Genomic DNA, 288,358 nt, shown 5'->3' on the forward strand with positions numbered 1-288,358 from the left:
AATGCTCTTTGTAATCCTCAGACCAGCATTCACAATATGATTGGAACTTTATGTTTTAGCTATAAATTCTAAACTCACCTCTCACGTGTTCTAAACACCTGAAAAACAAAACAGTAACTACTCCATAAATATGCTTCTTTATGTTACAAGCCCATGCTTTTGCTCATGTTAAGTTTTTTGTATCTATGACATGCATCCAAATATACCTGACAAAATTTGACCCAGACATTAGACTCATACACAAGTTCTGCCTCAGCATGAAACCCTTGACCCAAAGACAGCTCACCCAGTATTACTTGTTCAGTTTTTTCCATAAGATGGCTCTAGTAGCACTTGGTTGTCTTTAGCTTTATTCAAACAATTTTGCTAGATTGAATTGTGACAGCTGTCATATCAGCATGCATTTAAAAAAATCAAAATTGGTGAATTTTTGTGTAGCCATTTTAATATTGAAAGTGGAAGGAGAAAAGCAACATTTTAAGCACTTATTTTATATTATTTCAAGAAAAGTACAAACATAATTGAAATGCGAAAAAGAAAAAAAATGATTTGTGCAGTGTATGGAGAAGGTGCTGTCACTGATCGAACATGTCAAAAGTGGTTTGTGGTGTTTTGTTCTGCAGATTTTTCACTGGAAGGTGCTCCATGGTTGGGTAGACCAGTTGAAGTTGTTGTTGTTGTTATTGTTTAGTCACTCAGTTATGTCTGAGTCTTTGTGACTCCAGGGACTGTAGCCCACCAGGCTCCTCTGTCATGGCATTTTTCAGGCAAGAATAATGGAGTGGGCTGCCATTTCTTTCTGCAGAGGATCTTCCCTGACCCAGGGATCAAACCCATGTCTCCTGAATTGGCAGGCAGATTCTTTACCATTGAGCCACTAGGGAAGCCCTTAGTTGAAGCTGACAACAATCAAATTGAGACATTAGTTGAGAACAGTCAATGTTATACCTCATGAGAGATAAATCAAATATCCAAATCACTTATTGAAAATCATTTGTACAAGTTAATGGCTTTGATGTTTAGGCTCCACATAAGGTAAAAAAAAGCGCCCACTTTTGATTGAATTTCTACAAGTGAAATGAACCACCACCAACCACACCAAAGGCTAGTCTTCATCTGAAGAAAGTGATATCAGAAAACATACAATCTTCCATCAGGATAATGCAAGACTGCATGTTTATTTGATGACCAGGCAAAAACTGTTACAGCTTGGCTGGGACATTCTGATTCATTCACCATATTCACCAGAGATTGCACCTTCGGATTTCCACGTATTTCTGTCTTTACCATATTCTCTTAACAGAAACAATTTTAGTTCCCTGGAAGACTGTGAAAGGCACCTGGAGCAGTTCTTTGCTCAATAAGATGAAAAGTTTTGGGAAGACAGAATTAGGAAGTTGCCTGGAAAATGGCAGAAGGTAGGGGAACAAAACAGTGAATATGTTGTTCAATAAAGTTCTTGGTAAAAGTGAAAAATGTGTCTTTTATTTTTACTTAAAACTTGAAGGAACTTTTTGGCCAACCCAATATTTTTCTTATTTAATAATTAATTCATACTTTCACGTACAGACCACAGTAAAATCTTAGAAAAAATATGGGATTCTTTTGATCTTTCTACCACTTGGATGGCACTTAATATGATAGGTTCTCAGCAAATATTTTTAGATTGAACAGAAGAATTATTCATATCCATGTTAGTTCCTACTTGCACCAGTCAATTTATCAGATGGTTGTGTTAAGCTACAAGCAATAGAAAATCCAAAATGACTTAGGACATAAAAATGATATATTGGCTCGTGAACCTGATGAACTCTAAGTGTAGGACTAAGAAGAGGCTGGATTTACAATGTCCCCGCCCCATTTCTCATGCCATATCCTCTCTCTGCCTGGCTCTGAAAGTAGTTTTAGTCTCAGGCTGTGACAAGTCTTGGATTGATGCATGCATCTGGATATACACAGAGGAATAGATACAGCCTTTTATGGGAGATTATTCCTCAAAGCAGAGGGAATTTCTAATGTGAAATCTTGCTTGGAATTTATTGACTGAAATTCGGTCAAACACCTATGCTGATTCTAATTCCTATCACAAATGGATTGCCATGTGGGGAGTGGTTTTCCTGGGCTATGGAACCTGGATGGGGGAGAAACGCCCTTAGACCACCAAGCACACCCAAGGGATTGGAAAGGGGCCAAGTTTCCTTCATGCAAATGGTCTGTAGGAAAAAGACAGAAGTGCTGCCAAGAAAGAGATACCCCAGGTTGGTCTTGCCACAGCAAATCCACCCCTTCTTCCCCGACTGTCCCAAGGGCTGGAAGTTACCATGGCCCCCTGTGCCCTCCCAGTCCAGTTCTCTATGAGATACAAACAGAAACCTTTACTGTTGGACCATTTTCCTCATTAACTCTGCTGTAAAGTGCATGTGATAGCTGCCTGCAAACCGTCCTGTGACCAAGAGGGAAATACCAGCAGCAACACAGGGACGCCCACTGGTGTCACGGACCCTGAGACAGCTAACTCCATGGACATCTACAGGTTCTTCCTTGTGTGAGAAAAATAAAAGCACTTAAGTCAGCATAACTGGGTTTTCCATAGTGACAGGTGAAAACATAGCTAAAGCTCATGGTGGGAAAACGACCATTGTCACTTCAGTAACACAGCAAGGTGTGAACACCCAAACCTGAAGTGAGTGTTAGATGTGATTCTGCCTTCGACAGATTCCAGGGTGAGAAGGTCACTGAACTTGGATCTCACCACCAGTAAACTTGCTGTTAGTGAAATGCATGGTGCCAAAATGCAAGGTGTCTGATACCTAAAAATCCCTCGTTGCTCAAATCTTAGGAGTGTCTAGTCCTATGTGCTCAGTCACTCAGTCGTGTCTGACTCTCTGTGACCCCATGGACTGTAGCCCACTAGGCTCCATTGTCCATGGGATTCTCCAGGCAAGAGTGTATTGCCTTGCCCTTTCCGGGGGGATCTTCCCAAGTCAGGGATCGAGCCCACGTCCCATGTCTACTTCATTGGCAGTTGGGTTCTTAATCACCAGTACCACCTGGGAAGTCCATAGAGCTGGTGGCTGAAAATGACACTTTATGATCATTTCTTATAGTTGTGTGTGTGTGTTAGTCACTCAGTTGTGTTCTACTCTTTGCAACCTCATGGACTGTAGCCTGCTAGGCTTCCCTGTCCGTGGGATTCTCCAGACAAGAATACTGGAGTGGGTTTCTGTGCCCTCCTCTAGGGGATCTTCCTGATCCAGGGATTGAACCCACATCTCTTACAGGCAGGTTCTTTAGCACTAGCACCACCTAGGAAGCCCAGTTTGAGTTTTAGACAAGAAGGGCCACAGTTGTCTAAAAATACTAGTGAATTAAGCCTCTCTCTGCAAACTGTTTATCTGTGAGAGGTAAGATTGTCATTGTATATTGCAATCCAAACAACATAAGTTCAGAGACTGAATTCAGAACCCAACTTCATTCTTTATGCTTCATGTTAAGTTTTGATAAATCTAACAAAGACCACAACTCAGCTCACTGTTTTTGCAAACAGTTATTATCTTCAAAGATATTTTGTTCACATATTTTATTCTTGACATATTTTATACAAAAATATAAGATTGAAGTATTTCAAATATGTGAGTCATTTGCATTATGCAGTAAGTTCATTATTGCTATTTTCACTGAATTAAGCTATAACATTTAAATTGTTTTATTTTTAACTTCTATGAGAAATAGTGATACCTATAACCCACATTAGAAAAAAAGCTCTTTAGTCCCCCAATAATTTTTAATGGATGTTAGGATCTCTGAGAAGCATTCTCACATGGAACACCTTTTGTCTTTTTCTTTTCTAATTCATTCAAAACTGAGTACTAATTCATTTGGCTGTGAAAAGTAAAGTAATAATTATGTTTGGTAGTAAGACAAAAATGTTTCCCTTTAGAATGTATTAATCGACTTTTATAAAATGATTATCCCAATTGAAACCTCATGAAATTATTTAACCTTAAAGCATACATATAAATGTCTATATATATTTAAATGATAAACACAGATACATGTATACATGTGTACCCATGTTGTATATATTTAAACAATAATTTGTTTATAAATATTTATGCAAACATGAAACTAATGTATAGTTGTGAATGTTCATAGAGGGCAAATATATGGATGAAATGAAAAGATACTCAGTTGCAATAAACATACTTTGATTTATTTACATTCATTCAAAATTTATTTTATTCACCTACAAAAATAAGCAAAATATTGTAAACAATCCCATAGGCACACAGACATGTTTCTTACACTCAGCCATGTGACACATCATCTAGTTAGAGTGACAGCCTGGAAACAATGCAAACTTACTGCTAGATGAATCTGTAAAGACTGTATGGTTATACTCTTGCTTGTTAAAAAATTTAAGTGGAAAATCTATACAATAACTTCATGTTATTCACTGCAACTAACTAAATGAACCTGAGTGTTACACAGCTTGATGAGTATACCTCTATTTATAGCCCCACTTTTGATGTTTTGTGGCATGCTTTCCATCCAAACACTTGAAAACAATAATTTAATGACACAGTTAGTGAAGAACCTGATGATAGTGAGATTATCTAGTGAGGCAGAGGGTTTCATGTCCTAGATGACTCCATCCTTCAGCTTATCATTTCCAGTTTTTATTACCATTCTAATCCACTTTTATTGGTTACACTGTTATACCTTTTAAAAAGAAAATTGGAAGAAGTGATCTAAAAGAAAAGAATTAAAGTGATATATGAATTAGGGAAATGAGATACGCATGTATGACTCTTGTGAAACCCAAGGGAAAAGTAAAATAATTGGGATTACTCCAGTGAGCCGAAGGCAGACTGGATGTCACCCTATTAAACATCACTCGGTAGAACATGTCAGCACCAAGGAGACGACTCCACTCTTCTCCATCCATAATAAGGACAGAGCAAGGACAAATCTGCTTATTCCCAGAAATAGGGACATTTGGTTTGTAGATACATGGAAGTTTTATGAAGATTTTAAGTCTGTAAGAACTCCTTGAAGGTTTAGTGTAGTAGGAGATAACCTCATTCTAGAGTGTATGAAATTAAGAGTTCATTACGTGAACTGTATAACTAAACAGTGCAAAGGAAGTGGGGATCTTGGTGGCTCAGGAGGGGAGTGATGTTCCTCAGAGGGCTTTTCCTGAACAAGATCTCAAGCTCAGTCGCTCTGGAGAAAAGCCTCCGAGGTTTTCCAGCTAATCCCAGCCGGGGAAGTGGCTTTCTAATGACACATATGAAAACAAACTGACTGATGTGTGCCTCTATATGGCACCTGATGTATCCCATTGACCGTTTACCTTGTTAAGTGAAATCCTGTTCTCTGCTAAGGGAGAGAACTTGTGTAGACTGAATATCATGTTATCTTAGAGTATAAAGTTGGGGGATATATTATATAGAGCAGAAAGAATTGTTCTGCAGAGGGAAGAGGGGCCGGAGGGTTGGGGGTGTACATTTGGTTTTACTGGGAGAGCAAGGAGACTTGAGAGTGTTTGTTTTGCTCCGCTTGTATTCTGTCTCTGGGTACCAGAAAAAGAAGTTAAAAACCCTGAGTTTGGCAGTACAGGCCCCACCCAGCAAAAAGGAACACAAACAATTTTTTTTTAATAAAACTTCTGTGAAATGTGCAAAGGTAATATTCAGTCTTCCTCCTTTCTTATGGAAAGAATGAAGTTTTTCATCATCCAGTCAGAATGGTTAAGTGAAGAACTACATATAAAGAATAAATGTAAAATTCACACAACCACTCTCCCTACTATGCCGTTCTTTATGAAGCCTGCTCCTGCTGCTGCTAAGTCGAGTCAGTAGTGTCCGACTCTGTGTGACCACATAGACGGCAGCCCATCAGGCTCCTCCATCCCTGGGATTCTCCAGGCAAGAGTACTGGAGTGGGTTGCCATTGCCTTCTCCTTTATGAAGCTTAAAGGGTAGGAAATAAAAAGTTTTGGATAAACAAAAATAATTATATAACATGTAGGTTATTATTACTAGAAACATGTTACTTCTCAGTCATATACTCAATTTACAAAAAAAACTTATATTTAAGCTCTATATATAATTAAGAAATAAGCCATTATATAATAGATGATTAAAACATGTGAATAAGATTCTACTTTTATCTGAAACTGTGAATATAAAAATGAAAAGGCATCTAATTTTAAGTGATAATTGAATATGATAAATGTCATTAAATGACTTCTTCCCAAAGTCTTAATGTATTAATTCATTCTGCTGGTGCAGCCAGCCAGAGCCAAACACACAGGGAGATCAATTAAGACATTATTACAAGCCAGGGAGGAATTTTATTTTCTGTATGAAGACTAGGGTGTCTGAGATTTGAATAATCTTTATATGTATTTCTAGCAAATCAAAGAAAGGGAGCTAAAATGATCAAGAATAGTATAAAGATTTTTCTGAGATAAGATTGAAAGATGAAAACTCTGGTAAAGGCTGAGAGCTTTGATCATGGCCTGAGCATGATGAATGCCAGATAATTATTAATTTACTTCCTAAAAATTTCAAAGACTTAAAATAGTCAGGAATTTTAAACTAAGACAATGATTGTCATCAAACATGACTACTACCCTGAGGATAAGACTTTCCTTGTGGCTCAGATGGTAAAGAATCTGCCTGCAATGTGGGAGACCTGGGTTTGATCCCTGAGTTGGGAAGATGCCCTAGAGAAGGGAAAGGCTACCCACTCCAGTATTCTGGCCTGGAGAATAGTATAGTCTGTATCGTCCACGGGATTGCCAAGAGTCGGACTTGACTGAGTGACTTTCACTTTCACCCTGAGGATAAGCCGGTGGGGCTGGCTCCATCCAGGGAGGGAAACAAGACCACAGCCTTCTAGGTCACTAGTCAAAGCCATATTCAATTTTATAGGGATAAAATTGACCTTGTTGCCTCTGCATGTCAGGGAAAAATTAAATGAGATGGAACAAGCTTTTTTTGCTTTGGTGCCCCTTGACACTTGAAGGGATGGACAACGAGGAGCTGGGCTTAGATAACCCCCCATCCGTCAAGTACCCTTAAGAGGAGGGTCAAGGTCTCTTTACAGATGGGACTGCAGCTGCTGCTTAGAAAACAAATGCACTGAAGTTTCTCTAAGAGCGTGGGGTAGTGGATGTGGGTTTGAGGAACCTGTCTGTGACCTCAGCAATGCAATTTACTCAATAAGAATAAAGAACATATATGAATGATTTTAAGTGGTCTGATCACCCTTAGGCTGAGTGTTTTGGTTGCTAAACATAGACTTTTCTAAGACAGATATTGCTTCTTTAGTATTTTATAAACATAAACTTATTGTAAAATATTTACCTTTATCTTTTAATACGGCACCATTCAAAAAAAGTGGAAGTATTAACTAGGTGAGTGACTTAGACGGGAAAGAATCCACCTGCAATGTGGGAGGCCTGGGTTCTAACCCTGGGATGGGAAGATCCCCTGGAGGAGGGAATGGCAACCTACTCTAGCATTCCTGCCTGTAGAATTCTATGGACCGAGGAACCTGGCAGGCTACAGTCCATGGGGTTGCAAAGAGTCTGACATGACTGAGTGACACAGGTCGCTGGAAAACTAACAGTGAGTGAATGAAATATGTACATACAGTACAAAAGAGCAAAAGCAGTGGTTCTGATTAGTTACTAACATTATAAATGAAGTAAAAATGACTAAAACCCAAATAATCAGCCAGTGATGTTTGTCTATTTGCATTATTCTCATAAATGGAAATTTACTGTGTATTTGACATTCCAAATTTGAATATGAATAGTATTAGTATCATCTTTTGAATTTACATATAAGTCAGTTTCTCTCCTGTCACTCATGAACATATGGAGTAGACAGCATACATAATAGAAATAAATATTAAATTGTGGTCATACTCATGAAATACAATTAGTAAATTCCATCTAGCACTGTCTTTGAAATCGGGATTAGTAATTTGAAGCCAGACTATTTGCTTTCAGGCTAGACATTCTCAGGGTTATATGTATGTTTGAGAAATTTCTGTAACTCTGTTTAATCACATGCTACACTTTGAAAATGCAAAACTCAGAAAAAAATTGCATATGAATTTATTTCTTTTAACATATATTCTTGACCTGATACATCTAATTTAGTGGCTACCTAAAGCATTGTTTGTTAAAAAATAATTTAAATAAAGATATTTTAGAAATAACATTTCACTTTAAAATGCTTGAGGCAATCTGAAAAATACTGAGCATTGACACAAAATATATTTTAAGTGAGAGCTTCAAATAAGTATAATTTAAAAGGAGAGGATGTAAGGAATTCAGTTACGGGATAATGGGCCGATTTTTCGGTTCCCTGACTATATAATACGGGATGATCAGGGAGGATCGGAATGAGCATTGCCTTGGAATACTGGTAATGTTATTTTACGACTCTGACATTTATTCTGAAAATTCTTAGGCATTAAGAGACTTGTCGGTTAGTCATATTCACCTGAAGAAAAGAAGAAAATGGTGAGGGTGAAACTCACTTGCATAAATCACAGAGGATGAGATGGGACATCCCGGGACGTAACATGGGTCCCAGTGACCTAAATGTCCCGAATGATTCTCCGCGGAAGACTAGAAGTAAGAAACTGTGCTTCACCATGTTGTCCAAACAGGGAAACCAATCAGCGATATACACCAGACCTTCCTTAGCTTCTTCTACCAATAGCTCGAATTATGACTTTGGGTTTTAAATAATTACTCTTAATAGCATCATAAAAATGAGAATTTAATGATTACATTAATTGACTTTTGCCACTGTGGACAGTGATAATTGTTACCTTGAATTGGCAAAGTGTCTATGAGGATAACTTTCAAATGCATGCCTAGACTAACCTAACATCATTTTATGCTTATTGTCCTTGGAATAACATTTAAATTGCCAATTCTTTAAATAAAAGACGAAAGTGATAACATAATTTTACCTACATCAAGACAACTTTTCCCTTGATCTTTAATCTAAACCTATGAATTCATATGTACCACATCAGTCATAACAAATTTTTCCATCCTATGAAATGTCTTACAATTCCTACATGAGAGCTTTTCTACATTCTTGTTCTCTTCACCTGATATAACATTCATTCCTTTACTAAGTTCCACCCGATTTTTAATTCTGGTTCTGTCCTCCCACTCTGCCCCATGAAACTTGACTAAATCCCTGACTAGTCTGACTTTGTTCATTTTCTTGAATCACCTACTAAAATTTGCAGTTTATATAATTTAATTTAGTGCACATGTTTTGTTCATGAAATGGATTATTTCAGAAGTCATTGTCATGATAAAAAAAAGGGATTTCTTTTAATCTGAGAAGTCAGTGTAAAAGAAAAGTAGGTTAGGGGAAATTTAGTGAAGGTAGTAGATTGATAGTACTTACTGATTGCTCCCTCGGAAATTTCTTTGTGTGTAATGTCTGTTTTATATACTATATGTGGAACTTCTGGGCTTGTCTCCAACCTTGGATGCTCATCACTCCTATTCTTATTACAATAAAGTTCTTAAAAAATGAATAATTTGTGTCTTTTTTGAAGCCATCAGAGTCCTGTGGCCCCATGGTAGACTGCCACCTTAGATCAGGCTGAACAGCTGAGCCCTGAGGGTCATGGACAGGATCAGAAGCCACTAGAGATAAGCAATATACAGAAATAATTGTATAATGTACCCAGAGAGGTGAAAACTCAAAGAAAGAATCAAAAGAAAATGCTAGAAATTAAAAAAAACTCCACCATGATGAAATTAAAAAAAAAATGCCTTGATGGTCTCATCCACAGAATGGGCAGAGCCAAGGGAGAGTCAGCGAGCTTAGAAGGTCACGCATCACCGACACAATATGGGTTTGGGTGGACTCCGGGAGTTGGTGATGGAAAGGGAGGCCTGGGGTGCTGCGGTCCATGGGGTCACAAAGAGTCGGACATGACTGAGTGACTGAACTGAACTGAACAAAGTCACTTATTCCCTTAACCAGATAAGTCCAAGCTTTCTGACAATCTCCCTTCTAGAGGCTGCTGAAAGGCTAGAGAATCTCTAAAATGTTCTCTTTCTGACTCTCTCTCTGGTTGTTTCACATGCCAACAGCTGTGGCAAAGGCTCTTCCTTCCCTCCTCTTTTTGAAATCCCTCTACCCTCATGTGGTCTCCCTAACCCAGGACCCTTGAGCTTTGGCACACTGGCAGTCTTCTTACAAGGAAATGTAGGACCTAGTCACATTTCCAGCTGCGCTTGTCTCCCTCTGTTTCTCGTTTCTGTTTGTGGTTGCTTATCCCCATCAGTCTGGAAATCTCACAGGAATCAGCCCAAGCAGAGTCACCAAAACCTACTGCCACACAGGGAGCAAGTGAGCTGAAACTGTGAATAAACACAGCGAATGCATCTCAGATGATATTTATCTGATTCGTTTGAAAAACATACTGCTTCATGGCTCAAAGTCAGTTTTGAATTCTCTGTTGCTCCCTTTTCTATTTTCTGATTACAGGAGCATTATTTGAGAGTGGATGGATTGTACTGAGTCAATAGCCAGTGAATCAGAAAGAAGTGCTAATGTTTGTCCAGTCTTCTGAGTGCATCAGATGCCACAGAAAAGGCAAAGGTGACTCTCACAACGTGGTCAGATGCTCTCAAGGTCTGCTTCTGTTTGTTGCACATCAAGTCGTGGAATCCTAAAGGAACACTTTGACTCTTCTGTACTTGCTGTTCATAATTGAGCAAAAAATTCCTTTGACCTTTCTTTCTATCAGAGGTAAAATTTTTCCATACTTCAGAAACTCTGCTTTTAAATCCACCTCAGTTTCACAAAAAGAATAATTTACAAATCTCTGAAACAAAATGAAACTAGGTAGAATCTTCTAAGTCAGGAAAAGGACAGGGTGTGAATAGATGATGCAAGGCAGACATTTCTAAAGAGATGAGCAGGTGCGAGAGCTTATGATGAAGGCTTTCTAAAGAAAATATAAAGGGATACAGACTTTACACAGAATATATTTAAATTGCATTTTTTTACAGTTATTGCTAGTGACCTTTATATTTTTGAAAGCTAATGAATTGTCTCTGTGCATTTATACTTAGCACGGCAACTAAAAAATCAGAGAGTGGAGCAATTCATAAAAATTCTTATCCTAGGAGAATATTGATTATTAGCAACTGAACAACAATAACAACAACAATCTCCTTCCCTCTGTCAACCACTAATATGATTGCTTGTCTATGAGTTTGGTTTTGTTTTATTTGTTTTTCTTTTTTAACTCCATGTACAAGTGAAGTACTATAGTATTTATTTTTCTCCATCTGACTTATTTCACTTAGTGTAATCCTTCAAGTTTCATCCATGTTGTTACAAATGGTTGTGTCTCATTCTTTTTTATGGCTGAGAAACATTTCATTTAATACATACACCACATCTTCATCAATTCATCTATTGATGGACACTTGTAGGTTGTTTCTGCAGCTTGGTAATGCTACAATAAACATAGGGGTGCACATGTCTTTTCAAATTAGTGTTCTCATGTTCTTTGGATAAAAACCCAGAAGTGGAATAGTTGGGCTATATGTTAGCTAGTTCTAGTTTAAACTTTCTGAGGAATCTCCATAACTTTGTTCCATAGTGGCTGCACCCACGTACATTTCTGCCAACAGTGCACAAGGGCTCCCTTTTCTCTGCACCATCTCCAACATTTGCTATTTCTTGTCTTTTCAGTAATGATCATCCTAACAGGTGTGAGGTGATGTCTTATTACAGTTTTTACTTACATCTCCATAATACTTAGAAACATTGAACATCTTTTCATGTGCTTGTTGGACATTTGTATGTCTTCTTTGGAAAAATGTTTATTTAGGTCCTCTGCTCATTTTTTAATCAAATTATTTGTTACATTCTTACAAATAGTGTGCATGTAAGGAGAAGTGTATTCTTCATCTAACATATGACTCAAAAATATTTTATCTTTTCTTCTTACTTTAAATATGACTTATTGTAACTTTTACTTTATAAGCATTTATAATTATTAGTAGCTGTGTTTGTCTGATTTTTCCTTTGTGGTTGCATGTATTTCCAGGGAAGAATATTCTTGCCCCAATATTATATTAAAATATTTTCTATGATTTTTCCTAATGATTTTATTGTTTCTAGAGACTTTTTTTTTTGGATCTATATTTGATCATTTACAATCTCAGGAAAAATGTTCTGCATAAAAAACTGCGTAAATAGGATCATTTGCGGGACTTCCCTGGTGGTCCAGTAGTTAAGACTTCCCCTTCCAGTGAAGGGGGTGTGGGTTCGATACCTGGTTGGGGAGTTAGGATCCCACATGCCATGAGGCCAAAAAGCCAGAACATAAAACAGAAGCAATAGTATAACAAATTTAATAGAAACTTAAAAAAATAGGATTGTTTATCACCCGATCACCCAGGGGTTGTTCATTCTGGAAAGTCATTCTGCCCATTGGAAAGTCACGTAGGGGGCAAGTCCTTGAAGGGTGTTTGTTCTCCAGTTCCTAGACTCGGGAAGAGGTGTTGTTCATTCTGGAAAGTCATTCTGCCCATTGGAAAGTCATGTAGGGGGCCAGCACTTGAAGGGTGTTTGTTCTCCAGTTCCTAGACTCGGGGGAGAGGTGTGCAGACACTTGCCATAAGGTGAGGGCAGCTGCCCGCTGTGCAAGCGCCTGAGGCTGGCTTGGCAGACACAGTCGTTCTGTAGCACAGGGCAGCTACTGGATCCTTCAGCACACACGGACACAGAACAGCTGTGCTCTGTCACCTGGAGACATCACGCCCATCCTGTGAGGATGGACAGAGATGGAGCCAATGACACTCCCCCCGTAAGGGTGAATGGTGCTTCTGGACAGCGGTTAAAGCCAGGTGTGGGCACTGCTTTCTGCTCTGCTAATACAGTTCATCCATCACAGCATCAGACTCCCCCCAGATCCACTCCTTTGTTCTCTCTAAGAAGTCAGGGCACGTGCATTTTGTGCAACTGGGAACCAAAGTCGTCAACATCCGTCACTGTCCCATGCTCCAAGCTCCTGAGATGTTGAGTAGCCTCTCAAATGTAAGGAGTGTTTTTCTTGAAATTTCTGCTCACACTGTGATTTTACTAAAACTTATAAGTGTGCAAAAACTTTGTTCTAAATAAGCATACTTTAAAGCTTACTTATCAGCAGCTGAATTAATGTTTTAAAGTTTAACTTTCAGTCCTTGGAAAATAAAATCTAGATGTCCAGAGAGAAAAGGCTGTCTAGAAGGAGTTTATTTATTCATTTTTTCATTATCAACCTTTTATTCTTTCTTATTTTGTTTATAGTTCAGGACCCAGGCATAGTTTGCAAAGATGATTTATACTGAAATAGCGAAGATTTGTAATACTGTAAGTTAAAAATTACAAAATTAACAGATTCTCTGAAGGCAAAGTGCACATTGAGAATAAATGACCATGTTGAATTTTAGCTAGTTGATAGTACTCTGACTGTCGCAAAAAAGATAATCTAATACATGGGTGTGTGTTGCTATAGGTTCAATAAATATCTCCCCAACTGGGAATCAAGCAGTTTTATTTGCCATAAGTATTTACTTTTTGAATTCAGATTTGTTGTTTCTGGAGTTATTATGTGCACACACAAGGAAACGAAATGCTTGTAAAATGCAAATCGGGAAGGTCATCCAAGCTAGCTACCATTTTACTAGATTCCCTAATGCCCTGGCCTGAACATCTCCTATATTGTTCCCGGGATTGGCAAATCCAGAAGGGAAAATAGCTCAATATAAATGAGGCAGTCCATGGTTATTAAGACATTTAATATCAAGGGTGAATAATAAAATGGACGCTCAGTTCATGCTATACCATATAATTTTAGTTCCAGCTGCTGACACCAGGCAATTAAAGATATGTTTGTTTTCAATAGCATGGATTACAGTAAAGACAAAGGCACTTTGGTTAGATAAAACTAAGAAGAATGAGATGACTCTCACAGCGCCTCTCAAGAAATTTTATCTAATTTGTGCTGGAGGCTCTTTTGGGCCATTGGTGGGAGAAGAAAATTAAGAGAACAGTGTCATAGCCCCCAAAGAGCTTATTAGAGGAGCCAAACAAACTTATTGGAAAATAATCATAAAAATATAATAAAAGGTTGTCACAGGAAGCAGTGGTTCTGAGAGATGGACACAGTGACCATGTAGGACAGAGAAGAGAGATGGTCCTTCATTTCCCAGAATGCAATGGGCAGTATTTTCACCTATGACTCCAGTAACAGATGGACATTCCTCTAAGGGGTTAACTCCTACAGATACACACAAAGTTATCAGGAAACAGAGATGATAAATGAAAGTGTTGATATTTCTTTCAAACACAATGTTTGTGCTCATAATTATTTAAAATTAAATACCTCTTCACAAGCACTTTACATTAAATACTCATTTCAATTTTTCTTCAAATATCAACAAAATCAGGTTCTTCTTCATATAATTTTCAATTCATATGCTTAAATTTAATTAACAGCTATACACATGTATTAAGGAGTATTAAGCATGCACATATGCAAACAAAATATTTTTTCTTAAATTAATTGTGCCTAGAACTTAAATTTGAGTGAACTTATTTTCCACTCTAAGTCTTAAAAGTTAAATCACAAAGTGTAAAATAAAAACGCTGCATACTCCTGGTTTAAATTCACACCAAATGTTTATGTATCAGAACCTGTGATTAGAGGAAGAGGAGGGCATTAAAAAAGAGAAAGACAAATATCTTAAACGATTTTCTAATTTTTCAAACTTTTCTGAGGAAAATGGTGAAAAACAAGAAAGTAAAAACCCAGATAATGGCATTTTATAGACTCCACAGACAAATTCTCCCAGTCTTCTTTGTTTTATTCACCACACCTCCAGAGTTTCTCCATGCAGTTTACCTTTGACAAGCAAGATGTGGCCATGGGAATCTGTTTTTGGTAATGAAATGCAAACAGAGGTATTTGTACAGATTCTAGCATCTTTCCAGTTGAAAGTCAAACCATTTCTCCTGAAATTGTCTCTTTTTCCCTCCATCCTCTGGGAGAGGAATCTGGATGTCAATCTGAGCATCTTGGATCCCAACCAGGAAACCATCTAAAAAGCATTGAAAGAAAAGACGTAAAGAACCTGACCAGGAGTGATCCCTGTCTGTCTGCTCTGGGGTGTATCCTAATGCCACACTCTAATTCAGAGAGAAATAAGCTTTCATCCTTTTAAAGACATTCTTGTGTTCCCTTTGTTTTAGCAACAGACTATAACCTTGTCAGTGAACCTTCCTGTCAATAATAACATTTTACTTATCTCATTTTACATCTACTTCAGTAGATTAAATCTTTTATCTTCAGTCTTCAGGACACGGATAACTTTCCTGAGCACTTATTCCTGGTTCCTAAAATTAGGTTGTGGTCTATGAACTTCAAGGTACTTTATTACAGAATTTTTAAACCTTTAATAAATAGAGTAATAGACAAATTTTCTTATTATTCTTTTCCAGGCTGATTCATTATTATTTTTTTTTTAAAAACATGTAAACTGTTTGGTGAATATCACCAAATATTTTAAAATAGATTATCTCATAACATATCATATTCAGGTTAAAATTTCAGATGCAAACACCAATATTTACAACTGTTTTAAAGAATATTTGCTTAGGGGTAAAGGACCTGCCTGCCAATGTCAGTTGGAGTCTTAGAGAATTTGTCTCTGCCTTTTCATTTAGGTCCTGGAATTCTGGCTCTGGTTGTTCAATCATATACTTTCCTACATCTTCAGCTACCATACATAGAGAGATTCTGTGAAAGACACCTTCCACACTTTTTTTTCCCCCATCAAATTTTCATAAATGATGTTTTGTTTGAGATCAGAGTTCTCTTTCTCAGCCTAAGGAGAGCTACCCTCAGTTGTCTAAGCTTCAGACACATCGACTTTGAAAGAGATGTAAGTCACTGGGCGGGAACACAGACGTCTGCCCTCTCTAGCTGCACCTACTCCCTGAACTTCAGTGTATTAGCTAACTTGGAATTTTTTACTAGATTGAAAAAAAAAAAAGAAGAAGAAAGACAACAGAAGGGATGTAACTAAATTTTCACTGAGAAGAAACAGTCTTAAGCATATGTGCTATAGTCCAGTGGAGATCAGCTGGGAAAGGCAAAGCTAGTTCAATATTTGACAATCCATTAGTGTAATTCATATATTAGCCCATTAAATAAGGGAAAAAAACATATATGGAAACTGTCTTTTTCATGGTGTGATAGCTCTTTATTTTAGGGTTGATAGAATGACATGGTCTGCACCATAGTATATTTATCCATTTACCTACTAAGGGACATCTCTTTGTGACCAACTCTTTGTGTCACAACTCTTTGTGACCCTGTGGACTGTCGCCTACCAAACTCCTCTGTCCATGGGATTTTCCAGGGAAGAATACTGGAATGGGTTGTCATTTCCTCTTCTAGGCGATCTTCTGGACCCAGAGAACCCATGTCTCTTGCATCTCCTGTATTGCAGGCAGATTCTTTACCTGGAAAGTCACCTGGGCTCCTCTGGCTACCAAGATTTTTTAACTTTTTATTTTGGAATGATCATAGATTAATCAAAACTGTAAAAAAAAAAAATGTATATATATATAGATCCCAAGGGCGCTTCACCCAGGTGGTCTGGTTCCATAGTCTCGGCTCTTAAGAATTCTACAGTCTCCAATGTGCAATCTAGAAATGCCTAAACTACTTAAATGTTAAATAAAGAAATAATTGAATGAAATAGAAAATGAACCAGGAAAATATTGGAAGATATTATATATGATTGTCAAGAGCTGTGAAGGCTCTGAGATTTACCTGCTCACTAGCTATTAATCTCATGGCTGTTGGCAGAAGACATGAGGCTCCCAGGTACAAGCTGAAGGTAAGTTTATTAGTTGCAGTGATGGCAATAGGCAGAGAGCTTTGTTATTTTTTGTGCTGGTTTCCTGACCCTTGGTCCCATGGAGCAGTGAAAAGAGGACTGGATGATTCATGAATGGGGCTGCAACACCACTGAGAAGCCCAGAGTTATATGGGCAATAAGGACTCCTGAACCAGCTACCATGGACACTGTTATCTTATTACACTGAGCAGTTCGCCTGCCTGCCCTCCACTCTAGGGAGAAACAATATCTCTGCTTCCCAAGGCTGAAAACAAACAAGCTATTTGCTATTTAGGGAGCTACCAGTTCTATCGTCCAAGACACTGGGCTATAAAAGCATCCTTGCTAATGTCTTTCAGAAGAGGGACAGCCAGTGTTTCCCATGGAAGTCACTTGAGTCATGAGACTCACAGGCGAAAAGTGTCTCCAAAAACTATCTGTGAACTAGGGGAGAATTTTATAACTAAAAATAAACAAAGTCATCAAGAAAAACTCAGTATGTGTAGTTAGGAAATAATTTGAGACATACACATGTCAAACAGCAAGCAGATAGCATCTTAAATAACAGACAGAAGTTAAATTGGGAAAGTAATGTAAAAATAATTACAAAGAGTATAAAATAAATTTGAATATTGTGTATTAATGCATAGAAAACGTGCAAAACCGTATGTAATAAATTAATGGACAAATGGCAAAAAAAAATGCTATAGGCATAAATGGACTAAAAAAAATGCTCAGTAGATATTTGAAAATATCTAGCAATTTGAAATTTCAAATTGCTAGTAATTAAATAAATAAGCTAATTATTTATACCTTTGATCTTACTAATATAATTCTACTGTTACGAATTTTTGCAACTCTGTTATAAGATATCTTTACATATGTGGATCCACAGTAAGTGTTTTAAAGAGGTTGACATTTAAATTGATACCAATCTTGATGGTAATAGTATAATTGTTTTAAAATAACATGGCTGACTCATGTCAATGTATGGCAAAAACCACTACAATATTGTAAAGTAATTAGCCTCCAACTAATAAAAATAAATGCAAAAAAATAATTATAAAAAAATAGTTATAAAAAAAAATAACACACAACCTTAAAAGGATACCCTAACCATCAAAAGATATTGATATAAGAAGTATGAAATGAGAAGAAAAAAATGGCCTCAGTATATTTTCAAGTGTTGAAAGTAGGTTAGAAAACACAGTACAATGACATATTTTTCTTAGACAACTACATGCATATACAAAAGCCTGTAAAGACAATCATAAGGTTAAATACAGGTTTATTCTGAATTCAGCATTGTTTTTGTTTCTGAATTTATAATTTCTCTATTTTCCAATGTTCTTGGTGGATCACTTTTTAATTTGACTTTAAGGCTCACAGGAAGTGGCAAAGATGGTTCAGAATGCAGCCTGGCTCTGTTCCCATCCATGTCACAGGTCACACGACTAGGGCACAGTAACAAAGTTGCCTGCAGGGACATCTGCATGCACACGGTGTGTGCAGATGTGTGTAAGCAGCACGGCAGTCAGGATGCAGGACTGTCCCCGGTCACAAAGACCTCACTCCTGTCACCATCTGCTTACCTCCACCACAAGCTGCTTGTTGGAAGTTCCTGTTTTCCTAGTGCTGTGTAAGGGGAATTGAAACCTGCTTCTTTCATTTCCTGCAGCACCTTTGACATTCGCCCTCACTGTCGTGTGTCAGCAGTCTGGTCCTTTTTCACGGCTGAGTGGTGTCCCACTGGTGAATACTTGACCGTTCACCCATTAACAGGCACTGTGGTTGTTTTCAGTTTGGAGTACTGGTAGGGGAGCTGCTCTGAATACACTGCAAGGTCTTTGTGTGAACACAGCTTAAAGTCCTGGGGGATGGGGCTTCCTGGGTGGTCCAGTACTTAAGATTCTGAACCTCCACTGCAGGTGATGTAGGTTTGATCCCTGGTTGGGAAACTGAAATCCTGCATGCCCCACGGCCAGGCCAAAAAAATAAAAGAAAAATTCCTGGGGGATAAATGTCTAAAGGGTCAATTGCTGGGTGGAGTGGTGAGCTCATGCTTATTTATTTATTTTAAAGAAACTGCCAAACTGTTTTCTCATATGGCTTTAAAACTTTCTGTTCCCATAACTAATGTAAGGGAGACTCAATTCCTCTACATCTTCGTCAAGATATGATCACCAATATATTTTCTATAGCTGTTATGATATACTTGGAGAGATATCTCCTTGTGGTCTCAGTTTGTATTTCCTATTGCTGGTGATGCTGAACATATTTTCATGCACTTATTTGCTCCTATGTCTGTTTATATCTTTTACCCATTTTCTAATTATTGGCAAAGATATAAAAGCAATTCAGTAAAAGAAAGATAGTCTTCTAAACAAATGGTGCTTGAGCAATTGGATACAATATCTGAATACATGCATGTCTATATAAAAAAATCTCTAATATATATCAGATCTTTCCAAACCAGAGATTGAACCCAGGTCTCCCGCATTGCAGGTGAATTCTTTACCAGTTGAGCCATCAGGGAAGCCCATCAGGGAAAGCCTATCCCTTTTTCTCCAGGGGATCTTCATGACCAAGGAATCAAACTGGGGTCTCCTGCACTGCAGGCAGATTCTTTACCAGCTGAGTTACCATGGAAATCTATACTATCTCTAATATATAATAAATAAAACTCCAGTATATAATAAATAAAACTTCAATTTACTTGCATATATTTAATTAAAAAGTCAAATGCAACCTAATCCTTACACTTTATACAAAAATTAAGTTTAAATGGTTCCCAGATATAAACGTAAAACATAGGAAAAAATCTTGAGGTCCTCAGGCATAGTGAGATGCTCTTAGACATGACACCAAAAGCATGAGGCATAAAACAAAACAAAAAGCAATGAACTGGAGATCATCAAAATGAAAATATTTGCGCTGCTAGTTGAGTTTTACATTTTTCTTTTTACCTGTCACACTGAATTGCTAAGTCATTTGAAGAGAAATTTTATGTCTGTTTATATTAAGTGTGTCTATCATAGGTGCCAGAAAATGATTAATTGTGATTGAACAAGCAAATGCTTCTGTATATTAGAATATTTAGCATATGTTCAGGAATTAATGCTTATTGAATATTTATATAGCACTGAGCTAAATCTGCACTGTGGAAATTCTCTAGCACTCAACAGGCACTTAATGAGTGTAAGTAATATTATCATATTCACCAACCTAAAGGGTTGGGTTTCCCTGGTGGCTCAGATGGTAAAGAATCTTTCTGCAATGCGTGAGACCTGGGTTCGATCTGGTTGGGAAGATCCCCTGGAAGAGTGCAGGGCAACCCACACTCCGGTATCCTTGCCTGGAAAATCCCCATAAGCAGAGGAGCCTGGTGGGCTACAGTCCATGGGGTTGGAAAGAGTCAGACAGGACTGAGCAACAGCACAGCAAAAGGTGGATACTCAGGAGGAAAGAAAAAAAGCTTAGTTCACTTTCCAAAAGGAGTAAACAGTGTTCAAAGGGACAGTCTTTGCCTACATAGAAAAAACACGCCAAGAAGTCAAAATAAAAATTATTAGAGAAGGAAAAAAATGAGCGTGGGTCAGAGAGGGCCCAACAGAAGCTTAGGGGGAAGAGGAGAAAGACATTGAGAAGCTAGAAAGAAGGCACTGGTCTTTGGGGACTGACTCTGGTCACTCCTTTTATACAGAAGGTGACAATCATGTTCTATCAACTAGGAATCAGTAAAACAAAGTCTAAACTGAAGCATGGACATGATATGGAATCAATGAAATAATTCAAAGTATATTTTCAAAAACTTTACAGGACAAAAACTCCATTAACAATTCCCTGTTCATTCCTTGATTATTTTTATTTTTCTGAAGGAGAAAAGATGACCTCCTCTTTCTAAACTTTGAGCCTACCATTCTTTCTACTTCTCTTTGCTTTCCCTGGAAAATAAAACTTCAGTACAGGAGGAAACTCATCTAGAACTCAGAGCATATACCACTGATGAGCCAGTTCTCCATGAATAAAAAAGAATACTAGAAAAATGATCAAAACACACTTATTCAGAACACTAGAAATTAACCAAAATCTTGCACACAAGCACCCAAGAGTATTGATTAAGAAAGAAAAATGCATCATGTGAAGACCTCAAGGTTTGTGGGATTTAACCTTGTCTTGTTCCCAATGCCAAGGCATACTTGAATTGCAACAGCCTTTTCATGTTTTTCTATCTGAAAGAAGCCAGACAAAGGAAATCACATATTGTCTGATTCTATTAATAAGTTGGTAAGTAGTTGACCCGCGTGTTGGGAAAGATTGAAGTAAGAGGAGAAGGGGACGACAGAGGATAAGATGGTTAGATGGCATCACCGAGTCAAAGGGCATGAGTTTGAGCAAGCTCCAGGAGATGGTGAAGGACAGGGAAGCCAGGCGTGCTGCAGTTCATGGGATCACAGAGTCAGACAGGGCTTAGTGACTAAACTACAAGTAGTCATCAGAGTTTTGGGAAATCGGTAATTTGGTAGGGATGTTAATGGGTTAGAGTTTCTTTCTGTGGTGATGAAAATATTTTGGAATTCGAGAGTGGTTGTGGTTACACAACTCTGTGTGTAAATTTAAAAAGCCAGTGTATTATACATTTCAGGAGGGTGATTTCTGTAGTCTTTAAATTATACCAAATAAATCTATTGTTTAAAAAATGACCTTCATAATACTTAAAAGCAAATATATGTGTGAAATCAAGCTAACAATTGCTTAACTAACATAAATATACACAATTGTTAAAATATCAACTATTTTATTAGCAATGCTGTTTATTGCTTGCCATTAGAAAGTCCACACACTAGCATTTATATGGTAGTAAGTTAGGAGTTAGGTTGCTGTATATATAATAAACAGAGACAATGAAAAATTTATAAAAAATGTTCCATATGGTTTATAGCAAAATAAAAATAAGTAATATCACTGGATATAGCTGTTAAGTTTATCACAAAACTTGCAAAATAAGTTCTGTGAACTGTGTATCTGTCTGTGAGGGGTGAGTTTATGCTCAATTCAATGAGCTTCATACATGACAAAAGTGCCCATCCATGTGGCATGCCCAGCTCAGTGGTAAAGAATTTGCTTGCAAGGCAGGAGATGCAGGCTCGATCCCTGGTTTGGGAAGATCCTCTGGAGAAGGAATAGGCAATCCATTCCAGTATTTTTGTCTGAAAAATCCCATGGACAGAGGAACCTGGTGTGCTTCAGTCAATGGGATCGCAAAGAACCGGACACGACTTAGTTACTGAACAAAAAGAAGACAATTTTAGGGCAACAGAATTGACTGCTTCAAAAGTTTGATGTGTGTTTGGAGTTAAAGATGGAATATTGAAAGTTTATGTCAAAAACTTTTCCAATTCTTATATTAAAATCACCCCCAATAATATCAAATGTATTTTTTTATTTAAATTTATTTTAGAAAACTTCATCGATATTTTTAAATATAAACTTAGACAACATATTCCATTTCAATGCAAAGTTAACTTATATGGAAAACTTTAAAATTTTATTTTATATATCTTTATGAAAGTGAAAGTGTTAGATGCTCAGTTGTATTCAAGTCTTTGCAACCCCATGAACTGTAGCCCTTCAGGCTCCTCTGTCCATGGAATTCTCCAGGCAAGAATACTAGAGTGGGTTGCCATTTCCTTCTCCAGGGCATCTTCCTGACCCAGGGATTTGACCTGGGTTTCACACATCGCAGGCAGATTCTTTACCCTCTGAGTCAGGGATGTCCCTATATATATTTATATATAACTGTTAAAACAACAAAATTTTAGTTGCATGTTGAATGTTTTTCATAATTGGTTTTTTGTGAGACAGCTTCTTGTGAGTGAAGGAAAAATAGCTTACAATGGTAACTTTGGGCTTTTCATTGTCCTTTTCTGCCATCTTCAATATATTTATTTTATCCACTCTGAACAAACTTATTTCTGCATTTAATAAAAAGGCTGTTTCTAGGAGTATTTTCATTTGCTTGTTAGTTTATTTGTGTCTTTTATAGAAGAAATAGAACAGGGTATTTTTTCTGACCTCATTATCGGAAACAGTTGATAATTTTATGAGCAATGGAAAAAATGATCTTGTAGACACTGTTGATCAATAATAGCTCTTCATATTAATGACTGGAAAGCTCATAGCAAAATCATGGAATGTTAAAAATGAGTTCATACACTTATATGAAGAAAGGAAAAGATCTTTGGGGTCACTGACAGTGTAATGTAATTGATTAGGCCTATGATTAGAAATTCAACATTCAAAAAATGAAGATCATGGCATCCGGTCCCGTCGTTTCATGGCAAATAGATGGGGAAACAATGGAAAGAGTGACGAACTTTATTTTCTTGGGCCCCAAAATCACTGCAGATGGTGACTACAGCCATGAAATTAAAAGACACTTGCTCCTTGGAAGAAAAATTATGATCAATCTAGAAAGCATATTAAAAAGCAGAGACATGACTTTGCCGACAAAGGTCTGTTTGGTCAAAGTTATGGTTTTACCGGTAGTCACGTATGGATGTGAGAGCTGGACTATAAAGAAAGCCGAGTGGCAAAGAATTGATGCTTTTGAGCTGTGGTGTTGGAGAAGACTCTTGAGAGTCCCTTGAACTACAAGGAGATCACACCAGTCAATCCTAAAGGAAATCAGTCCTGGACTGATGATGAAGCTGAAACTCCAATACTTTGGCCACCTGATGCAAAAAGGCAACTCACTGGAAATGACTCTGATGCTGGGAAAGATTGAAGGTGGGAGGAGAAAGGGATGACAGAGGGTGGGATGGTTGGATGGCATCACCGACTCATTGGACACAAGTTTGAGCAAGGTCTGGGAGTTGGTGATGGACAGGGAGGCTTGGCATGCTGCAGTCCATACGGTCACAAAGAGTTGGACACGGCTGAGTGACTGAACTGAACTGATGATTAGAATGAAAATAAAAATAAGTAGAATGTAGACATAGTTTTTAGAAAATAAGCTAAAACCTCACTTATGGGTAAAGAAAGCATACATGATTAACCTTTTTTATTTACATACATGTGATTGATACGTTTCCTTATAATAAATCTAAAGAATCATCTCAACTCTTCATATCATCAAAATTTTAAAAATGGGAGCTTTCCTGGTGGCTCAGTGATAGAAAAAAAATCTGCCTGCCAATGCAGGAGACATGGGTTTGATCCTTGATCTGGCAATATCCCACATGCCTGAGACAGAGCAACTAACCCCGGGAGCTGCAACTACTGAACCCACGTCCTGCAACCGCTGAAGTCTGTGTGCCCAAGAGCCTGTGCTTCACAACAAGAGAAGGCACTGCAGTGAGAAGTCCATGCACTGCAACTAGAGAGTAGCCCCAGGTGCAACAACTAGAGAAAAGCTTGCACAGCAATGAAGACCCAGTAGAGCCAGAAATTTAAATAAATAAAATTTTAAAAATGGTTTCTGATTCTTATTATGCATAAACTAAGGAATCAAAATAGGTTTGACTTGGTAAGGCTGAAAAAGTGAGCACTAGAATTTGGAGATCTTACATATTAATATTTCAGATGGGTAGAAAATTAGAACATACTAATGATTAAGCTATCTTCATCAGAAGAGACATGAACTGAATCTAAATTATAGAAATTAAACTAAAAGAAGCAATAATTCTACACAAACTCATAATAACTCACACCCACAGAATTAAACAGTAATTCTCAAAATCTTTCACTTAAATGTTGCCATAATAACTTTAGGAATTCCAAAAATTTAGATTGGAACATACCATCTGCTGAAAATATTAATGTCTGAGCAAGTACAGCTGTGAGCTCAATTAGTCACACAGTCATTAAAATGAAGCATACATAAAAAATGTACCCTTTCACAAATAAAAGCTAGCCTACTTAATTCATACCAATGTTCTCTGCTGTGGATGCCCTTGTGCTTAGAGAAGGAGATGACTAAAAAAGTGCCTGAGTTCACACATGCAGGTGGCAAATATCACCCCAAAACTGCTTTCTCTGGCTATTTTCTTGAGAATCTTGAAAACCACAGCCTTCTGCCCAGAAGCTGCACAGAAGTACACTTCATCTAAATATTGCTTCACAGAAACAAGGAAACATCTATAAAATTAATAAGGCAGAGCAGACCTCTTGCTTCTGTTGACTTTTAAGATGTTCTATTTCCTTATAAACCTTTTAGATCTCATAAATATTCTGGTAAATATGAAACACTCAACAAAGCTTGTTAATGGCAGTTGCTTTTATCTGTTTCTCAGAGATCAGATCGGGTTGCTGAAGTTGAGTGCATACATGAGTTTGAAGTATAATTGAGTGTGCCATTCAATGAGAGCAACTTCAAAGAGTCTTCACACTTGTTTCAGGTGCTATCATGGCGTTAAGTATTTCTTTCCCTTGATAAAAGGTGTTTGTTGAGCTTGACATATTAAAAAAGTGTTGCTGAGAATCCCTTCTTTGTGTTTTTTATACTTAGAACTGAATCATAATTGAATGATGATTTGATAGCATCTATCCTCAATGAAATGAATAAATTATTTCTTATTGCTCACATTTATCAAAATTTTATAATGCAGAAGGGTTACAAATAACAGCTTCTCATAAGCAACTTTTATAAAATTTGTGTAGGGGGGCAACTATTCATGTGAAGGAGGTTATATTGGAAAAAGTGATATAAAGGATCCTATGTCCTCATTCCAACATTTCATTCTTAATTTTTAATTAGCATAGAGTATGGATTAAATTGCTATTATACATCAAGCATTGTTCTTAGACAGAGGATACACTGATGAATAGGAAGCAGCCCCAGTATTCAAGCATTCGTCATCTCTGTGGGTATTGATAAATGGGAATGACAACTATATTCTACAATTTTCTGAGACATTTCAGACACTTTCTGGAAACACAAAAACAGGACACATAAAGGAGATTTGGTTGGAGTTTCAGGATAGACAAGTCAGAAGAGATTCCTTGCTATTTGCAAGAGCAGAATTAATTCTAAAGAAGAAAGAGGCACGGGGCGGGGGGGGGGGGGTGGGTAGAGCACCCAGGTGAAGAAGATTAAGTTAAAGCCCTGTATAAATAGATGTGACACTGTTTGACTTCTGCTACAGTTCTGCATGATCCACACTGTAAGTGGAAGAAGTGAGGAAATGGGAGGATCCAGGGCATACACTATCCTCTGTGCCATATTAACAGATTGAAATTCCCAGTAAAGTTGCAGAAGATTTTTGTTAAGTATGGAGTAGGTGACACAGTCAGATCTCTGTTTCTTAAGGGACCCCATGGTTGAATCACAGTGGATTTTTAAGATGGGTCAAGCTCCCAGCCCAGAGACCAAACAGAAAGGAGATAAGTTTTCTCGGTAGGAGGTGATGGCAGCCTGAATGTGGTGACTGATAGGAATTATGACAGGTGGTCCTTGAATCGGGCCCTGCCATGTATATTGGATCACTAAATTTGCAATGTCATTCATTTTCAGTTCAGTTCAGTTCAGTTTAGTTGTGTCTGACTCTTTGAGACCCCATGGACTGTAGCACGCCAGGCTTCCCTGTCCATCACCAACTCCCAGAGCTTGCTTAAATTCATGTCCATCATGTCAGTGATGCCATCCAACCATCTCATCCTCTGTCACCCCCTTCTCTTGCCTTCAATCTTTCCCAGCATCAGGGTCTTTTCCAGTGAGTCAGTTCTTCACATCAGGTTGCCAAAGTATTGGAGTTTCAGCTTTAGCATCAGTCTTTCCAATGAATACTCAGGACTGATTTCCCTTTAGATTGACTTGTTTGATCTCCTTGCAGTCCAAGGGACTCTCAAGAGTCTTCTCCAACACCACAGCTCAAAAGCATCAATTCTTCATTCTTTAATTCTTCATTCCCCTTAATTATGAACGAAGCTTCACTTTTAATTAGTATTTTTATTGAAATCATTTATCAGTAACCCTTTTCATTAAGCCCCTTCTGTGTTCCAGGTTCAGCTCAGTGGTGAAGATACACAGCTAAGCAGTGTAGCCACGGTCACGGCCTTTGTAGAAACTAAAGCTTGAGAGGGATGGTGATTTCAGTCAGAGCAGTAAAGGTGGCCAAGTGCTGTGAATGTGTCAGAAAAATTCAGTTTTTTTTTAAATAAATAATAATTTTATTTATTTATTTTTGACGATACTGTGTCTTCATTGCTGCTCGGGCTACCCTGTAGCTTTGATGTGCAGACTTCTCACTATGTTGGCATCTCTTGCTGTGGAGCATGGGTTCTAGGGCACTCAGGCATCATTAGTTGTGGCTTCCTGGCTCTAGAGCACAGGCTCAGTAGGTGTGATGCTCACGCTCAGTTGCTCCACAGCATGTGGGATCTTCTTGGATCAGATATATGTATAAAGTCCATCTAAGAGGAATTGTGCTTGTTTTTGTTGGTGGTAAGACTTAACATGGTATCTATTTGGAGTTTTTGTGTTCTTTTTGATTGGTTTAATTATTTACAATGAACAAGTATTAATTTTCCCGCAGATTTTTTTTCCAAAAAAGATAAAAATGAGAGCAAATAGATAATCATTAAGAAACTAAAATAACATAGATATCAGAATGGTTTCAAAACTATTTCTATAATTGTTCACTCTTTGGCATTGTAATTACCTGAAAGAAAACTGGAGTCTCTTATGACACAGAAATGAGCTGCTTCTCAGTTATGAATGGCCAGAGAGTGATGTCCTGTCAGACCTGTCTTCTCTGTATAGATTCAACTCTTAAGGGACCATTGTGAAGCCATAACTCTGATGGCTTTGCAATGGTGAAGCCATAACCCTGATGGCTTCACAATGGTGAAGCCATTCACAACTCAGGTATTCAGTAATTCTGGTTGCTTAAATAATTGGGCAAATATCATCTTTATTCCATCTCTAGGGTCTTTAGGGGCCAGATAACTAATCTTCATAAATATTAATACTTGTTACTAAAAGCTGCTCAAAAGCCAATAAACAGTACAGGGTGGTGGAAAGGAAAGTTTGCTTTATTTTGGATGCTGGCAATGGGTGGGGAGTGTAGACTCCTGTCCAAAGGCCAACTCCTCCCCTCTCACCCCTGACAATTGGGCACAAGTGTTTCATAGAAGGAGGGAGAAGGCTACATGCAGAGACAGCTGTCAGCTCTGACAGTTATCTTAAAATTGGCCGTCAGTGGTCTGACCAACATCATCTTGATTGCTTTAGGTACAGTTAATCTTCAGTTCCAGGGTCAGTTGATTTCCATTTCCCTGAGGCCATTTCTTGAAATTGTAGCAGCTTACGTCAGTCTGGTCATCATGCAGTTAACTTCTTCCACTTGGTGGGAGTTTCAGTATCTATAAGACAGTTCATAGGATATGGCTCAGAACATGATCTATAACCTTTGCTGCTGTTGCTGCTGCTACTAAATCACTTCAGTCGTGTCCGACTCTGTGTGACCCCATAGACAGTAGCCCACCAGGCTCCCCCGTCCCTGGGATTCTCCAGGCAAGAGCACTGGAGTGGGTTGCCATTTCCTTCTCCGATGCATGAAAGTGGAAAGTGAAAGTGAAGTCTCTCAGTCATGTCCGACTCTTAGCGACCCCATGGACTGCAGCCTACCAGGCTCCTCTGTCCATGGGACTTTCCAGGCAAGAGTACTGGAGTGGAGTGCCATTGCCTTCTCTGCTATAACCCTTGAGAAGGAACTAAATAAAGGTCCTTGACTGTGCTTAATGACTACATTATTATCATTTGATCTCCTTTGACTGTTTTCCTTTGTTTCTGCATGTTCTCACTCTCTGATTAAACTTATTTTTTGGCTAAAGTTTTTCCACAGACGAAAAGCAGGCAAAAGACTTGGAAGGAAGGACCATAGGGTTCTGCTCATTTCATACTGATGGGCCAGAAATTGTGTCCTTAGGGTTATGCACCCAAGGTAAGCAGCTCACCACCGGCCCTGTTCATGGCAGCTAAGTCTTCTGAGGACATGCTCTAAACATCTGTGAACTCAAACCCAGGAAGTGAAAACACAGATGTAGTAAAAAGTATCTGTTTTTATTTTCCTGTATGCATCATTAAAAAAGGTACAGTTTTATTAGTAGTACATTAAGGAACTTAAAGAACAAAGTGACAAGCTGTTGTCACAGATATTAATTTACATTTTACAAACATCCACCAAAACAATTAAAAATGAAATAAATATATTTACATTTCATACTTCTGGTATTTTCATTGCATTTTAATATGTATAAAATATATAACATTTATAGTATTCTATTTATCTTTAAAAGCAACTTCAAATGTGCAAAGAAGTGAATTATAATTTTAAAGTATTAGGCAATAAGAGTAAATCATAAACAAGAGTTTTAGAGGAATGAATAAAGTAACTCCTTATGGAGAGTCATCAGGACAGCAGTGTTAAGTGTGTGTTAATATTATAGAACATTAACACTTACCTTAAAGAGTTATGCACAAGATCTTCCTTGTGCTTTTAAAGCTTCTCCACATTGTTGATTTCTAGTGGTAATTCTACATCTGTGTTAGGCTGAATACTTTTTCACAGTAATAAATCAAGCATTTCTCAAACCCAGCATTCCATGTAAACAAAGTTTATGACAATTTTTGTTTTCAAAAATGAGGGAAACCTCTAACATGAATGTTCCCAAAGGAAAGTCTCTCTGCTGACATAGTGAATATGGGGTTGGCATTTATTTTCAAGGACTTGTTTCTTCTTGCTGAATGTGTTTTGTAATCAAAGGCTTTAAAACTCTAAGTTGGTGCATGCCTGAAAAATGGGCAAGAAATGACACGCTTATTATTTTCCCTTAAAAATAGTGTCAGATGGTAAATGTTGGGGTACACATTACACTTACATTATCTATTAAAGTAGCTTTGAAATAAATACTTGTTGCAGTATAACAAATTACAAATGTCCCTGCTTTAATATACTTCAGCTTAAATGAACTGTTATTCTTTATCAGGCAATATACATCACTATAGTAGCTAGCAAAGATGTCAAATGATATTTGAACTCCTTTCTCTGACCCAAGTATGTATAATGGAATGTTCCCTTTGAGCTTATACAATGTACACCATCATGAACTTTAGCATGTATTTATATACATACATATGTATACATATATGTATATATATGTATAATGTGTATGTACACACACACACACACATACACACATATACCAAGGCACTGGAGAGATTAACACATAATTAAGCATTCTGCTGTTAAAATGGCTCTAGTGTAAACTAGGATTTAAGGAGGAAATCTCATGCATCTAAACCTAAATTACATGAGAAGTAGAGATTAATTTGAATATTTTTCTTTCTTTCTAAGCTTTCTCATTCAAGTAGTCCAAGTTATAACAAATTTCAGTGTCTAGTCATTGCACAGTGAAAAAATATGTCAAATATTGTTTGCTAACTGAGGAAAATCAAAGTAATATTTTTGTAATAGGTGGCTTCTCTGCTAGTCATGTTAATTAGCAATTTAGACCTGGGGGTTTTGTTTTTCAGTAGTATCAAAAATAAACTCAACATGGTATTATCATAAATTTTAACTTAGCCTACAATTTAAATGTAAATTTAAAGTATATTAATAAATTTATTTGAAATATATTCTTCTATAGAATTTGTGATTAGCATTTTATTATATATACACGTGTGTGTGTGTGCGTGTTCTACAAGGAGACATAAACCCACACATATCTCATTGTGCCCCTTTTTCTTTACACACACATCTGCACAGCCTCGAAGAGCTTTACGACAGAAAAAAAAGAGCATTTAATTAAATGGCTCTTTTTGTATTTTTTTGAATGGAGTTTTTATAAAATCTGACATTTTTAAATGATTATGTTATACTTCTGGAAGGCTTCAAAACTTTCTCTTTCTTTAAGTTGAGTAACCCATTTCCTATGGCCTGCAGCCCGACTGATCATCACATTATGGACACACGGATGTCACCCCAATGTGGGGCAGGCTGACACACGCTCAAGGTGGTGTCAGAGGTCCTGTGATGAGCTGGCTGCTCTGCTCAGGTCCTGACGCAGGCGCCCATCCCTCCACACCCCGCCCCCTTGGGCTGGCACCCTCCTGAAGTCTGTCTTTGGTGGCTTCTGATTTTAAAATGACTGTTGTCTTTGATCAAAAAGCAGTGAGTCATAATGCCATAATCATATCCCCATTATGCTATGCTAGTTGCTCAGTTATATCTGACTCTTTTGCAACCCTCTGGGCTATAGCCTGCCAGGCTCCTCTGTCCATGGAATTCTCCCAGCAAAAATACTGGTTGCCATTTCCTTCTCCGGGGGATCTTCCTGATCCAGGGATGGAACATTGCAGGCAGATTCTTTACCTCTTGAGCCACCATATTCCCATTATGAAAATGTATTTAGTTAGATGGTCAAAATAAATTATGTTAAAACTCTATTTTGTCCAGTTTGCCCCAGTTCTTTTTAAAAGGACTCCTAGATCAAACTTAGCACTTGCTCAGCTACAATCCTGAACAGTCACTTCTTTTCAATTTAGTGTGCTTAAGAGTTGATCACATACAGAGTGAATTAATAATTTATAATGATTATGGAAATAGCTTGATGTTCATTTTTAATTATAATGTTCCTGTGTCCTTTTTACAAATAATGTTTCCTTCCTGAGAGATTTTTTTCCATCTTTATAAAATCATTCCACCTTATTATATACTTGGTCATCTTCACAAGGAAGTATGCAACAAGTTTGACTGAGTTGGGAACATGTGTACTAATAAAAAAAGTAAATTCTTCTTAATAGGGAGCTGGTTGTTTAAAAGAAGATCTCAGCAGAGCTGTGGTGTAGGACAGACAATGTTATACAAACACCTGGAATCTGAGCTGTGTGCACTTTGGGGCTTTCAAATCTCCAACCTCTTCATACCACATTCCTAGGACAAGATGCCTACAATAATTCATATAGTTTGGCATTGCATGACTGCTTTTTATGACATCATAAGGTAGACATTTTAACTATTATTTTCATATCTCACTTTATTCTCTCATATGCTCTAACTAAAATGGAATGATGTCATCTACCCAGCAAATGTAATAGATTTGAGAATATTTCCCGGGGACACTTCCGATCAAGATTAGTAGGTGGGGTTAGGAATACAAGAAGGAACTGTTTCTTACACCACATGAATTGATATTTTCTCTATGAAAGGTTTTGGGGTCACTGAAAATTTAAGAAATTTTAATTTAATAATAAATTACAGGGAAAATAGAAATCTCCTTAAATGAAGGAAAGAACAAGAGGTTCATGGATGTTTCCTTCATTCCTCACTAAATTAGCACATTTTGACATCTTTGAAGGAACACTGGCTGTGAATAAAACGTTTGGTGTCAGTGACCCCAGGAAGAAATACTCCGTTTCACATCGTGGCTATTGTAGGTCGGATGTAATGATCTTTTTGAAATTCTCAGCAATGATTTACAACAGCATACACAAATCGGGGTGCCAATGTCAAATCATGGGGTGAAGCTGTAAGGAGAAATCCACACCAGTGAGCTGAGGTGCTCTCTTCTTGGACAAGGGTCTTCACGCTGGTCTCAGGGCCTCTGCCTCCTCCTGTCGCTCCTCACACAGCAGCAGGGCGCTGGTTCCTGATCAGGCCCTTCATGTATTTGTCATACAAAATAGTCTAAAATACAGACGTGACTCTTTAATGGGTGTTTTATTTATAGGTAGCTTACAATTTTTATATTATTTACACACTCCCGTCATTCATCGGTTTGTCTTCCCTTTCGATGAAAGCAACGCAGTGGTCCTGACCCAACAGGGAGGAGCAAGTCATCCCACTCATTTAGGACGATCCCCTGAGGCCTTCCAAATGGCAGTGCTTTGGGGATCCATCTGACCTTCTTCTCCTCCACTCAGATTTCCACGTGGCTTCACTGCTAACTTAGGGATGTGATGGCTTCTCCATTGTCTGCGGCGATGAGTAAGGTCGTCCTGTTTACAAGTCAAGATGAGAGGGAGGCCGAACTCAGGCTCAGGTCATGTACTTGGCTTTGCTTGGTACTCCGGAGCTGGAAGCTGCAGAGGCGGCGGCCTGGCTGCTTAGAAACAGGGGGTCCAAACAAGCCACTTTGGCAGCGAAGAAGGAATGAATGCAGTGGAGAACAGCAAAGAGATTCGAAAACTCCAGCTCCTGAAAGGGACAGAGAAATGATAAATGAAACATCACCACACTACTAGATAGTAGCTAGACCTTCTCTTTAAAGTGCAATAAACTTAACTAGAATCAAAGATATCTAATGTATGGAAACTGTAGGCTCTTTTGTTTCAGATATTAATTTAAAATGCAGATTTACTTCAAAATACAGTGCTCCAGGAACTGGAAGGACTTAACATGATTATCACCCAGGAGAGCCTTTTCAACATTGATCAACGCTGCACAGAAATACACTTGGCCAGATTAAAATTTTACTCTTGATAAAATGTAAACAAAGAGAAGCAGTAGATTTAAAAGTATTTTTATCTCTTTAGAGACAATTCAAATGAAGAATTTGGATTAGAATGATTAACAAGTACTCTTCACTACTCTCTAGAATCAGTTGCTATTTGCTGTTGGACAATGAATATGAAATACTGAAAGCAAGGGATATGAATGTTTTCGATGCTATAAGCCAAGCAGTTCACTTCTAAAATATAATGTGTGCACTCATTTTAAATTTAATTAGTTTTGATTATCATACTTGGTTGTTAAATCAATGCATCTATTCAATGTAGGCGAGATAGCTATACGGTCAAAGTAAATCCCTTCATAATGTTGGGAGTTCTTAGTTTCCGATGCTAAGTATTAAAACACCAGAGCTCTGGTTTAAGTATTTTAAATTCCTAAAATGACTCCACCTAAAAGTGATTTTAGTTTCTTGGTCATCATGATTTCAGGAGCCTTATGTTTAGTAACCTGCCTCGTGTCACTGTGAGGTGTTACTGGTCATGCAGCAGGTTTCCTCTGGTCATATTTCAGTCCACAAAAGAGCCCCTTCATTCTCTCTGCAGCCAGCTCATTTCACGGACAGGTTTTGAATGCATTCAGTGTCAATTTGTAAAAATCCACTAGGTGTAAAAAGGTGGGAAGGCTTTGGAAAACATGAGGTGTGCTTTCTGTACTCTTGGTAAAAGGGAGAATACTGTTGAATGTTGCAATTGGGCAAAAGTACAAGTAACTTTTTCTCAAAAATATATTTGCCACATCTCTGTTAAACTGGAGATTATAGCTTAGTTGTCAGAAAAATAAATAGTCTAAATATGAAGACATTTCAGAATGATTAATATTTTCATACCTTGTCAAGAATATGTCAATGACTTGATGTAGTTGGCACTTTAAAATTTTACACCTATTTTCAGCTGTGGGGTGGGCAAGAAATTAAAGGCAATCAGAAGAAAAGGCAGGATGCAGAGATGTGCTTACGTTTAGCCTTTGATTCCAACATCAACTCATCTTTCCTAAGCTCAGTGTTCACCTTTGGCCATCACATCTGCTCCTAAGGCTTTGATTTGCATTGTTATATACACAAGTAACACTCTTTTCCTCATTTCCAATGTTAATTCTAGACTTTCAGGTCCACCTATCTACTGAGCATCCATAGATAATGTCCATCAAGTCATTTACCATCTCCTTGAAACAGAGCTCTTCTGGAGCCCATGAATCTCGATAAGCATAACTCTCCTCAAAATGTAATCATTCATTCAATGAATGTTCATTGAGGGTTTACTATGCATCTGGTCTTTTGCTTGTTGGAAAGACAGAGTAATAAGCAATGCAGACAGAAAAAATGTCCTCCTGGGAGTTACAGTCTCGAGCAGGATACAATGTGGAAGGGCATAAGCAAATTAATATTTCTGGAAGTAGTGATAAGCACAGTGATAAGAAAATAAAGCATGGAAAAGAGCAGTGTGTAGGAGGGGCTGTGGGATGGGAAATCCATGTTGTCATGAAGGCAAAACCTCAAGAGATAAAGGATTAAACCATCTGGATGTTTGTGAGAGAAACACTCTAGGCAGAAGTCAATTTCAGAGACCCTGAGATGGAGATATACTAGGAGAGCTTGAGGAAAGACCAGGAGCTGTTAGCACTGGGATGGAATGAACTGAGTGAATAATGGGGGCTTCCCAGGCAGCTCAGTGGTAAACAATCCACCTGTCAATGCAGGAGACACAGGAGATGTGAGTTTGATCCCTGGCTGGGGAAGATCTCCGGGAGAAGGGAATGACAACCCGCTCCAGAATTATTCTTGCCTGGGACATCCCATGGACTTAGGAGCCTGGTGGGCTACAGCCCATGGTGTCACAAAAGAGTCAGATACTTCTTAGTAACTAAGTTGAAACTTAATAACTCAGTAACTAGACAACAACAATAGGTCAAGAAATAAGGCCGAGGAATAACGCAGGGCATTTCAGCCCTTTATGAGCTTTACTCCAAGTGACACAGAAAGCCACTGGAGATTTCTGAGCACAGAGTAACAAGAATTGGTATTAAGTCTTAAAATGATAATTCGGGCCACACTGTTGATAAACTCTGTGGGAATATGATTGAAAGAAAGAAGGGACGTTGTAAAGTTTTTCAACTAAAAAATGTGTGGGATTGAAAGTAAACTTGAGTCAAGGACGATTTCAAGATATTTGGTTGAATAACTGAGGAAGGATCTGCAAATTATCTGATGAGGGCTTAATATCCAAAAATATAAAGAATTCATATAACTCAACAGCAAAAAAATACAACACACTCTGATTAAAAAATGGGCAGAAGATATGAATAGACATTTCTCTCAAAGAAGATGTGTAGATGGCCAGCAGGTACATGTAAGGATTATCAACATTGTCAGAAATGATCAGCATCAGTGACATCAGAGACATGCAAAAGCCTACAATGAGATACCACTGCACAGCTGTTGCAACTGTTTTCACCAACTCAGGCAGCTGCAGTCTTACAAAAACTGCTGCCAACTGTTTTCAGTACACACCTCAGTGAATAAGGTCTGTGTCACATCAAGCACTGACAAGCACCGCAAATGGGCTTTACCAGGATAATTACCATTTTCATAATCAAATAGTTCTAGGTGTCAAAATTCACTTTTTTTTCCATTTTCAAATGCTTTCATGATTTTTGCAATTTTGATTTTTTTTTATAATGAGAAGATAACACCATACCTGATTATTTTGAGTTACTTTGCCTCCTTAGAAAAGCTTTCAAGTATATCTTTATTCTTAAAATTTTGATTTTCAAAATGTTTTTACGTATATTAAATAAAAACACAATTCCATTTTTCTATAGGTGAATGGTGACTTTGGGGAAAAAAGAAAAAAAAAAGTATCACGCCCTCAACATGTTCCCTCTGACAGTTGCTTACTTTGGAGGCAGTTAATATATGTTTTACCTAAAAAATACCAGGTTAAGTTTTCTAGCTTACTAGATTAAAAGAAGTTGGGATTCTTAACATATGTGGGTAAATAAATTCAATATCCCTATGAAGAATATAAGAGGCTTGGAAATAGATTAAGCACAAGGAGGAAAACATTCTCAGGGAGAAATAAACATGACTTGGAATCCTTGGGGATTCCCTGGAGCTTAGGAGCTCTTTTCAAGAAAGATGAGTATCCAGTGCAGAGTTCTCCTTCATCATGGATTCATTTCCCTGCTCCAATCAAGAATTTGAAATAAAGTTTTAGGTAAGATCAGAGGAATGTAAATCTCACATACACACACTTGATTCATTCTCCCCATTTACATCCAGTCACTCGTTTCTTCTACACTATGATTTTGGATAAAATCAGTCGTATGTAAACCACACACACGCACACACGCGTGCACACACCCCTCATTCCCACCTCCATCCCCATTCACTCCCAGCTGCTCCAGTCTCTATTGCAGTATGAGGCACCAAACCGCTTTGATAAAGGACTTCATTACAAGCAGGAGCCGCTCCGTCCTCATTTTTCTTCTGCAGAATCTAAACAGCTGGGGCTCTGGGAGTTCGCAGTGAAAGGAGAGTTCTAGAAAACCTTTGGTTCCAGATGCCAGAAAGAGTGAGAAATTGAACAACAGGCTAGCTGGGAAGCTGATCTTTCACTTTTCTATGCAGAGGAAGATTGTCGGCCCCAGTCCCTCCTGGGTTTGGCTTTGTGAATATTAAACTTCCTAGTTCATGAGCCCTCCAAATGCCACATAGGAATCTGCTTAGACGATGGGTCATTATCATCTGAAAGGCAGACTTCAGCACATCATGCATTCTTTAGTAGGGTCTCTGGCAGGTGCTGACTCAGCATCTGAAGTGGTCCCTTCACCCTGTTGTGTACTCAGTCCTTGCCTGCATTTCATCCTGAGACCAATCCATTTGGGCAGACACTTTTATCCACAATTTATAATCGGAAAATGAAGATTTATAGAGAATAGCTGGTAAGTAGCATTACTGGGATTCAATCCTCAATTTCTGATTTAAGTCTTACTAAACCTTATATTATGTGGGAAGTTCTCTTGGGGCCACTTGATGTCTCTGAGACCATGGAGATTGGGGGCAAGAAGGATTTTGGGGAAAAAGTCTATTTAGAGATGTTTCCAAACTCTGCTCTGTTCCACTAAATAAAAAAGCAATTTTCTTTTTCCTTCTCTTATTGTACAAAAAGTAATACCTTGGCTGCCAGATGTTAAATCCAGTAATTTAGGATTAATATGCTGTACATACTAGTTTATGAAAGACTTTAACAGTGTTTCCCTAGAGGGATGGTCATGAATTTCAATGAATAAAGCGACAACAATCCCTTTAGAACGCAAACTATTTTGAAGTCTGGGGATTCTCTGACTTCTTGTGTTATATCAAATTATAATTTAAAAATAGATACACATAAAAATAATAATGAAGTGTTAAAAATAGTAAGCAAATATATCTATATATATATATTTGTTTTTTAACCTAAGAAATTTGCTTATGCCCAACAATGAGAATATGTTGGTAATCCTTGATGAATTAGCATCTATACTAACATCATAAAAACAGCACTTTTAAAAAAGCACCCAGTAACAATAAAATGAGCTTTTAAATTAATTATCAAATAACTGCAATACTGCTCATGATTTAAATAGGGAACCACTCTTCTGTTCTACTAGGAAAGTTCTGGGAAGTTTAATGAGGCTTTGAAAAACTTATGGCAAATTTGCTAAGCTTTCTGAGTAATGAAGTGAGAATTTATGAATTTCTACTTTCAGAGAAAAAAAATAACCAGTTTTGGTATTATAACATTGTCTTTGTATAGCCATAAAACAACAAAAGCAACAACAAAAACAAAAAACAAAGTGTATTTCCCCAATTCTTGTCCTTTTTAAAGTATTTTTAAGGCTTTTCACAATGGAAAATTGAAATACTATATAAAAATTTTAATCTTGTAATATGTGCAGCAACTCAAACAATCATATTCCCCAAACAAACAATATCTCTTGTGAAATAAGCTCTGACTTTAATGTATTTGCCTTGTAATCTGGTATATATTTTTACTATGAGAGTATGTCTTATTTAAAGCTGTCTACTTATCACATATAGCAAGAACTGAGTCCCTTTACTAAATCATTTCATCAGTTTTTTTTCAATACAACTTTTTGATGATATCTTAGACATATAAAACTATGTGTTTAAGGTGCATGAGTTGATGTTCTGATAAATATATGCACCGTAAAAAGCACACCACAATCAAACTAATTCATATACCACCACCTCTATAACTACTAGAGTGTATGCTAGGGGTGGTTTACTGACTACCTATCCTTGCCACAAATGTCAAGTATTTCATATCATTACCTACCATCACCACATTACTCATTAGGTCTCTATTAATCTTGTATAACTTGAGCAAACTCTGAGGGACAGTGGAGGACAGGGAAGCCTGGAGGTCTGCAGTCCATGGGGTTGCAAAGAGTCGAACACGACTTAGCAGCTGAACAATCACCACAAATCTTGCATAAGGGAAAACGATATATTTATAGACTTCAATTAATTTGGAAAAATATCCAGAAGTGGGATTGCTGGATAATGTGGCACCCCTATTTGCCTCTTTTGAGGAATCCTCATACTGATTTCTATCAGAGTGGTACCAATTTACATTCCCACCAGAGATTCACAAGGGTTTCCTTTCTTCTTATTTTTGCCTACATTATTATCTTTGTCCTTTTGTTGACAGTTGCCCATATTGGTATAAAGTGATATCTCACTGTGTTTTTGAATTGTGTTACCCTGAGATTTAGAAATATTGAGCAAATTCTTATGTATTTGATGGCTATTTACATTTCTTTTTTGAGAAGTATCTATTAGACCCTAGCTCATTTTAACTGCATTATCTGTATCTTGGTATTGAGTAGTATGAGTTCCTTATATATTTTGGAAATTAACTCATTATTGGATGCATGGTTTACAAGTAAAATTTTTTCACATTACTTAGAATGCTTTTTAAAAATTTTCTTTGCTATGCAAGTCATTTTAATTTAATGTACTACCACTTGTCTATTTTGGCTTTTGTTGCCTATGCTTTTATATCAAATATCATATTTTGAATCATATCAAAAATATTATTGTCAAGACCAGTGTCAAGAAGTTTTTTCCCTATGTCTTCTCCCAGGAGTTTTATAGTATCAGGTATTATGATGAAGTATTTAGTTTATTCTTTTTTATTTCTGTGTTATCCATTTTAACGTCTCCTCTTTCATTTCTAAATTTGTTTATATGAGTGTATCTCTTTTTTTCTTTAACAGTTTTTGAGTTTTGTTTTTCTTTTCAAAAATACAACTTTGAGATTTAATAAAAGTGGGGTATTGAAGTCTCCTTTTGCTGTTGTTCACTTGGTAAGTGGACATCAGCAGATGTTCAATACCGAAATCAGCTTGATTACATTCTTTGCAGCCAAAGATGGAAAAGCTCTATACAGTCAGCAATAACAAGACTAGGAGCTGACTGTGGCTCAGATCATGAACTCCTCATTGCCAAATTCAGACTTAAATTGAAGAAAGTAGGGAAAACCACTAGACCATTCAGGTATGATCTAAATCAAATACCTTATAGTCATACAGTGGAAGTGACAAAAAGGTTCAAGGGATTAGATTTGATAGACAGAGTGCCTGAAGAACTATGGACAAAGGTTCATGACATTGTACAGGAGGCAGGGATCAAGACCATTCCCAAGAAAAAGAAATGCAAAAAGGCAAAATGGTTGTCTGAGGAGGGCTTACAAATAGCTGAGAAAAGAAGAGAAGCTAAAGGCAAAGGAGAAAAGGAAAGATATATCCATCTGAATGTAGGGTTCCAAAGAATAGAAAGGAGATATAAGAAAGCCTTCCTCAGTGATCAATGTAAAGAAACAGGAAAACAATAGAATGGGAAAGACTAGAGATCTCTTTAAGGAATTAGAGATACCAAGGGAACATTTCATGCAAAGATGGGGACAATAAAGGACAGAAATGATATGGACCTAACAGAAGCAGAAGATATTAAGAAGAGGTAGCAAGAATACACAAAAGAACTATACAAAAAGATCTTCATGAGCCAGATAACCACGATGGTGTGACCACTTACCTAGAGCCAGACATCCTGGAATGAGAGGTCAAGTGGGCCTCAGGAAGCATCACTACCAACAAAGGTAGTGGAAGTGATGGAATTCCAGTTGAGCTATTTCAAATCCTAAAAGATGGTGCTGTGAAAATGTTGCACTCAATATGCCAGCAAATTTGGAAGACTTATTAGTGGCCATAGGAGTAGAAAAGGTCAGTTTTCATTCTAACCCCAAAGAAAGGCAATGCCAAAGAATGTTCCAATCACTGCACAATTGCATTCATTTCACAAGCTAGCAAAGTAATGCTCAAAATTCTCCAAGTCAGGCTTCAACAGTATGTGAACCAAGAACCTACAGATATTCCAGCTGGATTTGGAAAAGGCAGAGGAACCTGAGATCAAATGGTTAACACCTAATGGATCATAGAAAAAGCAAGAGAATTCCAGAAAAACTTCTACTTTATTGATTATGCCAAAGAATTTGACTGTGTAGATAACAACAAAACTGTGGAAAATTCTTAAAGAGATGGGAATACCAGACCACCTTACCTGCCTCCTGAGAAATCTGTATGCAGGTTAAGAAACAACAGTTAGAACCCAGACATGGAACAGTGGACTGGTTCCAAATTGGGAAAGGAGTACATCACAGATGTATATTGTTACCTTGCTTATTTAACTAATATGCAGAGTACAGCATATGAAATGATGGGCTGGATGAAGCACAAGCCGGAATCAAGATTGCTGGGAGAAATATCAATAACCTCAGATATGCAGATGATACCACTTTTATGGCAGAAAGTGAAGAAGAACTAAAGAGCCTCTTGATGAAAGTGAAAAAGGAGAGTGAAAAAACTGGCTTAAAACTCAACATTCAAAAAATGAAGACCATGGCATCCATCCCCATTACTTCATGACAAATAGATGGGGAAACAATGGAACCAAGGAGCAACTTAATTTTCTTGGGCTCCAAACATCACTGCAGATGGTGACTGCAACCATGAAATTAAAAGGTGCCTGCTCTTGGAAGAAAGGCTGTGACCAACCTATACAGCATATTAAAAAGCAAAGACATTACTTTGCACACAAAGGTCCATCTAGTCAAAGCTATGGTTTTTCCAGTAGTCATGTATGGATGTGACAGTTGGACTATAAAGAAAGCTGAGGGCTGAAGAACTGATGCTTTTTAACTGTGATGTTGGAGAAGACTCTGGAGAGTGCCTTGGACTGCAAGGAGATCCAACCATTCAATCCTAAAAGAAATCAGTCCTGAACATTCACTGAAAGGACTGATGCTGAAGCTGAAACTCCAATACTTCGGTCACCTGATGTGAAGAACTGACTGATTGGAAAAGACCCTGATGCTGGAAAGACTTAAGGCAGGAGGAGAAAGGGACGACAGAGGATGGGATGGTTGGATGGGAACACTGACTCAATGGAAGTGAGTTTGAGCAAGCTCTGGGAGTTGGTGATGGACAGGGAGGCCTGGCATGCTGCAGTCCATGGGGTCACAAAGAGTCAGCCATGACTGAGCGACTGAACTGAACTGACTGAGTTGGTAAGTTGTGCCCCAGTCTTTGTGATCTCATGGACTACATCGTGCAAGATTCCCTTCTTACACTATCTCCCGAAGTTTGCTCAAATTCATGTCCATTGAGTTGGTGATGCCATCTAACCATCTCATTCTCTGATGGCCCTTCTTTTGTCCTCAGTCTTCCCAACATCAGTGCCTTTTCCAATGAGTCAGCTCTTTGTATCAGGTGGCCAAAGTATTGGAGCTTCAGTATCAGTTCTTCCAATGAATGTTCAGGCTTAATTTCCTTTAGGATTGGCTGGTTTGATCCTCTTGCAGTCCAAGGGACTCTCAAGAATCTTCAGCACCATAATTGAAAAGCATCAGTTCTCTGGCACTCAGCCTTCTTTATGGTCCAACTCTCACGTCCATACAGGACTACTGGAAAAACCATAGCTTTAACTAGATGGACCTTTGTCAGCAAAGTAATGTCTTTGAAGTCTCTAACTATGATTGCATTTCTGTCAATTATTTTCTTAAGATATGTCAATATTTTTATATATTAGGTGCTCTGATGTTAGTACATATATACTGATAATTATTATAACTTTTTGTTGAATTGACCCTTTTTACATTATATAACTTTCTCTATATTTTGAACCATATTTTAAAGTCTATTTTGTATTATTCAAGTAGAGTATCTGACATAAGTTAAGAGAAAAGTGAAGTGAAATCATACAGAATATATTCTCTGACTAACTGTATCATACTAGTAATCAATTCTAGAAATATAGCAAAAAAATCTCCAGATACATAGAACATAAACATCACACTTCTTAAAAGAAAATCCATCTATTAAAGAAGAAACTTTGAGGGAAATTAAAAATACACTGAGTTGAATAAAAACAGAAATACAATATATCAAAATTTGTAGAATGCAGTCCTAAGAAGGAAATTCTGGAATTAAATTTTTATATTAGCAACAAAAAAGTTTTGAGTCAACAATTTAAAAATTCCACCTTGTGAAATCAGAAAAAGAAAAGCAATATAAAACCAAAGCAACCAAAGAGAAGTAAATAATAAAGGTGAGAGCAGAAATCATCAAGTATCACAGAGCTCAACTGAGGAAATAAAGGGAACTATTAGTTCTTTGAATAGTCTCTAACAAGACTGACAGATAAATAGAAAGAAGGCACCAATTGTTAACATCAGGGATGAATTAGGGATGCTATTACAGAACCTGCAGACTTCAAAGTGACAATAAGGAAATACTATGAAAAAGTCTATAAACATTAATCTGACAGCTTAAATAAAATTGATGAAGACCTTGGAAAGTAAAAATGACCACAAATCATCTGATAGGAATAGATAATTTGAATAGTTATCTACTAAGCAAGTTGAATTCATAGTTTAAAAAAAACCTCAAAATAAAATCTCCTGACTGATGTGTTTCTACCAAAGAACTCTACTAAACTTTTAGGGAAGAATCAACAACAATGGTATACAATATCTTCCAGAAAATAAAAAAAGAGGAGGAACATTTTCAACTCATTTTATAAAGACAACTTGTTCCAATACCAAAATTAGGCAAAGACAGTGCCAAACCAACCAGTCAACCAAACAAAAAACAACAAAAAAAAAGCCCCTACAGACCAGTAACTCTCGAAGATGTAAAAGCAAAAATACTTAAAATTTTGACAAATAAAATTCAGCCACATATGTAAGGAATTCCACATCATTATTAAGTAGGGTTTATTCCAGTTGTAAGATAGGGTCAGTATCTGAAAATCCATTAATATATTCTGTTGCATTAAGAAGCCAAACAAGAAAACTGACACTGTCATATTAATTGATACTCACTCATAATAAAACCTTTAGAAAAATATGGGACCTAGCTCAACCTGAGAAAATAATTTTATTAGACCACTGCCTCAACTGGTAAAGAATCCGCCTGCGATATGGGAGACCTGGGTTCGATCCCTGGGTTGGGAAGTTGCCCTGGAGAAGGGAAAGACTACCCACTCCAGTATTGTGGCCTGGAGAATTCCATGGACTATACAGTCCATGGGGTCGCAAAGAGTCAGATACAACTGAGTGACTTTCACTCACTCACTTGGTGAGAAGCTAAATGATTTTCCCTAAAATAAGGAACAAATGAAGAATGTCCACACTCATTACTGGTATTCAATACATCATTTAAAATTGTAGGCAAGAAAAAGATACCAATGCTATATGAATCTGAAAAAAGAAGCATCTTTCCTTGTTTCCATATGTCTTAGTAATCTATGTAAATAAACTGGAAGAATTTTAAAAAACATAAACGGAAACAAAAGAGCTAGAACTAATAATATGTATATATGTGTGTGTGTGTATATATATATATATATATATACACACACAGGTTTCAGGATGCAATGTAAATATATAAATGTTAATTATATTGCTACATATTAGCATCAATATTTGAAAAATGAAAAATTTTAAGATGTTTATATTCCCTCAAAAAAAAAGAATGAATGGTTTATCTAAGTTTAACAAAATATACATAGGATCTATATAATGAAAACTACACAATACTGAAGAAATAAATCAAAAGTTCAAAAAAATAGAATAGTTTGTTTTCATTGCGTTAAGAAAGCAGCATAGTCAAGATGCCAATTCTCCTGAAATTGATATCTGTCATGCCCTTCCTCCCGAAGTGCCTCTGAGATTAAGCATGGATATAAAGAGGATAAGTCTGAAACGTCCATGGAAACACAAGGAAACGAGGACAACTAAAGCAGTTCTGAAAGACAACCATAAAGTGCACAGAACCATCCATTTCAAGGATCGTCATTTAGCTACTTTGTCGAAGAATGGACGATACTAGCGAAGTAACAGATGCAAAAATGAACCAAGCAGTAGTGCCACAGAGGTAGGACCAGGTGATTTCCCGATGAAGCTGCTAAAATAATTCAACAGAGGAAGAGTGGTCTTTACAACAATTGGTGGTGTTGTAACCGGATAACCACAGGCAATACAGAAGGTCAGTCAAACCCCACAACTTATAGGAAAAAAATAGACTCAGATGTATCACATATTTAACTGTTGATGGCAAGCCTATAAAACATTTTGAAAATGGCATAAGAGAAAACCTTTGGCCCTTGTGATGTGCTGAAGAATTTTTTTACATGACACTAAAATCATTATTTCTAAGAGAAAGAACTGATAATTTGGTTTCTAAAAATCTTTAAATTTCTCTGCAAGATACATGACACACTGTGAAGAAGATGAAACACAAATTACAAACTGGAAGAAAATATTTGCAAACATTACATCTAACAAATCCTTGTATAAAAATTATTGAATTGGCCAAGAAGTTTGCTTGGTTTTTTTCCGAACTTCTTGGCCAATTCAGTATATAATAACTCATAAAACTTTAAGTAAAACAGATCACAAAATACAATTTGAAAACAGGCAAAAAGCAGGAAGAGATGTTTCACCAAAGGGGACATAATTACTTAGAAAATAGTCACATAAGAAGTTGTTCATCACTGCTAGTCATTCAGTTCAGTTCCGTTGCTCAGTCATGTCCGACTCTTTGCGACCTCATGGACTGCACGCAGCATGTCAGGCTTCCCTATCCATCATCAACTCCCAGAGCTTGCTCAAACTCATGCCCATTGAGTCGGTGATACCACCCAACCATCCCATCCCCTTCTCCTCCTGCCTTCAATCTTTCCCAGCATCAGTCTTTTCCCATGAGTCAATTCTTTGTACCAGGTGGCCAAAGTATTGAAGTTCAACTTCAGCATTAGTCCTTCCAATGAATATTCAGGGTTGATTTCTTTTGTGATTGACTTATTTGATCTCGCTGAAGTCCAAGTGACTCTAGAGTCTTCTCCAACATCACAGTTAAAAAGTATCAATTCTTCAGTGTCCAGCTTTCTTTATAGGCCAACTCTCACATCCATACATGACTACTAGAAAGACCATAGCTTTGACCAGATGGACCTTTGTCAGCAAAGTAATGTCTCTGCTTTTTCATATGCTGTCTAGGTTGGTCATAGCATTTCTTCCAAGGAGCAAGTGTCTTTTAATTTCATGGCTGCAGTCACCATGTGCAGTGATTTTGGAAACGTACCCCCCTCCAAAAAAAAAAAATCAGTGCTAATCATTAGGGAATAAAAATTAAAACTATGCTGCTGCTGCTAAGTCACCTCAGTAGTGTCCGACTCCGTGCAACCCCATAGACGGCAGCCCACCAGTTTCTCCCGTCCCTGGGAGTCTCCAGGCAAGAACACTATAATGGGAACTCCTGAAAAGAAGGGTAGTGACCATTCCAAATGCTGGGGAGGCTGTAGGGATACTGAGTTTCTGGTATATTGATGGAGGGAATGCAAAATGTCACAGCTACTCTGCACAGTGATTTGGCGTTTTCTTTAAAACTAAATGAACATTTTCCATATGACTGAGCAACTGCCCTCCCAGGCATTTATTCCAGAGAAATAAACTCTCACGTCTACACAGTGACTAAATAACGGACAAGGAAATGTTAAATTAAATGAAATAGAGACAGTTATGACTCGCCTGTTCCCAGGGAAGTATCAGGTTAAGCCTTAGGAATGCTGGGTTGTAAGACACATTCTCACACTTACACATTCTTGATCTAGTGGAGAAGGCACAGTGGTGAATAACGACCACATGGGGTGGAGGCCAGTGTTAGAACAGACATAAAGTAAGGGCACATCTATCATATAGTATGTGGGAGAAGTCTCTGTCCCTGACTTGGGGTTCCTCTTACCCCATTACAATTTTAAAAATTAATATAAATTAATTGTCCAAGAAATTTGATAAGTGACACAAACTTGGGTTATGCTTATATATTTGAATTTCTTAAATGTGGACAGGACAGTTTACATATATAAGTAATCACCTTTACTAACTGGTCTTCTAATAATAACAACTGCTATTTTTTAATACTTTCTTTATGTTTAGGCTACATTCTTTTAAGATGAAATCATTCCTGAATGATTTATTGTCTTCCATATGCCAGGTACCATGGGCATTTATTCTTTACATTTTTCCTGCAAGGCAGCAGTCACAATTTGGTGAATTGCCCAGGTCATGTAGCTGGGAAATGGTAAAGAAGAGAGTTTTACTCAAGTTGTTGTTCAGTCACTAAGTCGTGTCCAACTCTTTGTGACCCCATGGACTGCAGCACACCAGGCTTCCCTGCCCTTCACCATCTCCCAGAGTTTGCTCAACCTGATGTCCATTGAGTCAGTGATGCCATCCAATCATCTCATCCTCTGTCGCCCCTTTCTTCTCCTGCCTTCAATCTTTCCCAGCATCAGAGTCTTTTCCAATGAGTCGACTCTTTGTATCAGGTACTTAAAGTTACTTGATCTTAATTTTCTTTCCACTGTATTGTGTTGCCTATTCCCTCATTTAGAAAAGGTGAGGAAATGCTGAATTCTCAAGTGATATCAGTTATAAGTTCTGTGATGTGATATGTGCTGGCATTCTTCCTGCTTTCCTCCTGTGAAGAAGCTTCAGATTACTACTCACAAGTTACTGTGATAAAGGTTACAAAATAGCAACTGTACTAGTTTTAATACTATATGAACTCTGTGGTAGTGGAAGAAGCAATGCACACCAGAATGGCTAAATGAGTCTATAGAGCTGGTCGCTGTTCTAATTGGCTGGTTTTAAAACAGTGTCCATGATTAATTTGGTATTTTCAGTATCACCCATGGAGGTCTTTTTCTTCCTCATTTTATAGAAGGAGGTGGTGACTTTGAAGAAGTCTGGCAATTCACCAATGGTCAGACTGTCTCATTGGCTTTGAAACTTCTCTTTTCACTACTCAAAAATTGCTGCCTCTAAATTTAAGGAGGAGTACCTCGTGGCTCAGACGGCAAAGAATCTGCCTGCAATGCAAGACACCCGGCTTTGATCCCTGGGTTGTGAAGAACCCCTGGAGGAGGGCATGGCAACCCACTCCAGTGTTCTTGCCTGGGGAATCCTATGGACAGAGGAGCCTGGTGGGCTATAGTCAATGGGGTCGCAAAGAGTCGGACATGACTGAGCCACTAACACTACTAAGTTCAAGGAAAAACGAATGTTTTTTAAATAGCTTCTGAAACTATTTCTTATTAAATGAATTTATGAAGTATTATCTAAAACATGCTAACCATAAAAAGTAGCATTTCGAAGCTGGCAGACTACTACATAGAATAGTTAAGGAAGGAGTAGGTATGTGAGCTACATTAATGAAGTCTAGATACAGTAGTTAGTAGTCATTTCACTGCCTTTATCTTTTTTGCTTCATTCTGTGGACTGAGGATTGGTTAGCACATTAAAAATATCAGAAGAGAAGGAGTTTATCAAATCAAATGTATTAACTAGTGGCTGACATTCCACGTTTGCCCGAATAACACAGAACTGACAGCACTCATCGTGTTAAGATGGGTCCTGAGTGTCAAGGTGGGAAATCTGCCAAAAGCTAAAGGTAGATCCTTTTGGAGAGTAGAGATTCATTCTCATAGTGACACCCAGAAGTGATTGGAATGATGTGTGATGACATAGAACAATGGTCCACCCCCAGCAGCCCGGGGGACGGGGTGGGGGTGCCCACAGACAGGTCTGCATTTAGGACCCGGGCGAGGCGGGGTGAGGACATGGGAGTCGGGAGGGAGAGGGTGAGGGTACCCAGGTCTCCGTCCACAGTGACGGAGACAGATGTGGGAAACAGCGGGCCAGAAGCTGGCAGAGAGGAGCCGCTCCACAGCCCCCTCAGACCCAGGAGCAGGTGCTGAGAGGAGTCTAGGGACAATCACAGGGCCGAGGTGGGCGCTCTGACAAGGTCAGAGCCGAGCAGACGGAGGGAGGAGTCCAGACAAAAGCAGGAGCAGCCGCGAGAAGGAAGCTGTCTTGTTAAAAGGAGCGGAGAGCCTCTGGTCTGCACAGAGCAGGGCTGCAGGAGCCCGGACGGGAGTCAGGAAGGGTCTGTCCTTTGAAGACTCTGAATGTCAGCCAAACCTCCCCCGGACTTAATAAGTACTGGGATGTAACTGAATTATGGTGATTTTAAGTCAGAGTTGAAAATTTATATCTGAGTTTTCATTTCCATAGAATTCATTTTTCACTTAGGTATTATTCATTATTTATTCTCTCTTCCCCACTGAAATAATATATTTATAACTCATTCTAACCCAAAGACTGTTGGGGTGAATTTCACGGTAGGGCAAAGGAAGTCCTTCAGATTTTGAATATCTACAAATACATAATCATAAACATAAAAGTAGTGAATCTTTCTGATATATTTCAGAATACTGAAAGTCTACAGGGAGCAAAGCAAAAAAAAATCATTCATTTATTCATTTTATTTAACAGAATAACATACAGAAAACATGAATTAATTTAAAAAATATTTTTTAGGAATTGGTATTCATATCCAAAGGTTTCCCAGGTGGCGCTAGTAGCAAAGAACCTGCCTGTCAATGCAGGAGATTTAAGAGGAGTGGATTTGATCCCTGGGTTGGGAAGCTCCCCTGGAGGAGGGAATGGCAACCCACTCCAGTATTCTTGCCTGGAGAATCCCATGGACAGGAGACTGGTGGGCTACAGTCCATGAGATCACACAGAGGACACGACTGACTGACTGAATACACACATACACTCATTCATATCCAAAGAAGGGATAAATAGTGATAGAATCAGAATATCTTTTATAAATTATTATTTAGAATGTGAAACCACCAAGAAAATGTTTCAGTTCCCAGAATATGATTTTAGTGTGACAGAAATACAGTTCACAAAAATTAAAACTAAGAAATGAAATGTTGTGTGTAATTTATTCTCAAGTACGTGTTTCAATGCAAACTTGTCATTAAAATTTTAAAGCGAATCTATTTCTTTGGTCATGAGAGCTACTCCAAGGTAAACAAAAAACATGTGTTTTTGCACTTGCAGATCTCCTAAATTTTCTCCCCTCTGTCTCTTAATAGCACGAATGCAGTTGGAGGTGGTTTGTTTGATGAATTTGGGTTTACCTTTGCTTCAATCTGTTTAGTATCTGGATTCTGAAACAAAAATTTGATTTTGCTCTTGCCGTCATCTGAGGAACCTTTCAGCTGAGAAAACTTATACCTCCAAAGTACCGCCTAATGAGAAAAGAAAAAAAAAATAACATAGGTGAGTCAGTGCAGCTCATCTCTGTATTCAAATGGAGAGATTGCTCTTTTAACTGGTAAAAGTAATCATACTGAGTTAGTCCTATATATCCCAGCATTAAAAAGTAAACTAAAATATGCTTATCAAAGGTTACAATTTAGTAATCAGTATATCCTTTAATTTCCCAAAGCAACATTGGTTTCTATGAAATAATAATTTAAATATATATGTGAATAAATTAATTTGAATATCTCATTTTATATAACCATGAAATAAAAGCCATGCCAGGGAATCGGCAAAAACACCTATCATCCATTTCTTTGTTTTTTTTCCATAGTAGCAACAAGGTGATTTTCAACTGATTACTCTACAGAACTTCCTCTTGCAGCACAAGCTAACAACCAGACCCACATCTTCGTCAAGATGAAAGGACACTCGAGTGAGTGACTATGAGGAGGCATCTTAGCAACATCATTCATCTGGCAATGGTGGGAGAGGGGACAAAGAGACAGGGGACACTCCCAGACCACCGAGGGCCCCCAGTTCCAGACCAGTCCCGTTCGTGAGACTGCAGGTGTCTTGAGAGGGGGGAGGGTACTGTTTTCTGAGTACCTTGTGTCTCTCAACTGTCAAGGCACAGAGTCGATGCATAAAAAGAGTGTGTAATAAACACAAGGAGAAGGCAGGCCTGGCCGATGCTGCAGGAATTCAAATGAGAAGGACTGCCTGCATTGGCCAGGGTGCACCTTCAGATTTATTTAGGGGGAGTTGTTGAGGAAGAGGCCCGGGCACAGGACACAATTTAGGTTTCTTTTGATAATGGAGAGAGGAATGCAGGGGAGTCAGAACAAGATGGACAACAAGCTCTAGGGTGGACCTGCAGTGCTCAGGGGCTCTGAATGCATCCTGAGGAAGTCAGGTACGTATCTCAGCTGGAGTCAACAGAACAGAAACTCACCAGCATTGGGCCAGGGATCTAAGACTGAATGAAACGTCCTGATCAAACGTTTTAATTTATTTCCCCTCACATGGACTCTACATTATTATCCTTATATAATGTTTGTATGTATCAGTATTTCCATCAAATAAATGGAACATTTATAGAGGTCTAAGCAAATGATCACTTTGACAGTTTATTTGGACTCTCTTAAAAGAAAAGGAAAAAAAAAAAAAAAAACAAACAGAAAAAGTCTTTCTAAAATGTAGACCTGTGGGTTGTTTTGCAATAGCTTAAAGTCATGGAACTCTTCACTCTGACCTGTCCGTCTTGTATGGCCCTGCACAGCATGGCTCCTAGCTTCTCGGAATTCCACAAATCCCTACATCATGACAAGGGACACTGATTACACAGAGTATTTACTGTAAACATATCCATGTAAATTTTAGAATAATCAAGATATACATGGAAAAAGAGGCTCTTGCATGTTTCCACATGCTGCTGGATGTGGTGTGCTGTTATTCATAACATACTAATTTTACTTTGAGTAAGTTTACATGCTGTTGGCATAATAAAGACTGGCAGAAAATTTTGGTTTTGCTGGTATAAATTTCTTGGATCCTTGGGGGGTTGTTTTTGTGTTGTTTATTGTTGATTGTTGCTTTTTTTTCCGGCAACGTGATGAAATTCAGCCACATTTATGACTCATATTAGCAATTCTCTGTAGAAATCAGCCCTTTGACAGTGATTTCTTTGTGGCATATGCACACACCTTTGCCAGCTTAATGGAGAACAACAGCTCTGGGGAGAACATGAAATGAGTTTACTGAGATGGCTACATCTAAGTCAATATACCTGACAACGTAATAAGCCACCACTGCTTCATTCTCCTCCAGGTTTTCTGAAGGCTGCTCCACTGACAGAGACTAAGCACTTTATTAAACAACCGCTAAGTTAACACATGGGCCCTAAGACATTTGATTTTTGAGGCAGTGCTATTCTTCAATTTGACTAATTTGATTTCTAAGCTTAGCTATGAACTTTATTACGACAAGTCAATCATTTTCCTTTTTTTCCTGCCAAAGTATGATTTAAAAATCCTGCAATTCAAAGAAACCTTTATTCCTAGAAATTGATTCAAATGTAAAGGCGTTCATTAAATCAGCAACATATAACAAGTTACCTTGGGATGAGTGGTCTTTCTGTGCTGAATTGAACTGATTTAGTTACATGCTTCCAGGCTGCCTTGAACTCCCTTTGCTGAGAACCAGTGAGCCTCCATCCTGTAATTCTAACACACTACCTGTGCTGTGTGCTTAGTCACTCAGTCCTGTCCGACTCTTTGCGTTCCCATAGACTGTAGTCACCAGGCTCCTCTGTCTATGTGATTTCTCCAGGCAAGAATACTGGAGTGGGTTGCTATGCCCTCCTCCAGGGGATCTTCCCAACCCAGGGATCGAACCCAGGTCTCCTGCATTGCAGGCGGATTCTTTACCATCTGAGCCACCCGGGAAGCCCACACTACCTATAAAACTAAAAACAAAAAAAAGTTTCCCCATTTTTGATATTGGAGATGTGGACACAGAAAAATAGTAAAAGAATACTTTGTTTAAAAAAAATTATTCTGGAAGAAGAAAATTTCCCTTCATCGTGAGACAGTGAGATTACATGTATGTGTTCTGCTTAGTTGCTCAGTTGCGTCTGACTCTTTGCGACAGTATTGTTTGTAGCCTCTCAGGCTCCTCTGTTCATGGGAATTCTCCAGACAAGAATACTGGAGTGGGTTGCCATGCCCTCCTCCTCTCCCATATTGCAGGTGGATTCTTTACCATCTGAGCCTCCCAGGGAAGCCCATCTATAGATAATACATAGATATACATGTATATATGGGACTTTGCTGATGGCTCAGACAGTAAAGAATCTGCCTGCAACGCAGGAGACTCAGGTTCAGTCCCTGTGTTGGGAAGATCCTCCGGAGAAGGGAATGGCTACCCACTCCAGTACATACACTTCATATAGTTGTGATGTTCTGTTGCAAAACATTTTATTAAAATTCAAACTTTTTTCTATAAGCAGATTGAGGCATAATTTATCTCCTATGAGTAAAGTTTGGCACCTGATCACCAGGCAGCCTGCTGCAGTAGTTGGAAGCAGTTTCAGCTGTTCTCAGCGCATGACGCCTGCCTCATGCTCAAGCTGACGGGGTACCCTACCTTGGTCGCAGCGTCGAAGCAGATGAAGCCGGTGCTGAAGTCAATCGTGAGCCCCATCAGGTGACCCTCCAGCACGCATGCATATGTCTTGCACTGGACAGAACAGAGAACTGTTACTTTCATGGGACTGACCCAACATCAGCGCCCACATTTGTCAGACTGTGTCATACCGTCTGTGACAAGTTCCTCATATGATTAACAACACAACAGCTGACTTTATTTCTGCAACAGCTGCAGAAGAAAGCTGGTCTGACTGACATCCTGATGTTAACAGAGCACGAGCTGAGTGGTTGTGGATCTGCCTGGGGGATGCGGGGTTCAGTTTCCCATCCTACTCCAGGTGACCTTGTCTTGACCTTGTGCCACTTTGATGCCCTTCACTCTCTTGGCAATAAAACTGTACACATATTTTTGGGTGTAGGCAAGATGATATTAAATTGTTACATTCTGTAGCTAAATATCACTGCATTATTATTAAACTGAAAGTGAGTTAAAGTTAAATTCTTGTCACTTTATCAATATTATTAGAGAGAGGTCTCAGGTACACAAACATATTTACTAACCAGGTCAAGAACACCACGACCTTAAGAGTCTCTGTATGTTCATCGACTGGTACAAGTTATGTCCTAAAGACATTTACCCTTGCCTATCATTTGTGTAAACTTATTGATTCTCCTAAATCAATAATTAACGATTGTTCACACTGAGATAAGACTAAATTATAATTTTACTTATATGAATATTTTGGGAAGACTAGTAAAATATAGATACTGAGATACAAAGAATAACAGATAAGAAATACACAAACTTGGGGATTATATGAAATGATGCATATTTATGTTATAGGCCAGTTTTACTTGCACTTAACTGCAAACTGGGATGGGATATTCAAATCATGAAAAATACTTGTAATTAACAAACAAAGGGGAAAGAGAGAGAGAGGAAGAAAGAGAGAAATGTCTATTAATCCTTATATCCTATTTGTGTTTATAATACTGGGTATGAAAGTATCGATACATTAAGTGAGCCTCATTCTGACTATTTTTTTGTTGAGTTGATAAGTTGTATCCGACCCTTTCCTGATGCCATGGACTGCAGCACACCAGACTCCTCTGTCCAACTAGAACAATGGTCAAATGTATCAAGTTGCCTCCACCAGACAGGTATATTCATGTGCTTAATTAAGCCCAGTTTACACAGGAAAGTTATGACCATGTCATATTACTCATTTGGAGTTCAGTTTTTCAAAAAAACAGATTAAAAAGCAAACTTAATGGGCCCTGTAAGTTGATTTGGGGGCTTCCCGGGTGTCTCAGTGGTAAGGAATCCACTTGCAATGCTGGAGATGCAGAAGACATGGGTTGGAGGTTGAATTTCTGGATGGGGAAGATCCCCTGGAGGAGGAAATGGCAACTCACTCTAGTATTCTTGCCTGCAGAATCCCATGGACAGAGGAGCCTGGTGGGCTATAGTCCATAGGGTTAGAAAGAGTCAGACATGACTCAACACACATGCAAGTTGATTTTGGGATGTAATTTTATTTAGTACATGAGCACCTTCCATGCTTGCATCCAACCATTGTCACTTTATTAAAACTACTATCAAATTTAAGGAGCATCCAAGGTTGCCTGATTTTCTCTAATTTATACATGATTGTTTTCTGTTTTCAAATGACATTATTTAAAAAATACATGCCAAGTGAAAACATCTTCAGTATAGAACATTAAAAGTTATCTAATTAAGAACATAATTGGGAATTAAATTACATTACTTCAATAATAATTATATTAAAACAGATAATACAAGTTGAAACTCCTCAAAGTTCTATTCTATGATTTATAGTCTCAACAAACATATATAATGAGTATATACTTGTATGTTTGCATATGGAAATATTGTTTAATTTCTATGCTTATTTCATAATAAAATTGAATTACAGCTAAAAAAGAGCAAAAATTATCCTTCTTAGGAAAGTTAAATTTGCAGCTAATTATATATAAATATATGTAAGACATATATTTATATATTATAAATATATAATCATATATAATCATATAAATTATATACTATATGAAAGTGAAAAAAGTGAAAGTGTGAGTTGCTCAGTCGTTTCGGACTCTTTGCGATCTCATGGACTGTAGGGTCCTCTGTCTATGGAATTTTCCAGGCAAGTATACAACAGTGGGATGCCATTCCCTTCTCCAGGGACTATATATTTGTTATATATTATGTATGATCATTATATGCAATATAATTATTATATAATATATAATGATTATATATTAATTTGCATGATTTTATATATTATTACATAACATTTGAAGATACATAAAAAATAAAATTATTTTTCATATGCCCTTTGGATGACAGTTAAATGTCTATAGTGGATAAAAAATGCAATGAAAGTCAAATAAATAACTTCTAGAGAAATCAATATTTGAATGTTATACACTTCACTGAAAGTCTTATTTTAAAAAGACTGTATTAATTCAGACTGAATTAGTGTAAAGTCAACAATAAGTATCCATCCCTTACCAATATTATTCACTTACTCTGGGGAAATGTTTCAAAAATTGGACAAATAAAGGTACTAAAAATAACAGTAAATTTATTAGACTTAATTGAGGTACTTTGAATACTAGGGAAATGTAAGTTGTAATTCATATAAATTGTCATATTTTGATTAATATAAATATGTTAATTTTTGTAATTTTTGTTAAATTTAAAAAATTTTGTTAAATTTGTTAAATTTTGTTAAATTTTTGTAATTTTCATTACATTTTCTACTGTCATTCTAGGAAGTATGGTTAAATTTTAAGATGTTAATTTAAATGACAATTAAGATGTTTAGAAATATCTCCAACAGTTAATTATCTATTAAATAAATATATAGATATTTGCATTAATACTAAGTACATTAACAATCAGAAAATATTTAAATAGATAAAGGAATAGATTCAGTTCAGTTCAGTCGCTCAGTCGTGTCTGACTCTTTGCGACCCCATGAATCGCAGCACGCCAGGCCTCCCTGTCCATCACAAACTCCTGGAGTTTACTCAAACTCATGTCCATTGAGTCGGTGATGCCATCCAGCCATTTCATCCTCTGTCGTCCCCTTCTCCTCCTGCCCCCAATCCCTCCCCCCACCACACACACAAAAAAGGAATAGATTAGAAGGTAGAAAATGCTAAGATGCAGTCCTCTTAATGAAAATTGATTTCAAAATAAAAATAATTTATTAATTCTTAATAATTCATCAACTCACTGGACATGAGTTTGAACACACTCCAGGAGATGTGAAGGCCAGAGTAGCCTGGTGTGCTGCAGTCCGTGGGATCACAGAGAGTCGGACATGACCGAGCGACTGAGCAACAACAGAACCCCTGTTTCACAGCGGGACACGAGTCTCCTCTTTGCATCATTTATTTATCAGCTTTAGCTGAGGTGGAAATACCAGGAACATACGAGCAAAACACATAAACTTCTTCATGTAAATATGTTTATAGGCTTGAATTTTGAAAATAACAGATCCACAGTAATCGGCCATCGATTATTTCTGGTGGAGCACACAAGGAGATGTTATAAAATGTATAAAATAACCAAAAGCTAAAAAGACATTAAATATTTTACTTTCACTTATATATGCATCTTAAATTCCTATTGTGAATATGTAAAGTGCCAGTCAAAAAAATGCATTGCTCAGGACATCAACTTATAGAATGTGAGGTCCAGAGTTTAAAAAAATAGTAAAATAGAAGGAAACAGCACAATTTTTATCTCTATCTCATTTCTAAACATTAGGAGACTTGAAAATCTTAAATTGAAACCAACAAGTTGAATTTGCCGTGTATTTGTTTCCAAGTGAAGTGCAATATTCCAGGGAAATGATAATAAGGAAAACCTAAAACTATAAAGATAAGTAACAAAAATGTCAACTCCTATACAACTTCTTACAATGCTGTAAAATAGTCTCAGGGTTGATACTTAAAATATTAATAAAATAATATTTAAGATATTTCTCATCTTTCTACTTTTGATATGAAAAATCTATTTACTGAATTGAGGTTCTATACTGTCTTAGTTACTGTAGCATTTTTAGATACATGTATATCAGCAGAATATTAGAAAATGTTAATTGAGCAATGAAAAAATGATAAATGAGTCTTCTCCTTGTCTCTTCCCCTGATAGTGAAGTCACATTGTTGTGACTTGATGGGTTGAATATAAAAGTCTGTAGTCAGAAAAAAATTAATACATGTCACAAATCAGTTCAATGTAATTGGAAAAATATGCATCCAGGTCCACTGTTACAGGCAACTACCCCCAGATAATAATGATGTGCTGCTGCCATCAGACATTTCACATATAAGAAATAAAGTTTAATAAATACCTGCTGATTACGTGTGAGTACAAAATGCACTGACTTAAGTTGGTAAAGAAATAAAATACTCCCAGAAACCTACAACTCAGTGTGAGGAAAACAAGTACAGATCACTCCAATTCATGCAGAGTGTGTTCAGACCTAAGGAAAAAGACAAAAAAGATACTGCATTCTGGAGGGGGTGGGGGGCAAGCTTGAATAGGACCAATGAGGAGGAACAGTGGTGGGCACACAGCAGGGCAGACTGGGAGTCAGGAAAATCATCCTCCATGGTGTGACCTCTGAGAAAGCTTCAAAGTCACCTGTGTGGTTTTGGAGGTTAGTGATGAAGACAAGGCGTTCCAGCAAGAAAGAGCTTCGTGAGTGAACAAAGTCATTCTGGCTGGAAATTAAGTGGTTGTGATTAGAGGCCGGGAAGTGGCTTTGTAAACAATTAATTAAAGTAAGAACATTTCTGTTTTAGACATCATGTAGGGGTGTCAGAGTTTGGCCATAAAGAAGGCTGAGTGCCAAGGAATTGATGCTTTTGAACTATGGTGTTGGAGAACACGCTTGAGAGTCCCTTGGACTGCAAGGAGATCCAGTCCATCTTAAAGGAGATCAGTCCTGAGTGTTCATTGGAAGGACTGATGCTGAACCTGAAGCTCCAATACTTTGGCCACCTAATGTGAAGAGCCAACTCATTAGAAAAGACCCTGATGCTGGGAAAGATTGAAGGCAGGAAGAGAAGGGGACGACTGAGGACGAGATGGGTGGATGGCATTACCAACTCAACGGACGTGAGTTTTGAGTAAGCTCCAGGAGATGGTGATTGGCAGGGAAGCCTGGAGTGCTGCAGTCCATGGGGTTGCAAAGAATAGGACACAACTGAGTGACTGAACAACAGCAAGATTCTAGTTAAAATTAGAAATGTGTTTTTGGTGAGTGGTAGGAAATAGGCTAGAAACATCAAATTATAGAAAAATTAAAATGCTTTCAGAGTTGTGTTGCACTTCGTTTAAACAATGGCCAATGACTGAACATTTGAGCCTCACAGAACTGGAGTTTCATGTTTGCTTGAATTTATATCAGAACTCTAGGGAGGGGTCATGCATCCTGGGGGTCACAGGTCCTCAGCTTTCACAGACCCTCACCTGTATCCGCTCCACCTCCAAGAAGGTTGCTGTTTGGAAGGCTCGTTCCCACTGGGCAAGGTCAGAGTCCAGCTCCACTGAGAAGTACAGGTCCTCCCCAGACTCGGATTGCACAGTGAAGCAGTGTCTCCGCCGGTCCAGCAGGTCACTGTCCTGATGGAAACTTGGAGTTATGCAGACTGGCCAGACTTGAGCTACTGACCCACCCCTGGGTCAGTGTTGACCACTGTGTGGTGGAGACACTGTAGTAACAAGGATTCTACCCTCTGAAATCACTACTTCTTCATTACAATGGTCACAGAGGACAATTTCCAGTCCTCAAAGTCCATAACTGACACATTTCCTTTCTGAACTGACACTGAAGAATTTCTGGCTTCAACTCTTCCTAGCAAGAGTAGTTACCAAAGCATTGACTACATAAGATTCCATTTCTCACTGGACAGGTGGATAACACACAGTGTTCCTTTTTCCTTCCAGAGCTGTGAAGATGACGGGATTAAGCAATACTTATTAATGCAATTTGTAAGTTTTAAGGAGATTATAAGCATGGTATCTTTTACTGAGTTGATTTCTATAATCCTTAAACTATCATGGGAATATTCTACCAGCTGAGACATGAATAAAACTGATTTCTAACATGTTTCAGAAATTTTACTGCTTTTCAAAAACTACACATTTACCTTACTTATGTAACTGTAATTCATTAAGTCAAAAGGACTTTGACATGGCAATTTCTTGGTCTTAGTAGAAGTTTTCAACTAACATGCTCACACATCTATATGTGCAGCAAGGTCAGAAATATTAAAATGTGAAAAGAATGCAGCTAAGAACTGATGAAAAATTGTAGAAGAGAAAGTTGAGGAAACGACTCAGAATGTTATAAATATGCTTTTGTACATCACAAAATGAAAAAAAAAGTTTTGTGTCTTTTTCAGCCAATGTGACCAATGTGGGAAAATAGCGTGCATTTTAAATGTTATTAATTCAATAATTACAAAACTTCAATTCTTTTGTGCTATGCAGAAATCCATCAAGAGTAGGTGAAAGTAATATACATGAATGCAAGTATTTCCATTTTTATAGCTACGGGAGATGCCAAGATACTGAAATTACTTTTCTAATAAAATGTCACTGAATATGTGCTGGAATAATTATTTTCAAAATATCTAGCCTTTAAATTGTCATTCATATATTCACTATCTGAAGGGGTGTGGGGAAGGGGATATCATGACCATGGCTGATCCTCTGCCTTCCGACCTGCCCTCTGTCACAACCTGGATAAGGATCCCCCTGTTTAAATCTAGCCACTCAGCCTGGCTTGCACTCCTTCACTAGCTTAACATCTCTTAGATTCAGCTCAACTTAGATTCAGGAAACTTGGAGGAAATTCCTACCTAAAGAGAGGACAGTTCCAGTAAAGACAAGTAGCCCTCATGGACAATGCTGTATACCTTCAAAGGGAGAAATGCTTTAAACTTGGTGTTTTTAAAAAGTATACAGCATATAAACAAAATATGATTATCCAAAGAAGCTTTTTTATCTTTGATTTACATTCTTGATTTCTTATTTAGTAAACTTGAATCAGTTTTTCATTATTACTTTGATTGATATCAGCATTTCCCCCCAAGACATTGTTATGAAGCAAACAGAAGCTTTGCAACAACAAATTAGCATAACTAGCACTAGAAAAGCAAACAAACAAGAGACACATGAAAACAATAATGCTAATTTCTTATAATATTATTCAGGGTTGACTTTCAATACTGCCTATTTAGATTAATGGTTTTAATTAATAGCTATAAGATTCATCTTCAGATTTCAATTCTAATATTCTACTTCAGAGGATAATTACACCATATTAAAAAGAAACAGTGCAGACTTTATTTTTGGGGGCTCCAAAATCACTGCAGATGGTGACTGCAGCCATGAGATTAAAAGATGCTTACTCCTTGGAAGGAAAGTTATGACCAACCTAGATAGCATATTAAAAAGCAGAGACATTACTTTGCCAATGAAGTCTGTCTAGTCAAGGTTATGGTTTTTCCAGTGGTCATGTATGGATGTGAGAGTTGGTCTGTGAAGAAAGCTGTGTGCTGAAAAATGAATGCTTTTGAATTATGGTGTTGGAGAAGACTCTTGAGAGTCCCTTGGTCTGCTAGGAGATCCAATCAGTCCATCCTAAAGGAGATAAGTCCTGGGTGTTCATTGGAAGGACTGATGCTGAAGCTGAAACTCCAATACTTTGGTCACCTCATGTGAAGAGTTGACTCATTGGAAAAGACCCTGATGCTGGGAGGGATTGGGGGCAGGAGGGGGAGGGGACAACAGAGGATGAAATGGCTGGATGGCATCACCGACTTGATGGGCATGAGTTTGAGTAAACTCCGGGAGTTTGTGATGGGCAGGGAGGCCTGGTGTGCTGCGATTCATGGGTTCGCAAAAAGTCGGGCACGACTGCGCAACTGAATTGAACTGACTGAAAAAGAATCATCAAATCCATGCTTTGAAATCCAAAGAATATATGGTTTTTAGGACAAAAATCCATCCAGCAGGGAGAAGTGTACGACTTCTTCCTATAAATGTGGGCATTGTAGGGTCATAAACAGTCAGAATCATGGCTAGTTATTTGGCCCTGCCTTTAGGAAATAATCCAAAGTCCCCCCTTTAAATAATTCTAAAGAATAAAATTCCTACTCTCTGCTTTTAATACATGGTATGTGAAGATTGTTCTTCAGTCTCCTAATATCCCTTTTTAGAAAATAGAATCTTTTGCAGAAGCAGTAAAAATAAAAATAGTTTATAAGATATAGCCAGATGAAAATAACCTGTTAAGTTCCTGGCTGAAAAACCCTATCCCCCTCAACAACAGGGCTTCCTGGCTGGCTCAGCGATAAAGAATCCACCTGCCAATGTAGGAGATGAGAGTTCAATCCCTCGGTCTGGAAGAAGACCTTGGAGAAGGAATTGGCAACCCACTCCAGTATTCTTGCCTGGAGAATCCCATGGACAGAGGAGCCTGGTGGGCTACAGTCCATGGGGTCGCAAAAAGTCCAACAGAATTAAGCACACATACACACTCTTTAAAGTATGCAAAGCAGAAGCGGACGGTGCTCAGTGTGTGTGGCTGAGTTTCTTTAAGAAATACTATCAACTGCAAAAGTTGACATCATTCTAAAGAAACAACTAGCAAAACGGATAAAAAAGCTATCTGGAATTTTACCGAATTCTCAGTGACTTCCTATTGCAACAATCCTGTGTACATCACAGAAGTGTAATTGATTTATGACAACTGAATATGCAGCTCCACACTCAGAGAGACAATGTAACCCTGAGACTTAAATATAATACATATATATGTGTGTGCGTGTGCATGTGCGTGTGTGTATGTGTGTGTACACACACATGTCTTTCTTTACATATACCTTTTTACTTTCTACATTCTCTGATTCCAAGTCTTATTCATATCTTTTTCTTCAGCATTTTACACAGCAAATACAACTCTGGTAACAACTGAAGCTTAAATTCAGACTATCTCCAGGTGACCTTCTACTTCATCCTCCAAGGACCTGACAAACTTCCCCTTGTGTCCCTCTCCCACGGAGGGACCTTGGAATCTGCTTAAGACTTAGCTAAGTCGATGTGTATTTCTCTCCACTCTATCTTTTCTCATACGTGTTTCTCTTTTCCATGTTTACACCTTGTATTTTCCTCCAGGCATTGTTTATTTTCATAAACTGCCTGTGAACCCAGGACCCCAACTGACCAAGCAAAGGCTTTACAATCATCACTGCTTTTCGCTCCTACCTTTAGGATCTTACACATGATCTCATAAACTGAAAAAGTTTTCTCTGCTCGGGTCCAGTCCCACGTGGTCACCTTGAAAAGATGAGAAATGAACACATCATGTGTTTTAGAAAGATGGCTCCTACTTTCTTCTATTAATACACAGGGGTGCACCCATGATGTTCTCACTCACATGCAAGGCAGTCTGAGTTGTGAGGGTTCCTCATGCAGTGTTTCTGTTTCTGCTCCCCCCAGTTTCATACTTTCTCTTCCTCTTTCAGCAGACATTTCATATTACAAGCAACAACTTCCCATTGCTCAGTGTCTTAACGTATTTTAAGTAGTGTCTGTGTTATCTCTACATAAATACTAAGTGTTGTTTTGAGGGGAGTTAATTATTTTAATATGGGAAATGTAGCCAATATTTTGTAGTAGTTGTAAATGGAAAATACTGTGTTCGTATTTCACTATGTAATAATCTGTTCTCTGTTTACCACTTGCTACACACAGAGAATACTGGACATCGTGTCAACACTGGCTTTGCATTTAAGAAAGACATATTTACATTAAGAAGTTTTTCTAAGTTCTTAACATTGTGAAGCACTAAACAGCATGTTGAAGCTGTTTCACTTGTTTGTGCTTTAAACATGTGCTTGTCTGTCCAATCCTAAGAAATTGTTCAGAGTAGGGCCAGTGTAAAGGGTGTAAGCATTTGTGATTTTTTTCTCTGTCTTCTGGGTGATTTGAACTTTATGTGCAAATAGATACTAAATGTTGCAAGAAGTCTAACCTGATAATTCCAAGATCCTATGTAGTTATTAGACCTGTAAGCGAGTAGTCCAGCATTTAATATTTATAGTTGATAAATATTTATTGAGATTCTACTGTTGTGTAAGCTACATGTGTCCAAAAGCAAGACATTAGGTGCAACAGGGCCTCATCCAAGTTTAATTTGAAGGCCGATGATTAAATATGGGATATTACAGGTTATCGAAAGCACCACTTATTTATTTGACTTAGACCTGTCAAACAGTAAACATATTGAGCCTGGCAAAAATGCCAAAATGAAAATGCATCCTAGGTCTCTCAAGGGTTATAAAGTCAGTGTTTAATGCTAGAACTTATATCTTTAAGCAAGAAATCTTCAGAAATATTTGGGCTATTTTGCATTTTTTCCTGTGCCTTATTATCAAAATATATCACTAATATGCCCTTTGTCATTGTAAAGTTGATGTCACTATGCTCTGATGGCATGGGAAAAATAAGGGGTGTTGAACAGAAATACTTACTGGAGGTGCCAGAAACTTGTAGAGGCAGGAGCCCCTCAGGGCCAGAAAGGTGGGTGAGTACACACGGTCCTGAAGCGGATCTTGCTCCCGCGTTTCACACCAGCCCATGTAGACGATCTGCAAGGAAGTGGAATACAACTATCTGCCAACGGAGTCTCATTTCTGTGGGTGTATAAAACACCGCAAGATGCTTTCATTCTCTTATGACAGTATCAGATTAACTGCTGCAAAAAGTACATTAACCACATTTACCTTCAATAAATGAGTGTGAACCAGTCATCAGATTTTATAATATGTCTTCATCAATGTCTATAAACAATAACCTCCAAGGAACCAATGATTAGGTTGATAACTGATTTCTCAAGAGAAAGAATGAAAGCCAGAATACTGTGGAACATAAACATTAGGCTATAAAATGAGGACAACAATTGGCCTAGAATTCCATACATGGCAAAATTATCTTTTATTCATGATTTAATAAGGTTAACCCAAATTTGGGGTGACTTTATGTATCTATTTTTACATTGATGGATTAAGTCTGAAAATTACAGCACCCGTGGACTGCTTTCTTTCGACTGATAAATATATTCAGAGAAGAGAAACATCTTAACCCATAGTATATCACTAGTTTAAATTTGTCTAACTCTATGGGGACAAAAAAATACCTTTCTATTTACAAGTAAGTAGTCCTTAATCTGAGAAATATTGCAGGGAGATGAATGTAGCTAAACTTTGCTTTTTCCATAGATCAGAATCACATATAAAATAATTTGGAAGTAGACTGTACATATCTATTGTGCTATCTGTTGCCTTAGCAGCCACTAGGTTGAGATTCTTTTGCTTTAGAAAGTGTGTGTGTTTTATTTAATAGTGACAATATATTACATTTAGCTTTGAGTATTTGCAGGTTCTGCACTGGTGGATTCAACCAACTGCGGACTGTAAACACAGGGTAACATTTCACAGTTGTGTGAATTCACAAATGCGGAACCCACAGATGTGGAGAGTGAACTGTGGGACTTGAGAATCCGCAGACTTTGGTTCTGGAGACAGTCTTCTGCAGGAACCAACAGATGGCAATAAGATCTGGATAATAAAAATAGTCATTAGATGGGAAGGGGTAATAATGCTAAACAGACTTGCACTGGACCCTGTTTGCAATATAAAGACAATTTTGTGGGTATTAGAGACTATTAACAATAGACCTAGTAGACATGGTCTACTCTACTTTGTTATCATTTTGTAGAGAAAGGGTTGATTTTTATTGCTTTAAAAGCAGATTAATCCTCAAACAAACAAATGCAATGCTGAGCAGTTTATTTAAAACATATGCTAAGCTCTTTTATGACAAATATGTGAAACATACTAGATAATGAAATAGAAAAGCACAGAAATGGTATTTTAAAACTGGGGAAATTTTACCTGCTTTAAAATGTGATTTAAAGGCTTTCTTTATTTTCATTTCTTTGTTAATTTAATCATTACTATATAAATTTGTACACTGATCCTTAATTTTGTTCCCCTTTGCTATTTTTAACTTTTATTTGAAGGGGTTCATTCTCCAGTCTTTGAATGAAATTAAGAAAACTATCTCATTCATAATAGCAACATAGAATATAAAATAATTAGGAATTAACCAAGGAGGTGGAAGATTTGTACACTGAAAACTGCAAAAATTTTAATGAAGGGAATTATAGATATAGATAAACAGTAAACATCTGTGTCCATGGATCGGAAGAATTAATATTTTAAGAGATCTGTAACATCCAAAGTGGTCACCAGTGCAGTGAATCCCAACCAAAATTCCTGTGGTTTCTTTAGGAAATCATCTTAAAGTCCACAGGAAATCATCCTAAAGTCCACAGAAGACCCTGAATAGCCATATCAATGTAGAATAAGAAGAACAAAGCTAGAGGCACTGCATGTTCTTATTTCAAATGTACTGCAAAATAACAGTCACCAAAGGACTAAGATACCAGCAGAAAAACAGATGTAGACCAACGGGACAGGATAGAACATCCAGAAATAAACTCATGCATATATGGTCTCTGAATGTTTGAGAGAAATGAGGAATGGCTAATCTCTTCAATAAATGGTATTAGGAGAACTTAATATCAACATGCAAAAGAATGAAATGGGATCTTTATCTCACACTGTATACAACAATCAATTCAAAATCAATTAGACTTAAATGTAAGACCTGAAACCATTGCAGTTTTAAAACTTATGCATTTCTGTGTAAAATCTCCCAGAGTGGCTGCAACTAAGAAGACAGGAAATGTCACATGTTGGTGAGGGGAGGGTGAATAGAAATGTAGAAGCCCATATACCGCTGGCGAGGCTTTGACCCTTCACGTCTAATGTCACCTTGGTGTGGACACGTGTTCCCCGTTGCACACATGCAAGTGTGTTCCTTATGGCATTATTCTCAGTCTCAACCACGGACATGTGCTTAAAACTGATAAACCGTGTGCCCTCCAATATATGTTGTAGACAAACACTGTAGCAAACTGTGATACCATAAAGGAAGAGGATACAGCAAGGAAAATCCATGCATTGTAGTCACACAGGACAATGTAAGTTAATGTCATGGAACACAATGTGAACTGAAAGAAAGCAGATACACAACTGTATTTACACACATTATATACATATATGACCTTGATTCAGATAAACTACAGGAGTAGCTTGCAATGCATTCATGGCTGGGGTACAAAGACCTATAGCAAAGCTAGACAATCAGTACCCAGTTGTCAGGACAGTAGTTACTTTAGACGGACGCAAACCCAGTTTGAGTGGGGAAGACACACTGGGGAGACAGAATCTGAGTTGAACACAACCCACTCTTCCTGACCTAGACTGTGATTACACAGGGCTTTAGCTTTTAAATAGTGAAGCTGTACAGCTATGTTTTATGAGCTTTCTATTATGAAACCTCATTTTAAAAATAGCACACAATATGTACTATTAATAAAAGTTTTATAACAAATTCATCTTAAAAATAATAGATTTTGTGAGTTTTACAGGCAGAAAATCTTCCAACAAATATGGTTAAATTGTCCTATTATTCTGGGGCTGCTACAACGAGGTAGAACTTTATTTATTATGAATTATATCACCCTAATCATTATATAGGATACACAGAAGAACTGTACAAAAAAGATCTTCACGACCCAGATAATCACAATGGTGTGATCACTGACCTAGAGCCAGACATCCTGGAATGTGAAGTCAAGTGGGCCTTAGAAAGCATCACTACGAACAAAGCTAGTGGATGTGATGGAATTTCAGTTGAGCTATTTCAAATCCTGAAAGATGATGCTGTGAAAATGCTGTACTCAATATGCCAGCAAATTTGGAGAACTCAGCAGAGGCCACAGGACTGGAAAAGGTCCGTTTTCATTCCAATCGCTAAGAAAGGCAATCCCAAAGAATGCTCAAACTACCGCACAATTGCACTCATCTCTCACGCTAGTAAAGTAATGCTCAAAATTCTCCAAGCCAGGCTTCAGCAATACGTGAACCGAGAATTTAAAGATGTTCAAGCTGGTTTTAAAAAAGGCAGAGGAACCATAGATCAAATTGCCAATATCTACTGGATCATCAGAAAAGCAAGAGAGTTCCAGAAAAACATCTATTTTTGCTTTATTGACTATGCCAAAGCCTTCGACTATGTGGATCACAAGAAACTGTGGAAAATTCTGAAAGAGATGGGAATACCAGACCACCTGACCTGCCTCTTGAGAAATCTGTACCCAGGTCAGGAAGCAACAGCTAGAACTGGACATGGAACAACAGACTGGTTTCAAATAGGAAAAGGAGTACGTCAAGGCTGTATATTGTCACCCTGCTTATTTAACTTATATGCAGAGTACATCATGAGAAAGACTGGGCTGGAAGAAGCACAAGGTGGAATCAAGATTGCCGGGAGAAATATCAATAACCTCAGATATGCAGATGACACCACCCTTATGGCAGAGAGTGAAGAGGAACTAAAAAGCCTCTTGATGAAAGTGAAAGAGGAGAGTGAAATAGTTGGCTTAAAGCTCAACATTCAGAAAACTAAGATCATGGCATCTGGTCCCATCACCTCATGGGAAATAGATGGGGAGATAGTGGAAACAGTGTCAGACTTTATTTTTGGGAGCTCCAAAATCATTGCAGATGATGATTACAGCCATGAAATTAAAAGACACTTACTCCTTAGAAGGAAAGTTATGACCAACCTAGACAGCATATTAAAAAGCAGAGACATTACTTTGCCAGCAAAGGTTCATCTAGTCAAGGCTATGGTTTTTCTAGCAGTCATGTATGGATGTGAGAGTTGGACTGTGAAGAAAGCTGAGCACAAAAAAATTGATGCTTTTGAAATGTGGTGTTGAAGAAGACTCTTGAGAGTCCCTTGGACTGCAAGGAGATCCAACCAATCCATCCTAAAGGAGATCAGTCCTGGGTGTTCACTGGAAGGACTGATGCTGAAGCTGAAACTCCAGCACTTTGGCCACCTCATGCAAAGAGTTGACTCATTGGAAAAGACCCTGATGCTGGGAGGGATTGGGGGCAGGAGGAGGAGGGGACGACAGAGAATGAGATGGCTGGATGGCATCACCGACTCAATGGGCATGAGTTTGAGTCAACTCTGGGAGTTGGTGATGGACAGGGAGGCCTGGCATGCTGCAATTCATGGGGTCACAAAGAGTCGGACACGACTGAGCGACTGAACTGAACTGAATCATTATATTATCGCTCAATTAAGTCAGAGTATTTAATTCAATTTGATAAAACTTACAGTTTCCCTATGTTTATGACTTCTCTACATTGACAAGAGAAGAGAATAAAGTGGTGTACACAATCAAGAGATGGAAATAACTTCAGCTTCCTAAGACCATGTGATTTGGAGTTGACTGTCTCTTTCCATCTCTATAATTTACTAGAAGCTGAAATATTAAGAATGATGTACTGATATTTTTCAAGAATTATCATTAAATACAATTTCTTAAAATTTGAACTGATTGTAGCTATGAGGAATGGGCTGAAGATGTAACTAATAAAAATGGGATTATCGGATCTGAAAGGGATATTTCTTCATATTTGTTCTCCAGGCCAAAGATTGACCTTATTACTTTCTGTGCCAAGGGAAAGGGCTGCTCTCAGTTTGGCAGAAAGGTCAGAAAACAGTTTCTGCTTCTCATCATTAACCTGATTCGTGGGAATAATTACATGGTTGAGGAGACATAATGCATTTTCAGTAAATTCATCCAACACTTGTCACACCAAATAATAACTCTAAAGAAAAACTGTGTCACTTAACCTTATTTTAAAAAGAAATGGATGAGCAATACAAGTATAAGGATATTTCAAATAGAATACTTTAGAAATAAGTAGAATTAAAGGGAAATCATTTTTTATATAAACAAAATGACAAATGAACTGCCAACCATATATCATACAATTTTCAGATAAATATTTTGAAGACTTGCTTATTTTTCAGCTTTATTGAGGTATAAATTGACAGAGAAAAATGTAAAATATTACAGTGATTTGCTATGCGCATCTACTGTGAAACGATTCTTTCCATCTAGTTGATCAACACATCTATCATCTCACATATTTATTTATATATAAATATATATTATGATATTCCATTCAGTTCAGTCACTCAGTCACATCCAACTCTTTGCGACCCCATGGACTACAGCATGCCAGGCTTCCCTGTCCATTACCTACTCCCGGAGATTGCTCAAACTCACATCCATCTAGTCGGTGATGCCATCTCATCCTCTGTCATCCCCTTCTCCTCCTGCCTTCAATCTTTCCTAACATCAGGGTCTTTTCCAAGGAGTCAGTTCTTCACATCAGGTGGCCAAAGTATTGTAGTTTTAGCTTCAGCATCAGTCCTTCCAATGTATATTCAGGACTGATTTCCCTTAGGACTGACTGGTGTGATCTCCTTGCAGTCCAAGAGACTCTCAGGAGTTTTCTCCAACATCACAGTTCAAAAGCATCAATTCTTTGGTGTGCAGTTTTCTTTATAGTCTAACTCTCATATCCAAACATGACTACTGGAAAACCCATAGCTTTGACCAGATGGACCTTTGTTGGCAAAGCAATGTCTTTGCTTTTTAATATGCTGTCTAGGACTGTCATAGCTTTTCTTCCAAGGAGCAAGTGTCTTTTAATTTCATGGTGGCAGTCACCATCTGGAGTGATTTTGGAACCCAAGAAAATAAAGTCTCTCACTGTTTCCATCATTTCCTCATCTATTTGCCATGAAGTGATGGAACCAGATGCCATGATCTTTGTTTTTTGAATGCTGAGTTTTAAGCCAGCTTATTCACTCTCCTCTTTCACCTTCATCATGAAGCTTAGTTCCTCTTCACTCTCTGCCATAATGGTGGTGTCATCTGCATATCTGAGGTTATTGATATTTCTCCCTACAATTTTGATTCCAGTTTGTGCTTCATCCAGCCTGGCATTTCGCATGATGTACTCTGCATATAAGTTAGACAAGCAGGGTGACAATATACAGCCTTGACATTCTCCTTTCCCAATTTTGAACCAGTCCATTGTTCCATGTTGGGTTGTAACTGTTGCTTCTCGACCTGCATACAGAATTCTCAGCAGGTAGTTAAGGTGTTCTGGTATTCCCATCTCTTCCAGAATTTCCCATATTTGTTGTGATCCACACCATCAAAGCCTTTGTCATAGTCAATAAAGTCAAAGTAGAGATTTTTCTGGAATTCTCTTGCTTTTTCTATGATCCATCTGTTGTTGGCAATTTGCTCTGGTTCCTCTGCCTTTTGTAAATCCAGCTTGAACATCTGGAAGTTCTTGGTTCACATTCTGTTGAAGACTCCATTGGAGAATTTTCAGCATTGCTTTGCTAGTATATAAGATGAGTGCAGTTGTGTGGTAGTTTGAACATTCTTTGACATTGCCTTTCTTTGGGATTAGAATGAAAACTGACCTTTTCCACTCCTGTGGCTACTGTTGAGTTTTCCAAATTTGCTGGCATACTGAATGCAGCACTTTAAAAGCATTATCTTTTAGAATTTGAAATAGCTCTACTGGAATTCTATTACCCCCACTAGCCTTGTTTGTAGTGATGCTTCATAAGGCCCACTTCACTTCAGACTCCAGGATGTCTGGCTCTAGGTCAGTGATCACACCATCGTGGTTATCTGGGTCATTAAGATATTTTTGTATAGTTCTTCTGTGTATTCTTGTCAAGTTTTCCTAGTATCTTCTGCTTCTGTTAGGTCCATACCATTTTTGCCCTTTATTGTGCCCATCTTTGCATGAAATGTTCCCTTGGTATCTCTAATTTTGTTGAAGAGATCTCTAGTTTTTCCCTTTCTATTGTTTTCCTCTATTTCTTTGCACTGGTCGCTAAAGAAGGCTTCCTTATCTCTCCTTGCTATTCTTTGGAACTCTGCATTCAGATGGGTATATCTTTCCTTTTCTCCTTTGCCTTTAGCTTCTCTTCTTTTCTCAGCTATTTGTAAGGTCTCCTCAGACAACCATTTTGTCTTTTGTGTTTCTTTTTCTTGGGGATGAATATAATTTATATTACAATATAAATTCACATAATTTTTGTGAGGACATTTAAGTTCTCATCTCTTAGAAAATTTTAAATACTCAGTGTTATCAACCAGTCACCATATGCACATAGGGTCCTCAAACATTGTTCCTCCTATATGTGTAAGTCTGTACACTTACACTGGTCTCTCCCTGTTTCCTCCACTCCCCAGCTGCTGGCAGCCATAGTTCTACCCTCTGTTTTTCTGAGTTTGATTTATTTTTTTATTCCATATATAAGTGATACAGTGCATTATTTATCTTTCTCTTTTAGCATAGTGACTTTAAGCTTCATCCATGTTGACACAAATCCCAGGATTTCCTTCATTTTCATGGCTAAATAATATTTCACATGTATGTGTGTATGTGTGTGTGTGTGTATATATATAGTATATAAACTCTCTCTTATCCATTAACCTGTCAACAGCTTGTTTCCATATCTTGGCTATTATAAGTAACACTACAGTTACATGGGAGGGCAGATGTCTCTTCAAGATCCTGTTTTTGTTTCCTTTGAGAATATACCCAGATATGGCATTCCCAGAAGGAAACAGCAACCCACGCCAGTACTCTTGTTTGGAGAATCCCGTGAACAGAGGATCCTTGTGGGCTACAGTCCATGGGGGTAGCAAAGAATCGGACACGGCTGAGTGACTGAGCCTGATGGCATTGCTGGATCATATGGTAGCTCTATTTTTTTAATTTTTTGAGGATCCTTCATACTGTTTCTTGTAGCAGTGGCTGCATCAGTTTACGTTCTCACCAACAATGCACTAGGGCTCCTTTCTCACATCCACATCAATACTTATCTCTTACCTTTTTTATCAGCCGTTGTGGTTTTGATTGCATAAACTTTTGATTGCCTGTTTTAAACTACATGTGAAAACACGTCCACTATGTGAAGCCTGTGCTACATAGCAACATATTATTCTTTAATTTTTGATCATTTTATTTTATATCACTTTTTTCCAGTTTTAAATAAACTTTATTTTGCAGAGCTGTTTTAGATTCACAGCATCATTGAGTGGAAGGTATGGAGATTTCCCAAAGATGTCGCACCTGCTACCTCACACCTGGGTAATCCCCACTATCAACATCCCCCCACAGACAGCACATTTGTTATAATTGCTGATTCTATATAGATACAAATTATTGCCTAAAGTCCTCCATTTACTTTAGGGTCACTCTTGGTGTTGTACATTCTATAGATTTTAACAAATGTGTAGGGACATGTATCCACTACTCTAGTATCATACAGAAAAATTTCACTGCCCTAAGAACCTACTGTGCTAAGCCTCTTCATCCCTCCCTACTCAACCCCTAGAAACCAATGCCCTTTTCAGTCTTGCCAGCATTTTGCCCTTTCCAAAATGGCATACAGTTAGACTCAAACAGCACACAGCTTGTTCAGACTGACCTCCTTCATTTACCATCACATGTTTAGTTACACGTGGGTCTTTCGTGGTTGGACGGCTCACTTCATTTTATCACCAGACAGCATCTCACTGTCTGCATGTACCAAAGGGTATTCATCCTTTCACCCACGGAAGACCACTGGGCTGCTTCTGAGTTTGGGCCATTATGATAAAATAAAAGTGCTGTACACAGCAAGTGCATGGCTTTCTGTGTAGACACAGGCTTTCAACTAAGGTAAATACCATGAAGGGGTGGTTGCCAAAATGGGCGGTTAAAGTATACTTAATTTTATAAGATGTAACCAAACTGCCTTCCCCAGTGGCTCTGTGCACACTTGCATTCTCACCAGCGTGGATGAGAGCTCCCACCGCTCCACACCCTCAGCAGCGCTTGATGCTGTCAGCGCTCTGGATGTTGGCCATTGTAAAAGGAGTGTAGTGGTATCAATATCTCATCATTGTAGTTTGCATTTTCCTGATGACATATGATTTGGGCCTTCTTTTCCTATGTTTACTTGCCATCTGTATTTCTTCTTTGGTGAAGTATCTACTAGTGTCATTGGCCTCCTTTTAAATCAAGTTGTTTTCTTATTCTTGAATTTCAAATGTTCTTTGTATATTGTGGTAACAGTCCTTTATCAGATATATGTTCTGCAAATATTTTCTCCCAGTCTGTGGCTTGTATTCTCATCCTATTGATACTGCCTTTTGCAGAGCAAGGTTTTACTTTTAATAAAGTTCACTTTAGCAATGATTTCTTTCACAGATCATGTCTTGGTGTTGTTTCTGAAACGTCATCACCATGTGAGGGCTGGTCATGAAAGGTGAGACCCATAGTGCCTGTAAGCCAAAAAACAGCGTTGCTACAGATACCATGGAGAAATAAGACTCTCATCAGAATGGCTGGTAGAAAAGGTCAAAACTCTTAAGGTTTCTTTGCAACCTAAAAGATAAGATTTGTTAGTAGCTATATGTTTCAGGTTATAAATATTTAGGCCAGGGAGTTTAATTGGTCCTTTATTTGAATATAAGTATTTAATTATGTATCACAACAGCAGAGGTGTAGTGGAATTTTTGCTGTCAATAAATATGTATAACTCTGAAAATAAAACATCATAAGCATGATTGTAGGGGATTCTGCTGTGGTCAATGAAACGTTTTAGTAGCCAAAGCTATGGTGCATTTGAAATTAATATGGAAGCAATAAAATCAAGTCACATTTCTTACAATCTATTTTAATTTCACTGCTATGCTGACATTACAATTTTTTCTACTACATAATTTCAAAGAAAAAAGACAATAAGTTTCCACATATAAGAGAAATTTATGAAGGGAATCAAATTACTAAAAATTTAGAGAGCTCAGAGTGAGGCTTGGCTTAATTTCCTATTCTGCTAAAAGCCACTGAGTATAGGGCCATTGTGGAAATAAATAAGCCACTGAAATATAGAAATAGTTTATTTTCTGAAAACCATTTCTGTCACTAACAGATATTTCATAAAAGAGCAATTAGTTTCTCTTCTAAAAAACTTTAAACTTGTATTTCCATTTCAGTTCAGTTCAGTTCAGTTCAGTCACTCAGTCATGTCCGACTCTTTGCAACCCCGTGAACCAGGCCTCCCTCTCCATCACCAACTCCTGGAGTCCACCCAAATCCATGTCCACTGTGTTAGTGATGCCATCCAACCATCTCATCCTATGTCGTCCCCTTCTCCTCCTGCCCCCAATCCTCCCCAGCATCAGGGTCTTTTCCAATGAGTCAGCTCTCCCCATCAGGTGGCCAAGGCACTGGAGTTTCAGCTTCAACGTCAGTCCCTCCAATAAACACCCAGGACTGATCTCCTTTAGGATGGACTGGTTGGATCTCCTTGCAGTTCAAGGGACTCTCAAGAGTCTTATCCAACATCACAGTTCAAAAGCATAAATTCTTCGGTGCTCAACTTTCTTTATAGTCCAACTCTCACATCCATACATGACCATTGAAAAAACCATAGCCTTGACCAGATGGACCTTTGTTGGTAAAATAATGTCTCTGCTTTTTAATATGCTATCTAGGTTGCTCATAACTTTCCTTCTAATGAGTAAGCGTCTTTTAATTTCATGGCTGCAGTCACCATCTGCAGTGATTTTGGAGCCCAGAAAAATAAAGTCAGCCACTGTTTCCACTGTTTACTCATCTATTTGCCATGAAGTGATGGAACTTAGTTTTCTGAATGTTGAACTTGAAGCCAACTTTTTCACTCTCCTCTTTAACTTTCATCCAGAGGCTCTTTAGTTCTTCTTCACTTTCTGCCATAAGGGTGGTGTCATCTACATATCTGAGGTTATTGATATTTCTCCTGGCAATCTTGATTCCAGCTTGTGCTTCCTCCAGTCCAGTGTTTCTCATGATGTACTCTGCATATAAGTGTGGGGCCACCCAAGATGGACGAGTCATGGTGGAGAGGTCTGACAGAATGTGGTTCACTGGAGAAGGGAATGGCAAACCACTTCAGTATTCTTGCCTCGAGAACCCCATGAACAGTATGAAAAGGCAAAAAGATAGGACATTGAAAGATGAAGTCCCCAGATCAGTGGGTGCCCAACATGCTACTGGAGATCAGTGGAGAAATAACTCCAGAAAGAATGAAGGGATGGAGCCAAAGCAAAAACAACACCAAGTTGTGGATGGGACTGGTGATAGAAGCAAGTTTTGATGCTGTAAAGAGCAACATTGTATAGGAACCTGGAATGTTAGGTCCAGGAATCAAGGCAAATTGGAAGTGGTCAAACAGGAGATGGCAAGAGTGAACATCGACATTCTAGGAATCAGCGAACTAAGATGGACTGGAATAGGTGAATTTAACTCAGATGATCATTATATCTACTACTGTGGGCAGGAATCCCTTAGAAGAAATGGAGTAGCTATCATAGTCAACAAAAGAGCCCGAAATGCAGTACTTGGATACAATCTCAAAAACGACAGAATGATCTCTGTTCATTTCCAAGGCAAACCATTCAATATCATGGTAATCAAGGTCTATGCCCTGACTAGTAACACTGAAGAAGCTGAAGTTGAACAGTTCTATGAAGACCAACAAGACCTTCTAGAACTAACACCCAGAAAATATGTCCTTTTCATTATAAGGGACTGGAATGTAAAAGTAGAAAGTCAAGAAACACCTGGAGTAATAGCAAATTTTGCCTTGGAGTACAGAATGAAACAGGGCAAAGGCTAACAGAGTTCTGCCAAGAGAACGCACTGGTCATAGCAAACACCCTGTTCCAACAACACAAGAGAAGACTCTACACATGGAAATCACCAGATGGTCAACACCGAAATCAGATTGATTATATTCTTTGTAACCAAAGATGGAGAAGCTCTATACAGTCAGCAAAAACATGATTGGGAGCTGACTGTGGCTCAGATCATGAACTCCTTATCGCCAAATTCAGACTTAAATTGAAGAAAGTGGGGGAAACCACTAGACCATTCAAGTATGACCTAAATCAAATCCCTTATGACTATACCTGGAAGCGAGAAATAGATTTAAGGGAGTGGATCTGATAGAGTATTTCCATTTAGTGCATTTTTAGTTTCTACTTTTGCATAAATAATACATTCTCCTTAATATCAGGCTGTAGTTAAGTTCTTGGGCTTCCCAGGTGGCGCAGTGGTAAAGAATTTACCTGACAATGCAGAAGATGCAGGAGACACAGTTTTCAATCTCTGTATTGGGAAGATCCTCTGGAAAAGGAAATGGCAACCCACTCCAATATTCTTGCCTGGAGAAACCCATGGACAGAGGAGTCTGGTGGGCTACAGTCCATGGGGTTGAAATGAGTCAGACAAAACTGAGAGACTAAGCAGGAGCATGAGTTAATTCTTACACAATTTAAATGATGCTATAAAAACTCCAAAAACTGAATCAATAGAAAGAATCAACAGCAGTAAGCATTCTTTAGCTTTTTGAGGACCGTAATCTTTTTTCTCTAACTTCAGTTAATCAAATCGACCGTGAATCTAGATCTGGACAGAGGTGATCCACACACAAATTCATGATGTCATTTGGTTGGTACAGGAAAACTACTACTGTATAGCATGGTGGTGGTTTAGTTGCTCAGTTGTGTCCGACTCTTTGTGATCCCATGGAGTGTAGCTTGCCAGGCTCCCCTGTCCATGGGATTTTCCAGGCAAGAATACTGGAGTGGGTTGCCATTTCTTTCTCCAGGGGATTTTCCCAACCCATGGATAGAACCTGGGTCTCCTGTATTGCAGGCAGATTCTTTACTGAGTCACTGAGGAAGCCCACTGTAGAGCATGTTCCAGACTAAACTCCAACTTAGTTATCAAATTCTCAACGATGTAAAACTATCTGAAGTGGAAAACTTGAGAGGGTTTCCTTCTGTTGGAAGAAAGTCTACTGGGGTAAACTGCAGTTACTTCCTCTTCTGGAGTGGAGGCTGGGAGATCATATAATCTCAAGAAGATTCTCAAGGGAAAGAAATACCATATGACATCCTTTTTATGCAGAATCTAAGAAGAAATGGTACAAATGAACTTATAAAACAGAAACCGACTCACAGACCTACAGAATGAACTTCTAGTTACTGGGGGAAGGGATAATTAGGGAGTTTGGGGTGGTCATGTACATTCTGCTGTGTTTAAAGTGGATAACCAACAAGGACCTACTGGATAGCACAGGGAACTCTGTTCAGTGTTATGTGGCAGCCTGAATGGGAAGGGAGTTTGAGGGAGAATGGATACACATATATGTATGACTGAATCCCTTCACTGTTCACCTGAAGCTCTTACTACATTGCTAATCAACTGTACTCCAATATAAAATAAAAAAGGAGAGAAAGGGAAGAGTTCAACATGTCAAGAAAACAGTTTTGCTTCCTCTTTGTGGTCCAACTCTCACATCCATACATGACTACTGGAAAAACCGTATCTTTGACTACATGGACCTCTGTTGGCAAAGTAAAGTCTCTTCTTTTTAATATGCTGTCTTAAGTTTGTCATAGTTTTTCTTTCAAGAAGCAAGCATCTTTTAATTTCATGGTGGAAGTCACCATCTGCAGTGATTTTGGAGCCCAAGAAAATAAAGTCTCTCACTGTTTCCATTGTCTCCCCATCTAATTGCCATGAAGTCATGGGACCTGATGCCATGATCTTCGTTTTTTGAATGTTGAGTTTTAAACCAGCATATTCACTTTTCTCTTTCACTTTCATCAAGAGGCTCTAGAGTTTGTCTTTGATTTCTGCCATAAGTGTGGTATCATCTGCATATCTGAGGTTATTGATATTTCTTCCAAATTTTGATTCCAGCTTGTGCTTTATCCAGCCTGGCATTTTGCATGATGTACTCTGCAGATAAGTTATATAAGCAGGGTGACAATATACAGCCTTGACCTTCTCCTTTCCCAATTTTGAACCAGTCCATTGTTCCACGTCTGGTTCTAACTGTTGTTTCTTGACCTGCATACAGATTTCTCAGGAGGCAGTAAGGCGTTCTGGTTATTTCCATCTCTAAGAATTTTCCACAGTTTGCTGTGATCCACACAGTCAAGAGGTTTAGCGTAGTCAATAAAGCAGAAGTAGATTTTTTTTTGGAACTCTATTGCTTTTGTGATGATCTAACAGATGTTGCCAATTTGATCTCTGGTTCCTCTGCGTTTTCTAAATCCAGCTTGAATATCTGGAGGTTCTTGGTTCATGTACTACTGAAGCCTGACTTGGAGAATCTTGAGCATTACTTTGCTAGCGTGTGAGATGAGTGCAATTGTGTAGTGGTTTGAAGATTCTTTGGCATTGCCTTTCTTTGGGATTGAAATGAAAACTGACCTTTTCCAGTCCTGTGACCACTGCTGAGTTTTCCAACTTTGCTGGCATATTGAGTGCAGTACTTTCACAGCACCATCTTTTAGGATTTGAAAGAGCTCAGCTGGAAACCCTGTGCTGCGCAGCATGTGGGATCTTAATTCCCCAGCCAGGCTTGAATCCATTCCCCCTGCATCAGAAGTGTGGAGTCTTAACCACTGGACTGCTAGGGCAGTCCCCTTGATACAATAGTGTGGGCTAAAGGAAATATTTCAAAGAGAATTACAGTATGATATTTTAAATTTATTCCTGCATCTTAAAATACAGAAGCTAGACAATAAGTTAATATCTAGATAGCTAATTTGAATAAATTCTTTGAAAAACTAAATACATCTGTTATTATGACTTATTTAAATACATTAGAAAATAATCCAAATCAATCCTGAGATGTTTGTGATCAGTATTCCCTTTGTCAAAAAGGTAAGGCATCCAATTTGGGGTCTTGTTTGGAGCAAAGATAAAATAGAAGCCTGTCATTGACTAAAGACTGAACTAAATGTTGCTGTGAGAAAAGATTTATGCAATCTGTATCGTAAGTCTGCTCTCACAATTCAGCTACTTCCTAACCTTGGGAAAGTCATTTAACCAATACTGCATGTTAAACTCCTAAAAAGGAAAGATGGATTATTTATGCCGGGTCATCAAAGCCTAAAAAGGTTTAGCTTCTAGAGATAAACATAAAGAGAATGCACTGAACAGAATTAACCTTTTGAGGTTTCTCTCTGTGTAAAATGAGAAAACTAAACGCAATAATCTATAAACTAACTCTAAGTTAAAGGCTTTGTAACTGTAACGAATATGACAGTATCATGTGTGCATGCATGCTAAGTCTCCTAAATCGTGTCCGATTCTTTGGGACCCCATGGACTGTAGCCTGCCAGGCTCCTCTGTCCATGGGATTCTCCAGGCAAAAACAATAAAGTGGGTTTGCCATGCTCTCCTCCAGCGGATCTTTCCAACCCAGGAGCTGAACCCAAGTCTCAAGTCTCCTGTGTCTTCGGCAGGTGTGTTCTTTACCACTAGCATCACCTGGGAAGCCCTGATTGTATCATAACTTATTCATCACGTAACATCTGAGTCCAAAACAAGTAAATATAAAATGCTAAGATTTAGAGGTAATTTTAGTTATGATCTTGAAGTACAGTGAGGTATCAGAATGTTTCTTATCAGGTAAGAGCAACCATGTACTCCCAGCAACCACCAGTGTGCTGGGAGCAGGGGCAATGGGGCCACTCGGAGGCTAGGCTCCTATTCTACCTGCTGGATGCATTTTGATACCCTGACCCTGGCAGGTGGTGGAGCTGCAGGACTTGGCCCTGGATGACCATGAGGAAAGGGTTTGCCTGCCTGTTCGGAATGCCTATCCTGGACTGTTAGTGAGAAGTTAATCTTATATCATGTTTAAGACATTACACTGTTGGTATTCTCTGTTATGGCAGCTTAGCCTGATATAATGATTAGAGAAATGAATATTGTAATAATTAATTGTTTTAAGCATTGGTATAAGCATTATTATCATTCTTTAAAGCTGCTTTTAAATATGATCTAATTATATGATGGTCTATCTCAGGACTATGGTTTTTCCAGTAGTCATGTATGGATGTAAGAGTTGGACCATAAATAATGCTGAGTGCTGAAGAATGGATGCTTTCTAACTGTGCTGTTGGAGAAGACTCTTGAGAGTCCCTTGGACTGCAAGGAGATCAAACCAGTCAGTCCTAGCAGAAATCAGCCCTGAAAATTCATTGGAAGGACTGATGTTGAAGGTGAAGCTCCAATCCTCTGGCCACCTGATGCAAAGAACCAATTCATTGGAATAGACTCTGATGCTGGGAAAGATTGCAGGCAGGAGGAGAAGCAGGAGACAGAGGATGAGATGGTCAGTAGGCATCACCTACTCAATGGACATAAATTTGAGCAAACTCTGGGAGATAGTAAAGAACAAGGAAACCTGGCGTGCTGCAATCCATGGGGTTGCAAAGAGTAGGACATGACAGCAATTGAACAAAAACAACCATCTTAGGAACCATGAATAGTTCTCTCGTCAAAACTCACTGTCTTACTTATATAAACAGATGATGAGTTTACACTAGTCCTTCCTTTCTAAGTTATTATAAATCCTTGTCGGCGGCCTAATCCTGCCAGATACTTTGCAGGATGTGGGAAATGAGGTCACTTCCTGCAGCTCATACTAACAGCCTCCAGATTACCAGTGGGTCCTGAGCTATGTTATCAAGCACAAGTCTTAAGAGAATTCCTTAGAATCATTTAAAATTTCTGAAGAACTAAAGAAAATGGAAAGTTTTAAAAAAGCTAACGTTACCATGATAACTGATGGCCCACAGTTCTGCATCATTCCCTTCTCCTATGGATGTGAGGGAACCTAAGAATAATGTAGATGCCACCCCCTTAATTATAAAAGGTTATACGGTGGTGGAAAAGAGTTACTGCATATGTAACTAAAGCCTCTAATCAGAGCTGAATCAGGTAAGCCATTAAGGAGCCCTGGAAAGAGCAGGATGATGCCCTTGGCCTTGAAGACACCAATGTGCAGGAGAGAACCCTGTTCTCAAATTCATGTCCACTGAGTTGGTGATATCATCCAACCATCTCACCCTCTGGATGAGAGGAATGACGGACAGCTCCTAGAAGCCAAGGATCTCAGCCCCACAGTCTGAACGGGACCCTTGAAGAGAACTCCAAGCCTCCTGTGAGATGATAACAAAGGTCAGAACCATGATTGCAGTCTTGTGAGACCCTGGGAGGAGGATCCGAGCTTGGACTCTTGACCAGCACAAACTGGGAGATAATAAGTGTGTGCTGTGTGATGCGGCTGCATGCACAGTCACATGTTGTACAGTGGAAAATGAACAGGATTTTTTACTGGAATAGAGTTCTGCTTTAATAAACAGCCAAGGGGTGGGAGCAGCTTGGATTTGAGATGCAGTTGGAGGAGACTGGAAGAGTATGGGGCAGTGGGGAGGAAAGTGAGTCTAGATCACAGAAGACTTAATCTCACCATTGGCAGAAACCTGAACAGGGGGCAGTTGCCTGCCAGGGAGAGATCAAACAAGTCAGGAGCATGTTATTGGAAACTAGAAGACAGGGACCCTTGCTGGTCATGGCAGGAAGCTTGACGTCACTGTTTCCTGCAGGACTGTGGAAAGCAGAAATGGTCAGTAATCGTGTCTACCTGGTTACAACTCTATGCTGAAGGTGCTGCCTGGTTTCTTCTTTATTGGATCATAAAATGTGAGAGGAAGGGAGGAAGGGAGGAACTTGGTGACAAACTATTAGATTCAAACAAACAGGGTTTGGTGATTCTTTTGTGTATGTGTCCATAAGTTTTCTTTTTTTTTTTTTAATTGGAGGTGAATTGCTTTATAAACTTGTGTTGGGCTTGATGACTCTGAATATTTGCAGCTTCTCCAGATGCCAAAATATGCTGAAAGTTGGGTGGCTCTTGAAATCCTAGCATAGAGGCAATCCTAGGTGTGTGATTATAAAAGCTTTTCCCCAAATCTTAGAAGGATCAAAACTTCTCACAGAGGGTCTTCTGAAGGGATTAAGAACTTGACTCAGAGATTGCCTCAGCTAAACTGGAGGGTCTCTAGATATCTGAAGGTGTTTGTTTTCCCCAGGCCTCTCAGCAGGAGGCTGAGAGAGAGAGACCAGCTCAGAAAGATCTGTGAACTTAGCTTTTGTCCCACAGAGTGAAGGAATGCATTTGAAATCTATGAGAGTCCTAGAAACTGGTAAGAAAAATGTTTGAGCAGCAACTGGGACAGAGCGAATACAGAATCAAAGGAGGCTTTGAGAATCCCTAAATGCTACTGGCAGGGAAAGTCCATGAAACTGCTCAGGGACAGACACTACTACCTTTCATGATGAAGGAGAGACCGACCTTTGTTCAGAGGTCAGGAGCCCAGGGCTGTAGTGGAGAGCTAGGGAGCCTGGCCATGCACTCCATGCTAGGAAGCAAGGTACAGTGGCTTTCCTTTGTGTCATTCTTCCTTATGAAACATTGTATACTCCACTCTCTCATCTCTCAAGAGAACCTCAAGTGAGCCACATACAGTTTTAACTATTGATCTGGTTTCTCTCAACTGTTGTTTAGTTGCTAAGTCATGCCCGACTCTTTCGCAACTCCATGGACTGTAGCCCACCAGGCTCCTCTGTCCACGGGATTCTCCAGGCAAGAATACTAGAGTGGGTTGCCATGCCATCTTTCAGGGGATCTTTCCAACCCAGGGATGAAACCCACGTCTCCTGCATTGGCAGGCAGGATCTTTACCACTGAGTCACCTGGGAAGTTTTCTCCCTCTAGTGACTATAATTCTCCCCTCTGTAATGCTCAGTGCAGGAGCATTCCTGTAACTATTGTCTGAGAAAGATCAGAGCTCTCTGCTGTCCCAGGACAAACATTACAGGGGGACACAGCCAGGGAGCTGAGCAAGGCTCCCCACTTGAAGGTAAGCTGAAAACACATGAAGATGCTCAGTTCACAAGGCTGTTATTTAATCTACCTCCCATCCCCTGCTTAGCAACACCCCTCAAATCACTCCTTATTAACAAGCAATTAACATGTTCACTGCAGCTGTGCATGGACTTCTCTCGAATCTAATTAACCATCTTTCTACTACCAAAATGGAGAAGGAAATGGCAACCCACTCCAGTACTTCTGCCTGGAAAATTCCATGGACTGAGGAGCCTGGTGGGCTATAGTCCATGGGGTCACAAAGAGTCAGACATGACTGAGCAACTTTACTTTCACTTTCACTACTACCAAAAAACAACATTTCTATCAGCAGCTCATCCTTGCTACAAAATGTGATGAACCACGAAAGGTCTAAGATTTTGCAGACCTTTTGATGGCATCACTGATTCAATGGACATGAGTTTGAGCAAGCTTCAGGAGTTGGTGATGGACAGGGAACCCTGGTGTGCTACAGTTGATGGGGTCACAAAGAGTCAGACACGACTGAGCAACTGAACTGAACTGAGTTACCGTCTCACAGGTTTACGGATGCCAGTGGAAGACGTTGTATTCTTGGGTCAGAGACAGAGGACTTCATATTCACAGCACAGCCAACACCATGAGTATCAGCATTTTGTGACTGAGGTATTTGCAGACAGCAGGCTGTGTCTGCAAAGGGTCCCTGAGTTTAGGGAACCCAGATCTTTTATAAAAGGCAATAGGTACTTTTACTGACAAACCTACACAGCTTATTACAAAGCAGAGACATTACTTTGCCAACAAAAATCTGTACAGCCAAGGTCATGGTTTTTCCAGTAGTCATGTATGGATGTGAGAGCTGGACGATAAAAAAGGCCTAGAGTTGAAGAATGATGCTTTTGAACTGTGATGCTAGAGAAGACTTTTGAGAGTCCCTTGGACTGCAAGGAGATCAAACCAGTCAATCCTAAAGGAAATCAGTCCTGAATCCTCATTGGAAGGACTGATGCTGAAGCTGAAACTCCAATACTTTGGCCACCTGATGCAAAAAAGTGACCCATTGGAAAAGACCCTGATGCTGGGAAAGATTGAAGGCAGGAGGAGAAGGGGATGACAGAGGATGAGATGGTCGGATGGCATCACCAACTCTATGGACATGAGTTTCAGCAAGTTCCGGGAGTTGGTAATGGACAGGGAAGTCTGGCGTGCTGTAGTCCATGGGGTCGCAAAGAGTTGGACACGACTGAGTGACTGAATTGAACTGAACTGAACTGGACTTCAAGGAGAGCAAAGCAATCAATCCTAAATGAAATCAACCCTGAATATTCATTGGAAGGATTGACGCTGAAGCTCCAAACATTTGGCCACCTGGTGTGAAGAGCTGATTCACTGGAAAAGACTCTGTTGCTGGGAAAGATAGAAGGCAGGGGGAGGATGAGTTTGAGCAACCTCCAGGAGATAGTGAAGGATAGGGAACTGGCACGCTGCAGTTCATGGGGTCACAAAGAGTCAGACACAACTTAGAGAATGAACAAAGGCATGCCTCCCCTGGGCTCTGCCTGGAGATATTGTCTCTACCTTCCAAGACTTCCAAAGGGAGAGTAAGAAATTCTCCCCTTGGTTCTGAAGAGAAACACTGTCCCAATTTGCTAAGTCTGCTTTCTATGTAAACACCCTTGAAAAAACAGTCTGAAACAAAATGCGTGCTCACAAGACAACGTGCAGAGATGCAACAGGTCCAAAGAGAAACACCTCCCATTATACAGCTCCTGCCCTCTTTCCCTGGAAATGGAGGGTCCATTTCTGAGACTCTTCAGAGGAAACATGACATGGGCTGCAGCCCTTCTGTTGAAGCTGTGTCTCCTCCTGGTGTCACTGGGTCCCACTGATGCCTGACACAATGGTTACTTGTCATTTGAAGGTCACATCTTCCTCACCTTCATTAGTATGAAACGATGCCTTCCCTGCTACTTGTCCAGCCACACACGGTTCCTATTATCCTGGAAATCATCCTACTTTGATCCCTATAGGTGCAAAGTCCAGCACACGTGCCACAGGCTGCCTGATTTTCTCCTCTCCTCTCAGACGACCGCCTACCTGACTCACTCACATCAGGACCTTGTTTCTCATACTTGATTGTTCAAACCTGACCTCATGCTTTGTGTTTATGTTTTATCCCCTTTCTCACCGACGACTCTTCCCTCCCAGCTCTGGGCTCTCAGTCCTGCAGGCCTCTGTGACTCAGGGGGGCTCGGGCTCCTCCCACCTGGGGCCTCGGCTCAGCAGGGAGCTGCCACCCACCTCCTTGGGGGCTTGCGAGTGAACATGCAGCATCACCTCTGTTTGCCATAAAACCATGACTTCTTGAATATGACAGCCGTCTTCATATTTTTAGCTTTGGGTTTGTATATAGTTTACTGTTTTTATAATATTAGGCCGTGAGTTATTTATATTTTGCTCTTTTACTTATTATTTCATGATAGATAGAGCACACCAAATACATTTTTTCTTAAGCTAATAAAAGCTAATAAAACATAGGACGTGATATTTATCATTTTATAACATAGTCCTCCATTTCCCAAGCCTACACCTATCTTTTGCAGCTAGCATGTAACTATACATATAAACATAATTTAAAGGACAGTTTTGTGTTTTAAGCTGTTTTGTTATTCATTTAAGGGCATAGCCTATCCTGTGAAAATTAATGACTGGTGAAGAAAACTGCAGTCTTCCTAAATAGTGCAGTATTTCTTTTTGAAGTGAATTTGTTTTTAAAGTATTTTTTAAAAATGTATTTATTTATTTGGTTGTGCTAGATCTTTGTCTCTATGTGGGCGTTTCTCTAGTTGTGGCGAACAAGGGCTACTCTCTAGTTGTGGTACGCGGGCTTCTCATTGCAAGGGCTTCTCTTCTTGAGGAGCTTGGGCTGTAGAGTGCGGGTGCAGTAGCTGTGGTGCATGGGCTTATTTGCTCCACAGCATGTGGAACCTTCCCAAACCAGGGATGAAATCCGTGTCTTCTGCACTGGCAGGCAGATTGTTATCCACTGTGCCGCCAAGGAAGTCCTTTAAAGTATTTCTTAATGACAGATCATTTGACAGATCAACCATATCATCTGGGTTATATTTTAAGGCTTTGAATAGCAGACAGGAGAGCTGGCTCAATGCCGACATCATCAAGACTGCGGTAAGGGACTTGGGGCAGGTTCTGCGGTGCACGCACCGTGGAGTTTAGAGGCAATCCATTAAACCCCAAATGGGATGAACGGTTCTCTTACGTGAACATTCTTGCTGTGCTCTTCTGTAGTGCTTAATCACTTATATCTTCTCTCACATATCAGAGGAAAAGAAATATACAGTTTGGTCAATTAAATCACACTTAAAGAAATGATAAAGGAAGCGAAATATAGCCACTGTCCCATCCACATGTGTTTAAAAGCATAAACTTTTTCACCAATAGGACTTGCCTTTACTTACCTTTTGCTAATCTGCCCATTTAACGTGTAATGCTCCCCTTGAGTAGTGAGGGATAGGGAGGCCTGGCATGCTACAACCCATGGGGTCATAAAGAGTTGGACACCACTTAAGAGACTGAACAGCAACAACAACATCAAATTAACAACGAGTGACTCTGAATTTCAGAGCCAGAAGGTTTACTTATGAAACCTCTGCCACTATCTTTTCACAATGATTTATAAGCTAATAGCTCTTACAAGAGTTAGTTTATATGGGAATATTACTTTTTACAAAGTCTTAAATTCCAGCATATTTTATTGCCAAATATTATAAAATGAACTAAACAACAACATTCATTATCACCAGATCATGTGACTCTATGATTCGCCATCAATATTTATAAAGATTGAGTACATGAAGAATATATAAAGAATGAAAAGAAATTTGCCTTGAAAAAGCCCTCGGCTTTGAAATCCAACATAAAACAAAGACCAATTGTCAGTCCCATTAATAGAATATTTTGTTTAAAAAGGACGCAGACACATATGCAAACATCTTCGATACAGCAGATACAAATGAATGAAACAAATATGCATCATCTTATTAGATTACAAATTTTGAGCTAGGTGGTTTTAAGTGATGGAACCAAGACTAGACAACCAAGAGATTGGAGCAGATGGCGAGGGAATGTAAGGCCTTAATTTGAGGCTGCCCGATTGCTAGGAAGCAGGGGTTGGGGCTGGATCAGTTCAAATACCACAACGATCACTATTCCTACCAAGATTCTGTTTTTCTTGAATAAATGCTCACTGGGTTCAGCATATGCTTGGTGAATTTCCATAGCTCTGAACAATTTGATTCAGACCATTTTGCCAGTTCTTTGTTACTTTTATGGAGAAATAAGTGTTTGGAGGCCCTAACTCCTCTCTCTTCCCTAATGTCACTTCAAAACTCAATTTTTAATGTGTCTTTTAGTTTCTCAGCACTCTCAACACAACTAGAGACTACAAGCCACTTTTCCCTCTGTTGTTTCCAGAATTCTATGTATTCGTCTAAAATAATGTTTCCAAAGTTTTATAGCTAGTCAAAAATGAATAACAGTTCTAAGATAAACTTATTGAGGTAATAATTTATTGTAAATGAGTATGTGCTGTTTGCAAGTTGTGCTAAGTTGCTTTAGTCGTGACTCATTCTTTAAGACCCTATGAATTGTAGCCCGCCAGGCTCCTCTGTCCATGGGATTCTCCAGGCAAGAATACTGGAGTGGGTTGCCATGCCATCTTTCAGGGGATCTTTCCAACCCAGGGATCGAACCTGTGTATCTTACCTCTCCTGCATTGGCAGGTGGGTTCTTTACCATTATTACCACCTGGGGAGTATAATTTTTATGTATTCAGACTATTATGATTTAATAACTCTATTTTGCACAGTGCCTGATGTAAAGGTAGTTCAGTATTAATATTTTCATGATGAATTAATTCTCAATAACCCTTCTTCTTAGAAATTATAGAAAATATTAATTGCAAAGTGCCATTTTATGGGAGTAATGTGATGTATTTCAGGATGGAGGAGTTTTGGTTAATAAAGATTAAACATTAGAAATGCAACAAGTCATGACTCAGAGGGTTATGTGCACAAAGCGCTGCATGTAGGTCTGATTGTCTACATGACCTGTAACTGAGTGAACCAGCATAACACAGTTTCATACCCAACTGAATATCCCAGTGTAATCTATCAGCAGGACCCCCATTATCACTGTTATCACCATTATCATATGCACTGTGTACCCCTGTGTAGTCTAGCAGCAGGACCCCCATTACCACTGTTATCACCATTATCTCATGCACTGTGTATCTCTGTGTAATCTGGCAGCAGGACCCCCATAATCACATGCTTTTCAGGAAAACTTATCATTTACAGCTGAATCTCACTCTCCACTTCACAAATGAACCTGATCTGAATTGTACTAATGGCTATGCTTCAGACACAAAGAGGAAATGAGAAAGTTGTTCTGAACAAAAGTGAACTGGGAGAGACTGTACTGACTTTACTGTAATTTCAAGTCTAGACAATAATTAAGATGAAGTCAAACCCCAATGGCCTTGGTATAATATTATTTCTAACTTATCTGGCTCCCAGACATTTTAATAATAAAAATGGCTTTAGCTTTATTGAGGTATAATGACATGAAGAAAGTACACATATTTAAAGGGTAAAATTTGATAAGTTTTGACATACTTGTGAATCCACAAAACCATTACTACAGTCAACATAATGAACTTATCACCTCCCAAAGCCCCTTCCTGTTCCTTTATAACCGCCCCCCCCCCCCCCCCCGACCTGGGAGACCAGTCCATCCTAAAGGAAATCAGTCCTGAACATTCATTGGAAGAACTGATGCTGAAGCTGAAACTCCAATACTTTGGCCACCTGATGCAAAAAACTGACTCATTGGAAAAGACCCTGAAGCTGGCAAAGATTGAGGGCAGAGGAGAAGGGGATGACAGAGGATGAGATGGTTGGATGGCATCACCGACTCAATGGACAAGAGTTTGAGTAAACTCCAGGAGTTGGTGATGGACAGGGAGGCCTGGCGTGCTGCAGTTCATGGGGTCCCAAAGAGTCAGACATGACTGAGTGACTGAACTGAACTGAACTGGCCTGGGAGGGGCTAGAGGAGAGTAATAACAGTGTGAAAACACAATGAAAGAAGTCAATTGCTCAAATGTAAAAATAATAACATAAAGTTATTAGAAATCAGCAATGGATTGCTTTTCTCCTTTTATTAATCTTGAATGGATAAACTCTAAGTACAACACAAATCCTATAAGCCACTAACAAAGCTTGCTGATTTTGGCGACATAAAATACAATGGTTAAATTCCCTTCATCTATTGAGTACACAGTGCTTACAAATAAATAAGAAAACAATAAGAAGAAAATAGGAACATGTTCAAAAGGGTAGAGAAAGGCGAGCGAAAGGATATACCAGTGTCATTTCAAGTTGCTCAACCTCATGCATAATACGAGAAATGCATCCTGAAAATGGCGAGCACACACATTTCTCCAGGTATCTAAGTGGACAGAGATGATTCCAGTCCACAAAATGCAAAATAGAATGTAGGAAGAACAAGGACAGACCTAATACACATCTGTCTTCAAAACAGAAATGGAATGTCCTGGTGCAGGAACTGAAGAGGGGAAGAAAGTGAGAGAGGTCACAGGGGAAGGACTCCAGGCTGGGGTCGGGGAAGTCAGGAGCTTATGCAGGAGGATGGGGAGGAAACCCTCCCCGTGGGAAGGAGGCTGGGCTGTTACTCTTGCTCCCAGATGTAGGCACTCAACCAGATTCTCAGGCATCTTCTTGTATATAACATATGTCAGTTTCATCCTTTATTACACCCTTTATTAAAAGTAGAGGTTTACATAGTCCCTCTTTTTTACTCCCCACTGGTACCTCATATGCTTTCTTGGAGAATCTTCCAGACTAGCACCAGGAGAGCCAGCTCACCCCACTGGTGGGACGTTCAAATTCTGGATCTGGTCTTCTTCATCATGATCCAGGGATAGCGTGATTCTCTAATCTCAAGTCTTATAGAAACTCGTAGCCATCAAATCTCTTCACAAGTTCGTCGTCTCCAGTCTTTCTGCAGAATTTTTCTTTTTGGAACCTCTCATTCTAAACTTCAACTCTTACATCAATTTTCATATTTTCAGCCCTTTCTGTATAGGCTGCATTCTGATGGTACTCTCAGATATACTACTTCCAGTTACATGTTTTATCATTATTTTTATCTGTTCTATTATTCAGTTGGCTAGTTGATTATACACTTAAACATATTCATGCTTTATTCATTTTTGAACTTCTGTCAAGTTGTTTTGCAAATCCACAATTTTTGATACCACTTCCTGTTCTTGTCTTACATTTTGTACCACCTTATTTTTAAAAAAATAGATAATTTAAAATAGTCATGGATTGTTCCTTAATCTTCACAGTGTGTTTTTCCTTATGATGGTTTATTTGCTCAAATGGCTTATATTTCTGATACAAATATTCTTCTCTGAGATGATCTTATTGAGATTCCGCTGTGTTCTGGAGCATGGGGGTGTCTCTGGAGACTCAGTCCACAGCACTGGCCTCTGCTGGATGCAGTGACTTTCTCCAGTTCCAACCCCTTTGCATTTTGTTTTTACTTTCTCTGGTTGGGGTACCAGTACCACAGTGGCTGCACAAAGTCAAAACTAAACCCCACAGGAGGCAGAGGACTTCTGTTCTAATGTATTCCAGCTGAGGTATTTTTGGTTTTGTTTAAGACCCAGAGTATCATGGCTATGAGGGGACTTGAATACTGTAACATTATGTCTGAGTTACTTAATAAAAAGCATATATATATATATATATATATATATATATATATATATATATATAAACATATATACTTAAATCGAATCTGAGCGTCAGAGAATGCTACCTGAAAATTAAGTTTGAAGAAATTTGAGATGAAAGCAACTAGTCCAAGGTAAGAGTTTGAGTGCTAAATCTTGATGAGAAATGAGATTACATATAATTTTCAATTTTTGTTCCTTGAAGTGGCTCAGATTTTAGGCAGAAGATGTACCCTGATCTCCTAATGCACTGCTATTACACTACACGTGGGTGAGTTCTTCCTATTACGTATATATATGAAGGTTGAACTATAAAGTAATCCTATATCCCAAAAGACTTCATTTACAAGGTGGGAAGTAGTGAGGGAAAAATCTATTAGTTTTTAGTTGTTAAAGTGTCTAGAATTCATTGTGATTTCAAATTGTGAGATGCTAAGATATTTGAAAGAGATTTCAAAATAAGAGATTTCAAATAAGAGATTTCATTATAATCATAATATTGAAAGGTTAGCAGATAAACAACCATGAATGCTAAGGATTATCTGTATTTATTATATGTGAGTTAGAATATTAAAGTTTTTGATTTCTTCTATATTCAAGGTTTTCCAGATTTTTACTGACTTTGCTCAGCATTATTCAAAACCTAGATAAAAGCAGAGGTGGTGAGGAACGAGACAGGTCCCTGAAGGGAATGTATAAGGGAGTGTCTCACATGGTTGTCATCATGGTAAATAAAGCATAGCTGTGGGCTATTCAGGGTTAGGAAACATTCCTAGTGATGAAATTAGACTAATCATTGATACTTCACCTACTGAGGGTTGAAGGGGCAAAAGAGGTGATAACGTAAATATTAGAGTCACTTTTAAAGAAACACTCTTCATTTGTATTTTTGGCAAGAATTCCCCAAAAGAGCAGGTCTACATTTTTACACTTCTGACTATAAAACAACCCCATCTCTTCCTGGGCATTGCAAACTTCCCTTATAGCTGAGGCTTCCAGTTGAATGATTTATCCTTAAATGACTGGCTTTTCCCTCCTGTTCAGCCCTGTGAAGCTGTAAACTGTTTTCCCAGATGTGACCTGTGCATTCCAGCCTCGGAATCACCTGCAGGGGATGGAGTGATGCCCCAGTGTCCCAGGCATCACCCCAGAGCAAGTGAGCCAGATGCTCTGGTTTGAGCCTGGTCTCTGCCCGTGAACAAGCCCCATGTGCCCCTACTCGCTGTGGTTGTGGGAGGCACAGACACCCCTCCAACCCTGTACCTGCCAAGAGTGTCTCATGGCTCAGAGGCAGGGGGCCCGAGGAAGGGGAACTGGTTCCCCCAGCCTCAACCAAAGCAAGACAGGTCAAGGCTGTAGCCACAGCAGGCTCTGCAAAGCTGCCTACCACCTCATTCAGCCACATGGGCTCTGTGGGCAACCCGGACAAGGGGCACCCTGAACACTACAACAATACTACAACCTACCCCAGAACGTTAAGTTCTCTGTTGCAGGGAACACACACATCTGATACACTGATGCAAACAACGGCATATATTGAGAAATTTACCTTTGTTCTCCCATCCAAGTACTAACCAGGCCCGACCCTGCTTAGCTTCCGAGATCAGACGAGATCGGGCGCGTTCAGGGTGGTATGGCCGTAGACTACCTTTGTTCTCGTTTAACTTTATAAACACACACGAGATGGCTGCCCTTATGCAGATGCTACTGATGTGGGACCACAGGCTTAGATGAAAAGGAACTTGGTTTTAACAAACTGAAGGTTATTTTAAAAATTTACCATGGAAGCTAATTAGTGGTGGGTATGCCATTTAGGAATCGATATCGTTGATGTTTAGACTGTGGTCAGTGGCTGTGGGCTGGGGTTGCCGTGGGGAGTCAGGGTCTGCGTCCTGCCACCGAGCCCCGCCCCTGTCCACACACTGGAAGAGGCAGCTCAGTGAGTCCAGGCGTTGAGCCTTCACTTCCTTTCCTTATTCTATTAATAGCTAATGTTTATATTATGGTTGTGAAAGCAATAGAAGTTAAGTTTAGTGCAATAAAATTATAAGGGGAGTCAGTTATTCTTATGACCAATAATTTTATCCTATCTTCAATTATTACTCTAATAAGTCAACTAAATTCTTAGCTTGATTATTCAGACATTAGTCTCATTCCATGCATTAATTTAGACTCATTTTCAGTACTGTCAGCCAATTTTGAAATTTCCTTTAACTTTTAGATTAATTCTACATAGGTCTCTCATTACAACTACATGTAAACAGCTGTCCAAGTTCTTCAACATTGCATTCAAAAAAATATATTTTGTTAAGATAGTTTTGACTTAATTCACTTAGATAAAAAACTTTTAGCTGTTTTCAATATGATTAGAAAAAACAGATATACTACATAATATGAAAGAAATCTAATAAATTCATATTTTCCTGAAATAGTAAATGCTACTAATTAATTAATTAATAATTGGTACCAATTATTTCCACATAAAACTAAAGGCAATCAAAATGATCATTTGTAACAGAGAAAATGAAAGAAATACACAATTTGGCTTTGCAAGTGTTTCTCCATCTTACCTGCTGGTTTACAGGAAAGTTTCTGTTGATTTTTTTAATCTGCAAAAATAAACAAAGAAAAGTGAGATCAGCAAAGACGATGTAATACAAGAACTCCAGGTTTATGGGACTCTCTTCTTAGTGAATAAACTAAGAGTAAACTATTTTGTTGACACACTAAAATCATTGCATATCAAGCACCAATTAGGAATGCTTTTCTTAAAATTCTGACAGTCAAAAATGTCCCATATTTCATATATAAACATCTCAGAGATATTTCAACTTAATCATATTCTCTTGATGAGAAATGAAAAGCCTCTGATCCCACACAATCTACCGAGAATGTACAGCATAACTTTTTGTAACTTCTTTCATTATACACTTTCACTTCATATTATATTTTATTTGTTTTAACACATAAGAGAACAGAGGGGGTGGAATATTCAGACATTAAAGGATACTGTATATTATCAAGATAGTTTCAGTCAGTTCAGTTTAAATAAAATAAACATTTAAGACCATATATTGAGTGAATTGGAGGAAGAAAAGGCAGCCCACTCCAGTATTCTTGCCTGGAGAATCCCATGGTCAAAGAAGCCTGGTGGGTGGGCTGCAGTCCATGGGGTCGCAAGAGTCGGACATGACTTAGTGACTACACCGCCACCACCACTGTTGAGTGAAATGTCATAAAAATTTAAAATAAGTCTGCTGAGTTTCCTCTGTAACAAGTCATGTAAACAAACTTTAAAGACCAAATGAAAAACGATTATCAGATTTAGACAAATGACCTTATAATACACGAAATCTTTGCTCAACAGAACTTCTACTAATTAAAACCTTCTTTTTCACTGGTTTTCTAGAGAAACTTAAATGATGCTCTCTGTATGCTATAATCTGACATCAGACTAAACACAGACTGTTTTCACTTAGAATATGTTCTGTTGAATTGCTTTGTTTTTACTTGTTTTAGTGTTAGTTTACCTTTGTCTTACTGATAAACATGAATTAAGAGGAGATACAAGGAGGCACAAACTCTGAGAAGTGAAATGGCCTGTGGATGAGAACAGACTCAGTGGTGGAGATATGTCATTTAAAATATGAAAAAAAAAAAAAAGCCAACAATTTGATAATATTTGTGTGATTCCTCAGGGTCATGTATAAGAAGCATATCTTTCTTGTTCTGCTCAGTCGTGTGTGACTCTTTGCGACCCCATGGGCTGTAGACTGCCAGGCTCCTCTGTCCACGGGATTCTCCAGGCAAGAATACTGGAGTGTGTTGCCATGTCCTCCTCCAGGGGATCTTCCCAAACCAGTGATTGAATCCAGATCTCTTGCATTGCAGGGCGATTCTTTACCATCTAAGCCACCAGGGAAGCCCAAGAAAACTAGAGTGGGTAGCTATCCCTTCTCCAGGGTATCTTCCCAATCCAGGAATCAAACTGGGGTCTCCTGCATTGCGGTGGATTCTCTACCAGCTGAGCTACCAGGGAAGCACATTGCTCTAATTGTTTCAAAGTATTTTCTGCTCTGATGAGGAGTCAACCAAGGAAAGTCTCTAGAAGTAAAGATGCTTTCAGCCAAAGTCAGGATGGTTTGAAGATGGAGACGAAAGAGCAGATCCCTAAATGCATTTTATCAATCAAAAACCCACATTGAACACTATGTGGAACAATGCTTGTTACCAGTTTTTAAGAGTTTTCAGAAAATTCCACCAATGTATTTTTTAATTGGAGGATAATTGCATGACAATGTGTTGGTTTCTGCTGTACACCACTGTGAATCCACCATATGCATTCATATAGGACCTCCCTGCCCCAGCTCCCGTCCCAGCCCACCAGGTCATCACCGAGTCCTGAGTTGAGCTCCCTATGCTGTACAGTAGCTTCCCACTAGCTCCCTATTTTACACGTCTACTAACATTTTATGTCGACCGTTTTCTCTGAGTGCATACTATATAGTATTGTATTTTTAAATTCCTCCAACATATGATTTTAGTTCTATGAATGACATAAAATGTATGACTGAAGTTAAATCAATGATACTTCTTTGCATAGTATTTACTTAAAACAGCATTCAGCAAATATTGTTTTTCAAAATCAAGTCTACGCCATCAAATGTACTTAAAATCTTGTCCTCCAGATTTATTTAAAGGAGGTGTACTTACACTTTCCTTCTAAAAGTGACTTAGTAACTTCAAGGTATTTGAATATGAAATGCATATAAATCAGTAGTCATCCTAAATTTTAAGCTAGACAAATAAAACAAAATACATTTTAAACAAAATACATTTCATTAAAAAATAAAATTCACAATAACTATCCTAATATGAAATCATGAACTTCCCTGGTGGCTCAGTGGTGAAGAATCTGCCTGCCAATGCAGGAGACCGGGGTTCTACTCTCTAGGTCAGGAAGATCCCCTGGAGGAGGAAATGGCAGCCCACTCCAGTATTCTTGCCTGGGAAATCCCAAGGACAGAAGAGTCTGGCAGGCTACAATCCATGGAGTCACAGAGTCAGACACAACTGAGCCACTAAATAATGACACATATGAAATCTACAGATTCATTTCTGAATGTCAAATTTCTTCTAAATTAAAATATTATACTGTGGTACTATTCTAGGGTGACTGTTTTTAGGCCTTTAAGGGCCTGTGGAGAATAAATGGTCGAATGCACCCAGAGGTGTTTAATTTCAGGAGCTATTTCAATGTATCACAGAGTTACAATCATTGAAACAGGTTTTACACTGCAAAACTAAATGTGACAACGAATTTTGATAGAAAATTAAAAACTGAATATAAAATGCATATTACTGAGTTAACGATAAAGATTGTATTAAATCTGAAAAGAGAACAACACTTTAAAAAGTGGTTAATTACTTGAAAAACAATCCCTCATCTGCCAACTCCCCAAACAGCCCATATTTAGCCTCTGGATTTAGGGCAAGTTGGGGTGGCCTGAGGCACGCCTACCTTCCTATTGCTAGCAATGGAAGTAGAAAGATAAACCTAGCAGCAGCACTTTTTGTGAAGACTTCTGAGAGCCCCCTGTACAAGTGTGACTGACATTTCGGATGTGAGAGGCCCAGAGGGGGGAGCAGGCCCTCTGCAGTCACTAATGGGCTCAGGGGGGCGTCCACTAGATTCTCAGATGGGACCAGGTGGATCGAGGGAGAAGCAGAGCTTCTGCTTTCTTCTGCTATAACCTGGGCAGCACATGTGATGGGTAGGGCTTCAAACGCAACACAGATCTCTACCTCAGCATGTGTGCTGAAGTCTGGATCTGAAAACCCATGAACACAGACAAGGGTTTTGTAAATTTGTGCTGAGGGAGAAGCTGGGAGAAGTCATTATCCCTGCATAGACGTGCCCTCAGGCCTGGTTGTGGGGGGTGCATCTTTGGGGCAGAAGGAATAGAAACAAAGAGAAACTCATGGAAACTCCAACCCAGCCTGCACTGGGCTGGATTAAGACATCAATCATAGTTTACAAGACCAAAGAATGTTCATATTCTTAGATTCTTCTCCTAGACGTCTATGGTGGTTTGGTGGTTTCGTTGCTTAGTCATACCCAACTCTTGAGACCCCATGGACTATAGCCCACCAGGATCTTCTGTCCATGGGATTCTCCAGCAAGAATACTGAGTGGACTGCCATTTCCTTCTCCAGGGGATCTTCCCGACCCAAGGATTGAACCTGCATGTCCTGCATTGGCAGGTGGATTCTTTCACTGCTGAGCCACCAGGGAGCCCCCTAGACACCTATATTAAGGTACAATTAGTGAATTAGCAACGTTTTCACTGGCTAATATGCCAGAAATTCATAGGGCACTATTACATTAATGATGCATTTTAAATGATGTGCATTTTAAATAATACTCTATTCATTAATTTTCATTAACCAAATAGCAAAATATCTATTAGTCCATTATATGTAGGTGATTTCAGAATATAATTACTGTCATAGGAAAATGCTCAGGATTATATGTTAACTGAACAAAGGTTAATACCATCTACACAAGAAGATGGTCATTTTATTTTATGTATGTAAATGAAAGCATGCAGTGTCCTGGCCGTGGGCTGGATTACAGGCACTGGGCCCTGGGTTTCAGGCGTGTGGGGGTGTTTGATCGGCCCGTGTTGGTCACAGGTGAAGAGGGCAGGTTCTATCATTGTGGAGTCGTTTAGTCAGGCTTCCTACAGAGGGGACACACAGTGTTTATAGTGAGAGCCCAGCCTGGACCTTCAGGACGCCTGCAGCCACCTCTGCTCCCTCAAGCTTGGCTTCTGAGAAACATTCATCAAACAATAGCAAACTGAAAGTGATGGCTGTATGATTTCTGCTGGACCTTCGTCTGCACTGAGCTCACCGTGTGCCTCCTCTTCCACAGGACACCTGGTGCTGAGTGGGAGCATCTCCCCCCGCCCCCCAGGACTGATTAGAGACCTCAGTGAATCTCTGGAAGCAGGCGGTCCCCAGGAGGCGAGGGTCACAGGTGAAGGGAGGGGCCTGGTGCAGGGAACAAGCATTGGCTGGTGAGTGGTCCACGTGTCTGAGCTGCTCAGGCTTCTCGCAACACGTTGTCCATGGTTCACCAGGGCCCATGAAGGGAAATGCACTTTCCCTTCAGGGCCCATGTGCTCACTGGGTGTCCAGTGGTTCATCTAGTGAGCAGGTTCTCTGCCGGCTGATATCATCTGCCCCTTGACGTGCACTGGACAGTGTGTGTTCCCCCACACACTCTTGTGGGGTCTCCAACAGCTCTGGGCCCAGGAGGGTCAGCCTCTGAAGGTCAGCCTCAGCAGGGCAGGAGAAGGGTGGGTGGGTCGGGGCAAGGCCCTGGGCACTCCCTGGAGGCTTCGAGGCCCCTGGAACATGGGAGACTGGGGAGTTCGGGCTGGAAGAAAGGAGAAAGACTGAGGCCCAAAGGGGAGGAACTAAGGCCAGCCAGGCAGAGTCCGGCTGGCTAGGGGGCAGCTCCTTGGAAACTGCCCAGGAAAACTGACCATTTGCTTATGACTGCGACTGTCAGTTAACATCAAAGCAAAGGGTCTGGATAGTGCAGGGAAATTACCAGCTAATTTTTTTTCCAATATAAAAATTTGTTGGAACTTCCCTAGTGTTTCAGTGGTTGGGACTTTGCCCTCTAATGCAGGGGGTGTGGGTTCAATCCCTGGTGGGGGAGCTAAGATCCCACATGCCTTTTGGGCAAAAAAACAGAACATAAAACAGAAGCAATATCGTTAACAAATTCAATGAAGACTTAACAAATGGTTCACATCAAAAAAATCTTTAAATAAAAAAAAATTGTTTAAAAGCCTTTTTTTTTGATGAGTAACTTTCTACCAGATAAAGTAGGTTAGTTATTTTATTGAAATCCCCCCAACACAACTTGCCAAAATAAACTCTAATCATGTAAAAAGCACAGTACGATTAAGAAAATGCACTCATGGTGTAATGCTAGACTTCCCCTTGCTTTTATCCTGACTTGACTACTGTCCCTGCCCTGTCTGATCCCACACCATGGCCCACATCGGGTTGATGCCTGCATGACTGAAGTTCGTATTTGATGTGTGAGGAGAAACAACGGTGAAAACCAGGCACTGCACAAAAGTGCATCCAAGGACTCAGGGATGCCAGCTGCTACAGAAGGAAGAAAACGTCTCCCTCAATGACACCACGCCTGTCAGAATCTCACTCTGCAACCTCTGATCACAGCTTCAGGCCTTTCTGGTAAATCTCCTTTCTGTTAGGCTTTATTTTGTTATGACTTTCAATTCACCTACGAGCTTTGTTGAGTCTTTCTAAGGCGGCAGACACAATAGAAGTTTTTCCTTCAGTTCTTCACAACCAACAGTTTTATGGAAAAAAATTCTCTTTTCAGCTTGCAAGTGTTTGCCATCTAAAATAGCAGAACTCTATGGATTAAACGTGACTCCCAAATGACTCTTTTTTTGGTTCCTGCAGGTAAATGGGTAAAATATAAGAAGATGGTTGAAATGCAGCCTGCAGGAACTCAAATGACTGATGAGATGTGTGTGTGTGTGTGCGCGCGCGTGCACGCACACGTGTGTGTGTATGTATGTGTATATGTGTGAATCCTGAAGGACTGTGATCATCCCACGAAAATCACAGGGCTGCTGGTTATTCATGCAGTTTTTTAAGATTAATATGTTTTAAGTATTAAACAATGTAGTAAATACTGTCAATTATCTGACTCAAAAGCCATTTACAGTCTTTTCTTCTTGGTCATCCCACCATAAACAGTACAAAAGGTAGAGCCTAGCCACCCATCCCCAGAATTGTCATGGGGCTCAGTCAGGAGGAGAAGTGAGCATTATTAGTCTAGTAAAGAGTTTCTGGAAAATTTTATCTTATCTTGATAAAAGGGGAGAGATGTAGCTGGCACTACATATCCTTCTTCCCTTACTTTCCTGTTCTGAACACTGAAGTGATGTTTGGAACTGTTGCAACCCTTCTGTGGTCATGAGGCAGCAAACTCAAGATAAAAGCCAACTCTCTAAGAGTAGTGGGTAATAGTAGCAATAATATGTGTAGACAGAGGATGGGTCTGGGTGGATGGTAGCTTCCAAGAAACGCTGCCATCCATGACTCTCTTCATTTGGGGAAAAAACCCACTATTTACTCCTTTGGGGTCTCTCTAACTTGTTACTGAGAGCATTCTCATTGATAAAAACATTTGGGGAAGAAAGTCTATTCTTTTCTTATAATGAAATACTATTATGTATTTTGAAAATATCACATGTGCAACCATACATCCTCATTTACTAACACTGATTTTCAGTGAACCTTTAAGAATAAGAAGCATATTGCATAAATATTTGTATTTATCTATATGCAAACACACACACAGAAGTGATACACTTCAAGTACCACATTCCATTCTGATAAAGGGAACACATGCATAGGACATATGTGGAAGAATTTAGGCCAGAAGAGTTTCCTTTGTGTTAACAGGTAACCTTAGTAGAAATGTCACATGAAATTCTCTCTGCTTATCAATTGGAATCTATTTCAGTGCTGGAGCAGTAAAAAGTTATGGGAAAGGTGAGATTTATGAAATGCTGACTGAGAGAGAGAACTGCCTTTTATTTGCTTCCCTCTGTCTCTTTTAAAGATGAGGGACTGAGGGGGTAGGTCTTTGGTTGCCAGAAATCAGAGCTGCTTAATGGTCTAGTCACCACTAGACATTTATTTTAGCTCAGCTTGTCCTGTGTGATTCACATTCTGGTATTCACATGGCCATCCTTCAGAAGATGGAGAATCTCAAATGACAACTGGACAAAACAGAGATGTGCAGCGTCACACACAATGAGTGAATCTATACAGCCATTTATCAGCAGTTTTGGATTAAATCATGAAATTTAGAGTGCTGCTGAAGAAAGGAGAAGTGCAACTGTTTCAGCATCATTTCAGGGCCAGAATGGCTGAAGCACTTCTTCATTTAGCCCTCGCAGGACTGAGGCTAACAGCATTAATTTAAGCTGAAGAGCTTGAAGTCCAGCTCAGAGCTGGTGCAGGGAGACCTGGGCTCCACACTGAGTCCCCTGACACTGCAGCCCAGCTTCTCCTCTGGCAAAAATATCACTGCAAAGGCAATCGGCTTGAATCCCCTTTGCCTGATCACAGGAGAGTGTGTTTGAAGTTATACTTCCATGGGTCCTTTCAAGGTCCCTCCATGGGTCCTCCTTCATATCCATCCTGTCCTTCTCCCTCTCCTGTATGTGATATTCACAGACTTCTAGCCATATCACTGAGGCTGTGAGAAGCACATACCCTCCCTTGCCCCCGAAGACAGTCTCTGTACAAGTGCTTTACCTCAGCAGTTATTGCACAATTTTTCTTGTGATATTATTACAAGTGAGTTATTCTTAAAGGATCTAGGGGCTCAAATAATATTGCAGGCTGCTTTGCAAGTGGACAAACTAGTAAACATACAGATGTACAGATATATAGGTAGACAAATGCATATATAAACATGGATTATAGACACTGATGGATGGATGATATATATAGACAGACTGTATAGAGATATGAAATGAAGGTAGATAGATGCATATATACATATATAAAAATATAGGTAGATGATATATCTGTACATATATACAGATATAGATATTTAGTGCTTACATGTTAAATATCTATTTTCAGTTATTTAACTATGTAGATGTTACAATGTTTGTGAATGGAAACTTTGGTGTAAATACTCTTGTACTGATACACTGGACTAAAACACTCAAGATAGAGTGGCTTTCTTTGAGCAAGTATAATCCACTTTAAGAATAGCTCTTATGGTGAGTGTGCAGTGGTCCATTTCTAGCAGAATACCAAACAGCTGATGGAGTTAACTTGTGTACTGAAGAGGGTCACTGAGGCAGGCGGGGGAGCTTTCCCAGCATTCCTGGAACCACTACTTACATTGTGCTTTGTGAGGCTGGAAATGTTGGTGGCTATTGCTTGCAGCCACTCCCCGCAGTCCTCCGCGGAGAGGCACTGAATGACCCCACTGCAGACCCCGTCCACGGCGGTGACTTGGAAGGCGTTCTGCCTGCGGAGACGTCAGAGCAAATCAGACCAAGACATCATCTCGTGTGTCTGTGTGCAACTTGAGATAGCTGTCTGCTCAAAAGCTCTTCTTGCAGACCACATAAATGCAGCTCCAAATTCCTCTTTCCTTATATCTTTTAAAAAATCTGTTATTCAGAAAGAGAAATTAATGAAACAATACCATTCACCATTGCAGCAAAAAGAATAAAATACTTAGGAATATATCTACCTAAAGAAACAAAAGACCTATACACAGAAAACTATAAAACACTGATGAAAGAAATCAAAGGGGACACAAACAGATGGAGAAATATACCATATTCATGGATTGGAAGAATCAATATTGTCAAAATGGCTATACTACCCAAAGCAATCTATAGATTCAATGCAATTCCTATCAAGCTACCAAAGGTGTTTTTCACAGATCTAGAACAAATAATTTCACAATTTGTATGGAAATACAAAAAACCTCGAATAGCCAAAGCAATCTTGAGAAAGAAGAATGGAACTGGAGGAATCAACCTGCCTGACTTCAGGCTTTACTACAAAGTCACAGTCATCAAGACAGTATGGTACTGGCACAAAGACAGAAATATAGATCAATGGAACAGAATAGAAAGCCCAGAGATAAATCCACACACCTATGGACACCTTATCTTCGACAAAAGAGGTAAGAATATACAATGGAAAAAAGACAACCTCTTTAACAAGTGGTGCTGGGAAAACTGGTCAACCACTTGTAAAAGAATGAAACTAGAACACTTTCTAACACCATACACAAAAATGAACTCAAAATGGATTAAAGATCTAAATGTAAGATCAGAGACTATAAAACTCCTAGAGGAGATCATAGGCAAAATACTCTCCGACATAAATCACAGCAGGATCCTCTATGACCCACCTCCCAGAATATTGGAAATAACAGCAAAAATAAACAAATGGGATCTAATTAAACTTAAAAGCTTTTGCACAAAGGAAACTATAAGCAAGGTGAAAAGACAGCCTGCAGATTGGGAGAAAATAATAGCAAACGAAGCAACAGACAAAGGATTAATCTCAAAAATATACAAGCAACACCTGCAGCTCAATTCCAGAAAAATAAATGACCCAATCAAAAAATGGGCCAAAGAACTAAACAGACCTTTCTCCAAAGAAGACATACAGATGGCTAACAAACACATGAAAAGATGCTCAACATCACTCATTATCAGAGAAATGCAAATCAAAACCACAATAAGGTACCATTACATGCAAGTCAGGATGGCTGCTATCCAAAAGTCTACAAGCAACAAATGCTGGAGAGGAGGTGTGAAGAAAGGGGAACCCTTTTACACTGTTGGTGGGAATGCAAACTAGTACAGCTGCTATGGAGAACAGTGTGGAGATTTCTTAAAAAACTGGAAATAGAACTGCCATATGACCCAGCAATACCACTTCTGGGCAGACACACTGAGGAAACCAGATCTGAAAGAGACACATGTACCTCAGTGTTCATCACAGCACTGTTTATAATAGCCAAGACATGGAAGCAACCTAGATGCCCATCAGCAGACGAATGGATAAGGAAGCTGTGGTACATATACATCATGGAATATTACTCAGCCATTAAAAAGAATGCATTTGAATCAGTTCTAATGAGATGGATGAAACTGGAGCCCATCATACAGAGTGAAGTAAGCCAGAAAGATAAAGACCAATACAGTACACTAACACATATATATGGAATTTAGAAAGATGGTAATGATAACCCTATATTCAAAACAGAAAAAGAAACACAGATATACAGAACAGACTTTTGGACTCTGTGGGAGAAGGTGAGGGTGGGATGTTTCAAGAGAACAGCATCGAAACATGTATATTATCTAGGGTGAAACAGATCACCAGCCCAGGCTGGATGCATGAGACAAGTGCTCAGGCCTGGTGCACTGGGAAGACCCAGAGGAATCGGGTGGAGAGGGAGGTGGGAGGGGGGATCGGGATGGGGAATACATGTAAATCCATGGCTGATTCATGTCAATGTATGACAAAAGCCAATACAATATTGTAAAGTAATTAATCTCCAACTAATAAAAATAAATGGAAAAAAAATCTGTTATTAACATTGAACACTAAAGATGAACCTAGCTTTCCAGGTGGCATTAGTGGTAAAGAACCTGCTTGCCAAGGCAGGAGCCACAAGAGACATGGGTTTGATCCCTGGGTTGGGAAGATCCCCTGGAGGAGGGCATGCAACCCACTTCAGTACTCATGCCTGGAGAATCCCATGGACAGAGGAACCTGATGGGCTACAGTCCACAGTGTTGCAAAGTGTTGGACATGACTAAGCAATTTAGCACACATGCATACAAATATGAACTCAGATGACACACAATTTTGAATTACTCAAAGCATCTTGAGACACAGATAAGTTTGGAGAAACTTGGAGATGTACAATATATTATGTAAATGGAAGCATGTCAAAGACATTTGAGAGGAATTCTCCCTGTTCCCTGCATATCACAAAGTTATGCATAGATGTTTATCTATTATTTTGGCAATCATCACCTCTTGACATTTTTTAGTGCATTTCTGATGGAAAGATCACGCGAAAACCCCGCACCCAGATACTGAGCATCATTTAAAACTCTCAGGCTGTCATGAGCTGAAGCACTTTCTCAGCTCTTCATCCAGCTGTCTGTCTTCTCAGGGATGGTTTTGGACAAGGGTCCATAGCTTTTCATGTCTAAATATTCACGCTGTAAATTTATGTGGATGTTTGCATTTCAATAACAACCACTCTCTCCTTAAAAGTGCTATGGCCAGCCTGAATATCTCTATTGTCTTTTATTGAGTTTTTGTTGTTGTTAGAGGAAATTAAATAATGCCATCCTAAATTGTTTACAAAAGTGCTGTAGAGTTTAAAGCAGCTTTCCGCAGCTTTAATTACTTACTTTTATTTTTCTGTTTCAAGTTCTTGCATGTTTCAATATAAGTTTAATGGAGAGGAATAGATAAAAATCCCAAAATGAATGGAAAGTAGCCAAATGCCTCATGCTTGAAAATTACTCTGTGGTGCAACACAATACACTTCAGAAAATGCACAAACTATCTATAAATCCCAGCCAGTTTTGAAGCAATAGACAAATGATGTAGTTCAGCATTCAAAAGGCTATGTAAATAGTGTACATTTATATGTTTTTTCTCCAATTAAATTGCTTTTTTGTCTCTTCTGAATTTTGTTAAGTAGGTGTTTGTGGATATTGCACATATTTCAATTTCAAAAATAAAGACACTCCAGCCAGGAATTATCTGGCCTGGCTTCATCATGAGGCTGATGTCTCTCTCCTGTCCCACGAGACTGGTCCAGACCTCATAACCGGACATGCTCCAGAGACTTCCACACTGAAGGCCCTTTGCATCCACATTATTAGTATTTTTAGAGACACTTGTTCTGATAAAGTTGACCAAGAACTTTCAACTGATTATGGGAAAGTGTTCAAACATTCTTTTTTATTTGCTCTGAAAAACACATGAAAAGTCTGAGAGGCGGCAACTATTGTCTGTCTCTTTGAAAACATGTTCTTTTGAATTTGTGACAAGAAAAAATATGCACAGCACAAAAAGAATATTGTAACTTCATGTGACTTTCTCAACTTTAATTTTTATATTCACTAGTAAGTAAGACATTTAGGATATGCAGACAGAAGCTCAACTATCCATGGAAAATGAGAACTAATTTGAGCTAGCAACAATGATTCTTTCTGCTTCTGATTATCATAACTGTTGCTTCATGTACTGTAAATTAAAGCATGTCTTGAACATATTTGTCCTCTCTGCTGTAAATGAATCATGGCAGCTGGGTATTTTTAGCTGATTAGAGTTGATGCACTTAGAGGAAACCCACAGCCCATGCACATGGCACACAGTCTCCACAGTCATTTGCAAGGACTAGCCTTTATAAATCCAGGCTTATACACTGATATATTTCAATTTTACATTCTGTTTCCACTTTTCAGGTTATTTGTTGGAAGCCCTTTCATGAATATAAGTGGAATATATCAACAGTTTTTTGATTACATAAAACCTCTTACAAAGTAAACAGGTCATCAAGATGTTAGCCTGGGCCCTGTTTCTACTTCTGCTACTGAATAAATAAGAGCACTGACACATTAGTCCAACTTAGTTGTGCCCCAATTTCCCCTAACAGAGAATGAGGAAAACATACTTTACAGATTCAACAAATATTTATGGAGGAACTGATGGGACCCAAATCCTCTCACTGATCACTGAAGTGCTGAGAAAGAACTGCCAACATGTGGCCTTGAGGTGATATTTAAGAGAGTTTGGTGAGCATGTGTCACCCAGCACTTAGCCAGAGCCCCAAGGCTGTGGGGATATTTGTGCTTCTAGAAAATGGAATTATTTGGATCAAGATAATTAGTAATTATTTAAAAAAGGAAGAAAGAAAAACAAAACTTCTTTTTCTCAGCTTGTTTGATCATATACTCTCTGAAATCGGTACACTACACTACCCACTAAGTAGGGCTTCCCAGGTGGTGCTAGTAGTAAAGAACCTGCCTCCCAATGCAGGAGACATAGGAGATGCAGTTCGATCCCTGGGTCCAGAAGATCCCCTGGAGGAGGGCATGGAAACCTACTCCAGTGTTCTTGCCTGGAGAATCCCAAGGACAGAGGAGCCAGGCAGGCTGCCATCCATGGGGTTGCAAAGAGTTAGACAAAGCTGAAGTGACTTAGCATACACACGCACCTGCTAAGTTAGCATTGAGGTATTGAGAAATATGAAAATTTAACAACATTTGTAGTAGTCTTGAGGATTCCTAGGTTAAATTACGATTCTTTGTACACACACACACACACACACACACACACACAAACACACACACACACACTTGCCCCCCCCCCCCAAAAAAAAGCCCACAGTGATAAGATTACAGTTAGATAATTTGAACTTTTTTCCACTTTCCACTCAATAGTGTTTTCTATTTTTCTAATGATTCCTGATCACTACTCTGGCAACAAAAGTTATTCTCAAATGTTGCTAAATCTCAAAGTAGTTTTTTTTTTCATTTAATCTACAAATTTATTCTTCCCTTGCATGAAAAATTCATAAATAACTATTGATATGCATATACATCAATATGTACAATTCTTATTTACACAGTTAGTACTTCATGTTTGCGTTCATTGTTCATCACGTGCCACATGTAGGCACATGCAGGAGAAGTTTACTTTGAGAGGAGTGAGGAGGAGAAGGTGGTGGTGGAGGAGCATTGCAAGCAGGAGGAGGGAGAGTTGCAGAGACATTCTGAGTGGCTGGACGGCCTTGTCCAGGAGAGGGTTAGCAGGACTGTGAAAAAGCAGGCAGAGTTGGACAGGGCAGGAGAGTGAATATCACGGAAGGAGCTTCAAGTCTATGGGAACTGCGGCTGAACCTCCATGGAGGACCCCATGGTCAGATTTGTGTGCACTAGGTTGATTGTGTCAGATGAGGTAGGATGGCTGGCAAATACAAGCTGATGCGGGACTGAAATGCACATGTGTGAGTGGGAGAGAAGATAAACATTAGCTCAAGGATGTTACAAAGGCTGTGGGCTTCCTGTAAAGGAAAATGAGGCAGCAGGGTCTGGGGTCCACCCGGATGGATGGCTTATATTGGGGGACAGGAGACAAAGCACACCCTTTAGACAGGAGGTGATTTCCTCCTAAAACAAACAGCAGCAGCATGAAGGCATGGTGGGTTTAGAGGAATGGAGGCTGTGTGGAAATTAATCTGTTTCTCAGTCTATTCAGGATTTCTATTCTATGGTTAATACAATGAAACACTTTCTTCTCCTTAATAACCTTCCCATTCTAATCTCCTGACACTGTAACGTTCTGCAATATTATATTTCAGGATTGAACTGAAACACATATTTCCAAGTCATTACTATACAATGAACATAAACTGTCTTATTATTGATGAAATGTTATGATGTTTTAACTCATATTTACACAATAGATATGACAGGAACACAACTTTGTTGCAATTAAATATGAGAGGTATTATATCAGCAAAGTTAAAATTATGGGCCTTGAAAAAACCAACCAACACATAACGTCCTGGGTTTTGATCCAAGTTCAACAATTTTGTATATTTGTCATCATGGGCCACTAATTTATCTTTTCTCTTTTATTTCCCTCACTGTCTCAACTGCCACTGGCTCATGACCTCCTTCAGGGAAAGCAGTAAACACAACACCTTCCATATAGACATTAAATCGATATTTATTGAGTGAATGAGTGAACAATAAATTAGCTCTTGAATCTGAATTGCTGTGCAATCCACTCAGAAGAGTGTTGTGTTTATAACTGCTTATTACTGTCATAGTCACTGAGTGTAATTAATTCAACTGCTAAAAGCTGTTGATGTGTTGAGGTGTCATAAAAATAAAAATGGAAGAAGTCATCTAGATTCATACAATTTCCTTTGCCTCATAAATTTCTTTAGCTAAACATTTCTACATCATTTAACTACATAAGATTTTTAAAGTAAAAACAAAAAGAACAAATATACACACTAAAAATACCATTAATAGAAATATTTTAAACTTCTTAAAGCAGAAAACAAATAGATCCAAAGGAAACAAATAAACAGAAACAGAAAGATTAAAAGTAGGGCATATTTGAATAACAATTATCTGAAAACAAAAAAAAATATCTTGAGGAATTTAAGATACATACATAATTCAACCTTGAATATTCACTGGAAGGACTAATGCTGGAGGTGAATCTCTAATACTTTGACCACCTGATGCAAAGAGCCAACTCACTGGTAAAGACCCTGATGCTGGGAAAGACTGAGGGCAGAAGGAGAAGGAGGTGACAGAGGATGAAATCGTTGAACGGCATTGGTGACTCAGTGGACATGAGTTTGAGCGAACTCTGGGAGATGGCGAAGGACAGGGAAGCCTGGCATGCTGCAGTTCATAGAGTTGCAAAGAGTTGGACACGACTCAGCGACTGAACAACAACAATATAATTCAAATATTTTCAGAAATATGCACAAAGATAAGAAAGAAAAGAATTAGTTAAGGTGTTTTAAGTTTCTAGAATTTCCTGAAAGAGGTAAAATTAATAAGTTGTACTGGTGGTGGTTTAGTCGCTAAGTCGTGTTCGACTCTTGTGACCCCATGGACTATAGCCCACCAGGCTCCCCTGTTCATGAGGTTCTCCAGGCAAGAATATTGGAGTGGGCTGCCATTTCCTTCTCCAGAATAAATTACATTAAACACTAATAAATCGTGCATGGTGGTCTGAGTGTTGGTGCCACACCTCCTAGGCACATTTTGAAATCCTAGTGACCAACATGTTGGTGCCAAGAGGAGATGCTGAAGCCACGAGGGTCAAGGCCTCATGCACACGGTCAGTTATTCATAAAAGAGGCTCCAGAGTGACCCCTGGCCCCACCCCAAGGGAGGACAGAGGAGAAGACAGCAGGCACAAACTAGAAGCGGTCTTCGTCAAAGAACTTGAGGACTCAGCCATGACCTGGATGCCTTAAACGAAGGCTTCCAGCACCCAGAGCTGTGAGAAACCATTTCTGTTGTTTGCTGTGAGTACTGGGGCTTCCCAGGTGGCACAGTGGTAAAGCACCCACCTGCCAAGGCAGGAGACACAGGTTAGATCCATGGGCTGGGAAGATCCCCTGGAGGAGGAAATGGCAAACCGCTCCAGTATTCTTGCCTGGAGAATCCCAGGGACAGAGAAGCCTGGTGGGGCAACAATCTATGAGGTCGCAAAAGAGTCTGACACGACTAAGTGACTAGAGAACAACAACTGCTATTATTATCTGCCATATTTTGTCACAGCAGCCTGGAAGGACTAAGACATATGGTGTAATGTCTAGACAATAACTAAAACCAAATAAAAGGTGTATATATAGTGATATAATAGAGGCAATATTAACATTTTAAATATTTAATTACTTTGAAAATTAAAAATAAGTTAAAAAAACTAGCGTGTTGATACAAACAACTTTTTTCTGGAATATATGCAAAACTCTCAAATCTCAACAGTAAAAAATAAAAAGGTAAAAATATGTAAGTAAAGCCAATTACCAAATGATCAAGAAACAAAGGCATATTTCACCAAAGAGGATTTCCTGTGATAAATATTCAGGTGGAAAGATGCTCAACATCATTAGGACACACAAGTTCAGGTCATGTGACACAGTGTAACTACATCTTACATCCATAGGAAGGCTAAAGTGGAAGATGGCAGCAACTCTGATCTGAGTCTGCAGCTGCTGGGCTGAGCGAGGTGACCCGAGGAGTGGCTGCTGGACTCTCTACCCCTTTCCCACACTGACCGCTCTGGTTCATAGGGCCCTCAGGCCCCACTCTACCTGTGCCCCCCAAGATGGGGTGAGGTGGTGGGCGCGGGCTGACTGCCCGCAGCTTCCCCTCCATCCCTGCCACTGTGAGTAGGTTCCACGGAGAGCTGGGCGTTCACCATCACCTGCAGCAACAGCACAGTGTCCGCCGCCCCAGCCTTCCACCCTCCCTGGGGGCAGCAAGGCCGGCCCAACCACCGAGTGGAGGCCCCACGTGGGGGACGGCCACGGGGGTGGAACTGGTGTCTGAGGGTTCCCAGGCTAGGTCAGCCGGGCTGAGAAGCGAGCCAAGCCCACGCCCACCATATGCACTGCGGAGTGTTTGCTACGTGACCCTCTTCCCACTATTGGAAGCACACCGAACAGGGAATCACAGCCCCATCACCAGGCAGACTCCATGCCTCGCCATCGGCGCCGGTGGAACTCACCGGCTCAGGTCGGTCCCGGGCAGGTACTGGGAGAACCGAGAGTGCAGCAGCGGGATGAGCCTCAGGTCGCACCACCGCTTCTCCCACCGCAGCCCCGGGGACGCGGGCCACGATGAGCAGGACAGCGTGTCCTGAAAGGAAAACAGACTTTTCAGCGTCGTGGCCACAAACCCCTTCCACAATAGGGCTATTTCCCCCTAAGTAATCCAAAGACAGGGACAGAATTCCATGGGATATCCATATTCACTGACAATGAAATTACATTTTCTAATGTCTCCATTAATGGAATCCTATAAGAAAGTAAGGAGGGAATCACTGAGATGAAAAATCATAGTGAAAAACATATGAAAATAACGGGTCAGGAACTGGAAGAAAAAATAAAATTTTGACAACTGAATCCATTCAAGAATGCAAAGATGGGTCAAAACTGTAACTGTGATGAACTAGTAGGTAACAAAAAAATAAGTTCAATTAGCAAGCATTTTCTATCTGTGAAGCACAAAACATTACAAGGGCTTGTGATTCATCGGTTAGCTAAAAATATTTTTGAATAAAATGAATATTCCTCTAAAACAACTCTCAAACAGTACTCAAGGAAATTATTGTCAATTCATTTAACTTTATGTTTATAAGACGTTCATATTTTCCTGTATTGTTTTAAAATTATGTTAAGATAACCACTCAGTTCAGTCGCTCAGTCGTGTCCGACTCTTTGTGACCCCATGAACTACAGCACGCCAGGCCTCCCTGTCCATCACCAACTTTTGGAGTTCACCCAAACCCATGTCCATCGAGTTGATGATGCCATTCAAGCATCTCATCCTCTGTCGTCCCCTTCTCCTCCTGCCCTTCATCTTTCCCAGCATCAGGGTCTTTTCAAATGAGTCACTACTGGTTTGAAATGCCATGTATCTTAAATTCCATGAAAAATCTGTGTTTTTTTCCTTTTGTACAGAGAAGACATACATTTGAATAAAATTGGAGCTTTTCAGTGGGTGTTGATCAGTGTTTCTTTCATTTTCTTTCACTGTTGGATTTCTCCCCGGCTCTAGTACAAGGAATGATGCTGGTGTGTAGGTCAGCCTGGGTTCTACCAGCCAAGGCTCAGTTTGCTCAGAGAGCTGCTGACGTGGATTTCTCTCTAGTCTAGAGATTCTTAGTGTATAGACGGGTGCTCAGTCATGTCTGGTTCTTTGTGTCCCCATGGACTGTAGCCCACCACGCTTCTCTGTTCACGGGATTTCCCAGGTAAGAATTCTCTCATTCTTGAGTGATGATACTAGAAGGAGATTCTGTTTTAGTCTAAACATTGAACCTCTGTGAGTCTAGATATTATTAACCTTTTTTTCTAGTATTAATTTCTTCAAAATTGCTTATGGCAAAAAAAAAATCTCCCATTTTTTTTCACTAAAGATTGAGTGGTCTCTGGGATTACTATGTTAATTGTCAACAGTTGTGCCAGTGAAAGTCCATGAAATCCTTGGAGCAGTCTGGAGCACCTGGAAGGGAGGTCTGGCTAAGATGGTCAGGAGGGCCCCTTGGTGTCCAATCTCTTGGGCACTCAGCCTTGTGCAGGATGGCTGCATTCAAGGCTTCCATGGTGATGGAAATGCAGAGACCCAGAGTTCACATCAACCATCCCCTTTCTCCTTGTATCAGATGTCACAGTCAGCACGTGGCCCAGGTGAGCCAGTAGCCGTGCACCAGGGGGAGAGTGCTGAGGCCCCCATTAGCATGAAGCCACCTGGGTTCAGAATCATGCTTCCCCAACTGATGAGTCCTGGGAGAGTCACTCGCCAAGTCTGTGCACCCATGCGCCTGTCTCCAAAGTCATGGCTGTCACCAAGGAAACCCACAGCTTCTCCTAAGTCTTTTCTGCACAGGGATACTTGAAACCACCATCCTATGTAACATGCTGGGGAAAACAGATGTGGATTTCATGGCCAGCTGGACCAGACCAAGCAGCCCTGTCCCTAAGCCCAAAGCAGCAAGCGACAGAAACCCACTTGTGGGCTTTTGCTCAAGGCCCCACCTGGGAGGCTGTGCACTCAGACATTGACCTGAGGCCCCCAGCTGGTGAGCTGCAGTATCAGGATCCACTTGGACCTATATCTCTCTGACTCCACAGCCAACATGTGGCCCAGAATCCAACATATAACACTCATAAACAGAGCTGAAACAATGGAAAGAATGACTCATATTATTTCACAATTCTGCAAAATAATTTCAGGCAAATTATTTACAGACGGACCCTCATTGTTCATGAAAAGCACAAAGAACTCCTCTCACTCCATTGTTCCTGAACAAATGGACAGAAAAAGTAAAAGAACATAAAAGACATAGGAAATGGAATATGGAGAATGAAATCACCATAGGAGAGGATGATAAGCTTTACCAATTACATTTTATAGACTTCGTGTGCTGGCAGGTATGAAAATACACATGACCTTTGACCTTCCAATATAGCACCTCAACCTGGAGTCTTTAAGTATCAAAGTTGAAAAATATCACTTTCTCATACATTTCTTTCTCATAAAAAATAAGTTATAACTCCCACTACAGCTATTGAAATAATCAAGGTTAGTGCATTTCATTTTACAGATCTGTTATTTATGATGAAATATCTGGTGTCTTTTGAAAATTATTTATATTTATTGTTTAAATTATGACAGTAGAATATAAATTTACTTTCTAGTCTTTTTCTGTAACAACTGCCAGAAATATTTTTAATTGCATAAAAAATTATCTAACAACACAAAGATTTTTATGGTTTTAAGGCCCATAACTAACTTTCAAAAGATTTATTCTTCAATGTTAAGGATATTGTTTCCTATAATAATAATAGCACAAATGGAAAAAGTAGCATTAACATAGTTTTTGCTTTAAAAGAAACTCTTGCCTGACTTCAGACTATATTACAAAGCTACAGTCATCAAGACAGTATGGTACTGGCACAAAGACAGAAATATAGATCAATGGAACAAAATAGAAAGCCCAGAGATAAATCCACATACCTATGGACACCTTATCTTTAACAAAGGAGGCAAAAATATACAATGGAGAAAAGACAACCTCTTTAACAAGTGGTGCTGGGAAACCAGTCAACCACCTGTAAAAGAAAGAAACTAGAACACTTTCTAACACCATACACAAAAATGAACTCAAAATGGATTAAAGATCTAAATGTAAGATCAGAAACTATAAAACTCCTAGAGGAAAACATAGGCAAAACACTCTCTGACATAAATCACAGCAAGATCCTCTATAACCCACCTCCCAGAGTAATGGAAATAAAAGCAACAATAAACAAATGGAACCTAATTAAACTTAAAAACTTTTGCATAACAAAGGAAACTATAAGCAAGGTGAAAAAACAGACTTCAGAACAGGAGAAAATAATAGCAAACAAAGTATCTGACAAAGAATTAATCTCAAAAATATATAAGCAGCTCATGCAGCTCAATACCAGAAAAATGAACAACTCAATCAAAAATGGGTCAATGAACTAAACAGACCTTTCTCCAAAGAAGACATACAAATGGCTAACAAACACATGAAAAGATGCTCAACATCACTCATTATCAGAGAAATGCAAATCAAAACCACAATGAGGTACCATATCACGCCAGTCAGAATGGTTGCAATCCAAAAGTCTACAAATAATAAATGCTGGAGAAGGTGTGGAGAAAAGGGAACCCTCTTACACTGTTGGTGGGAATTCAAACTAGTATAGTTACTAAGGAGAACAGTGTGAAGATTCCTTGAAAAAACTGGAAATAGAACCGCCATACAGCAATAGAACAGCAATCCCACTGCTGGGCATACACACTGAGCAAATCAGAATTGAAAGAGACACATGTACCCCAATGTTCATCACAGCACTTTATGACAGCTGTGGAAGAAACCTAGATGTCCATTGGCAGATGAATGAATAAGAAAGTTGTGGTACATATACACAATGGAATATTACTCAGCTATTAAAAAGAACACATTTGAATCAGTACTAATGAGGTGGGTGAAACTGGAGCCTATTATACAGAGGGAAGTCAGAAAGAAAAACACCAGTATAGTATATTAATGCATATATATGGAATTTAGAAAGATGGTAATGACAACCCTATATGTGAGACAGCAAAAGAGATATAAAGAACAGACTTTTGGACACTGTGGGAGAAGGCAAGAGTGGGATTATTAGAGAGAATAGCATTGAAACATGTATATTATCATATGTAAGACAGACAACCAGAGCAAGTTTGATGCATGAAACAGGACACTCAAAGCTGGTGCACTGGGACAACCCAGAGGGATGGGATGGGGAGGGAGGTGGAAGGGGATTTCGGGATGGGGAATACATGTATACCTGTGACTGATTCATATCAATGTATGGCAAAACCACCACAATATTGTAAAGTAATTAGCCTCCAATTAAAATAAATTAATTAATTAAAAAAAAAAAAAAAAACTCTTTTCACAAAATGTAACACATTTCAAGGTATATTCCCATTCAATGATCTCAAAAACAATGATCAGGCCAAAATAGAAACACGTACAGAGCAAAAGTGTGTTGTGTCACTCACTCAGTCATGTCTGACTCTTTGTGACCCCAAGGACCACAGTCCACCAGGCTCCTCTATCCATGTGATTTTCCAGGCAAGAACGCTAGAGTGTGTTGCCATTCTCTTCTCCAACAGATCTTCCTAACTCAGGGATCAAACCCCCATCTCCTACATTGACAGGTGGGTTCTTTACCATCTGAGTCACCAGGGAAGCACATATAGGGCACAATTCAGATCCAAATTTCATTAAGGACTTGGCATAGAAAGCACTGATTAAAGGTGAATAGCGAGAATGTTTCTCAGGATCTGGTGAGCTAGTCACCTGAGTTTAAGCCTCCTGGTGAGCACAAGGCAAACTCTCTCTTCACCTTGATGAGCAAACTGGGAGAATCTCGTGTGTCCTAAAATTAGTGACCTCAAGTCCTTGGGAGGACTAGGCTATACTGTTATGTAAGGCAGCGGAATGATGTTAACATATCATCAGGTGTTATTTTCTCATATGTTTCAAATTGTTGTCTTAAATATGTAAGCAATGTTTCAAGAACCTCAAATAGCATCTGCTTACTCAAAATTTGTTTCAGAAAATAAATATGGCACAGGAACTGAGCACAGCATCCCTGGGCTGGGACAGAAATGAAGAGTAGACACAGCAAGAACTGATGCTTCCCCTAGGGACCTGACTTCACGATGCATGCTTATTTCGGGAACACATGCCACAAGGCGCCCTGCTGTCCAGGTTCCCATGTACTTCATTATCTGTGATGAGTCAGAAGGACACAGACCCCTAATCGTATGAATCTCTGAGTAGACCGTCCTCCACCCCCCAAACCAGCTGCCAAGTCTGCATGACCCACTAACTCCTGAGTGGCCTCACGTTTGGTATGAAGTCTCCCAATTCTGGTTGATTTAAATTAAGTCATATGTTCAAAGTCTCTAGCAGACCTTTCTCTGATATTTAGGATGCTAATGTCCACAGTTCTTTTTCTGCCAGTGTTACAGTTTATTTCACGCAATTGCCTATAGATTTGGGGTTTAACATTTTTGGTGTCAGGAACCATAATTGTTTCCCATGGCACATAGATAGGTTCCCACATGGTAGGTTCTCAGTAAATATACATTTGATTGAGATGCAATGCAATTATTGTCTTTACTTTTACTTTAATTTATATGTGTCTTGATTCTTATTGTCTAAAACATTGCAAGTGCTATTAGTTCCTTTAAAGATCCTTGCATGCATGTGTGTGATAAGTCATTTCAGTCGTGTCCGACTCTTTGCAACCCTATGGACTGTAGCCCATCAGGCGCCCCTGTCCATAGGATTCTCCAGGCAAGAATACTGGAGTGGATTGCTATGCCCTCCTCCAGGGGATCTTCCCGACCCAGGAATCGAACCCTTCTCTCTTACCTCTCCTGCTTGGCAGACAGGTTTGTTACTATTAACGCCACCTGTGAAGCCCTAAAGATCCTTAGCAAAGTCAAACAATGTTCAATCCTAAGGCTTAAAATGGAAATCAAACATGCCTCTTGAAGTGGAAAGACATAACTCAGAAAGAAAGGTTTATGATGATGGAGTTTTTAAAGATTTGACAGTTGGATTTATTTGGAACAGTTGTGCTGTGGAACTGCTGAGTGGTTTCCTCACTGCAGTCAGATCTTTGTAAGGAAGACATTGACTCAAGCACCACACTGAGGCACAAGTGGTGAACTCAAGTCCACAGACACTGCTGTGTGTGTAATGGGAAGAGATGAAAGCAGCCCCACCCACCGACCTTCCTCTTTCCATCTCCTTATTACAGAGAGGTCCAAGGGTACGGGGCAGGAACTAGAAAAACATGTCACCCAGCACGTTCAGCTCTGCAGAACAGCTCTTCCCCTTTCTCAGGAGAGATCCGACATGGAGGCTCTGATGTGAGGGACATATGGGGGAGATCTCCAGAGAAAGGGAATGAAGAGGGAACCTGGCAGGATGTGGGCTCCTGATGGGTGGGGTGGGCACTGTTTCGCCTGCCTGTCAAGGCTGGAGGGCTGCTCCGTGCCACATCTCTGTGTCCTTGGCTGCAGCCACAGTGGGGACGGGGCGCTGAGCCCTGATTCCAGGCAGAGGCTCCTTTCAGAGGGGAGGCGGTCGACTCACAGCTGTGGGGGTCAAGGCACCACCCGTGAAAGGACTCGAAAGACAGCAGAGGCGTCAAGAGCATGTTGACCACAGGGATGGACGAGAGCATGCAGGAGGAGGAGGCTGAGCTGGGGCAGCGAGATGCAACTGACGGGCAGGTGGATGCCTGTATTCACTTTGTACACAAGCACTCATTGTTTGAGTCACTCGGACCTTGCCACCTTCTGAAGACCACATTTTAGATATTATCCATGGTGTGACAGTTACATCTCTGGTCACAGAAGTAAGAGAGAAGGGCAGTGAAGTACCAGATGTGGTTGGTTTACTCTTGTAGAGACAACCCTGGTGGTGCCAATCGTTCCTCTTTCAGAACAAAAAAGGCAAAGGAAAACGACCAGGAGCCTGCAGGACTTGGCTGAGACTGATGCTTTGCGATTCAGTGCACTGAGGCCAGAGGCTTGAAGATGCTCAGAAGCAGGACTTTGAAGTGAAATGCCACAGTGAGGTCAAGAATTTCCAATGGAGAGTGAATCACACAGGTCAGAGGAAGCTCCATGTCTTATACATCCTAATACTTGGAATAGAAAAATAAAATTCTTCATAAGTGAGCTCTGCTTCTCTTCATGTTGTGAGCACAGGGGTAACTGACCGTCTCACATTTAACCGGAAGAATTCGTTTTGTCTTTAAAATGTAAGCATGTTTCAAAGGGTGAAATACAAGAAAGTTCAAAATATTTACAAAATAAAAAGAACTGCTTACTCCAAAGTACAGGTGGAAAATAAAAATCAGCACTTTATTAAATGTGTATAAAACCAACATGCTGATTTTATCAATTATTAAATACAGATCTACTTTAACATCTCTCATATTTTACACAGTGTGTAGATTAGATTTTCATCTTTATCACTTTGCATTAATTCCCTGTGTGAGTGAAGGTGGCTAAGAAATCCTAATATATCACAAATTATATAGCCATTTTTCGTGAAATAATTTCAAATGAAAAATGATAACAAATTATGTCAAATGACATAGAAGATGTCATGTTATAAAGTGATTTATGATGTTCTATGTGACCTCTCGAAGTTAAGTCTCTACAACTTACAGAGGACTTAGTGCAGACCTGAGAGGAGAAAAATGACATTAAAAAAATAACAGACCTACTTATTTATCTCCTCCCTGGATTAGCATAATTCTGAAAAAAGTGAAACAGCCAAGGATTTCAAGTCTGTCAGAGAAGCCAGGTCCCAGAGCAGTCTGAGCAAATTCTAACTCGGTGTACCCTGGGCTTTGTCTAGGCTCCCTCCTCATTAGTGGGGACCGTGCTCTGGGCATCTTACTGTGTTGTTGGGATGGTAGTTGAGGTGCAGGCCACTGTCACAGAGCGGGGAGGAGGTGCCGCTGCTCTGGTCGCTCGGCGCACCTGCGGGAAGAGGCAGAGCATTGCTGGTTAGAGCCCACCTGCTCTGCACGGACATCTGTACCGTGAACTTCAGGTCACTTCAGGTATCATGCAAGCCAAGTAGTAAAATTATCTCTGCCTTATTTATGTCAAAGCCAGGGTTTTGGAAGTAAGCAAAAATAAAAATTAAAACCTAAAGTGAACCCTAAAACAGACCTGCAAATATTAATCTTTGATTTCAGAAGCATTAAGGTTTTATTAAGGGAAGCATTCAACCATATAAAAATACTATTTCATTTTATTACCCAAAGAGACCTATTCTTATGAACCATACTTAGAATGGTGCAAGATTTTGTTTGGCTACAAAGTCCTACTTAATTTTCTGTACTAATCTACTAGCAAATCTCATGTGTATTTACCATAATTTTCCATAATGCAAAGTTTGTAAGTGCTCTGTCTTCACAAGCACTCTTGCTGTGTACACTGTCACTGGGAGCACCTTCATTGACATGTAATCAATTTACAACTAAAATACTTCTTATTAGATCCTCATGAGAAAACTACAAATATTTGTTTTTAAGGATGAGTAATATATGTCTTAAACATTTGTGATTTTCTAAGATTTTACAATTCAGTAATTGTTTCAAAGACATAATAACCAAAATCCCACTAAAACATCACAGGAAAAGTATATCTGGAAATCTTTAAAGAACATAGATTAAAATATAATAACAATACTTTAGCAAATTAAAACCTGTAATATATCTATAAAGATATAGTATGACCATAGTGTTTATCCTAGGAATGCAAGCTTTATTTGGCATTCAAAATCAATTTTTAAAAAGTTATGATATCAACAGAAAAAAATGTTTTTAATGTAGTATCTCAATGGATGAAAAAAATATTTGACACAATTCAACATTAACTTCTACTGAAACAAATAAAGAAAAAGAAAAATCTTCAGGAACCAGGATTAGAAGGGTGTCTCTATTCTAACCAGGGCTTCCCTCGTGGCTTAGCTGGTAAAGAATCCACCTGCAATGTGGGAGACCTGGGTTCGATCCCTGGGTTGGGAAGATCCCCTGAAAACAGGGACGGCTACTCACTCCAGTATTCTGGCCTGGAGAAGTCTATGGACTGTATAGTCCATGGGGTCTCAAAGAGTTAGACATGACTGAGTGACTTTCACTTTCTATTCTAGCCCAATAAAAGGCACCTATGTTATACAGAGCAAAGTAAGTCAGAGAAAGAAAGACAAATATTGTATATTAATGCATATATGTGAAATCTAGAAAAGTGGTACAGGTGAACCTATTTGTAGGACAGGAATGAAGACACAGACATAGAGAAGAGACTTGTGGACACAGCGGGGAAAGGAAAGAGTGGGATGAACGGAGAGAGTGGCATCAACATACACACTCACCATGTATAAAGTAGATAGCTAGGGGGAAACTGCTGAATAACACACGGAGCCCAGCCTAGTGCTCTGTGACGACCCGTAGGGGTGGGATGGGGGAGGCAGGGAGGCTCATGAGGGAGGGGAATTATGTATAATTATGGCTGATCTGTGTTGTTGTGTGGCAGAAACCAACACAACACTGTAAAGAAATTTTCCTCCAATTAAAAATAAATTAAATAACTAAATTAATAATAAAAAGGGCAACTATGAGCACCCACAGCTGATGGCACACCTAACAGTGAAAAGCTGGATGGTGTTCACCAGTATCTTGTGCAGGGGAAGGACATCTGCACTTAGGACTTCTTTCAACACCTTACTAGAGGACCAACCCATTACTATGTGCAAAACCTAGGGAAAACAAGGAATTAAAGACATATAGCTTGGAAACAGACAAGCAAAACTCACTATTTGCAGATGACATAACTTCATATGTGGAAAAACTTTTACAAAGCCCAAGGAATCTTATTAGAATTAGTAAGGAAATTAAGCTGTGTTGCAGAATGTCAATATATAAAAATGCTTGTCTTATTGTTTCTGTATGATAGCAATAGATAATTGGCAAATTAAATCTTTAAAATATAGTAAAATAGAAAAACACAAAAGACTTAAATTTAATGAAAGATATGATATACTTTCCCATTGGAAACACTAAAATACTGACAGAAAAAATAAAATATAAAGAGATGGAAAGATATGTTTGTGGAATGAAATATTTAAAGTTGTTAAGGTGTTAAGTATACTAATTGTTTATCAATTCAATCTAGTCTAGTCACATTCAAAATCATAATAGCTTTTTTATATGGAAATTGATATGCTATTTATAAAATGTATGCAGCAATGCAAGGATCTAGAATAGCTGAACAACCTTGAAATATTGCAAAGTTGAAGAGCCTACCCTGGATGACTTTTTAAAGTAGTATAAAGCTGCAATGATCAACACTGGTTTTGTTGAAAGAACACAGTATGCTTAAATTAACGGAAATCAGATGGTGATTCCTTCATTCTTGATTCCTACCTCAGAACCAAAATGTTATTACTATAAGATAGACTATAAACTTAAACATAGAAATCAAGGCTATAGGGATTCCCCTGGTGTTCCAGTGGCTAAAACTCCATGCTCCCAATAAAGGGGGCCCAGGTTGGATCCGTGTGGAGGAAACTAGGTCCCACATGCCTCAACAAAGATCAAAGATCTCGTGTGAAAGCACAGCCAAATGAATAAATAAACCTATTTTTAAAAAATGAAGCTGTAAAGCTGCTTGCAAAAACGTAGGGAGAGATACTTGCTACCATGGGGTAGAAAAATATTTTTTAGAGAAGATACAGAAGACCAAAAGCATATACAACGAAAACAACAACAAAATGATAAATTAGACCTTATAAAAATAAAATTAAACTCTCACAAAGAGTTGTACAAACTTGAGACACTTTGGGTAAAAAAAATATAGTCATGCACAAAATGAGTGAAATGTTTGTAACACACATAACTAACAAAAGGCTTATAAGCAGTCTTGTACTCTCCTGCAGTGTGATAATATAAAGGCATACCAATAGAAATAGGGGGAAAAGACTTGAGCAGACACATCACAAAATAAGATATGCAAATAGCACATGACAAGGAGCAAATCATTATTAGTCTTCAGAGAAAGGCAAATTGAAACTTCAATCCCATACCACCAGACACTCAAGAGAACAGCTGAAGAAATTGTGACCATCACATATTGCATTAATGCAGAGCAACCAAAACTCTCATCCACACTGGAGTGGACACTGAGAGATCTGTAAATATATGCCCATCTTAGAAATAGCTTTGGCAGTTTGTCAGGAAGTTAATTGAACATCTGTCTTGTCACTCAGCAATTCCACTCCTAGGTACTTATAGTACTAGTTATAATAGTGACATAAAATATTAAGACTCTCCATCCTTGTGCAGGACTGTTTACAGCAGCTTTTTTTACAATAGTAAAACACCAGAAGCAGTTCGGTTGCCTATCAGCAGGAGAATATATTACCCAACTTTACTACAGTCACAAGTGGAACACTATGCAGCAATGTAAAAAAAAATGTTCTGAAAATATATAACATGAGATGGTTCATTATGAAAGAAGCCAGATGCAAAAAATAAAAACAGCTTGATTACATTACATAAAATTCTAGAAGAAGCAAAAAATAATACTTGGTGGCAAGAAATGAAGTCAGTGGTTTTTTGTGGGAATGTTATTTACAGGAAGATGCACAGCAGAACCATTTTATGATCTATGTGCATGTGGACTGAGCAAACGTGCATTTGTCAAAATTGATCCAGCTGAGAATTGAGGATCTTTGCATTTCATTTCATGTAAACTCCATTAAAAATATGTTCTTCTCTGATTTTAGCAAAACCTATAAAATGTATGCATTTCATTTCATAATGTGCAAATAGATACAGAAAATTTTAAGTAACTTTTATGAAAATTATTGCATTTCCACATAGATCAGGGCTTCCTTCAATGTCCATATTTTCATCAGAACAAATTGTGTAAATGCTTATTTAGTAAATTCAGTAGTTGAATAAGAGTACATTATTTTTACTTAAAGAATATATATTCATCAAACATTATGAATGAAATTCAATAGAGATACAAAATGTATATATTTAATATGACACATTTTAAAACAAATAATGTTTCCCCAATTATAGTTGGAAAATAGCTAAATGTGAATACATTTTGAAACAAAAACAACAGCTGTTCCCTTTGGAGAAAGGTTAATTGAATGCTTTGCGATATTAAGACAAAATGTTTGTATTCAGGTAGAAATCCCAACTTTGAAAAGAAGCTACTAATTACTGTCAGGAAATAATGGTTCAGAAAGCAAGCAGGACGTGAGCATTTTACCTATCCTTCACAAATGCTTACATGCACAGTCTTCGTTCAGTGACAGTTTGAGGAAAGCAGGTGCTCGTTTCAAGAATGAGACTGTCAGGGTCACCTCTTCTCCAGCATTCCGAAGAACTTGAACCTAATAGAAAACATAATAAAAGTGATACCACTTTCAGTGTGTCGGCAAACATTCCCATGTGATTGCAGCGCCTTAAAGTAATGGGAGGTCTCTTCCAGCTCTCACATCTTGTGATGGGCTGGAAGCATTCCGTGGAAGGTGCACAGGATGAGTGAGCTAAGCTGCAGCCACACAGCCTTCACAGCCTCCCTCCCCCCGCCATTCTGTGGTCTCTGTTCACACACGATGTCATTATCTTTCATTTACATTCATCAAGACTCTCTTGAGTTTATGGTCTGTGTTAGGTCTACAGAAAGATCTATATTTATGAATTTACTGAATATTCACTGAGCATCCATGATGCACTATTTGGAGATCTATGAGAAAATTACCTTGCAGATGTTGACCAGAGTGCTAATTCTAATTAAATAGTTCCAGAGCACTCACGTACGTTCGCAAAAAATAAATAGGTTATTGTTTTTCCATTATGTCATTGCATATTTTCTTCTCTTTCCCTGAAAATATAGGATAACTCTCCACACTTTCCAAATTATAAAATTACTAGGTTTATTTCTACCAGTTAAATAATAGTCATTTACCAAAATATTACAAGACAAACATTAGCAATATTAAAAGAAGCTCAGAAAGCTGAGGATTACTTATAGCAAACATAACTAGAAAAGATATAAGTATCTTTATAAATTTAAAAACTCACATAGACTAAGAGGAGAATTAAGAATAATAAGTGAAGAAGTAGTTAATAACCATGGGGACATAATTTGTTGTTAAACTTATGGGAAAATGATCATCATAAAATCATTAAAGAACTGACTACGAAAATGGTGTAGAATGACATCTGGTCTCTATGTGCTGTGTGCATGTTAAGTCACTTCAGTTGTGTCTGACTCTTTGAAACCCCGTGGACTGTAGCCCACCGGGCTCCTCTGTGCATGGGATTTCCCAGGCAAGAATACTGGAGTGGGTTGCCATTTCCTCCTCCAGAGGATCTCCCAACTTAGAGATCCAGACTGCATCTCCTGCATTGCAGGGGGATTGTTTACCGCTCAGCCAACTGGGGAAGCCCCCCAAATCAAATGAAATTATAGAAATAAAAAGCAAAATAACATAAACAACTTTGCTGGATTGGCCCTAACCCTGACTTGACAGAACAAAAACATTAACCCAGTCTGAGCATAAGATAAGATACACACACACACACACACACACACACACACACACACACGGCACACACACAAATAAAATATGTCATCATGTTAAAAGTAGGAAATTTTAAAAATGAAGAAAATTATATAATCATTTTAATAGATACAAAGAAGCCTTTGATTACATTCATTCAATTCATTTGATAAAAGCTCATAGAAAATTGAGTGTACAAAGAAGTATCCTTCATATTATAAAGAAAGACACAAAAAATGTATAAGAAACATCACAGCTAATGGTGAATTACTGAGACATTTCTCCTTGAGATCAGAAATGAGGCAAAAATGGCTGCCAATTTCATTTCTCCTTAATTTTTCTTCAGGTTTTATTGTAATAAGGCAAGAGCAGAGCTAATAAAAGTCATTAAAATTGAATAGAAGAAATGAAATACATTATTCAGAGGTAACGTGATTTTTGAATACAGAAAATCCTTAAGAGCTTATAGACATTACTGCATGGTGAGTTATTAAGTCAGTTTAGTGTGGAATATCATATATACAAGGTAATGTATAGTGATCAATTGGCTTTGACTTAATATCAACAAATAAATACAAGATTAGCTGAACTGGAGGAAGATGGTGTATCATGGACAACCCCAGACATGACACTGTGAGGATATCCACAAGTTTCCCATGGATTCAAGATAATCCCATGCAAAGTTCCCATTTTTCTTTTCTTTTTTTTAGTTTTTAGCTTAGTAAGAATTTATGAACTTGGCTTGTTTCACAGTGGCATTTAATGTTTATATAATCATTATTATACAAGTGCACTGGAGTGTCTGAGGCAGTGGAAAGCAGCTGCTAAATGCACACATTCTACAGCAAGTGTGCAATAGATAATATCCAATGTTAAATAAAAAACAACACTGTGAGAATCTCAAGTATAATTAAGAGAACGAAGTAGAATAAATTAAATATGGTTGCCCCAGAAATAGCTAATGGCAAGTGCTTTTCTTTTAAAGCTTTATATTGGTAAACTTGAGTCTTGAAATGTTCAAATGCCATCGAGATAAATAAAAACTTTTCAAAAATTATAAAACCTTACCCTAGCAATGTAGCTTTGAGTTTGTTTTCAATAAAAGGTCAGTTTTGGGTGGCTTTCTGGATAACCACAACTTCAAGTCCTCAACACATACACATCTCTTAATTAATGCAGAAACACATGCTTGATTCAGCAGCACATATAGTAAAAAAATTAATGCAGAAATAGTCATCTTTTCAGAAAACAGGATTGGGATAATTGGCCCAATACTGTCAGGTAGAAAATATAGGTTCCACATCATGAATAAAGAAGAATGTCATCTTCCTGCACAATCGGAAATCAGTGCCAATAAATCTTATCATCATTTTCATATTCATTCACATTTCTTGATTCAAATCAAATGTTGTCCATTTTAATCAGATGACATATCGGCACGTTATTCTCTCATACTGCCTTGGGTGAGTACAAGAGTAAAAGCACAGAAGTTGGTAAAAGATGGCAATCAATAAAAATGGAAAAAGGAAAGGGAAGTCTATATTTATAGACTGACTCTTTTAAACCAGGACAAGCTAACTGCTCGGACTGTGACCTGAATGTCCCTAAACTCCATCCGTCTGTTAGACAGGAAATTGCACAGAATCCTGTTGTGTTCTCTGTCCTTCTGCCTTCCCACTGGGGCCATTCTAAATTCACAGGAGCTTCTAAGAAAATATTTAGCCGTCCACCACTGCTGTGGTGTATGAAGCCAAAAATGCTCATAGCTGGCGGTTATTTCACCATTTTGTTTTCTAAAAACTTTATTTTTGTAAGGCAGTCTCAGGTTCTCAGCCAACAGGAGGGGAAAGTTCAGAGATTTCACCTGAACCTCCTGCCCCCTGGAAGTACAGCCTCCCCGTGGTCAACACACTCCAGCTGAGTGGGCCATTGATACAAGTTAGGAACATGCACTGACACGTCAACACCGCTCAGAGTGCACAGCTGATGGGAGGGTTTAGTCTCCGTGGTGAGCATGCTGTGGGTTCCACATACCACACACACAGACCAACCACACACAGAGACACACACACAGACCACACACACACACATACACACACACACACACACCACACAAACACACAAACCACACACACACTCAGACCACACACACACACACACAAACCACACACACAGGACTTCCCTTTGACTTTGGCCTCACCCCGCTGATACGTCTTTAACTGCAGTAAATGATTTTCTTAGAGTCCTGACCTCTGGAGGAAAAGGAAATTGAGCATGACTTTGAGGAACGGTCTTAAACAAACTGCTTTTCAGACAAAACAGCTAAGCTGGCAGTAGACACGATACTGAGCTTTACTGTCCATGTTGAGGTGGTGACCACCCATGGACACTGAGTGAGCAAAGCGGTTCCTTATTTAGCCATTTTTATTTATGTTAATTGTAGGGGGAAATAACATACTGATTGAGTGGGGCTCTCCTGAGTGGGACTAGGTCCTCTGCTTCCCACTTTCACATGTAAATTTGAGGGGAAGCTATGGAGCAGTGGGGGGGACACACGCCCCTCTCTGTGAGGACAGGTGTGCATGTCCACACCTACAGGTGACGGGTGGGGTCAGAGAGCTGCCAGCATTGAGGGCAGAGATAGGGCCATCTCAGGAAAGACACCTCTGGTCAAGGATGGAGCCTATAGTTCCCACAAACCCTGGTGCTGGTGCATGTGTAGTCCTGTCCGACTCTATGACTCTGGCGGGACTGTAGCCCACCAGATTGGACAGTAAACCATGTGTGACAGCAGGAACTGTCCAGCTGGAAAATGAGGTGCAGAACTGCATGCAGAAAATCCCATCGCCCCTGGAAGTAGTGTGTGGATCAATGTGAGAAAGCAAGCATCGCATGGAATTTGGAGGAATTAGTGCAAAATAAGAAAGGTGTTTGAGGTAACTTAGAAATACCATCTCTTACCACAAAGTGACACTGAACAGTGATCAAAAAGCTGAAAACAGATGAAGGAAGGGATGGGGGTTTGGACTACTATGGATATCACAGCTGGAGAAAGGTGCTGTGACGTTCCTGAGGATGAATCTCACTCATTCATTTCATCACCTTTCCTACATTTTAATTTTTGGGAAACACTCCATATACACAAATAAGTACAGTAGGATCCCTTATATAGTCATTTCAAGTCTGAATATTACATTCCTGTAAAATAAAAAAAAATCACAGCAAAAATATGTATATAGTTGTATGTTTTAAAAAGAACTACTAAATTTTTAGTACTTCTGAATTCCTAAAGTTTCAGCCTAAAATAGTGTGTGAGTATGTAGTAAGTTTTCAATTTGGGTAAATATTACAAATAAGAATGGAGGTTGACTAAATAACAATCTCAACTCTAATAACCAGGATATAGTAATAACTATTAATGAATTTCAGTATGGAAAAAGAATCATTTACTTTAGTGAGGTGAGAATGTAGAAGGCCTGATCTGCTTTTACTGTAATATTTGAAGCTATAACTAAAAATTCCATCACTTTAAAAGATCTCATTAAAATAAGATTCTATGTAATAAAAGTGGGTGAAATGTCACATTCTAGATGAGTTGAACTTAACAAGCAGAATACATTGGTAGCTAGTTCACACACTATAGCAACACTATTTCAGCATTTGTTTTAACTGCAGTATTTCTTCAAAGACACAAGTAATATTTTACTGTGTTTTCTAACATTGTGTGCCAACTGACTAGTTCATGTTCTATTAGGCAGTTTAACAAAATTTTTAAATTGGCAAAAAAGTTTACTTTTAAAAAGTCATCTGGAACAGGTGGGTTCAAAACTAAGTTTTATCTAATTTTTGAAGGAAGGGAGAGACTCCCTTATTTTTTGTACAACTCTGTATGAGATTGTCTCAGGAACGAATTGTCAGGATCTGAGAAGCAAAGCGGACTCGGTGACAGCCACTCTGAAGCTGTAAGTATTTGTTCACACACATCATCACCACACGTTTGCACAGCAGCACGGGACTCAGAAGTAAGCGCTGCGGAGTTGCTGGTACACTTTCCTCCCATGGCCTTTCATCTCACTCCATCACGTGCATCATTTCATATGTCACATTGAACTTCAGGTATCCCCCACCCCCCGCCTCCCCGGTGCACGTGGAGAGCAGGACTAATGCTCTGGTACAGTCAGCAGCGCTGTGGGGCCACTGCTGGCTCTGCCAGCACCTCCCTGGAAACAGATATTCATGAGGGAGAAATACAGCTGTCCCGCCTTGAGAAAACAGTGATTTCTCTGGGTGTCTGGTCATTTCAAATACTTGAAAATAGGTGTGAGTCTCAAGTATAATGTGTTAAATGAGTGGGGAGAAAATAATCCTTATATGCTGCTAAATACGTGAAGGAAAATAGAGTTTATTATTTCATGATTACTTCAAATTTCAGTCTTCAGAGGAATCTATCGTACACAAAATGGTGGGGACATGGCAATTACAGCCCTGAAGATGGTTATGAACTTGTGCGAAACACAGGCACTTTATTTTTTTTTTTTTTTATTGTATGCAGCATGTATTTTATTTCAATACAGTGGTTTTTTTTTTAATTTTTTTTTTTAATTTTTTTTTTTATTTTTCAGTGGGTTTTGTCATACACTGATATGAATCAGCCATAGAGTTACAAGGCACTTTATTTTGAAGCCAGGTATGTCTGTCCTTGTCTGACATATCTGAAATTACTGACTGTGTAAGGGTGGCCCTTAGTAAGAGTATTGGCTTACTGCCTTTTTATTTTGTCATCTGGAACTTCCCTCAAGTCTCCTGTTCTACTTTAAACTCTACTTCTCTTCAACAGAGTCCCAGAGGACAGTCCTGCCATCTGGTACCTGACAAAATGACCAATGACAGGATGACCAAACGGAAACCAAACCAGACTCTTCGGGAACCTCAGTCAGTCACTCAGCTTCAGGCCCAGACCTCATACTCACCTCTCCAAAAGGCACCATCGTCTCAACCCAAGGACACTTCGGGAAAGGGTGAACTGATCAAGACGATACATGAAATGCAGCCGGTGCCCAGACGTTAGCCTGTCTTGTCTTAGAGCTGCCTTATCTCAGAGGCCATGGGGAATCCTACGTGTCTCATGTGACCCTGAAGCCATAGTTGAACAACAGGAACTTTAAACTCTATCTCTCAATAAATTCAGGTCAATGAGTGCCAATTTCAGAAATCTATAAGCTGGTCACTTGAGATGTAAAATTGAAATGGCTTATATTTGGTTAAAAATTTTAGAAGAATGAGGGTTCGATGAGGGCACATAAGCTTGCAGAGAGTACTTTCCAATGAAACGGTATCAGAAAAAACCACTGACTCTAATTCTCGCCAGCACGTCCCTTAAAAAGTAGGTGGTGAGGAACACTGGGCTCCCTGCCCCTGACCCGCCTGGTTGAAGTCCCCACTTCCTCCCTCCACTGGCTTAGCTCTGTCTGGAGTCCTAAGCAGGAGAAGGGCTCAGCTTGTGAGTAATGAGAGGAGAAGGGCTGCTCTTTCTCCTGCATCTAGTCTGGCTCCGTTTCCATAGCAACCTGGGCAACCATGTCCCCAGACAGAGCACCTGCCCAGCACAGCTCCCGGAGAGGAAGGAGATTGATGAGGTGAGGACAATCAGATCACTGGACCTACAGGGCTGTCGCTCACCAGCGCGGCTGGCAGTTCCCGTCTGGGTTTCGCAATCGGGAGACTCAATCAGCAAGTCTGTGCCACGAGGTACATGGTGCTGGAACTCCAGCACAGCGCTGTTGCTGTTCACGGCTGGGAGGAACCCTGCTTTTTTCATCACTGAGCAGAAACCCCGGCATGGACTAAGAGCAGCCACAGTGCCTGGTCAAGGACCCCAGTAAGAACAATCACGCACTCTTTCTGACGTTGCTTGGGCAAAGAAACTCAAGGAATTCTTGATGTTTCCCAGACTAACCATCCAGCTCCTTCTGAAGCAACTGGGAGATGTGTATGACTCTCCCAATTGTTGAGGAAACATCTCAGGGGGATGCTAAGATTTACTTCCTGACATCCAGAGTAACAAATGGAGAGCCTTTCATCTTTCACGTATCACCCTACAAGGTTCACCATAGGGAAAGAGAAAAATGTTTGAATTTCGTCTGATCTGGTCAAATTTATTTGCTACCTGATCAGCATAAAGTTCACATTATTTGAGTACAGGGAGCACAAATAATTATAGGGAGAAAAAATAAAACTTTCAAAGTGAAGCAAATGTTGTATATTGTCTATCACCAGCATCTGACAATGCCTTATATTGTACACTGTATGTGATACCCTTATGCTGTATGCCATTATACTACTGGGGCTCTGGTTTGTGGATCCTGGCATCTCAGACCATAAAATCTTCCCAGGGACAAGCATAATTTCCAGGGCAATTATTTTATCCAAGAGACGTGAGTACACTAGATACAGTTGTTGTTGTTATTCAGTCGCTAACTCGTTTCTGACTCTTTCCAACCCCATGGACAGCAGCATTCCAGGCTTCCCTGTCCTTCACTATCTCCCAGAGGTTGCTCAAACTCATGTCCATTGAGTGAGTGATGCCATCCAACCATCTCATCCTCTGCCCACCCTCTTTTCCTTTTGCCTTCAGTCTTTCCCTGGATACAATATTTGTTAATAAAAATAATGCTAATCATGGTTTTGTGCCTCTCACTCAGTATCTGCACTTCACCTCTTTAAAAACAACTGTGTATTCCCTCATTTTCACAACCTGTAATTTTCTCAAAAAGAAAGTTTTATTGCTAACTACAGGCTGATTTTTGATGTGAAAGTAAAAAATTTTGTAATCAATCTTAGATTACACAAAATCATCTGTATCTGAGCATCAAATTATACTTTCGTTAAGAACATAAAACATCTTTGAACAGACTTTCACCATCAATTCAGTGTGAAAGAAACTTTTAGATGTGGTTCAGAGCACAGCATAACTCTACATATTATCTGACAGCATGGTTATTATCTGCCTCTTTTTTTTAAAATTTAAAATCCACAAAAATAAAATGATGAAACTATGTCATCTGTGAACAGAGATCATCTTTCTTTTCCAATTTTGATGTATTTTCTTTCCTTCCATAAGTGCACTGGATAAAACTTCCAATACTATGTTGATTAGAACTGGTAAAAGTGGGCACCCTTTTTTTATTCTTGATCTTAGTGAAAAAGCTTTTTTTACCGAGTATGATATTAACACTGGACTTTCCATTTAAAGCGTTTATTATGTTGAGGTAGCTTACTTTTATTCCCTGGTTGTTATTTTTATCAGGGAAGAGTGTTGAATTTTATCTAATGCTTTTCTCTTCATCGATTGAGACAATCACTCCTTTTTATCATTGAAAAGAATTCCATTTATGGTTGCAGCACAGTCTGTTTATCCATTCATATGTCGAGGACATGTTGGTTGGCTCTAATTTTTGGTGATTAAGAATAAAAGCTTCACTAAAACCTTCTATACATATTTTTCTATGAACATATGTTTTCGATTTTCTTGGCTAAATACTTGTGAATATGCATGCTCCGTTGTATAACATAATGTTTCACTTTGCAACAAACTGTCAGACGGTGTTTCACGGTGGCTTCATCATTTTGCATTTCCACCTGCAATGAGTGAAAATTCCTGGGGCTGCACACCGTCTCCATCATTTTGTACTGCTGACTTTTAGATGGTGTTATTCTACTGGAATTATGGTCTATCTTCCTGTTTTTGACTCAGTTTTGTTTGTGGTACATAACTGTTGGAAGGCACTGGCTCACAAGTTGAAGCGACAGGTATATAAACATCTGTTGAGGAATGCTGGTGTGATGCTGGGCAGCCCCAAACGCATTTATGCAACAGTCTTCAAAAAGTCATTAGTATAGCAAACCAAACCAACAATGTATAAAAGGAGTTATACATCACAACAAACTGGGTTTATTCCAGGTAGACAAGGATGATTCAGCATTGTAAATTCAAACAATGTTATCTCCACATCAAACATTTAAAGAACAAAACAAGTATATTCATATCAACTGATGCAGGACAAGCATTTGAAAAGCCTCAACATACGCCCTTGATTAAAACTCTCTGCAAACTAGAAATGTAGGGGGACTCCTTCAACTTGATAAAGAACATCTACAAATCACCCACAGCTCATATCACACTTAATGATGGGAAACTGGACCCCTTCCCACTGAGACCAGGAACAAGAAAGCGACATATAAGGACGTATTTTCTCATATTCATATGAGTATTCAAATCATACTGCAAGCTTCCAGGCTTGTTTCTAATATGATGGAAACAAAACATAAATTAAGGTTACATAGATTTAAAGAAGGAAATAAAGCAATCTTTATGGCCATCAAATAACTGATGTGTTGGACTTCAATGAAATTAAAAAACTTATGTTCTGTAAAATATATTTATAAGAAAATTAAAAAAGCAACCCACTCACAGACAGGGAGAAAATATCTTTAAACCATTTATTTATGTTGGATCCCACACACACGAAGAGTTACCTCTTATGTATATATACATATATGTATATATGTATATACATAAAACTTTGTTCAGTTCAACAATAAGAAAGCAAACAACTGGATGTAAACATGGGCAAAATATGTGAACAGACATCATCAAAGAAAATATAAAGAGGGCAAATAAACATATGAAAATATGTCCTCCATCATCTGTCATTAAGGAATCGTACATTAGCAGAATGAGATACCCCTGCCACATTGTTCAGATCCACAAACTGAGACACCAGTTGTGGCTGAGGATACGCAGCACGGGACAATCCTCTTCTGCTGATGGAGGGACTGCAGAATAGCACTGCCGTTTCAGAAGACAATTTGGCAGCTTCTTGTAAACTAAGTAAAATCTTACCATACAACCAGCAATACACCTCCTAAGTTATTTTCCAAGTATTTAAAACTTAGGTCCACACAAAAACCTGCATGCAAATATTTATAACAGTATTATTCATAATCCCTGTGAACTGGAAGTAAGTACAATATCCTCCAATGGGTAAAAAGATTTAAAGAAAAACTGTAGTGAAGTTGCTTAATATTCCCTTGTCCAGACCCTGAAATATTATTTGGTGCTCAAAAATAAATAAATCATCGAGAGCTAAATTACATGGATCATTCTTCAATGACATTGCTAAGTGAAAGAAGACAGTCTGAAAAGGCTAACTTCTCTATGATTTCAACTGTATGATATTCTGGTGAAGGCAAAACTCTGCAGACAGTGAGATGATTATTTCCAGAGGATCGCTGGTGTGGGACGGGAGGATGGTTGAGGAGGATATTTTAGGAATATAGAACTCGTCTGCATGGCGTCATGATGGTGGAGAGGCGATGCTGTGCACTTGTCCAAACTTGTAGAGTAGGCAGCAAAAGGTGAGTGAGCCTTGATGTGTAAAGACCTTTAGAGTCATTTGGGAGGATGAGGGATGTTAGGATGAAGAACCGAAGGCAACAAGATTGTGTTATCAGTGTCTGAAACCACTTCCCTGTAGGGCGTTGGGGAGTGGAACTGACCTAAAACTAATGAAATCTGGAAGATGAAAGGCAAAAAGGAACTGTACACCTATCCTCTACTGTCCTCATGGAGTTTGCACACTGGTGAGTGGGTTAATCATCCTGATCCTGCTGTACATATGTACTGGGTTAGAACAATTAAATAGACAGACGGCAGATGGTGTGGCCATCTGTTGAGGGGGGTTACAGATAAACAAAGGGAGGGGGCTTTCTAGTCGTTCATCTATGTGATGATGGCTTTACTTGGAGGCAGCCATGTAGCCTCGTGTTTAGCCTAATGTGGACATGGACATGGACACGTGTGAGTAGGTATGTGAGCACCTTGGTACTCACATACACACACACTCACACACACACACACACACACACGCACACACACACACACACTCACACACGCCTCCTGTCCTCTGTGACCGAGGGGACTTGGAGGCACAGCTGCTCCAGAGCAACAAGCACCCAGCTCCAAGAAGGCAGCTGCTCAGATGTTCTCCAACAAAAGGAAGCAGGGCCTCTGGGAGAAACGGCTGACTCCTGGCCTGGCAGGAAATGTGTAAGATGCGCCTGAAACAACTTTTGTTGCCACAGACTGAGAAAGTGCTGAAAAAACCCCAAATCCCAAGGACTATTGCAAAGCAACTCTAAAACTGCGTGAAAAGAGCTTATAGCCCAGAGTACAAGGTCAAGGTCCACAACCCTTCCTGGCCTACCAGAATGATGGAATAAAGTTTAAACACTGAGGATAAACAGACAAATCTCCTGTGCAGCAGAATTCCAGGGAACGTAGGCAGACAGCCCACCCCATGAGACACAAGCGCTTTACCACTGAGTGCGGGGTCTGCACAGTGACCCCCTTCCTCAGAGCAGAGCATAGGGGGAGCACATGGGGGCTCGAGCAGAGAACCCTGACGCTCAGCCTCTGCCTGGCACTGGCCACCCAATCAGGAAGGTGTGTACACATGGTGAGATGGGATGAGGATGGGCTGTGCCTGTGTGGCCTTCCTCCCGAAACACAAACACCCAGTCTAGTTGCAAGAAAAATACCAGAAAACTCCCAGTTGAGACATACTGCACAGAACACCTGAGCAGTACTCCTTAAACCTGTGAGTGTTATCGAAAAAAGAAGTCCTGGAAACTATGACGGCCCGGAGGAGCCACGGGAGACTTGACAACTCCCTGTGATATGTAATCTGGCTTGAACGCCGGGACAGGAAAAGAAACATTGGGCAAAAACCAAAGAAGTGAAATAAAGTACCAACCCCTCTTAATAGCCAGGTAGGGACTGGCGGAGAGTCTGTAGCCAGGAGGAAAATTAATTAACTTATCTCCTGTGCTGTCTCTATTCATAACCTAATTAGGGGACAGACCTGTGAGAAGGAACTCCTAAAGGTGTTAATGAAAACCTAAGGATGTAAATAAGGCAAGTTCTGGATATTTTATTGCTTTTCGAAATTCACAGATTCAATAAACAATATTTCCCACATTTTTGTCTTTGCACTTAACATTTCCCAAAACAGTGGGAAATATTAAAAGTTAAATTATTTCATGTGTGGCTTTTGTTGGTGGTAGTTGATCCAAAGAAAAAAAGTCCAGTATGGTCAGAGTCCTTGAGGAAAATATTAGTTGGTTAGACCTTAAAACCTATTTCCAAACTGAGAGCATACTGGGAATTGTCAGCAGTTAGGTAAAACATGGTGTGTAACTCAGCGACAAGTTAATCTTTCTGTGAAGGTCTAAAATGATCTGTAGTCCCAAGTCACATCCTGAATGTGTTTCTTGGTAACTCACAAAACTTCTAGTATTCAAACTAATGCCTCATTTTCAGATGATGTGATATAAACCCTTGCAATGTCACTTTCTGATTGAGCTAAAAAGATAAATGTTATTTTTATTCCAATGAAAAATTTGAATTAAGCACATTTATAACAATCAAAATTATATTAAGCAATATTTTATGTTTCTCTTATCAAAATTTGATATCATTGCTTGAATGAATCCTTTAATTTACATAATTTGAGCTCCTCATTCTGCTGTTGTAAAAATTACACACTCTGGTAGAGTTTGGTTCAAATTCACAAATTCAGAATTAGAGTGATAGTTATTTTCACTTCTAATTATCTAATGCTTTGTATGAGTAAGATCATAACAGCCAAAAGTGGATGAAACTCTTTTTCAGGACACGTACATCTCAAAGCTGGTGCCTGTGCTAATCCTTTTTGATGTGGAAACTGGGAGCTTTACTTTCTTGGTTTCTTGCATCCAGAGGGCTCCCAGGGTGGGGTGGGTACAGCTTGGAGTTGAGATCACTCACCCCAACTGGCAACATGAGAAACAGATGCAGAAGCCATGATGATCTATTTCTAAGCATTTGGGTAAAGAATTCCATTAACACAATCCCCTGAGCACCCAGGGGTGAGGAGGAGGGATCCCCATGTACACAGTCCAGCCTACAGCTCATCATAGATGCCATGGCTTCCTGCAGAAGGCATCTAAGAATGATGCTGCTTCTAACAGCCGTGACCTGCGCAGGTGAACAAGAGACAGTCAGGTGCGCAAACAACCTACTGTCATACCCTCTTGGTTTCTTTCTAAATCAGGGACTCTGAGGAACTGACTGGGCACTAAAACTACCCATACTCCTCAGCTTGTGGTGTCTTTTTCTGCCCACATAAGTCTTAAACATTTAATTAAAGTCAGCCCCACTGAGGTGTTAGCAGTTTGCTTACTTAGATAATTGACAGTGAAGATAAAAACTTGCTAATCACTGTTGCAAAGTGAAAGACTGGAACCAGGTAAGAAAATCAGTATCTACATTTCAAAGCTGATAAGTTTAAACTTCTCAAAAGAATAAAAGCTTATTATAAAGGGCCACATGCAATTTGCAATACAATCTCTAGTCCCTTTTCTTTGAAATAGAATGAACACCATTCAAGCATGTTGCAATCTTTTAGACTGCAGCCATGAAATTAAAAGACACTTGCTCCTTGGAAGAAAAGCTGTGACAAACCTAGTAGCATAGTGAAAAGCAGAGACATCAATTTTCTGACAAAGGATTGTATTGTCAAGTCTATGGTTTTTCCAGTAGTCATGCACGGATGTAAGGGCTGGACCATAAAGAAGGCTGAGCACCGAAGAATTGATGCTTTCAAATATGGTTCTGGAGAAGACTCTTGAGAGTCCCTTGGACAGCAAGGAGGTCAAATCAGTCAATCCAAAAGGAAATAAACCTGGAATATTCATTGGAAGCACTGAGGCTGAAGCTGAATCTCCAATACTTTGGCCAGCTGATGAGAAAACTGACTCATTGGAAAAGACCCTGATGCTGGGAAAGATTGAGGACAGAAGGAGAAAATGGCAACAGAAAATGAGATGATTGGGTGGCATCACTGTTTCAATAGACATGAGTGTGAGCAAACGCCAGGAGATGGTGAAGGACAGGTAAGCCTGGTGTGTTACAGTCCATGGAGTCGCAAAGAGTTAGACATGAATACTGAACAACTGAACAACAATGACAAATCTTTCAGGCCACGCTGATCTATTCAATCAAAGCCCCACACAGTTCCTGTAAGCTCACTGTGTACCTCTGAAGAACAAATCACAAACCAGACTCCATTGATAGCATGCATCTTTTTGGAGAGAATGTACCTGTTCTTGCTCCCTGGACAATGAGTTTTACATCTCTCTGTACTTCTGAAAAAAAAGACTAAAGTTAAAATATCTCTGCTTACAGGGATTTATTTGGTATTTATTCAGAACAGAGTGGTCTGTGCTGTGCTAATTCTCATTTGTCTAAAAATGAGAACTTTTATTTATTCTCAAATATTGCTTTTCCCTGTACCTATTTGGTGTGGCCTAAGATCTGAAGTATATACATTTTCTGCGAGGCTCACCAGGGATGCCAATGGGGGCCAAGTAGGATTTTTGAGAGAGCAGAGGAGTGATGCAAGGGGACACTCCTTGCCCATCCCACAAAGAACCCTCCAGAACTCTGCTCATGAAGCTGGAGCTTTTCAGACACTTGAAGCTGCCTCTTTGAGGTCTGAAATATGTAAATATGTCAGGAGAGTCTTCTCCAAGTAGCTGTTAGCAGAGGAGCTGTGTCCTCACAAACCAAACGAACTGAAGCTGTGAAAAGTCGAAGGCTCAGGGTATTTTCATTTTGTTTGACCCCTGAGTACAAACCTTTAAACATAATTTCTCCTCTCTCCTTTCCCATGTGAGCTGATATGGAAATTCAGTGAAGATTCTATGAGTGTTATTGAATCAACCGTGAAAAACATTTCCCAAGCGCCCGACACTGGCTGTTCTTTCCGGCATCATCTTTTTATGTCCTCTCTCAGCCCCACGGAAGCTCCTCCACCTCCCAGCTTCTCCCAAAGTGTCGATTAGAGGTTGCTGACATGAAACCACTGGGCTGGCTGCTGAAAGACAAATTCCTGGGTCACCTAAACGGGGTGAATTAGGACATCCAAGGCCCGGAATTCAGGTCTGCACATTTACCAACATCCAAGAAAATTCACAATAAACAATGCTGACCTTTTTGTGTAGCTGCTGAGTGCTAAACCAGAGTCTTGAGTCTTGAGCTAAACCAACTGTCTCTAAATGTTGTCTCTCTCTCTCACACACACGCACGTGCACACACACACACACACACACACGCGTGTCTCTTAAGTCTCCTGCCAGTTTGAACCCTGGGTGGGGAAGATGCCCTGAAGAAGAAAATGGCAACAGACTCAAGTATTCTTGTCTGGAGAATCCCAAGGACAAAGAAACCCGATGGGCTACAGTCTATAGGGTCACAAAGACTCAGACAGGACTGAGCAACTGAGAATGTATAAGCTTTCAAAGATTTGCAAAGATTTAGAGGTATATTTCACCTAGAGATATGCTTAGTGGACATGCTCTGGTGGTGGTTTAGTCACTAAGTTGTGTCTGACTGTTGCGACACCATGGACTGTAGCCTGCCATGCTCCTCTGTCCATGGGATTCTCTAGGCAAGAATATTGGAGTGGGTTTCCATTTCCTTCTCCAGGGGATCTTCTTGATTCAGGAATCAAATCCGGGTCTCCTGCATTGCAGGCAGATTCTTTACTGACTGAGCTGCAAGGGAAAACTGTGGGGATTAACTAGGAAACATAGCAAATGGCCCTCCTTTAGTATTTCTTGAATTACATTTTGTTCCAGGTGATAGTCACTGATCTGTTTCTATGTGAAAAATAAAACAAGTAAGAGATTATTCGGAAATCTGATATCACACAGGACCAGTTTCAAATGTTCCTAATGAAATAAGGAAGTTTTTATCAATGCCATAAATCATTTGCACATGGGGAAAATAATAATATTAGGAAAAGGTAAAGAAGACTCACCACTTCTTCATGTCTGCATTTTCTCACATTAATTCCATTTATCTGCAATGGAAAGAGGAGAGAATTTGAAGAGCATACTATGAACTGACTGTATCTTGGTGACACATGGAAAATAATGGTAAAATGTATACCTGAAGAATTGCGTCCCCAATAAAGAGCAGTCCTGACAGTTCAGCTGTGAATGGAGAAGGAGAATTGACTATGTCTCGTCTACTTTCTTCACACAAATGTAAGAGTTCTTAATTCAATAAAGCCAAAACTGATTGAGGGCAAAGGCAAAGATGGAGGAGGATTAAAGGAAAAAATAATTAAAGGAAAAAGTAAAATGGTCTATAAGGGTAGCATCTTAAAAGATCCACAAGCAATGGAAATGCAAAAAATAATCATATGATTCAGCTCAAGTACTGAAACACATGCTAAGATACTTCCAATTAGTTCCATCATTTCAGGTCTTACAATCTGGAGGGAGGACTAAATGTTCTCATGTTCCTATAAGTTTAAGGTGTCTATGAAAATGTCTAGATCTGGATAATCAACACATTGACAATAGAATCAGTTCCACATTTCTTTTTAAAGACCAGCCCGCCCCACAGCAGGGGGCTGGGTGTGGATAAGAGACTGAAACTCCACAGTTAGAACCAGCCACGTGTGGCTTGGTCATGGGAACTGGAATGAGAGATTTTGTACAATCTCATGGTTCTTAAACTACAGTCTTGCTCCTCAGGACTGTGACTCACTCAGGAAGCAGCCACAGGACACCATCTGAACACTTTACCTCTCTGCTCCTTTGAGATTTTTGAAACCACAACTGGAATGTTATGTTCTGCTCCCCCCTGAAAAGAAAAAATCACACATTTCACTTTTTAATCTCAAAAGAATAAAAACTCAGCTTTTAGTTAGGAAACTAAACAGGCCAAGGATAGCAGGTGAATAGACACTAAATAGAATTTAAATAAACTCGTGGAATTTCTCTTAAACTCGTGGAATTTCTCTATCAAGGAGACTCTCAAGATGCTTATCTGTTTAGAATTTCACTGTGACATCCAAGAATTAATAATAGCTGACTTTGAAAATTTTAGTTTTTTAAGATTAATTTGGTGTTGCCTTAAGAAGAGATTTCCTCCAATGACCAGCCATGCTATCCATTGTAGAAACTCTTATTTCGGGTTCCAAACAGCAGACAATTACGCATTTCCATTATCTGGCTAAGTTGTTCTATGCTGGGAACAAAGCAATGGCCCTTTTGAATACTAAGTGGCTAGACAGACCTCTACCTGCACAAACCGGACAAAAGCAGAGTGTGCATATGCTTAATGGAGGCGGGGAGGTCATCAGTATTATATGGAAGCATAAACTAAAGAACACAGTAAGCTACCAAGAATAATGAAGTAGTGCTTTGGCTAATGGACCAAATGAGATAGGAAAAAATACAGAAAAATAAGTAACTGAACTTATGTGGAAGAAAATAAATTCCTGAAGTAACTGTATAAATTACAGTTTTATGTAACAGAGTTGAGAAAGTTGAAAGCAATAGTTAAAAAATCAAGTAAGTTCATTAAACAGTAAGATTTCACATAGAAGGTAAGGATGGCACTTTTAATGTGGGTAGTTCAAAAGAAGATCTAAATTCCACTGGGGCTTCTGCAGCTTCAGAATAAGTAAATCCCTAAGCCTTTCTCCCTTCAAGGGCAAAAATTATTTTAGAATAGACTTTTTTTTCCCATGAATGTCCATTTTTAGCACTGAGTTTCAATAAACTTAAAAATAAAATAGACAATGCACACATGCTCAGTTGTGTCAGATTCTTGCAGCCCCATGGACTGTAGCGCCAGGCTCCTCTTCCCATGGGATGGATTTCCCAGGCAAGAACACCAGAGTGGGTTGCTGTTTCCTCTTCAGGGGACACTCCTGACCCAGGGATCGAACCTGCGTCTCCTGCATTGGCAGGCGGATCCTTTACCACTGAGCCATGTGGAAAGCCCAAGAGAGGTGATAGTCGAGAAAAGCAGTGGCTCTGAAATTTTTCTTGACAAGTAGTCCTACTTCTGGGGTATTGGGAAGAGATGTGATAAAGAAATATTGAAAGCTGTGTTACCCAGGGTGAAATTCAAACCCACCCATCAGCCTGCTATTTTCACCATATCCCACTGAGCAGACACTCACCCCCCACCCACACGAGTTCTGGGCAGAGTCTCTGGGGTGAGCTCCCTCGGCTCTGGGTCCTGCTTTTGCCTCATGGTCTGAGTCACAGCTCCCTGAACCTGTCTAGGACGATCCTCACATGATCAGAGCCCAGAACTGGGACATAGGGCACAGTGCACAGACGTGCTTCCAGAGCAGAGGAAACCGCACAGATCAGGACCCAAGGAACTTCACACGTAGGGTTAGGGCTCTGGGTTCCCCATGCCTGCATTCTAGTCTATCTTCTCCCATTATATTCATCAGCGTCTCCTCTTCTACTGTCTTCTTCATTTCCTAGATTCATCATGTATTTTCTTTCTCCTTCCCTTGTCCCCAGCCAGAGAGTAAGTTCTGCGATGGTGACGAACTTACTTATGTATTTGTCTTGGCTATTTGGTTTGGCTATTTGTTTCCCGCTCATGTGCACATGCTAAGTTGCTTCAGTTGTGTCCCACTCTTTGCAACCCCATGGACTATAGCCCACCAGCCTGCTCTGTCTATGAGATTCTTCAGGCAAGAACACTGGAGTAAGTTACTTTGCCATTCTCCAGGGGATCTTCCTAACCTAGGGATAAAATTTGTTTCCTACATTGAGGTAACATCAGTGCCTGGAATAATGATGCTTTCTTAAGCTTTGAAATGTTTGTTGAGTGAATAAGTGAAACAATGAACTCTAAAGCTTTCTCAGACCTAAAATTTTTCGCTCTTGAAAATACTTTGCAGAAAGATTTTGAGTAGAAATGAAGAAGGTGAATGATGGACTCAAAGGTGTATGGTTATAGATAGTTCCTAGAGATACTTAGAAAATGGGAAAAAATTTCAGAATACATCTCCATTTCTTAGAAGAAAATGCTGATCATTTTCTTCATGATCAAACAAAGCATAGAGTGATGAAGTTTTATGTGACATAAAGAGAGAAAACAGACGTATCCAGATATGGTTCTGGAGTTGGGGGCAGAGGAGAACACTATGTATGTCACTCTAGGCCGGCAGCTGGTGTCATAGCTCTTTCCTTCAGCTGTGTTTGCTTCTTGCAGTTTTCTCTCCTTGCAGCACTGAATTCAAAGGGTTTCTTGATGCTCAGGTGTTTAGCACAGGCTACCATGGTAGGAGAGTGGGAAATCTCTCCCAGGTTTGTTCTAGAGGCACCAGTTTTCTGAGGGTCAACTCAGCTATCCATCCTTCCCTCAATATCTGAGACTTACAACTATCCTTTAATAATAAAGTGTGACCAACTCCTGTTTGGTCAACATTTTTCTTTTATATGTAAAATTTCTTCTGAAATTTCAATGACTTGAATCCAAATGTTTTATGTTTACTATTTTTTTAATCAGACATTTGGAGATTTAAAATTCTCTGAGAGAATTTTAAAGCTAATTTAAGGAGATGACTTTATTAATTGATTAGAGAGAGATTTTTAAGACAAAACTCAGGAGATAAAATTGGAACTGAAGATCACTGTGCCTTCATTTATTTAATGAAATGTGAGAGCAGTCCAGCTCTATCAAAGTAAATTAGATTTAGCTCTGGACCTAACTAGGGAGATTCAAAACCTTCCAGACAGAAAGCAGATAACATGACTCACCCTGTTTACAGTTGGTGGCAAGCTTCACGTTGCACGTGGGCTAAAAGCCAAGGTCCAGTAACCTCAGCCTCCCCCTGCTTTATCCCGGACCTTCGTCCTCGTTTGCAAGCATGACCCCTTGGCCCCCAATGCTTTTTCCCCTTGACCCTTAGCCTGGTGTAAGATTAAGTCCCTGCTCACACAAAGCCAGAGTCCTTCCTTCAGCCTCTGTGCACATGCCCTGGGCCGTGCCTGGGACCACGTTTCTCTGCGTGACACTTTGATCAATGTCTCCTTTCCCTCTAGAATATGAAAGACCTAAGGTCAGGGCAGATTCCCTTCATCATCTTCTCCCCGACATACCCTGAGGCCGGTTAGGGTGCAAGGCTTGTGGCCATGGTTTACAGAAAGTAAATGAATTACTCCAGCTCGGTTGATCCAGGGTAAAATGAGATTAGAAAAAGTGAGGTGACAATCTAAAGTGCACCCCAGAAAATATTAAAAAGTACACCACTCAGTTTTGAAAGGGCCTTTTCACAAAGCATAATCAATTCTATAGCTAGTTCTATAGGTACCAGGATATAAGGCCTCAGTTAAAGCATTTTGAGCTTGACCACTATACAATGATTTTCCAGTATAACTGTGAAATTCCACTAAACCAAACTCAGTTATGTTTTTAATAACACTGGGAATCTTGCCAAATAATCTTTTCAACTCAATCTTTTCATTATAATCAATCAGTCATATTCTGGGCTCCAGAAAGAAAAAGATAATAGAGTTCAACATTACAGATCCATTCAGAGAAAGGAGAATACTTGTAAACAGAAAATCACAGACAGTCGACAGGTACAGGAGAAGCACCTAAAGGAACATAATTTTGAGAACATGGACAATGTTTTTATTCATCTAAATGCGGTGCTGATCTGCCAAAACCACTCAGCTTAGCTATGGCAAAGTTAATAGTCTTTCCCCCATGATTTATGATTGCTTTCCTATGGAAATTCAGAATAGGGAATGCTGTAGGGGCAGAGAGCAGACTGCTGGCTGCTCAGAGCTGAGATGGAGTGGGGGGCGGTGGCTGAAAGCTCTGGGTTTCTTCTTCTGTTGATGAAACTGTTTTAAAACTGACTTAGGAGTGCACACATCTGTGAACATAATAAAAACCACTGACTTGTACACTTTAAGTTGGTAGATTGTATGGTATGTGAACCACAATTCAATAAGTTATTTAATTTAGAAAATCACCCTTTGAATGATAATTCATCAGTGGTTTTACCTGGCCCTTGGAACTAGTGCACGCTCTCTAACTGAGCTCTACTGCCTGCCCTGTTACCCTCCTGTTTCTGTGGCTCAGAGTTACGTATCCATGTTGACACTGGTGGAGACAGAAGCCTCAGACAAAGAGTGAGAATCAGGCAAAGTGAGGAAATGAATGCAAATATGTGTGTGCTTGTAGCAACACTTGGTATCTACAGACTTTTGCCCTGAAATCACTAATAAATTAAACTACAGACATTTATGACAACTACTATAAAGACCTACATGTTTATTTGGTGAATCTGATACAATTAATACCTAGTCCTTGATGTTAGGATATTGTTTGCTTGCTGCTGGACATTTCAATCAGTCTCTTTCAGTTGTAAGTAAACCAGAATGCGAATAACTTAGAGAGGAAACATTGTTTTTGTTTTCAAATGGAGGGCATAGAGATAATTTTGTGCTGGTTGTACAGCTAGAGAGAATATTCACTAGGAGTCAGGACTCTGTCATCAGCTTTGATGGGGGTTGAGGTGCAGCTCTGCCTGTTACAAAAAATGGGTAAATAACCTAACCTCTTAATACTTAATCTTGTTGTCTATAGAGGTCCAACAACAGCTGTCTACTTTCTGGACACAAAATATAGTTAGCTCAGAATCTGGCAGTTCAAGAGCAGTTAATAACTATTAGAAATTATTGTTTATAAATGATAAGATTTCAATGGTAATAATACTTAGAATTTCACATTGCTGCAAAGTTCAAGATTTCAGATAGAAATCTTATCTTTGATCACAAACATTTCCTTGATCCATCAACTTACTGCTTAGGTAAGAAAAGCTGAGTCTTTTGAAAAATACTCCATAAGACATCTTTCTATAATAATATTCAAAACACTCTTTCTCTAAAAGGTGATTCTCTTAATCACAATGACCAGAGGTATGATTTAATAGTATGCAAATAGATGGTATTGCACTTTAAGAGATAAACAGAAGAAAAATTAAAGTCTGACAAGGTCAAGACGACAGCTTACTTTAAGGTGATTATATGGTGACTCTTAAAAGCAGAATGGGACAAATGCAAAGCTATTAGATCCCTGGGGGAGAAACACTGGTGATTATCAGGGATGTAATATGAAGATGATTATGTTATTTTTAGAAATGTAAGTATCTGGATGGTCCAGATAAAAGGACCCGAAGATGCGGTAGGACTAGTGATACACCTGGACAGGAACCAGAGGCCACGTGAAGATCAGTGGGGACAGAAGGTGCCTGCAGAGAAGTTGAGGGTATAAACCAGGTAGATGCAGGAACCTGAGCCCTTCAGAAAAGTGGCTTCAGGCTGAGAACCCAGGAGAGTAGGTGATTGTAAGAGGAGAGTTAAGTGATTCTATGTCTAGCCTTTTATTGAAATCTAAAAATACAATTAGAAGAGCTTGGAATTTTACTGAGAGGCAAAAAAAAAAAAAAAAAAAAAAAAAAAGAATACAAGGGAAAAACATCCAAGTTTGTGACTTCTGAGAGATATTTTAATCAAGGAAGACTGAGTATTGGTAGCCTCCATGAAGAATTCCAAAGAATTGCCAAAAAAAAAAAAAGATCCAAAATTATAGCAGATATGGGAATAACTCTAAAAAGAAGTATGAGAGTGAAGATGATGTAAAAGGAAGGACTGGAAGACAGAGGGCAAGAGGGTGCACCCCACACAGACCCTGGGAGCATTTCACCAAGGGGTCAAGTCTCAGGCCTGCAGGTGGAGCATTCCTCTCTGTTCTCAGCTCACAGTAGGGGCTGGGGGTGAACTGTCACTTGGAGACACAGGGCAGGGCCAGGTGTAAACGAGTGCGCCCACACCTCCAGATTTCATCCCACTGCTCCCTGGGTCGGCTGCTAGACTTGTCAAATTGGTAGATAAGCAAACAAATGGATAACATTAAAGTACGAGTTCTGCTTTTTGGCCAGAATACTTTCTTAAACTGTCCCTTATATTTAATTCTCAGATGCAAAAGAAATAGTTCAAATAGATAATCACAGTAGGTTTACCCAATTTACAAGGTAAAATAATTTGCATAAAATGTTGCTATTTAAAATAACTGAATGCATGAATAAATAAAAAATTACATTTTGAAATACTTTAACAGAATGATAGTTTAAAATCATTTTTTTTCAATGTAGAAAAGCAAGAGTCAGTGGTAAGTACTGAGAAACCTAAAATAGAAAACCCTATAAGGAAAGTTTTCAGGCTGAATGGACAATATTCTAAATAAAAATATTGATGTTTTTATTTCTGGTTGGTTGGTTTGTCACAAGAATTATAAAATAGTTTCATGTTTTTGTCAAATCTCCTATCACAATTCAAATATTGCTTCTGTAGCCTATATTTTCAATGGAAAATATATACTTATTTGATTTAGAAAATAACTCTATTACATGTATAAGAGTTTTGTTTGTGCTGAAATAATGCAAATATTAAACTGAAATGATTTATTGGCAAATTCTTAAGGTTTTAAAAATTGTCTAGGCTTAAATGTGATATTTCAGTAAAATGAGTAACACTGTATTATTGGGTTTAACTCTAAGTGGAAATTGAATAAAAAGAGAAGAACATTTCCATCCTGCACAGAATTCACAGAGCTCCACTACCAGAAATATCAGTGCTGATATCAGGTGAAACCGCTGTCATGAATGGATTTCAGCCACATTCAGCTGTTGTTCTCTTTTCTTGGACAACATCTTCAGTGGTACCTTTAGATCCTTCATGACAATCTCAATAAATGTGGGGGAAAAAAAGGTCAACAACAAGAAAACTTGCCTCTGTTTATTCCTACTGCCTCATTTCCACACCTTATAATTTGTCCTACGTCTCTCATAGGCCTTAGTTGATGATAAAGTGAAAGTAAAAAATATATCTTAAAATTAACATTTTAGATAGAAATACTCTCATCACTTGACAAGATCATGCTATTCCATACTGATCAGATTTTTGAGTTATTTTTATAATATAACTAGAGCTGATGTTCGCCAAGCTTAGAATTCTACTTTCCAAGCATCTATACTTTGAGTTGTATTAAAATTTCATGAAATGCACACCTGAGTTGTACAGCTTTCATCCCACATAGGCAAAGTATCTAATCCAACAACCAAGATAAAGTTACATTCCATTGATCTCTGCACAGATGTGGGTTTCTGAAGGGCATTTAAAATCATTGAGGTAATTTTTTTTCAATATTTATGTAATTTTCCATCCTTTAAAAATGTATACTTTGTTTCAATGATGTTAAATTTCAGATATGTTACATGTTTAATAATCAAGAACATACAGAAAGAAAAACACTTTAAAATTTGATATGAATGGAAAAGGAGAGAGATAGTCAACGTTAAAAATAATTCAGAAGTTAAAACGTTGAGTCTTCCTGCATACTTGGCACTAGGACATGAGGTTTTCAATTTCTTAAACAAAAAAGAGAAAACTGCACAGAAGAAAAAGACAACTGGAATCAAACCAATATTCAACTTATTATCAGACCTTATATGAACCTGACACACATCCTGGCTCCTTTCACTGAAAGCCCAGATTTTTCTGCTCTGACTGGTTACAAGATATGCACACTTGAGGACTGTACTTGAAATTCTAGATGAAACCACATAAAGAAAATTAATGAGTTGCATTCAATTTCAGGTAAGGTAAATCTCCCAAAAGGGACTTCCCTGGTAGCTCAGACGGTAAAGAATCTGTCTGCCGTGCAGTAGACGTGGGTTTGATCCCTAGGTCAGGAAGATGCCCTGGAGGAGGGCATGGCAACCCACTCTAGTATTCTAGCCTGGAGAATTCTGTGGACAGGGGAGCCTGGTGGGCCACAATCCATGTGGCCATAAGAGTTGATCATGACTGAGTGACTCCAAAATACTTTTCTAAAATTTGTAAATCCAAAAGCGGCTAAGATTTTCAGAGCCTACTTATTTTACATCTCAGTGCAAATACTGAGAAGTTCTCTATAGGCACTCTTGTCTAATTAATTATCAATGAGCAAAAAGTTAAAGGGCTTTCCCAAAGGTTCAGCAATAAAGAATCTGCCTGCAATGCAAGAGATACAGGAGATTGGGTTCAATCCCTGGGTCGAGAAGATTCCCTAGAGAAGGAAATGGCAACCCACTCCTGGAGAATCCCATGGACAGAGGAGCCTGGCAGTCTACAGTCCATGGGGTTGCAGAGAGTCAGGCATGACAGCATAAGCACAACAACACAAAGAATTAAAGTTCACAGAAATGCAGGCGCTGAGCACATGCTCTGTAGGACAGATGGAGAGACAGCTACCTTGATGCTCAGTCCAAATCCTCCCACAGCCTGTCTCCGAATGGTCACTGTTCTCTCCTGAAAGACAGGTTGTAAGAGTGGTTAGTGCTTCCTGTCACTGCACCTGCACACCATCTTCCTCCTCTGGGTTTTGTGTTCGCCCTTCAAGAAAAAGAACATTTTGTGACAGCATAAAGGCTCCAGGTCTCGCAATAAATGGAGTCTTTTGGAATTTTCAAATCAAAGTCTAATCATTTGTCATGATAAAAGGGACTGTAAGTTTATTAAACTGCTAACCTCTCAAAAGTTAAATTTTTTTCAATGCCTTTTTTGGACATAGTTTGGAATCTGAGCCTTTTTCATTCCCATGATATGTATTTTTGTTGTCTAATAACACAAGTTTTGTTAGGGAAAAACAGCTTAGTGTCTGTGGTGAGTATGATCTCCGTCACTAACAGTCATACTGCTCATGGAGACTAGACCACATGGCTGGGAGCCGCCATGTTGCAGCACATTAGTGGTCCATGTGCACGTCTGGGGTTGAAACTCTGAATAAACCATGTTAACAATGACTGGTTGTTGGGAAGAGGAATGGATTTTACAATTACTGACAGTCATAATGGGATTATGACAGTGGGATTATCCATTTTCAAAAGCAGCTCTGTTTTGCCTTCCACAATATAACCAATCATTCAGTCACCAGCATACGACACTTAAAAATCACAAAAAGTCACTATTGAACAAATCCTTTAGTTTCCAATAAAAAAAGACATCAATATTACTGTTTCATGGTGCTCCACTCTACATAATACATATTCTCCTGGCATGCTGAAGGATTGAGAGCTTTTATATACAAGCTTCTCCATTTATTTATAACCTTCTCATCTTCCTGAGCCCTCCCCTACCCAGGAAGGTTTACACTCCACCCATTTCCCCTGGTACCTGGGCAGATTTCTGTTTTCTGGTCTCTGCATCTCCACAAACTCCCAGTTTACTTGACTATTCCCCTAACTAACAGTCACCTAAGATGTCCCACCTATGGTGGTTTAGAAAATATATCTTAAATAAATTTTATCATTTTAAGGGCAATGTAAAATATATTTAACAAAACTAGTTCTTATATTACTTTGTGTGGGTTTCCTTCTGAATAATAAAAATTACTCTATACATTTAGAATCTAATCAATACTGATCCACACCATCACCAATAGCTGAGTCAGAGAAGCTCCAGTCCTGGAAGACTCAGAGGGATAAGCTGATTAAAGATCACCCTTATTCTCATCAAGCAGACGCTGCTTCTCCAACACTGCTTGTCAAACTAAACCATAGTTATTGGATAGCAGAACTGTTTTCTTCATTCTGTTTCTGAACAGAATAAATACTTGATCCCTTAAAACAGTAGCAAAACCAAGGTTATAGTTAATTCAGACAACCCACATAGATTCTCAAAATACAAATTTCAAAATGTCAGAACAAACATATTTTTTGCCACTTTTTTAAAACTGAAAGATCATTGCTTTACAGAATTTTGTGATTTTCTGTCATATATCAACAAAAATCAGCCATAGGTAGACCCATGTCCCCTCCCCCCTGAAACTGCCCCCCATCTCCATTCCCATCCCACCCTTCTAGATTGTCACAGAGCCCCTGTTTGAGTTCCCTGAGTCATAGAGCAAATTCCTATTGGCTGTCTATTTCACATACAGTACTGTAAATTTCCATGTTATTCCCTCCATACATCTTATCTACTCCCTCCTCCCCTATCCCCAGGTTCATAGGTCTGTTTTCTATGTCTGTTTCTCCATTGCTGCCCTAAAAATAAATTCATTGTACTATCTTTCTAGATTCCATATGCATTCATTAGTATACAATATTTATCTTTCTCTTTCTGACTTACTTCACTCTGTATGATAGGCTCTGGGTTAGTGCACCTCGTTAGAACTGACTCAAACGTGTTCCTTTTTATGGCTGAGTAGTATTCCATTGTATATATGTACCACAGCTTCTTTATCCATTCATCTGTTGATGGACATTTAGGTTGCTTCCATGTTCTAGCTATTGTAAGTAGGGCTGCAATGAACACTGGGGTACATGTGTTTTGGTTTTTTTTTTTCAATTTTGATTTTCCCAGGATATATGCCTAGTAGTGGAATTGTTGGATCATATGGAGAAGACTCTTGAGAGTCCCTTGGACTGCAAGGAGATCCAACCAGTCCATCCTAAAGGAGATCAGTCCTGGGTGTTCATTGGAAGGACTGATGCTGAAGCTGAAACTCCAATACCTTGGCCACCTCATGCAAAGAGTTGATTCATTGGAAAAGACCCTGATGCTGGGAAGGATTGTGGGCAGGAGGAGAAGGGGATGACAGAGAACGAGTTGGCTGGATGGCATCACCGACTTGATGGACATGAGTTTGAGTCAACTCCAGGAGTTGGTGATGGACAGGGAGGCCTGGCATGTTGCGATTCATGAGGTCACAAAGAGTTGGACATGACTGAGAGGCTGAACTAAACTGAACTGACTGATGGTGGTTCTACTCCTAGTTTTTTAAAGAAATCTCCATACCATTTTCCATAGTGGTTGTATCAATTTACATTCCCACCAGCAATGCAAGAGGGTTTCCTTATTTCCACACCCTCTCCAGCATTTATTGTTTGTAGACATTTTGATGATGGCCATTCTAACTGGTATGAGGTGGTATCTCATTGTAGTTTTGACCTTCATTTTTCTAATAATGAGCAATTTTGAGTATCTTTTCATGTGTTTGTTAGCCATCTGTATGCCTTCATTGGAGAAATGTCTGTTTAGGTCTTCTTCCCAATTTTTGATTGGGTTGTTTGTATTTCTGGTACTGAGTTATATGAGTTGCTTGTATATTTTGGAAGTTAATTCTTTGTCAGTTGTTTCCTTTGCTATTATTTTCTCCCATTCTGAGGGTTGTCTTTTCACCTTGTTTGTAGTTTCTTTTGCTGTGCAAAAGCTTTCAAGTTTAATCAGGTCCCACTTGTTTATTTTTGTTTTTATTTCCATTACTCTGGAAGGTGGGTCATAGAAGATCTTACTTTGATTTATGTCATTGAGTGTTCTGCCTATGATTTCCGCTAAGAGTTTTATAGTTTCTGGTCTTACATTTAGGTCTTTAATCCATTTTAAGTTTATCTTTGTGTATGGCATTAGGAAGTGTTCTAATTTCATTCTTTTGCATGTAGTTGTCCGGTTTTCCCAGCACCATTTATTGAAGGAGTTGTCTTTGTCCCATTGTATATTCTTGCCTCCTTTGTAAAAAATAAGGTACCCATAGATGCGTGAGTTTATTTCTGGGCCCTCTGTCTTGTTTCATTGGTCTATATTTCTGTTTTTGTGCCAGTACCATACTGTCTTGATGACTGTAGCTTTGTAGTATAGTCTGAAGTCAGGATGATTGATTCTTCCAGTTCCATTCCTCTTTCTCAAGATTGCTTTGGCTCTTCAGGGTCTTTTGTGTCTCCATACGAATTGTGAAATATTTTGTTCTAGTTCTGTGAAAAATGCCATTGGTAAATTGATAGGGATTGCATTGAATACATAGCTTGCATTTGGTAGTATAGTCATTTTTACAATATTGATTCTTCCTACTGTTTAGATCATCTTTGATTTTTTTCATCAGTGTCTTATAATTTTCCCTATACAGTTCTTTTGTCTGCTTAGGTAGGTTTATTCCTAGATATTTTATTCTTTCCGTTGCAATGGTGAATGGAAATGATAATGCATTTTTAACAGCAAGCAGCATCACCAGAAGTTTCTAGAACGTCTTGCACAGCAATCATCGGACAGAAGGACAGCTTGGTGAGTGAGTTCTCCTGAGCAGTGGAGTGTGTGTGAAACCCGGCTTTTCTCTGAAAGAATGGCAAGCATGCAAGTTATTGAAGGTCTGTGCAGGGCCTTTTTCACTCTGTATGATGCCCTCCCATCTTTGGGGGAGCATATTTAGAACAGGTTCCAAATCAAATACAAAACTGCTGATGCAGAGATGAGTTTGGAGAGACCAAAGAGTCAGCAGAACCTGCTGGAAATCTCAGAAGCAGCACTTATTTTAATGTTTTTTAAACACACAGGCACACACACACTTGCAGAAGCAGCCAGCACCTTTAGATGATGCTGCCTCATTAGCTGACTACTAAGAAAGTGGGGAGACAGACAGGACAAATGACTTTGTGCTTTAAAGCCAAAACTTTAAATTGTTGCCTGAAGGCAGCATGAGGCATGTAAAGGCAGACCACTGTTTGGATGTCACCTGCTGACACTCCCTAGTAGTCTGTGTGTCACCTGAGCTATGCCCCCAGCCCCTCCACATCTCCCCACGTTGGGGGTCTCCTTCCTGCCCCAACCGTCAAAGGAAAGAGAGAGAGTGTTAATGGGTTGTTTCAGCTGCTCACCTCTATAATCAGAGGCTACCTGGAAGTTAACTGGGAGCTGTATTTAGTTATCACAGCATGAGTTTTATAAAGAAGTTGCCTAGCAACAAGCCACTGTCCTTTGGGAAACCAAGTATAATTGGTTATTTTATTTCTTAAAACACAAAATTGAGTCAGGAGCTCCCATGTACTCATACACATGAAAAGCCTTCCTTTAATCTTCCTGTCCCTCACAGGACAAAAAGATGGAGCCCAACAGCAGTGCTGGCTTGTGTAAAGTTGTGTTGTGCACCTGAACCCATTCTTGTTATGAAAAAGACATTGTGCTATCAAAAACATAATTATTTCCACCCCTGCTCTCTGAAAGATTATATTTGACATACTCTCCACATTTACCATCTGAACTGCATGTGAACCAGTATGTACATGTCACCAAAGAGAACACAGTGCTCTTATATACCCCAGGAATGGACATTTTTGAGACTTCTAGTGAGAAGAGGAGGAAGTTGTGAGAATGAGGAAAAAACTAGAGAGATTACAGTGAAGAAGTGGACTGATTTTGTGTGATAGATGCAAAGAAGATATACAAGAAAGAAACAAGAGAAGCCATGAACTCTTTGACAGTTCAAGAAAAATAACTAAACCTCAAAAAAAAAAAAGAATAATAATAAGACAGTAGCTTCTGATTATTAAAAACCTACTATGTGCACACAAGGGTCTATTAATATTCGTGATGGTTTATTAAAATACACTTTGACCTTGATTGTCTTTTCCCACTAGTTTTCTGAGTTCTGAATCTATATCTTGCTCACAGTTGTATCCGTAGAATTTAGCATTGGGTCGAAATCAAAGTTAGATAATCATGTGCTAAGTGAATAAAGAGTTTCCCCTCCACATTTTCATTTCAAACACGTTATCATTGCAACAGCCCAGCTGCGTAGGCAGCATTGTCCCAATTAAGAGTGAGAAAATGCAAATGCAAATGAATTGAAGTAACCTGGCCAAGATCCAACTCAGGATGGAAATGAAAGTTTCTCAGATTTTACTGTCTTTTCCATTACACAGGCTTGAGACGAGGTGGAAAAATAAGATGAAAGAAAGAAAGATACTGAAAAATCTGGGTGTGCTGTGACAAAGAGAAAGAGTACTTAGAAACACCATTCTCCCCTGAGATGGGGAACAAAGGCAGGCACAACCCTCACCACTGTCCTTCAACTTTGTGCTGAAAGTTACAGGTAGCACAATACAACAGTGACGGGAATGGGGGGATCGGGATGGGGAACATGTGTAAATCCATGGCTGATTCATGTCAATGTATGCCAAAAACCACTACAATATTGTAAAGTAATTAGCCTCCAACTAATAAAAATAAATTAAATAAATAAATAAATAAATAAATAAATTCAACCTTAAAAAAAAAAGGTCTGTGGATTAGGGAGGAAAAAAAATTGTCTTTGTTCTCTGTCTATGTAGAAATTACAAAAGAATCAGCAAAAATTCCATGGAACTAATAAGTAGTTACAGCAAAGCCATAGGAGACAGGATTAATACACAAAATTCAACTGCTTTCCTGCATACCAGCCATGAGAACAGAAACTTGAGATTAAAATCCCAATACCATTTATAGTAGCCCGTTAAAAAGGGAATGTGTGTGTTTAGTCGTTCAGTCGTGTCCGACTCTTTGTGACCTCTCGGACTGTGCAGTAGGACTTACAGCCTGCCAGTTTCCTCCATCCCTGAGGATTCTCCAGGCAAGAATACAGGAGTGGGTTGCAGGGGATTCCTTACCAGCTGAGCCACCAGGGAAGCCCCAAAAGGGAATACTGTGGTGCAAATCTAACAAGTAAAGGTTTTCCTAGAGATTCAAATGGTAAAGGGTCTGCCTGCAATGCAGGATACCTGAGTTTGATCCCTGGGTTGGGAAGATCCCCTGGAGAAGGGAATGGCAACACACTCCCGTATTCTTGCCTGGAGAATCCTACTGACAGAAAAGCCAGGTGGGCTACAGTCCATGGGGTCTCAAAGAGTCGGACATAAGGTCACAAAGAGTCAGACACGACTGAGCAACTAAACAACAATGACAATACGTTTTCTATTTGGAAAACTATAAACTTTGAGGAAAGAAATCAAAGATGAGGAAGGGAAAGAGAAATATTTTATATTTGAGGACCAGAAGATTCAACATTTTCAAGACACTGACTCATCCCACTTGATCTATGGAATTGATAAATCCTAATAAAACTCCAGCAAGCTGCCTGTGGGTATTGGAAGCTGTCTCTCGGGTTTGTGTGGAGAGGACCTGTAACAGCCATGTGATGCCGAAACAGAGGACAGAGCCAAAGGATCTGGGATCTCTGGCTCAGACCTGTTATAAAACTGCAGGAATCAAGACAACACAGTGTTTTTTGTTTTGTTTTTTTTTAAAGATTAAACATACAGATCAGCCGGATAGAACAGCAAGCCCCAAAGTTCAGGAGACAGATGATGGTGAGAGTTGTAAAACAACGTGAATGTACTTAGTGCTGCTGAACTTTACAGTTGAATGTGGTTAAAATAGTATTTTTATATTATGTGAATTTTACCACAATAAAAAAAACATTTAAAAATAGTTCTTAAGAGCTATAATTCATGTACCTTTACACCAGCCACTTGAAAGTGCATAGTTTAGTGGCTTTTAGTATTGTCTCAGTTATGCATCCATCATCACAATCAATTTAAGAACATTTGTCTTTTCAAAATGTTGCTGGAACCCATCACTCCTGATCCCCTCATTCTAATCTTCGGCATGCTAATCTATACCATATCTCCATGGAATTACCTGTTGTGAACATGTCACATTAATGAAAATATACAGCATGTGGTCCTTTGTGTCTAGCTTCTCATTGTGATGCTTTTAGGTTTATCCATATTGTAGCATGTACCAACACTTTGCTTTTTAAGCTGCCAGCTAACATTCTGCTGTGTAGATACACCACAATCTATGCATCCATTCCTCCACCTCTGGGGTATTTATATGATTGCGCTACTATGACTCATGCTACTGTGAACATCCGTGGGCACGTTTCTGTGTAGACATGTGAGCTCATTTCTCCTGAGTGTCCTCAAAGGAGTGATACTGGGAACTGCCGGCTGTTCCACCCCACGGACATTGCACATCCTTTCCAGCAGGGTCTGAGGATCTCTGCTTCTCTGCAAGTTGAGGACCACTTGCTCTTTTCTGTCTTTTTGATGATAAACATCTTACTGGATATAAAGTGGACCTTGCTGTGGTCTTGATTTCTATTTCCTTGATGGCTGATGGTGTCAAGCACTTCTTTTTCCTTATTGGCCATTTATAAATCTTGTTTGAAAAAAATCTCTGTTCAAATCCTTTGCTCATTTTTATTGCCCATTTCATTAATGAGTTGAAAGCTTCTGCCAAATTCTTGAAGGTTACTTAGGCATATATAGAAATCTGGGTTGCTGGTTCTTTCTCTTCAGTAGTTGAAAAATACTGTGCCATTTCCTCTGGTTTCCATTGTTTCTGGTGGGAAAATCTACTATCATTTGAATTACTTTTCCCCTATTGCTAAAGAACAATGTTATTTTTTCTTGCTGCTTTTAAGTTTTTTCTTTGTCTTTAGTTTTCAGGATTTGATTAAGATCTGTCTTGACACAAGTTTCTTGGGTTTATCCTTTTGAGATCTGTCCCACTTCTTTAATGTATAGGTTTACGTCTTTGGCAAAATCTAGGGAGTTTTCAGCCATTATTTCTTCAAGCACTGTTTGAGCTCAGATCTCCTTCTCTTTTTCTGGGACTCTTAGGACTTAAATGTTGGATTTTTCATTTTAAGCTCATGGGTCCATCATATTTTTCAGACCAATTTCTCTCCTAAGTTCAGAGCGGGTGATTCTTATTGTTCTGTCCTCAAGTTAACTGATCCTTTCCTCTGTCCTCTCCACTCTGCTGCCAAACCCATCCTCTGAACTCTTATTTCAGCTGAATTTTCAGCTCTGCATTTTCCATTTGCTTTCTGCTGAGACTTTCTTTTTTTCTCACTTGTGTCAATGCTGTTGTAAGAAGAGTAAAACCATTTCATGACGGCTACCTTCCAGCCCTTGTTATAATTGTAACATCTGTGACATTTCAAGGTTGGCAGCTGTTGATTGTCTTTTCTTATTTAAGGTGAGGGTTTCCTTGTTACTGCTAGTCCAGGCAGGAGTTCCAGCTGCACCCCACGAGAGCCTGGCTAGGAGGCACAGGGCTGCCCCATGACTGCCCCTGGAGAGACCTCCATGGAGGTCTGTTTTTCAAGGTGCTGAAGTAAATCCCAGCCTTCCACAAGGCTACTTCTCTAGTGGGAAGTGGAGGAAAAACATATTTTTAAACATCAAATTTCTCTACCTATAGTACAAAACAAATGATGGCATTAAAAGTTGCAAAAAATATGTATGTATATATAGTGTGTATGTGAGTGGCTCTTTGATGGGAAAAAAGAGAAGAAAACCTGAGGCTTCACACCCCATTCACTCCAGATGAGCTGATAAGATTCCACCCCCCGGGAGCTGCCACGTCTCTCCTGATCAAATTCCACAGACAGTGGACCTCACTTCTGAATCCTGCATCCCAGCCCATCCCCCGTGGAGTGAACACTGACTCTCACAGTGAATGCCGGACATCAATTGCCGGACATCAATTTCTCCTGATGTTGCCTTCAGGAAATGATGGTTTCACACGTGGAATTACTAACTGCATACTTTCTCCCAAAAGGAAAACTAAAGGAAGTCGCCTAGTTTTGTTGATTCTAAGTCCTAATGATGCTCATTAGAACTCTACTGAGGTGCTAATTACATTGATGCCACGTATCTGATAGTTCTGCCATATTTAGAATTTAATCTCCAAGACTTTCTTGTCTGTTACTGGCAACCCCTTTGAAACGGGCATCTCTGAGATGAAATATGCAGCCATCTCATATTGATTTTAGTCTCACTGGCCTTCTAAAAATATATTGCCAACATTTAAAACCGACCTTGGTTAAATTTGATTTTCTTTCAGGGCAACGTTGAAAGAGATAGTATTCACAGGGATGGACATGACTTCCTCTGGTTGAGGGGGCTGGTCATTCAGGAGGTACAGGGACATAATAGTCCACTTCTGAGCACAAGGAAGGTGACTTTTTCTGTTAACTGAAGCATTCACGTTTCCACCTGACAACTGCTATGTACCGTTCTGATGTGTGTAATATATGTGTATATATTTACCATGTAAAATATGTGTATTTGTAATGTATATATGTAATATATTTTTCTGCCAAAAAATAAAGGAAAAGAAAGAAGGCAAGAAAAAAGCAACGGGCCGTTACTCTTTTTATTAACTAAAAGAAAGAAAGGGTGACCCTATGGGAACAGTGTAATCAGCCTTGACAGCAAGACCCATGATTCAGGATGATATAAATGGTTTGTGACAAAGAACAGTTAACAGGCTGCGAAGCATCCATTGTCTTTAGTCAGCAGGAGATTATCGATTTAGGACCCAGTGTGATTCCCTGCAGGATGTTGGTGAGAAGTAAGGTGGAAGCTCCAATTCAGCATTATTCACCCCAACAAAACAGTCTGAAATAAGCCTCTGAATCAGCTACACAGTAAGTCTACCTGCTGAGTCGCTACAGACATCCAGGGTACCCAGGATGTCACATGCTGTGACTCTCCCCTGAGATCACACATGACAACACTGTTAAGATGATGTCTTTGATGTTATTACACAAGAATGATAGACTCTAAAACATCCAGTTTTATGATAAAAGTATTCTGTCACATTCAATTTAGTTTCAAATTAGTTCAAAATTAGTTTCAAATTAGCTCAATAGGGTCTAAACTATGAAAAGGGTCTGATAGGCCCACATGGAATCCCATGTGCTAAGCCCAGGTCACCAGGAACTTGACACTGACCATCCTGCAGTTCCAGCCTCCCCAGGACAGTCACTGGTTTAACCACTCAGCCTGGAAATCCCCTGTCAGCACTAGAATGATCCGCCTCCCCCACAGACCCTCTCTCCCCTCAGGAGGATGACCTTCACAGAAACAAGCCTTTCTTTGGGAACAGTTTACTTTTTCTGACCATTTCTCCCCCTGAAAACCTCTTATTTTCTTTAGCTGACAGAACTCCTCCTAGTTGCCAGATGAGTACTGCCCAACCCCAAGCCCATCAGACTTCTCTGTCCATGAAATTCTCCAAGCAATAATACTGGAATGGGTTGTCATTTCCTACTCCAGGGGATCTTCCAGATCTGGGGATTGAACCTGCATTTCCTACACTGCAGGTGGATTCTTTACCACTGCACCACCAGGAAAGGCCTCATGAATCACTGAATAAAGCTCATAAGATCTTTAAATGTACTCAAGTGAAACTGAACACCCCTCAGCCTGAACACCTCACCACTGAACACTCCTCAGCCTGTCTCCAGAGCTGTACTTCAGTGAGGAGGCTGACCAGGGGGCTGTGGCCAGCAGCAGATTCCTGTGTCCACTGCTGAGGGCAGAGACAGAGCCTGCACAGCACCCAGCGTGACTCTGTGAGGTCCACAGAATCTTCCACTCACAAGCCCCGGGGAGTATCTTGACATGTGTTCAGGAACCACCTCCTGCTCCCCGGAGACTCCCCCCTCTGAAGGTTCAGTGAGATGTAAGGTGAGTTCAGAGTGGAAACTGCCACGTGATGTTTTCACTTAGTCCTTGGGTAGGAACGGTACAACCCGCTCCCTCATGATCACAAACACAAGTGTCCCACCACCACACAGTGACAACTCGGAGTCAACAAGACCCCAGACTGGAGATGGGCCCCCATGTATGTCTTGGGACCCAGTACAAATCCATATGCAAGGACGCTGCTTACTACACTGTAGACAAAAATTACTGGCTCTGAGAATAAAGGAAAAATATTAAGTATTTTCTGTGAATAGATGTTTTTATTCATGGCAAGACAGAAAAAATGAGAAAACTTCAAGAGAGGGAAGAGATACTTACACCGGAATAGAAAGGCTCTCCGGACACACATGTCACGTCCTGCTCCTGGATCATCAGGATATCCCTAGCCAGGTGCAGCCGCACTTTGAAGGGCTCCTGGTTACCATCCTGCAGCAAACAGATCCCCGTCTTTGTCTTCAAGCCAAAAAAGAGCAAAACAGAGAAAGAATTATACTCAGTTCATAGATTATATTTTTACGGCCTTTTTAGCAAAACATCAAGAAAGCTAGAAGAAATGTAGTCAGATGAGCCTGAAACAGAACAGGTACAGAGAAAAACATAACCATTTCACACCAAGCTGTTGTTCAGTTGCTAAGTTGTGTCCAACTCTTTACGACCCCATGGACTGCAGCACACCAGGCTACCCTGTCCTTCACCATCTCCCAGAGTTTGCTCAAATTCATGTTCATTGAGTCAGTGATGCCATCCAACCATCTCATCCTCTGTTGCTCCCTTCTCCTCCTACCCTCACTTGTGACCAGCATCAGGGTCATTTCCAATGAGTCGAGTCTTTGCATCAGGTGGCCCAAGTATCAGAGCTTCAGCTTCAGCATCAGTCCTTCCAATGCATATTCAGGGTTTATTTCCTTTAGGATTGACTGGTTTGATCTCCTTGCTGTTCAAGGGGCTCTCAAGAGTCTTCTCCAGTGCCACAGTTGGAAAGGATCAATTCTTCAGTGCTCAGTCCTCTTTATGGTCCAACTTTGACATCCATACATGACTACTGGAAAAACCATAGCTTTGACTATACAGACTTTTTTTAGCAAAGTGATGTCTCTGCTTTTAATAACTGTCCAGGTTTGTCTAGGATTGTCATACCAGGTAGGCCTCATAGAGATATCAGAAAATCCCCACAAAGATTTGGAACGTTAGAATTATAGCTTATATGCTATATTTGAAAAATAGTGAACATTTATTTAATATTTACAATCTACATAACTCTTTTTCGTAATGGTTTTATTGAAATCCAGTTCACACAGTATACATTACAAAATTCAACCCCTTAAAGTGTTCAATTTGATGTTTTAGTGGAGCAATACACAGCCATCATTATAAACAAGTTCTGACCATTTTCATTACACTGAAAAAAACAACATATCCTCACGCTACCCCATCCCCACTGCATCCTCAGTCAGTTCAGTCATGTCCGACTCTGTGACACCATGGACTGTAAACCACCAGGCTTCTCTGTCCATGGGATTCTCCAGGCAAGAATACTGGAGTGGATGTCCTTCCCCAAGGGATCTTCCTGACCTAAGGCTCAAACCCGCGTCTCTTATGTCTCCTGCACTGGCAGGTGAGTTCTTTACCACTAGCACCACGTTGAGTCATTCTTAATTTGGATAAATGGATACATACGTAGAAATATATTTTTATCCTTAGTAGTTAAGTAGCAAGAAATCCCAGGTAAATAATACTGAACTTTCTCTTGGAATATAAATTACACATGGATTATTAGGGGTTGGTTTCTTTAAGAGATTTTCACAGCATTGATGAGAATATACTGAGACATTGTGGCTTCTAGGGAGAATTTTCTGTAAACTGTTTTATTCCACGTGGGGTACACACCATTATGCCCTTTATTATATGTGGTTAGATTGGCCTATAATTATTCTGTAAATGTTATAATGTCTTTTAAGGAAAAACAAGTTTTTCCAGGAACTGTGATGGTCCTAGTGTCTCCTCTGAGACCACACACAGTCGGGCCCCCATAAATCATATCCATTAATCCCCCCAGATCTCAGCTCAAGTGTGTATGTCTAGAAGACAAAAGTATTGATATTTCACCAAAAGCAGAATTTATTTTCTTTAATACAGAACACAAGTTTTGTACATTTTTCACAAGGCAAATTCTCTCATGCTTACAATGTGATCCTGGCCAGGGGCCGATATCACACTGCCTGAAATGCTCAGGAGAAAAAGGGAGGAGATGACATCAAAGCCCGGGGAATTTAATTGGGTGCGTTTGATGGTTTTTCAACGGACAGAACATTCCATACCATTCCCCTAGCAGAATCACGAACTAGCTGGCACTCACAGATAAAGCTCTGCCTCAATTCGAGGAGGAAAGAGGGGCTTTTCCCTGAGACCCTATAAACACATTATTGTCTCACATCAAAGAGAGATTGAAGATCATCCAGGGAAAGCTTAAGGAAATAAAGCACAGCTCGGAGGTTTCTCTCATCACATTTCTGATGTGGTCACATTTCCATCCACTCAAACTATATGTGCGATGGCCCTTAATTACTGGAGAGTTGTCCAGAAAACAGAATGCGAGCCTAGAACCATGCTGGGCTTCTCAGAGCACAAGTGACGGGAGATAAAGAATGAGGTAGCTTCTATTAGAATGTAATATATGTGCCATAAATATATATACCAATAAATTTCTATTTGGAGAAAATGACAAACTGAGAGATAATGAAGCTAGCAATAAATTAACATTAAAATATGTGTTTCCATATAAATGTTACATATATTCTATTATGAAAATACAGCTCATGGACATGAAATTACATTAAAAATCCCACAGATGCATTTGTTTTTCAAATACAATGTAACTAACAAAGAGTCAGACATGAATTAGATGATAATCTCTGGGCTTATAATATTCCTACTCAACCAAATATACAAATAAGGTGCAATATGATGTTTCAGTACTTGATATAGGAGAAATGTAGAGGAATGAATTAGCTATTCATGAGTGAAGACGTGTGAGAGAAGGCTTTGTGGACAGAAAGAGGTGGCTTGTCTTGAAAAAATAAGTTGAGAAAACAGTAAGTAGAGAAGGCAAAAGTTATTTTATCCAAAAGGGGGAAATTTGAGTAAAAATAAAGAAGCATGAGAATGCAGAGTCCATGTGATGAAGAACACAGCCCTGATGTGGAGCCCATGGAGTTTGACAGGGGCCAAACCAGAAGACGTTTCAGGAGGAGGGGCGGGGGGAGGGAGGTCAAGGTCCCTGAACCGTGTTCCCTGCAGGTTGGCACTGCACAATACACTTAGAGTAGGGTCTTGTAAATCTATTTCTTAGACCAGAGAAGATGGTGGATGGGAACTGGGAAAGTGAGAACACAGTTACTGCTGGCAGAAACATAGACCTCGGGCAGGAGACTCTGGGGGCCAAGCGGATGGGTCAGGCCCAGAACTGCTTCAATAGCTGCAAGAAGATGGGTAATATCCATTTCAGACACTCTCCTGGCTCAGAGCAGCCTGCTGGATTGGCATCATCACTGTGGAAGGTGGGCACACAGTTCATTCACTATATAAAGCTGACTGTGTGCCCAGATGTATTCATTTATTCACTTGACTTTGGTCCCCCAGTGGTTCTGGCAGATGGGACAAAAGCAGAGGCGTGGAGACAGGCAGGAGGTGGGGTCTGAACCTGGGCCTGGTGTCCTCTGGCAGAGATCTCTGTAAAGATGCCTCCCCATCTTCCTGTACACAATAACAGGGCTATCAATGTCTCTCACCAAAGCTCTGGGAAGAACTCAGCCTTGAATAGTGGTGCTTCCTGGATCAGAGTGATGGCAAGTGGCTGCAGAAGCCACTCTGGGCCTGGGGGACGCCCTTCCTGCCACAGCTGGGCTGCGGAGGGAGCTAAAGACACGAGCTGACACAGGGTGGGAGGGCTGGATCCACACACCCTTGTCCCCCATGCAGTCTTGGGGGTCGAGAATGGGAAACAGTCCCTGAGAGTGCTGCCTGCGCAGCATGAACTAAATCAGCCCTGGCTGCGAAGCCTTTACAGGTCTGGGGACCCAGGTTGTTCAAGAATAAAAACTCACCCAAATAATGACCAGTCCCGCATTTTAGCATAAACTCAGGACCTAAGTTGTTTGTCTTCAACCTTTTTAACCTGTGGTTACATCACACCTGCATGAGGACATGCATGTGCTGCATATAACCTACAAGCACAGTATGTGATTATAAAATCTGAAAAATGACATGTCTTCAAAGGCCGTTTTCCTGTTCCTGATGGACGATCCTACCTTGCACTGAATTTTGCAAACCCCACGCTGAAGTCTGTTTCCTTAGAGGAATACTAAAAAGCAATGCCTCTTCGTTACTCAAAAGGCAATGCTTTTAAGCATCTAGTCATTGATTTCTTTTCTGTGAGTTAATGAAGTGTGTTCATGAATTTACATTGATTTACCCTTTGTTCTAAAAACACACCTCACATGTAAACTTATTAAGAATGTGTGCTTAGCATAAATCAAGTACTTTTGGAAATTCAAAAAGTAGACTGTCACTGACTTCCTACATGAAATAGAAAACCTCTTAAGTTCAGGTTCTAGGCCCTGAAAGAACACAAATTTTGTTTTCATTAAACTTTAATATCTATGTTCCTTTCACCCTGAAAGGTAATATCTGTAAGATGACAGAAGAAACTGTACAAAGCCAGGTGGAGACCACCACATGCATGGCCAGTAGTCTTTCAGGAGTCCTCCTATTTCTTTGTTTTGGTTGCTGAGTGTAAGTTATCTGTTCCTTAAGCCTGCAGTTGTGAGTGATATGTGACCCCTTGTGTGGCTCTGTCTGTGGTAGCAGAACTGATCGTACCAAGTGTCGCCCACACAAGACGCTTGTAGCCTCATTTCATCCCCTCCCTTCCTTGCTGCACTGTGTCTGACCCAGCCTCCTCCTCTGCTAACTTCCAGCCACTTTTCAAGCTCTTATACAAGAAGTGCAGCTCCTTGAAGCCTTCAGAGACCCTTCCATCCAAAGGCCTTTGTTGACTATGAAGGCTACTCCATTTCTTCTAAGGGATTCTTGCCCACAGTAGGAGATATAATGATCATCTGAGTTAAATTCACCCATTCCAGTCCATTATAGTTCACTGATTCCTAAAATTTTGACGTTCACTCTTGCCATCTCCTGTTTGACCACCTCCAGTTTACTTTGACTCATGGACCTAACATTCCAGGTTCCTATGCAATATTGTTCTGTACAGCATCAGACTTTACTTCCAAGACTGGGCATTGTTTTTGCTTTGGCTCCATCTCTTCATTCTTTCTGGAGTTATTTCTCCACTCATCTCCAGTAGCATACTTGGCACCTACCAAGCAGGGAGTTCATCTTTCAATGTCATAGCTTTTTGCTTTTTCATACTGTTCATGGGGTTCTCAAGGCAAAAATATTGAAGTGGTTTGCCATTCCCTTCTCCAGTAGACCACATTTTGTCAGAAATCTCCAGTATGACCCCTCCATCTTGGGTGGCCCTATACAGCATGGCTCACAGCTTCATTGAGTTAGACAAGGCTGTGATCCAGTCCAAAGGCAAGTCCTTTCTTCTTGGAGCTCAAGGCCTTCGTCAGGTAAGAACATTCACCTAAGAGTCAGTTAGTGTTGTATTTAGGCATCACATGTAGTGATACCATAACATTTAGCTCCATGTCACATCATTTGACTTCACTATATATACTATTATCTCTAGAAAATCTTAGCAAGTTATTACTGTTTTCACTTTTTAAGGATTATTAATCTATAGGACCTAGTACAGTCTTTTACTCATAGTAGAGTTTCTTTCAATATTTGTTGATTGAATCAGTCACAGATTATATTTTATTATATGAGAGACTAATCAAATTATATATAGGCAGAAATTATTAAATTAGTAAGTGTGTGTTATAAAGAAGCATGTATTTTCACATCAACACCTATGATATTTTATGGAGGACGGATGTGAAGGTGAATCGTGAGGAGAGCCTGGACTGAAAAGGGAATGTGGACCTACTACTGCACATTTTGATGATACTTTTAAGGTAAAGAAGCAGTAATCATGCCTGGCTGTGCATACACTGCTTCTTCTGCATTGTGGGTTTTGCGTTTGTCCTTATTGTATTCTCTCCTAATTTTTGCTTCTTTTCAGATTACTGAATGCCAATAAAAATAATTACAACTTTTTCTTCTTAAGAGAAGAATTTTTTAAACAATAAATAATCCTCCTTCTCAAAAATAGTCTGTATTAGATAATTAAGATGTCTACATGAAACTTATCTAGTCATATTTCTATTTCTTCACAAAGAGGAGATATCATGGCATTTGTAGGGCAACATTCTAAGTAAATCTCTCTGTGGACATGAATATCAAAATTTCATTGTTTGTAGCTTATTGGCAGTCAAGAGAAAATAAGCTTACTTTAATATATCTTTGATATAATTTTCAGTGATGCAGGACTCTAGAAAGAGGACAAAACTTAGACTTTCCAAGTGGCACATTATGGTTTTGCTTTTGCTGAATCCATTAAATAGAACTCAGCATTTCATGTTGCTGTTCAATCACTCAGTCATGTCCAACTCTTTGTGACCCTATGAACGGCAGCATGCCAGGCTTCCTGTCCTTCACTATGTTCCGGAGTTTGCTCAAGTTCATGTCCATTGAGTCAATGATGCTAGCTAACAATCTCATTCTCTGCTGTCCTCTTCTCCTTTTGCCTTCAATCTTTCCCAGTGCCCAGGTCTTTTGCTGCATTTTTCAGCATTTCATAAAATCTCTCAATCTGCTTCTCTGCAGAGTGAGAGACAGGCTAGAGTGTCTTTACATGTCAGTTCATGGAAAAGTTCTAAGACTGGATTTCTGGCAAGCTCTGATTTCAGCCCATCTTCGAGGTGATTTGCTCATCTTCAGAGCATCATATCGTCCAGTAGCCCTTCCGGTCCAACCAGCAGGTGGGAGACACATGGGAACTGCTCTGACAGCTCTAAGAAGCTGCTCCACTCTGGGGGTGTCAGAATGGCAGCACCCTCAAGGGATCCGTGCCAAAGAGCAGGAATGTTGACTACAGAAGCAAGGGAGCGAGAACCTCGAAGGTATCACTGGTGTAACATACAGCTGAAACATAAGGGGATTTGATATCTGCTTCAAATCAGTGAATCAAAACCTTCTGTGTAAGAACCCATCCAGGAGTCAATATTTTGGCAGCTCAAGTCCAGGTGAACTGTGCATTAGAAACACTGCCCACTGTCCAGTCTCTGCCACGGGAGTCTCTGAGGTGTTTCATGGCTGCCTCATTCACACAACACGTGTTGAGACTGATGAGGGCTTCACTGCCCAGAACTAAGACAACACTTCAATGGAAATGGTAGGTTTACTACGCTCATTCAAAATTAAGAATACCTTGTTGTTCAGTTACTTGCTAAGTCAGATCCTACTTTTTGCGACTCCATGGACTATAGCCCTCCAGGCTCCTCTGCCCATGGGATTCTCCAGGCAAGAATACTGGAGTGGGTTGTCATGCTCTCCTCTAGGGGATCTTCCCAACTCAGGGATTGAACCTGAGTCTCCTGTTTGGCAGGTGGATTTTTTTTTACCACTGAACTGCCTGGAAAATCCATGGTGTATGATACCATGTACTATATTTACAACTAAAAATGACACAGGATTAAAATTTATGCATCTACATTTAAGCTTCTCGAACAATAATTTACCTTTTTAAAAAATGCATGAAAAAAAAAAGCACAGGGGACACATGTGCACCTGTCACTGATTCATGTTGATGTATGGCAAAAAATACCACAATGTTGTAAAAATAAAATAAACTAATTAATTAAAAAATAAAATAATAATTTACCTTTTTAAAAAAGTATGAACTGAAAGGTGTTTTCTTTGGTTATTTATACATTAGCAAATACAACATATTTCAACATATGAATATTCGCCTTTTGCCTGAAGAGCGCAAAGACAATGCCTTGAATGTCACATGAAAAGATAATCTTTCTTCCTAAAATAGAGTCATTGCCTTCTCTGAGGGCCCAAGTTCACGCACTGTTGACTGCACACTTGAGCAGGCTTTAACACCCTTGACAGAGCAATGCATCACTTTAGCTCACACAGAACATGATGGCAGCTCCACAGAGTCAGAATCACCAATATTAATAGTTAAACATCACTGAAATAGTGAAAGAATAGTGGAATCTAACCATTTATGTGAAAAGAATTAGTTTAAAGGCTCCCACTATCTGAAACCTTCAGCGCACAGCTTAGGGAGGAGGACAGCTCAATCCAAGGAAACATGCTCCCTTCTTGCAGGAAGAAGTCCAAGGCTTCACAGACCCTCCATGTCTTCCAGTCTCTCAGAGACAGGTTGTGCTCTGGACCCCATGGGCCCTCACCCACCCCTCTGCTGCAGGCCAGGCACCATGGACATGAAGGAGGGCCAGTGCCCACCCCCAGCTCCCTAATCAAAAAGCAGAAAGGCGTGGGACTTACCTCCTCACAGGCAGTCCGGAAATCCATGTGCTACGGCACCCACAGGATGTCGTCTGAAAAGACATAGAGAGGCCGTCAAGCACAGCACCGAGTGTCAGGAGACTGCAAACCAGTATGAGAGAGGAGGCATCGGGTCCTGTGGGGGACCCTGTGTCCACAACCCCTGTGAGGACGGAAGGATGAGACAGGAGGAGGCAATGGACCGTCTCCCTTGGCTCCTGTGAAGTGTGAAGCCCCTGCCACGGCGGGGCGAGGATGCACACGTCCAGGTCCCTCTCCCTCCGCTCAGCACCCGGATGGGATCCAGGGCAGCATGAGACCCTCTCTCCAGGGGGGCTCATCCCCACCATCCACTCTGAACCATACTTTGCAACTGGGGAAGTGAAGTGAAGTGAAAGTCTCTCAGTCATGTCTGACTCTTTGTGACCCCATGGACTGTATAGTCCATGGAATTCTCTTCTCTAGGCCAGAATACTAGAGTGGGTAGCCTTTCTCTTCTCCAGGGGATCTTCCCAACCCAGGAATAGAACCCAGGTCTCCGGCACTGCAGACAGATTCTTTACCATCTGAGCCACCAGGGAAGTCCCAAAATACTGGAGTGGGTAGCCTATCCATTCTCCAGTGGATCTTCCTGACCCAGGAATTTAACCAAGGTCTTCTGGGGAAGAAACTTCAACAGAAATAATTACAAGTTGTCTATAATGTGGTTATCTCTTGAAAAAAAGGTTGACAAGTCTTTCTCTTTTCAGTTAAAAAGCTACATGCATGAATAATTGTTTCTGGAACTTAGCATTTGATTCACAGTGTGAAGTAAGGAAGCAAGTTATTTATCAGAGAAATAATAAGATAAATTGATGTATGAAATATCCAATACAGATACTTCTAGTGGTCACTGTAATATCTAAAAGATAGGCATAGACTTAAATACTCAGAAATCCTGTCTTGTTTCATTTTAAATACTTTAGACAGTTTTCCTTTAAGTATGTGATAAACTTAAAACTAAGAGTCATCATAGAAAATTGACACCCTGTCAGCATTAAAAAATGTGGAGTCAAAATATAACCTTTTAGGTAAATGAGATTTCAAAGTAAAATAAATAGTGCGTTCCAAAACAGAAGACTTGATACAATTCGAATTACTGCTCCTCTCCACCTTTGCAACAGTAAACTCTCTAGTCCTTTTTGTCATTTTCTGTTGTGTGAGATTGATGAGCACTTGATAAGTATGTGTGAGTGGAATAGAGTACATTGCCACTGGGTTATCACTGTTGCCTTTGAAAGAAAAGAGATGGCCCATTTTCAGTAGAATTGAACATGCCACATAATATATTATTTTCCATAAATATAAGTCTTGTGGATTGTGAGCCTGGTTTGGTTTGACTGGAAAGCATAAGGAAGTTGATGTTAGTAAAGTTAGGTAAGACTAAATTGTTAGCAAATAAAAGGGCAATTTGATGAAATTATAACTTGATGACATAAATTACATATTTTGTCGATGAAAATTTTGTCATTCATTTAATTATTATTTTTCAAAATTGCTTTTCAAGATTGTATTTGAAAGAGCTGCAAATATCTACTTACTGCCATCTCTGACATATAGTTGTTTCTTATCTTTAAAAGTAGGAGCATTTCAGTATTTATTGATTATATAAAAACACAGTGTCTCTAGAACCAATTTCCTGCTTCTAAATGCAGCCAGAGAAATAGGCATGAGGGCGTTCAACCACTATCTAAACTTAAACTCATAGTTCAGTATATCTGTGCCTTCTTAACACTTTCTCAACCATTTTAACACATCTTCTTTTTTTCCCTTAATTTTCCATTAGCCTTAATGAAAATATCTTATAATAATATCAAGTATTTTTTATGAAAAAGAATTAGCATGATATTCAAAACAATTACTAGTTAACATAAATTTCATATCGTTGTTTTTTGGTTACTAAGTTGTGTCCAATTCTCTGTGACCCCATGGACTGCAGCACACCAGGCTTCCCTGTCCTTCATCACATCCCAGAGTTTGCTCAAATTCATGTCCATTGGGTCAGTGATGCCATCCAACCATCTCATCCTCTGTTGCCCACTTCTCCTGCCTTCAATCTTTCCCAGCATCAGGGTTTTTTTCAGTGAGTTGGCTCTTTGCATCAAGTGGCCAAAGTATTGGAGCTTCCGCTTCAGCATCTGTGGCATAAATTCCATACCTATCATAAAACAATTTTCAGTGATTATAAATGTAAAAACTGGAGTAAAAATCATAAGAATTTATGTGTTAAAAATTTATGAGAACTTTTTCTGTATAAACTGTTATATTAGAATGGTTTTAGATTTACAGAGATTCTGTAGAAATAGCACAGAGGCTTCCTGCATACCCTTGTGTCACCATGTTTATGGACGCCTGCATTAGTACACATGGCATGTGACACTGTTACAATTAATGAACCAATGCTGTTGCATTATTGTTAATCAGCCCCTACTTCTTTCAGATGCTCTTGGTTTCCCTGTCATCCTCTACAGTTTCCAGTATCCCATCCCAGATGACACATGAGGTTTAATCACCCTGTCTCCTTATACTCCACCTGCCTTTGACCATTTCTCAGACTTTCCTTTCTTTAATGAATTGGGCAGACTTGAGGATTACTGGTAATTTGTAGCATGTTATTCCTTTGGGATTACTCTGACATTTGTCTCGTGATGGTGGTGGGGTCGTGGGTTTTGGAGAGGAAGCCCAGAGATAAGTGCCACTTGACCACCTCACATCAGAGAATCACCCTGTCCACATGTCCACACACTGCTGAGGTTGACTGAGGGTCTTGATGACAGATGTTGGTCAGATCTCCCTGTTGTCAGTTCATCTTTTTTGTTTTTTTCCTTTCACAGTGTATTTATTTGTGAATACATCAAATCATCACAATGTACATTTTAAGTATCCTATATTTTTATTTGTTAACTGTACTTCAAGAAAGTCAGAAAAAGATAAATGTTACTGACTTATCTATTTTTGTCCTTTGTTCCACACTGTACTCTGGAGCCCAGTCATTCTCAACAGCCCAGTCTATCCTAAGAGCAGAGAACTCACATAAATCACTTGGAATTGCTCTGCACAGTGGATGCATCTATTTTCCCCACCTATTTATTTATCATTTACTCAGGTCCTCTCCGCTGACAGAGCAGGGAACACATGTGCATATGATAACCCAGGTTAGCGGACAGGTGTTTATAAAAGTTTCCATGGGCAACCATCTGTATCTTTGTTAAGTCACATATGAGCTCTCAATGATGTTCCTGCCTCTAATGCATGAACACAGGGACCATCCTAATCTCTTCCCTTGTGTTCCTGTAGATCCCCACTCACCAGGGACCCACCATTCACCTGCCTGGTTGTATAGGAACAGTCACACAGGAGCTGTTAACACATATCCCTGTGGGGTCAACTTCATCACCTAGAGTACAATTTATTTTGCCTTTAATACTACAAGCTATGCCCATTTTCAAAATGATTAGTGTTTCAGTGAGATTTTTTCAGACATTGCATTATTAGTATGTCTTATAAGGAAAAAAATAAAGCATTTGTTAAAATTAATTCCTTAAAGTATGATTCTTAAAAAACCTCATCATTTAAAATATGGAGATGAGAAAAGCAAAGCATAAGAAGCCCGGGTGGATAAGGAAAAATTAACTTTGATGTTTACAGAATCACAGTGTGTAAGTGTGATCCCCTCTCATTCCTGATCAACTTGGAATCCCCATAACCAGTTCAGAGATGAGCTACACAACATGGAAAAGTCCTGGCCTCAGAAAACCTATGTCTACCATTATTACAGTTGTGACCCAAAGAACAGTGCCAGTCTGTCGTCCCAGGCCATGAGTAGTGGGAGAGGAGTGAACATTCCCAAGTGCCCCCAGAGTGCCACCTACATGTCCCAGGTCTCAGACCTGGCCTCTGCTCAAAGGTCTGGCCTTCTGCAATTATATCTAACACTTCAAAGTTAGCTGAAACTACTCTTGTTAATTATGCTGACAACAGCACCACTTCCTGTTGATTAAACCTCATCTTTAGAAACCAAACCAGGGGAGCAGAAGCATGCTGCTGCCTATGGAAATACTACTTCTCTCAGAATGATTCATTTGTCACGAGGTTGACAAGATGAAAACAAGGCCCTTCCCCACTTGCACACACATGGGGGCATGCTCAGGTGGAGACCTGAACAGGTGGTTATATAAGACTGAACAGAAAGCATCGGTGCAAACACATTTGGATTTAAATTATTTAAATAATTTCCAGAATGTTTCAGTCAGTGCATATAAAAAAAAGTCTCTGTAACACTCTGCTTATCATGACAGTTCAGTTTACTGAACGGAAAAATGTTATCTATTTATAGAAATTGCCCGAGGCTAAATAATAAAATATGCAAAATTTATTTGCCATCTTTCTGTGTACCCCAAATTCAAGCCCAGCACACACGCTCTCTACACACTTTCACATCTTCTTCATAAGGTGATGCTTTGATCAACTGGAAATTAACTCCCTATCCTCCTAGTTAAAACAATAAGAGTAAAAATGACAGTTGCATTCACTTAGGTTTGATTTTTAGAGAACCTTTAGATCATTCAGGGGTGGGCATCTTTGGGGCAACTCTGTATGCATTGCTCTCCTTTCTATATAGATTAGGAGAGCACATGGTTACTTAAAAATGCCATAAACCAGTGGCTTGACCAGGAGGGCAGTTGGTTTCTTCTCCTGTGAGGACTGAGCTGAGTAGCTGAGAGGTGACCTCACAACGTCTGGAGCCCACACTGCCACCCACAGCAACTCATAGCCAGATGTTTAGATGTTGAGGGGAGAATATTTGATCACCATCTGGAAGAGGACATGGCAACCCACTCCCATATTCTCTTCTGGAGAAGCCCATGGGCAGAGGAGCCTGGGGGGCTGCACTTAACGGGGTCGCAGAGTTGGACACAACTGAGAGACTGAAACAACAACTACTACTGTTAAAGCAAGGTGAGTTCTTTCTCCTCCCTTGACTTAAACCTTCACTGAAGCACAGTGTTAGGTTTCTATGAAATAGGAGAAGACACATGTCACATTCATAGCTGGAAAGACAAAGTATTAACACAATATTTGAAAGGAACTGTTTACTTTGTAGTAAAGGAGATCTAGGTTTGAATTCAGGCCATTCGTTTGGCTTCTACAAGTAACCCTCTAATTGTTCAAGTTCTCTAAACTTCATTCAGTTCAGTCAGTTCAATCATTCAGTCATGTTCGACTCTTTGTGACCCCATGAATCGCAGCAGGCCAGGCCTCCCTATCCATCACAAACTTCCAGAGTTTACTCAAACTCATGCCCATCGAGTCGGTGATGCCATCCAGCCATTTCATTCTCTGTCGTCCCCTTCTCCTCCTACCCCCAATCCCTCCCAGCATTAAGATCTTTTCCAATGAGTCGACTCTTCGCATGAGTTGGTCAAAGTATTGGAGTTTCAGCCTCAGCATCAGTCCTTCCAATGAACACCCAGGACTGATCTCCTTTAGGATGAACTGGTTGGATCTCCTTGCAGTCCAAGGGACTCTCAAGAGTCTTCTCCAACACCACAGTTCAAAAGCATCAATTTTTTGGCACTCAGCTTTCTTCACAGTCCAACTCTCACATCCATACATGACTGCTGGAAAAACCATAGCCTTGACCAGATGGACCTTTGTTGGCAAAGTAATGTCTCTGCTTTTTAATATGCTATCCAGGTTGGTCATAACTTCCCTTCCAAGGAGTAAGCATCTTTTAATTTCATGGCTGCAGTCACCATCTGCAGTGATTTTGGAGCCCCCCAAAATAAAGTCTGACACTGTTTCCAGTGTCTCCCCATCTATTTGCCATGAGGTGATGGGACCAGATGCCATGATCTTAGTTTTCTGAATGTTAAGCTTTAAGCCAACTTTTTCACTCTCCTCTTTCACTTTCATCAAGAGGTTTTTTAGTTCCTCTTCACTTTCGGCCATAAGGGTGGTGTCATCTGCATATCTGAGGTTATTGATATTTCTCCTGGCAATCTTGATTCCAGCTTGTGCTTCTTCCAGCCTGGCGTTTCTCATGATGAACTCTGCATATAAGTTAAATAAACAGGGTGACAATATACAGCCTTGACGTACTCCTTTCCCAGTAGTACCAGTTGTACCAATTTGGAACCAGTTGTTGGTCCATGTCCCGTTCTAACTGTTGCCATTTGACCTGCATATAGGTTTCTCAAGAGGTGGGTCAGGTAGTCTGGTATTCTCATCTCTTTCAGAATTTTCCACAGTTTATTGTGATCCACACAGTCAAAGGCTTTGGCATTCATTAGTTCTGCTCAAATCTTAGGTTGATGGCCTCCTTCTCCCCAGTGACTGGGGAGTTTACTCAGAGCATGCAAGAGGTGATCAGGGCCTCTTGGGTGAACAGTGCTGATGAGAATGAACTCTGTCTTGTGTGCATGCGTGCTGTTGTCTTCAGGTCACTCAATCGTATCTGACTCTTTGTGACCCCATGGACTGTGGCCCACTAGGCTCCTTTGTCCTTGGGATTGCCCAGGTAAGAATACTGGAGTGGGTTGCCATGCCCTCCTCCAGGGGATCTTCTAGACCCATGAATTGAACCCACGTCTCTTATACCTCCTGCATTGGCAGGCAGGTTCTTTACCACTAGCACTACCTGGGAAGTCCAACCTATGTCTTACATGGTAATGAAAGCAAATAAGAATGTGTCCCACTTATGCTTAGATTAGCTCCAAATGCCCTAAACAGGAAAGTATCAGCATGCACCGAGCAACCTGAAGAGGCCCATGGAATATAGCTCAGCATCGTCTTAGCTCTGGTGTACCACTCATGAGCCAGTAGGCTGGGTGGCTCCAGAAGGATGGCAGAAGAGGAGCTTCTACCATCTTTCCCTGGAAGAACACCTAGTCTGACAACCACTTGCAGATGAGCACCCCTTTGTGGAAATCTGGGAGTCCAGTGGAGAAGTTTCCAGCAGCTCTCTGGAGGGAAAATAATCCAAGTATGGACACACTGGAGAGGGTCAGAGGCAGAGTTTCCCTTCACCAGGTCACTCCCTGCTCCTGCCCCAAGAGAGATGCTAACAGGACACCTCAAGGGATTATAGCAAAAATATAATGAGACCGATATTGACTTTTCTACAAGAGAAAAAACAAAGAAAAAAAGTGATCTGTCAGATGCTGATAGAAAGCTGGATTACCAAGTGGATGCTAAGCAATGCAAGTGTTTGGGATTATATATGTAATTAAATGTGTACATAGATAAATATATGCATATGTGTATATGTATGTGTATATATATATAATTACATATTATATATGCAATTATATGTATATATGGATAAATATATGTATATGTGCATATGTGGATAAATCACTGCCAATGTGTGTATATATATGTAATTATACATTACATATGTAATTATATGTGTATATGGATAAATATATGTATATGTGTGTATAGGGATAAGTCACTGCTGAGTTTGCAGCCCTATTTAGTGTGATGGGGGAACCCTGAAAATTTGAGTAAGGATGATAAATCTGTGTGAGGGTGTTGAGCATTCTGTATGAATAGTAAACACTAGTCAGTAATTGCTGCTGATTATCACATTCATTGAGACTTAGAATTGTTGTTAATTCACCCTAACACCTCTTCTACACAAAAACTTATATTTCTAGGAAAATTGTCTGGCTTTATTTACTTATTTTTTGATGACCATTCAGTGAATTAAATGAGCACAAATGTAGTCAGAAAAATCTATAACAAATTCACACAGAAAGAGAAAGAAAAGCGTTATAGTGGAAGAAGCAGAAGTAAAACAATGAAAGACCAGAGGTTTAAAATCAGACCAAAGATTGAAAGAAGTCAGTAAAAAGAAGAAAAAACTAGAAAAATACTTCAAAATAATATTTTTAATCTTTAATCCTGAAACTTTCTACCTTAAATTTTACTCCCCTGATGCTGAAAGATATTTTTTAAGTGTTTAGGAGAAGTTGACAGACCACTCTGTGCTTTTTCTTCACACATTTAATTTAAAACACATTTGTTTTCATATTTCATTTAGACATTTGTGTCGTATTTTAGATAGATTCACAAAATCTCTCTGAGATTGGGAAACATTACTGCTATCATGGATGCAAAGATTAGCTCAAAGCAAACTTTCTTGAAAAACATTATCACATTGAGGACAACAAGGATAACATAGATGCAAAAACTGGAGATAAGCCAGGGTTTTATGTGTGATAACATGCAAAACAAGCAGGTTGGGGACCACTGAAACGCCGGCAGTTCACAGCATGCAGACCCAGAAAGTAAGATACACAGGGAAGCATAAAACCCAGGCCTATCCAGGTGTCAGCTACAGGCTGGAGAGTCTAGAGTAGTTAAATCGGAGACCTGGAGCCCCCAGCCAGCAGTGTTGATCCCATGAACCTAGGCACGGAACTCAGATGAAGGCTGAGCAGGAAACAGCATGAGAGGCATATCTATCTGGGGAAAACTTGATGTTCATGTACCAGGGAGAGAGACAGCGGATGGTTTCAGTTATGACAGCAGAAGCAAAAGGGAAACATTTCTGCAACAAGATGGCAGAAATGGTCATGATTATGACTTGGCAGCACCATGTTGGGATATGTCTATGGATGGTACCCAAAGCTCCTAAACCCTGAGAGGCAAAAGAGGGCCCACCTGTGAGCAAATTCATATGCAATAATAGGAAATAAAACATCTGGCAGGGAAAAGTTCTACTCTCACACTTGATGGTTTGAATTTGAATAAATTAACCAAGGCTTAAAAAAACAGTACTGCATCTGCATAGAAGATGTTAATTTTTCTAATTTATAGACTGAATTCCAAATCTGTGAAACATAACAGGCATTAACCCAACACTGCTGGAATAAACCACCCTTTTCATCCTCCAGTGGCGATGCTGGTAATTTACAGTGATTTCAGTTTTCCACAGAATCATCCACAGAAACACTGCCGGCATTTCAGTGGTCCCCAACCTGCTTGTTTTGCATGCTATCATACGTAGAACCCTGGCTTATCTCCAGTTTTTGCAATGTGGAGAGATTTCTTATAAGAAAGAAGTTAGGAAAGTTGAATATAGTATTGTTGACTCGATGTTTTCCAGGCCCTAAGTAATTGCAAAGCTCATCAGAAATCCTTAAATGTGAACTGAGGTCCAAACCGCCCACCTGGCTTTGTTCTATTCTCTCTCTGTGTGTGTCTAACACAAACATGGAGCTGGTTCCCTGCTCCTGTCTTTCAGGGTTTCCTGAGTACATGTGCAGATAAGCAGTCTTGACTTTTGCTTTTATCCTCCATCAGATAATTAAGGTTGAAAACAAACAAAATTTATGCTAGTGAATACAGAGCAAACACCAAAGTGTGAGCCTCCCCCAAGCAAACTGGGAATGGCAGCAGCACCACTCATGGGGCAGCACTGAGGTTTCTCTATCTTTTGTCTCTAAAAGTCCAGGGTCTCTTGACACTAGTCCACGGCCCCGAGAGGAGGCTCCCTGCTCACCTTCACCCTTGGCGTGGCATCTCCACACCCAGCACAGGCAGAGCCTGCCTTGCTGCCTGGTGGGCCCCTGACAAACACTTGAAGGAGACCTCATATCATGCCAGGGTGGCTGGAAAACACTTGTAAGTATCAGCTGGGGTCTGGACTTTAAAGGACTGAGCAAGTACTTAAGACAACATAAAATGAGGAAACAAGAACACCTTCTAATTACACACAAAGACCAGCCTCCAGGCATCTGCAGGGACACAGAGGCTCCCACAACCCAGCAATTATTGATAATTGGCTGTCGAGTTCATTGTATGGTTTTCTCTTATTAAGTCTAGTTAGTCATTTTGTAAGTAACATGAGATTAAATTGCTTGATATTCCTTCCAATCATGTTGCTCAGCAGTTATTAAAGAACTGGAAAATATCCTAGGTGCCAAGAGACCACCACTGGAAATACAGGGAAACATACCCAAGAAACAAAGGCAGAGAACCTGCTTCAGTGTCAGGGCTTGTCATCTTCCCTTTGGTCAGTTTTTGCATAGACAACGATGTTAATATAATAGAAAATCTCTTCACCTTGGTAATGGGAGGAGTAGCGATCACTCCCAAATGCGGGGCACATTTATATTACTCTGGGATACAGTTCTGGGCCAGCTTTAGAACACGATGTGCCAGCTGCTCTGAGAACTTATCACATCAGAGTGGTAGTCAAGCCTGTCTCAGTACATGCGCTATTGTCTCCTCTTGAGGCAGTTTAACTTAGAGCACTGATTAGCTTCTACAGCAGGGACACTGTGAGTGGACCATCCTCTGGTTCATGCTGGGTGGGACTGGACGGTCTGTGGAGTGAACCTCAGAATGAGCAGACACACCTGAAGCCTGGGATCAAGTCAGCCTAAAGGCTGGGGTTAACTGCAGGAAGATAATCACCAGGTTTTCAGTAAATAGATTAAATGTACCCTTGTGAAATTGAAAGCTAAAAATGAGGATGCAGTTGGTCTAGAATAAAACCCTCCTTATTTTACAGGACAGGAGCCTAGAGACTGAGGGCAAACCCCACAGGTGATTGTTCAATGAACTGGAAACCCTTGGGGGTCAGATTTCTCCTCTACAGCACTCCATGAGACAAGAGGATCCACAGACATCCTCAAAGCTCTGGGCAAGATGTACTTCAAACTACCCTCAAATGTTAGTGGAGAACACAAGCATTTTAGACCTTTAAAGGCTCACAGATTTCATCTTTGGTGTATTCTTTCTCAAATAAAGCAAATGAGTATATACAGAAGTCTCCATTTAATCCAAAAATACTAATACAATTTTCAAACATGGACAGTAGTTGGCAGCATGAGAAAATAATAAAAATGAGCTCAGCTTCCTCCATTCAGTAGGTAACATCTGACCCTAATCATCACCGACTAGATATGCACACATATTATTTAGATTAAAATTGGCAACTTAAGAAATAAGAAAAGCAATGAATAAATATGAGAAGATTGATGTTGTTCCATTCTGAAATCTTTTATTAACCAGCCCTTTGGTTGATATTTTTCTGTCCCTTCATTGATTAAACGAAATATTTCAACTAAAATTCTGGGAGGCAGTATGATTTCAGGGACACACTGCAGGTGCTGAAAGTAACCAAATGCACTAGCTCTTAAATTTTCCTTCCCTGCGTTCCAGATCTCAGGTCACCATTGGAAGAGATACACACTACTCAAGAGTGGCGGGCTTTGTTACGTTAAAAGACACTCAACCCTCATATCCCAGTGCATCCCCCAAATCCCTGAACTTTCCAGAAGCGGAGTGCATCAGAGTTACATTCTGACTGGACACAATGGGGTTCACGTCCCTGTGTGCTGGTTGCACATTGAACTGTGCTCTTTCTTGCTATAAAGAAAATGGAAACCTCAGGGCCCTGTAGGGAATTAAGTTTTCAACAGCTCAGGAGCTGGGAACAGGGCCCAGCTCTAGAAAGGGAGCAAGTGGCCAGCACCTTGATTGCTGCTTTGGGAACCTCTGAAACAGGGGTCCCTAAAAGTCAAGACTGGACACCTCCCACACAGACTGGTTAACACATGCTGCTTAAGCCACTGAGGTTGTGGCAATCTGTCACACAACATAAGAGATACAGGTTTGATCCCTGGATCTGGAAGATCCCCTGGAGGAGGGCATGGCAACTCATTCCAGTGTTATTGCCTGGGGAATCTCACGAACAGAGGAGCCTGGCAAGTTACAATCCATGGGTCACAAACAGTTGGACATGCCTGAGTGACAAAACAACAGCAACAAAGTAATTTTTATGAAACTGCAAGGAAAATACAGTAAAAGAAAGTATTTTCTAAATCTGACCTACTTGGCTATTTTTTTCCTATTTACATTTATTCATTAAAAATCCAATGCAGTATTAGTTCCTGTTAGAAATAATTTGCTTTATATTCTTTAGATTTAGTAATCATTTAAAATTTTATTTTTATAAAGTAAATCAACTGTTATTTGCAATTCTATATTCATGACTCTGGTTATTCTCCTTGGAAATAACTCACTATTCTATCTTTAAGATGTCATTTCATAACACTTTTGACATAGGAATCCCTGGTACTGACACAGGTTGTCCTTGTAGCAGCTGGTTCATGAACGACTTTTTGATTAATAGGCCACATGACCTATTGCTCAGCGCTGACGGCATCCAGGTCTGTGTTCCCCACCTTCCAGGGGAAGCCTGGACAATCCTCCATCACCAGGAGCTCAAGCTCCTTCAGGTCTAACTGAGTGTGAGCCCTCTGACTAATGTAAAGCCAAGGCAGGAACATTTCAGTAACAACATTTTCTGTGATATGTGTGCTTGCTGGCTTTCTGGGTTAGATCTCTATTTTGTTTCCTGGAAATAAAATCAAGAGCAGTTTTGTCTGAAGAAGGACTTTGACTTAATCCAGAGCCGTCATGCTGATGGATTTGTCAGGAGCTCCAGGCAGATCACTCAGCTTCTCTGGAGCCTGCTTGCTCCGGCTCTGAAAGGACAGATTAGACCAGAGGACATACCAGTCCTTTTCCAGCTCTGAATCTCTAGAACTCCTAAACACCCCACCACCTGGCTGTAAGTCTGTCTGGACATGCACACGGGGGGATTTCAGCCTCAGTTTCCCCTTCCATCCTAGGTGAGCACTGCACCTCTTCCATTCCCACATTTCATGTGGGGTAACGAGGTCTGTTCTGCCTACTTCTCATTACACATGACTGCAATGAATCACATGGTACAATATATTGCAAAATATTTTGTTCAGAAACATTAATATGTTAACAGTCCTTGGGGAGAGGAGACATAATACAAAGGGATCCACTGTAAATGTGGGAAGAGAAAATATCAGAGATTAAAGTAGCATCTTCTATGGCAAAGTGGGAGTCTCGAGCCTAATCTAGAGAGAATGTACAGACAGAGCATCAGGGCATCAGATAAAAGCAAGATTGGTTTCTTTCCTTTTCCAAGTTTAGCAAATAGCAAAAGTTAATTTGACCTAGTTGATTCATATAACTATCAATATATAAGACTATAGGTACACATGAGTAAAAATTATGTCTTCTCTTCTATTGACATGTTTTTACTTGTTACAGACTGTCATGGAGTCACAAACTAACAAATACTAGATCTTGAAAACACCAGAAAGTCTGGGACTCTGTAAACATAATGAGCTCATCACGACATGAGGACCAACTCAAGCAATGAGAATACAAATGTATCGGTAAACTACAATTGAATCGCTTTTGTTTATAAGTACGGGGGTCATGCGTTGCAGTAAAAAATGCTGTCCTTCCATGATGGGTTTGCACCACTTCTTTAGAGAAGGGCTGCCTGGAACTTATCACACCCGAACTTCACTGATATGAGACCAGCATGATCTGACTTTCCAGGGTGGCTGAGAAGCCGTCCAGTCTACGTCAATGAGAGGAAACTCAGGGCAGGTCTCTAGGTCCTGTGCGCCCCCTGCCTCTCCTGTGGGCTTCACGGAGCAGCGTGCTCCCGGATCCTGGGGCCGTGTGGTCAGAGTGAAGTGTGGCCACAGCCGGGCGACCTGTCAGCTGAGCATGAATGTCATCTTCCTCTTGCCCACGTGGGTCTCACCACTTTTACCAGTTTTTACTGACTTTCATGGACAAAAGAAAGACATCAAGATACAGAAATAGATATAATGCATAATGCCTGCTTTATGTTTAATTTATATGGAAAGTCCCCTTTTATGCAAGGCCCAGAGTTCATTTCCACTTTTCTAAGAGCAGATCAGCAGTGAGAAGATTGGGGGGAAAGCAGATGTGTTTTTACATCAGTAACAAACAACACAATAATGTTTCTCCTATAATTGATCATTATATTAGTTTTTTGGGCTTCCCTCGTGGCTCAGGCAGTAAAGAATCTGGTTGCAGTGCGGGAGACTTGGGTTCAATCCCTGGGTTGGGAAGATCCCTTGAAAAGAGAAAGGCTACCCACTCCAGTATCCTTGCCTAGAGAATCCCCATGGACAGAGGAGCCTGGTGGGCTATTGTCCATGGGGTCACAATGAGTCAGACGTAACTGAGCAACTAAACACATACTAGGTTTAGGTCTATCAAGCCAAACCAAACAGGATAAGTTTATACAAACATCACCATGAGTGAGCATTTGTTTCTTCAAAGTTAATTTTGATTCATGTGTACAGATGTTTTTCTCCAGTAACAATTGTGTGTTTCTTTGGTTTGTCTTCCAACTTGGATGGCTTGTTTTATTTGCAGAATGTATGTGAGAGATTTCAGACAACTTAGAATGTGACATAATGGAGCCATCAGCAGATTAAAGCAATTGATGTTCTAGAAGTTTTGGAGTCAAACCACCTCTTTCTAAATATAGATGCAGAGAAAATCTTTGACAAAATTCAACATCCATTTATGATAAAAACCCTCCAGAAAGCAGGCATAGAAGGAACATACCTCAACATAATAAAAGCCATATATGATAAACCCACAGCAAGCATTATCCTCAATGGAGAAAAATTGAAAGCATTCTCCCTAAAGTCAGGAACAAGACAAGGATGCCCCCTCTCACTACTACTATTCAACATAGTTTTGGAAGTTTTAGCTACAACAATCAGAAAAGAAAAAGAAATAAAAGGAATCCAGATTGGAAAAGAAGAAGTAAAACTCTCACTGTTTGCCGATGACATGATCCTCTATATAGAAAACCCTAAAGACACCACCAGAAAATTACTAGAGCTAATCAATGAATATAGTAAAGTTGCAGGATATAAAATTAATACACAGAAATCCCTTGCATTCTTATACACTAACAATGAGAAAACAGAAAGAGAAATTAAGGAAGCAATTCCATTCACCATTGCAGTGAGAAGAATAAAATACTTAGGAATAAATCTACCTAAAGAAACAAAAGACCTATATATAGAAAACTATAAAACACTGATGAAAGAAATCAAAGATGACACAAATAGATGGAGAAATATACCATGTTCATGGATCAGAAGAATCAATATAGTGGAAATGAGTATACTAACCAAAGCAATCTACAGATTTCAATGCAATCCCTATCAAGTTACAGAGCTAGAACAAATAATTTCACAATTTGTATGTAAATACAGAAAATCTCGAATAGTCAAAGCAATCTTGAGAAAGAAGAATGGAACTGGAAGAATCAACCTGTCTGACTTTAGACTATACTACAAAGCTACAGTCATCAAGAAAGTATGGTACTGGCACAAAGACAGAAATATAGATCAATGGAACAAAATAGAAGGATCAGAGATAAATCCACATACCTATGGACCCCTTATCTTTGACAAAGGAGGCAAGAATATGCAATGGAGAAAAGATAATCTCTTTACCAAGTGGTGCTGGGAAAACTGGTCAACCACCTGTAAAAGAATGAAGCTAGAACACTTTCTAACACCATACACAAAAATAAACTCAAAATGGATTAAAGACCTAAATCTAAGATCAGAAACTATAAAACTCTTAGAGGAAAACATAGGCAAAACACTCACATAAATCACAGCAGGATCCTCTATGACCCACCTCCCAGAGTAATGGAAATAAAAGCAAAAATAAACAAATGGGGCCTAATTAAGCTTAAAAGTTTTGCACAATGAAGGAAACTATAAGTAAGATGAAAAGACAGCCTTCAGAATGGGAGAAAATAATAGCAAACAAAGCAAGAATTAATCTCAAAAATATACAAGCAGCTCATGCAGCTCAATACCAGAAAAACAAATGTCCCAACCAAAAAATGGGCCAAAGAACTAAACAGGAATTTCTCCAAAGAAGACATGTATATTATCTAGGGTGAAACAGATCACCAGCCCAGGCTGGATGCATGAGACAAGTGCTTGGGTCTGGTGCATTGGGAAGACCCAGAGGAATCAGGTGGAGAGGGAGATGGGAGGGGGGATTGGGATGGGGAATACATGTAAATCCATGGCTGATTCATGTCAATGTATGATGAAACCACTACAATATTGTAAAGTAATTAGCCTCCAACTAATAAAAATAAATGGAAAAAAAAGAAAACATACAGGTGGCTAACAAACACATGAAAAGATGTGTTGTCATCATTCACTATCAGAAGAATGCAAATCAAAACCATAATGAGGTACCATCTCATGCTGTCAGAATGGCTGCTACAAACAATAAATGCTGGAGAAGGTATGGAGAAAAGGAAACCCTCTTACCCTGTTGGTGGGAATGCAAACTAGTACAGTCACTAAGGAGAACAGTTTGGAGATTCCTTAAAAACTGGAAATAGAACTGTCATACGACCCAACAATCACAGACTGCTGGGCATACACACAGAGGAAACCAGAAATGAAAGAGATATGTGTATTCCAGTGTTCATCACAGCACTGTTTACAACAGCTAGGACATGGAAGCCACCTAGATGCCCATCAGAAGATGAATGGATAAGAAAGTTATGGTACATATACACGATAGAATATTACTCAGCCATTTAAAAGAATGTATTTGAATCAGTACTAATGAGGTGGATGAAACTGGAGCCTATTATACAGAGTGAAGTAAGTCAGAAAGAAAAACACCAATACAGTATATTAATGCATATATATGGAGTTTAGAAAGATGGTAACAATCACCCTATATGTGAGACAGCAAAAGAGACACAGATATATAGCACAGACTTTTGGACTCTATGGGAGAAGGTGAGGGTGGGATGATTTGAGAGAATAGCAAAGAAACATGTATATTACCATATACATGTGAAATAGATTACTAGTCCAAGTTCGATGCCTGAAATGGGGCACTTAAAGCCGGTGCACTGGGACAACCCTAAGGGAGGGAATGGGGAGGGAGGTGCGAGGAGGGTTCAGGATTGGGGACACATGTACACCCATGGCTGATTCATGTCAATGTATGGCAAAAACCACTACAATATTGTAAAGTAATTAGCCTTCAGTTAAAATTAATTAATTTTTAAAAATAAATATATTTCTAGTTTGTCTACCTTAGCAAAACAGATTTTTCTACTGATTTACATGTTAGCACTATTTTTTGCAATGCATAGAGTAAATTAGTTTCTGGTTATCCATGAAAATATCTTTACAACATAGTATAGAAATAAGCCAGACAGTTACTGCTCACATAAAGCATACTGATGTTTCCTTCTATTGAATGTGTTTGTGTGTGTGTGTGTGTGTGTATGTGTGTGTGATAACATGAATATTGCATGTTTTCACAGCTGTCTTATACATGTTTACTTTATCTTCCAGTAGGTGGCAGTCTGTGATGTTAAAAGGGTACATGGCATTAATATTATTCTGGAAGCTTTTAAATTCCTTCATGCAGAACTGAAATGAGCAGAAGAAAAAAAATAAAGCCTTTTATAGCTGCCTATATATTCTGTGTAACAAAAACAAGTTATGTATTTATTGTCATTCTGCATGTAATGACAAAATCACTACTGTACAAATAGTGATTATGCTGCTTTATGACCCAGACTATAAGGGTGAACAGAGGTTGAAAAAACACAATATTTGGGACAGTATGTTTAATCTGAGAATATAGAAATGGGCAGTTATGCAAAACGTATTTTTTGGAAAATGATCAGCTATTTTACTGTTTTCTAGCATCTTTGAAGGAAATGGCAACCCACTCCAGTATTCTTGCCTGGAAAATCCCATGGACAGAGGAGCCTGGCGGCTGCAGTCCATAAAGTCACAGAGTCGAGCACGACTGAAGTGACTATGCAGCAGCAGCATCTCTGAAAATGAATGAGAAGATAACTTCATTTGCATGTAGCTTATTATTGATAGCTCAGTTGGTAAAGAATCTGCCTGCAATGCAAGAGACCCCGGTTCAATTCCTGGGTCGGGAAGATCTGCTGGAGAAGGGATAGGCTACCCACTCCAGTATTCTTAGACTTCCCTTGTGGCTCAGCTGGTAAAGAATCCACTTGCAATGCGGGACACCTGGGTTTGATCCCTGGGTTGGGAAAATCCTCTGGAGAAGGGAAAGGCTACCCACTCCAGTATTCTGGCCTGGAGAATTCCATGGATTGTACAGTCCAGGGGTCACAAAGTCGGACACGACTGAACGATTTTCACTTTATTATTATTCTACGAGGACAATTATCTTTCTGTGTACTGGGGCTTATTCAGACTCAATATCAATTACCTTTACAAGGCAAAAATGACAATTGTCACCTCCTAACTGGTAACGCAGTGCTTGAGGCTAACTTACTGACATTAGTTTTCCTGTAACATGGTAAATCCCATTTGAGTGAGGACAGAATGCAATGATTAGGTTGTTCTATTGTCAGGTCTTCTCTCCAGTGGTGCACTTTCTTCCTTATTCCTTGTGTCAATCCTCACCTAAATTCATTTTCTGGATCTACCAGCTTCCAGTATTCAATGGAGTAGCAAGCAGCAGATACTTTAATAAATGTTTGCTGAATAAATTAATATAAATATTTGTTGAATAAATAATATGTCAGATTGGCCCAATATTTGGCACAGAAAGGAGTACAGCAAATATTCATTAAGCCTCAAGCCTGGTTAGACAGAGAGGGAAGAAAAAGTCCCATTTAGGGAACAGAGAAGAAGTATTAGTGATCGTTCCTCTAATTCTTATTTGTCCCTTGTTTGAACTCCAACACATTAACTGCCTTTTTCAACAATATGGATCTCTTCTCTATGTGCTAGGAGGCGTGCTCAGTTTTATGTTTCTCTAGTTAAAACAAGAGAGAGAGAGAAAGAGACCAATTTCTCCAAGGAAGCTTGGGACTGACCGCCTCTATTTATGCTGCCTTGCATCAAGCTGCCAAACTGTTATTCAGCTGGAAACAACAAAAGGCAACAACAAACAGTTGAAGTGATAAAAACTCAGATAACTTCAATCTTTTTGCTTTCATTCATGCCTCTCCCACATTTGCAGGTCTGAATGAGGTAAATCAAAACTCAGTTCAAGAGTAAAATACCATTATTTTGTGAACAAGTGAAGTAATTTCCGCACTAAATTGAGTACTATCTACTCTGTAATCAAACTCGTTAAACAAATCGAACAACTCCTTTAAGCAGGAAGTGTTTTAAGTTTCAGAGATGTTGCAGAGACAAAAACAGCATCTCTGATTTACAGAGTGTGTTATTTTTAATCTACTTGTAGTCGATGTACCAGTAAGACAGACCAAAGCAAACACTGGTGAAACTCTTGCAGAAGTCCATTCTCCAGGGTCTGGAGCCCCAGCACAACAGCAGGGGGGCAGGCCTGTGTTTGTTTATATTTTGTTGCCTTTTTCCTTTGTTTCTTTTTTGTCCTTCTTCTTTGCCCTCACTTCTTTGTTTTTAATTGAGCCCATCAAAGGAATTCTTTATTTCTGATATGCTGTTTTTCATTTCTAGCATCTACTTCTGATTCTTTATTACAGTTTTCTTCTTTCTTCTTGTATTGTGAAAGTGTTAGTTGCTCAGTTGTGTCTGACTCTTTGTGACCCCATGGACAGCAGGTTCCTCTGTCCGTGGACTTCTCTAGGTAAGAATATGGAAATGGGCTGCCATTTCCTCTTCAGATGATTTTCCTGACTAAGGGATCTAAACTGCATCTCCTGAGTCTCTTGTACTGGCAGAAGATTTTCTTTACCATTGAGCCACCTGGGAAGTCCATACTGGGAGATATATATATATATGTGTATATATATATATATGATATAACATACCTAATATCAAAATACAGATATAGATATATTAAAAAATATATACACATGCATGTATAAGCTCTTAAAAATTGATGAAAGTTTTTTTCATTAGCTAAATGTATCCCCATAATGTGATAATTTTATAATACTGCACATCTAAAATGTGTTTCTTAAGACACAACTTTCTGATTCACCATTTTGCTTAAATGATATCTCAGTAAAGTGAATACTGATGATAGGGATTTAACTTAATGTTGGAAAACATATTCATCATTTGATTTATGATTTTAACAATTCAGTTTTAAAACTACAGAAGTTTTAAAAGTAAAAGACCCTAAAAGTAAAATTCAGCTCCTGAATCAGACAGATAGATGACCATTATGAATGAATTCTTATCTTAGCCAGACACCTGAATCCAGATATACTATATCTGGATATAGTATATATCTAAACTTTCTTTCAAATATTTTTTATTTAAATTTTTCCCCTCTGTGGCTTCCACCTTTGATTTAACCAGTTGCCTTTAAAAAAATAGAATAAAATAACACGCAGGAAATTTCTTTAAAAGATTTCTCCTTTCATTATTTCTGATTCTATTTTCATGTTCGTTTTCCATGTAATCTTTCTGCAATATAAGCCTCTGGCTATTCTCTTAAACCTAGAGAAACACAGGCCAACTAACCGTGTAATGTATCTCTTTTCTTAGAATCCTGCTAAACAGTTGTTTACAAATAATCCCTATTTATGTAAGACACATTTTATTGTTATGAAAGAAAATCATGCAGGAAATGGTTTTCCCTATTAATAAATCAATATGTAAACTTATGAAGTTCTTTGAAACACTCTGCCTGCTATGATGCAGGGAGGACCAGGTATGTGTCCACTCATATCAGCTCCTGTAATTCACACTCTTTCTTGACTCAGTTTGTGGCCACCATCGGCTGCCACTGCGTCAATGTCTCAGTCATGTTTTACTCCCCTAAAGATAGTTTCTTCTATATTACTTTATACCAGCAAGAAGAAGAAAGCCGAACTGAAGAAATCAGCTTGTCTTCTCAGATCCAGCAGAACTCTAGGGGTCGTAGAACACACTGCTGCCCCAGATGAGCCAGGCGGGTGCAGAGTCTCCACTCACTAGAGTGGAGACAGCTCACGGAGGAGCAGACCTGTGTGGGAGCTGGGAGCAGGTAGGGCAACCTGATTGAGAACTGACAAGTCTCTGGGGGCCAGCGTGCACAAGTCGTAGAGGTAAAAACTCTAGGCGTGGGGTCCACGCCTTTCTGTATTTGTTTTCAGGAAATCTACTTGTTTCTCACAGCGAAAGCTGGAGGAAAATCCCCTTATGATTCTGACAGGAGAAAGGGAAGGTAGCTGTTTTGGAATACACCAGAGCATCCTGTTCTTTCCTGACTTAATTTTTATTTTCCATCAAAGTAGAGTTGATTCACAGTGTTGTGTTCATTTCAGGTGCGCAGCAAAGGGATTCAGTTACACATATAACCAGGAGAGCATTCTGTTCTCAAGAAGCTCTAGATTCAAGGAAAAGTATTTTATAAGAACCTAACCTAATTTTTTCCAAACCCTAAGGAACCTGTGTGAAGGGAAATAGCCGACTCCAGCACACATGGAGAAGAACTCCCATTTCCAGCTCCCTCTGACTGTCCAGGAAGGAGAAGGGAAATATCCAGCTCCAGGAACCTCACACCATCTTTCCCCACTTGAAGGAGGGAGGGGCTGCAGAGAAGAGCAGTTGAAGGCCATGCCCTGGGGGTCTGGGCTCACTAATGCTGAGACCACAGGATGGCAGAACCTGCTCCTCCCCTCAAACCTCACCACCACATTACTGAAGGCTAATTTACTATAGTCTCTTACACTCAGTACATCATGAGTGGATTTCAACAAAAAAATAGTAAGACATTAACAACAGCAAAACCCATAGTTTTAAGGGATACAACATGCATTAGAAATAGACATGGCAGGAATGTTGGAATTATCAGACCAGAAATTTAAAACAATTATAATTACTATGTTAAAGGCTCTAATAAAAGTAGACAAAAAGGAAAAATATATGGGTAATGTAAGAAGAGAGAAAATATTCTAAGAAGGAATAAAGTAGAAATGCTTTAGAGCAAAAGCACTGTAACAAGTAATGTGTTTGATAAGCTTATTAATTAGTAGATTGAATACAACAAAGGGCAAAATCTCTGAGCTTGAGGATATGTCAATAGAAACTTCCAAAGTTTAAAAGCTTAAAAAAAAAGACTGAAATATTGATTGAATATACAAGAACTATGGGATGACTATAAAAATACAATGTATAGATGAGAAGAGTATAAAAAGAAAAAAAAATGGTCTGAGAAAATGATGACTAAGAGTTGCCCAAAGTAATATCAGACACCAAACCAAAGATCCAGGAAACCCAGAGAACACCAAGATAGATAAATACAAAACCAAACACCATGTATGTCATAGCAAAACTATAGAGAATCAAAGATAAAGATAAGTCTTGAAGCAAACCAGGGGGGAGGAAAAAGGCTTATCTATCTGGGAGCAAAGCCATGAATTGCATCTACTTTCCTGTCTTAAAAAAAAAAAAAAAGGAAGCAAGAAGAAAATGGAATTAAATATTAAACATATTGACAAAAGCAAGTAAGCAAAAACACCAAGATTTCTTTATTTATAAAATTATTCTTCAAAAGTGAAATATGAATGAACACTTCCTCAAGCAAACAAAAATTGAGGGACTTTGTTTTGGGTATTCTTGTCTCATAGAAATATTAAAAAATTCTTGCCAGAGAAGGAAAATGATATAGGTCAGAAACTCAGACATACAGGAAGATTAGAAAAAAAAATAAATTAGGACAAAACAAAATATTTTTCTTATTCCTAATTGATCTAAAAGACAATTTAAAAAATAATAGCAAAATATATTTGGTGACTATAGCTCATGTATAATTGAAATGAATGACAGAAATAATACAAAAAAATAGATGGAGAAATTAGGAATAATTTATAAGTTACTTGTACTAACAGAGAAGTGGAATAGAGCTACTTGAAGTATATTTGAAGTAGTTGAAAATGTATATTGTGAACTCTCTGCAACAATAAATACAATTTAAAAGAAGTATAATTGATATTCTAAGAATGAATAGTTGTAATAATGTAAATGCTTAATTAACACCAGAAAAGATAGAAAAAGAGTGGGGAAAAAGAAAAAGAACAAAGAACAACAGGAAGGAATTTCTGTTTTTGTTCAGTCACTAAGTCATGATCGACTCTTACCAACCACATGGACTGCAGCACACCAGGTTCCTCTGTCCTTCATTATCTCCTAGAGTTTGTTCATATTAATGCCCATTGAGTCGGTGATGCTATGTAGCTATCTTATCCTCTGTCACACCCTTCTCTTGCCCCCAATCTTTCCCAGCATCAGGGTCTTTTCAAATGAGTCAGCTCTTCACATCAGGTGGCCATAGTTGATGCTTCAGCTTCAAAATCAGTCCTTCCAATGAATATTCAGGACTGATTTCCTTTAGGATGGACTTGTTTGATCTTCTTGCAGTCCAAGGGACTCTCAAGAGTCTTCTCTAGCACCACAATTTGAAAGCATCAATTCTTTGGCACTCAGCTTTTTTATTGTCCAACTTCACATCAGTACATGACTACTTGAACAATCATTGCTTTGACTAGATGGACCTGTGTTGGCAAAGTGATGTCTCTGCTTTTTAATATGTTGTCTAGGTTTGTCATAGCTTTCCTTCCAAACAAGCATTTTTTAATTTTTGGACTGCAGCCACTGTCTGCAATAATTCTGGAGCCTAAGAAAATCTGTCACTGTTTCTATTTTTTCCCCTATTATTTGCCACCAAGTGATGGGACTGGATGCCATGATCTTAGTATTTTTAATGTTGAGTTTCAAGTCAGCTTTTTCACTCTCCTCTTTCAATCTCATCAAGAAACTTTTTAGTTTCTCTTCACTTTCTGCCATTAGAGGGGGGGGTGTGTGATATGTGTGAAAGTTGCTCAGTCATGTCCAACTCTTTGCGACCCCATGGACTACACAGTCCATGGAATTCTCCAGGCCAGAATAACTGGGATGGGTAGCCTTTGTCTTTTCTAGGGATCTTCCCAATCCAGGGATAAAATTCAGGTCTACTGCATTGCAAGCAGATCCTTTACCAGTTAAGTCACCAGGAAAGCCCAAGAATACTGGATTGGGTAGCCTATACCTTCTCCAGAGAATCTTCCTGACTCAGGAGTCAAACCGGGGTCTCCTGCATTGCAGCAAATTCTTGACCAATTGAGCTATCAGGGAAGCTCAGTGGTAACATGTGCATATCTGAGGTTGTTGATATTTCTCCCTGCAATCTTGATTCCAGCTTGCGCTTCAACCAGTCCGGCATTTCACATGATGTACTCTGTGTATAAATTAAATAAGCAGAGTGACAATATACAGCCTTGTACTCCTTTCCCAATTTTGAACCCCTCTGTTGTTCCATGTCCAGTTATAATTGTTGCTTCTTGACCTGTGTACAAGTTTCTCAGGAGAAGATAAGGTGGTCTGGCACTCCTATCTCTTTAAGAATTTTCCATAGTTTGCTGTGATCCACACAGTCAAAGGCTTTAGTGTAGTCAATGAAGCAGAAGAAGATGTTGCTCTGAAACTCCTTTGCTTTTTCCATGAATCAGTGAATGTTGGCAATTTGATCTCTGGTTACTCTGCCTCTTCGAAACCCAGTTTGTACATCTAGAAGTTCTTTGTTCATGGACTGCTGAAGCCTATCCTAGCTTGAAGGATTTTGAGCATAACCTTGTTAGAACACAAAATGAACATAATAATTACACCACTGTACATTATGCTTTTGTGTTATAAATATGACTGATATACCTTAGAGATACAAGTCATTGAAGTAACTATAATACAGAATAAAAAGTGGCTTTTCAGATTCATCATGACTTAGGCTGTTGGCTAGATAAAGAACAAAGATAAGATTTAATCTCCTCCATAAAACAAAGAAAAACTGAATATATGAAAAAATGGTATTCAAAATATGGACATCAGGCAATAAAGTCAGTGTTTCATGGAAATGAGAAACATTGAGGTAAGCCCTAGGAATGCCCCTGCTGAGTGCTTGGACAGAATTCCCAGCAAGAGGATGCATACACATAGGAGGAAATTACTCAAGGCCAGGGAAAGAAACAACTACAAACATTAGCTGTAACTGTACTCCACCCTCACACAGGTCTAGAGGAGTGCTTTCCCAGTATCCCAGTGTATATCTCCCTTCCTTCCCCTGATAGCCATAAGTTCTACATCTGTAACTCTATTTCTGTTTTGTAGATTTTTTTAATCTTTTACTGTTTATCCTGAAAAATGCTATTTATTTAAGACAAAATAGTAAATGAAATGGGTTTTCCATAATTAAAACCAGCATGCAATCAAGGCTTTCTGCTAAGGGCATTTATCAATTAAGAAACCTTTCACTGAAACACCTAAAATCATGGCGGCTAAATAGAATTGATGTCTGCCGCATTTACACATCCTGGTGAGAGTGGAGGGAAGTCTTCCCCCAGTGCCCCATCATATTCTGGCTAAAGCAGCTTCACCGGAGGCTTCCTCTAACGTAGCTGCTAGTATCCATATTGATAAACATAAAAAACTGATATATCATTTCAGTTTAGAGAATGGTTCTGAAAACTGAGAGCATCATTTCTGCCCTCTTAATGCAGCTTAGACTTCAGCATGTATTACAATAAATGTGCAATCGCTACACCATTGTGCCTCAACAGTTGGAAGCAATGACGCATAACTGAACTGTATTATGGAGGCTGAATCTGTGTGGATCTGAAACTAAATGTATTTCTAAATGTTTTTCTTATTTTTATTAGTCTATGGTTAGGTATTTATACAGTGATATTCAGATAATCCCCAAAGTTTTTGTTTAATATTTAACTCCACTAACCAAGAGGCAGCCACCTAAAATACACAAACACATGTGCATGCACATGTGCAAAAGTACAGGACTGATATTTTTTAGATTTGAAAAGCACTCATAGAAAAAGGTCAGTAGAATAATGCAAATGCAAAGTGAAAAGGAATAAAGAAAGAAAGCAATACAGTTAGCGGAACCAGAGAACAAATTAAGGATAGGAAATAAATAAAAATAATAAATGTTGCATAAATATATCATTTTTCTATTTTATGATGTAGAAAGGGAATAAATGCCTTTCAAAAATACAGAAAGATCATGAATGCAAGATGGAATTAATAGCTGAGTGACGGATTAGAGTACAGAAAGGTAAAACATATTCTCAATAAAGCTGAGGTCCACCAGGTAAGTGAAGAAGGTGCCCAGAGCTGCAGGAAAAATCAGGGGAAAAACAAAGAAAATAAGAGATTTCAACTGGAAATTGTTTAGGTAGAAAATACAGGAAAGATGGCACATAGATGCAGTCCTATAAATGGTATAAACACAGTTGTGTAATGACTTTAACTATCATGAGATCGATACAGATGAAATAAGACACAGACCTAGAAACTAATGCAATGTCAAATATAAATTAAATGCACCAAAAATAAATAAGTACAACAAATAAGAATTTAAAGCATTTTTATTTTTCCCTATGTCCTACTATATTCTGCACAGGTATTTCCACAAAAAAAATTTGCTCCAGAAATTACTTCTTTAATAATGAAAGACTGGATAAATATATAGGCAAAATTCAATGGAAAAAATGGTATAATTTATTTAACATTAAATTATCTGTAGGAAATTATGTATGAAAAAATATAACAAAAGTTATCAATGCCATGATTTTCTACTTAATTACATAATATACTGACTGTCCATTTTTTAAATTTCTAGTTACCCAACTGAAGAGGTTCAGTCACTCAGTCATGTCCAACTCCTTGAGACCCCATGGACTGTAGCATCCCAGGCCTCCCTGTCCTTCACTAACAGAGTTTGCTCAAACTCATGCCCATTAATCAATGATGCCACTCAACCATTTCATCCTCTGTCACCCACTTCTCCTCCTGCCCTCAACCTTTCCCAACATCAGGGTTTTTTCCAACAAGTCACCTCTATGCATCAGGTAACCAAAGTATTGGAGCTTCAGCTTCAGCATCAGTCCTTCCAAAGAATATTCAGGGTTGATTACCTTTAGAATTGACTGGTTTGCTCTTCTTGCAGTCCAAAGGACTCTCAAGATTCTTCTCCAGCACCATAATTCAAAAGCATCAATTCTTCAGTGCTCAGTCTCCCTTATGGTCCAGCGTTCACATGCATACATGACTACTGGAGAAAACGTGGCTTTGACTAGATGGGCCTTTGTTGGCAAAGTGATTTCTTTGCTTTTTAATATGCTGTCTAGGTTGTCACAGCTTCCCTTCCAAGGAGCAAGCATCTTTCAATTTCATGGCTGCAGTCACCATCTGCAGTGATTTTGGAACCCAAGAAAATAAAACCTCTCACTCTTTCCATTTTTTCACCATCTATTTATCATGAAGTGATGGGACCATATGTCATGATCTTAGTTTTTTGAATGTTGAGTTTTAAGCCAGCTTTTTCACTCTTTTACCTTCATCAAGAGGCTCTTTAGTTCCTCTTCACTTTCTGCCATTAGGGTGGTATCATCTGCATATATGAGGTTGCTGACATTTCTCTCAGCAATCTTGATTCCAGCTTGAGCTTCATCCAGCCTGGCATTTCACATTATGGACTCTGCATATAAGTTAAATAAGCAAGGTGACAATATACAACCTTGATGTACTCCTTTCTCAATTTTGAACTGGTCTGTTTTTCCATTTCTGGTTCTAAGTGTTGCTTCTTGACCTGCATACAGGTTTCTCAGGATGCAAATAAGATGGTCTGGTTTTTTAGAAAGACTACTATATGTACATATATGTATATATAATACCTCATTAAAAAAAACTTTATATATAAAAATATATTTTTGCTGTTTTTTTGTTTTGTCTCAAAATAGTCCAGAAAAGAGTGTCAGGACCTGAAAACAGTTAAAAGTGAATCACAGCTTGTGATACATAAGTACAGTGATGGAGATGTGGTTATTTATAATACTATTTTCATTATTTTTGTATATGCTTAACATTTTCCATAATCACAGTATTTTTAACCCAAAACCATCATTAGCAAGAACAAGAGCCCTTCTGCTGCCACATCCTCTTCCTTTATGAGGCAGCTGAAAGGCCATTTTCTGGTCACAGCCCTGATTTTCAGTTTTCCTTTGCTACTTACTTTATTTTTTTAAATTATGTTTTGCACTGAAAATTGTTATATTTTAGCTGAATATTTTAAAAATTTTGTACAAAATATTTTTTCAGATTATTTAATTTGCCTTATGTTTGCAAATAAAAAAGAATTCATTTAAAATAGGGAAACTGTTTTGCATTATTTTAAGATTATAACTGAACATTCATCTTTAAAAACAGGATGGGGGGTGGTGGGAATCGAAAAGAAAATGTGGGTGGGAACTGAAAAGTGTAAGTTGGTATGAGCTTTTACGATATCACCTAAATCATAGGTTATAACCTCAACTTATAACTTTGGATTTATTAATCACACTTTCACATTTTTAAGATAAAAATAACTGCTATTCTTTAAGATTCTTTAAATTCTACATTTAGAACTGTTTTTAGAATGCATTTCTGCAGCTTTCTCTATCAGTGTAAACTCTTCATCCTTTAAAACTGAAATTTTACGATGCTCTAAGAAACCTGCAAACCGATTAAATAAAACTGGAGAAGAAACTGGGTGACAAGTTTGAAATCAAAACAGGTACTTGGGACAGTGCAGTGAGCATCACTGCAGTAAGCAAACTCCTTTCAAGCTTGAAGGATCAGGTTCACTTAGGTACAGCACGGAGATTAGCACACAGGCCAGTGAATATGCACATATGCAGACTGAGGCTCCCTTAATATCTATTAATACAATGGGCAATTGTATAAGTGTTTTTGCATATGTAGACACTAACTTTTAACTCTCAGCATGACAGAGTTACAACAAATTCATGTTTTCCATTAATTGTCTCAATTCAACATGTCTTCCTTCCTGACTAAAGTGGTCTACGGACAGTGAATTCATATGTGCAGGATATTAAAATGTAAAACATTTTACTATCATACAAGGTACTAAAATATTTTTCTTCTAAGGACTTATGGCTTTTTGGAAGAAAAGTGATGAGAGCTAAGTTAGGTTCACACTTGGCCAAATCTCCACTTCTTCTTTGGTGCTTATGTCAGTCAGCTTCGAAACAGCTGCACAGTTAGGCCAACAACTAAGATGCAGTGTACTTGGTTTAGCCTTAAATATTACCTTTCACTTTTGTATATTTTTAAATCTTTTCACCAAAGACAGACACAATTAATAGGTCTTAAATGAAAGAGGGTAGGTCGCATAACAAACTTAAAATGTTAACACAGTGCAATAAGATTCACTGACAAATGTATGAGTTTGCCTAGCAGTTGTTTTGCATCAGATGATGTGGGAAAAAACAAAACTACTAGACTTTCTTTCCTTGGAATCATTGTACTTTCTTTTTGCCCCAAAGGAGAACGTGGCGTTGCCTATTTAATATTTAGCAGTTTAAAGACAGAGTGAATGCACTGTTAGCTTCTATCATGGAATGCTATCATTTTTGGTTTGGGGAATGAAGGACATATATCAATAGAAATTTAAACCACTATGCCCTTTCAAATATAGACAATAGCAAAAAGCGTGTGTTTCCTTCATCTCTTGAACTTTAAGCTTGATTAAACTCAGTAAAGGGCCATTAACACCATCAGACAGCTTTAGAAAACTATTTTTATTAGCTCTTTCCAGATGACTATAAATGCCAAGCATTCATGAAGATACATTTGCTTCCTTTTGTGAAAGCTGTTCAAAGTCATCTTTGATGTGTAGATCAAAAGTATTGCTTCCTAGTTAAAATAGACAAAAACTGGTTCATGAATAGAAGTCTCTTTTAGAAAACAAATTACTATTTCTGCAATTCTGTAGCTCTGGAAAACATTTTCTAAGAAAATGAGGGCAGGAAATTAGCAAGAACAAAAAAATATCTAAATAACATTTATAACTTTAAAAACCAGCTGTTGAAATACATCAATATCTATGGGCAGTTGTGAAATGATAGACACTTGTATTTTACCTGGCATTTAATATGAATAAATGAATAGATATAACATATGAGATGTTAAAGAAAAATTAAGTTAACAGCAATATACTCTACCTAGATTAAGAAATAGACCTTGGAATATTACAATCTAAAAGAATATAGAAGAAAGGAGGTGATGCCAGTATATGTTTTTATCTTCTTAAATTATTGCCCCTTCCAAAGAAAAACAACCCTAGAGTGACTGATACAAAGAGATACAGTCTCATACACACAGGTATTTACTTTCTATATAAAAACTAAGATCATGGCATCTGGTCCTATCACTTTATGGAGAACAAAAGGGAAAAATGGAAACAGTGACAAACTTTGTATTCGTCGGCTCCAAAATCACTGTGGATGGTGACTGCAGTCTTGAAGTTGAAAGATGCTTGCTCCTTGGAAGAAAAACTATGGCAAACCTAAGCCGTGTATTAAAAAGCAGAGACATCACTTTACTGACAAAGTTCCATGTAGTTAAAGCTACATGGTTTATCCAGTAGTTAAGTATGGATGTGAGAGTTGAACCATAAAGAAGGCTGAGCACTGAAGAATAAATGCTTTCAAATTGTGGTGCTAGAGAAGACTCTTGAGAGTCCCTTGGGCTGCAAGGGGATCAAACCAGTCAGTTCTAAAGGAAACCAACCCTGAACATTCTTTGGAAGGACTGATGCTGAAACTGAAGCTCCAATACTTTGGCCACCTGATGCAAAAAACCAACTCATTGGAAAAGACCCTGATGCTGGGAAAGATGGAAGGCAGGAGTTGAAGGGGATGACAGAGGATGAGATGGTTGTATGGCATCACTGACCCTATGGACATGAGTTTGAGCAAGTTTTTCTGGGAGATGGTAAAGGACAGGGAAGCCTGGCATGCTTTAGTCTATGGGGTCGCAAAGAGTTGGACATGACTGAGTGGCTGAACAATAAAAACAAATGAATATAAATTGGTAAGATATTAATGATCAAACAAATATTCTATTTGAGACCAAGAAGGAAGAGGAAGAAAAAACAGGCTTTGAAACACTGGCTGATGCTGAATTAAAAGGGAAAAATTCTGCAGGTAAACAAGCAGACCTACATGTTCTTTTTGTTTGTTTTTTGCAGGTTTCTATTCTCTGGAACACAGGCTCTCAACACAGAGGAGCTAACACCAGCAATTTCTAGGGACTAGAATGAAATTTTAGGAAAGTACTTAATTTCCTCTGAGAACAAAGAGATTAATATTCAAATAACATTTGGGCTTTATATTTGCAAACAAAGAATCTGGAAAACCTTTTAATATTTCTCTGTGTTCTATAACCTTTAAATCTCCATTTTTGGCATTAAAAGCATCAAAGCATGAACTGACCCTGGAAGAGACAACTTAATTTTAATGATTATTAAAATAGTATTAGCCATGATTTTGGAATTATTTAATTTATTTCACATAAGAATTCTGAGCACTCATATTCAAAGTATATGCTATCTCACTTTTAAACAAATGCATTAAGACAACCTGGATTTTAAAGCTTTCTAAGAGAAAGCTTTCCTGCAGCTCATGTATATTAGCACTGCTGCTGTGAGGTGGAAGGAAACCTCAGCTAAGACTAGAGTCGGGAAGAGAACTCTCATCCCTACCATTCATCAGTGTTCCCAGATGGGAAGAGACTTACTCTGACCTGCAACAGTAAGAAGGTCGCTACTTTGCTACTCAGCTACCCCAGCTGCAGGAAGGAAGACCCTCTTCTCACCCAGCAACAAGTCCAGCCAGCCAATGAGAAGCCACACCCTGAAATCTTACTCTCTCCAATAAACTTTCATCTATAAGAGCCCCTCCGAAAGCCCCCTCCCCTCTATAAAAACAAGCTCCCTACTTGACTCTCTGGAGCCATAGATGGTATTTCCCAAATGGCAATCCTGGTGGCTATTCCTGAATAAACTCACTTTTTTGGTGAGATAACTGACTGTTTTATTAGTAAAGTTGATAAAAAGGCTTTGTGGGGACACAAATCTTCCCTGGAGTTTTCAGAGCTCATGCAAGAAGCCTTAGTCTTTGGAGACATGAAAATGTATACAACAGACACAAAGGAAACATTTGCATCACTTCCCCTAAAACATTTCATTCTTCGCATGATAGGAGGATTAGATCTGTGGTGATTTGTCGAGCTTATTTCTCTGCTCCAAAAAAGTAACACAACTTCTTTCATCTCCCCAAGACGGACACATGGTCACAGCCCACACTAGCCCTAGGTTACACCCACAAAAGCCCAGGAAGACTAGTGAAGGTACCTTTCAAGGCATTTACATCTCAAAGAAAAGTGGTACTTTGGATTTTGGAAACATCTGTAAATTGCAAACAACCACATTTAGGTGCTATATGCCTCCCTGAGTAACTTGATGACATTCCAAAGAGCTGGAGTTAGGACTCTGCACCATCATGCTTCCCAGGGACTCTTGTGAGAGGGGAGGGACAACTGCCTTATCCCCTGTATAAGCAGAGAAGAGTGTTTTCCATTGGCCCTCACCTTTGGAGCTTCAGGTTACTGATGTAGTAAAAATTCCCTTGGCCTCTCCTGACTTGGAATAAGGGTTAAAGCAAGGGGGGGCGGGGTAGAGGGAAGAACTGGTTATTTATTCTGAAGCAGTAAGAAATCTGTGCCTGCTCCAGGACAGCACTCAGGACTACAGGGACACAGAAGAAAACTAACAGGCTGCCACCCGCATCCCCTCAGCACATCCTCTCAAACGACTTCCGAAGTCTAGTTCACAGCTTTCTTTACTCTCTGAAAGCCTACTTCACAGCTTTCTTTACTTTCTTTACGTCAGCCACATAAACCCACACTGAGGGAAGCTTTTACATATTTGTATACCTGAGAATCAATGACTATACAATCCCCCCAAAACTACTGTTGAATGTGATTGCATGCAAAGTGAAACATAAAAAACTAAAGGGAAAATAAAAGAGTGCACATTGTTAAAACTGGCAAGCTGTGTCTATTGGCTCCATGTTTCATTTTTCATTGAATTACTGCATTTAGAGATAGTCCAAAATCATGCAACCTGTAAGTTATTGGGTTTCATGCCTATGTGCCTTTGTTCACGCTGACTCCTTTCCCTGAATCACCCTCCTACTCCATCGTCCAACTTTTATAATACATCCGGATTCAGATAACGTTATTATTTGCATTTGTATATAAATATGGTGCATAGCAACTCAATGCATGAAAAATATTATCTCCATTAAAGGGGCTTCCCTGATGGCTCAGCGGGTTAAGAATCTGCTTGCAGTGCAGGAGATATAGGAAATGAGGGTTTGATCCTTGGAATGGGAAAATACTGTGGAGGAGGGCATGGCAACCCACTCTGGTATTCTTGCCTGGAGAATTCTATGGACAGAGGAGCCTGGCAGGCTATAGTCCATGGGGTCACAAAGAGTTGGACACAACTGGAGCGACTGAAAACACACACACACACACACACACACACACACACACACACACACACACACAAATAAAGAAACTGAAGCTTAGAAAGACTACTTGCAACTGTTACCTAGTGAAGTCACAAGCCCTCTAGGATCAATCTGATTCTGGAGACAATACTTTACCATCTCACTGGGCAAAGCCTATTTATTCTTTAAGTCTCAGCTCAGACTTCCTGCCCATTTGGAGAGCCTTTCCTCATCTCCTAATTCAACAAGGTATACCCCTCAGGCCCCCTGTACATCCCCATCCTTATATCACTCATCACACGCTCTAGTTACTTGTGTGTAGATATACACATCTCTACATGTGTCACTTCTGAAGTTAAGCAATGCTATAAGGAGACTGAGCTGATCCCTTCTTTCTTATGATTTAATAAACACAAGAAACTGCCTTGAAATAATTATTAAGGTGTCAGATTGCTATGAAGGACAGTATACAGGAAGTAGTGAACAAAAGGAGCTGCCCGACAAGGGGCATAAGGAACTAAAAGGTATGTGCTATTTAACTTCTGATTCCTAGTTAGAATCAGGATCTGATTCTCTGAGGAAATAAGTTTCTAGATGAGTTCTGAATAAAAAAACCCAAGCATTGGAAAGAAGCAGAGGAAGACGTCCTGCGAGGAAGGGTTAGTGGTCGATGTGAATGATACTTGAGGCAGAAAGAACATGCTGTGGGAAAAGGTGGTCAAGAAAAGGAGCTGGACAATGTCAGTCAGCGTGTCAGGAGCATCCTTCATAAGGGAGTGGGGTGCCTGAGTGGCTGGGAAGCTGGGCGATGGCCAGTGGAGCTTGGGAACAGGACGGGGACATAGTCTGTGTCCTCTTTCAGCTCCACTCCACCACAACAAAGGTGGCACATCACTTACGCTTGTTTCCTCGGTGTGGAGTACAGTCCTCACATAACAGACAGGGAACTACTTACTGGCCAAACAGTTGTTGTCAGAAGACCCAGGTACATCAACCAGCCCTTCCTCCCACAACCCTGGCTTCTAATTATCATACCATTCCCACACTCAGTAATGAGCTGTTCAAGAGTTCTCATTCAAAAATTCTCTGTAGGTAGTTTCACAAAATATATGTGTCCATGAAACAGCAGATCACAGCACATGCTAGGCATAACCACGTGCTCTGGGCTGCGCTGAGCATTCTGCTCTCAGGGCTCCAGAGTCAAGCTGATGAACAACAGACCTGGGGATGGATCTGTGGGGTGTGTGGGGCACATGTTTAGGGCTACTTCTTGTGCAAACTGCTTAATAAGCATGACTGCTCATTTCCTCAAATGTGATGTCAAGTCCCTGGAACAAAGTTTGATTTCTTTAATTGCAGCCTTAACCCGCCCTTCCCATCCCGAGAGCTTCCTCCTCTAATTGGGATGCAGAACACAGCGCTGCAATTGGGAGAGTGTGTGGTCTGGCACAGAACAAATTAAATCTTAAGTAATTTCAAATCTTAAAATCTTCTTAACCAATTTAACAATTTTTCCCAGTCTAGGGCCATGTTAATGAGATATACACAAGCTCAAATGCCATTATTGAATCTTAATGCCCACGATGCAATTTCTCTATCAAGAGTTTCTTTATTAATAATCAGGAACTGACATCTCTGGAATGGATTTTGACTCAACAGGGAACATTTGTCTAAAGATACCAATGTCTTGGTACTTTACTTTCTATGTAGAGCATATGGGGATTCTTGCAGTTTCTAAATTTTCTTTAAATTGCCATTTGAATAGCCAAGCAAACACAGTGGCAGGTAAAGAGCATCTGTAGCAAAGAGAAAAAGCTACCTACTGAGAAGTTATCTGTCTGCACCAGTACTCACTGGCAGTGGTGGTGTCTCTCCTCTTAATTCACCACAGAAAAGAAGAACTAATGCAGGTGACTCAGGTCAATCAATACATCCATGCTGGCAGCTAGGAAACCATTTCTCAGTTAAAACTGCAAATCCTGTGAACATCAGACTGTTTGGTTTAGATGACAGTTCTTACTTCAAAAAAGCATTCACATATTTTATTAGAGAGGAAAGAACTTCTTAGGGGAAACTGTAGAAACTATACACACATATAGTAAATGTACAACTGCATTAAATGTACATGCAGAGTACATAATGTACATAAATGTACATTAAATGTACATTGGAATAAGCAGAGATATAGGAATCTCAGGCTTTCCTGGTGGCTCCAATGGAAAAGAAACTGATAGCAACACAGGAGACCCAGATTTGATCCCTGGGTCAGAAAGTTACCCTGAAGAGGGAAATGGCAATCCACTCCAGTATTCTTGTCTGGAGAATTCCATAGACAGAAGAGTCTGGCAGGCTACAGTCCATGGGGCCCCAAAGAGTTGGACGAGTATAGTTTATTCACTTTCATTTTTCTTTCATAGGAAAATCAGGGAGCTTGAAAGGAAGGTTGACAACATAAATTGTTCCCTCTGCTCAATCAGCTGTCAATACTGACATTAATATACTTCTTTCTATGCACATTTTGCTGGATTATAACTATTGGAAAATGTGAGCTCTTAAGTAGTATTTAAATTGTAGCTGTAAAAATGCATTCCCTTCTCAGGTCTGATTTTATTGCTTTCATTTCTTGGCTACGTTTTCAAGGTGTCTTGGAAGTAGATGATATCTTCAGTAGTTTTCTTTCTCTGACTCTAGTACACCCAAGAGACATGACAGGAACACACAACTTGAACAAAAACCACCATAACTGTCTGGTGCTCTGGCCACGTCAGGGCCTGGCTCCTGGGAGGAGGGTGTAAGGAGCTGCTGGCGGGGTGAACTGAGTGATCCCTGCCAGCTCTGGGGCCCCTTGGCAAGACAGTGGCCACTGAAACACTGACCTGCATATCAGCCCCACGGGCCTCCTCCTGGCTTAGCAGATGCTAGTTAGCAGGCAGAGGAGGAATAGATAACTGAGATGCTTGATTTTGTGTTACCTTGGCCACGGTGACTTCTGCTTTGTTGACTACGCCAAAGTCTTTGACTGTGTGGATCACAACAAACTGTGGAAAATACTTAAAGAGATGGGAATACCAGACCACCTTACCTGCCTCCTGAGAAACCTGTATAAAGGTCAAGAATCAACAGTTAGAACTGGACATGGACCAACAGACTAGTTCCAAATTAGGAAAAAAGTGCATCAAGGCTATATATTGTCACCCTGCTTATTTAACTGATATGCAGAATACATCTTGTGAAATGCCAGGCTGGATGAAGCACAAGCTGGAATCAAGATTGCCAGGAGAAATATCAATAACCTCAGATACGCAGATGACACCACACTTATGGCAGAAAGAGAAGAGGAACTAAACAGTTTCCTGATGAAAGTGAAAGAGGAGAGTGAAAAAGTTGGCTTAAAACTCAACATTCAAAAATCTAGGATCATGACATCCGGTCCCATCACTTCATGGCAAATATATGGGGAAACAATGGAAACAGTGACATACTTTATTTTCTTGGGCTCCAAAATCACTGAAGATGGTGACTGCAGCCATGAAATTAAAAGACACATGCTCCTTGAAAGAAAAGCTATGACCAAACTAGACAGCATATTAAAAAGCAGGGACATTACCAACAAAAGTTCATCTAGTTCAAAGCTATGGTTTTTCCAGTAGTCATGTAAAGATGTGAGAGTTGGACTATAAATAAAGCTGAATGCTGAAGAATTGATGTTTTTGAACTGTGGTGTTGGAGAAGACTCTTGAGAGTCCCTTGGACTGCAAGGAGATCAAACCAGTCAATCCTAAGGAAATAGGTTCTGAATATTCACTGGAAGAACTGATGCTGAAGCTGAAACTCCAGTACTTTGGCCATGTGATGTGAAGAACTGACTCATTTGAAAAGACCCTGATGCTAGGAAAGATTGAAAGTGGGAGGAGAAGGGGACGACAGAGGATGAGATGGTTGGATGGCGTCACTGACTCAATGGACATAAGTTTGAGTAAGCTCCATGAGTTGGTGATGGACGGGGAAGCCTGGAGTGCTGCAGTCCATGGAGTTGCAGAGAGTTGGACATGACTGAGTGAGTGGACTGAACTGAACTGAAGTGGCTGTGGTGCTCTGATATGTGTTCAAATGTACATCTCTGTGAAGGTGCTTTTTCTGTCTTCAGAGCAGAACCTAACCTTGCTTCTATTTAACTGTATTCCTAACATGGGGTCCTGCAGGCATGCAGGCATGCTCACTTGGATTATTCTCCTAACTGGTGCCTCCCTTAGAATCCTTACAGCCTGTTCTCCACTAGGAATGATCGTTTTAAATAGCCTTCCCTCATGGTACTCCTTGTTTGGAACTCACATCAGTTCCTCATCACACAAACAGTAAAATCCCACATCTTCAGTGCAGCCTGGGAGGGCCATGCACAATCTGGTCCAACATTGTCACCAACGCCAGGTCCCCCTGGGCCCTCTTTCATTCAAAACTCTGCTGATCATCACAGGCAGGCTTCCACTGCACACACACACTTTCCTCCTGCCTGGAGAAGACCTCTCCAGCCTGAATACTGACATGGTTTGCTCCCTTCCTGACCCAGGCCTCTGTTTGAATCATGCTCCTCAGAGAGGACTTCCCCAGAGCATACTCTCTGCCTCCTTCTGGTTTATTCTTCTTCATAGAGCTTCGTATTACCTGGTCATTTATTATATATGTTTCTGTCTGTCTGCCTCAACGTCCTCTCTAGTATATGGGACATCTGAGGAAAAAGACAGCCCTATGGATCTCTCTGAAAACATCAGATTCCAGAGCACTGCACTGTGTGCTAAGTCACTTCAGTCATGTTCACCTCTTTGCAACCCCATAAACTGTAGCCTTCCAGGCTTCTCTGTCCAAGGGATTCTCCAGGCAAGAATACTGGAATGGGTAGCTATGCCCTCTTCCAGGGGATCTTCCTGACCCAGGGATCAAACCCACATCTCTTGAGTCTCCTGCATTGGCTGGCAAGTTCCTCACCACTAGGACCACTGGATTGCATTATAAATGCTCAATTTTTATTACTTGAATGAAATGCACTCACTCAGGAATGAACAGATGAATGAATGAAGACTGGTATTGTTAACATTGTAGCTGACTAGACCCTGTTCTCAAGGAGAATGAGTAAGAATAAACAATATATTTTAAAAAAAAGGCAATAAAGTGACATATGTACAATACTAATGTCTATATTTAGAGACATGGGATGTTAGCAAATGAAAGCATTCTTTGTATTAATATCTTTGGAAACTGCAGCCCTGTAGATTTGGGACACTTGTCAAAGGCTGCACAGTGGGCCAATAACTTTTCCATGTGCCCAGTAACCCAAACAATGACACTCCCCTGCAGTGGTGCTGTACTGTATAGAAAACAGCATGAGGATTTTTACTCAATTCATTTGAGTAAAAAGAAGCAAAAAATCCTCTTCTGAGGACCTTGTGGTTATTCCAAAGGGCATTCTGAAATCTGAGATAGGGCACTTACTAAAGGTCATGATTTTTTTAAAAAGTAGAAATGCTATAATAGCTCACAAATGGTTTGTTGGAATCATTCCAGATATGGAAAATAAGCAGATTTGGAGGAAGCTAGGGGCAGGAGAGGTTTAGGGTGTCAACCTCCTATGAGGCAGAGCTGAGACATCTGCAGGGAACTTAGTTACACCACATGCTCACACACAGTTCTACAGGATTAATTCCAAATTCTCCAAGTACATCCTGAGACATGCAGACTCTCCACATGTCTGCACCATGAATCTCCTGAAAGGGAAGAAGACAGGTGTCCAAAAGAAAGGTGAGTGTTCAACCAAGTCTGTTTTCCTGGTACCACTCTTGACTCTAACCACCTGTAAATACTGGGTTGTCATTTCAGTTAACAGTCACTCAACAGCTGCTCAGTATTCCAAAGCTCAGGTCACCTGGAATGAAGTGAAGAGAAGAACAGACAACTCTCCGCTCTGGTAGAGTTTACTTTCTAGTTGGGTATTTAAGTCCAGATTTATTTCTTAAAATGAAGAAAGTAGAGAAAACCACTAGGCCATTCAGGTAAGACCTAAATCGAATCCCTTATGATTATATCGTGGAAGTGACAAATAGATTCAAAGGATTAGATCTGATAGAGAGCCTGAAGAACTATGGATGGAGGTTCATAACATTATACAGGAAGAAGTGGTGATCAAAACTATCCCCAAGAGAAAGAAATGCAAAAAGGCAAAATGGTTTTCTGAGGAGTCCTAACAAATAGCTGAGAAAAGAAGAGAGGCAAAAGGCAAAGAAGAAAATGAAAATATACCCATCTGAATGCAGAGTTCCAAAGAATAGCAAGGAGAGAGGAGAAAGACTTCCAAAGTGAACAATGCAAAGAAATAGAAGAAAACAATAGACTGGGAAAGACTAGAGATCTCTTCAAGAAAATTAGACATACCAAGGGAACATTTCATGCAAAGATGGGCACAATAAAGGACAGAAATGGTATGGATCTAGCAGAAGAAAAAGATATTAAGAAGAGGTGGCAAGAATACACACAAGAACTGTACAAAAAGATCTCAATGACCCAGATAACCATGATGGTGTGATCACTCACCTAGGGCCAGACATCTTGGAATTCGAAATCAAGTGGCCTTAGGAAGCATCAGTACAAACAAAGCTAGTGGAGGTGATGGAATTCCAGCTGAGCTATTTCAAATCCTAAAAGATGATGCTGTGAAAGTACTACACTCAACATGACAGAAAATTTGAAAAACTCAGAAGTAGCCACAGGACTGGAAAAGGTCAGTTTTCATTCCAATACCAAAGAAGGACAATGCGAAAGAATTTTCAGACTACTACACAATTGCACTCATTTCACATGCTAGTAAAGTAATGCTCATAATTCTCCAAGTTACACTTCAATAGTACACAAACTGAGAACTTCCAGATGTTTAAGATGAAATTAGAAAAGGCAGAGAAATGAGAGATCAAATTGCCAACATCCGCTGGATCACAGAAAAAACAAGAGAATTCCAGAATAACATTTAATTCTGCTTCATTGACTATACTAAAGCCCTTGACTGTGTGGATCACAACAAACTATGGACAATTCTTCAAGAGATGGGAATACCAGACCTCCTTACCTGACTCCTGTGAAACCTGAATGCAGGCCAAGAAGGAACAGTTAGAACCGGGCATGGAATAACAAACTGGTAGAGTTGACTCATTGGAAAAGACCCTGATGCTGGGAAGGATTGGGGGCAGGAGGAGAAGGGGATGACAGAGGATGAGATGGCTGGATGGCATCACCGACTCAATGGACATGAGTTTGAGTAAACTCCAGGAGTTGGTGATGGACAGGGAGGTCTGGCGTGCTGCGATTCAAGGGGTCACAAAGAGTCGGACACGACTGAGTGATTGAACTGAACTGAACTGACAACATTGCCAAAGGAGTACATCAGGTCTGTATATTGTCACCCTGCTCATTAAGCTTATATGCATAGTATATCATTAGAAATGCTGGGCTGGATGAAAAAACACAGCTGGAATCAAAATTGCAGGGAGAAATATCAATAACCTCAGATATGCAAATGATACCACCCTTATGGCAGAAAGAGAAGAGGTACTAAAGAGCCTCTTAATGAAACTGAAAGAAGAGAGTGAAAAAGGCTGGCTTAAAACTCAACATTCAAAAAACAAAGACCATGACATCCAATCCCATCACTTCATGGCAAACAGATGGGGAAACAATGGAAACAGTGACAAACTTTATTTTGGGGGACTCCAAAATTTCTACAGGTGGTGACTGCAGCCATGAAATTAAAAGACACTTGCTCCTTGGAAGAAAAGCTATGACCAACCTAGACAGTGTATTAAAAAGCAGAGACATTACTTTGACAACAAAAGTCTGTCTAGTCAAAGCTATGGCTTTTCCAGTAGTCATGTATGGATGTGAGAGTTGGACTGGCACGCCAATTGGAAGGCTGAGCACGTAAGAATTGATACTTTGGAACTATGGTTTTGGAGAAGACTCTTGAGAGTCAATTGGACTGCAAGGAGATGAAACCAGTCAATCCTAAAGGAAATCAGTCGTGAATATTCATTGGAAGGACTGATGCTAAAGCTGAAGCTCCAATACTTTGGTTACCTGATGTGAAGAGTCGACTCATTAGAATTGAAGGCAGGAGGAGAAGGGAACATTAGAGGATGAGATGGTTGGATGGCATCACCGACTCAACGGACATGAATTTGAGCAAGCTCCGGGAGTTGGTGATGGACAGGGAAGCTTAGAGTGCTGTAGTCCGTGGGATCACAAAGAGTCAGAAACCCCCGAGTGACTGAACTGAACTGAACTGAACTGAAAGATTGAGTTTTACCATTTTGCTCTTCTAGTTGGAGGCTTCCTTGATGGCTCAGCTGGTAAAGAATTTGCCTGCAATGCAGGAGATTAGGGATCGATCTGAGTCGGGAAGATCCCCTGGAGAAGGGAATGGCAACCCACTCCAGTTTTCTTGCCTGGAGAATTCCATGGACAGAGGAGCATGGCGGGCTACAGTCTATGGGGTCACAAAGAGTCAGACACAACTGAGCGACTAATACTAGTCTAGACTTCTAAAATAGTCTTGCAAAGCAAAATATCAAACAGCACTAGGATCAATCTTCTTGGTCAAATTGGTCACATTTGGAATTATATGTCATATCTTCTTAGTAAATAGATTAAATCTTAGGACACAGCCTTGATCTATCAACAGGAAAAGGGTAAAATTGCTGTCCTTAATTTAAAAAGAAGAGACACTAAAAATTTATGTTTTTGGCAACATATAATTTGAAACGCTTGGGTGGTAATTAAAAGTTAAATTACTAGGAATAAGACTAAAGTGTTAAGTTCATTAACTTCTGAAATAACTAAAATAGCCTTATGTTTCAATGTCATTTAATTGTGTAACTAGAAATCACTCTGTTAATCTTGAATTTAATTCTCCAGTTGACTTTAAGCAACGCATTTTATAACACTGCACACAAAATGTATCACTTGAAATCTTTAGTGTTTTTGAGCTTCTGAGTCCCCAGAGAGTTCAGTTGTCATGAAATGAGCTGTTTAATTCACTGCACATCTAATATGTGCAAGTGCAGAGGTTTTGGTTTGTCAGCTTGAAAAGACAATCAAGGACTGGTATAAAGAAGTAAAGTTTTTCAGTATCATGAATATGTTCTTAGCTTTGGCGAAATAGTGTGAATCACTGATCCTTTAATTAAACCAGTAACCTAACAAATTGATGGCATACCATTTAGAAATATGGGAACCATTTTTGTTACTTGAGTACGTTATCTTCCTCTTTAGAAAAGCCAATTCAAAATATGGGAGGGTGGTTTATATTCAGAAAATACAACATATCCATTGTTGTTTTGTTGCTAAGTTGGGTCCGACTCTTTGCACCCCATGGACTTCAGCACGTCATGCTGGAGCCTGTTTAATACTAATGTATCAATGTGAATTCATGACTATTAGTAAGTGCTCCATGCTAATGAACCAGGTTAATAAGGAAATACTGTGTGCAGGAGTGTATGGAACTTTGTGCTATAAGTTTTTCTGTAAGTCCAACTCTGTATGTTCATGGAGTTCTCACAGTATGAAAAGTCAAAAGGACAAAATCGGAAGGATGAAATCCCCAGGTCAGTAGGTGCCCAATATGCTACTGGAGATCAGTGGAGAAATAACTCCAGAAAGAATGAAGAGACGGAGCCAAAGCAAAAACAACACCCAGTTGTGGATGTGACTGGTGACAGAAGTAGAGTCTGATGCTGTAAAGAGCAATATTGCATAGGAACCTGGGATGTTAGGTCCAAAACTCAAGGCAAATTGGAAGTGGTCAAACAGGAGATGGCAGGAGTGAACATCGATATTTTAAGAATCAGCAAACTAAAATGGACTGGAATGGGTGAATTTAACTCAGATGACCATTATATCTACTCATGTGGGCAAAAATCCCTTAGAAAAAATGGAGTAGCCGTAATAGTCAACGAAAGTCCAAAATGAAGCACTTGGATGCAATCTCAAAGTGACAGAATGGTCTCTGTTCATTTCCAGGGCAAACCATTCAATATCACACTAATCCAAGTCTATGCCCTGACCAGTAATGCTGAAGAAGTTGAAGTTGAACGGTTCTATGAAGACCTACAAGACCTTCTAGAACTAATGTCAAAAAAGATGTCCTTTTCATTATAGGGGCCTGGAATGGCAAAGTAGAAAGTCAAGAAATACCTGGAGTAACAGACAAATTTGGCCTTGGAGTACAGAATGAAGCAGGGCAACGGCTAATGGTTTTGCCAAGAGAATACACTGGTCATAGCAGATACCCTCTTCCAACAAAACAAGAGAAGACTCTACAAATGGCATCACTGATGGTCAATACCAAAATCAGATTGATTATACTCTTTGCAGCCAAAGATGGGGAAGCTCTATATAGCCAGCAAAAACAAGACTGGGAGCTGACTGTGGCTCAGATCACGAACTCCTTATCGCCAAACTCAGGCTTACATTAAAGAAAGTAGGGAAAATCACTAGAACATTCAGATATGCCGTAAATCAAATCCCTTATGATTATACAGTGGAAGTGACAAACAGATTCAAGGAATTAGATCTGATAGACAGAGTGCTTGAAGAACTGTGAATGGAGGTTCATTACATTTACAGGAGGCAGTAATCAAGACCATCCCCAAGAAAAAGAAATGCAAAAAGGCAAAATGGTTGTCTGAGGAAGCCTTACAAATAGCTGTGAAAAGAAAAGTGAAACGCAAAGGAGAAAAGGAAACATATACCCATTTGAATGAAGAGTTCCAAAGAATAGCAAGGAGAGATAAGAAAGCCTTCCTCAGTTATAAATTCAAAGATATAGAGGAAAACAACAGAATGGGAAAGACTAGAGATCTCTTAAAAAATTAGACATAGCAAGGGAACATTTCATGCAAAGATGGGCACAATAAAGGACAGAAATTGTATGGACCTAACAGAAGCAGAAGATATTAAGAAAAGGTGTCAAGAATACACAAAAGATCTATACAAAAAAGATCTTCATGACCCAGATAATCACAATGGTGTGATCACGCGCCTAGAGCCAGACATCCTGGAATGCAAAGTCAAGTGGGCCTTAGGAAGCATCAGTACGAACAAAGCTAGTAGAGGTGAGGGATTCCAGTTAAGCTATTTCAAATCCTAAAAGATGATGCTGTTAAAATCCTGTACTCATATGCCAGCAAATTTGGAAAACTCAGAAGTAGCCACAGGACTGGAAAAGGTCAGTTTTCATTCTAATCCCAAAGAAAGTCAATGCCAAATAATGCTCAGATTACCCTCCAATTGCACTCATCTCACATGCCATCAAAGTAATGCTCAAAATTCTCCAAGTTAGGCTTCAACAGTATGTGAACTGAGAAATTCCAGATGTTCAAGCTGAATTTAGAAAAGGCAGAGGAACCAGATATCGAATTTCCAACATCCAGTGAATCATCAAAAAAGCTAGAGAGTTCCAGAAAAACATCTACCTCTGTTTTATTGACTATGCCAAAGCTTTTGACTGTGTGGATCACAACAAACTGTGGAAAATTCTTGAAGAGATGGGAATACCTGACCACCTGACCTGCCTCCTGAGAAATATGTAAGCAGATCAAGAAGCAACAGTTAGAACTGGACATGGAACAATAGACTGGTTCAAACTGGGAAAGTAGTACATCAAGGCTATATATTGTCACCTTGCTTATTTAACATATATGCACAGTACATCATGAGAAATGCTGGACCGGATGAAGCACAAGCAGAAATCAAGATTGACCGGAGAAATATCAATAACCTCAGATATGCAGGTGACACCACATTTAGGGCAGAAAATGAAGAAAAACTAAAGAGCCTCTTGATGAAAGTGAAAAAGGAGAGTAAAAAATTTGTCTTAAAACTCAACATTCAGTTTTGATCATGGCAACTGGTCCCAACCCTTCATGGCAAATAGAAGGGGAAACAATGGAAACAGTGAGAGATTTTATTTTCTTGGGCTCCAAAATCACTGCAGATGGTGACTGCAGCCATGAAATTAAGAGATGCGTGTTCCTTGGAAGAAAAGCTATGACCAACCTAGACAGCGTATTAAAAAGCAGAGACGTTACTTGGCTGACAAAGGTCCATCTAGTCAAAACTATGGTTTTTCTAGTAGTCATGTATGGATGTGAGATTTGGACTATAAAGAAAGCTGAGTGCTGAAGAATTGACGTTTTTGAACTGTGGTGTTGGAGAAGACTCTTGAGAGTCCCTTGGACAGCAAGGAGATCCAACCAGTCCATCCTAAAGGAAATCAGTCCTGAATATTCATTGGAAGGACTGATGCTGAAGCTGAAACTCCAATACTTTGGCCATGTGATGTGAAGAACTGACTCATTTGAAAAGACCCTGATGCTGGGAATGATTGAAGGCAGGAGGAGAAGAGGATGAGAGAGGCTGAGATGGTTGGATGCCGTCACCGACTCAATGGACATGAGTTTGAGTAAGCTCTGGGAGTTGGTGATGAACAGGGAAGTCTGACCTACTGCAGTCCATTGGATTGCAAATAGTCGGACACAACTGAGTGACTGAACTGAACACTGTACTAAAATTTGAAGCTTATTAAACACACATAAGATACACAATCAGACCTTGATGCTGTGAATGATTGAAGGCAGGAGGAGAAGGGGAAAACAGAGGATAAGGTGGTTGGATGGCATCACCAACTCAATGGATATGAGTTTGAGCAAACTCCAGGAGATGGTGAAGGACAGGGAAGCATGGCATACACGGCTCAGCGACTGAACAACAGATTATCACACCTACATGAAGAAAACAAACTTTCTCAGTCAGGAAGAGCTTGGGAAATACAGTAATTCTGTGTCCTTCTTGAAAGAAAAAAATCTTCTTGGTAATTGAAAGCATTCAATTGATAACTGAATAATAGAAATAAATATCTCAGACGTTAAAAACTGTGCTAAAAACGTAATAAAAGCTGATGAGCACTGATTCCATATCAAAGAAGAACTAGCACCAAAGACCTTGAAACTTGTGTTTACAGAAAAACATGTGAATTAACACTCTAGAAGTACAATATTTAAAACTTAGAAACTATCTCCTTTATGCTATGCTTTCCAAGTAAATACAAGCAAACATATAACAATCATATGAAATAATATGTTTAAAATGGTGAGTTTATCCTAGTTGACAACTTTGGTCTACTTATTCATTTAGATATACAGTGAATAAGTAGACAAATATTCTGGTAAAATTCATCAAGTTGGTCTTCAAAAATATTAATTAGAAATTTTACAATACTTCTCTCAGACTGTTTTTCTTTTAAGACCAAGAAATGGGAATAATGTACTGAAATCTGAGCATCTCTAAAGAGGTATCCTAATACCATCTGACTTCATTGATTTCTTTTGAGGTTTTTACTTGGCTTTTTCCTCACTCTTACTAATTTTACTAAGCACTCATGCTTCATAAGTTTCTTTTAGGTGAAGAACCTTGATGTCCTGCATAGTTTTTACATACTCAGTAAGTTTTCACTAAACATAGATTGATTTGTTGCCTAAAAAGTAGCTCTGAGAAACAATTTGAAAGTAGTCAACTCTCTCATGCTCCACTCATACCCCTACTAAATTATGACATGGACTAAGTCAGTTTTTATAACTATAACTTTGTAACAGTGACAAGAATGATCCCTGAGAGGACTTTAAGACTGTTACACATGTTCCTGAAATTCCCACAGCAAAGCACAGCAGTCTAATAATCCTCAACCGCTCCCCCAGAGATTAAATATTAAAAATATAATCAAGACAAGACCATAAATATTTACCTCATCTGACAGACTGTAGTTTGCTATTTGTTTTCCCAGATGTATAACTCTTTTGATTCAATTTTTGTTGTTGTTTTTCAGTCACCAAGTCCTGACCAACTCTTCCCAACCCCATGGACTGCAACACGCCAGGCTTTCCTGCCCCTCACCATCTCCCAGGGTTTGCCCAAATTCATGCCCAAATTTGATTCACTTAGTTCTACGTTTTTCCCTATTCACTTTTTCTTCATTATTTTTTCTCACTGGTTCCTGTACTTCAGGTTTGAGATTATTGATATGGTCCATTAATGTTTTCCCAGAAAATTTATATCATTGAAATTATTTTACAAATAAGCAACTCATAACAGTTCTAGAATTTAGCTTTGTATATCTGAAAGAATCTTTGTTTATTATTCACAATAAGTTCAATCAACAAGAGTTCTGAAGAGACTTCCATTCCAATTAGACAGACTCATTATAATACTTCTAGTCAGGCAGAAAGTACATTTCAAGGTCAAAGGTCAAAGACAAGGGAAGCGAAAGTAGAAAACAACAAAAGAAATCTTTGCAATTTCAGAAGTGAAGAGCTGGAAATGAGTAGCTGTCAAGTAAAGCAACTCCTTGTCTTTGGGAAATATTACATTCAGTCATTATACACAAAATCATATTTTCTTCTAAATTCTAATTCATACAGCTAACTTTTGTTAGCTACATAGATGCCAAGTTGGTGTCTTCCAGGACCATCAATAAGATTAAGAGAGGATAATTAGTAAAACTGATAAATTTTTAAATAAAATATAAATAAAATTAATTAATGAATATTTTATTAATCTAGATCATATTTAGGTACCTTCCATACCAATCAATACAGGATAGTTTCACAGACATGGTTTGTATCTTTTGGACAATAATTATATAATTCTGAAATGGAACTTGTGAAAAGTTTGTAGGATAGCCCCTCCTCCTAACAAAATAAATACATAAGTAAATGACCTTTTATATGAACATAGGACCATATTACTTAATTGCTTAACAGTGTTTTAAATTCTACTTAGTAGTATCTATCAGATTCATTTTCAATTTCATACAAAATAGACTGAAATCATGTGAATCTGCCTTAATTTAAATAAGGAACAATTCATCTTCTGGTTTATCTTGAAAAATGTATATGACTTCTCATATACTTGAAAAAGTTCCTATAATCTAATGTAACCACAACTTAAGGAGTTAAGAGAATGTTAAACCCTTACTGGATTTATTCTTTATATTAATATAACCTATTTTCACTTTTTCTTCTAAGGAGCAAGCATCTTTTAATTTCATGGCTACAGTAACCATCTGAAGTAATTTTGGAGCCCAAGAAAATAAAGTCTGTCGCTGTTTCCATTGTTTCCCCATTTACCATGAAGTGATGCCACCAGATGCCAGAATCTTCATTATGACAAAGCTATACTGCTTATTAAAAAGCAGAGACATTACTTTGCCAACAAAGGTCCATATAGTCAAAACTATGACTTTTCCAGTACTCATGTGTGGATGTGAGAGTTGGACCATAAAGAAGACTGAGCACTGAAGAACTGATGCTTTTGAATTGTGGTGCTGGAGAAGAATCTTGAGAGTCCCTGGGACTCCAAGATTAAACCAGTCAACCCTGAAGGAAGTCAACCCTAAATATTCATTGGAAAGACTGATGCTGAAGATGAAGCTCCAATACTTTGACTACCTCATGCAAAGAGTCAATTCATTAGAAAAGACCCTGATGCTAGGAAAGATTGAAGGCAGGAGAAGGGGACAACAGAGGATGAAGTGGTTGGATGGCATCATCGACTCAATGGGCATGAGTTTGAGCAAGCTTCAGGAAATAGTGAAGAACAGGGAACCCTGGCGTGCTGCAGTCCACGGGGTCACAACAAGTTGGACATGACTAAGTGACTGAACAACATTTTCACTTTAGATGTTCTATAAAATTATATTTCTGTGAAAGACATTTTCTAGTTTATCATAATTTGTACATCACATATATTTGAACCAAAGTTTTATTACTCTTGTTCTCTCTCACTCACACTTCACCTCCAATTGATGCAGCAATGCTGAAAAACACAACCATAAATTAACCTCCTCTTCCCCCACCTTCCCTGCTCACCCTTTATCAGGCTCCATCACAGTGTTCACCAGGATAGTTATACAAGCCCCTTAACTGATCTTCAAAATTAGACTTCACCACTGTGGAGCCAGTTCCTCTGCCCAGAAGGAAGTTGTAGAAACATTTTGGTCTGACCTGGACAACCCGCAGTTCACACTCAGTCATGGCTCTCCTCGCACCCACCTCAGCAGCATCCTTGTAGCAGATGCCAAGTCCCTGGGTGACTCCAAGCCTTGCAGGGTGCCCTCCCAGGCCTTTGCAAGTCATCTCTGACTGCCTGCCTCCTCATTTTTTATCTGTTCACTCTATACAGCCATCTGCTTCCTTACATGGCTCAGACACTCCAACAATGAATTTACTCAAGGGCCCTGGCATGGCTGATGCCAGAACAGAAAACACTCTTCATCTGCATTATTAGCCCTCACACTTTCTACACGCTTCTGTTTAAATGTGGGCTCCAGGAGACCTACACTGACCTTTGTGTTTGAAGTTGTAACCTGCATCTGTCCACATTCAACTTTTCTCACCCTCCCAATTCTCATGATGCTGATCAACTTTCAATCTTCTCCTGAGCCAATAATATGAACTAACATTGTACACATCCTTTTGTATTACAGTTATAATTTGCTTTCTGTCTTTTCTGAGTATGAATTATTTTTCTGTTTTAGTCATTGATGTCCCTCAGCATTTGTGTGTCTGGCACACAGTGAGTACCATGTAGATGGTTGGGATGAAGCAATGACTGGGTAGGTGTTCTTTGCAGAACTTCTATCAGAACTTTTGTTTTTCAGAAACCATTTGAGCCATGTTGGGTTAAGTATTTGCATGAGGCTTTTTCTGTGAAACTATGTAATTATATTCTGAAAGCTGCTTTTATTCCCCTCAAAGCCCTTATCACATAACATGACTCCCTAAGAATCATTCCTTAAAAATATGCTAAACTATTCTAAACTTCAGCACACTAATCATCCTCCATGTTGATGCAGATTCTATCTCACTCCAAGAAAAGTTTGACATGCTTTATTAGTTTTTATTATGGAAAATTTGAATAAACATTATCATTTAAAAACGCATAGAATTAAAGGTTGCATAGTCTAAGTGGCACATGGTATATATAATCACTTTAGTGGTCAGGCTCAAGGCTGTGGCCCCGGTGTCTGGGGCTGGAGCGCACCATCCACAGAGCAGGCAATGAGAAGTGACACAGAGGATGGGCAGGAAGCAGGAGCAAGCTGTGCCTGCTAGATGAGCCAGACTCACAGGAAAGGTGGGAACACATGCCAGTTCTTACCATACATGATCTCAGTGGGACGGGGACCTTGCAGAGTGGGGGCTCTTCATCATGAAGCCAAGTACACTAACCTACCCAGGGAAATGAAGAAGCTGGAAGGGGGCCCGAGGGAGTACACACAGCACTTGTGGCCTCTCCTGTATCCATCAGCCTCCCACAGGAAGACCCCTGTGTACCCCCCAACCCAGCCAGAAACACACAGGAAGGGCTGCTCTGGGCAGGGCAGTGCAGCCTTGCCTCAACAAGGCAATGTTCAAGAAAGACATTGCAGTGGGCACCTGCTTGACAAATGGAGGATATTATAACCAAGTACGGGTTTTATATACCTTAACTCAAACCGTGCCATGCCCCCAGAGAATCTTAGTCATAGGATGTTCAGAGTCAAAATGCTTAGGAAGTAAACTCCTGTGCAAATAGATTCCATAATTAAGCTTCGCTGAATCATCCTGATGAAAGAAAACTGTATTATGCCTTCATTTTTTAGCCCACAATCTAATTCTTGGAAAGCAATCTATGTAGGTATGAAATAAACACTCAACTATAATCAACTAACAAAAACAGCTCAAAAACTTAGAGCTGATTAAAATGATGCTACTGCTATTCATTATCAGAAAGCCTTTCAGACTTTAACTGGATGCCAAAAGAAAATATTTGTTAGTGATTTTAAAGAGAAGTGAAGAAAAAAGTGAAAGTGAAGTCGTTCAGTCGTGTCCGACTCTTTGTGACCCCATGGACTGTAGCCTGCCAGGCTCCTCAGTCCATGGAACTTTCCAGGGAAGAGTACTGGAGTGCATTGCCATTTCCTTCTCCAGGGCTTCTTCCCAACCCAGGGATTGAACCTGGGTCTCCCATATTGCAGGCAGATGCTTTACTGTCTGAGCCATCAGGGAAGCCATGGAGAAAAAAGCCACTATGAATTTGATATAAGCACAAAAACTTCCTGAGCTCTGGGTAAACATAAGAAATACGGTGCATTAAAATGGAAAGTTATACTGTTTACAGTTCTTTGGTAAATGTCACTACCATTATTCTTACAGTTTGTTGGCATAATAATGGATCTTCAGAAAAGATTAGGGATGAAATACCAAAAGCTGACACATTTTAAATAACATTTTCCATTTCTCACATGCTTCTATAATCTCTTTCCCTAATCGTCTTTGCAGGGACAACGTGATTCCAGTTAATCATCCAACTCCAGCACTCATTGTTGATGGGAATTCAGTGCATAGCATCTCATGTTTCCTCTCAGAAAAATAGCCAGGTTCATCTATTTCTCTGACTCTGAATGCTTCTAAGTGTCAGTAATAGGTGGCAAGAGCATATTTAGAGAACTTGCACCATATTCCAACTACGCCCAGAGGCGGTGCAAACAGCCGAGCCGTGATAGTCTCATAACTCACAGGGCATGGCCGCGACTTCACGGCTCCACAGTCTCCCCTCACCACACGCCAGGGCACAGCGACTTTGCTTTCCACACTCTCCCTTCTCTGTGACTCTCATGACCAACTAAGCAGCGCGAGTCTTCCTCAGGTCTGTGTGCCTGCGTGATTCAGTTCAGATGCTCACTAACCTGTTATTACGCCCCAAACACGGTACAAAGTACTGAGCGTGAAGCCCAGACCAGAGGACGTGCCGCCTCCCTCACTGAGCGTGCGGGCCGGAGAGCTCTTAAATCCATCTCAACTCCCTTCACAGACCGTGCAAACCCTCAGCTCCTTGGATTTCAAAAGCTTGGACACAGGACCACTCTGCACCCAAACTCAACCGGCTTTCTGGTGGTTGATTCCCAAGGTAACTGTTACTTTTGTTAAAGTAACTTTTCTTTCTTCTATTTCTTGATCTTTTCTACTTTTAATCTAGGATTAGACTGACAGCTTTGAGGATATGTGTTCTTATCAGATTGCGTGTTTTCTATCTGCCCCATTGAGACACTTATTGACTTTTAACAATCTAAGGGGCAAATGTAAAATTCCTCACTTGGAATTCAATGCCTTCTAAAATCTAGCCTGGATTTTATCTGACACTGTTACCATGTAGAACTCTTGATTTGAAAGAAATGGGCTGATTGGGTTTTGCCATCATGTTTCTGTCACCCTGAACTTAGCCCTATTACTAATTTATGTTTACAAAAATCTTCCTGCTTTTAAAGACTGTTGTTTGTCAATTAGTCACTAAGTCGTGTCCGACTCTTTGGGACCCCATGGTCTGTAGCCTGCCAGACTCCTCTGTCCTTGGAATTCTCCAGGCAAGAATACTGGAGTGGGTTGCCATGTCCTTCTCTGTGGGATCTTCTCAACTCAAGGATCCTTCAATAGTAGGGGAATTCTTTACTGCTGAGCCACCTGAGAAGTAATCTTTAAAGATACTGCCTGTGTTCTCTGGGCTTTTCCAAAAAGCACTGCCATCACCCTCTTCTGCTTGCGTACGTCTTTTATGTAATGGACACTTTCTGCCCTACGCCAAAATCATTTGTGTGTGTCTCATTTTCTTACTAACTCTGGAATCCTTAAAGGCAACAGCTGCATATGTATGGTTATTGTTCTTTTTTCTTGTTTCAAATTATATTTACTATATGCAAGTTATTATATATGGTAAAATACTAAAAGTTTGTACATATTTATACTAATTTACAGTACAGGGTTGTGTACATAAATCCAACTGTCCTATTGTGGGACATTATGGGGCTTACTCAAATGTAATTCTTTCTGCATACAGGTTTTATTTTTGTGCTTTAAAAAACTTCATTTTGAGTAAATTATAGACTGGCATGAAGTTGTGAGAATTAACACAGTCAGATCCAGTGAACTCTTTACAATTTCACCCAGTGGCAGCACCGTGGGAACCTAGTACAATATGGAAACCAGAATTATGACATTGGCATAGCCCACCAACTTTATCTAAGTTTCCTCACCTCTGTTTGCATCAGTGTGCTTCTGTGTGGATTTAACTGCATTATTATTATTACGCTGGTGGTGCAGCCACAACCACAGGTAAGACAGGGCCGAATCCAGGGTGCAGGAATCATTCCCATTTCCCTTTACGCTCATCCCATTTCCCTCCACCTCCTTGGTAACAATTGGGTGCCACAGATGTTCTCAACTTCTGTAATTCTGTAACTTCACAATGGTCTGTGAAAAGAATTGTACATGATGTGACCTTCTGAGATGGACTTTATTTACTCAGCTTAATTCCTTTGGGGTTCTCCTGTTCTGTTCTGTTTCAGTATCCTGTTTCTTCTCCCCACTAACTAGTACTCCACAGCTTGGATGCACCATTGTTTGTTCAGTACTTCATCCACGCAATCAAGGGAGTGTCCTGATTTGACTATTACAAGTAAAGAAAGCTGCTATGACATTTATCATCAGGTTTCTATGTGACCACAGCTCTCCATTTCTCTGGGATAATGCCCAAGAGTGCAATTTGGGGGTTGTAGAAGCATACATTTAGTTTTATAAGAACCTGACAAATTGTTCTCCACAATGACTGTACCCTTTATGTCTCCATCATTGACGAACACAGATGGAGATGCTTTTCTGTATCCTCACCAGCATTTGATGTGGTCCCTGTATTTTAGCCATTCTGATAGGTGTGTGGTGACATGTCACTGTGAGTCTGATCCTCATTTACCTGCTAACTCATGACAGCGGACATTCTGCGGGTGCTAACTTGTCATCTGTAGTGCATCCTCTCCAGTGACAGTCTCTTCATATCTCTTACCCATTTTAGATGTGGATTTTTTAAAAACAGCTGTTAAGTTTGAGAGTTTTAATATATTCCAGATATTTTTTTATCCTTTGCAGATATTTGTTTCCAGCCTGTAGCTTGTCTCTTCATCCTCTTAGGTTTTTTGCTAAGTAAATGCTTTGAATTTTTATGAATTCTTCCTTTTATGAATCATGCTTTTGTTGCTAGGACTAAGAATTCTTAGTCCAGTTCTAGATAGCAAAGATACTCTCTTTTAATTTTTCTTTTAAGTTTTATAGTTTTACATTTTATGTTTGAATCTGTGATTCATTTTGAGTTAGCTTTTTGTATAAGGTATGAGGTTTAGCCCATTTTTCTTTATCTGTATCTAGCTGCTCAAATAGTTGTTGATGAAAAGTTTATCCTATTCCAATAAATTGTTTCCATACAGTTTTCAAAATGAGCTGGGCATGGTTTATGCATCTATTCCTGGGTTTCTACTGCACTGTGTTCCCTGATACGCGCTCCTCTTCCGCCAGCAGTGCCACTCTGCCTGGATCACTTTGGCTGTGTATTAAGGCCTGATTTTGCACAGAGAGATGTTTTTAAATATGTCATTGGAAAGTAGGCATCTTTTTTTTCTCTTGATTTTCAATATGTATGGCATTTATCTCCTAGCACTCTTGAATAAGGGTTTCCCTGGTGGCTCATTGGTAAAGAATCTGGTTGCAATGCAGGAACCACAGGAGACTTGGGTTTAATCCCTGAATTGGGAAGATTCCCCTGGAGGAGGACATGGCAACCCACTGCAGTATTCTTGCCTGGAGAAACCCCATGGACAGAGGAGCCTGGGGGGCTACAGTCCATAGGGGTGCAAAGAGTTGGACAAAACTGAGGCGACTAAACATGCATACACACACTGTTTTGAGTGTTGAGAAGGACAATCTTGCCTTGCTTGTGATCTTCAGGGGCACATTCATTCTATCACTGTAACTTGATCGTCTGTTACAGTGTCACTGTATCTTTTGCAGATGTTCTCTGTCAACTAAGTTTCCATTTATTCCTAAATTGTAGAGGGAGTTTTCATGAGTGAGTGTTGGATTTTCTCAAATATGTTTTCTGTACCAATTTAATTCTATTATGGTCTCAGTACAGACATTGTTGGTTGTTAGTGTTTTAAATGTCAAGCTAGATTTTTGGCCGAGAAGTAAATTTTTCTTCACGGCCTCAGAGGAGACCAATCAACTCTACTGACACCTTGTCTTTAGACTTCCAGTCTCACAACTATGCAGACATAAATGTCTTTTTCTTAAGCCACCCAGTCTATAATTCTAAGTTAGGACAGCCCTAGACAATACACATGATGACAGATTAGAAAGTGCTACAATATCCTTCAGAAGTTAGTTCCAAACAGTAGTCAGTAGTAAGCTGATGTATCTACAAAATGAATTAGAGAGAAAGAAGCTTCTAGATAAAAGGAAGCCAGCTAAGTAGTGAGAATAATAATCATGGCTAAAGGTAATAAACGCCTCTGCTCCATTCTAAAAATAAAAGTCTGACCTTGTAATTACAAGTGACCCTGATGAAAAAGAAAACCATGGGTTTCTAAAGACTAATTGTGGATGCAGAGACGGCTCTGCTCTGTGATGAGCTCAGATATAACAAGGTCAGTTAAAAAGGACAGAAAGGCCACTGAACAAACCACAGCAAATAGAGTCACATAGATGAGTAACATCAGGACAGTTACCACTGAGACTGAAATGAGTTGAATGAAAATTACTAGACGGTGACAAAAATGCTTGGAGCAGAATGAGTGAGAATGAAAGAGACCACCAAGACTGGCAGCAGAATCTCACAGAACAGAACTCCTCTTCAGCCCTTGGGTTCCATTCCCATTCAGGTCTTTTCAGTCTTGACATCACTAAGAGGAAACCCAGGTCTGCAGCTGGAGAAGACATTGTGAGAAATTACCTGGGGACTTCTGAGCCAACTACAGACCAAACTTTAGAGAGAACTATAAGACTGTCCTTCTCAACACTCAAAACAGTGTGTACATGTGTGCAAAGTCACCTCAGTTGTGTCCAACTCTTTGAACATCTATGGAGTGTAGCCCACCAGGATCCTCTGTCCGTGGGAATTCCCCAGGCAAGAATACTGCATGTCTTTGAGCAATCTTCAGTGTTCTTTACACTTCCAGGAAGGGTGCAGAGAAGAAGGTGGTCCCACATGGCATAGAGCCCATGGGGGAGTGTGTCCTTTGCTAGTGGATGCTTTGTGTTGGCTGCAAATACAGGCTTTGAGATTCATTGCCAAATTTTCCCTTGGCACCCCCTTTTAATTACTTCATACTATCATGTCACATTTTTATTTTTAAAATAAAAATAGACTTTGCAAAACAATGAACACATATATAGCACAGGGCAAATACCAGACAAAATAGGTGTTGCTACTATCATACCAGCATCACCCCATGTTCATTTCCAGCAATTCAGCCTTTCATTTTTTTTAATTGAAGGATAATTCCTTTACAGAACTTTGTTGTTTCTGTCTAACGTCAATATGGATCAGCCATAGGTATACATATATCCCCTCCCTTTTGAACCTCCTTCCCATCTCCCTCCTCATCACACTCCTCTAGGTTGATTCAGATCTCTTATTAGAGTTTCCTGACCCATACAGCAAATTCCCATTGGCTATCTATTTTACATATGGTAATGTAAGTTTCCATGTTACTCTTTCCATAAATCTCACTCCCTCCTCCCCTCTCCCCATGTCCATAAGTCTGTTCTCTATGTCTGTTTCTCCACTGCTGCCCTAAAAACAAATTCTTCAGTACCATTTTTCTAGATTCCTTATATATGGATTAGACTACAGTATTTATCTCTTTCTGACTTACATCACTCTGTATAATAGGCTCTAGGTTCATCCACCTCACTAGAAGTGACTCAAATGTGTTCCTTTTTATGGCTGAGTAATATTCCATCATGTATATGTACCACAACTTCTTTATCCATTCATCTGTCGATGGACATCTAGGTTGCTTCCATGTTCTACCTATTGTAAATAGTGCTGCAATGAACAGTGGGATACATCTGTCTTTTTCAATTTTGATTTCTTCAGGGTATATGGCTAGGAGTGGGATTGCTGGGTCATATGGTGGTTTTATTCATAGTTTTTAAGGAATCTCCATACTATCTTCCATAGTGACTGGATCAATTTACATTTCCACCAACACTGTAAGACCATTGCCCTTTCTTCACGCCCTCACCAGCATTTATTGTTTGTAGACTTTTTGATGATGGTCATTTTGACTGGTGTGAGGTGATATCTCATTGTAGTTTTGATCTGAATTTCTCTAATAATGAGTGATGTTGAGCATCTTTTCATGTGTTCATTAGCCATCTGTATGCCTTCTTTGGAGAAATGTCTGTTTATGTCTTTTTCACACTTTTTGATTGGGTTGTTTGTTTTTCTGGTATTGAGTTGTAGGAGCTGCTTATATATTTTGGAAATTAATCCTTTGTCAGTTGTTTCATTTGCTATTATTTTCTCCCATTCTGAGGGTTGTCTTCTCACCTTGCTTATAGTTTCTTTTACTGTGCAAAAGATTTGAAGTTTAATCATGTCCCACTTCTTTACTTTTGTTTTTATTTCCATTACTCTAGGAGGTGGGTCATAGAGGGTCTTGTTTTGATTTATGTCATCAAGTATTCTATCTATGGTTTCCTCTAAGAGTTTTATAGTTTATGGTCTTACATTTAGGTCTTTAATCCATTTTGAGTTTATCTTTGTGTATGGCATTAGGAAGTGTTCTAGTTTCATTCTTTTGCATGTAGCTGTCCAGTTTTCCCAGCACCATTTATTGAAGAGGCTCTCTTTGCTCCATTGTATATACTTGCTTCCTTTGTCAAAAATAAGGTACCTATAGGTGCATGGGTTTATTTCTGGGCTTTCTATCTTGTTCCATTGGTCTACATTTCTGTTTTCATGCCAGTACAAAACTGTCTTAATGACTGTAGCTTTGTGGTATAATCTGAAGTCAGTAAGGTTGATTCCTCCAGCTCCATCCTTCCTTCTCAAGACTGCTGTGGCTATTCAGGGTCTTTTGTGTTTCCATATGAATTATGAAATTTTTTTGTTCTAGTTCTGTGAAAAATGCAATTGGTAATTTGATAGGGATCACATTGAATCTGTAGATTGCATTTGGTAGTTTAGTCATTTTCACAAGAGTCATACTTCCTACCCAGGAACATGGCATATCTCTCCATCTGTTTATGTCATCTTTGATTTCTTCATCAGTGTCTTATAGTTTTCAATGTACAGATCTTTTGTCTATTAGACAAGTTTATTCTTAGATATTTTATTCTTTTTGTTGCAATAGTAAATGGGATTGATTCCTTAGTTTCTCTTTCTGATTTTTCATTGTTAGTATATAGAAATGCAAGTGACTTCTGTGTACTGATTTTGTATCATGCAACTTTGCTAAATTAACTGATTAGCTCTAGTAATTTTCTGATACTATCTTTAGGGTTTTCTATGCACAGTATCATCTCATCTGCAAACAGTGAGAGCTTTACTTCTTCTTTTCCAATTTGGATTCCATTTATTTCTTTTTCTTCTCTGAATGCTATAGCTAGGACTTCCAAAACTATGCTGAATAATAGTGATGAAATTGAACACCCTTGTTTTTTTCCTGATCTTAGGGGGAATGCTTTCAGTTTTTCATCATTGAGAATAATGTTTGTTGTAGGCTTATCATATATGGCCTTTACTATGTCGAGGTAGTATGCTCATTGTTTGAAGACTTTTAATCATAAATGGGTGCTGAATTTTGTCAGAGGCTTTTTCTGCATCTATTGAGATTATCATATGGTTTTTATCTTTCAATCTGTTAATATGGTTTATCACACTGGTTGATTTGTGTATATTGAAGAATCCTTGCATCCCTGGAATAAACCCAACTTGATCATGGTGTATGAGCTTTTTGATGTGTTGCTGAATTCTGTTTGCTAAAATTTTGTTGAGGATTTTTTGCATCTATTTCATCACTGATATTGGCTTGTAGTTTTCTTTTTTTTGTGTTGTGTTTGTCTGGTTTTGGTATCAGGGTGATGGTGGCCTCATAGAATGAGCTTGGAAGTATTCCTTCCTCTGCAATTTTTTGAAAGAGTTTTAGAAGGATAGGCATTAGCTCTTCTCTGAATGTTGGACAGAATCCTCCTGTGAAGTCATCTGGTCCTGGGCTTTTGTTTTTGGGGAGTACCTTTTCATTTTTCTTTCTTCTTTTAACCCAAATCGAGTGGTTGCTATGTTTCATGTGCTGCATTTTGCCCTAGTCTGTGGAAATATCTGGATATAAATAAATAGAAAAAAAAACTATTCATTTCCTAGAACATATACTCATTACAAGGAGCGATGGAGACAGAGAGATTCTGGAGAATTTACTGTTGTCAAGATAGAGGCAGGAATTAGGATAAAACGTCAGAGAGGAATTGACAGTCTGACAGTGTCCGGCAGGGAGAGGAGGAATTTATGAAGGTATTACCAGAGAAAAAGCTTTTGGGAAAAGGAAATCAGTGTTTGGAAATGCAGAGATATATAAGGGCAAATCAGTTCTTGAGGGAATTGGGTTTATGGTGGCAGGACTGGAGAAAAGATCTCTAGTCTTTCCCATTCTATTGTTTTCCTCTATTTCTTTGCATTGACCACTTAGTAAGGCTTTCTTATCTCTGCTTGCTATTCTTTGGAACTCTGCATTCAGACGGATATATCCTTCCTTTTCTCCTTTGCCTTTTGCTTCTTTGCTTTTCACAGCTATTTGTAAGGCCTCCTCAGACAACTATTTTGCATTTTTGCATTTCTTTTTCTTGGGGATAATCTTGATCACTGCCTCCTGTACAATGTCACAAACCTCCAGCCATAGTTCTTCAGGCACTCTATCAGCTTGAATCTCTTGAATCTATTTGTCACTTCCACTGTGTAATTGTAAGGGATTCAATTTGGGTCATACCTGAGTGATCTTGTGGTTTTCCCTACTTTTTTCAATTTAAGTCTGAATTTGACAATAAGGAGTTCATGATCTGAGCCACAGTCAGCTCCTGATCTTGTTTTTGCTGACTGTATAGAGCTTCTCCATCTTTGGCTGCAAAGAATATAATCAATCAGATTTCAGTGTTGGCCATCTGGTGATGTCCATGTGTAGAGTTGTCTCTTGTGTTGTTGGAAGAGGGTGTTTGTTTTGACCAGTGCGTTCTCATGGCAAAACTATTAGTCTTTGCCCTGCTTCATTCTGTACTCCAAAGCCAAATTTGCCAGTTACTCCAGGTAACTTTTGACTTCCTACTTTTGCATTCCAGTCCCCTATGATGAAAAGGACATCCTTATTGGTGTGAGTTCTAGAAGGTCTTGTAGGTCTTCATAGAACCATTCAGTTTCACCTTCTTCAGCGTTACTGATTGGTGCATAGATTTGGATTACTGTAGAAAAACATCTTCTTCTGCTTTATTGATTATGTCAAAGCCTTTAACTGTGTAGATCACAACAAACTGTAGAAAATTCTTCAAGAGATAGGAATACCAGACTACCTCACCTGCCTCCTGAGAAATCTGTATGCAGATCAACAAGCAACAGTTAGAACTGGACATGGAACAATAGACTGATTCCAAATCAGGAAAGGAATGTGTCAAGGCTGTATATTGTCACCCTGCTTATTTAACTTGTATGCAGAGTGCATAATGCAAAATGCTGGGCTCAATGAAACACAAGCTAAGATTGCCAGGAGAAATATCAGTAACCTCAGATATGCAGATAAGACCACCCTTATGGCAGAAAGTGAAGAGGAACTAAAGAGTCTCTTGATGAAAGTGAAAAAGAAGAGTGAAAAAAGCTGGCTTAAAACTCAACATTCAAAAAACTAAGATCATGGCATCTGGTCCCATCACTTCACAGTAAATAGATGGGGAAACAATGGAAACAGTGACAGACTTTATTTTCTTGGACTCCAAAATCACTGTAGATGGTGACTGCAGCCATGAAATTAAAAGATGCTTGCTCCTTGGAAAAAAAGATATGACCAACCTACATGGCATATTAAAAAGCAGAGACATTACTTTGCCAACAAAGGTCAATCTAGTCAAAGCTATGGTTTTTCCAGTAGTCATGTATGGATGTGAGAGTTGGACCATAAAGAAAGTTGAGTGCTGAAGAATTGATGCTTTTGAACCATGGTGCTGGAGATAACTCTTCAGAGTCCCTTGGACTGCAAGGAGGTGCAACCAGTCCATCTTAAAGGAAATCAGTCCTGAATATTCATTGGAAGGAGTGATGCTGAAACTGAAGCTCCAATACTTTGGCCACCTGATTTGAAGAAATGATTCCTTGGAAAAGACCTCAATATTGGGAAAGATTGAAGGCAGAATGAGAAGGGGATGACAGAGGATGAGATGGTTGAATGGCATCACCAACTCAATGGACATGAGTTTGAGCAAGCTCCAGGAGTTGGTGATGAACAGGGAAGCCTGGTGTGCTACAGTCCGTGGGGTCACATAGAGTCAGACACGACTGAGTGACTGAACTGACAGAATGGACTGGAGAAAATATGCAAATTGGACCTTAACAGAGGTATTGTGTGAAAAGTTGTCAGTTTTATTGGCCAGCAAATCAAGAGGTTTTGTAGCATACGAGATAGGTTGGGTGATGTCCTCCCCAAAAGTCTTATTTCGAGGTTCTGACAACTGGTCCCTCAGAACATGACCTCATTTGGAGAGAGAGTCTTTACAAAGAGGATGAAGTTAATGAGGTCACTAGGATGGGTCCACGAAGAGTCATACATAACTTAGTGACTGAACAGCAACAACAGAATGAGTCCTGACTCACCGGCACTGATGTCACAAACAGGCATAGTTTGGATACAGAGGCAGATAAAGTGGCAGAAGGAAGACGTGAGGCAAAGAGACACAGGGAGAAGGAAGTCATCTACAGGTCAAGGAGAGGCCGGGCACAGATCCCCTCACAGCCTCAGGAGGAACCCTGTGTGATTATGGGCTTCCAGTCTCCAGACTGTGAGAGGATCAGTTTCTGCTGCTGGAGCCACCCAATGGGTGACACTTCATTACTGCAGCAGACTTTACCCTGGCAAACTAATGCAGGCAGTGACAATAAGTATGTTACTTCCTGCTTCAGTTCAAATGATCATGTAGTCTCTACTAACCCAGTCTACAAAGCACCTCCTTTAATGCATCCAGTGTCAGATGCGTATTATTTCTGTGCATGAGCCATCTTAATATATTTTAATGATGCATATTTAATAGTGCTCACTCTTTCTTTAATTACTCAGTTGTTAAGGCTTTAAAAGCAAGCTATTATGTTTGCCCTGGTTTTTGAGATTACAATTACATATTACTTCTCCCAATTTGAGGATGAGTACTTTGGGAGTCACAGATGTTCTCATCCAGTCAGGAAGCATAAAGTAAAAACCTTGTTGGAAGGAGAGAGAGTGAAAGCCACTTTTTAAAAACTATCGAGAATTAATACTATAGTCTTCTTGTTTATCAGTATTAATACACGGTCTTCTTGTTCATCCTAACTTTCCAATAATAAAGAAATTTATCCTAAGTCCTTGTGAATTTCTGGGTATCATTTTAGAGTGGACATTTTTCATTCTACAAAGACTTAATTCCATTAAAGCTAACTTTCCTCTATTTACCATCCTTATTGTTAGAAAAAAGTAAAACAGAAAGATACACACATCATTTCCTTGAGGTAAAAAATATAAACCCAGAATATGAATCTCTCAAGAGTAAAAAAGAGCATTATGAAAAAAATTGGTAAAATAATAAAAATTATTTATACCTAAAATTGTTTCCTAGTTAAGCATTATGCTATAAATTATTTTACTTGTAAGTAGGGGAACAACTCAGAGACCTAAAGAAAAACTTCTATTGCTAACCCGTCAGCTGAGACAAGGCTGACGACTAAACCTGATTCTGCTCCATCAGCAGCAGAAACGCCTTCACTCCCTGCCCCCAGTTTTCTCCTCTCACCATGGAGGAGAGTGCTCTTGGTGTGAAATATAAAATATAATGTTTTCAGGAAAGCTTAGCTTGTTAAATGAACTCAGAAAGTGAAAATAGGGTAAAGGATTAATGATGGTTCATAAAAGTTAAATTATTTCAGATATAACCAATGGAAACTCACTGGAATTTAAATTCTTTTAACTTAGTAAATCTCATTTATTCAGCAAACATTACTGAAAAGAAAAGTGTGACTTGGAGCATTTTTTTAAAAATCAGTTCAGGCTGTCATCAACTTCTGCTGAAAATAAAAACACAAAACCAGCAGGATAGAATAAAAATGGTTTGTTTGACTGCTAACAAAAGCAGTATGCAAAGGCATGTTTATACTTCAGAGGTGTGGATCTGTCATTTCCGTGGATTTGTCCATTTGCTCTCTTCAGCACGGGTACATCTGGACACAACTTCTGTAGAGGTCAGGCAGACGAGCATGTGACCTGCACTTCTTTATTAACCCGGTCAACACTTTCAGCTTTAACTGCTCCTCCAACGTTCTGTCCAATAGCAGAAGCCAGCAAGGTATAATTAGTGACAGATTATAATTTATAATTTCAAGATATAATGGAAGGCAAAGTGGGTTCTTATATCAGGAGGAGGATTCGAGGTTTTCACCTGACGCTGTTCTAACTATTCCAAATACTATCACATTAAATGACTGAGATCAAGCCTGGCCAAGACACTGATGGATTCATACCCTTCCCCATCTTCAACCCTTTGCCAACCCCTGAAACAAAATACTACTGAGCAAGTAGGGTAAAACCAACAAGGAAATGAAAAAAAGAAAAAAAACTTGGACAGAATCAAGAACAATACTGACAAAGTGTCCCCCAACCCCAAAATTATTTGCCAGGGAGCCTGATGGCATAAAGCAGAGTGCTCAGTGGTGCCAGCAGCTCTGCGAGAGGAGGGAGCAGTGGAACAGAAACCCTTCTGATGGCTCTGGAAGCACAAGAAATTGAATTGCCAAGTGGTCCTTACTTAGCATCCTCACTCAGTGGGAAAGTAGTGCTTGGCAGTCAAAGACGGGCTTTACAAGTCTGGTTCATGACACAGCCCCAACCACACAGACTATGTCTTCATTTATCAGCAAGTAGCCATGCAACATTGGAAGACATTTCTGTGTTCTATCTCAAAAACCATCTCAACGATTTTCAAAAAGCACAGATCATATAATAACACAATTTGAATGTAGGTACAATAAATTCAAAATTAACACAAATGGAAAACCAAAAAGTATTATTTGACAGTTTTAGATTAAATAAAAATTCAAAATAAAATAACAGAAATACTTTAAAACAATGATGCTGATTGTGTAACATTTCATACTCTGGAAAATAGCTAAAGGATTTAGAAGAAAGAAATTTATGGCCTAAGGAATTGAGGCCTTTGGAAATAAAAACAAAGAAATGAACTAAAAATTCTAGTGAAGAAAAACAATTAAAATAAGATGAAAACAAAGAACAGAAAAATAGAATTAGTAATTATAAATCAAAAAGAGTTTAAAAAAACACTTTCAGAATTTAAAACTGATATATAAATGCAAATATTGATTCATTAATGAAATCAATAAAAAACGAAATCCTTAACCAACCTAATGGATTAAAAAGAGAGAGAGAGGGACAAAGCACGACTAAATAAAACTGGAAACTAAAAAGGGGAATAACTATTAAGAGGAAATATCAAAAGCCTATGACACTGCTTTACGAAACTCTTCATAAATGCATTTGGAAACCTAAATGGAGTGACATTTTTCCTAAAGAGAACATATCCTATTGTAATAGAACAGAGCATTATACAGAAACTGAACAGAGTAAGCATTACAGAAGAAATGAATAAAGAAGTAACTGAAGGATTTCCTAACACACAATAGTGAACCAGGATCTCTGCACATGGGAGGAAGAGGATGCAGAGGCAGAACCAAGAGTTTAAGTAGTGACCCCGTGGCCAGTTTAGTTCAGTTCAGTCACTCAGTTGTGTCTGAATCTTTGAGACCCCATGGACTGCAGCACGCCAGGCTTCTCTGTCCATTACCAAATCCTGGAGCTTGTTCAAACTCATGTCCATTGAGTCGGTGATGCCATCCAAACATCTCATCCTCTGTCGTCCCCTTCTCCTCCTGTCTTCAGACTTTACCAGCGTCAGGGTCTTTTCTAAGTTCATCGCACCAGGTGACCAAAGTATTGGAGTTTCAGCTTCAGCATCACTCCTTCCAATGAATATTCAGGACCGATTTCCTTTAGGATGAGACATGGAACAACAGACTGATTCCAAATTGGGAAAGGACTATGTCAAGCCTGTATATTCTCATTTAACTTATACGCAGAGCACATCATGAGAAATGCTGGGCTGGATGAAGAACAAACTGGAATCAAGATTGCCGGGAGTAATGTCAGCAACCTCAGATTTGCAGACGACACCACCCTTATGGCAGAAATTGAAGAACTAAAGAACCTCTTGATGACAGTGAAAGAGGAGAGTGAAAAAGCTGGCTTAAAACTCAATATTCAAAAAACGAAGATCATGGCATCCAGTCCCATCACTTCATGGCAAATGGATGGGGAAACAATGGATATAATGGCAGACTTTATTTTCTTGGGTTGCAAAGTCTCTGCAGATGGTGACTGCAGCCATGAAATTAAAAGATGCTTGCTCCTTGGAAGAAAAGCTATGACCAACCTAGACAGCATATTAAAAAGCAGAGCCATTACTTTACCAATAAAGGTCCATCTAGTCAAAGCTATGGTTTTTCCAGTAAAGCAGTGTAAAGCAGTGTATGTATGGATGTGAGGGTTGGACTATAAAGAAAATGGAGTGCTGAAGAATTGAGACTTTTGAACTGTGCTGTTGGAGAAAACTCTTGAGAGTCCCGTGATCTGCAAGGAGATCACACCAGTCAATCCTAAAGGAAACAAATCCGTGACCATCAAAGTCACCATTTTAGAAAAGTGGCTCACTGTTCTACTGAAAGGCCTGGGAACCATGAGTGAGTGAGTAGCACCAAGTACCCACACTACCCAGAGTTTGGTAACTAAATTTTTTTTTTAACATTTAGCTAGTTTCAGGGCAAGTAACAAATAAGCCTGAGGAATCCTATTACAGTAGAAGGCAAAACACCATCAAACCCTACTGCAGATCATTGTGACCCGATGGACTGCAGCACACCAGGCTTCTCTGGCCATGGGATTTGCCATGAATCCCATGGAATGGGCTGCCATGCCTTCCCCCAGGGGATCTTCCTGACCCAGGGATGGAACCCTTGTCTCTTATATCTCCTGGGCCGGCAGGTTCTTTACCACTAGCGCCACCTGGGAAGCCCTGAGATATGCTAACTAAACTATTTGGAAAGGAAGTTTTATGATGTCTGGTATTTGCTTCAAAATAGCCAAAGAAAGTAGTGGGAAGTGGATGGCGGTGGAGGGGGGGCCTGCTTTGACAGCTGCTAACACTGAAGGAGACTGACGTATATCTGTGTACACTTGATGTCTTCAAAACTGTCCAATTAAAAAACTAAATTTTCTGGGGTGAATATATCCTTCTCCCCTATAATAAACCCATTGAGGGAAGGACCATCTAGTACAAGATAAAAGAGCTTTGGGGTATAAAGGACAGCATGGTCACAATAATTAGCAAAACTGTATCTGTACATGAGAACTGCTAGGACAGTAGATTGCAAATGTCCTAAACTACAGAAAATAGTTGTGTGCAATAGCAAAGTGTTAACTAACCTTATGTGGTAATCATTTCACTCTCTCTGTATATGTATCAAATCATCATGTTACATCTTAATCTGACACAATGTTACATTTCAATGATGTCTCAAAGCTGGAGAAAAAGATGAAAATGATTTTTTTTCCCAGAGTAGTTAGTACATATTAAGCTCTTCTGCATCTGGGAGATATTTAATATTTATTTCCCTTCAAAGTGTACAGTCCAGTGGGTTTTGGTGTAGTTATGAATTTATGTATCTATCATCAGTATCTGATTACATAAGATGTCTGTCTGTTACCTCCAGAGAAAACGGTACCCTTAGCTAAGGACCTAACAGAAGCAGAAGAGATTAAAAAGAGATACCCTTAGCAGCCATTCGAGATTAAAAAGAGATACCCTTAGCAGCCATTCTTTATCCCCATTCCAGTTAATATCTCTTTGAATTCCTTAATAGTAAACTTGATTTGAATTGTCCCTAAAATTGTTTCTAGGAACTTTTTCAATTTTATATAAATTTTCAAATGAATTAGCATTAAGTGTCTGCTTCTGATAATGCCAATTGCTGAAGCCCCTGTTGACATATTTCTGTTGACTGTTTATTGTTACTGTGATTTTCTTTCATGTTTCCTTATCTCCTCCTCCTGTTGGTCATCAGTGTTGACTACATGCATAACACTGTATTTGGAAAGTGTGTTTACAGAAATAATCTAAAGCCTAGGCTGATGCTATCTGTCTCCAGAGAGGATGCTCATTTGCTGCTATTTGCACCTGGAGGCACTAGCACTCCAGGGACATTTAGACCAGTTTTGATACTGGAGATCACGTGAGGCCAAGTGCATTCCCTGGTGAGAAACTGTCTGCTCCAGGTTTATTCTCTTACTGTGTGGCTCTTCAAGCAACTAACATTCGGCAAGCCCTGGCTTCACATTGCTATCCCCATAGTGCCACAAAGCTGTCAACTTCCTGCCAAATTGGAAAATGCAGAGGAAAAGTGGGCCGAGTACAGAGCAAACACTGTGCACAGCTATCCACTCCCAGACCCTGCCTGTATCACGTGATTTCCCTCGCTGCAGGAGTGTATGTTCTCATAATTGGTCAGGTGTGCACACATGTTTGTGTGTGTGTGTGTGTGTGAGAGAGAGAGAGAGAGAGAGAGATGCAGAGGAATAGCAGGAGTAGAAGGGCTTGTAATAAATATTGCTCATAATTTTATACTAATTTTTTTGTTTTTTATCTTTTTTAACACTTCAGTGTTGTTGACCCTCTCTATTGTCTTGAATTTCCATTTTATTTAACATTTTCATGACTTCTTTCTTTACATTGCATCTTTCTTGGCATTCAAATTAATTTTCAGTCTTGCATTTTCCCCCAATAAATGTATTAAAAAGGTTATAATTTCTCTATTTAAATATTGTACACTTTTGTATACATTTCCATAGTTTTCTTCTTTGAATGATGAATTACTTAGAAGACAATTTCAATTTCCAAATGTCTTCATTTCCAAATAGAGGGGGTGTTTAATGACTTTCTTTTGTTGTTGTTAAATGTGCTAACTTTAATTGTGCTGTAGACAGAGAATATATAGCCTATGTGATACCAACACTGTTTTCATGAACTCAGTTCTAAAGAAAGATGATTTCTCCACAAGCCCTGCCCAGCACTTTACACAATCTATTCTGCGCAACTTGTGCCTCTGTAAATCAAATTCACTCATACAGGATAAATTAATAGACTACTTTGGAACAGAAGGAGAATCATATTTGTTCATGCATAGTCTATCCCAGGCAAGAGTAGGCAGAATGATGGTAGAATTACGACCTCTGTTGGGAAATGGGAGTGTCTTCAGTGTCACTGGCTCCACTGCAACATCTACCTTGAGATGCTGGGAGCCAGCTCCATCTGAGCAACAAGACCTCAAGGCTCGGCCCAGAGAGGGGCCTGGCTCACCCCCGTCTTGGCACTGGCTCCACTGCCTGCCCCCTGCAGTCACTCCACCCCAAGCATGCAGGGCACCTGGGCAAATAGCTCCTCTTCAAACCTAGTCCATAAAACAGCATAATTAAGGGATTCCATCTGTCCCATCCCTGCCCCCAGCAGGCAGGGTCCCGATAAAGTTGAGGCATCATTTCCACCCTATTGTTCTGGCACATATTCAGTCACCACTGTGACAGCATCTGTTCACACGCATACATCTGCATGAACCGTCCAGACGATCCCCTTGAGTCCCAATTACTCCTCTTTGTTTGGTGTTCTTGTTGCTACAAAACGATGTAGTTTTGTACTGTCCTCCCTAACTTGCCTTTTCTCAGAAGACATGCTGTTTTTCCTATATACTTTTGAAGATCAATATGATTTTCAAGTCATGTAATAATGTTTTAGAAAAGAAATATCTCTTTGTCCTTTAGTTTTACTTTACAATGTGAGTGGTTCAAATCTTTCATACACTTACTATTAGTTTTTAAGACAAGTGTAACAAAATCTCCCCAAAGATCTGTAGCTATGGCAATTTCTTCTTGTAGGTCTTCTACTTTTGGCTTCACATATTTTGGAGTTTTTTTTCTAGTGAAACTGTATCATTTCACTTGTTGAGTATTGTTGTTCTACACTGCTGTGTCAGTGAGTCAGCCATATTTATACATACATTCATACATTTTTGGATTTCCTACCCCTTTATGTTCCCACAAAGCACCGAGCAGAGCTCCCTGGGTTATACAGTAGATTCTCATTAGTTATTCTACTTTATACACACTATCAATAGTGCATAAATGTCAACACCAATCTCCCAGTTTATCCCACCCTCCCTGCCCCACTGGTATCGATATGTTTGTTCTCTACATCTGTGTCTTTATTTCTGCTTTACAAATAAGGTCTCTATCATATTTCTAGACTCCACATAATGTATGTTAATAGACAATATTTGCTTTTCTCTTCTTGACATACTTCACTCTTTATGACAGGCTCTAGGCCCATCCATGACTCTGCAAATGACACAATTTCTTTTCTTTTATGGGCAATATTCCACTGTATATATGTGTCACATCTTCTTTATCCATTTCTCTGTTGGTGAACATTAAGGTTGCTTCCATGTCCTGGCTATTTACATATTTTAAATTTATGCTACTAGGTTCATGAAAATGTAGAAGTGTTCACTTCTCCTGCTGAATTAAACTTTCCTGTTTCATGTCTAGAAAGGCTTCTGTTCAGAAGTTCTATTTTGCCTTACATTGATGAAATTATAATAGTCTTCGCCTGTATTATCTGCTTTTCATAATCTGGCTGTTTCATCTGGAAGCTTTGCCACTTCAGTCCTGGGGCTGGTGCTCCTCTTGTACTTGCTCTTTACAGCTTGTAACCACAGGTTTTATGTGATTTTGAGGATTGTGAGATTATAATCAAAGTCACTTAGTGTTTGGGACTTTTCAGGCTTTGATTTAAGGAGGAATCTCATTACCCATGCTATCAGGTTCCTGGGAGGGGTCATCAACTGGGACCTTTTTAATCAAATTCCAGGCTTATGCCTTTGGGGTTCCACAGCTGTGAAGATAATGCTAGTGTAAAGTAGAGATTGCAGCCAGACTGTCGTTGGAAACTCCTCGCTAATGCTTCTGCTCCTCCCTGCACATAAAGCAGGTGTGTCTACCCTCTGTCTTAGCCATTGACTGATCTCAGCCTTACATTACCAGCCCTTTCTTTGAGAAAAGCATCTTTTAGAGCCTGTTTTGTGAGATATTCTCATGATTTTCCACCTTGTGTGGAATGGAAGCTTTTCCTCCTTCCTTTGTCATGAACTCCATTAAGATGGAGGGAATCAGGTCATGCAGGATCAAGGATTTTGCTGATAAAGATCTGTATAGTCAAGGTTATGGTTTTTCCATGTAGTCATGTATGGATATGAGAGTTGGACCATAAAGAAAGCTGAGCATCAAAGAATTGGTGCTTTCGAACTGTGGTGCTGGAGATGACTCTTGAGAGTACCCTGGAAAGCAAGGAGATTAAACCAGTCTAAAGGAAATCAACCCTGAATATTCACTGGAAGGACTGATGCTGAAGCTGAAGTTCAAATACTTTGGCCACCTGGTGCAAAGAGCTGACTCATTGGAAAAGACCCTGATGCTGTGAAAGATTGAAGGCAGGAGGAGAAAGGGATGAAAGAGGATGAGATGGTTTGATGGCATCACTGACCCAGAGGACATGAGTCTGAAAAAACTCTGGGAGACACTGAAGGACAGGGACGCCTGGCGTGCTGCAGTCCATGGGGTTGCAAAGAGTCAGACAAAACCTAGCGACTGAACAAGGATCAGAATATGCTCGGAGCAGCCAGGCTTGGTGCTTCATTATGTTTCCAATCTGTTGTTTTCGTCTCTGAGGATTTCTGCCATTTTCTTGTCAACTCAACTCCACACATAGAGAGCATACTTGTATTTCATTTTCAATATCATGCATTACAAAGGTTATTTAGGTAATTAGTTTGCCACATTGCTAGAATATGGATTCTGATTGCAGTTCTCTCTGGTTTATTCTCTGTGCTCCTATATCTTAATTTTTTTTAAAATAACTAAAACATACTATTATGATATGAAAGTTTTAAGCATAATGACATTTGCTTAATTGAGACATTCGCAGTAATTTCCTCTACTGGATAGACAGCATAGTAACTATGTAATCAGTGTAGTTCATATGTTCTTATACCTTTGTAGATGAATAAGTTCTTATTTCTTAATAATATATAACCTAAGTAGTTACAAGCATTAAATAAATATTAATATGTGGCAACCAGTAATGAATATTCTTATATACCGGCATCTAATGTGGTCAAATATGAATGAATTCTTTTCCCTGTGAACTTAAAAAAATGTTTTTTTCTTAAATATCTAGGTTGGTTGAAGGGTGTTTAGAAGCCAAGCATAGTATGCAATACTATACATTCTTCCATGCCTTTAGTCCTGTCATTTTCTACAAGCTTCCTTAAACACTTTATATGTCATACGGGTTGCTAGTAAGGATGCTTTTCCCGTGGTTCAACAGAAAACATCGTTATCACTTTATAAAACAGCCTTTGTGTTAGGAGTTCAAATTTTAGCTATTATGAAGAAATGAGAAAATCCCAAAACTCAAAAACCATTAGTTCATGATGAAATACTATCTCAGAAGTTGATTCACCAATGAAGCTCTCCTGTCTCAGAGTGTGAGGAGATGCGGTATTTCTGCTGTTTGGTTTTATTCCTGGAGCAGAATTAATAATAATGAAGTTAAGAAGAGGAATCCAAGTTCCCATGCCGAGCTGGTGCTGCCTCTGCTCCCCAAGGCTCAGAACGAATGCACTCCTGTCTCCCCTCACCTCGATATACTTGTTCTTCCTCAGCTTGTCGATGTGGAACAGCACAGAGCCTGAACTCTGAACAATTCTGCATCACTTCCCTTCACCATCAGGGTCTTCTGGAAGTGAGGTAACCCTTCTTACCCTCAGAATGTATAGAGTTGTCATGATAAGAATATTTTTACTAGATGTGAAAACAGCGTTTTGTAGAATATAAATGTAGATTGCATTTAATGCAATCAGTTTTAATATCACAAGTCTTTCCTAGATACTAGAATTAAATCATAAATAGTGAGTGCTAGCTTTGTATGCTTCCACTCAACTTTTTCTCTCAAATCTACTACTGGTCCCTTTGCATTATGTGAGATGAGATAAGACATTTCTACAGAATCACCACCTCTTATGAAGGTGCTGAATAGCAATACAAATAGGCAACCGGATTTTATTGCCAAGATGAGGAGCGGTGGTTTAAAAACTGAATCTGACAATAATAGATGTAAAATTCCTCAGCTGTCTGAACTATCTTCCTAGTAGCTGAACAGAAAGTATTGCTTTACTGATACAATTTTCATCTTAGGCTAATATGAACTTTTTTGACTTTACTATATATTATTTTACATCAGCCATATGAAATGAGTTATAATATGTATCATTATACTAATACTGCTTAATTTAGTAACATTTAAATATGTACACATTCACACCATAATGAAATTTTACTTTTATTAAATTAATATCTCTAGGCCAAATTGAATCACAGGTGTTAGCAAATTTATTCCATTAATGTTTAATACTAACAAGTTTTAAAAATCTTTCAGGTGTTTGTCCCCTGAACTTAACAAATAAGTCTCATATTTCTGTTACATACTCACAGGAGGGTATCTGGTGGGTTGACCAATCTCTGTCCCAGCAAACCTTGTAGTATGCATGTGTGTGAAGTTGCTTAGTTGTGTCTGACTCTTTGCGACCCTATGGACTGCAGCCCATCAGGCTCCTCTGTCCATGGGATTCTCCAGACAAGAATTCTGGAGCAGGTCCCCATGCCCTCCTCCAGGAAATCTTCCCAACCCAGGGAACGAACCCACATCTCTTACATCTCCTGCATTGGCAAGCGGGTTCTTTACCACCTGGGAAGCCTGATGAAAAGATAAGAAAAAATATTGCCCAACCAGTCAGAGCAGCTGCCCATAGAGCAGCCAGTGGGATGACAAAGATCCTGTCACCTCTCAGCACAAGTGGGACACTTTTCAGGAGGGAAGACACACCTGAGTAATTCTCCTGAATGAGGTAGAAGAAATTACCTGACTTTCTTTTCTTAAAAAGTCCTTAATTTCTCAATAAATATTAATCAATTAAAACTGATAACTAATTTAACTTTGCAAGTAAACTGGACATTACTTTTAAGAACATCTTTGTGTTAGCTCTTATCACTCTCTGGCAAACACTAAAGAACTGTAACCCAGGAAGCTGTAATTAAACTTCCATCTCCTCCCTGACATTCTGCGTAGCATTTGAATACCACTGGGTTCTGCATCTCAGAAGATATGTTCTTCCCCACCAGGTCTCTTGAGTGGAGAAGGCTTACACTAGATCAATTATTTAGATTATAATTATTTTTTTTTTAAATATTATTTTATTAGTTGGAGGCCAATCACTTCACAACATTTCAGTGGGTTTTGTCATACATTGACATGAATCAGCCATAGAGTTACACGTATTCCCCATCCTGATCCCCCCTCCCACCTCCCTCCCCACCCGACTCCTCAGGGTCCTCCCAGTGCATCTGGATTGACAACACTTAACAAATCAGTTTTAAAAACAAATCTATATTTAATTTTCTATTTTATGAATCTCAGAGATTGTCATCTTTGTCACTTTGAAAATCAATTATAAAGTTTTAAGATATTAGCACAAACTTTGCCAATTTTGGATGACACATTCAAACAGGAACATAGTCATAACAATCCTAATCCTTAGTTAAACAGTACAATATGATAATGAATTGCCATTTTTAGGTAAAAGTTTTTGTTCTTATTGATCACTTCATAACATGACTCACTTCTAATTATCTTGCTCTAAAGTGTCAATGTAGATAAAAATGAAAAATAATGAGCCCCGTTCAGACTTTGAAAAGTTATATAATGCCCTATATATGGTTTATTTTTATTTATTTATAGTGGCAAATTAAAGCATATAGAGAAAAGGAAAAAAATTCTCTCTTTGCCTTTGTCCATCATTCAGCCTGTGGTACCAACTATTAAAATATTTTCCATTTTGGTATGTACGTAAACATAGCTTGATATCTCACAGAAATATTCAAGTATCTTACAGTGTGGCCCGTTCATTATAACAAAACATTAAAATGTCAACACATTTGTAACATAAAAAATATTTGAAGAGTATTAATACATAAAACAAAGCTAGTGGATGTGATGGAATTCCAGTTGAGCTATTTCAAATCCTGAAAGATGATGCTGTGAAAGTGCTGCACTCAATATGCCAGCAAATTTGGAAAACTCAGCAGTGGCCACAGGACTGGAAAAGGTCAGTTTTCATTCCAGTCCCTAAGAAAGGCAATCCAAAAGAATGCTCAAACTACTGCACAGTTGCACTTATCTCACACTAGTAAAGCAATGCTCAAAATTCTCCAAGCAAGACTTCGGCAATATGTGAACTGCAAACTTCCAGATGTTCAAGCTGGTTTTAGGAAAGGTAGGGGAACCAGACATCAAATTGCCAATATCCGCTGGATCATCAAAAAAGCAAGAGAGTTCCAGAAAAACATCTATTTCTGCTTTATTGACTATGCCAAAGCCTTCGACTGTGTGGATCACAATAAACTGTGGAAAATTCTGAAAGAGATGGGAATACCAGACCACCTGACCTGCTTCTTGAGAAACCTGTATGCAGGTCAGGAAACAACAGTTAGAACTGGACATGGAACAACAGACTGGTTCCAAATAGGAAAAGGAGTATGTCAAGGCTGTATATTGTCACCCTGCTTGTTTAACTTCTATGCAGAGTACATCATGAGAAATGCTGGACTGGAAGAAGCACAAGCTGGAATCAAGATTGCCGGAAGAAATATCAATAACCTTAGATATGCAGATGACACCACCCTTATGGCACAGAGTGAAGAACTAAAAATCCTGTTGATGAAAGTGAAACAGGAGAGTGAAAAAGTTGGCTTAAAGCTTAACATTCAGAAAACTAAGATCATGGCATCTGGTCCCATCACCTCATGGCAAATAGATGGGGAGACACTGGAAACAGTGTCAGAATTCATTCTTGGGGGTTCCAAGATCATTGCAGATGGTGACTGCAGCCATGAAATTAAAAGACGCTTACTCCTTGGAAGGTAAGTTATGACCAACCTAGATAGCATATTAAAAAGCAGAGACATTACTTTGCCAACAAAGGTCCATCTGGTCAAGGCTATGGTTTTTCCAGTGGTCATGTATGGATGTGAGTGTTCGACTGTGAAGCAAGTTGAGCACCCAAGAATTGATGCTTTTGAACTGTGGTATTGGAGAAGACTCTTGAGAGTCCCTAGGACTGCAAGGAGATCCAACCAGTCCATCCTAAAGGAGATCATTCCTGGGTGTTCACTGGAAGGACTGATGCTGAAGCTGAAACTCCAGTACTTTGGCCACCTCATGCAAAGAGTTGACTCATTGGAAAATACCCTGATGCTGGGAGGGATTGGGGGCAGGAGGAGAAGGAGACGACAGAGGATGAGATGGCTGGATGGCATCACTGACTCGATGGGCATGAGTTTGAGTAAACTTCGGGAGCTGGTGATGGACAGGGAAGCCTGGCGTGCTGCGATTCATGGGGTTGCAAAGGGTCGGACACAACTGAGCGACTGAACTGAACTGAACTGAATACATAAAAGGATAAATTTTTTAACACATATTTAGCTAAACATAGCCCAATGTATCTGTCAAGTTTTATATCTAACATTATTTATAATGGTGGTTAAGCCAAAAAAGTGAATATAATTTTTAATTTTACATAAAAATTATACTTCAACTTTCCTGAATTATATAATTCTAATTATATATCCTGAAGGCTATAATTCTCCAAAATTCTAAGGCTGATTATTGTTTTTCTCTTTTGATATGCATGTGTTGTGTCTTAGTTGAGATAAGCCTGGTTGATCCTGCCTTGAAAGAAAGATGCCCACAGAAGTGGCCGCCAACAGGTGGAGCAGGTGGAGAGGTCTGGTAGGCAGGCTACAGACAATGTCAGAGCAGATCCAGACAACTGCACTCTGAACGCTGGAATGGGAGACAGACCAAACGCAGGTTGGGTTCTGTCTGTCTGTTTTCCCTCCAGCATCATGGTCACTGGAAGTGCCACAGGTGAGTTGGATGGGGTCTCCTGTGACACGTAGGTGGCTGCAGGTAGGGCAGTGCCATCCCCTAGCTTCTGGGGTATCCCCTTCTTACTCTTCTCAGCTTTGTCAGGAAACCACCTCACTCCTTGTTTATCAATGCTGCAATTATCTACCTGCTTTGTGCTTCTCTTTTATATTCTAAGTGCCAAGGACTGAAGGTGGACAAATGAAAAAGCTCCCCTGGCTCCAAATCAAACTGCTATTGGTCTCAGTGACTCAGCTGTGTCCGACTCTTTGTGACCAGCACTCCAGGCTTCCCTGTCCATCACCAACTCCCGGAGCTTGCTCAAACTCATGTCCTTTGAGTCAGCGGTGTCATCAAACCATCTCATTCTTGGTTGTCCCCTTCTCCTCCTACCTTCAATCTTTCCCAGCATCAAGATCTTTTCAAATGAGTCAGCTGTTCGCATCAGGTGGCCAAAGTATTGGAGTTTCAGCATCAGTCCTTCCAATGTATATTTAGGACTGATCTCCTTTAGGATGAACTGGTTTAATCTTTTTTCTGTCCAAGGGATTTTCAAGAGTCTTCTCCAACACCACAGTTCAAAAGCATCAGCTCTTTGGCACTCAGCTTTCTTTATGGTCCAACTCTCATAACCATACATGACTACTGGAAAAGCCGTAACTTTGACTATACAGCCCTTGGTTGCCAAAGTAGTGTCTCTCCTTTTTAATATGATGTCTAGGTTGGTCATAGCTTTTCTACCCAAGGAGCAAGTGTCTTTTAATTTCATGGCTGCAGTCACCATCCACAGTGTTTTTGGAGCCCAAGAAAGTAATTTTCCTCACTCTTTCCCAATCTATTTGCCATGAAGTGATGGGACCAGATGCCACGATCTTAGTTTTTTGAACGTTGAGTTTTCAGTCAGCTTTTACACTCTCCTCTTTCACCTTCACGAAGAGGTTCTCTCATTCCTCTTCATTTCTTGCCATAAGGGTGGTATCACCTGCATATCTGAGGTTATTGATATTTTAGAGAAACAGATTAGTACTGAACCAGGACAGGTCAATGTCATTGCACAGTAACTCTGAGGAGCTCTTTGGGAGCAGAAGGCTGCACAGAAGATGCACTCCTGACCCCAGTCTTCCTGGTCTCCACAAAACGCAAAACTCGCACATCCCTCCCTCCCAAACAACCCAGTTCAAAGGGATCTCAGATTTTCTGGTCTAAGTGAAAATAAATAAAAAGTAAAATCTGAGTTTTTTTAATGCTGTAACTGAAAATTAAATCCTATTTCATGCTTCCAAAAGTTCAATGGCGAAACACTTTAGATTATTTTCAGATCAACTCATAAATATTTATACTGATGCCAAAACTCATTCCTGGAACTCCCCCCAGAAAGTGGTATTTGGTGTGCCCCGGCCTACATAATTTATCAGTGATTCCATCTGTACTCCTTCCATCTCCTTTGGATTTGTTTTGCCGCTCAATATTCAGTCATAAGAATATAATTTGGTAAAACAGGCCCATTTGAAAGAAATGCCTATACAGAATTTTTCATCAAGAAATCCTTGTTCATTTGTTAAGCTGTTTGAGCTCTTTCTCTCTCTCTCCCTCTCTCTTTCACTCACACTCACACACACACACACATACACCATGGTCTATTTCCTTCTGGAAATGTCTACTAAAGGTCTTCTCTGCATGAGGAGACCCTTGGTCCCATGGCACATGTAAAGATGTTCAGGTTGTACGTTCTGACAAGGCAGAGGCCTCCTGTGCACACCACAAAGACCAGGGGAATGTGTGCCGGGACCCACAAAACCAGCACAGGCAGTTCAGAGTACGTGAGCAGTTCAGAGTAGAAGAATTATCCCAGATGGCGGCCATGCAGAAGGCAGCCCTGAGAAGTTGTTTACCACCAGACAGGCAGCCAGGACCTGGTGGAGCCACATCACGTGCTCTCTGACAGAACAGTTCAGAGAACATCCAACCAAAATCCCTGTTCAGATTGGTCAGCCTGGTCTGAAAACGCACCTACTCAAAGTGGGTAAATGGAGCTTTGAATTCCAGCCATCACACCACCTCGGGGACAGACCTTGTCTACCAGCCCTACCTCACATCCTGTGCAGAGTCTGAATTCCTCTGCTACCCAACGAAGAGGCAATGTGGCAAGACCTGAGTTAGCCATCTCACACCACTGCAGCGCCTTGTGACAGAAAATGAAACACTTCCCATTTTTCTTACAGTGAAGCCCTAGCTCCTCTCCCTCGTGTCTCTCCCACCAGCCCATGACTTGCTGTTGGGAGGGCGATGCACGTTTACTTCAACACCATGCATCACTCATGTGCTCACAGGATGTTTGCCTAATGAATGCCCAGCGGGCATGGAGTGATTCTGTCACCGCCGCCACGGAACCCTGCCTCCCAGCACCAAGCTCTCATCGCTCTGCAGAGACGCGTTTCTCCTCCAAGTGAATTCCATTACTCAGGTTGGATAGAATCCCTGTCATTCATGGGGGGATATAATCTGCATATCTTTACTGATGGTTAAAATGGTCCCTTATCTGGAACCGGATGGATACAGGAAGAGAAGTGTTGCCCAGGCAACGGAGCTGCTTTGTTTGAATGGCTTTCTTTATTATCACAATGGAAGTTAAAAGATACAATGTTGTGGAAATTACTGAGTTCACGTAAATAAGTATAATGATAAAGAGAATGAGGAAAAAACTACCACTTTTAAGTGAAAGATAGAACATTTCTGGACGTCTTTCATAGTTGTTTGGATCGTCTAATCCATTTATGTTCATTAAAAATTATTAACACCGCTGAATAAATTCAAGAGTTTATCACAGTACACATATTCAGTCTGATGTTTATTTTTTTTATTTGTTCATTTTCCACATCTCCTTTTGAAATGTGAGCATCTTGAGAGAAGCGTTACTGATCTTGTTCACAGAGGTTGACTCCTACTCTAGGAATTCAGAAGACATAAAATAACAGGGAAATAAATTTTGAAACTGGGTGTCTGCCACTAGGTAGCATGGAGGTCTTTTTGTCCCAGAAAAACAAATTTTACATTTGTAACTGCAGCATTTCATATAAAAATAAAAAACTTTTTAGAAATACTTACCTCCTTTTTATTTTTAAAAATTATTTGTTTTTTATTTTAATTGGAGGCTAATTACTTTACAATATTGTGGTGGTTTTTGCCATACATTGACATGAATCAGCCATGGGAGTACATGTGTTCCCCATCCAGACCCTCCCTCCCACCTCCCCATCGCATCTCTCAGGGTCATCCCAGGGCACCAGCCCTGAGCACCCTGCCTCATGCATCGAACCTGGACTGGCGATCTACTTAACATATGATAGCATACATGTTTCAATGCTATTCTCTCAAATCATCCCACCCTCGCCTTCTCCCACAGAGTCCAGCAGTCTGTTCTATACATCTGTGTCTCTTTAGCTGTCTCGCATATAGGGTCATTGTTACCATCTTTCTAAATTCCATATATATGTGTTGATATCCTGTATTGGTGTTTATCTTTCTGACTTACTTTGCTCTGTATAATAGGCTCCAGGAGACAGAATCTCACCACTCATTTCATTGATAATTATCTTGTTTTTGTTAAAATTGTCTTGAAAATTATTAACTGAGAGCCGTTCTGAAATCAAACTGCTTGGCTTGGCATTCTAGCTGAGTCTGATGACTTTGTCAGCTAACTGGTGGGATGGAGTAAAAGACCACTGACTCCACTCTGATGCTGTCAGAATGGAGAGAGGCAACAGATACGGGGTTAGCGCAGAGCGCGGCACAAGGTGAGTACCCAGTGCATAATCACAGGGAGAAAGTGAAATATAATATTTCTTTGAATAAAGTCTTACACAATCAGTTCAAATGTCAGGAGCAAAAGTTTTCATTTTTATAGAGTGCGCATATGGTACAGAGTAAAAACACATTATTTAAACATTTTCTTATAAAGTCAAACAGATTTCTTACAAACCCTCTGGTGTTCTATCCTCCTTAGTTATGAAACTTATCTGAATATCATCATGTCATAATAATTTTAAAAACCCATTGTGCATAGCTTAATAAAAAATACTTTGTCCTGCCTGCATTACATGTTTGGGGGTCTGACTTTTTTCACACCTTATTTCTGCTCTTGTGGTTAAACAACATTGATTCTAAAATACTAGGCTTGAAAGAAGCAATTGTATATTAATAGTATCAGTGCATAGGTTACAGCTATCACAGGGTCTTTACATGACACATAGCATCTGGAAAGGTCCATGACTTGGCTTAGAGCAAAGTTAATTAGTGACTATGTACAATTAAGACCGGCTTCTAATCTGGTTCCTTCTTATCCTGCTGCTTTCAAGAACTACAGTACCAGGAAACTAATCCTTATTACAACTGCTGATGTTAATAACTCTCTCCTTTGAGCTATAGAAGAGTCTTAAGTGCCATAAATCAAATCACATCCAAGTCTGTTTAACAATGAAGGGGGTTATCATTAACTTATTCCTTTTGGTTTTCAGGTTAATTCGATCATCAACAGATTTATTTTTCTCATATTTATGTCATGCCTACATTAATATTTATAGGGATGTTATTTGCAGTTTACTTGTAAGATATCTAAAACAGAAAAAAAAATTGACTGACAGGGAAAAAACAGAAAAACACTGTCAGGATAGTCCACTGTGAGCACAGTTTATGCCCAGATTATCCTGAATTGACTTCATCCATCCACTCCCATGTTTGTAGGACAACAGAATGATATCTAGTCAGGGTAGAACAGGGATAATGTGAAATAGAAAGAAATGGAAAGCTCTTCACTTGAAAAGAGTAAATCTCACTTGTAGACACACCTCAAGGTGCACTGCGTAACTGGCTGGGTTATCAGCACCCAGACTCAAGGAAACCAGACATCCTGTTCCTGGTCTAACACATTAGTAAATGTGTTAGATTGACATTAAATTATGTGTCTATAGACTAAAATGTATCCACTACACTTTCCTTCCAGGGAAATCATTATGTATTTTTCATAACCTTTTAAAACTGAAAGGTCTCTAAGGTTGGGATGCCCTGTACAGAGCTCATCAATAAGAACAGAAGGATTAAGTTTAAACATTATATATTTGCTGCAAGAATTACATTGGCATTCCCAACCTACATTTAATCATTCTCTACCCATTGCTTTTATAATTTATTTTTTAAACTTGAAGCTTTAAATCATTTTTCACTACAAATAATAATCAGATTTTTAACACATACATACATATGTGTGCTTTTTAAGATGCTTCAAAGTGCATGGCAAAGTAGTACAATGAAACTCTGCATTAACCCTATAACGACCCTCTCTCTCTGGTCCCCAAAACCACTAGGAATGTTCAATCAAACAGCAGACATTTTCAATTTTTGCTATATGACTTCCTGCACACAAAGTCAAAGCATACATTAAAACAACCTAAACTTTGCTATTTTAAAAACAGGCTCCTGGTTTCCAATCTGATGAGCAAAGAGCTTGGAAGTTGTCCTTCCCACATTTTCAGCAAGAAACGTTCTGCACAAATGGAAGGTCAAACACTTCTATTGAATGCCTCAGAGAACTGAGGCCTCAGAATAAACTGCCACAAGTACATCTGGAGAGATGACGTGAACAGAGAGGAGCTGAGATCAACTTATCTGCCGGAGAGGTGGCAGGAGCCTTCACCTGGACTGTGCTGGAGAAAGCCAACAGCGTGCAAGAACAGACTCGTGATGTAAGCAGAGAAAAAGAAAGTCACAAAGATGCAAAAGGAAACACTAGAACCAAGACCCTCAAACAGAAATGAAGAGGCATCAGTGTGCTCATCAAAAGCCTAGACAAGCCAAGGAAAGAAGTGAGCTTGAAAACCTGTCAGCAGAAACTTCCCAAACTGAAATACAAGGGAAAAAAGAAGAACTAAGATCCTACAAACCTTGCATGAGGCCAGAAAAAAAAAAAAGATTGAAGTCCGTTATTACATTAAAAATGGGCTACAAGGCCATTAAGGATGCTCCTCCTGTGAGTTCCCTCTTTCCTGTTGCATTCTGAGCCATGATCCATTTCTTAAGGGGGTGGCTGGAAATGAACTCAACCAAACAGCATCCATTCTTTAGACCCTTCAAGATGAAGTAAAGCCTTCAATCCAATGAGTCACAATACACATCTTAGAAAATCTACAAGAAAGAAGAAACTGTAACCTGAGTGATGCTGTTTTCCTCCCAATTCACAGTTATACCAGTCATTCCAAATTCTATTCACAACTACTATCCATTTATTTTCCATTTTCTTGGGAAAAAGAAAAAATGTAACTACTTAATTATAGCAAAATGTCACATAAATTTTGGGGAATGATATTGAAAGGAGAAAACCTTATACTCCAATATTTATCGTCTGACATTGAATTTATGCCTTTAAGGTGTAGGTTACCTGTTTTAAACCTCTAGTCTCTCTCTGGAGGAGTTGATATATTGTTTCCATCTTCCTTTCTTCCTGAAGTATTCTAATCAGTACACCTTAAGGTAGACCACTGTGTGGGAGAAAGTTCTAAGGCTTAAGATGAAAAGTCACACAGATGATGAATGAGCAAGCTGCTTATAAATGTGAGCCCATCCTCTGATTCAGGAGAAAGAATAATATGTTACAAACCATGTCCACAGTGGTGCCACATGAAAAATAAAGTGGACATATTTACTAATACACATGGGACCCTCTGGTACTTGGGGGTTGTGGGTGTATTTTTTTCCTTTCCCCAAGTTGCCTCAGATATCACTTACACAAAGTTTATATGTAACACTTCAGGGATCAGCCTCCTTCCTTTCTAAGAGACCTGTTAGGTTTTCATTTCTCTCAAGCTTGACACTGGCTTTTATCAATTGAGTTCTTGTGCCCAATGCTTTCAATACTTTAGACTCTTGCCCTTCTAATGACTGCAAATGAACTTGAAACTTGAGTAGCGCATCCATGGTTTAGGGAGTATATAGTTCAAAAGACCCCAGATGAAACAGGCCAGATTTTGAGAGAGAGCAGAGATCCACAGTTGTTCAGAGACTTTCTGAACAGTCTCTGCTTGCTAAGTTTCACACATTTTAACCCAAGTCTAAGGGCTGAGCCTCATGCATTAATGCTGCAAATTAAAGAACCAAGTGTTCTTCTGTGATCACTTACTTTCTCTACAAGCCAAGTCGTTATGACCTTGGATTTTCTGGTACCACAGTCATGAGGCGGTTCAGATCTGTTAGCAGAGGATTAGCAGTTAGTTTAGTGGTTAAGTGAAGGGGTTTCAAAGCTAAGCTGCCTGAGTCAATGTCCATTTCCAACACTCAGTCATTGTGACCCTGGGCAAATTATTCTCATTTGTGGGGAATTAGATTTCTCGCTATAAAGTGGAGATATTAATGGGCCTTATTTGAAAGGGTGGCTTGAGGGTTCAGTCAGTCAGGGTGCTAAAGTGCCTGTCCAGCCCCTGCCAGGCAGTGGGCCTCCTAAAGACCAGAAGTCCGTGCTGACTTACCCGCCATCCACGCCGCTAACACAGACACACGGACAGTGAGGTAGGTACTCGTGTCACTCAGACCTTCAAAAGCAAGGTCATGTCATTGTGGAATGGTAAACCAAAATACAAGAGTGGGACTAATTGTCTCTCACCTTATTACTCACTTGATCTCTCTTGCTAAAATCCACCACAACAAAACAGATTCCCCTGATCATGTTTCTTTACCCGGGTAATTCAGTTCAGAATCAAAGGTCCCCACAAATGCAAGTGACATGAAGCTGAAGTCACACTTGAGCAGTCAGGAAGTCTATGCAGCTTTGCATCCTTGCTGTAACTGTCACAGCACACAGAATTCTTGGAATGACCCAGTCCCTGCATTCACCACGGGTTCCAGACAGGCCTGCACACAGCCTGGACAGTTGCCAGCCTGTACTCACTATCCTCAGGCTGCTCGGTATCTGCAGCCACAGACAGGTCTCATCCTCTTGGCCCAATCCTCCCAAAGGACCTCCTAAAGGCTGCTCACCCAGATCGTGGGCTTTAACCTTTTTTAGTTGATTTGCTTTCTGGAAGCACATTAGAAGTTTTGTCATCTTCCATTTTGTTTCAACCTTTTGGTCTAATTAAGTAAAAATAAAAATTTTAAACACTGAAAAGGAAAAAAAAAGCTTCCAATGAATGGAAGAAATTCTCTTCCCAAGAAAGTACGTCCTGAACCTAAGCATGACCAAGTCTCCCAGGATCTGACTTAGCAGGTAAGCTGGCCCTAACATAATCTACAAGAAATTTTTCTACTAAGCATTTCACATGAAACCTTCTAAAAAAATGAAAATAATTTGCCCCCAGGGTCACAATGATTGAGTATTGGAAATGGACATTAACTCAAGCAGTTTGGCTTTGAAATTCCTTCACTTTTCCATCACTACTATATTGTTTATTTTCTGCTAAAAGATTTAAACCTCTTCCTGACTGTGATAGCAGAAAATCCAAGGTCATAATGATTTGGGTAGTAAGGAAAGCAAGTGATCACGGAAGATCTCATCGATTCCTTGAATTAAAGCATCAATAGCTGTTTTTGCCATCTTCTCAAACCAAAAGTTCTATGAGGCTTCACACTGTTAGTTTTTTTTAAAAAATGACATACAGGAAGAAATGGATGCTTTATTGTACTTTGCTGATGATGTTAATATTTCTGGCTATAATTCTGTCTCCCTTTCTAGTATATACACTTCCTTAATACCTGTCAGCCGTCACAAGAGTGCACTAGCAGGGCTGGGCCTGTGCCGCATTCACCTTGGGAAACTCTGAAGCAAGAAGGATCAGGGGCTGCAGACCTGCAGGTGTGAGGCCAGAGAGGGCTCTGCAGCTGCCCCCAAATTACCCTGAGGATGCGGAGGTCTCTAACGCGGTTTTACTTGCCCTGATTGTCTTGTAGAATTACTGGCCGCCCCATTTCCAGAGAAATGATCCAGAGCTGAATACTGAAAAGTATTCTCCTCCGAGAAGGAGCTGCCAGCATGCAGGATTTCCCCTCGCCACCTGCAGAGCTGGCAGGTCAACCCTGGAGATGGCCTTTTCCCAACCGGCTCCTTCCTGATGCGATTTCCTTCTCACAGTCTACATTCTGTGACTGACGTGCCCAGCATCTCACAGCCTGCACTTGGTTGGTCACTGACTTGCCTGCTGCAAAGGCTGCAAACAGGTGAGCTGACCACAGTGTGTGTGTGTGTGTGTGTGTGTGTGTGTGTTGGGGGGGGTGTGTCACCACCTGATGCGGGGCTCATTCTAAATGGAAAACAAATGTGCAGACACACTGTAGAGCCAAAAAAAGAAATACAGTGGTGCTGGGAGGGCTGTGGACACCAAAGAAACACAATAAGGAGGTTTCAGATGGACCATTTTACAAGTAGCAACTGAGTATGTAATTAGGGCTTCCCTAGTGGCTCAGTCAGCAAAGAATCTGCCTGCAGTGCAGGAGACCCAGGTTCAATCCCTGAGTTGGGAAGATCCCCTGGAAAACAGAATAGCAACCCACTCCAGTATTCTTACCTGGAGGATTCCATGGACAGAGGAGCCTGGTGAAGTTGCATCGGTCCATGGAGGTGCATAGAGTCAGACATGACTGAGTGACTAACACTTTCACTTTCAAATATATCATCAAAAAGCCACCAAAATCAATTAGAAAAAATAGACTCTTTAGCAGATATTCTACAAGTAGGGGAAAAAAAAACCTGTCCCCACATAACTCCATATTTAAAGTTTTAAATGAGATGTACTATAAACATTAATATGGGAGAAAAGGCAACAAAAATAATAGGAGGTAATGAAGTAAAAATTTTTTTCTCTACCATGATAGTTTGGTTCACCATTCTGGAGAGTTATCTAGCAATACAAATTCTAATTAGTTATGTGCAAATCTTAAGAAAGAGAAAATGGAATCCTGGTAAAATTCTAAAGATATTCTTGTAAAAAAGGGATAAAATTTTTTTTAGATTGGGGATTATTTTTACTTAATATAATTTATGTTACAGTTGTACAGCATATAGATTATGGAAAGTAAATATGTTTAAGTTTCCCTAAATGATAAAAGCACACTGACTTTCAATTTGAAGTAAATTAAAAGACTAGTATATGTCTCCCACATTTTCCACGGTATTTGAAGAGTTAGAAAGTAGTTTGGTGAGATGATTTTCATTCCTTAAAAGAGAAATTCAGTGACAGGCCAAATTGCAGTTAGAAAGTAAAGCTCCCTCTGTCACCCATTTGCCCCTCAGGGTTCCGTTGAATAAACAGTTGTTATCTACATGCTTCCTGCAGACTTTAAATGATCACATTATTAATTTCAAAAATCCATACTAGAAAAGGTGTAATGAAATGATGTAAATCAGATAATAAACCAAATTATAACCAAAAGCACATGTAGAGTAAGTGAATAGATCCTTCAATTTACTAGCAAAAACATGTTATTAAAACATTAATTTAAGAGAAGAGTGTACTTCATTTACATCTTGATATAAAATTTTAATATCAATAATTTGGTACAGATCTTTATCCACCAAATTATATGATGATGATTCAACTGGAGATTATTTGAGGAGCTCCATGAGCTCAGTGCAAAGATTCTCTTGTTTTCCAATGCCTTTGTCATTTCAGATGCTGCCTTTGGTGGAATTTTACTAGTAAATTACTTCCATAGAGTCCTAGGGCATCTCATTTGAGTTGATCAATACCCACAAGTCTCTGACCAAGTGTCAAAGAAAAAGCACTGAGATAGCCAGAAGGCCAGGATAGAAACTTGATTTGCTGTTTTATAGCTAACAACTACATTCATAGAATTGCTGAGAGTATGGGGTTCTTATGAAAACTGAAAGACACAGTTTATAAAAACCAAAATGCACAAATGTTAAAAACCAAAACCATCATAAGTGGTACAGGTCAATCAGAACTTTCTAGAAGCAGCCTTCAAGTTATCTTTTCTTCTTAACCTGAGCTGATTCTATTCTCCCCCAATGCAAGTCAGGCGGGTTGAAGAATGTAACCCTTATCTGTCTTGGATTATTAGGATGAAAATGTCTTCAGCTTTCTTTATTCAGTGTAGAAGAGAACAAAGAGGAAAGAGAAAAACTTGTGGGGAGCTATACCTGGCAAGTAGATGTGAAAATGCTTGATACAAATGAAAGTAGTAGATGGATAGAGAGACTCTCTATGCTACTAAGCATTTTTTTTAAAGATTAGAATTTGACAGAAAACTTACTTTAGCAAAAAAGCTTGTTACATACATATATATATACACACACTATATATATATATGTACAACCATATATATAAACATGCTTGTATATACAAAACATATACACACATAACCACATACATACATATTACTTATCTCTCTGTCTCTATATGTATCAAGATCTATCTCTTATCATCTATCTATTCATCAAATCTATCATCTACCTGCCTATCTATCTATTACTCAATATGCTAAGGCATATTTAGTTATTGCAGATTGCAATTGCCTTGTGGGAAATCACCAACTCACAAGCGTAGACACTATAAGAAGAAAAATAGAACAACTTATACCACAAAATATTCTGAAAATATTAAAGTGGCACTAATAAGTCCTTGCACATCAACAGTCACATCACTAATGATCAGATAAATGCAAATCAAACCACATAGAAGTTGTTGGAATGTCTACTATAAAAAAAGAGAGCAGTAACAAGTGTGTGAGACAGGCAGGCAGGGGAGTCCTTGTTCACTGCTGGTGGGGATGTAGATGAGTGCAGCCACTATGGAAAATAAGTGGGGATTCCTCACAAAATTAATAATGGGACTACAATATGATCCAGCAATCCCACCATGGGGTGTGCACCCAAATGAAATGTAAACAGGATGACAGGATAGCCCATGTTTACTGAAGCATCACTCATAACAGCCAAGATGGGGAAACCTCCTAAGTGTCCATAAATGGATGAATAGAAAAAGAAAAGCTTTTATATACACAACAAAATATTATCAAGCCACAAGAAATACAGAAATCTTGCCATCTGCAACAATATGGATTGTCCATTAGGTCATACAGTGCAAAATCATATAGTCATTGGATTATTAGGTCATTAGGTTATACTGTGATATAAGTCAGAGAAAGATGTATGTTGTATGTTATCACTTATAAGTAAATGTAAAAAAGCCAAACTCATAGAAACAGAATAGAATGATAGTTACCAGGGGCTGGGGGCAGAGGGAACTGAGGAGATATTAGTCAAGTGTACAAACTTAGTTAGAAGATGAGTAAATTCTTGAGGTCTAATTAATACACACTGCTTATAATTAACAGTATGGTAAAATATATCTTAAACTTGCAAGACATTAGATCTTAAAAGTTCTCACTATGAAAAAAGAAATGTTAATTTGATGAGATGAATGTTAGCGTACCCTACACTGGAGATCATACATAAATCTATCAGATCATCAGCTTGTTCAGCTTAAACTTACACAATGTTATACGTCAATTAAAAATTTTCCTCTAGCAAAAGAAATTAACCAGAAGAGTAAATTGTATGAATGCCACTTCATACTCAGATGATAGCTTTGGATGGATATTCTAGACAGAAGCCTATTCAAGTTAAAAGATCTTTCACTCTTCAGAGCTTTCTTAGAAAAGAAAACAACCAAGAGAGAAACACAAAAGAGAAATAACACTCTCACTGGGATGCAAGCACATTTTCCCTCACCTCAGAGCTTGTGATTAGAGCAAGGAGAATGTAAACATGTAGGAGCTTTTTCTCAACTAGGAGAGCTCTGCTTACTCAGATGCGAATGTGGACCCAGACCCCTGGACAGTCTCTACTCCTAGCTGAGAACCATATTGAAAGTGAAAATATTAGTTGCTCGGTCATGTCCCAGTCTTTGCGACCCCTTGGACTGTAGCCCGCCAGGCTCCTCTGTCCATGAGATTCTCCAGGTAAGAACACTGGAATGGGTTGCCATATCCTCCTCCAGAGGATCTTCCTGACCCAGGGATCAAACCCAAGTCTCCCACATTGCAGATGGGTTCTTTACCCTCTGAACCATCAGGGATGCCCTGGATTCTATTATCTATGTTCAAATAGTTCAAGGTCTTCAAAGGGAAACCATGACTCAGGGAAACTTAAGAAAGCATAATAGCAAGTTCTTTGGTAAAGGAAACATTTAACTGCTAATTTTACAATTCTGATTTGCATCATTCTGTTAACCTGTTAGACTGTTGACTATTAGAGCAGTTCATGCACACTTGAAGTCTGTACAAAACCATATCATTTATTTTACTTTCTTTGCCTTCAACCTACTTCCTTCTCATCTTCTTTATATCTGTTCTCCATCCTGATGTAGAAATAATATCATAATATAATCATGAAAAAATAATATAATAAAATAGAAGAAAAACATGACTAAATGTGACCTTTTCAAAAAACATTAAGAGAGATTTTAAGTCAAAATTTTTTACAATAAAGTATAAATCTACAGATTCATTTATTTCTCCTTTCTTCCTGTTCTCAATGCTCAAGGTTCTTTCAGTATACCATTTATTTAATATAAAACATTCTCTCATGTCTGCACTGCTCAATGTGCTCAAAATATTTAATAATCAACAGTGTCTCTCCTGAAGTTCCTGAGTCATGAACAGGAAAAGCTACACCCTTAAACTGAGAGGGCTTCCCTGTTGGCTCAGACAGTAAAGAATCCACCTGAAATGCAGGAGATCTGGGTCCGATCCCTGGGTCAGGAAGATCTCCTGGAGAAGAGAATGGCTACCACTCCAGTATTCTTGCCTGGGAAATTCCATGGACAGAGGAGTCTGGTAGGCTAAAGTTCACAGGGTCACAAAAGTTGGACACAACTTAATGACTAAACCACCAATCTGAGAGCAGTTAAGTGAATTAAATGAGGGGCCATCAGACTGAGGAGGCTCTAGTGCCTTAGCAGCCTACGTGAGCAAACACAAACCTCAGGCTGAAACGTCTCAAGGTTAAGAAATCAAAACCTAAGGCCAGCCAACTGTAAACTGCCTTGGCCTTTCCCAAATACAGCAGTGGGGTACCAGCCAGGCTCAGGATTCCCAGCTCTACTTCCTCTGTGTCTCTTCAGCTCCTGTTGGTGGCTCCGAATCACTCCAGCTGCGGTACTGCCTGAATGGAAGTAATTTTTGGGTGATATATATTCTTAAACTATTTACTATGTCTCAGCTTATCTTTCAACACCAGCAAGTAGAAAATCCTTCCTTAACGTGTCCAATCAGTCCCAAGTGTGACTAGTGACCTCACACTACTCATCTGCTCCTTGTCCTCTCATCTCATAAACACTTATAAGTACAGTGGTGTGGACACACACACACGCTGGCGTGAACACAGACCCACACACACACTGGCGTGGACCCACAGACACACACAGTATATCAGATTTCTTGCTAGAGGAGACCCACCCCGGATCTGAATAAGGACAGGACCTGGATTACACAGAAACATTCTTACACTTTGATGTTTGTTTGAAGTCATTTAAATGACACTCGAGGTTGTCAAAGATCAAAGAGAAAACAGAAGTCTGAAGAAGATCATAAACAATGTTAACACACTAGGAGGTAGTTAACATTTTACCAAATATCTGTCAGTACTCTTAAAAAATGATTAGACTATGTCCCTGAAATAGGTAGTATTTGACCCTGTTCTGAAATAAAGCTTTTATGGAATTTGGAATATTCAAGAATATGATTTTAAAAATACCTGATCTAGATTCTATGTATTCTTAATGTGTTAGTAGTAAAGAGCCTACCTACCAATGCAGGAGACATAAGAGATGTAGGTTCAATCTCTGGATCGGGAAGATCCTCTGGAGGAGGGCATGGCAACCTATTCAATTATGATCATCACAAATGATGACTGTCCTGATTAGAAACCCCCCAAGAGTCTTGCCTTGACTTTCCAGGAGTGGGTCCTTTCATTTGGTCAGTAGGGACAGCCACAGAAAGGCTATGTGATAGCTTTAACCTGTGCATTTTCTAAAGACCTTGAAAATAAATCTGAAATCAGACCTTTGAAAATAAGTCAGACCTTCTGACTAGTCTGAAATCCATTGGTCTGAGTTCCAAAATTATAAGAGCTAAATGCATTTTCAAAGTTATGCAATGGAAGAAATTCCTCCACCAATAAATGTCTGCATTATTTCTCCCACTTTGCTGTTTGCTGCAGTGCTTCTTAAGCAGCTGCTGCATCTACAGCTCAACGTAACCCCAGAGGTACCTCTGTGTCTCTCAGAATTCTTCCCGTATCAGCTACCTTCACTGTGATGAATGCTCTCTATCTTCCTTACTTTTGTAGTTTTAAGTGGCTTAAATTAATAGATTCCATTTTAAAATGATCTAATTGGCTCAAGAGAGAGGTCCAGAGTGAGTAAGTCAGAAACAAATTGGATCTCAAACAACACTGAGATTTTTGGACAAGACACCACTCCTGGTTGCCTTAGGATGAAACCTTGAGAAGCCCTGCAGGGGGCCAGCTGGTTGCACCCAGATTCCCAACCTGCAGCACTGGAGACAATACATACGAATTACCAGAAGACATTAAGTTGGTGCTAACTTAATACACAGATATTAAGTGTATAGATAACTAATGTGATAAAGAGATAGATAACTAAAGCAAAGTCCAAAAATGAAATTCTAGACCAATTTTGCTGCCATGACAGTAGCTGAAACTTACTGTTCCTAACAGAATTATATAAATTAATAAAGGAACTCAAATTAAAGATGCACATATACATACATTTCTTTATGTCTTGGCATGCTGAATCCATTTTTTTTTCTAAAATCTAAACTAAAATTCATCCACTTTGGTATACCAGCTCTCCTAGGTATTTTTTTGAATAACTTATCAAATTGGAAACTGATGCACATTTTATGAATCAAGCATATTTTAGGTCAAAATTATTGCTTTTCATCACAAAAAAACAAATAAGGTTTTCTTTAATCATTGAAGACAAATGAAAGTGTTAGTCGCTCAGTTGTGTCCAACTCTTCATGACCCCGTGGACTGTAGCCCACCAGGCTTTGCTCTCCATGGGATTCCCCTGGCAAGCATATTGGAGTGGATTACCATTCCCTTCTCCAGGGGATCTTCTACACTCAGAGACTGAACACAGGTCTCCTGCATTGCAGGCAGATTCTTTACCAACTGAGTCACCAGGGGAGTCCAACACTTAATAGCAATTGGTGTCACTGGTTTCATCCCCAGAATAGGTTCGTCTCATAATTCTGTATTAAAGGCATGGGGTTTTCAAAACAATTTGCACTTAATTAATCAATGACAGCAAAGGAAGTGACCTGCCAAACTCTCAAACTGCACTCTTGTGAGTGGACTGAATAATGGGAGCAACCAGAGCCAAGAACTCAACTGGATGCTTCAAAATGAACAAAGATCCACAGAGCATTGTTCTCCCATGTCCTACAGTGTTGGTTCTGATGAAACAAGAAGAAATGAGATTTTTAGAGGAAAATTTCGGTCTTCTCACCATCACCAAGCAGCTGCATATAATGCAGGTAGTTTGACATCAGAGAGGCTTTGTCTCTTGCAAAATCACCACCTAATATTAAAAAAAAAAAAAAAAAGCCTAATGTTTTTAATCAAAAAGTCCCATAAAACTACAAGTTTAAAGAAAGAATGAGTATTTATGACATATTGCAAGACAGATGAAAACAGAAAAATTCTGAAATGGTAAAATTTGGGGAAAAGAGCAGTAATGAGAAAAATAACAAACTGGTTATCTAGAAAGCACTCTAACCCAGCATGGCTTATTGGCACAGAAAGACAGGCGGTTTGTAATATAATTGCACCATTCTACCTAAGCCCAATTCACTCTCATTATCTTGTCACTCCACCTTTTCTTCTGCCGACTCTCTGGCTGCCTGGCCTCATAGGCTGCAGGAGGGAACAGGTGGTGAGCTCCTCACTTGGCCTGCGATGCCGCCTTACTAATAGCTCCTGCCCTAATAGACCAGCCTGCTCATCTGATGTGGGCAGACTCTGCCGTCTTTGTGGATAAGACAGGACATGTTAATGTGGCTTACAATCTTCTGTAAGAGTGTGAAGATGCTCTACTGAAACAAGACCCCTTTAAAAGATAAGTGTTACAGAAAAAACAAGAAGAAGACTTTCAGTTACTATACCTTTCTTAGGTTTTCAAACAGAATAAAAGATTCGTGTGAATCAGGACATGTTCCTCAGTTACAATCAAGTCTTATGTCTTTCCTCAAAGAGAAATAATTTAAATCAACTGGTGCCAGGCATTTCCAACAGACTGGAAGCAGGCCTCCCCTAACGGATGCTACCAAAGTGACCCACGACTGAAGTGTGCATGTGCTTGATTTGACTTGCACACAACTACCACCCCTTACTTTAGAAGAGCAGGTCGGTTGCTTTAGCAGCCATTTAAGTTTGTGACAAAGAAAGATATCCTTTGGAGATAACTGTAAATATTGAATTGGCCAAAACATTTGTTCAGCTTTTTCTGTAACATCTTATGGAAAAACCCCAAAAAATGTTTTGGCTGACCCAATATTTCTTTACTTTTTAAAAATTTGACACATTGAATAAAAATAAATCTGAATTGTAGTTTTAAGAGCAAAAAGCATGAAATATGAGTCTTAACTACTTTTTGTTCTGAATGACTTCCTCAAAGAAGGTGATGACTATAAAGCACAGATAACAGTTGAATTGCACAGTACACATAGCATCATATACAATGAAATGCAGAATGGTTCTAAGAAGAAGCAGAAGCAGAAAGCATGGCTTTCCCCTGCAAAGACTCAGTTACAAACCGCCAGACTGCAGGCTCCACAGAGGCTGTGATGTGTAACTTATCCATCTTTGAGTCCTCATAGTAGACAGTGGGTATTCAACACACACTTGCTGAATTGACGAATGAATGTATGAAAGCTGAAAAGTAACTGTGAAAGATAATTTAATTTTAAAAATACAAAATGCTCAAAACATTATCAAATGTTGCCCACTGTTCACAATATAACCTTTACTCAAGCGTACTCAAGATGAGAATTATCTTGGATTAGAATTTAACTCAGGAAAGAATTTAGAATTAAGATTCAAATAACCTCAGTTCAATTCTTAGATCTGCTACTGATAGTAGTTTGAAATCTTTTCTCGTTATTTTTATACTTTTTGTAAAGATATTATATTTTGTGCATAGATTATTCAACATTCATACTAAAATTGTGTCTCTTCTGAAAGGTATGGGATGCTTGATTTTGTTGTGTAAATGGCACATAGAGACATAAGGCAGGAGTTCAGGCAGGATTTTACAGAGAAACTGATACCTGGAGTGTGACTGTTGTCAGTTCCCTTTACCCACAGAAAGTGAAAGAAAGTGCAGTTACTCAGTCATGTCCAACTCTTTGAAATCCCATGGACTATAGCTTAGCAGGCTCCTCTGGCCATGGAATTTTCCAGGCAAGAGTACTAGAGTGGATTACCATTTCCTTCTCCAGGGGCTCTTCCAGACCCAGGGATCAAACCTGGGTCTCCCACATTGTGGGCAGACGCTGTACCATCTGAGCCACCAGGGAAGCCCCTTACCCACAGAACACACTCAGAAATAAAGCAGACAGACATCAGTGACAAGTCACAGCAGAGTCAACTTATAACTTGCTTCCTGACATAAGTCATCCATCTTGACCTCTGGTAGTTTTCTAAGGGTGCTCCCTGTCTCAGCAGCCCTGGAAACTCTGAGCAATGCAAATTCTCAGGCTCCAACCAACTCACTGAACCGGAAGCTTTGTGCTGGGGCCCAGAAGCCTGAGTTGGGACCAGCAGTCCAGGTGGTTCTGATGCATGCCCTAATTTGAGAAACACTAACCTACAGTATCTGTGGTGCTGGAGAAGACTCTCGAGAGTCCCTAGGACAGCAAGGAGATCAAACCAGCCAATGTGAAAGGAAGTGAAACCTGAATATTCATTGGAAGGACTGATGCTAAAGCTGAAGCTCCAATACTTTGGTCACCTGAAGGGAAGGGCTGACTTATTGAAAAAGACTCTGATGCTGGGAAAGATTGAGGGCAGGAGAAGAAAGGGGGTGACAGAGGATAAGATGGTTGGATGGCATCACTGACTCAAAGGACATGAATCTGAGCAAACTCCGGGAGGTAGTGAAGGACAGGCAAGCCTGGCGTGCTGCAGCTCGTGGGGTCACAAAGAGTCGAACATGACTTAGTGATTGAACAACAGCAACCTATGATATCTAAGCGTATTCTAGAAAGCACACTAAAGGCATGGGAAGGCAGTGAGCAAATATTTCCCTTTTATTAATTTCACCCTTAAACCATCATATCTGAGGTGTATTCAGTGTACCCCTCCCAAGTTTCCAGGATCCAGGTATGGAAAGACTGTCAACAGTCCTCCTCACATTAAATGACAGGTGTTGTTTCTGGCCCCCTGTACTACTTCTGCTGGGACCTCTCTGGGTTCTGGAATAAACACATACCTAATGAGGGTTAAGAGCTGCTAAATTGGAGTTGGGCTCAGAACAGCAGGCTCAGCAGGTGCTCCAAGAGACCCTCTCCCCATTACGTGGTCAATGTCATGTGATATGACAGGTCAGCCAGTGCCTGGAGCTCCAACACAGAGGGAGACGCTGTTCAGAGCTTCATTCTTACCAATGAAACTTCACATCATTTTCTTACCTTTTATCATTTTTATATGCTTAATAGCAACCAGATTTGAAAAGACATAAGAAAGCTGTTAACCACTGTTTATTATACTAATGCTATTTTCCTCTTTAAATCCTCAAAATGGTGACTTGTTGAAGCAGTGACTCTTATAAATGCCTGTTTACCTCAATTCAATTAAACAAATAGAATGTACACTATGTAAACAGCACGTGATGAATCCGCTGAGTGCCCTCTGTCTATTTGTAGGGGTGGAGCAGGAAACTGCTTGCCAGAGGGTGGTTCTCGGGGCTTTAGTTTGGGCAAAGGCAAGGATGCTGGAATTATATCAAAACAATTACAAGGACCGGCGGTCACATTAATGTTAACGTCTATTATGAAAACCAAGCAGAAGGGTCGAGTTCAAAGAGCTAGACTCAGTGTCTGAGGGGTTCCAGGAGCAGAGAGGTGAGTGTGGAGACGGGGAAAGGGGAGGGGCGCAGGACTGAGACAGGCTGTTAACTGGCCACCTGGTCCAGGGCGGTCACTTCCGGCGGCGTCAGCTTGTAGGCTCGGTGCACACATCCAGGAACTAGGACTGGACAAGGACTGCCAGAAATAAAGCAAATGCTTCACACTTGGGTAGGAAAACAAACAAATGTAACTATGAAAAAAATGTACTTAATTAGGATTATGGCACCTGAGAATTCCGTGGATGGTGGCCGGGTTTATGTTTGGGTCTTACATGGTAAGAAGGCTTTTTATAGAGGGAAGAAGATCCCTGAATAATTTAGTACCACACGGAGTTCACAGCATCGAGGAAAGATGTGATTTAATGAGGACTCAGAAATAGATCCAGATAGCAGTAGCAAAGTTATTATGAGAAAACAGGTGAAGAGACAGTAAGAGAGGATGGTTATAGACTTTATGGGCAATTAGAATTTCAGGAAGCAAGAAATGTTCAATGGTTTGGTTGAACATCACAAAGAAGTCGAGGAAGATGGAGAATAAACACTGACAAAGCATATGCTATGATTTGAAGAAGTTTCGTATTGGATCTGTCCATTCGTGTGTTAATTTGTATTGTTTTAAATTGCATTTTCTAATTTGTTAACCACAAAACTTACATATTAGGCAAGCACCTAAAACATCCTTAAGGTTCTCAGTGCGTCAGAAAGTATGTGTGATGTGCACCCCAATGTTCATGGCAGCACTGTTTATAATAGCCAGGACATGGAAGCAACCTAGATGCCCATCAGCAGACGAATGGATAAGGAAGCTGTGGTACATATACACCATGGAATATTACTCAGCCATTAAAAAGAATTCATTTGAATCAGTTCTAATGAGATGGATGAAACTGGAGCCCATTATACAGAGTGAAGTAAGCCAGAAAGATAAAGACCAATACAGTATACTAACACATATATATGGAATTTAGAAAGATGGTAATGATAACCCTATATGCAAAACAGAAAAAGAGACACAGATGTACAGAACAGACTTTTGGACTCTGTGGGAGAAGGCGAGGGTGGGATGTTTCGAGAGAACAGCATCAAAACATGTATGTTATCTATGGTGAAACAGATCACCAGCCCAGGTTGGGTGCATGAGACAAGTGCTCGGGGCTGGTGCACTGGGAGGACCCAGAGGGATTGAGTAGAGAGGGAGGTGGGAGGCGGGATCGGGATGGGGAATGCATGTAAATCCATGGCTGATTCATGTCAATGTATGACAAAAACCACTACAATATTGTAAAGTAATTAGCCTCCAACTAATAAAAATAAATGAAAAAAATTTTTAAAAAATAAATAAAATAAAATAAAAGCAGCAGAAGACTCAGTTGATGAAAACAAAAAGTATGTGTTACTGAGTGTGTGTGAATATGAGACTGTGTGTGTGAGAGTATGCATGTAAGAGTGTGTGTGTGTGTGTGTGTTTGCACAGAGAGAGAGGAAGAAGGGAGGAGGGAGAAGGGGCAGGCTTCTCCCAGGGCCACTTAGACGTCCCCTCACAGGACCTGCATAACTTACAATTGCTTCAATTTTCTATTTTCAGCTTTGTGATAGTAGTGTCCCCTACCAAATATTGCTCATAATGTATACATGGCTGGGAAAGTATTAATAAACTTTTATTTTGGAAGAAAATGTCTCTACTTACTCTGAGAGCATATTTTAAAGTGTCTTGTGAACGTTTTGGTTCCTAATTCTACAAAGATACTATAAAAGTTAAATATTAAAAATAAGCATAAAGTGTTAAAGCTGACACCACCAGAGGCTGGCTGGAACCGGACGACAGTCTCGCAGCTTCTTACAAAAGCGTCCACGTTCTTACCATGGATGCAGCGCTACAAGGTTTTCAACCAAATGGTTCAAAAACGTATTAAGCCTGCACCTGAATGTTTATAAAAGCTTTCTTCCTAATTTCCTTCCTAGGTGATAGAATAAACAGATGGATGAATAAATGTACATCTATAGAGTGGCATGTGATTCAGTTTTAAAAAATCATCTATCAAGCCACAAAAGGACATGATGAATCTTAAGTGGGTATTGTTCAGTGAAAGAAGTCAGCTAAAAAGGCTTAAACACTGGACATTTGGGAAAAGGCAAAGCTGTAGAGATGATTAAAAATGAGTGGTTTGCAGAAGCATAGAAAGAGGAGGGGCGGGCAGAGCAGGTGAATTCCCTGGAGAGTTTCCAGTGGGTGTTCGTGTGACGCTCTATGGTGACTTCCTGACATGGTGCCTTTGGGAGCCTGTGAAACTCACCGCACAGAGTGGGTCCTGTACGGATTAAACCAACGGGGCCGCCCTCTGTTCATGACCCTGTGAGTATGGGGTTTTCCCTCCCGGGAAGCCAGAACTGCCCCTGTCTCGTGGTTAATATCTGCCCAGGGAGCCTGGACCCCTTGCACTGGGCTTAGTACCAGCATCTCTGCCTCTGCTCAGGAAGCCTGGTGGTTGGACCAGCTGGACTTTGATGACTCCTGCTCTGCGGAGAACAGCAGGGGCTGACCTACAGACGGGAGCAGAAGGGAGCACTGAGGCACGTCTGGAGACCGGGCACTGACCGCAGCAGAAGCTTACACTGGGAGTCAGGGTGGGCACCACCAGGACTATTCCAGCCACAGGCAGGAGAGTCAGCTGCAGTGCAGCGAGTGGGAGCTGAGTGGACATGGGAAGCAGGAGAGCCAGGTCCACACACACAGGACAGCACAGCGGCCTCCACCAGCCTGGCCGCCCCGCTTCATGTTCCCCCACTTCACGTTCCCCCACTTCATCATGCAGTGTGACGCTGTGCTAGCATTTAGAGTGATCACGTTGGTGAGATTTTATTTTAGAACTTGTGGCTATTTCTTTTATCAGTAAAGGTATCTCACAGCGATCTCAAGGCTTTGTTGTGAATCTCCTTCACAACCAGACACTGATGCAAACACACAACTGCTTAAAGCCCTGAGAGGTCACCAATCATCTTCAGCAGCCAGAATTATCCAACAATCTCTTCACCATATTTTCCAAACAGGAAGAGGAGGGATTGTCAAGACCAAAGCAGGCAAGACTACAATCTGCCCCTGAAGGAAAGAGGTGCCAGGAGCTGCCAGGAACCCACTCACCCTGACTGGGAAGGAGACCAGTCAAAGGATTGTTCTCATGCAGCAAGACTTTCATCTACAGGATAATGTCTTTGAAATGCATGGGATGCAACTCCAGAAACAGTGCCACTAATTTATTAAATTTTCTGAAATACTTAATGGGACCCTGTACATCTAAGCATGATGGTAGATCCTGGGCTCACAAAGAGAAACTAGAGTTTCTTCCTTCAAACTCTCATGGAAACAAACAAAAAAGAAAAAGTGAAAACTTTAACGTAAGTTGGCATCCTCATTTCTACAGCAGGGATCAATCAGCAACCCCAGATGCACCTTCCGCTGGTGGCAAAGTCATCAGATCTCCTTGTAAGCAAGGCATTTGGAGAGCAGGTCAGAGTCAGGAAACATTAAGAAAATTGCCTGTATACAAAGTCAGTCTTGGAAGCAGGACTAAGCTTCTTGGCCTTTGACAACTGTGTCATTTTTTTCATGACAAACAATATAGTCAGCAAAACTAGAAGTAAGGATGCTTCACTAGTGCAGCCAGTGGCTCTAACATCACAAATACACCTGAAAGGGCAGGAATATGAATCACAAGTCTGGAGGGAAATGGGCCGAGAAGTTGATACAGACAGGGGCAGACCAGGAGTACAAGGCCCATGTCTCAGACATCTTCAACTCCACAGAAAAGCAGTAATAACACTCACCAGTTCAGATGTTTAGTGTTTATAATTACAGCAACCTTGCCTTGTCAATTGGAAGGAAAATGCCCAGGAAGGTTGGACCTTGTTAGTTCAGGGGACAGGGCAGTGGGCACCAGGCGGGGCCAGGCCCGGCTGGGAAGGTAACCCATACAATGGCCACCCAGTGTCCTTTTGCTCATAGGGCCATTACCCATTCAAATGGGAAGCCAGCACTGCTTTAAATGTGGACAAGCAAGTTGGAGGCACAGGTGACATTCTACAGGTCAGTGCTGCGTGAGCAGTGCCTGCCAAGACCTGCAGGTTTCAGTATGCGATGTGAGAACAGGAATGCAGGCTGTGTTACAGACCCAGGGTAGCACTTCTCCTCCTTCATCCTCTCCCCAAACAGTATCAATTCAGACACACTGCTTGAACTCCAAAGATACATTCCTAAGAAGGGAGATACATGCTTGAGATGCATCCAGGGATATTTTAATAACAAAATTGTGATTCCAGAAGGTGTGCTGGGGCGAGGAACAGTCACCCTCAGAGAGTATCCATCACTCCCCTTACAGCCGCCTTTGTCCCCCTCTTCATTTATAGTATATGACCTTTCTAGGACTGCAGTTGGGGTTTGCAGGGCATGGTATTTTGAAATCCTGCAGACTGGGCTTTGCACAACATGAAGTGAACACACACAATAGCTGACGTTGGGAAATTCTAAGTAGGTGATAAATAAGATTCTCCAACAGAGCAATAACTTTACTCACAATGACTTATCAGAAAGTAAAGGACTTACCTAAATTTAGCTGGAGCAATGTTTTCTTTTCTCGGAGGTCACTTCTCTGGCAATCTCAACATTCTGGAGAGTGGTCTAAATGCAGACAGTAAAAACACAGTCCTATGAGTGCTCAGAAGAGAGAGAGAGTGAAAACTATACACAGAAACCGACTTTATCCACAAGGAATACATGCATCCCGTTCACACTTATATCACATACAACTTTACCACAGTTTCTCATCAGTTTCCAGGAGTAAACCAAAGCCTTGTGAATTGTCAAGAGGAGAAATACGAATACAACAAAAGAGGCAAATACACACAATGGGAAAAGACAGTCTCTTCAATGAATAGTGTAGGAAACATCGATAGCTGTTAATACTTGCAAAATAATCAAACTGAATTACTTTCCCACATCATACACACAAACAAATTCAAAGTGGATTAAAGACTTAAACCTAAGACCTGAAACCCAAAAACTTCTAGAAGAAAACAAGAGCAGTATTCTCTCTGACATCAGTCTTGGCAGTATATTTTTTGGATATGTGTCCTCAGGCAATAGAAACAAAAAGTAAAGAAAAATAAAACAAAAATAAAGAAAAGGGACCATCTTATCAGACTAAAAATTTTTGCACAGTGAAATAAGCCATCAACAAAAGAAAAAGGCTGCCTACTGAATAGGAGAAGATGCTTACAAATGATATATTCAATAATGAGTTTATATGAACTGTAGCCTACCAGGCTCCTCTGTCCATGGGGTCACGAGAGTCAGACATGATTTAGGAACTAAACCACCAACACATCCAAAATATACAAAGAATTCATACAACTTAATACGGGTAAAAAGCAACCAGTTTAAACAATTGGCAAAGAATCTGAGTAGATATTTTTTCAAAGATATAGATGGTCAACAGGCATATGAAAAGATGTTCAATATCACTAATCACCATGGAAAGCAGATCAAAATCTCAGTGAAACACAACTTTATACTTGTCAGAATGACTTTTATCAAAAAGAAAACAAATATCAAGTGCTGGTGAGGATATGGAGAAAAAGCTATTGGTTGGAATATAAACTGGTGCAACCTCTTTAGAAGACAGTATGGAGTGTCCTCAAAAAATTAAAAATAGAAGTACCAAAAGATCCAGCAAATTGACTTCTGTTTTTTATTTTCAAAGAAAATAAAAACACTGGTTAGAAAAGACATATTCATTCTGCTGCTGCTGCTAAGTCACTTCAGTCGTGTCCGACTCTGTGCGACCCCATAGATGGCAGCCCACCAGGCTCCCCCGTCCCTGGGATTCTCCAGGCAAGAACACTGGAGTAGGTTGCCATTGTCATCTCCAATGCATGAAAGTGAAAAGGGAAAGTGAAGTCGCTCAGTCCTGTCCAACTCCCAGAGACCCCATGGACTGTAGCCTACCAGGCTCCTCCATCCATGGGATTTTCCAGGCTAGAATACTGGAGTGGGGTGCCATTGCCTTCTCCACTCTAGGGTCCATTAAAGCATTATTTATAATAGCCAAGATATGAAAGCAAGTTGAGTGCCCATCAGTAGATAAATGGATACAGAAGTTGTGGTATAGATATACAATGGAATACAGCTCAGCCATAAAAAAGAACTGAATTTTGCCATGTGCAACAACAACATGGATGGACCTAGAGACCTAGGATCTATTATGCTTATTGAAGTAAGTCAGACAGAGAAAGATAAATGCTATATACCATTTATGTGTGGAATCTAAAAAAACCCAAAACAAGTAAATAAACATAAAACAGAAAGAATCATGCATACAAAGAACACACAGGTGGTTGTCACAGGAAATAAGGCTTGGGGGTGAATGAATTAGGTGAGGGAGGTGAAGGGGCACAATCTTTAAAACAAATGAGTCATGGGGATGAAATGCACTCTTTGAGGAATGCAGTCAATACACTGTAATAGCTTTGTATGCTGCCAGATGGTAACTAGACTTCTAAGGTGATCAATTTGTAACATATAAAAATATTGAATCACTATGTCATATTCCTGAAACTAATATAATGTTAAGTCAATTAAACATCAATGAAAATAATCCAAAAAAAAAAAAAAGACCAGAAAAAGAAGCAATAAGGTAATAAGTATATCCTGAAGAGTTAATGTCATAAGATTAATTTCTGTAGAGCACATTTTAGGGAAATTGGCTTTAAAAGAATTACAAGAGTATATTACTAACCTGACCAAAATTTTGTCTGCCAGCAGCTGGCATTTCCATGTAACTGCCAATATTGCAGCCTCTAGAGTTAGATTCCAAGTTTAAATTATTGATAATATTTAAAAGCATTCCTTGTGAGGAACAGCTTATTGATTTAATGCCAAGAGGTGATTACTATTTTAATGAGACACAGCTATTAACTCAGTTTTGTACTGTAGAGGGGGGCTGGCCTCTATAAATCAAGACCTAAGCAACAATTGGATTGCTAATTCTCAAGACCAAAATCATGTTTCTGCTTGTGCCTCTTAATTTTTAATGATCCCATTTATGTTACCTGTCCTCTCATGAACCCAATTCCAGTTTTGAAAATACTGCAATACTTTAATAAACTGATGGCCAGGTGAGATGTCACACTTCATAGAGCAGTGACTTTCCAGGGAAGACACATCTGACTCACAGACACATTCCGATTCTGAATCAGGTTCAGATTCCTACAGAGACCTGTGAGCACAGTTATCTAGTAAGCTCTTCAGAGAGAAATGACCCTTGGCAAGTCAGGAACCGGATGACCACCAGTTCACGCCCCGGTATACACCCTGGGTGAGCCCTTCTGACTGTGGGCTCAGGGCATGGCTGGATATTACCTTAATGACATAATAAATTGTGTGACAGTTCACTCTGACGCTGACAATGATAGTTCTCATCACAATATAAACAAAGCCACCAGGTTTTCTGTTACACATGTAAATCTTCAGACATCAACTGAACTTAGAAATATGAATCTGACTGAATGAAACTCCTGACCTATCTCAGTTTACTCATTGCTAAGAATCACTGCGAGTCTTCCTGCAAACTGTCTCATCTCCCTACACTCCAGTGACTCACTTCTGGCTCTGTGCTTCGCCGTCTTGGCAGGGATCTGGGGAATGTGCGCAGTGGGCACATGAAAGATAATTAGCTGTTTCTGCAAATAGCACCATTGTAAAGTAAATCACCCCTCAATCCTATCAACGGAGAAGGTTCTTTCTTTACTCCCTTACTGAATCCTCCAAGAGCTGACTATATCATGACACAGCTAATGAATGTAGGTTTTCACTAATGGACTCTCAAGAACACTGTCTTGAGTCATTTTAGCATCTATCTGGGAGTTTTAACCGAGTCAAATGTTGGCACACACGGCACAGGCATTCTGTTTTCCAGTCAACAGCACCTCATGGCAGCCCTTCTGGGAGGGCCACTCGACAATATTTATCAAAGCCTAAATCACTGATATCCTTTAGCCTAAGCAGGACTTAAAGAAATAAGTCACATCAATAGATTTCAGGCATAGGAATGCCCACAACAGTGCTCAGTTCAGTTCAGTCGCTCAGTCGTGTCCGACCCTTTGCGACCCCATGAATCGCAGCACGCCAGGCCCCCCTGTCCATCACCAGCTCCCAGAGTTGACTCAAACTCATCCCCATCGAGTCGGTGATGCCATCCAGCCATCTCATCCTCTGTCGTCTCCTTCTCCTGCCTCCAATCCCTCCCAGCATCAGGGTCTTTCCCAATGAGTCAACTCTTTGCATGAGGTGGCCAAAGTATACGAGTTTCAGCCTCAGCATCAGTCCTTCCAATGAACACCCAGGACTGATCTCCTTTAGGATGGACTGGTTGGATCTCCTTGCAGTCCAAGGGACTCTCAAGAGTCTTCTCCAACACCACAGTTCAAAAGCATCAATTTTTTGGTGCTCATCTTTCTTCACAGTCCAACTCTCACATCCATACACGACTACTGGAAAAACTGTAGCCTTGACCAGACGGACCTTTGTTGGCAAAGTAATGTCTCTGCTTTTTAATATGCTATCTAGGTTGGTCATCACTTTCCTTCCAAGGAGTAAGCGTCTTTTAATTTCATGGCTGCAGTCACCATCTGCAGGGATTTTGGAGCCCCAAAAAATAAAGTCTGACACTGTTTCTACTGTCTCCCCATCTATTTCCCATGAGGTGAAACAACAGTGTTACATTAAAAAATAAAAAACAAATTACATGTCCAAATATGAACCATTGGTTTAAAATTGCACTATGGACATTGAGGATAACATTGTGCTGCCATTTAAAACTTTCAAGGTTTTCTGATGGCATCGTTTCCCTATGCTGTATGTCTGCTGTGGACTGGACTGTGTCCTTGCAAACTTCCCATGTGGAGTCTCTAACCCCAGCGTGACTGCATTTGGAGACTAGCTACGCCCAACCCTGGTCACTGGACACTGGGAGAGGACAGGGGTACTTGGTGGTGAGCCACTGGGTCTGTGTTCACAGACTGGGCTGACCCAAGGGACTAACTGAACACACCCCTCTCTGGGCACACGGCTTCCTCTGACTTTCAGATCTCTCCTGTCAGCTTTCTGTTTCCTTACCAGTGATAGATACTCTTTGGTTCTCTTGCTGGTTCTGACTCATTGCTCCTCCAATCCACACATTTCGGAAGGCGCGGAGCTCCAGAGTGCTTTTCTCTGTAAAGTCGCTTTCAAGGTCATGCTGTCCACCCTCAGAGAGTCAAAGTCCACCCCAATGCTGACGAAGACTCAGAGCAGGATCCAGCCTCTTCTGAGGCCTCTTTACACAGCCCCTCACGGTTCATGCCCCGTGACTTCGTCCAGGCCCCTGCAGCTGTGACTTCCCATTGAGCCCTTCCTTGCAATCCCTTCAGTGTGAAGCAGCACAGAGCCACTCTCTCCGCAACCCTGCTCTCTTCGTTCTCAACACCACTCACTGCCACCCAGGGTACTATCCACTTACACGTTTGCGACTCAGTGACTGCCCGCCCTCACGAGAAGACGAGACCTTACTACAGACTTGTTTATCACCATGTCTCCACACGTGTTCTAATGCACAGGACACAGAAACCACAGCATCAGCATCTGCTGACTGGATGAGGTAGAACCCACTGCAGGCAGGGGAGAGGGGTGACACCACTGCTCCAAGGTGGGGGACGCAGAGCCTGTCACTGACGCTGGACTGGAGATGAGTGGGCCGAGAGAAAACAGGGCCCGAACCTGTGCTCCCCTCTTGGCTCTTCTGTCCACGCAGTCACCCTTGAACACATCTCCTCAGTGCCAGCCTCACTCTGATGGCCTTCGGCTTCCACACCACCCAGGAGGACTTTAAATACAGGACTCACAGGCTGCAGCCTGCAGGGTCCTCATGACTGTTCTGCTGAAGATGAAGTCATTATGAAGCGGTCATCTTCCCCAAATGTGCTGTACAGAGGCTGCTCGGCATAGATCCCTCTCCTTAACCCCAAGTGCCCTGTGCCCTCTTCTTCCTGGTGAAAACCTGCTCTCATTCAACAGACCCTGCAAACTTGTCAGCTCTAAGGATGCTCCTGACCACTTCCTCGTTCACGGACACTGGCTACAGCTTCCTTGGTCTCCCCAAAGCTGTCCCCAGTGTGCACTTTCGTCAGTCACTATAGGGCTACTGGGGCTTCCCCAATGTCTCAGCTCATAATGAGCCTGCCTGCCAATGCAGGAGACTCAAGAGACGTGGGTTCAACCCCTGGGTGGGGAAGATACCCTAGAGGAAGATATGGCAACCCACTCCAGTAGTCTTGCCTGGAGAATTCCACAGATGGAGAAGCCTGGTGGGCTACAGTCCATGGGGTCACAAATAGTCAGACTCGACTCAGCATGCACATGTACACATAAGGTTATTGGTTTACAGGTCTGTTTAACATAAGCGATTTGAGCACAGGGATAAATCCCATTCATCTCTGGGCTCCTCTCAGCTAGATCTAGAATAATATTCAACAAATATCAAATCAATGCTCCAGTAAGCAAATGGAAATGTGGAAGTTTAAAGAGGGGCAGCAAGGAAAGGAAGTGAGAAAGAAGATAAGGAAATGGAGAGGAGGAATGCAGACAAGGAGAAACTGTATAAAGTTTATGAGGTCATCCTCACAGAAAATGTAGGTGACAAAGGAGATAAAATAACTCCAGAGTCCTAACCTTGGAAAAGCAGGTAAAAAAGAAGGATTTGATAAAAATAAATAAATAAATCAACAGAAAACCTTAAGAAAGATCGATCAAAGTGGTGGTATCTGTGGTTCAAGAGATTACATTATATCAAATGATTTAAAGAGAGAAACTATTCCTATAATTGAAATATCTGGAATATTAGCTACTGTATTTCACAGTGAAAGATGATTACTGATTTTGAGATGGTTCTGATTTTAATTTCAACATTACATAGGAACCTGGAATGTTAGGTCCATGAATCAAGGTAAACTGGAAGTGATCACACAGGAGATGGAAAGAGTGAACATTGACATTTTAGGAATCAGTGAATTAAAATGGACTAGAATCGGTGAATTTAATTGAGATGACCATTATATATATACTACGGTGGGCAAGAATCCCTTAGAAGAAATGGAGTAGCCCTCAGTCAACAAAGAGTCTGAAATGCAGTACTCGGGTGCAATCTCAGAAAGGACAGAATGATCATTTCCAAGGCAAACCATTCAATATCACAGTAATCCAAGTCTGTGCCCCTACCACTAATGCCTTAGAAGCTGAGGTTGAATGGTTCTATGAAGACCTACAAGACCTAGAACTAACACTCAAAATATATGTCCTTTTCATTATAGGGGACTGGAATGCAAAAGTAGGAAGTCAACAGATACCTGGAAAAACAGGCAAATTTGGCCTTGGAGGAAAAAATGAAGCAGGACAAAGGCTAACACAGCTTTGCCAAGAGAACTCACTGGCCACAGCAAACACCCTCTTCCAACAACACAAGAGATGATTCTACACATGGACATCACCAGATGGTCAATACCGAAATCAGATTGATTATATCCTCTGCAGTCAAAGATGGAGAAGCTCTATACAGTCAGTAAAAATAAGACCAGGAGCTGACTGTGGCTCAGATCATGAACTCCTTATTGCCAAATTCAGACTTAAATTGGAGAAAGTAGGGAAAATCACTAGACCATTCAGATATGCCCTAAATCAAATCCCTTATGATCATACAGTGGAAGTGACAAATAGATTCAAGTGATTAGATCTGATAGACAGAGTGCCTGAAGAATGATGGACAGAGGTTTGTAACATTGTACAGGATGCAGGGATCAAGACCATCCCCAAGAAAAAGAAATGCAAAAAGGAAAAATGATTGTCTGAGGAGGCCTTACAAATAACTGTGAAAAGAAGAGAAGCTAAAGGCAAAGGAGAAAAGGAAAGATATACCCACCTGAATGCAGAGTTTCCCAGTGATCAATGCAAAGAAATAGAGGAAAATAATAGAATGGGAAGAACTAGAGAGCACTTCAAGTAAATTAGAGATGCCAAGGGAATAGTTCATGCAAAGATTGGCACAATACAGGACAGAAATAGTATGAACCTAACAGAAGCAGAAGATATTAAGAACAGGGGGAATCAAGCTGCCTGACTTCAGACTCTACTACAAAGCCACAGTCATCAAGACAATATGGTACTGGCACAAAGACAGAAATATAGATCAATTGAACAGAATAGAAAGCCCAGAGATAAATCCACGTACCTATGGACGTGGACCTTATTTTTGACAAAGGAGGCAAGGATATACAATGGAAAAAAGACAACCTCTTCAACAAGTGGTACTGGGAAAACTGGCCAACCACTTGGAAAAGAATGAAACTAGAACACTTTCTAACACCATACACAAAAATGAACTCAAAATGGATTAAAGATCTAAATGTAAGACCAGAAACTATAAAACTCCTAGAGGAGAACTTAGCAAAACACTCTCTGACATGAATCACAGCAGGATCCTCTATGATCCACCTCCCAGAATAGTGGAAATGAAAGCAAAAATAGACAAATGGGACCTAATGAAACTTAAAAGCTTTTGCACAACAAAGGAAACTATAAGCAAGGTGAATAGACAGCCCTCAGATTGGGAGAAAATAATAGCAAATGAAGCAACAGACAAAGGATTAATCTCAAAAATATATGAGCAACTCCTGAAGCTCAATTCCAGAAAAATAAATGACCCAATCAAAAAATGGGCCAAAGAACTAAACAGACATTTTTCCAAAGAAGACATACAGATGGCTAACAAACACATGAAAAGATGCTCAACATCATTCATTATCAGAGAAATGCAAATCAAAACCACAAGGAGGTACCATTACACACCAGTCAGGATGGCTGCTATCCAAAAGTCTACAAGCAATAAATGTTGGAGAGGGTGTGGAGAAAAGGGAACCCTCTTACACTGTTGGTGGGAATGCAAACTAGTACAGCCGCTATGGAGAACAGTGTGGAGATTTCTTAAAAAACTGGAAATAGAAGTGCCATGTGACCCAGCAATACCACTTCTGGGCAGACACACTGAGGAAACCAGATCTGAAAGAGACACGTGCACCCCAATGTTCATCGCAGCATTGTTTATAATAGCCAGGACATGGAAGCAACCTAGATGCCCATCAGCAGACGAATGGATAAGGAAGCTGTGGTACATATACACCATGGAATATTACTCAGCCGTTAAAAAGAATTCATTTGAATCAGTTCTAATGAGATGGATGAAACTGGAGCCCATACAGAGTGAAGTAAGCCAGAAAGATAAAGACCAATACAGTATACTAACACATATATATGGAATTTAGAAAGATGGTAATGATAACCCTATATGCAAGACAGAAAAAGTGACACATATATACAGAACAGACTTTTGAACTCTGTGGGAGAAGGCGAGGGTGGGATGTTTAGAGAGAACAGCATTGAAACATGTATATTATCAAGGGTGAAACAGATCACCAGCCCAGGTTGGATGCATGAGACAAGTGCTCGGGGCTGGTGCACTGGGAAGACCCAGAGGGATCAGGTAGAGAGGGAGGTGGGAGGGGGGATCGGGATGGGAAATACAAGTAAATCCATGGCTGATTCATGTCAATGTATGACAAAAACCACTACAATATTGTAAAGTAATTAGCCTCCAACTCATAAAAATAAATGAAAAAAAAATCCAATAAAACTGGGAAAAAAAAAAAAAGAACATGGGGCAAGAATACACAGAAGAACTACATGAAAATTATCTTAATGACCCACATAACCATGATGGTGTGATCACTCACCTAGAGTCAGACATCTTGGAATGAGAAGTCAAGGGGGCCTTAGGAAGCATCACTATGAACAGAGCTAGTGGAAGTGATGGAACTCCAGCTGAGTTCTTTCAAATCCTAAAAGATGATGCTGTGAAAGTGTTGCACTCAATATGCCAGCAAATTTGGAAACCTCAGCAGTGGCCACAGGACTGGAAAAGATCAGTTTTTATTCCAATCCCAAACAATGGCAATGTCAAAGAATATTCAAACTATTGCATAATTGCACTTATTTCACACACTAGCGAAGTTAGGCTCAAAATTCTTCAAGTGAGTCTTCAACAATATGTGAATCAAGAACTTCTAGATGTTCAAACTGGATTTAGAAAAGGTAGAGGAAAAAGAGACCAAATTACCAGCATTCATTAGATCACAGAAAAAGAATTCCAGAAAAACATCTACTTCTGCTTTATTGACTATGCCAAAGCCTTTGACTATGTAGATCACAACCACCTGTGGGAAATTCTTAAAGAGATGAGGACACCAGATCACTTTACTTGCCTCCTGTATACAGAGAAATCTGTATACAGGTCAAGAAGCAACAGTTAGAACCAGATGTGAAACAAGAGACTGGTTCCAAATCAGGAAAGGAATACATCAAGGCTGTATATTGTCACCTGTTTATTTAACTTATATGCAGAGTACATCATGCAAAATGCCAGGGTGGATGAAGCACAAGCTGGGATCAAGATTGCCGGGAGAAATATCAATAATCTCAGATTTGCAGATGACACCTCCTTCATGGCAAAAAGTGAAGAGGAATTGAAGAGCCTCTTAATGAAAGTGAAAGAGGAGAGTGAAAAAGTTGGCTTAAAACTCAACATTCAAAAGACTAAGATCATGGCATCCAGTCCCATCACTCCATGGCAAATAGATGGGGCAACAATGGAAACAGTGACAGACTATTTTCTTGGACTCCAAAATCACTGCAGATGGTGACTGCAGCCATGAATTAAAAGACGCTTGCTCCTTGAAAGAAAAGCTATGACCAACCTAGATAGCATATTAAAAAACAGAGACATTACTTTGCCGACAAAGGTCTGTCTAGTCAAAGCTATGGTTTTTCCAGTAGTCATGTGTGGATGTGAGATTTGGACCATAAAGAAAGCTGAGTGCCGAAGAATTGATGTTTTTGTATTGGAAATATTTTGTATTGGAGATGACTTTTGAGAGTCCCTTGGACTGCAAGGAGAGCCAACTAGTCCTTCCTAAAGGATTTCAGTCCTGATTATTCATTGGAAGGACTGATGCTGAAGCTGAAACTCTGATACTTTGGCCATCTGATGTGAAGAACTGACCCATTTGAAAAGACCCTGAAGTTGCGAAAGATGGAAGGCAGGGGTTGAAGGGGACGACATGGGATGAGATGGTTTAATGGCATCACTGACACTATGGACATGAGTTTGAGCAAGCTCCAGGAGTTGATGATGGACAGGGAAGCTTGGCATGCTGCATTCCATGTGATGACAAAAAGTCTGACGTGACTGAGCAACTGAATCGACTGAACTGATTTTAATGGAATGTAAAGGATCTCTTCTCCTAGTATTCCATATATTGTTATATATATATATATATATATATTATATATATATATATATATATATATAATATATATATATTGTCTAAATGAGAACACTATTAGAGAGTCAAAGAAAATTCTGAAAGACTATGTAAAATTTAACTAATGAGAAAACACCATAAACCCAGAAACAAACATATGAAAAGCAGTAGTTCCTGTTTTCCATTGATTTGTTTAATATCTGCTTCATATAATGGCAACTGTGAGCAACTTTCTCCATTGGTAAACACATGAAAAGGGCTAATATGTCAAATAATGACAAGTGCCTACAAAAATGAAAATAAACATCAAGGAAAACTACATTTCCTCAGCTGCATTCTTTTATGTGATATTTAAATTTTTGATTTATCTATTTATTTGTTACCACAGGATGGAGTGCTATTTAAGAACTGCTGAGATTTTAATATAAAATAGAATTCCTTTATTAACGCATGTAAGATAAAATAAAATCAGACTTCTCTCAAAAAACTGTGAGGATAGAGTCTTGGTAAGGGGTGTGAGTAACTATATCACCCCTTGGAGACTATTTCCTGTTGACTGCAGCTGCACTTTGCAGGAGACTGGCTTTTCCACTCCCATAGCAGAGCACAACTGAGTTTCAGGGAAATATTCATTTCCAGGCCAATCACTGACTGACATGATTGGACCCGTGAAGTTGTTTCTCACTGAGATCACAGAAAACAACCAGTTCAAGATCAGATCTGTGCTGTGGCTTCTGCTTCTTTGATCTTTTTTTCATTGTAAAGAACATGAAAGAGGTCTGAAATTACTCTGACAGCCACTGAAAGGATATCATCAAAGCTGTCTTCTTTTTATAATGATTTTGGATAATTCCAGTCTCCCATCCAAAGTGAGTCCCTCCATCTACACTCTATCTCAACTCTTCCAAAAACCACGTCCTCCGAGTTATTCACGATTCCCTCTCTTTCTGCTATCTTTCATTTAACCTTCCAACTGGTTTTTTTTTCTCCTAAGTATACATACTTCAGTGTAATGTCTCTCATTTTTTAAAATTATAAAAGGGAATGTACTCCACTCACTCAGACCACTTCCCACCACAAGTCCACCTGAAATTGTTCTCCACACGTGCTGATTACACTCCCCCCAGATTCCATGGAAACATCTTTCCCATAGATCACAGAGAGTCTATTTACCAAACCCAAGGGACGCACATATGTCCTTCTCCTGACCAATCTCCCTGTTCACTTCATGACCCACCACCTCCCTGGTCAACACTGCCATCTTTGCTCCCTCTCTTCCATCCTACACACTGAGCCCCATTAGGAAGCTCCTCTTCCAGTATCCTCCCCACTCTGCTGGTAACTTCTAGGATTTGTTCTCCCTCTTCTCTTATTAGCTCTATACATCTGACTAACCTTAGTGCTCTATTCACTTCCACTGGCTCAGCTATAACCTGTGTCCTAATAACTGCCATTCAGGTATGACCTAAATCAAATCCCTTACGTTTATACAGTGGCAGTGAGAAATAGATTTAGGCGACTGGATCTGATAGACAGAGTGCCTGATGAACTATGGACAGAGGCCTGTGACACTGTACAGGGGACAGGCATCAAGATCATCCCCAAGAAAAAGAAATGCAAAAAGGCATACATAGTCAAGGCTATGGTTTTTCCAGTGGTCATGTATGGATGTGAGAGTTGGACTATAAAGAAAGCTGAGCCCTGAAGAATTGATGCTTTTGAACTGTGGTGTTGGAGAAGACTCTTGAGAGTCCCTTGGACTGCAAGGAGGTCCAACCAGACCATCCTAAAGGTGGTCAGTCCTGAGTGTTCATTGGAAGGACTGATGTTGAAACTGAAACTCCAATACTTTGGCTACCTGATGTGAAGAGCTGACTCATTTGAAAAGACCTTGATGCTAGGAATGATTGAAGGCAGGAGAAGGGGATGACAGAGGATGAGATGGTTGGATGCCATCACCAACTCAATGGACATGAGTTTGAGTAAACTCTGGGAGTTGGTGATGGACAAAGGCCTGGCATGCTGCGGTCCATTGGGTTGCAAAGAGTTGGACATGACTGAGCAACTGAACTGAGCTGAATAACTGCCATAAAGGCATCACATGTTCTCAGCAATTCAATGATCTCATCTTCTAGGAAAGACATGTTGATATTTACCTTCCACCAATAGCACAGGTTGAGTTTCATGTATTTTATACAACTGACCAAACTTTGGTAAAACACCCATTTTCTTTATATTGACCTTCAGTGATTCCTACTCAAGAACAGACTACTTGAGCACCATGTTCTCATAGATGGTCTTCCTTAGCATCCCAGTATGGAACAGTCACTTCTTTTCTTGGTTCCCATAACCTCCTGATGAAGAAGGATGACCTCTTCTACCCAGCACCTCAGAGGAAGCTTGGCCCTCTTGAAATCCTGGGCTTCTAGTCTCCAAAATTTTCAGAGAATATATCTGTATTGTCCTAAACCACCCAATTTGTTATACCTTGCGATCAGAATCCCAGGAAATGTACACAGAGGTTGGTATTACAGAGTGTGGTGCTGCTTTAACAAATACCTAAAATGTGCAAATGCTTTGGAATTAGGTAATAGGTAGAGGGTGGGAGCCTTTTTCTTAGTAAAAATAGTGTGAATTATTTAAGAGCTGTTGTTAGATGTACAGATATTCCAAGTGCTTCTATTGAGATGTAAGAAGGAAATAATGGCCATATTAGTTAGTGGACAGTTGAGGAAAGGCCATCCTGGTAGTCAAGAGTCAGGGAACATAACTGGATAACACCCTAGGGTTGGATGGTAGCAATGAACTTCAGCATTGGCTGAGATCTGCAAGCAGAGCATGGAAGGTGCAGCCTGCTTTCTCCTAGTTGTTCACAGTAAAATGTGAGAGAAAAAAAGAGAAACTGAGGGAGTGATTGTAAAGTAAAAAGGAGCTAGCCTGTGATAATTTGGAGAAGCCACATCCTGAGACAGGCCAGAGACAGGCCAGTGTGCAGCTGGAGGACTGCAGAAAGAGGTCAGGTGTGTGTCTCATGGGCACAGTCACATGACTCCACAGAAACCAGAGTGGAGATGCCTATTTAAGAACGACCTAGGGAGGATTCTTTCTTCTGATGGCTCAGACCCCATGAATTGTACAAAAGGTCTACATGGTTTCTGAAAATTTTATACTTGTAGAAACACCACCAGCATGGCCAAAAGAGAGAGAAATGAGACAGGATGAAGGAAGAGCAACTCCAAGGGCAGAGCCAGGGATTCCGGGGCCTGACAGACAAGACCTCGGCTGAGAGGGCAGAGCCACTGCCTCAGAAGGCCCAGATGATGGAACATCAAGGCTCAGAGAACAGCATCCTAAAGCCTGATGGAATTTGCCCTTCTGAGTTCTGGCCTCCCTGCGACCCAGGTCTCCCTCTTTCCCCCCGATTTCTCCCCTGGAGATGGGAACATCTACCCTAGGGCCATCTACCACTGGATCTTGGAATGGTGAGATTCTTGGGGCTAAACCGAAGTTTCATTCCAAAAACATTTAGGCATTCACTGACCCCTCTCATAGTCCATATCCTAAGCCTCTTATTGCCTCATGTTAATACCCATCCTTTTCTTTTCCAACAATATTCAAGATTTTGAAAGCATATACTTATCTAATTTCTCACTATTCATTAGTTATTTACTATTGCCCTATTTAATCAACTTGAATCACAAGCTGGAGTCAAGATTGCCAGGAGAAATATCAACAACCTAGGGATATGCATATGATGCCACTCTCATGGCAGAAAGCAAAGAGGAACTAAAGAGCCTCTTAATGAAGGTGAAACAGGAGAGTGAAAAGGCTGACTTAAAACTCAACATTCATAAAACTAAGTTCATAGCATCTGGTCCCATCACTTCATGGCAAGTGGGATGAGGAAACAATGGATACAGTGACAGACTTTATTTTCTTGAGCTCCCAAATCACTGAGGACAGTGACTGCAGCCATGAAATTGAAAGATGCTTGCTTCTTGGAAGAAAAGCTATGACAAACCTATACAGCATATTATAAACAGAGACATCACTTTACTGACAAAAGTCTGTATAGTCAAAGCTATGGTTTTTCCAGTAGTCATGTATGGATGTGAGAGTTGGACCATAAAGGACAGCCTCACCCCCAGGGGTATCATTCTTTCACACCAGACTGGAACCCTGCATTGTGAGTGTACACTTGTTATCCACAGCACTGAGCACAGTACTTAGTACATAGAGTGAACTCAGTACTAGAGTATTAAATACAGCAGAGTACAGAAGTTGTCTAAGTAAATAAAAAAGCTTTTAGAGTTGATGTGCTTTTCACTGAAAAATCACATGTTCTAACACTACATATTTAAACTTCCTAGACACTAATTAAATACTTGAGTGATTAGTATGTGACACACATTCATAATAAGGGAGGAGGGAAAGCTTTGATACTTATTTAAGGAAACAAAAAATAAAAGATAATGATACTGAACCAAATTAACCTTCTCCTTTAGTTTAGTTAATGATTTTTTAAAAAACAATTGAACCACTTTGAGATGGTTTTGAGAGTGGAAAAGCAAGAGATGGAGATATTTATACTTAGAATTTCACAGTAATTGCTTCAAAGGAGGGTTAGATTCTTAACCAAGATTGAATTTCACAGTTAGAGGAGGAAATTGATTCCTGAGTCCCTGACATTAAAAAAGCATGTTCTCAGAAGTCCACCTCCCAGGCAAATGAGACCCCACAGGTTACTTCTCACTCACACGTTGTCCATTAAGAGCTCTACATTTTTCAGAAATAAGCAGTCAGACTCATGCAGGGACAGCAGCCATCTGAGCACTTTCCAGTGTGGCCAAAGACAGATCAGCAGGTGAGTAATCATTTTATAGTATCACTTATGAGACCAAATGCCATGAAAATAGGATACCATGTGTTCAATGCAAGTGACTACCTACCAGCAAGAAGCTGCAATCCAGTTACAAACCCTTCGATGAAGAAAACACTTGTAAAATTGTATGAAGTATTGAATCCCCCTTTAAGAGTAAATTCCATCCTCCTACCTTCTTCAGCCCAGCACTATGATTTCAGCAACTGGTAGGTGGGATTTATCTTATTTTCACGGCATTCAGGAAGGCAGTTTCTTTAGGAATTTGGCAACAATTTTCTTTGTCACTGTGTTAGCACAAACACAAATAGAGGAAGCCCCCAGGGGCGATTTGGCATGCAAATGGGACGATTTTCTGCCTTATTTACCAGTGATGTGACGCTATATCAAAAATTTATCAGTAAAAAAAAAAAAATTTATCAGTAGACGGTTAAAAATAAAACTTCCTTGTCTGTTTCATTCATGTGCGGGCCATTGTGCTCTTCAGCATCTTATTTTTAGATGTCAGTTTAACTAATGCATAGTTTTTGTTTTTAATGATTTTTGTCCTGTAGAAGCATCAGATACTGTTTCCCACAGTGGATAAGAAACATTTAAACACTTAGCTGTTAAAGTCATCCTTTAGCAGAAATGCTGTCCACAAACTAAGGACGTGTTAGGGCTGCCTTAACATAGCACCGCAGAGTGGGCGGCTTCAACAGAAGAAGTTCGCTCTCTCACAGTTCTGGAGGTTAGATCTCTGGGATCAGTCTGACCACAGGACTGGTTTCTTCTGAGGCCTCCCTCCTTCGCGTGTAGGTGGCCGTCCTCTCCTGCATATTAACAGGGTCTTGCCTCTGTCTGGCTGTGTCCTGACCACCTCTTTTTATGAGGACAACAGTCCTATTGGATTAGAGTCGACCCTTATGACATCTCTGCAATTTAGTTACCTCTTTAGAAACTCTATCTTCAAATACATTCACATTCTGACCTACTAGGGGTGGAAACTTCAACATATGAACTGGCAGGGAGTGCAATTCAGCCCCAAACGGACTGTTTTTCCTAAGAAAAGATAAACAAACTAGTAGTGTTTCTTCCTTTGGTTCCCTTGGTGTCACTGATTCCTGGAAAGAAACAAAACAAACCAGTGCTTTGCTTGGACCTAAGAGGTAAATGTTATTCTGAAAGCAAGTTTTATATAAAAATATGAGAAGTAATCAAGACTCCCCCACTTTCTGAAAGTCTGCTTTATGCCAACTTTTTTTTTTTTTTACAAAAGACCTACATCACTATCTGGTTTCACTGACTGAAGGAAATCCAAAGAGAAGTTTCCCTTTTATGAAAAAAGGTGAAAAGTAAAAACAGCATCCATCATTTGTTTTGTAGGAGCCCTTAGAGGGCAGGGTACACCCTGAGTAGTGAGGCTACTCCGCCAAGCGCCCTCCTGCCCAGGAACCACTCTCAGCATCGCAGCGTCCAGCCTCCACAGCCTGGAACTGTCCATGCATCTCCATTCACTTTGTGCATCCCAGGGCAGGACTGGTCCTAAGGTAAGCGCTCTTCACCTTAGCCATTTCAGCTTAGGGCTCTACCTTGGGCTAGTGAGGAACCTGTCACAGGGACCCCTCGGCAAGCTGACATTCCATCCCTTAGAATGGATATGGGAGAAGATTGCACTGTTGCTTTCTTAATATCAAGATATTCCTAAACATCTAATCTCTTTATGTTTTTGGCAGTCAGTAGTCAGCTGTAAAGAGGCTTTAGCTGAATCTCACGGCCTCACATTCTCGCTGCTTACAAATGTTCATCTGCTCATAGTGGGGATTCATGTAAGATCTGTTCAGTATCCTTGTCTCTCTCCCTTTAGGGACACTGAAACCAGCCAACACATTCATTTTTCCTGAATTTGTCATTTTTTGGACAACTTAAGTATCTTTGCTTTTGAACATGTGCGCAACTGTGTCGGAACTCTGAGCAGTACAACCATTGCCGTCAGCTGATTGTCTATTTTTTTTTGTCAGCCTCCTCAATGTCTAGATGAAAATGGGCACATTAGGTTTTCAATGAGTTTCGTGATGCCTTGGAAGCACGCAGCCTGCTTGGCAAGTGAATCTGTGATTGCACACCCCAGTGGTCTCATTCTCACACCCAGTTCTGAAGACGTTATTTGGCCACATGCTTCTGCAGAGTCTTTAATCCTTCCCACAAGCTGGAAGTTATGAGCTGCTAGAATCCTTGGAGCGTTCATGCTCAACACATAATAGATACTCAGTAAATAAATGTTAGACAAATGCACTGCCGTTCCCACTTTATAAGCAGAGGAATTAGTCTCCTCTCTTCCTGCAGGAGAATAAGAGGTTCAGCCTCCTCCAAGGAGATGCATCAGGCACATCTCTGGAATCCCTCCATCCCCTCACTGTTCTTCACTAATCACAGTGCTTCCTCAAGCAGGACCAGAACCCCCCACCCCCTCACTGTGCGCCCTGCCCCAGCCTGGCAACTCCTCCCCAGCCTCCCCTTCCAGCCCCACCCCTCCTTTTACTTCTTGGCTTTGTGGCCAGAATGATCATCCTAAAATGTAAATCTATATGTCATTTATATGTAAAATCTAAGAAAATGATACAATTGAACTTGTTTGC

At 39.6% G+C, this 288,358-nt stretch overlaps 1 protein-coding gene across 2 annotated transcripts; it reads right to left on the reverse strand.

Annotated features, from left to right (window-relative positions):
* Nucleotides 1-33,009: 33,009 nt before the first annotated feature.
* SNTG1 (syntrophin gamma 1) lies at nucleotides 33,010-168,575 on the reverse strand. Of its 2 annotated transcripts, XM_065903333.1 has the most exons (17): nucleotides 168,549-168,575; nucleotides 160,341-160,475; nucleotides 148,966-149,022; nucleotides 140,428-140,485; nucleotides 139,784-139,827; nucleotides 139,653-139,694; nucleotides 123,453-123,555; nucleotides 119,035-119,117; nucleotides 111,025-111,155; nucleotides 102,097-102,226; nucleotides 93,681-93,719; nucleotides 63,959-64,075; nucleotides 62,691-62,762; nucleotides 58,887-59,039; nucleotides 53,373-53,465; nucleotides 50,102-50,212; nucleotides 33,010-33,168 (listed from the first exon to the last, which is right to left on the reverse strand). In XM_065903333.1, the coding sequence occupies exons 1-17, from the start codon at nucleotides 168,573-168,575 to the stop codon at nucleotides 33,010-33,012; spliced, it is 1,554 nt and encodes a 517-aa protein (XP_065759405.1). The 2 variants fall into 2 exon arrangements, with proteins under 2 accessions (XP_065759405.1, XP_065759406.1); XM_065903334.1 differs by lacking the exon at nucleotides 50,102-50,212.
* Nucleotides 168,576-288,358: the final 119,783 nt, after the last annotated feature.

This window comes from Muntiacus reevesi, chromosome 12 (genome assembly GCF_963930625.1).
Source record: "Muntiacus reevesi chromosome 12, mMunRee1.1, whole genome shotgun sequence".
NCBI classification, from domain to species: domain Eukaryota; kingdom Metazoa; phylum Chordata; class Mammalia; order Artiodactyla; family Cervidae; genus Muntiacus; species Muntiacus reevesi.

What these genes read in the sequence shown, in the direction of transcription:
- SNTG1 (XM_065903333.1), bottom strand. Translation starts at nt 168,575, where the DNA reads ATGGATTTCCGGACTGCCTGTGAGGAG. An exon ending in GATTTGGACTGAGCATCAAG is followed by an intron (nt 140,486 to 148,965) that starts GTAGCTGTCTCT and finishes TTTTCTTTTCAG; the next exon opens with GGGGGAGCAGAACATAACAT. An exon ending in TGGAGGTGGAGCGGATACAG is followed by an intron (nt 53,466 to 58,886) that starts GTGAGGGTCTGT and finishes TGTTCTGTCCAG; the next exon opens with TGCAAGACATATGCATGCGT.